The sequence below is a fragment of the Dunckerocampus dactyliophorus genome, chromosome 20 (genome assembly GCF_027744805.1).
Source record: "Dunckerocampus dactyliophorus isolate RoL2022-P2 chromosome 20, RoL_Ddac_1.1, whole genome shotgun sequence".
NCBI classification, from domain to species: domain Eukaryota; kingdom Metazoa; phylum Chordata; class Actinopteri; order Syngnathiformes; family Syngnathidae; genus Dunckerocampus; species Dunckerocampus dactyliophorus.
Genome location: NC_072838.1, coordinates 5,656,401 through 5,876,628, shown reverse-complemented (window position 1 = coordinate 5,876,628; position 220,228 = coordinate 5,656,401). Strand labels below are relative to the sequence as shown.

Below are 220,228 nucleotides of genomic sequence, written 5' to 3'. Positions count from 1 at the left end.
TGATCCTTGCAATGGGTTTAAAATAAAAAGATGAATCAATTGCTAAAAATGCCCAAAATATAAATCCGGTTTCGACAGTCAATTTTGTCATTGCTTAAATTAACATGGCTCTCCGTTCAGACTCAGACAACAACATTACTATCAGCCAATGAGCAGCCTCCTCGACTCCGCGGCGGAAATTAACAACCAATCGGAAAGCATGAAAACTGCCGCCGACGTTCATAACGCAACCAATCAGCGGTTTGTCAGAGTCCTCTTTACGGAAAAGCGACCAATCATGCGCCTGTCTGGGACCCACGGCGTGAGCGGCTGGCCAATGAGCTGTCTGTCGGGATGCGCCGAGGGAGCGATCGTCTGCTAGGCCCAATCATCGGCTCAGTGCCGCCTGCCGGTGCCGGGGACTGGTGGTGAGGATTCGCAGCAGCGCGTCAGGACCGGACCGTGAACCCGGAGACGGTACACACTGAGGCGAAAGCAAGACACAGGTGAGTCCGAGGATGCGAACGCGGCCTTGGGGGGGGGAGATATGTTTTGAAACGGCAACGGCGGGTTGGTGTGGCGGAAAGACGGCTTGTTGTTACGTCATGTCACGTTATGTTGTACCGGCGCTTATGCTGACAGACAATGGAGCTGCTTTGCTTTTAATTGATGCGGCTTAACACTGACGCTCCGCGGTCGTCGTTTTCCACGGCTAATGTACATTCAAATGTCGTCCGTAGCGTCTTAAAAACGTTTCCGCTTGTACGATTCGCGGGTGTTTGCTTGTGTTTTGGCAGATGGTGATTGCATTGTGATGGAAGCGGAATGCCTCCAGTCCGCTTCATTGTTTGATGCCAGTCTCTTGGGGTTAAGACTGGATCCTGCAAATACTACAAATGCTTGGTAATGCTGGTTTCGAGATGTCAGGATGCTTTTATTGAGGCAAAGCAGCTTCAAGTGGAGGATTAAAGGCGCTGGGAGGAGGCCGGCGGGTGCTGATGGCTCTCAGCAATTAGGAAGGAGGGAAAAAAAATTGGAAATGCATCAGCCATTTACGTAAAGACTCAACTGGGTTCATATGCACCTAAATGGCTGCCTGCCTGCCTACCAACATCATGCTGCAAGCAAGGCTTCATCCTGGGCTGCTCATTTGTTTGCCAAGTGGCACATAACCTGAGGTAGACCAAATAGGAAGCAATATTACAATTATGTGTACTTTATGCTTGCTTAACAAACAAATGCAGATGCTTGTACAAGATATATAACTTTTATGGATAAACATACTGTACATGCTGGGTGTTAATGTTGCCATCTGAGAAAGCTGAGTATTCAAGGCAAGAAACCTCCAAAGCGAGTTGATGGTTTTGCTGGTTTATAAAATTAGATTACCGGGGCTGCCCTGACAAATTGTCAAAGCAGTCCCACACAACCTTTGGTCCTGAAAAAGACGCACCCAGAACTCGATCAACTCCCGGCGTGATAGTGGGTCTGCATGAATGAAAGGTTCCTGCTGTAGAAGAGAGTGAATGAAGTGTAGTATTCTCAATTGATGGAGTCTTTCCTCTTCCTATTTCCAGCCCAGAGTCCCCTGGCAGCCCCCCAGTAGCTTCCAGATGAAGACTATCGTTGTGTTAGGACAGGCTTTTACACCATCATGTCCTGTATGTAGTTGTAGTGAAGGATCTCAACTATTATGCGACTTTTGAACCAGTCAGCAACACTTTAAGGGTGCGTTTAAACTATACAGTCATCCCCGGCTACTTCGCCCTTCGAATTTTGCAGCTTCACTCTATCACTGTTTTTAAATTTTTTTTATTAACTAATAGATCATGCTGTTTTGTGGTTGAATAGGGCTATTAATTGTCAAACATATGCATATTTAAGCTAAATTTGCATATTTTTGGGTAAAGTCATCATTTTCAAGCATAAAAATGGACAGTCATTCCTCGTTCCAGACCCGACCATGATAGGTGAATTTCCACCAAGTAGGATTCCTTATTTATAAATTGAACATTTTTGTAGTTAGAGCATTGAAAGCGTCTTTAACACCTTGTGAATGCACTTTTTTAACATTATTAGAGCCCTCTAGACATGGAATAACACCCCTATAGTCACCTTTACATTCCTATTAGCCAATAGAGTAGACATAATATGAGAAAATAATATAGAGTCACATATTAGTATAGGGAGTGTGCAGCAAGTAAGCCTCGTGGGGAGCAATGCAGGGTAACGTAGTAGAAATTAGGACGGAAAGGGATGATAACGCCACAGCCCCTGTGTGGGAATATTCCACCTTCAAACCAAATGAGCAAGGTGAGACCAACAACAATTTGTGGGACAACAAACATTTGTTGTTTTGTTTTGTGACTTGGTTAAATTAAAAAAAAAAAAGTTTGTTTGTCCAGTCATATTTTTACATTGTGCTTTCCTTAAAATTAGTGTTAAAATCTCATCTCGTTCTTGTGGACTCAATCTCGTGCATTGTCTCGTCTCGTGACCCCCAGCTATTATGTCCACTGTATTGGGTAATAGGGGGGTAAAAGTGACTATAGGGGTGTTATTTCATGCCTAGAGGGCTCTAACAATGTTAAAAACTGTATTTGGAAGGTGGTAAACAGATTTTCTATGCACTAACTACCAAAATAATCCATTTATACATAAGGAATTCTTATCACGAACCAGTGAACCGCCATAAATGAGGGATTACTGTAATTTTATATAAAACCGTCATAGAGGTTCCCAGAGATGTGTTGTAAGGAGACCGTATTTCTGGCAACCTCAGTAAACTGTCATGATCAACACGACCCCTTTGTTGAAGACGTGTGTTTAACTAGTGTATCCACGCTTCTGGACTTCCTTCTATACTAACTCATTTTTGGATGATTTGCACAGAACCATCGCCTGGTTTGGCTTGCATGTGATGACAGCATATCCGCTGTTTTGGTGTTCACACTTGCCTCATTCAGGACCAGAGTCTGCTCGCAGGCAGATGGGTCTCGGTCTCTCTGTCTGTTGTAGTCCAAGGTGATGTCATTGTCCAATTTGCATAATTGACCATGACGCAAAACTCAGTGTTTGCGTGTGCACGGGTAAAACTGAGCTTTTTGGTTGGTAGAGTGGGAAATGAGCGACAGTACTGTATGTCGTTATTTCAACTTCACTAAACAACCGAACGTGACGTTATTGACTTACAGGTGTTTGTTTCATTTCATGCAGCGGTAGACGTACGTGCGTGCGATATTTCAACACGCATAGGAATGTGTCCTGAGCTCCATACAGGTGTGCGCTGATTTTAAAGATAATGTCTCACGATATTAATTTGTAAATAAATCAGTTAGGTGTTTGTTGCAGGCACTTAGTCGTTGTTAAACACATAGAATAGTAGCTTATGGTTGTTGTGTGTTAAAGGAAAACTGCACTTTTTGGGGGAATTTTGCCCATCATCTAAAAAGACAGGTCATTAATGCACATAATGGGACACACCTATTCCGCCTACAAAGCTATTAAAGCTATTAAAACACCTCAAATAAGGTTTTATATCCATGCTGGGTGTTGTGGCGAGGTGTCACTACGCCAGTAAAGTAGTTCTTCGGTGTAACAATGTTAATAACATTAGTAAAGTAATTAACAATGTTGCCGTAGCTTGGTTAATATGCAGTTGACAGGTTTTTGGAGGTTTCTTCAGAAGGCTTTATACTGTAGGCGGAATAGTTGCGTCCCATGACGTGCATTCTTAGCTGCCTCTTTTTATCTGTTTTTATATTTTTAGCACACACAGAAAAGAGAAAGACGTGTGTTCATGTCTCACATGAGGAGGTGGTAGAGTGGTCGTTTCCCAACCTCAAGGTCGCTGGTTCGATCCATGTTGAGGTATCCATGGGCAAGATACTGATACTGCGTCATCAGTCGGTAAATGTGTTAACCGTGTCTCAGCGCTTTGACGACTATGACCACTTACACCCATATATGTAACCTGTTTATGTTCTATTAGGCGTTTCCTGGAACTGTCCTTAGATCTTAAGGTGGGAAATTGAGCGTGCAGATTTCCGTGAATATTGATTTATGCTCCCGTTGACAGGAGCCCATGATGGAAGTATGCATCGTGTGTGAAAAGGCTTTGCATCGGTAGCAAGTTTGCAACATAATGTCTGCTACTTCTGCCTTTGTTGGACAGCAACACTGATTGCATGTACAACCGATAGTGGAAAATGTGCCTTTCACTCCATGCTTCCTCAGCTGGCAGCAAGTGAACATTGTACTTGAGCGGGCTACATGACTCTGCAGAGAGAAAGCCATTATGGGTAACCATACACAGCTTTAGCACAAGCTTTATGCATGCTCACGATCATAATTACACAGACGGATTATCTCATTTGGTGGGACATATGCATTCAAAATCAACTAATGATATGTTGTTTTCAAGCCGATACCGACACCAACAAACTTCCAGCTTCTCAGGACCGATGCACATAACCAATAACTTTTTCTGTGTATTATTTTGAAAAATTGGCTGTAACTGTAGTTTGTGGACACCTGTAGGTAAGAATGATGCAAACAAAGTTAGATTTGGGAAACTGTACCAGTAGATGTGTCCTAACCAAATATCATGTCATCACTACAATTAACAAAACACACAAAAGTAGCGGCGGCACAGAAGCACAAAGCGTGACTCTAAGGGGTTTGCTAGCCAACAACAGTTGGTATCTTCGATGATGATAAAGTGCTGGTCATCCACCGCCATCATATCCATGATTAAATCACAGATCGCTTTAGCCCTCGAGTCGTCTCGGGCACATTGTTTGCACTTTTCACATGTGGCGGCGATAGGAACAAGCACCGGGCGTTGTAGCCATGCTGGCGTTTCAGGTGCCTGCTAAGGTTTGATGTGTTGAAGCGTTTTTTTTTTTCTCCCCTCATCGCAGGGTGCTTGCAGATATGGTGCAACTAGCACGCAAAATGTCTTCATTTTCAACAGTGTAGAAATCCCACTCGATCGACGCCATGTTTGTTTACGAGTGAGTTTGCACACGTCACAGGCAGCACTCAGAAAAGCAGCACTGAATTTACTCACCTTAGCCCACCTCATTGAAGAGTTTTTTTGTCATCAGTTATCGGAGCTATTTTTTAATGTTATCGGATTTATCGTTATGATGTCATAATGCCCGATAATTAATTATCAGTCCAATATTTATCGAGCATCCCTAATTTATGTGTAAAATAAATGCCACATCTATATCACTGAATGATATTTTTAGCTGTTAGCTGCCTGAAAACACGTGTGTGTGCGCGTGTGTGTGTGTGTGTGTGTGTGTGTGTGTGTGTGTGTGTGTGTGTGTGTGTGTGTGTGTGTGTGTAGGCTGTGGTTGGTCTATTGTTCCTTGTGTTGTTGTCAACAAATCCAATGGAAAGACCTAGTACTTATGTCCTTTTTTCCTTTCCGTGTGTATGAGTGTGCCTTTTGGTTGTCATTTTCATTGAGGGCTCAAACAATGAATGAGTATCAAATATCAAAAACAGTCGCATGTCTTCGGTCTATCAGCCCAGGAAGCAAGACCTTTGCATCTACTGCTGTTTGCATAAAGACATCATGATCACAATGCAGTTGGCATGTTGATCACTAACAGAAATATCCATTAGTTGCAGTCATGTAAGTCTTGGGCACTGTCGTTTTCAAATAAATGCCACCCTCAGGAGGAAATAACGCATATGTCTGACTATTTTTAATGCGATACTCGTCTTTAATAGTGTTGTTGAGTCAAAATGTGCATGTTTTTGGAAGAAAAGGAAAATGAAGGTCTTGATGATCAGGTCATTCATTGGTTTAATTGTGCACATGGGATCAGTTGATGAAATACAAAGGCGGTTTTGTTTGCAGCACTTCTCCATGAAATGACTATCCTGTCCCACATCATCCCAAGTCATAGTTGACAGCATGAAAACATCTGTGAATGTAGCTTGTGGTTACAAGTCCACAGTGGTAGGCATCATAACTCCGCTTTATAACACACCTCATATGCACCTGGTCTACCAGAGAATAACCGTCTTGTCAGCGCCCCCAGGAATTCTGGGACCCATGAAAAAAAAATCACATTAGGCCCCCCTGGGCAGTTGGGGTCGCTACATCTGTAGGACTTAACTGACCCTTAAAAGCTATTTTTATGCTATTTTACGCCAATTCATGAGATGTATTCCACTGTAACCCTGCATGCGTGTTCGAATTAAATTCAGCCAAACAAACCAGGATTTAGTTAGATGAATGTTTTGGAGTAATATGAAAACAGGGGAAACAAATTGTTCATTTATTTTAAGAACAAAATCCATCCATACATCCATTTTCTATACCGCTTCTCCTCATTAGGGGGTATGCTATGCTGGAGCCTATCCCAGCTGACTTCGGGCGACAGGCGGGGTACACCCTGGACTGGTTGCTAGCCAATTGCAGGGCGCATATAGACAAACAATCATTCACACTCACATTCACACCTATGGACAATTTAGAGTCACCAATTAACATAACATGCATATTATTGGATGTGGGAGGAAACCGGAGTACCCGGAGAAAACCCACGCACGCACGGGGAGAACATGCAAACTCCACACAGAGATGCTCAAGGGAGAATCAAACCCAGGTCTTCCCGATCTCCAGACTGTTACTGTGTTGGCCAACATGCTAACCACTAGACCACCGTGCGACCCCTTAGAGCAAAATAACAGACTTAAAAAAATGACTTGTCAAACTCTGGGATTCAATTCTTTGCCTTCTCGTGCAGACACGTACACCACTGCAGTCGGTGAAATCTTTCACTGTATTTTGTTCTTGGGGACCGAGCGGAAAAGAAGTCTGACTCAATGTGATGTAAAGCGCCCCGTCATTCATTAATGCCATTGACATTTTACAGACTATTTTTGATTCTCACAGTAGGAAGGGACAAATTGCTTCCCTTTTGAACTCAAAACGGGACCTGCAGGTGTTCCCGAACTTTTGGATTGGAGTGTACTTTTGTTCCTTGAAACCGGACGAGCCCCAGGATTACTATCCAATCTTTCTTTTGCCTTTCTTGCCTCTCCTTTCTTGCTTTCCTTTTTGAAAAGCGGATTTTATTTTAGTACTAGGCCAGATTGTCATCGTCACCAATCTGTGCTCTCAAGCAGGACCAAACCATTTCATGCAGATATGGATATGGATGTTTACTTTCTGGTACAACAAATCTCAACCCAGATGGCAAAATCATATTTTAATTTGGAATTGTCCTAACTTTTTCCCCCTTTACGACACCCCTGACTGAGTTTAGCGAGTATTCAGAACCCCTCACATACTTCAGAGCATGTATCGCTCTTCTCAACGAGAAGCAGGTGCTGCTGTGGGCCTTTCCATCCAAAAGCACTTGCAGGCGGCTACATAGGCCTGCCACAATAACACAATAACACACGATAATGGTCCTATAAATTATTGGCGATAAACGAAATTGTCAACATTGTTTTGAGACAGTTTTTTAAATTCATGAATGATAATATATGGCATAATAATGCAAGTACACTGTATCCATCCATCCATCCATTTTCTATACCGCTTCTTCCTCATTAGGGTCACAGGGGCATGCTGGAGCCTATCCCAGCTGACTTCGGGCGACAGGCGGGGTACACGCTGGACTGGTCGCCAGCCAATGGCAGGGCACATATAGACAAACAACCTTTCACACTCACATTCATACCTATGGACAATTTAGAGTCTCCAATTAACCTAACATGCATGTTTTTGGAATGTGGGAGTAACCCGGAGTACCTGGAGAAAACCCACGCGCACACGGGGAGAACATGCAAACTCCACACAAAAATGCCCAGGGGAGAATCGAACCCAGGTCTTCCCGATCTCCAGGCTGTTACTGTGTTGGCCAACGTGCTAACCACTAGACCACCGTGCGGCCCTACACTGTATCAAAAGCAATAATAATTGATCATACATGATTAATAATAAACTTTATGCTTGTTTATTTGATTTAATATTGCAATTGGAAGTATGTTTTTTGACTGGCAGTGATTGACACTGACAGCTCTATGCACACTGCAAAATACAAAACCGGTGAGCGGTGATCTGCTGCTTATCTAGTCCTGGCATGAAACCCCGTATTATTATTCTAAGATTCCTAGAATATATCTAATAAAACAATGTGGATTTACTTACTGAAACTGACAGATTGACTGCAAGATAGGCTAGAAAGATGAGTGATAGCGATCCATGTTTAACTAGCAATTTGGCATGAAAACCCATGTCATTCTAAGATTACATAAAATATGAGTAGAAAAAATATTGATTGACTTGCTGCCACCTTGGCATGCTTTTCCACACTTGAGGCATGAAAATGTCTTTTTCGTATCAAAACAATAGCGAACCGTGACACTTGACGTATAGAATCGAACTGACTTGTGAATTTTTGTATCACTTCACTTCTAGTTTCAACATATTGCACATAGTTTACCCCTGCTTCAAACTCCTGAGGAACTGTTCAACACGGCTTTAGCTGTGAGTTTTGTTGGTACGGTAAATTAGAGACATCATACACGTCGGCATCTCTGTCATGGGGAAGGGAGGATGCATTTATTTGGGCACACGTTGGAGTGTTAATCAGATACATTTGATTGTTGAAAATGGCAGTGATTGGGTAACTTCGGACGTACCCAAACCACCGCCACACAACCAACAATTAGGCAAGGGCCGGTTACCGATTTGAAGGTTTAGCACAGTCCGAAAAGTCACAGTTTTGAAACCACTAAAATGTTCTGTCCTACCATTCCTGCAGTATGAGAGAAAGTGGATGTCACGTCCTGTGTTATTCCTCGCAATCGGAAATGTGTTGAAAAAAAGGGCATGGGCTGTGTTGACAAAAGTTGGCGTCTTAACCGTCGCAGCATCGATACCACTGACGTTAGCTGCCTTGTTAGCACGAAGCAGTCTCGGTGTCGACACATGTGCCGTTCTGCATCCTGTAGCATGTGAATTTCACCTGGCATTGAGCTAATGTGTAAGCACATAACGCTGCATAAGTACATTTTTGACATGTTGATGGGAATATCATAACCTAGTAAGTCGTAAATGTCATCGTAGAGGAGGGCACACGCCGCGCTGCTGTTGCTGTTGTCGGTCGACATATTACTCACGTCGAGGGTCACCAAATGTGGAGATGTGATTCAGAAAGAGACCAGAGTGGAGGATAAGTGGCATAAACAATTTACTCTCCACTGAACAACAAGCAACAACCACTTAGCGACAGTTGCTAACAACAATCACATGACCTGGAAACAGAAGTGAAACTTGCTGAATGTCTTAACTATATTATGGGGCATCACACAAGCAAATTTATAAAAACACATAAATAAATACATAATCCAACAACTTCACAACACTCTTTTGGACAAGTTGTGACCTGCACTTTCACAACGCTAACGTTACAAGTTTTTTTTATTATTATTTATGTTGTGATCTTCTTCAGCCACTTAGTGATTTCATTTATTTGCATTTTGCCTAATTATTTTTGAAAAGAATAATAAGGTTTGTTTTTGTTTATTTTAAATACATTTTCCACTTCTATCATGTCCTATATATTGTTTAAAAATGACTGTTCCCCCTTCTTTTTAATAAATGTATTTAAAAATAACACATTTTAGAGTTGTGATTTTAATACAGCTTCCCAACAATAGCCTTATCTTTGGAGGATAACTCCAAGTCACGTGTTGACATGTATTTCACCGCCCTCAGCTCTGCGTTAAACTCCACGTTCGGTCATCCGCCATGTTTGAGTAAATATGTTCATAGCTGATCACCATAATCGACTTTTATCATGACCATGTAATCGCCCAGCCCCAAAGAAGGGGCATCATTTGCAGGTATTGGATTAATTCGCATGAACTTGACTGCTCCTCAGTATTTCAAGTTAGTCCCTGGCTTTCCACTATGTAGCCAAGATGGCAGCTATTGAGGGTGGGAACCGTCCATCACTTCACACTCACCATTTTGCCCGTTTTGAGTGCAACATCCCCGTACTGACTTCACTTTTTCGCTTATCCCATAACTGGGATAAGATAAGTCCAATGTTGTCTTCCCATCTTTTCTTCTGTCTTCCTCTTCTGCATCTTCCTTTGACTGTTCCTCACAGTCTGATCTTTCTGTGAACCTCATTGTTTGTGATGTGGTCTGTGCGGTGGACGCCCAAGATCTTTCTGTCGCACAGCGTTTCAATTGCCAGTGTCTTCTTTTTAGGCTCTGTGGTGAGGGTCCAGGTGTTGCAGGCATATGAGAACACTGACGGGGCAAGGGATTTTGGTGCGCAGGCTGATGTTCTTGTCTTTCCAGATGTTCTTCAGTTTTGCCAGGACGACTGTTGTTTGTGCCATCTTTTGGAGCCTTTGTGCAAAATTATGGAGTCCACATATTTGAAGGTCATTACTGGGGCCACAACTAACAATTATTTTAATAGTCGACAAGTCAGACATTATTTTTTTTGATTCGTCAACCTGTCAAACAGCTATTACTTGTATGATCTGCTGTACCCGTTTTGATTTGAACTCGTTGTCAAATAGCTTTTATTAGTTTAGCCTTAGCTAAAGCTTACCTCGGCAGGTGGTGACGGTGAGGCAAAGGTTAAAGATGCTCATGCGTAGTCGCTGTGCTACCGTGAAGCATGAGTTCTGCTTCGCAAAGTTTACATGTCACTGACCTTGTTTGCTTATTTTCAGTGTTTCGGCCTATTTCTTATCTACTAGGTGTGTCACAAGATCTCGTTTCTTGCGAGATGAAAAAAAGTCGTTCAGAAAAAAAGTCTTGTGATGATAAATAATTTAAGCGTGTCATTTATTTATTTAACTTGATTAGTCCCGTCACAATAACAAATTTTGCTGTTGGACAATTGTGCGACAAATTATCGTCGATAATTGATATTATGGTCTTTTTTTACGTCATTTTTTTTATTAATTATTGTCATCAGAGATGTAATACACATTTGAGTATAATGCACAGTGTACCTGTGTGAGACATTAGCTTGACACAGAAGTTGCCTGTTTGTATGTTTTTGCAATGTAGCTAGCGACACGTGTCTGTAATTCATTTTTAAAATCTTGTCTCGTTCTCGTGGACCCAATTTTGTGCATCGCCTTGTCTTGTGACACCCCAATTATCTACTCTTTCTGTCTACTTCTTGTCTTGCATCAATTGTCTTGCATCATTGCATCAATTAAAATTGTTTTAAGAGACACGTCTACAATAACAAATCATCATCAAGGATTGTTTTATAATCGATGTTGTGGACTACATCGACTCTATAGTGATCCCGCCCACTTTGATTTCAAAGCTGCCTTGGGTGCTGTTTGTCACAGGTTTACGGACGTACTGCATTTTGCCGTACTTCTCAGTGTAAACACACTTACACACTTCAAAGATGAAGCATACTGTAAGTATGCAAGTGCACAAACTGAGACAGCCATTGTTTTCACTTTGTTGAATTTCACTGAGTGAGTGCATGTCCTCGTCTCACTGTCTAAAGCCAAGTGAGTGAGATCGGCAGATTCCGATACCGATCACATGGATTAAGTATAAATGTTTCAATATTTTTATGACGAGCGCTATTGGCCAGGGGTGCTGTAAGGGGGGAAATGTTAGGACTATTCCAAGGGCCCAGGCGGCACCCCTGCTATTGGCTATATGATCTGGATACAAAGGAACCATAAAATCACCTTAATATAGACAAAAACATATTTGACTTACTTTTTCAAGAGAACATATACGTACTGTATCATTTGTGAAACTTCCAGAGGATGAGACGCCTTCTTCAAGGAGACTTTCCATGTGAGAGTACATTGTCTAATGGAGCTCGAGCAGGGCTGTGAAAGATTTCCTTCCGGGTATCACGTAGCGGAGCTCCAAGTGAGAGAACAGTCGCTAAGAAAGGCTGGTCATCTAGTCCAATGAATTCCTTTATTTTATGGATTATTTGCTTAGCTTTCTGACTGTCACGCTCATGCGCATAGCTGCTGTTTGATGCTGACTCGAAAACTCACCACACTCCGTCAAGTGGTCTTCAATTGCCGTATTTCATGAAAGCTTTTTATCGTGCTACCCCAGCGAGATATTTTTTGTGGCATGTGTTGAAGGATGCAAACTTTACATCACTCTCACCAATGGCGTATAAGTTCCACGCAGCAGACATGTTTGTTTTGGTTTGCAGCCACACGCCTGCGCAGTGTGAAGGAAACTGGGAGGGGGCACGACCCAAAACATTACAGGAGGACTACCAGTCATGGTCAAATGTTTGGGAATGACACAAATATAAATTTTCACAAAGTCTGCTATCTCAGTTTTTATGATAGCAATTTACATATAGTCCAGAATTTATGAAGAGTGAGAAGATGAATGGCAATTAATTGAAAAACAGGACTACTACTGGATTTAATCTCTGTCTCAAAAGGATCAGTCGACATCATGTTAGTGATTCTCTGGTTAACATAGGTGAGAGTGTTGACAAGCACAAAGGCTCGAGATGACTTCCTGATTGAGTGAGAATAACAGACTGGTAGCTTTAAAAAGGGCGGTGGTGGTTGAAGTCTTTGTTTTTCCTCTGTTAACCATGGTTACCTGCAAGGAAACACGTGCAGTCATCGTTGTTTAATACAAAAGATGCTAATAGGGTGGCACCTAAACCAAACATTTATCAGATCATTAAGAACTTTGAGGAGAGAGGTTCAATTGTTAACTTTTTAGCCAAAAATTCAACCAATGTGACTGTGAAATAAATACCTGGATACTTGACAGTGCAGGTGAGGTTTCCTAGATTCCCGTTGTTTTTTGTAAGGGAATCCAGTATAAAATATTAATGATAATGAGTACAAAAAATGAGTTAAAAATGCAATACAAAATCAGGATGAACAGAGGGTGGTATAGCTTGCCATGATGAATTATTTACTTTAAATAGTGCAGTCCAAACCTGCACTTTGCGGGTTTGTAGTGGGAGATGACAATGAAGGAATTGTGCGTGGGAATAAAGTGTTTTCCACAACGTCGGCAAATTGTGCTCTCAAAACAATGTTACAATGGCCACAACATGTAGTCTATTGGCCAAATACTATCAAAGGTAATTGTTTTAGTTTTACCTGTGAAAGGTTATTCCCTGGGGTTTGCTTTGGGCAGTAAAACGGGTCGTACACTTCCATGCAGCACATGAATGAGGCATCTTCGCCTCTACGACTCTTGCCACATCCAACACGGCATCGACATTGATGTACGGCTCAGCGCAAGAAGAAGAAGCAGCAGCGAATCAACTGTGTTTCACAGGTCCACTACAACTCCCATGACCACCACATACCCGGAAGATGATGACGTCACAGACAGGTAGACTGAATTGAGTAACGTTTAACGTCTTTATCATTAAGTGTTAAAAAAAAACACATCCATGTAAAGCCTGCCGTGCTTGAATCCAGTGCTTTTTTTCAATCGATTGATCACCTTTTTAAACAACGTTAGATCAATGTATATGTCGTCCTGAATGGAAACTTGACAACCCAGATCGATGTAGTTGAATCGTAGGAATATAAATCGATGCATCGATGTAGTGAATGAATCGTTACACCCCTAGTATTGGTATCGGTTATGTGGTTGCCATGCTCAACAGCAGCAAGCTTGCAAGACTAGTATGACCACGCTATGCAAAAAAATAAGAAGCAACATACTGCATATAACCATAGTTTTGATAGTAGAACATGTTATTTTAGTTTACTATTGCTAAGGATTATGTTTTTGGAATAAATATGCCACTTTTTCTGTAACTTGTATTGAATATTGCAGAATTAGTTTTATTTTGCAGGCAGTGTTTATTTGTGAAGTGCATTCCAAAGCATCATGTGTTCATTACACCACAGTACTCTGAGGGAAGAGCCGCTGCCTACATTGGTATCTAGTGAATGCTGGACAATATAGCAGTAGCAGTAAGAATGCCAACATCGAGCATTTCTACTATCAACAGCACCTCTGCTGGTTGCAGTCAAGTTATGCACACAATTTGGCCTCCGTTGCTTCAAGGTGCGATTCATCTACAATGAAATAATCCTTAAATTAATGCCCATCCCTAACATCTATGACTATGGGACAGTCAAAACGGTGGAGTGCGCCATGTCCAGTGCAGATGGTGCCTCACCTCTAGAACCAAACGCCTCATCACAATTGAAGTTGGTACGCCGGGGGCAGCGTCGGAGTGTAAACAAGCCAGGTGGCCTCGTGCCGGCTTCAGTGTGGCGACAAAGTTGCACAATCCCAACGCAAAAAAGGGTCTTGTGTGTTGTGTGTGTGCAGTGGGGCGCTGAATAGCAAGTGTTGATGAGAGCACAATGTGTGGGCTGTTCTTGCAAAACAGCGTTCTCCGTGAGCTTTAAAAAGCTTGGTAGCGTTGGCAAAGACTCTATAGGTTGATCAGCTTTCATGGTACAGATATGATACACTTTTCATAAATCAAAACATGAACGTGCTTAAAACCGGGAGTGTGAATTCTATTTAGGTAGTTGGAGCACAGAAAACCTGTTTAGGACTTTATAAGTATGATTTTTACCATTATTAGAGCCCTCGAGACATGAAGTAACACCCCTATAGTTACCTTTACACTCATAGTACCCACTATAGTAGATATAATCAGAGAAAATAAGCCATTTAGACATAAATAACACTCATGCTCGTGTGTGTTTCGGTGAATGTATTCCGGACGCGTGGACAGGAAGTGACGTCAGAGACTCATAGTTGAGTGGGTTAGCTGGAGTACAGCCACAACAGTAGCCCGTGTTATTATTATGATGATAGTGGTGACTAAGTATTGTTAGGTTATTATTGTGCCTGTTTTGAGATAAATACTGTAATTATAAAATAATAAAAGCCTATCGTTTTTAAAGCGATCAAGTCTGGTGCATGTTACTAGTGACACCTAGTGGGCGATGTAGTCCAGTTCATCAGCATCTTGTATTGCCTTAAACTGTACTGTATTTGGGTGTATTTCTATGCTTGAAAATGCTTAATGTTGGCCAAGAATACATAGCATTTGCTTAAATATGTATTTTTTGACTAATAATAGGCCGTAGTCAACCACAAAACAGTGATCATTTATTAATTAATAGATTTTTGAAAACATGCGATAGAGTGAGGTAGAGATGTTCAAACGGTGATGTAGCGAGGGACGACCGTATGTACATACGCTATGTTTTATGCTGTCTCTGTTCACCTACATGCACCCATCCTAGTGTTTCCTCTGACATTATATCAGGGTGGCGCCGCGCTAGTTAAGTTTTCTTTTAATGGTATTTTCTAAAAAGCACCAGATCATAACAGAAGTCATTTAAGGATGCCTTTCATACAGAACAAGTCTATATATTGTCCTTTTATTACACAACCTATATAACATTGTCTTACATAGAAAACACATTTGATGTTGAAAACACATTGTAATGGGACGCTGCTTCTTAACACACCTCATACGCACATACTGTACCATAACTGACGTAGTCTCTCATTATAACACATCAATATGTACAGTTGGGGTGTCATACGATCTCGCAAGATTGAAATGTGACAAGATTTCTTGTTCAGAAAAAAAATATCTTGAGGGCACTAAGCCTGGGACGATAATTAATTAATCTGTTTTCTGCGTCTCTCACCTCCATACAGGCAGGAAGAGGTTCACTTCACTGCATTGGTTTCAGGACCTTGCCGTACTTGTTCCATAGAACAACGGCATGAACAGAGTCAGACCTTTTGTCAGTCAGGCAATCTCTTTTTCGTGGTGGGTGGAGGCAGGGCCGCTAGCACACACACAGAGTGCAGAAGAGTGTAACATAGTAGAAATTGTATCAGTAGAATGGGATATATTGTCATTTTTTTTCCAGTTTTTCATTCCTGCAAATAAGTGTAAGACGTACAGTACAAAAACAAGTTATGAAATATGTTAAGAATATTTAAGAGAGAATATTATAGTACTCTATTAGACAAGAATAAAAATCTAATTAGCGCAACATGGGGCATCTGAAACAGTATTATCAGGAATGGATCCAAGAAAGCAGATTACCCTCAATATTTTATACATGGAAATGCTACAAATGATACTATGAACAAGGTAGTTGAAATGTTCAATAAATACTTTGTAAATATTGGGCCAAGCTTGGAAGAAAGGATCTCAAATTATTTCTCAACAGAAGAAGGGAATGAAAGTATAGACAGGAATCCTAACTCCATGTTCCTCACTAGTGTGACTAAAAAAGGAATCTATCATCAATAAAAGTAAGGCAAAAACATCAACTGACTGTAATGGAATCGACATAGGAACAATAAAAAATCAAAGAGATTGCGGAACCACTGATGTACATCAGTAACTTACCATTTCAGACTGGTATAGTAGTACCAATTTTCAAAACCAGAGATAAACATTGATTCACTAATTACCGACCAGTTTCTTTATTGCCACAATTTTCTAAAATCATCGAAAAGCTATTCAACAAGAGGCTAGATACATTTATAAATACGAATGAATTGATCACAGACAGCCAACACGGACGTAGAGCGAACCTTTCAACTTCCATGGCACTAATTGTAATAACTGAGGAAATGACCAACGCTACGGACCGCAGAGAGTGTGCAGCTGCAGTATTTATGGATTTAACAAAAGCATTTGATGCAATTAATGACATTATCTTAATGAACAAACTAGAAAGGTATTGAATCAGAGGGTTAATCTTAAACTGGGTAAAAAGCTACTGAGCAAAGAGGAAGCAATATGTGAAGCGAGGAGACTATACATCTGCAAGCTTAAACATATCATGCAGCGTACCACAGGGTTCAGTACTGGGGCCAAAACTGTTCAACTTATTCATAGACCATATCTATAATGTCGCAAAATACGTAAAGCTAGAATTATTTGCAGACGACGTGGACATTGACAGAGTACATGAAAATAAGTTTCTATGTGTTAGAATAGACGACAAAATGAGTTTGAAATCCCACATTAAAAATATACAATATAAAGTGGCAAGAAATACCTCGATACTGAATAAAGCAAACTTTGTTCTGGACCAAAAATCATTCCATACTCTCTATTGTTCTCTAGTCTTAGCATATCTAACTTATTGTGTGGAGATATGGGGTAATAACGATATAAGCACATTTCACTCACTAACTGTGCTACAAAAAAGATCAGTTAGGATAATCCATAATGCCGCTTATAGACAACATACAAACACTCGCACCTATTAAAATTTGTCGACCTGGTAAACCTTCAAACAGCTAAAATTATGCATCAAGCAAAAAATAACCAGTTAACCACAAACACAATACAATTCTTCTCATCTAGAGAAGAGAAATATGAAACTTAAAACACCCATAGGCCTGCACAACGCTAAAAACCTTCAGCATATCAGGATGTGGAATCAAAATTATGGAACGGATTGAGTAAAGAACTCGAACAATGCACTAAAACGAGCCATTTCAAGAAACCTTACAGGCAGTTGACATCTACAAAGTATAAGGACGAAGGGTCATGAACCACAGGGAAATACAATGCTAAGCCATACAGTATGAATTATAACACCTGCACTTTATGCAGTTTGCAGTGATTTGTCCATACAGATTTACAAACCTAAACTTCACTGAAGTACATTGTTATATTGCTTTATCATTTTCTTGAGTTCTTAACAGCTGGCAAAGGGAACTCATTGAATGGGAAATGAACAAATGTATCAGCAGTTGATGTGAAATATATTCATCATTGTGAAATGTATCAGCAATTGATGTGACACAAAGAGGGGGTGAGGCTCAATAAGCTCCTTTTCAAACTCATTTTCAAGCATAAAAAAATTCGAATTTAAGTAAAATACATTTAAAAGGCATTTAGAAAACTCATTCAAAGACGTTGTGATGATACTTGTATGTAGTATTCTTCACTGGTCAAATGGTGTCTGTGTTACTGTATTGTTGGGTGAGACACACAAGCACCAGACTTGACAAACAGGCTTTTATTGAAGGTTTGGATGATCTCACAACAGGCACAATAATCCCCAACACGGGCTACTGTTGCGGCCGTAACCCACACAAGCTAAAACTCAACTCTGAACCCCCAACGTCACGTCCTGTCCGGGCTACTGGAACGCATCTACAATAGCACGCACAAGCACAAGTCTTTTTTTATGTCTTATTTTCTCTTGTCTACTATTGGATAATAGGAGCGTGAAGGTGACAATAGGGGTGTTATTTCATGTCAAGAGGGCTTTAATGTTAAAAAGCATATTTAGAAGGTTGTAAACAGGTTTTCTATGCCATCACTACCAATTGTCAATTTCTATTGTTTTATATGGGTTAAAAAAAATAGGGCTGTCAAATGATTAAACATTTAAACATTTAAATTAATCATGATGAATCACCATTTGCAACTATCTGTGAAATATACCCATTTTTTATGTATTTTATGAACAAAAGACAAATGAACAGAAATATAAATGACACAACACAATTTGTGAGATATATTTGTATGTATTAACAGCTCCAAATGAATTGAAAATGTAACTCAAGCTAAAAGATCTCTGAAAATGTATTTGCCTAATGCTTGTCTCTTTAATAATGGTACAACATTTGAATCACACTTAAACCGTGTTATTTGAAGCCATGAAGAGTTGTGTTCAACAACACCAAGTAATTTAAGTTGAATTCCCATGTTTTGAATGTAGAGTAGACGTATTTTCTGGGATTCCCGAGTATATACGCAGTCAGCGTTATGTCACAAATATCCACTAATTGTTTTTCTTTGTCCTTCCGTTTATTTAGAAGAGATGCATATATGGTGTTGGAATTGCACTGCTGTTGATGTGTTTAGGTCAGAATAACAGAGAGGTGTGGCTTGACATGATGCGCATGCGTTAATCCCGCTAAAAATTGCAACAGAATTATTCGAATAAATTATTTACCGCCGTTAATGTGCTATTTTTGACAGCCCTATTAAAAACATGACATAGCACAAACCAAAAAACTCCAAACCAAGGTTTTATTATGCAAATTAGATGATGACGTCATCTGATGCCACAGATAGACTGCAGTCCTGTGGGAAACACTGGCAGAATGTCATTTCTGTTTCTGCACGGTCACGTAAATTATCATCTGCCGTCTGCGTTGCGAGAAAGAAATGACACGTGTTTACTGTGGATTCGCTTGTTATGATCGATGGCGCCATCGCGATACACTCGTGTGTGCGTATGTGTACGCGTGTTTGTGCCGATGTTTGTAAGTTGTAAAGCAAGGGAAAACACCGCAGTGTTTGTCAGCCACCCATGATGCATGATGCCCCCCCCACGCCACCCCAACCCCCAGGATTTTTGTGTTTGAGAGGAAAAATCTGCATAATCAGCTGTTGATTAGAGAAATAATTTCTAATAGGGGGAGGACAATACCAGCGTGTCGGCACTAATTGTTGTGTATGATGTTAATGAATGACTGTAAGGGAATAAAGTATGGATTAGTGCGAATGCTAACTGGAGAGAAATGACAAGGCAGCAGGGAAGTGTTTGCTTCCCGGTCTTTGTCGGTGGTAGAAATGGTTGAGCAGGCAGTGGCGGTGCAGCTATGACTAATCCAGTCTGTGAATAAGCAGCATGCGGATCATTGCTGCATTGCTGTGCAGCATTTAACCAGGTACTGCACAAGGTCACCTCAGTCAACTTGTCTCAGTCAAATCCCCCTAATGCTCTCAGCGGCCTGAAGGATGCAGCACGACTGCGACTTGGAGATGAAATCTGGAGACATTTTTCTGAAGTCTGAGTGGATGAGAGGCCTTTGAAATGTGTTGTCCATTCATTAGAGACTCATATTTGATATAATGGCAATAACATAAGGAATAGCCAACGCAGAGGGTGTTTTTCTAAACTCAGTTGAGTCACACATGCAGGTCTAAAAGCAAGAAAGTGATGTAACGTGCATGTAAGAAGCATGACTCATGAACTTCACAAAATCCTAAATATACTGAAGCACATGCTGGAGGCCTTTCCTCATGCGAGGGCCCTTCCTTTTTTATTCCAGCCTTTTTACATCAGCACAGTGGAAACTTTAAGCTCCAACACAATACATGCGTTAATCCACCCTAATTTGTGTGTGCGTGCGTGCGTGTGTGTGTGTTCATGCTCATTGGGGCACAACTCCATATAATATCTTAAAATACTACAATCAAAAAGTGCTTAATGGATAACCGTTCTTTAGTATGGCAAAAATTATATACATTGGAGTAGAGATGCAACAATCAATTAACAACTATTTTGGTATTTGATATGCCATCTATCCATCTACCGCTTAGCCGAGGTTGGGTCGTGGTGCCAGCAGACTATGCAGGGAAGCCCAGACTTTGCTCTCCCCGGCTTCTTTGTCCAGCTCATCCCGGTGGATCCTGAGGCGTTTCCAGGCCCTTTGAGAGACATAGTCTCTCCAACGTGTCCTGGGTTTCCCCTGAAGCCTCGTACCGGTTGGACATGCCCTGAACACCTCCCCAGGGAGGCGTGCGGGAGGCATCCTTACCAATTGCCCGAGCCACCTCATCTGGCTCCTCTCAATGCGAAGGAGCAGCGGTTTTACTCCGAGTTTTTCCCAGATGACAGCGCTTCCTACCTTATCTCTAAGGTCTTATGGAGAAAACTCATTTTGGCCGCTTGTACCCGAGATCTTCCCAAAGCTAATGACCATAGGTGAGGGTAGGAACGTAGATCGACCAGTAAATTTAAAGCAATATGATGCCTGCTGACGTTGTGCAAATTCTGAGTAAAATAAGGATGAGAGGCACGTTTATTCTTGCTCCCCGCTCGTCTTAACCGCCAAGACACACACAACACATTTCTGGCCTTGGAAAATAAGAGCGTTCAAAATAAGAGCAGTTTGTTGAGGATTTTGTGTGTGCAGAGGCTGACATCCAATTAGAAAAGTCAGACAACCTGCAACCGTTTCTGAAATACTGGGAAAAATTGGCCAATGATGTATTGCATCAATAAATGTAAGGGCATTTAATTAGCGGACATTTTATTTACTACCACAAAAGTACACACTATATGCTGGTAAAATAATTGTAAAAAGTAACAAAAATAAAATCAAATTTAAATGATTAAAACAGAATTTGGGGAAAAAATAAAATGGATTTCATGTGGTCCTATTTGCAACACAACTTGAGCTGCAGTGGTGAGACGTTCTCTCTCTCTCTCTCTCTCTTTATGCAGCACTTTTCTCCAGCAGGTCTCTGCAGCTGTGTCTCGGACGGATGGCACGTTAAGTTTCCACTCGCGGTCCTTCCCCCTCCCGCTCAAGCTTGACAAAGTCACCCATAAACATGGCACGCACCTCGTGGCGGTGTAAGCAAGCATATAGCATGGACAAGAATGCAAGGTGCATTCACAGACATTGGGTTATTACATTATTTATTTTGCCCAGGCAGAGTTCTGCGTCTCACCAGTTGAGGATCACTGGTCTAGAACCTTCTCTATTCGCGATTAATCCAAACAGGCTTTAGGTTAATTGACGACGAAGACAATAACGGTTAATTGCAGCCCTACAGTGGATCCCCACACATTAAGCATTCGCGTCCCCGGAAATTAGCAAATTTTTGGTCCAAAATTGTTTTTATTTTTATTTTTAAAAAATATTTTTATTTAGCTCCAAAAATAGGCAGTTTTTTCATCAGAAAGCAATTCTCATTCACCCTAGGTCAGTAATCATTTATAAATGTGTGAAAGTTAAAGCATAAAATGTGCAGCATATACTGTATGTACGACGCAACGTGACGGCGCCCAAGCGTAACACTGCACTCAACTTTGTTACAATCCGGCCGCAGAACTTGCAGCGAGGTGAACATACTGTAAGTGAATGGATGATGGTAAGTTGCGAGTGGAATTACAACAGGGAAGCAGCGTGGATGATCTAAACACGGCTTGGAGACCAACGCTAGTCAACACACTTGGAGAAACACAACAGGGGGCCGTGTGTCATCACGAGACGCTTTAGCGTGACGCTGTGCAGATGGAAGCGCAGTTGTCGCGCAGGCCTGACAAAGAGTCTAAAGGCTAAACTGTGACTCCGATTCCAACGTGTGCGGCGTTTTTCGCCTGAAACCTCAATTGTGCTTCTATGCATTTAGCTTGTTGGCTTCCTCTGTCGCTTTGTCAATGACATTGCCACGGTTACACAGAATGTTACTTAGTATGGTCGCATTAAAACTGGAGACATTGCGAGTACATTTTTCATCTGCTTGCGCATGTACGACCAGATAAAAGTATGCGTCCTGTATTGTGTTGACAAAGGACGCACTTTGTCTCTTATCATGTGGAGTCAATTGACGACAGCTTTTCTCAGGCTAAGGCTTTGTCCACACGGAAACGTTCTTGGGATTTTTTTTTTGCGGGGTTTGAAAAATATTTGCGTCCACACCGGGTCAGATTAGGAAATAGTCAGTCCAGATGGGGGTGTAATACACAAGGCACACCTGTGACAGAATCACATGACGCACCAAAACTATAGAAAAAAGAATACATGTGAATAAGGTCAGTTGGCTTCCGCTTGTCTGGCTTGTCTAGACTGATGACGAAGTGGAATTACTTCTACAAGTCACTTTGGGGTATAAGACAAAAAAATATCAGGAGAATGTCGACTGGGGTGAGTCATGCCAGTCGAAATATTCATATATTATGTTGGCGTGCTGGCTTGTCACTTCTGGTCACGTTACGGTGACGTCATGTTTTCCAGAAAGTAGCGGCTTGGCTGTCTACACGGCCAAACACATGCCGGCGTTTTCTGATTTTTCCACTCTGGAAGCTGTTTTGGAAAAAGTACTGTTTCAGGGCACCCAGAACTCTGTTTCTGTGTGGCTGAAAGGCTGAAATAAAAATACTTTTCTGTTTTGACCTGAAAATGTTTCCGTTTGGGCATCCCCTCAGCCAGGGGTCACCAACGTTTTTCCTTGTGAGAGCTACTTTTACAAAATGAAAATGGCCAAGAGCTACTCATTTTTGTAACATTTATTTTCAGAGCTTATTTTAAACCCAAACAAAGCGGATATGCTTGTTTTAGCAGAACATGAACAAAATGCTGGTGTCCACAACTCACATTTTGTATTTCAGAATGCATTTCTTTCTTCTGTTCTCTCATTATTAACTGAAAACCTGAATGAAAAGCAGGCTTGTGGGCGCCTCATGTGGGCTACCTGGTGCCCGCGGGCGCCACGTTGGTGACCCCTGCCCTAAGCCTATCAATGCCAGCGTGTGTGATCGCTCACCTTACAGATTCATTGCCGTTTGACTTTTCTGGCAACTTTGTTTACACATTTTACCTGCCTCTCACTCTGGCGACAGTTAGCTAGCTAGCTAATTTTCCGCCTAGCCTTTGGTCTTTGGAGTACAAATGTGACATTTTGTCTTTAAAACATACGAACAATGCGTTTAGTTGGGAGCTCGTTCTTGTCCCACAAGTGGCCATCACGTTTATGGGGTACATGCCACCTAATAAGCTTGCCCTCTTGTTATTATTATTATCATTATGTCTTGTCCTTGTTGTTTAACATAAATACGTATTGCATCTAGCTTTAAAATAGAGGCGCTTTCACAGGGGTCTCCAAAAGGTAGCTCGTGAGCTAGCAGTTGCTCGCCAAAGAAAATTTGCTTCAGCTCTTTGTATTTTTTTGAAATTGTTCAATTCAATTCCTGATGCCTGCTAAAAACAGCAGTTTTTTTGCTGATTTCGGCCCGATAGCCAATATCAGTATCGGATTGGGACACCTCTAATAAATAACACACTACCTCAGATCAAACTCTTTCCAGTGACATAATGTGTTTGTCCTGCATTAGTAGGCCTGTCACAATAATCAATAAATCAATTAACCTCACGATTTTTTGATTTTGAGGGCTGGATGACAAGAGAGTTCACTCTGTGCATTTGTCTCAACACCCGGCGTGTTGGTTCTATAGCGGAATGAACGGAGTGAGTGAACCCTTCTGCCAGTCATTCAGTCTCATTGTTCCAGTGGGGAGAGGCGGGGTTTGTTTGTGTTGTGTGCTACACGATTGAATACTTTCTTCATGCCTGTTGTGCATAAAACATGGTCTGATGTCAATTTCAGCCCGTTTGTGTCATTTTGTGACGAAAAAGTTTGTGACAAAGACAATGAAATAAATAATCCAAAACGTACGTTTCAGCTGCTGTGATTCCCGAAGTATAACACCTCATTATGTACCTAACGCATTTTACTGCATGCAAAGTACGTACTTTAACCAAACTCCTACAAAACATTACATCGTAGTACTCATTAAACGTAAACGGCGTATTTCACACACAATTTTGCAAGTGAATCAAGGATGTGCATATGCAAATGAGCTGACGTCTGCATTGACACACAATGTGAACTTGAGTATTTCTGAGCTATTTCTCAATTTTTTTTGTGTCAATATTCAGACAATAACGAAAGTGACCGTGATTCAGAATCAGAAATCTGGCATAAGGTCCATGATACATCTTACTTTTCAGTTTTCTACTGATCTATTTTTTCTAATCAATAGACTTTGGATAAATATTGGTTTACATCATTTTTCCACGGAAGGTGAAGTCTGTTACTCCTGTGCTAACTAGCAATGCATTGAAGAACACTTCAATAACATTTTTTCTTAACAGAGACAGGGTCTAGATTTTTATTTAAGTGCAGTTTTTTCCCTTACAGTTCATGTTTTTTTTTGTCTTTTTGTGTTTGTTTAATTTATTATGTTGTTTGTTTGTATGTTGTATTTTATTTAAAAAGCTCTTGACATTCCAATTACAATGTTAAATACTCTTGAAACATGAAAGTTTATTGCTTTTGACACAATGTACTCGCATTACATTAATGTGGGGAAAAAAAGGTCTCAAAATAATGTTGACAATATCGTTTATCGCCAATAATTAGAGGGACAATTATCGCCCAGCAAAATTTAGCGTGATTGGCCGTATGCATAATTTAGTTGTTTTTTTTATGTAAGCACATGGTCCTGAATGTGGCATGTGCATGCATGTGAAAGAAATTGTCCCAGAGATTGACGATGTCAATTCTAAGCAAGAAAATGCTGATTGACATTTTTTTTTCCCCCCAAGTGGCGTTCACCTCATAAATGGATCAAGTGACTGCAGCAGCAAAATGAACTTCTATTTTCCCATCCCACTCTTCTGTTTGCAGCATAACCTCCAAACGTGTTGCTCCACCCTGTGTCACGATCTTTCCCTTGACAAATCCACAGAAATGTTAGCCTCTGTCCCACACGTAAACAAAGGGCAGCAGTGACTGTCACAGATCCTCCTTGTTGTACTGGATCAGCCCATCGCGTGTGACATATTTCTATCTCTGCAGGATATTGATAGTCCTGCTGGCCAACACATTCAGCCCTATTTTAAGATATCTACGCTACCTCAGAGCGCCTTGCTCTGACTAAATGGCTCATGTTCCCGCCGCTGCTTCTTTTTTTTCTCTTTTTTTTTTCCCTCTCGTTTGGCTGGTGAAACAGTGAATGCCCCACCCTGTGGTCTGAAGTTCTGCTCTCCCTACTCTGTCACAATGCCAGCTCTTAAAGGAAGAGATTTTCCTCTTTCTGCTACGAACACACGCACGCACACACACACACACACACACACACACACACCTCCATCCCCCCCCCTCTCTCCCTCGCTCTCTTTCTCTCTCTCCACATGACGACCTGACCACTAACAGCTACGTATTAAGCGATGACTCCATACCCTGAGGTTACAAACCGGCTCAAACCAGTTCAGTGCAATTTAACTGTACTCTGTCTCAAGGCAAGAATAAATACATTTTCCAAAAAATGACGATCCCCCCCACCCCCATTCTTTCTTAATGATGCGTTTGCCACACATACCTCTACAGTATTGTCTGATAATAGAATTATCAGCCAACCAATACACACGGCTGATATTGGCAAAAAAAAGGAGATATTGGATCACATCGTTATTGGTTTTTCTGATGATATTGGTGTTGGCACGCGAGTGGGACCCTATCAAAATGCTCTGTGCTCCACAGAGCAACAAGCGTGCTAGCTCAGTACGTGCTCGCTCTGGAGTTTTTTTGCCTTCAGATTGCAAATACTGTACAACGGCCGTTTGCATACTCGGTTTTCGCACGGGCAAACAGTTTTTTACTTTTCCGTTTTTTCCGTTGTACAGTTATTTTATCACCATAGAGTGGGTGCTTTTTCGGTGAGTGAATAAAATGTCAGTTAATTAAATGCACAAATCCTTCCGTTTATTGATGTAATACTGTCGTCCCTGGCGACATTGCGCCCTCACTCTGTGGCGGTTTTTCAGAAATTAATTAATGATTGTTGTTTTGTGGTTGAATTAGTTATTAGTACTAGTAAAAATATTCATATTTAAGGAAATTGTACATATTCTTGGCATAAATTATGCATTTTCAACCATTAAAATGGCTAAATGATAAAAAATTCAGAAATTCAGAAGACGTGATATGTAGTGCAATATCTGTGACTTGTTGTGCACGCCTTTAAGGCGCGGGGCCTGGGAAGTGACGTGTGTGACGTCAGCCAGCCAGAGCTGCCTGTGTTAGCCGTGTGGAGAGTGCAAGTGGCTGGCATGAGTTGTGGCTGACAGCAGCTCCTGTATGAATGTTCACTGCATATTTGTAATAATAAAGTTTTGGAGGAGGAGGAGAGATGTATGTATATTGCACATGCGTAATTCAAGCAGCAAGTGTTAGCATGAAAGTGTTAGCATGAAAACCAGAACCGGACGCCAGCGCTGCCGCCTGTGTATGATGCAATCAGCGGTTATAGTTCTTTGCTAACTAACACAGTTACGCCTCAAGTCTCTGCTTTTCTTTTTATCACGCCTGCAAAAGAAGCCACAATGGAGCTAAGGAAAGTTTCAAGTGGCAGTATTTTGATAAAGAAGGTGAGAAACACTACTGAATTCAAGAAATAACTCATGGCAAAACAGGAAGGTGGTGTCCGTATTGATCTCGCTGTCACATTCTGTCTTTGGCAACAATCACATCTTTAATGAAGGTAGAATTAACCTTAAATATTCCTTTATCCCTTTCATTAACATTTATAACTGTTATATGCATGTAAAACTATAATTGTAAAACTAAAAAAAGCTGAAAGGAAGAATTGGATTTACTTTATTTCTTATGGGAGAAGTCAATTTCGAGTTGAACCTTCCGGAACGACTTAATGACACGAAAAAAGGTTCCACTGTAGTGCAATACTCTGTTGCACAGGTGTCAAACTCAACCCGCCATATCATTTTATGTGGCCCGCCAAAGCCTGGAAATAATACAAAAAAAGACACCTATTTTAATATCCATTCATTCATTTTCTATGCTGCTTATCCTCACTAGGGTGGCGGGTATGCTGGAGCCTATCCCAGCTGACTTTGGGCGAGAGGCGGGGTACACCCTGGACTGGTTGCCAGCCAATGGCAGGGCACATATAGACAAACAACCATTCACACTCACATTCATACCTATGGACAATTTAGAGTCACCAATTAACCTAACATGCATGTTTTTGGATGTGGGAGGAAACCAAAGTACCCGGAGAAAACCCACACACGCACGGCGAGAACATGCAAACTCCACACAGAGATGCTCACATCAAGCGGACATTCGAACCCAGGTGTTCCTAATCTCCTGACTGTGTGGCCTACATGCTAACCACTCGGCCATCGTGCGGCCTGTAATATTATTGTAAAAATAATTTATATATATTTCATTTTCTACTTATTGAAATATTTTTATATTATATTAAGTTTAAAAAGTATTCAAAAAATGTATTTCTGTAAATAAAAATGTATTGTATATGCTAAGTGTATTTGTTAATTTTGACAGTCAAAGTAAAAAAAATTTTGTTGTCAGATCCGATTTAAAATTCCTTCCATCCATCCATCTGCAATGCCGCTACCCCGCACTAGGGTACTCGGCCTAACCCAGCTGACTTTGGGCAAGAGGCCAGGTACGCTGGACTGCTTGCCAGCCAATCGCAGGGCGCCCAATTTAAAATTACTATTTTTATTAATTATTAAAGAAAAATGAATAGAATAATTAGTAATTATTTATTATGAACTGAATTACTATAAATAGAATTATACAAGTGTCCCTCTGAGGGTAACCATAACTGTGATGTGGCCCACAGTGAAAAGGAGTTTGACGCCCCTGCTATATGGTATCGTGATGCATATGGTATTGTGATACGTATGGTGCCAATACCCAACCTTGTAATTGACCATTTTGTCACTTGATCACTTTTTGAGCAAACAAAGACAAGATGCGGCAATTGAGGTGAGGACCTGTTGGGAAAGAAGTGCCTGAATGGCGAACACGCCATCAACAGGGCCATCAGATTAGCGTAGATCGGCAGACGTAATGATGTCAGCCGCGTTTGATTGCGGATGAAGACCTCTACTGTGTGTCGGTATGAGATTCATTGGGCCTCTGCTCTTTGTCTCCAACTTCGCCATCACCCCTCCTTCTTCCCGCCTTCCATCCGCCCCTTTTGCCACGACACCCCCCCCATCAGTACCCTCACATGCGTGCACGCCCCCACCCCTCAGGCAACAGCAGAGCAGGAATTGATTAGTGGCACCGCTTAAAAATAGATGACTGGTTGTCATGGCAACGCGCACAATGAGCTGTTGTCTAGTTAAATAAAGAGCATCGTTGTGTCTAGGTGGAAGGTGTGTGTGTGTGTGTGTGTGTTTGTGCACCTCCTTGCATGCTGTGTGTGTTTATAGATGGCAGGTGAAGGTGGAGGTAATTATCTTGCCACGGTTGCGCTGTATGTGAATCGTGTGTGCCGCCAAGACTGTGATGGCTTTGGGCAACAGGAAAACACTTCTCAACACTCATTGGCTGTGAAGCCGCATCACAGTCATCAACTCCAAGCTGCATCACGCAGTCCTTTGCAGCTTCTGTTGCTATGGGCGCCATTCTGATCGCGCTCATTAGTATCAAGAAATGGCCATATGCAAATGTCGGTCATATTCCCAGCAGCCCTGTCCCCAACATCATTTCCAGCCAAGCTGCCTTTGTGTGTGTGTGTGTGTGTGTGTGTGTGTGTGCACACCCAGGTATCTGCTCTTGAGACGCTGTTCCAGCTGCTCAACTGGCGGTCTGCTGTCCGCTGCATTCTGTTGGCACGGGGAGGGGTTTTGATCTTCCCCATCCTTAGTTTTAAATCAGCGGGCAGACGGTGGCGGCGTGTGCTGCTGTGAATGAATGATTGTGTTCTGGTGAGCGACAAGGATGTTCCACACACGGCGGTAGTTGACTCTCACAGCACCAGGTGACCGGTCCGACAGCTGTGCACTGATGCTGAGTCGCTAAAAAAAAAGTCCAGCATAGATGACAAAGCAGGTGTGACTCGCAAATGTGACGAATCTGACGTCCACCTGAGCATCGCTTCAGTTTAGTCCTTCTTCAACCTTTTGTGTTGAGTTATTCAGCATGACCTCCATACTGCAGACCTGCCACGGAATCATGAACTTATGCTGTATAGCAGGGATAGCCAGCTATCAATCCATCTATTTTCTATGCCGCTTATCCTCATAAGGGTCGTGGGGGTATGCAGGAGCCTATCCTAGCTGGGGTACACCTTGGACTGGTTCATATACTGTAGACAAACAACCATTCACACTCACATTCATACCTATGGACAATTTAGAGTCTCCAGCAGTCATTAAGTAATACATTTTTGAAAAACCACGACAGAGGGAGCCATGTAGCGAGGAACGACTGTACAGTAATCCCTCATTAATTGGCTCCAGACCCAACCATGATAAGTGAATTTACACGAAATATAATTCCTTGTTTATAAATGAAATGTTTTCTTAGGTAGAGCATCAAAAACCTGTTTGCCACCATCTAGATACGCTTTTTAATAGAGCCCTCTAGGCATGAAATAACACCCCTATAGTCACCTTTACTCTCCTATTACCCATATATTATAGTAGACATAATAAGAGAAAATAAGACATATATGAGATAAATAAGGCTCGTGTGTGTTGCTGAAATTTGTTTTGGTGCTGGGGGGGTGGACAGGAAGTGACTTTGGGGGTTGAGAGTTGAGTTTTAGCTTGCCGTGGGTTATGGCTGCAATGTAACTTGTTAGGGATTCAAACCTGCAACAAAAGCCTGTTGTTCCGGCGATCAAGTCTGGTGTTTTTGTGTTCTAGTTGCAAAATGAACTTTAAAGAATGGACGGTTAGACTAGGAACCTTTACATTACAATCCTACTGTAACAGACACTACCTTCCTACCACTTCTTTTTCTAATTTACTAGTTTCTCACATTTTGCACCAGAACGCCTTATCCACGCATTGCTTGAAAGGTGGAAGGAAGGTTCATTGTTCTGTGTGCGTTCTATGAACAAGTAAACCACACACGCACGCACGCGCATAATAAATATGATTGAAGGATTCCCTGGCCCTAATCTGTCTATACAGTGTCCCAACTCTAAAAGATCCACTACCCATTCTCCACAGAGACTGAGGTTGTTAGGTTTGGTATTTTATTTATATTTTTATTGGTTTGTTTTATTTTAGAAGAAAAGGCGTTGTCTTTATTTATATACATATATTTGTTTATTCATTTATTTGTTATTAGATATTAATATAAACATTTAAGCGTTTTCTCATGACATTATTTTTTATTTTTACAATGTGCCATGGGTCAATAACAACAGAGACATGCATGTGCTACTAATGGTCCCAGGCCCGTACTTTGGACACCCCTGCTTTTGATAGTTCTTTGTCAGGACTAAGACATCACCTCTGTGAGCAACCACCGTTATTAAGTCAACTATTTAGCTTGTTAGCGAGTGAACGATGGTAATTAAAGAGAGAAGGGGAGTGCTTTCGCAGCTGGAACTAACTGATGCGTCATTTTTATAGCAAAGGTTGATCCAAAATCAGATCCTCAAAACTTGGAAAGTCTAAACTGAAAATGCTTGGATGATTTCTTGTGTGTAGAGTAGGTCCAGGTCCATGCAGCCCAGCCAGTCTAAAGCTGAAATGGGAAAGAATGTAAATTCCATTACAGAACCAAAATATTGCTTTCCATTTGGTTTTTCCACTCTGGTAAAGTCTTAACTTCTATTTGTGGATGATATAATAAAGAAATGATAGTTGGTCGTATTACTTTGCTCAATAATATCAGGCTCGTGAAGGCTCTTAATATTGCATTGCCTGGCAAAGGTCACAAAGATTGGGTGTTGGGTGTTGGCCTTATCCTGCACGTTACCTTAATCCTCTCTTGCGCTCTTTGTCTTTCTGGTCCTGTCCACAGACAAACGTTTTTTACGTTTCGGCCTTGTACACATACATTGTTTTGGAGGTGGTGCAAACCCGCCATTTTTTTTTTTAAGCCTCCCAGAGTGGCTACATCTTGAAACGATTTGGGAGCATCTCGATGCAGACAGCAAATCCGCTACTTTTGTGAAAGGAAGACGTCACAATCCCTGGCTGTCTCTACTTTGAAGCTAATGGTAATGGTTTAATTTTATTTGAACATGCATACACGTTACAATGGAATACATCACATAGTTCAGTTCACAGTTCCACATGTCCAAAAGGAATAGGAAGAAGCACAACTTATTTAATCCTACCCCTCGTCCAGTTCACATCAATTGCAATACATTTATGCACTTCCTGTATTCTTATGTAGTTGATACATGGGAAAAGGATACAATGGAAAATGATAAGGTAATGTAACAGTGTAGTAATATAATTGGCAGGGTTTTTCTTCAATCATAATAAATAATAATTCCATAATTAGTATAATAATAAATAAATAATAATCAGTTTAAAGACATAGCTGAACTTGGCTGTAATAATAGGTGAGTACTGACAAGAAACTCAGAAGAATGAAGAGTAATGAGTGTTGTTGTGACTAGACGTAGCATTTTGTACACAGTGGTTGAGTGGTTCGTCTTCCTTGTATTTTGCAAACATCAACTGCTTGTATTGTTTCTTGAAATCGCTCATCTTGTATTTGTATTTGTATTTGTACTTTATTTATCCCACAGCGGGGAAATTCACTTGTTACAGCAGCAAGCAAGATACGCAAGTAAAGAATACAGTGTAAAGAATACATATTGACTACAACATGGTTCAGGTGGTGCAGGTGTTGTAGAGTTTTTTTTTTTTTGTATTTGTATATCTTGGTGCATTGTTTGAGTTCCTTACTCAATCCGTTCCATAATTTGATTCCACATACTGAAATGCTGAGGGGTTTTAGCGTTGATCATAATTCTCCTCTCTTGTTGAAAAGTATTGTGTGATATTTTTGGGTAGCAGGTTATTGTTTGCTTTATGCAGAATTTTAGCTGTTCGAAAATGTACTAGATCGGCAAATTTTAATGTTTGTGATTTTAGAAATAGAAGATTTGTATGTTCCCTATACGCGGCGTTGTGGATTATCCTAACTGATCGTTTTTGCACTACATGCAGCGAATAAAGATGACTTTTATAGTTATTACTCCATATCACCACACAATGAGTTGGATATGGTAATACCAAAGAACAGGTGACATGCAAGACCATTACCATACGCTTGGCTCTCAAATACGCAAACACGTCTTTTCTGTATCTCTATGACTGTGCTCTGTGAAAATAACCAAATGCTCCCTCTGCTTCTACTTCTCTGTATTAGGGAATACAATAGGCGGTATTTGCAGTTACGTTTAAGTGTTACTTTGTCGCTACTCTGTTTTAGTTGCCGCCTTGTTGTTGAGGCTGCTGTCTCCCTCGTCTGCTTGGAGTCTTCGTCTGTGTTGGAATTATACAGCGCCACGTACATGCCGTATGGCGTATGTACGACAGCCACAGTCCCTCGCCACTTCACACTTCAACTTTCTTCACTCTATTACGGTTTTTCAAAAATATATTCATTTTAAAAATCTATTTTTTGTGGTTGAATACGCCCTATTATTGGTCAAAAAAATATGCACATTATGTTTTTTCAAGTATTTTCAAGCATAAAAATGGCTAAAAAAGAAGTCAAATACAAATTTAAGGCATTCAGAAGAGTCATTCAAAGGCGTGATTACGGATGGGTATCGAAAGCGGTACATTTATAGGCACCGACCGAAGTCCGCCGGTACTACCGAGCACCGGCGTAAAATCAAAAGGTGCCATGTTTCGGTACCAAAACACCAGTCTCCGTGTAGTGTCATGGTGCCGCTCCTAACTACATTCAATTCACAAACCAAGAAGACAAAGCCAGAGGGAAGGGCCAATGTTTGCACCAACAGGGAAACAAATTAAAGAAGCTGAAATAGTCATTTAGGTCGTAAGTATATGTATACAATAAAACCTACGCGTTTAATAAATGCCAGAAGAAGACACTTAATACGTGACATGATGCCTGGACACATCCCTTTGTGTAGAAACGTATTTAACAGCAGTATTTTAGCACTAAAATGTCATTTTTGGGCATTTTTGTATCATAAGTGTGGATTTTGCAGGTCAATAATAAGTATACAGCAATAATTGAACTAAAATATGCGGGAAAGAACATTCACAAACAACATCTTTAGCAGTACTTTAAGTAAAGTAAGCCTGTATTGTCCCCATTAAGGCTGCAGCTATCGAATATTTCAGTAATCGAGAATTTATTTTTTTTTTTAAACAACGCAAAAGTACCAAAAGTTGGTGCCACTCAGGGCATCGGTACTGTATCGGTTGAAATGTGAAAAGGTACCCATCCCTAGTTGTGATGATATGTAGTATTCTACACTGGTCACTAGGAGTCAGTAATGTTACATTGATGAGACAATAGCCACTACAGGAAGTACTGTACAGAACAGGAAGTAACAAAAGAACAAGAACAACGAACTCTGCCAATGCTGACGTGTGAGTTTGTTACGTCTTATTTTCTCTTTTGTGTACTATATTGGGTAGTAGGAGTGTAAGGGTGACTATAGGGGTATTAGTTCCTGTCTAGAGGGCTCTAATAATGTTTAAAAAATCATTTAGAAGGTCGTAAACAGGTTTTCTATGCTCTAACTACAAATATATTTCATTTATAAATAAGGAATCCTACTTTGTGGTAATTCACTTATCACAGTTGGGTCTGGAAACGATTCACCGCAATAAATGTGGGATAACGACATCATTTTAATGTTTTTGCATGGACTGGAATAGTCCCTGATACCATCCCGCATGGAGGAATATTTATGTCTTTGAATATTGAGTAGTTAATTTTAAAAAAAATCACAATGATTTGATTATTTTTTTTCAAATGCCACTTACTTGTAGTCTTCCGATTCCACCCTTTGCATTCATTGTGACAATTCTCTCTCGACCAATCAATGGACAGGTGTGTACCTACACTAGCATAATGTACCATAGCAGACCTGCCAACATGAATGTATTTTCTCATTCCCAGCACGCATTTTGACCCTTGCTCGTGTCCATACTCTCGTTGTTGCATTTAACCGCTTTCAGTTTGGAGTTGTGTCTCTGTTTTGAGGCACCATGGGAGTACTCATTATGTTGGCAAGTCTGCCATCGCACTGTGACCGTATCCTAACAAAAAATAGTGAAAAGTGACACACTACAGCAGGGGTGTCCCAGCTTTTTTCACCGAGGGCCACATAGTGAAAAATGAAAGGATGCAAGGACCTCTTTGATATTTTGTGCTGCTAAGAAGTTATATATATTTCAAGAAAAAAACTGCATCTCAGCTTTGTCATATAAGTGAAAAAGCCCATTATGAGTATGAACTTAGCTCTTTTTTTTCCCCTTTTCTTGTTCCTCCATTGTTGCTATATTTTTGTTAATTTTCCAAATATTTCAACTTTTTTATTCCCATCATATTTTGACTTTATTTTCATAACACCATAACTTTTTCCCCAACCTAATTTTCCAAACATTACAGCTTGTTTGTTACTCATAATATTACAACTTAAAAAAAACTCTGTTCTTTTAATATTTCAGTTTTATGCTACTAAAATCATGTTATTTTTCCTCCTAATGTTACTATATTATTCTCGGAAAATTAGGACTTTTCTTATATATTTTGACTGTTGATTTCTCCATTTTTGCTACTGGTTTTCTTGATCAATAAAAGGTTTAGAATGTGCCACGGACCACACGTGCTTCCTGGGCTGCGCTTTGGACACCCATGCTGTACAGGTTAGAGATTTTGGGGGCGTTTCCAGATGTTTTCCCAGACTTCTATTGTACGGTACTTCAGTGCAGTTACCCTTCCCGTTGTTTATTATTATGCAAAGTGGTGTGTATCATGAATAAGCGGCGGGCGGAACAATGGCATTGATGATGAAACCAAACAAACATGCCGCGTTGAAACCCACCTTCTTCAACCGTGCAGAAGTACAGGAAGTGTTGTCGTGTTTGAGTGAAACTAAGAGTCACACTTCATACTCAGTGCAGATATTCAACATCTTTTCGTTTTTGGGTGCAAAACACTACATCATTATCGGGTACCTTTGAAGAGTTGCCACCCTTTTTATCATTGTCGTTAGCCTTGAATATAAATGATACAAACCTCTGTGCCGTCATCTCCATACGATCCCTGGTAATTACATTGACAGGCTTTTCCACCAGTGTGCATGTACATGGTGTACATGGATGATGTTGGCGTGAAAGTAAAGTACTTTGATTATCACTGTAGATGTGAAAAAGTACTGTACATATCTTTACTACTGCTAAAAATAAATGAAGATGCTTGGTCACTGTGTTTTAGCAGTAGAGGAATGATATGTTGTTTACATTAGTGTACATTACTGCAGCGAACCATTGTCTCACTCGATTACAGCGATCCCTCGTTTATGGCGGTTAATTGGTTCCATACCTGACAGCGATAAGTGAATTTCCGCAAAGTAGGATTCCATGTTAATGAACAGATTATGTCTCTAGTTAGAGCATAGAAAACCTGCTTATGGTTAAGGTTTTTAACATTATTAGAGCCCTCTAGACATGAAATAACACCCCTATAGTCGCCTTTACACTCCTATTACCCATATAGCATATACACTATATTATACACTATATTATATATAGTATATCTACTATATTATAGTAGATATACTAATATACTAATATTTACTATATTATAGTAGATATACTAAGAGAAAATAAGCCATATACGACATAAATATGCCCGTGTATGTTTCAATAAATGTCTCCCATGGTTGGACAGGAAGTGTTAGTACGGCCACACACAACAGTAGCCCGTGCTATTATGATGATGATAATGCCTGTTGTTATTATTATCTTATTATTGTGCCTGTTGTGAGATCATTACAAAATAATAAAAGCCTGTTGCGGCCGTAATCCGCTCGAACCTAAAACTCAACTCTGAACCCCTGACATCACCTCCTGTCCTCCACACACGCGTATGAGTGTTATTTATGTCTTAAATATCTTATTTTCTCTCATCATGTTTACTATATTGGGTAATAGGAGTGTAAAGGTGACTATAGGGTTGTTATTTTATGTCCTGAGGGCTCCAATAATGTTTAAAAGCCTATTTAGAAGGTTGTAAACTGGTTTTCTATGCCATAACTGCAAAGGTATTCCATTTTATAAGTAAGGAATCTTACTTGGTGGAAATTCACCGTCTGGTCTGGAACTGATGTGGAGCATCCATGACTGTTGCAACGAGGCAATGGGCGGAGCTTGGCCTTTTGTAAGATGCAAACTTGATGTTGATGATGTAATTTAGACATTTTTCAGCCGTTTTGTTCTTCCTACTTAAGCAGACACGTATAGATGTTACTCATGCTGTTCTATCTACCGTCTATGGCCAATACATGAGAATTAGACATTAGATGTACAGTGGCAGAAGGGGACACGGAGCCTTCCCACTGAACACCAGCCAAGATGACGAGTCTAGTCTGTTAAAGAATCCTGCATTACTTTGATTTCCCCATGCTTAAGACACACTTTATCATTTTATTGTACAGCCGACGTGTTTTTGTTTTGAAGGCGCAATTGTTTGCCCATAGAAAGACATGGTGTAGTGCAAGGGCATCCAAAAAGCGGCCCGGGGGCCATTTGCAGCCCGTGGCTGTTTTTGTACTGGTCCTTGACACATTCTGAAAATGTAATTTAACAAGTAAACTTTAAAAAAAAAACAGGAAAAATGGAAAGATCAACAGTAATTTTAAGAGGAAAAAATGTAAAATCTAACGAGAAAGAGTCAGAATTTTAGAAGAATAATGTATATTATGAGGAAAAATAACGTCATTTTATAAATATTATAGAAAAAAAGACGTTATCGTAAGTCATAATATTATGAGAATCAAAGAAAACCATGAATAAGGTTGCAGAAAAAGCTATAATGTTCTGAAAATTATCACCAGGCCAAAATTTATTAGCTGAAAGTTGAAATAGTTGGAAAATTAAAAGAAAAATACACAGCATAAATTGAAAAAACAGCTGTAATTTCACGAAAATACATTTGAAATATTGCGAGAATTTTTTTTTTTACAATACCAGAAAAAGTCACAATTTTACGAGAATAAACTTTTAATACTGTATTATGAGGAAAATATCATTTTAGCGGCCGCACGGTGGTCTAGTGGTTAGCACGTTGGCCAATACAGGAACAGCCTGGAGATCGGGAAGACCTGGGTTCGATTCTCCCATGGGCATTTCTGTGTGGAGTTTGCATGTTCTCCCCGTGTGCGTGTGGGTTTTCTCCGGGCACTCCGGCTTCCTCCCACATTCCCAAAAACATGCATGTTAGGTTAATTGGCGACTCTAAATTGTCCATAGGTATGAATGTGAGTGTGAATGGTTGTTTGTCTATATGTGCCCTGCCATTGGCTGGCGACCAGTCCAGGGTGTACCCCGCCTGTCGCCCGAAGTCAGCTGGGATAGGCTCCAGCATGCCCCCGTGACCCTAATGAGGATGAAGCGGTATAGAAAATGGATGGATGGATGGATATCATTTTAGCAGCATACAGTTGAAATATTTTTAAATTTTTTTTTTAAGTCATAATATTATGAGAAACCAACAAAACCAAAAAAAATTACATTGGGGTGGAAAAGTTCTAATATTATGAGAATAAAGTCTTAATATTATGGGAATAAAGTCTTAATATTATGGGAATAAAGTCCTAATATTATGGGAATAATGTCAAAATATTATGGGAATAAAGTCTTAATATTATGGGAATAAAGTCCTAATATTATGGGAATAATGTCAAAATATTATGGGAATAAAGTCAAAATATTATGGGAATAAAGTCCTAATATTATGGGAATAAAGTCTAATATTACAAGAAGAAAATTTACAAAGATTATTTAAGAAGAAAGAGCGAAGTAGCTACTAATAATTGTCTTTTTCACCTACGTCACAAAGCTGAGGTGCAGTGTACGTCACCACAGCTCGGACGTTCACACCCAATCAAACTTTGATAACTCCCCAAAAACAAATGATCACTCATTCAATCCATTACAGTGCTTTTAAACTTAATAAATACGTATTTATTTTGACGTATTCTTTTTTCAATCACCCTGTGTGTGTGTGTGTGTGTATGTGTATGTGTATGTGTGTGTGTGTGTGTGTATATATATATATATATGTATGTATATATATATATATATATATATATATATATATATATGTATGTATATATATATATGGGATGTCTGATATTGGCATTTTTGTCGATAACAGATATGCCGATATTGTCCAGCTTGTTCCGATATCAACCGATACTGATATGTGTAACATCACACATCTTTTTAAAATTGTTGTAATCCTACTCTTAAACAATAGTCTACAGTTGTTTAGTTGGCTCCTCCACCCATCTCTGAGTAGATCATTCATGTATTACATATTTGATATAAGAATGCATTAGTGTTTCTTGTGCCTTGATTTATGTTATTTGTGGAAAGATGTCGTTTATTTTTCATTACAGGGGCATTGTTTAAAATACATTCATTTAATTGATAACTTTCATGTTCTTATTTTATATTTTTATTTTATTGCAGTAAAACTACTCAATGGGATCAGTAGTGCACATTAATGAACAGTCTGATACTCGTGAACACAAATGAGCCGGATTCTAGCATAGTTGCTCATTTTCATCTGTAGTCCGGAGGAAGGAAAATAAACAAATAGAAGGACATTATAAATATATACAACATCAAGAAAAAACACAAACACACGTCATAAAAATGACATTCCAGCTATAAAAGGAATCAAAGTGAGGGCATGAATGAGAGCTTAGAAGAAAGTGTTGAAGGTGCTTTTTAAATGTGCAATAAGTGGGACATGCGCTAATGCTTGTTGCTGTTCCGAAAGTGACTTCCTCCAGCTAATAGAACACCTGTATGGGATCTCTACGTCTGACGTGACATGTGAGTTTTATTGTTGTAGTTTCTATTCATGGTGCAAACAACAAAGTTAGCACATATGGAACACACAACACAACCTTACCTGCTACACTACACGACACCAAAGTAACCACATACACAAGAACATACAAAATATACACAATTACACTCATAGCTAAACACCACAACGCATGCTGGGTAACCCCCGGTACGCTTTCCTACATAATCAGACCCCTCAACTAGAACTTGTAGTGTGGAATGTTGGAAAAAGCTTGCTCGGGTGATATCACTCAGAGAACAATAATCAGCAATAATAGGTATGAGGAAAAACCGTTTACTTCTTAAAGCATGTGGGGAATATTTTCAGCCACAATGTAGTGGTAGCAAGGCTGGAGGTGCTCCCCACGTGGGAGGCGACAAACAACTGCGATAGCAAACCCTGCGCACGGGAGGCGACGAGCGGCTGTGGCCAGCTACACCGGTGAGCGACACGCTCACATACAGAGCGAATTACGAGTGTCCCACGGTTGTGGTTGGCTGTCAGATTTGGAGGGAATTTGGGGATATCAAAGTAGTTCAGAGGAGGAGGAAGCGGCCGGTGTTGATTGTGTACTCGTGTATGTCTGCGTAAATGAATGTAAACTCCTGGTAATTGGTCCTCGTCTGGGCGACAGCGATGACATGTTGAACATTTTGAACATTCGACTTTCTGGGATCGCGTCGCGAGGCAGCACACGCATGTGTGCGATTACACGCACATGCACAAAATTTAAATACGAATTTTGCTTGTTGCTTGGCTGGACGGTGACTCGCGATAATCTGTCGCGCAGGTTCCGTTGAAAATGAATGGACTAGAGCAGGGGTCACCGACGTTTTTCCTTGTGAGAGCTACTTTTACAAAATGAAAATGGCCAAGAGCTATTTTTGTAACTTATTCTTGTAACATTTCTTTTCAGAGCTTATTTTAAACCCAAACAAAGCGAATATGCTTGTTTTACCAGAACATGAAGAAAACTCTGGTGTCCACAACTCACATTTTGTATTTCAGAATGCATTTCTTTCTACTGTTCTTTCATTATTAACTGAAAACCTGAATGAAAAGCAGGCATGTGGGCACCTCATGTGGTCGTGGGGGGCTACCTGGTGCCCGTTGGTGACCCCTGGACTAGAGACTACGTCGCCTCCCGTGCGTGGCGCCCGTGAAGCGTTTAAACCCGACATTACTCACCACCGGAAGGGGCTCGCTCTTTTTTGTTATAGCTAATGACTTTTTGTCATGCCGTGGGAGTTTTCCATGTGATGCTGCTTCATATTCACTATGACATTGGTCGTATTAAACTTCACTGGTTTTGTGCCACCATGGCAAACTTGTGCATTCCAAGTTTTACATTCAGCTGCAACGTCCTTTGACTGCTATTTGCTGCTTTGTTAGCATGCTAATGCTGTGATGAGATGGGCTCTATCTGGTCACTACTGGATAGATATGCTGTTGTGGAGTCTGGAATCGACTGCTTGTATCGGAGTGCCAATATCAAGGATTTGAGATGCAGGCCAATATAATCCGATATTGCTTTGTTTTTTTCTGATATCAGCCCGATATCCAATATCAATATGGGATCGGGACGTCCCTAATGCAAACCAAGGCAAAAATGTTTGTGTACATTTTTTTTTTTTTTTTACATTAACCAAAAACACACAAACTAAACTTTACCACTTTATTTGAGAAGTTTGAGCTGAAACATTTTGCCAGTTTGGGTTGCTGCTCGTCTTTGGGAGGTGATGGTGTGTCCCACAGCCTAACCAGTTGAGGACCACTGTCCTACATGAACCCAACCGTGACCTTAAAACCAAGGTATGTGCCTAACGGTATGTACCAAGTGGCGTACAGTTACACCCCTAGTAGTCGTAGTGTGACTAGCGTAGATCAGGTGGGTACTGGTTTTATCTCCTGATCTTATGACGCCAACACTGCGTTTAGGACTTTTGCAGGTCTGAGAACATTGCTACCCACTTGATAGCTATTTGATGGCGGCCACACCAGCTGCCATTTTGCACCCAACAACAATTTTGATGGAAGCAATAATTGCATAAACGAGGGCGGTTTGCGATTAGTGACAGCGGATCACGAGCCGCACTTAAAAGTTTTCTTTTTTTTTTGGCAGAATGCTGGGAAAGTCTAGCCTGATCCATCTGGCCCCTGCACTTAAGCGATAAGCAGATGAATCAAACCCGCCGAAAAATGAAACCGTGCAACGCTTCCCTAGTGTCGGGCTGGGGACGAGGCGGCAGAAGGCGTACCGGGAGGATTGGCGTTGCGTCAGCCAAATGAATTGTCATGATGTAGGCCATGCGTGAAATGAGCAGCACATTTCCACGCTGCAGTTGCTTGTTACCTACACACGTCGCCGCTTTGGCCCGCCTGGACAGGAAGGTGGTCTTTGACGTTAGGTTGCCGCTTCCACATTTTAGCGGCGGCCATCTGATCGACAGTCGGCTGTGTGCGTTAAGAGCATGGTGTGTGTGTGGAATGGGGAATTAAGATTTGGCGTTATGTCAGAAGAGAGCTGCCATCCCTGCCTCCTTGCTACCCGCGTGCGCACACTCGCTCACACGCACAAAGCCGTGCAAGGACAGTGCAAGCGGCGGAAAAAAACTCTTGCGTGTATTGTGGCTGGGTTATTTTTTTAATAAAGCATCCGCCATACACACACACACATGCCTGTGCACACACTCCATAGCCTCTTCTGATTGGCCCATGTAACGTGAACAAATGACGCCTTGAGCCGTGGCTGCATGTAAGGGGCCCTGAAAGTAAGCATGTGTTTATTTTTACAGTGAAAGAGAGGGGGAGGGGGAAAAGGGTTTGAGGAATTGGGGGAGGGTAGCGGAGCAGGGAGGGGTTTCTTTGTGGTACTATACAGCTGGAACAGGAGAAGGGGGTTACAAAACGCTGCCTTCTGTTGGAATGTTATGCTGTACGTGGCTGTCTGGAGACGCTGCTGTTGCTTTTACGTCTCTCACGTCTATCAGGAGACGCCTCCACCCCCCCAACACCCCCAACCCCCCAACACCCCCAACTTAAAGCTTAAAACAGTGATTTTTCACTCAAGGTGGTGCAGATGTCGACCCGCCATCAACCTCTGCTTTCTACTTTCCTCCCAAGCTGCGTCTCCTGTTCTTTTCCTTTATTGCCTCAGCCTGGCAGCGTGCCCACAAGCCAGAGGGGCGGGGTAGCGAGTGGATGTCGGTGGGAGGGATTATGAGACGGGACAGGGTGGGTGGGGTTGAGGAGAAACAGGAGAAAGACTGTGGCTCGTGGAGCAGCTGACTGAAACAGTCATTATATTATGTAAAGGCAGTCGGCGGCGATGGCCGCGAGGAGGAGGGGAGGCAGTGAGGGGCGCCAGCTACTGACGTGCAGCGCAGGGGCGGCCCTGATTGGCTCATCAGCGCCATTCTCAGCAGCGCTCGTTAAAGGTGGAGACTCGGCAGAGCAGGAGCTTCTTGTGTTTTTCTCTCAGCAAATGGAGGCGACCGCTCAGCTCCGCCGCTGCGTCACAAAATGAATTAACGAGGAGGTTGTGGCGTGGAAGGCTTTCTTGTATCATGGTTACCGCTCCGCCATGCCTTCAGGAGGATGATGCGGGTGTGAGAGGCAGGACATAAATGTCAGGGGAGGACAGGCGCTCAAAATAGATGGACGATGAAGCGATGTTGTCAATAAAAAGTCATTGTTGAACAAAAGAAAACCGGTTTGTCACATTCACTTCTAAACTCTCTAAACTTGATGCCAGAGTCGTACAGACTAGAGTATTGCTGTGCAGAAGCCAAAGCGGTGGCCATCCTATTCCGCTTCTTCAGGCAGCAACCCGGTTGAGACTGAATCAATAGCGCCTCTGCTGGTTGCAAATGCAGTCGTCCCTCGCCACTTTACCGTTCCAATTTCGCAGCTTTAATCTGTCGCGGTTTTTCAAAAAGAATGACGTGATTTCATGACGCATTTTTCATCTCTCTAACATCGTCATGGAATGCGTCAGTGGCCATCATAAATAAGGAATCCTGCTTTGCGGAAATTCTTGTTACGGCCGGGTCTGGAAGCATTTCAACCCTAGAAATGAGAGATTACAGTAGTGCACGCATTTGATTGAAAACACATTCAAATAATCAGTCAGGCAAATTCTAACCCGAAATCTTTTGAACGTTGGTCACAACTGGTCGTATGGGCTCCTACGGCCGGTCTACATGCGAAAAAACAGCAAGAAACGCACGGAAGGCACGCGTGCGACATGCTTATTTTCGAGCTGTCGACTGGCCGCAGGCAGCAGAGGTTCTTTGTGTCAAACAAAGTGTACGGGCACTTATGTTTGTATTCGGGTTGCAAGACAAATTTTGCACTTTGTACGTCATCCATACGGCCAACGTATGCCTTTCATACGTTTTGCTGGTGTCAGGTTTGGGCAAAATGTTTGTACGTCGCACTTGAGGACTCTAATGTGTGTCGTGTGCCACAAGTGCCCCCACATAAGTAATTATCGCAGCCAACGCACGTTCAGGTATTTCGAATGTCTTCCATGCGTTTCAAGATCTTAGTGTTTCATGGTCACCGCATCTAAGTTCCCCACAAACAAAAAAAAAAAACCTCCAAAAATCGGATGGCCAAAAAAAAAATCGTACGTCCGGTTGTGACTTAAGATACTTGTGCAAAGTTTCTTTCTGTGAAAGCAGACCTGCCAACATGTACAAATTTTTTGTACTCGATACACATTTTGACCCTTAATTACGCTTTTATGTTTTGTTGCTCTTTGTACACATTTGCGCTTTCAGCTTGGAGTTGCCGTGGCAATCTGCACATAGGTGGCGTGACAAGCTCTCGGCGAATCAGAATGCTCCTTTTTATACCTGCCTCCTGCACCTGCTACTCCTAGCAGGTGTTAGCAGTTGACTACAACTCAGTCAGTACCTCAAATCAAACAGGAACAAGCGTCACCGCAGCAGCAGCAGCAGCAGCATGTCCATCTATCCCTTGCTGTCCGGCAATGCAAGCAGGATTTAAAAGGTAAAATGAAGATTTTGACCCGACGATGTTGTGAGCCACTCGTCCACTTGTAAACCACTACACCGTAGCGTCCTGATAGTCACACTGAAGTTTTATTAACCCCAACAGTAAGGCTGAGTTCCCACAAAGTATGCTGCGTTTGTGTGAGCTGAGCATAGACAGTGTTGTGAGTAAGGAAGATTTCTCCTTGTCCCTCAATAACATTCACAGTGAGATGCATTTACAAACAGCACAATTCAGGACATCAGTGTTACAACATCAATGAGTCATTATTACAATACGTGGTAGAATAACAGCCATGTTCTCTGCATCCATTGCATAAAAAAGTGATGTGTTTTGTGCTTCAGCGCCATATGGCAAGAGATGGTCTTCTTATCAGCTATACCAGTGGTTCCTGAACTTTTTATAGTCGCGTACCCTTTCAGACATTTGACCTGAAGCCATCAAGCTCCCATTCCTGCATGCTTAAAAAACATAAACATTTTTATCTTAACTTGAAATATTGAACATAATCAATTGGTTAATTCATTTTATAGTAATTCCGGGTCAAAAATGTGTCTTTTGCATGATCACATCAAGTTTCACATGAGCACTGATAAATAACTAAACCATCCTACGTGTATTTTATTCCAGTCTGATGGTGGCATCACGCCATTTGAATGGGTTGAATTTGTGTATGGTTTAAGCCTGCATATTCATTTAATAACAAATCGAAGGGAAAAGTTTAACAACCACGATAAAGCAGTATACGAAGTACAAAAATACCGTAAATTCCGGACTATAACGCAACGGTATTTAAGCCACACCCAGTAAATTTAAAGAAAAAACAGATTCGTCTGTAGAAAAGCTGCATGTTTCCACGTTGTGACATGGGATATTTAGTACACAGAAAGGTATTACACTAAGATGAAACAAAAACAGTAGCCCTCCAGAAAGTCGTGCTGTCATTTCTGTCTTGATCCATCCGCCAGATGTCTTGTTGAATGTGATGTGATGGAACATGGAACATGGAACCTGGCCCAGCATGGTGCACTGTGGTTGGGCACACTCTACAAGTGCCTCTGTGTGCCACCGCGGAGATTGGGAGAAGCAGTGCATATAGCGGGTGGAGCCACCTGGCGTAGCCCAGCGAGGTGCACTGTGGTCGGACACACTCTACGAGCAGCCCTGGAGGTCGGTAGAACCAGGATATAGAGCGGGTAGAGCCACCTGGTGTGGCTCAGCAAAGCAGCCCCGGTGTGCCGCCATGTTCTCGTGCCAGAATACCGGAAGCAAGTGTCTCTTCTTCAGACGTTTGCTCAACATTACTGAGGATAGAACTACATCAACTGGTCACATTTGGTATTACAGTTTACTGCATGGACCTCCCGACACCTCTCCACACGTCCTCAGTGATGAGGACGCTTCTCAGAAGCACACAGAACATGACCACATTTCAGCCGCACCACTGTATAAGCCGCAGGGCTCAGAGCCTGAGAAAAAAAGTAGCGGTTTATACACCGGAAATTACATTACGGAATTACGGAACACCAATATAAATGACACTTAATTCACCAATTAAGCATCAAACTTACTTATTTGTTCATATGAAGCACACAGAGCAATGAACAACTTCATGCTCTGTCTCCTTTCTGCTTCGTTCTCCTTGAGCCGTGAGGCGTTCAGGCGCACTCGTAATTGTGAGTGTTAGACGGCAGATGTTTTTAATTTTTATTCACATACCCCCTGTTACAATTGGTGTACCCCTTGGGGTACGCATACCCCACTATGGGAACCTAGGTGCTATACTATCTACTGTATATGAACGACACATCCACATCTTAGTTTTGTGTTGTAGCTGACAAAGCAAGTTAGCATAATATTTAATAATATATAGCCTAAAAAATACAATTTATTTTATTTCTGCTTGCATTTTAATTTGTTTACAGCAAAGCATTTTATTTTCTGGTCCACAGTGTTTGTTTTTCCGTAAAGGATGCAGACACGTGCAACAGTAAGAGTTTGAAGAGTGTGAATGATGATTTTATTTGCGGTAAAGTTTTTTTTATCGGTTGAGGTGTAGTGTTAATAGTTGGAGCTTGTAATCCCGTTCCCCATGTCTACTGAACAATCCACTTGTCCACTTGCCTTCTAGCCAAAGGATGGGCTCTACTGTTTACCGAATTCATTCAAAAGCAAACTTTTAACAGAAGAGTTTATCACAGCCTCATATCAATTCAAGTTATGTGCAGTGTTTAGAGTTCTGTGTCTGACATCTGTAGTGTTACAATATTAAAGCAAACAGAGCAGATATCCACATCCAGGTATTGAGATCGGATTGGAAGTGAAAAAATGGAGCTGCTGAGGTCATTTGTTTGGATGTCTTGTCAGGGCTTCCTATGTTCAGTGACTGTTTTGTTTTGAAAGGATGCCGTGGTGAAAATGTGCCATAAGTTATCCCGCCTGGTCATGGCCTCGTCCACCTCCGCCGACATGCCTTCCTCCATGCTGGATGGAGTAGCATGACCAGGCTCATTCGCTCGTACCTCTAAGACTGATCTTGCTGTCATCCTTTGGGAAAGTCCAACTTGACCGTTGGAATCACATTCTTGAACCTCTCATAAGTAGGGGGTTATCTCTGCATTGTTTTGAAAGTAAAGACTGATAGTTACTGTAGCTGTGAAAATGTACATGTCTTTACTACTGCGTACGAGTAAACGTTTTAGCAGTAGAGGAATGATACTTGTATTGTTGGGAGGGCTAAGTATTAGCTTTCAAACACTTTACATTAGTGTTTTGTTTTATGGAATTATTCATGACATATGCCTCTGTCTCCTAGCTGCTTTTCCACATTTGGCCATTCAAGTGCTTGTGCTTTGAATTGTCTTCTGTTTTTCTATTTTTGATTTTAGCTGATGTTCTTGCGGGTACGTGGATGTATGGGATGTGTATTATTGATAGCAAAACAAATGCAACTACTCTGGTTTTCTTTGCCTTTTTAAAGGTGAAGGATTTCTTGTGAGGCCACCTAGGTTTCATATTCATTTAGTTCCAATTGCAAAGTAAGGCCATTTTCCCTGACGGGGGGGATATCCCAATATTCATCACTGTCGATTCCGGAGAACCAAGCTATTATTAGTGCGCCCTGTTTAACCCACTTCTGTCTGGATGATCAGCTGCTCACGCCGTCTGATTATCCGTGTTGCGGTGATTTTTAGCGCGCTTCCGTGACGCTGGAAATAGAGCAGTCGCTTCCCTGCATTATTCAATGTTTAACTCCTGTTTTCCAAGTCTTGAGTCCTTTTTTGCACTCGTGCACTCGTGACCATCACAGGTTGTTAACAGGAGAACAATGGCACCTTTTATTTGGGCACTGTTGTCATCCGCATGTTAATCCACATTTGGTGTGGAGATGAACTACCAAGTGTGTGAATAATGTAATAATGATGATCATACTAACAATCATCTTTGGTTGAGCAATGGTAAATAAAGAGAGTGTCATTCATTCATTCATCCAAGGAGTTCACATCCGCTTGCTGTTTGGTTCTGGTTCTTGTCAGACATGTTGGACTGTGGATAGAAATGTGCAATTTTTTTTTTCAGGTCGATACCAATAACTTCCTGCTTCTCGATGCCTATAACCGATAACTAACAAATAATTAGCTGTAGCTGTAGTTTGAATACACCTGAAAGGTGATCAAACAAAGTTGGATATGACAAACTGTAGCTGTAGATTTGTCCTTTAAAAAAAACAAACTCAAGCAACTCCGAAGTACAAACCGTGGCTCCAAAGGGTACAGTTGCAGACAAAAAACGGTATCTTCAACGATGGTAAAGGGCTGGTCGTCTGGTCGTCCGTCCAAATCACAACTCGCTTTAGCCCTCGGGTCATCGCTGGCAAACTGTTTGCACCTTTCAAACGGTGTGCCGATAGCAAGAATCCTGTCGCAGTTTCAGGTGGCTGATAAGGTTTGATATGTTGAGGTTTGATTTTTTTTGTATCATTTCTTCTTTATTTATATGTTTATATATATATTTTTTTTAAACCGTCATGGAGTGCAGCCGTGAAATTTTAAACACGAAGTGACGCGGGATTGCTGTATTTACATTTTTGTTTATCGTTGTTCTAAAATAGAAGTTTGATTTTTGCTATTAATTTGTTCGAAAAGGGCAGACGAAGACCAGAAAATGTTTCCCATAAGAAAGATTGCAAATCCAGTTTACAGACACGCAACAGTATGAACACAAAAACACATGTTTTACAGAATAATTCGTTTAACATGCAGAAAACAATGTAAAATACCTTATACCTTACCTTAAATACCCTCGCCACAGTGCGGCTCGAATTTCACGGCTTCCCTCTATCACAGTTTTCCACAGATGATTAATAGAAATATGCTATTTTGTGGTTAAATACAGCCTTTTTTTGTCAAAAAATATGCATCTTTAAGCAAGTTGTCCGTATTTTTTTGCCTAAATTAAGTATTTTCAAACATAAAAATGGCTAAATTAACTCAAATGCAAAAATAAGACATTTAGAAGACGCATTCAAATTGTGAACTTAGTATTCTACATTGGTCATTCGGTCATTAAGCACCAGACCTGATTGCTGGAACAGCAATTATTGCAGGTTTAAATGATCTCACAACAGGCACAATAATAATAAGATAATTATCATAACAGTCATAATGATTACACGGGTTACTGTTGCGGCTCCTAACCCACGACAAACTAAAACTCAACTCTGAACCACCGATGTCACTTTCTGTCCTCCACACAGAACACATTTACTGTGACACACACAAGCATGAGTTTTGTCTGAAAAGTCTTATTTTCTCTTATTATGTCAACGATATTGAGTAACAGGAGTATAAAGGTGACTATAAGGGTGTTATTTCATGTCTAGAGGGCTCTGATAATGTTAAAAACTGTATTTAGAAGACCGTAAACAGGTTTTCTATGCTCTAACTATGAAAATATTCCATTTATAAATCCTACTTTGCAGAAATTAATATATCACGGTCGGGTCTGGAACCAATTAAGCACCATAAATTAGGGGTTACTGTAAATGAAGAATGAAACGGGTAAACGAACACTTAACATCCCTTTGACCTTTTATTGAAGACTCTTGTCGGTCGTATAACACTCAGAAATACATAGTGCATTTAACACCTGATCAGCGCAGGGCGCATAGTGCTTATTACGATGACGAAAGGAGAGATATATGGAGTTCTTCGTCATTCTGTGTCAATTCTATGAACAAATAAACCACATACACACACAATAAAGATTAAAGGATTCCCTAGCCCGAATCTGTCTATAGTGTCCCAACTATAAAAGAACCGCTATCCCGGTGGATAGGTTTTGTATGGGTACTCGACTCAGCAAACGGGCTAGTTAGTTAGGCGCACGTTTGACAGCACTGAGACTCATTTTTGGCAATAATTTTCCAATGCTGTGAAAACCGAGGTTTCATTCTAACTATCCTCAGACACCCGTCTCAAATCTACAGTGTTATCTTCAAAGTAAAAATGATTGTTGCAATGTGTTATTTATTATTTGGTTGGAAGGTTGCATCTGCTATGTGATTGCAGGTGCATACATTGATGATATACCACGCTGGAGGATGAAAGACCTGCAAATCTAAAGGCTGAGTCACCCGAATAAATGCTAAACCTCCTGTTGTGTTTTCTACAGGATGGAGCAGATGTCAGAGGAGGCGTTAAGGCTAAACCTGCTAAAACGAGGCCTGGAGTCGCCCAGCGAACGAGAGGAGGCCCTAGCTAAGCGCCTGAAAATGGAGGGCCACGAGGCTATGGAGCGCCTCAAGATGTTGGCGCTGCTGAAACGCAAAGATCTAGCGGACCTGGCCGCCCTGGAAGTCGCCGGTCCTCTGGGAGACGGGAAGGGGCCCGGCGCTAGCACGCTCCACCATCAGAGCTTAATGGGCGCCACTTACGAGGAGAAGCTCAATGGGAGCCTGAGACTGGGAGGACATGGCGGCCATGTTGGACCGAGTAAGAACGGGAAGGAGAACATGCTAGATGAGCCAGTGGATATGAGCGCCGGGCGGAGATGGTAAGATATTTGGAATAGTAGAAGTAAGCATTGAGAGTCAGGGCGTATCCACATTGAAGTCTGCTATTTGTGGCTGGGGTGAATGCTCTAATCCGAGCGTGGTACACTTCCCCTCGGAGAACCCACCACCAGTGGACAGGCATCACAGAATATCCTCACCCGTTCTTAACAATAACTGCCACTTTTCATAATAAAAGTACATAGGAAGTTTCAAAATATTGGCAAAAGTCTATGGCTTGCCTGGGTCATTAACATGACATGCATGTTTTTGTATCCAAGTATAGTATTCCGTTGTTTACCGCGGTTAAAGGGATAGTTCGGATTTTTTGACATGAAGTTGTATGACATCCCCATCAGCATTGTAGTCCAATAACAGCCACTTACCCCCCACTTGGTCTGCTAAGTCCAGTTCTGGTGAGATTTCTGTGATGAAGAACGTACTTTCGCTTAGTTGACGTTGACATTTAAGTAAAGAGTTTGGCTTCTCAAAACAATATGCGTTCAAAAGATTAAAACATTTGCATCACAAAAATGCCTTCTCAAAAAACTCAAACCTCATAAAACACTCGGCGTTGTATCCGTCTCCCGCCGTATCCCTGCACACTGTCGCCTGTGCGTTCATGTGAATGTGACGAAGACACTTGCGTCTTCTTCCGCTGTGGCGTAAACAAGATGAAGTTTGTCGTCAGCAGGCATTGTAAAATGGTTCCTTACTTGGGAGGGAGGGTTTGGGGAGGGTGTTAGTGTTTGTGATTAGATTCCGCCACGATTGAGTGGCCCACCGGAGAAATACCTCCCCACACAAACTTTCCCTCTTCTCACCATGACATCATTTTTCCGCGAGATTCCGCGTTTAACTTTAAATTCCGTTTTTATTGGCCAATTCCGCGATTCCGTTAACGCAGACATCATAGGGCCCTAAAATAGTACTTTAGCTTTTTTTGTTGGAACTTTTTAGATTTGAAAACTTTCTGCCAAACCAAACTGTACAAATGCAGATCACTTTAAAGCTTTTGAGGTAAGTGACAAGCTTTTTCCAGCAATTTGTATGTTGCCCAACGTGGAACTTTTATTGTGAGGTGAAGAAATAATGGCATTAAACAGGATGTTATCAGAATACAAAATACCTGTCCACTTGAATGCAATGGTCTGAAATAACTGTTATATGAAACACACAATCACAATATAATCACCTGTTAGACCAGGACGTCCATCGTGAGCTACTCGTCGATCTTTCAGACTGTTCCGGTCGATTGAGAGAAAATTTCGAAAAAAATGGATCATCATATCAGTGCCCTCACCTCCCGGCGAGCGACCAACAGGCACGCATTTTGTCCAGGGACCAGGGATCTTGGTCTCAAATAGGTTGGTGACCACTGTGTTAGACGATTTTCATAGGATTTGTTTTTTGATGACAACGTCTCGGTTATCGTACGACCAAACAGTGCACCTAACAAACTAGTGGAGTGGCCAAACAAAGCATCCGCATGTTGGTGACTCAACCGCTGTGAAGAATGGATGGTGGTTCTTTTTAGAATTGGGGGACGACAGACAGATTCCAGCCAGGGACTTGTCATTGAGTCGTCTGCAGAATGAAGACGTGTCTTCTATGTCAAGAAGCTAATATATCCTCCTGATATACTAGTAGTGGAATTCCTGCTGTACAGTTTTTGGTGCGGTGTGCTTTTAAGGCATCCAAACTTGCTGACTATTGAATAAACGTGCATGGTCATCTCTGTCCCTACAACTTCATGGTCGCTTGCTGCCAACTGCCTACTACTACACTGTCCACTGGGCCGTGTGGAAAGATGGAATGACCCGAACTCTTGATTCTGAGTGACATATTTAGCACTCATGTTGGTCCACACAATCCTCACCACACTCTTTTACATGTTTACACACTGCACTTTCAACCTCACAGGTAGGGATGTCCGATAATATCGGCCAATATCGGTATACAAATGAGATATGGGATATGTATATTAGTTTGACCTTGATAGGGATGTCATACAACTTCATGTCAAAAATCTTAACTGTCCCTTTAAAGTGGCACACATGTTTCTCTGTCACTCTCCACAGTCCACACCAGAAACATCCACACTCCACACCTAGGGTTGGGCATCATTTGAAATTGAACGATTCCAGTTCCATGGTTTAAATGAGGGCAGTAACCAGAGTTCTTTTTGGATGAAATGTCTGTACTTGTCAACGAATTGTTTAAGGATATGAACTGGCAGGGGGAGCATAAGAAGCAGGGAGGACTTTTAATATTACTGCAAACCTGCCAACATCAGGGTTTCCGCTGCATGTAATTGATTCTGGCAGCCGGGCACTACAAAATAAAAGCCGCCACACCTTTAAAAATGATTTTTTTTTTTTTTTACTTTAATGTTAAGTAATATTTGGTATGAATGTATATACTGTATATGCTATATAGATACATATGTAGCTTATTATTTACACACATATTGACCACAGTTAGTTTGAAAGCAATTTAAAATATCATAAAAATGTTTCACCGCGCTTTACTTTGATAAACATGCACCAGAATCGCCTGTCTGCCGTGTCGACGCTTGCTCAAGTCACAGCACTCGCGTCTTGTCTTAACGTTCACTTTGTGCCTTATTATTGTGCAAATAAAACACAGTCCGTAAAGTGTGTCGTCAATCGACGACAGCTTGTCGCATGCAAAGCCTATCTATGCCAGCGTGCGTGATCGCTCACGTTTCAATTTCATTCGGTTTTGTGGCTTTTTTTTTTTTTTTTTTTTTTTTACCCATTTTGCACTGCTTCTCTGGCGGTAGCTGGCTAGATAACGGACGAGCTAGAAGTGGCTATGACGTTCATGCTAACTTACTTTTTAAAGTGTCACTTAACAATCTAGCACTCTTGTTATCATTATAATACTTAATGGACTTCTTCAAAACACTAGATGTGTGATTACATGTATGTTGTTCAACAAACACGTATGTTAAAATATGTTAATTATTTTATTTTATTAAGTGTGTTATTTTGAACTAAAAAAAATCTATTATTGAACAATTAATTTCCCATACAGTATATTACTTTTGCTCTAAAACAGGCATCAAATTAAATTTAGGTTTGTGTCAAATAGTACAAAATGTAGTACTTTTGTACTAGTCACATAGTACTATTGGACTATAAATAGGTCAGGTAACAAAAAGAGGCTCAACATTTTAGACTCACTTTAAGTGCTCGCAGCAACTTTTCTGCCTTAATGAATAATTTTCAAGCATAAAAATGGCTAAATGAGCAAAAATACAAATATAAGACATTCAGAAGATGCATTCAAAGACGTGATATATTTATATTTATATTGTCAGTAATGTTACTGTAATGTTGGGTGAGACACACAACACCAGACTTGATGCCCGGAACAACAGGCTTTTAAAACTGTGAACCCCCTACGTCATTTCCTGTCCGCTCCCCACTCTGCTCCCCTGGCACCCAGAGGCACACACGAGCAGGAGTCTTATTTGTGTCTTTAATGGCTTCTTTACTCTTATTATGTCTACTATATTGGGTAATAGGCGTGTAAAGTTGACTCTAGGGGTGTTATTTCATATCTTGAGGCCTCCAATAATGTTAAAAAGCGTATTTACAAGGCTGTAAACAGGTTTTCTATGCTCTAACTACGAAAATATCCATCCAGGACCCAGCCGTCTTCCGCCGAGAGGCGGGGTACACTCTAGACTGGCCAGCCAATCATTGAGCGCATTTAGACAAACCATTCACACTCACATTCATAGCTGGACAATTTAGAGTCTCCATTGAACCTATCATGCCTATTTTTGGAATGTGGGAGGAAGCTGGAGTACCCGGAGAGAACCCACGCACGGGGGAGCACATGCAAACTCCAGACAGATGCCCAACGAAGACTCGAACGCAGGATCTCCTGACTGTGAGGCTAACATGCTAATCACTAGGCCACCGTGTGGCCACTACGAAAATATTCAATTTACAAAGAAGGAATCCTACTTATTGGAAGTTCACCTGTTGCAGTCGGGCCTTCAATTACTGTATAATATGATTTATATCAAGAGACTTTAGGCTACATCACCCTTCCCTAGTTAGATAGATGAACCATGACAACTACTAAATTAGTTGCCAACTCATTTTTCGTGTGACGGCAGTGGAACCTGTTTAAGATGACCCCTTTGATGTCAACTATATTACAAAAAAGTGCCTCATTAAGTCGACGTAGACATACCTGTACATTGTTGATTGCTTTTGTTGACATAAAATGTGAGCTCCAAAGGGGTCATTGCTATGAGAAATGTGTTGTAGTATTGTTAGCTTCATCATCATTGCTCCTGATTTGTGGTTATGTCATAATCAGTAAAAACAAAGAAGAAGGGCGGGGGGGGCAACAGGAAAGAAACTTCTACTTCCCTTCAAGGTGTGCGCGTAGGACCACCATTTTTTTCTTTCTTTGGTGGTAATGACTTCCAGCTGTTCTTTCATTCTCGTATCCACAACTGTCGTGTAGGTAGGGAGCCGATTCAATACCAGCGCAATTCATGTATGGGCAATTTCTGATACCACCTGTGGAGATCTGTGAGCCATCTCCGTGCTTGAATGCTGTCAGAAAACCTAGCCAAAAAAGTATCAGCATCAGAGGTTTTGTGCCATCTTAAGAGTTCTGTGTTGTCCCGACTGTCTGTGCAGCCGTGAACGTGTCAGCCTGAGCGCTTGTGTGCGTGAGTGTGCGTGCACGTGCATGCGGTGCTGCCTGTGTGAAAGCTTACATTTGCTGATATTCTTCTAGTTCGGAGGGTGTCCGAGCTTCTTTTTTTTTTAACTGAGGGCCACATAGTGAAAAATGAAAGGACATTTTGTAAGGCAACACATGTAGATATGCTAACAAGTTATATATAATTCAAGAAAAAACTGCATCTCAGCTTTGCCATATACAGTACGTAGGTGAAAAAGCCTATTTTTAGTATGAACTCCATCTACTGTACGTTTACATGCAGTCAAGGAACCCTATCAAAACCAGAGTTGGTTGTAAACACCAATAACCCTTTTCAAAAACCAGAATATGAGCATATTCTGTTTTTTTTTTTTAAACGGAAACCTGAATATTACCCCTGGGTTACTCCTTTTTCTAACCCGAAAATCGGGTCAGGTATACGCCTATCGGGATATCCCGATCAAAAAGAACATTAATTTGTGTTCTGCGCATGTTCTATTGGAAAGGAATCTTATGTCTTTGGCAGGAACTACTTGTAAACATGATGACACACAAAACCCCACACTTTTGGAGCGAGGAGGTAACAAGCCACCTCGTTCATGTGGTGAAAGACAGGAACTTTATGTCTTTCATAGACGGTAGAAAGTACCGCCATAGCCAAATCTATCAGAAGGTGAGCAAGCAGTTTCGCAAAGCAGGGTTTGTACGAACGCATCTTCAAAAGTGTCCGGGGGTATCTGGGGATATGTAGCATGGATATGGATGGCACAACTCCGGCTCCCCTTCCATTAATGAAGAAAGTGAGACAGAATAGTGTCAAGTACTGGTGGTTGGTCAGTACCAGCTGTGCCGGTGTTGTTGTTGTTTTTGGAAACAGGAAGAAGAAGCGGAAGTGATGCGCATTGCATCATGACGTTTTCCATGTGTCGAGACTTTGTCCATGCAGGGGGTTTCACATCGCGCATGCAAACGGGTTATTCCGAATGTTTCAGAAACCGGAATATTGACCTATTTTTGCTCTTTTTTTCTTTTTTTTCCCCATTTGTGCTGTTTTTTTTTAATTTCCAAATCTTTCAACTTTTCAACAATTAATCTTCGGAAATTTTCTTTTTGTAATATTATGACTTTATTCCCATTATATTTTGACTTTAGTCTCATAATATTGCAACTTTTTCCCCCAAGCTGTTATTTATTTTCTATACATTATTTTTCCTCACAATATTACAAGTTTATTTTCCTAAAATTTCACCTTTTTTTCTTCTTAGAATACGACTTTTTTATACATATTTTGATATTATTCTCATTTAAATTACAGCTGTTTTTTTCCATTTCTGGTTTTGTTTTTTGTATTTTTTAGTTTAACTTCAACCTAATGTCAACTTTCTTGGTAATTTTCTTCTCATAATTATAACTTTATTCCGATAGCATTTTGACTTTATTCTCGTAACATTACATATTTTTCCCCCAACCTACTTTTCCAAAATGTTGTTTCTCATAATATTACAAATTAAATTTAAAAAAAAAAAAAAAAAGACTGCATATTCTACTAAAATGTTACGACTTTTTTCTCATTAAATAAATGTTCTCGTTTTCTCATTACTGTTGATTTTTCCATTTTTTCTGGGGGGTTTTTGTTAGGGTTTTTTTTTAAGTTTTCTTGTTAAATTAGACTTTTAGAATGTGCCGCGCACCAATAAAAAAAAATGTAAAAAAGGGCCACGAATGGCCCCCAGGCTGCACTTTGGACACCCCTGTTCTAGCTACATTTGCTGATATTCTTTTGGCATGGCTGCGGCTGACAGTGACCTGTTTTAAATAATACGCTTGGAATATTTCAGAAGCAAACACAGTTCTGGTATGGGAAGATATCCAAATTCAGGTATCGGGATCGGATCAGAAGTGAAAACATGAGGATGGATGCATTCCTACAGCTGCTGTCTAGTTACGCAGCATTCAAATCTGCGCATAGTGACTTCCTGTTCAGTGCAAAGTTCAGCTGCCACTGCCTTCATAAACATCTGAGCAAGGTCATCCACGCATGCTGCTGAAAAAGTCAACATTGTTGTCGTTCTTCCATGCAGTGACACGGACCACGACAGAAGAACTCCTTCCCCAGACGTCATCATTCTGTCAGACAACGAAGCATCCAGTCCCAGAACAACGCCTCGTCCCGAAGAGCGCCTGAACCACGCAAACCTGGAGATGTTCAGGGTAACACCTTGTTACTGCAGCATGCACTTAGCGTCACTCACTAATTCATTCATTCAGTGCCGCACGTCTGTTTTAACCCTAATTAACATATCATTGCGAGGGTTGTCAAAAGTTCTGCCTTAATTGTTCCTGATGAATCAAGATAATGAAGGCGTTAATTGGTCCTTACATCAGTAGATCATATCCATGACACCTTACAATGGTAATTCAGAAAATAAGAAAATACATTTAGCAAAACACAGCACAGTTTAACCCATTAGAAACCATTAGCGCTTCAAGTAAAATGATGGGGGATGTGCTGTACTACTGACCGAGTGGAAGACATCAAGCAAAAAATACTGTGGTGCCTCAGTTTTTCTCATTACAGTCGTGTCTCACCACTTCACACTTCGAATTTCGCTTCTTCACTCTTACTACCGTTTTTCAAAAATGTATTAATAAATCATCGCTATTTTGTGGCATATTATTAGTCCGAAAATATGCATGTTTAACACTCGAACTCCCAAGGCAGTCATTTTGACTGTTTTCAAAATTTGCAATGTCATAACTTGGTTTAAAAAAAAAAAAACCTATGTACCCATAGGACCCTGACTTTTCCTAAATGTGTGTATATTTTATTCTAACATTGTTTTATCATTAAAATTTCAAAACACAAAAGAGTTCTGAGTATTACTACCTCGAATGACCATAGCAGTCAAATTGACTGCCTGCTTTTTACAGGGGGTGTCATATTTCACTATTTGCCACATTTTTCCCGCCCTTCCTCCTGCTCTATTGGCTGTTTGTTTTTTATGCTCTGTGATGCTAAAACCCAGCTGTAGCGTCACTCTAAACCCAAGAGAGACAAAAATGACAAGTAGAAAGAAGGTGACAGCTATGGAGGCTTTAGCCTTGCTTCAGAGAAAATGGTTGCAGTTCGAGTTTGCATGTGTAATTGCAGAGATGTTATGTTGTGTCAATTCAATCAAACACTCCATCACTATCGTTTTCATTTAGTGTCCTGATGTGTTTTTTACTTATTCCACCAATTTATTTTTAGATCTTTTTAATGATAATCCAAATTAGATACAAAGAGTCAAAATGACTGCTGTGGTCGTTCTAGTAGTTGCAGAATTCTGGTAGACCGAGTGTTAAGCAGACTTTACATATTTTGCCCTAAATTAAGCATTTTCAAGCATAAAAATGGCTAAATGAAGTAAAACACAAATATAAGGCATTCAGAAGACACATTCAAAGAGGTTGTGATGATGTGTCGTGTTCTACACGGGTCACTAGGGGTCAGTAATGTTACACTGATGAGACAATAGCTACCGCAGGAAGTACTGTAGAGAACAGGAAGTAAAAAACAAGGAACTCTTCCAATGCGAACGTGTGTGAGTCTATATTGTGTCCACTATATTGGGTAATATGACGCTAAGGCGGACTTTAGGGGTGTTATTTCATGTTTACAGGGCTCTAATAATGTTAAAAAGTCTATTTCGAAGGTGGTAAACTCTGAAAATATTCCATTTAAAAAAATAAGGAATCCACTAATCCAATTCACTTATCACAGTCATGTCTGGAGCCAATGAACAGTAATAACATTTACTGATTGTCCCACCAGCATTTTTGCTCTGTTGACAAATATGTCATGTCATGCAATAGCAATTTCAAGGCTAAAATCTACGATAGTGATGTTTTTCCTAGCCTCTTTTATATGAATTGCTTGAAAAAAATGGAGCAAGAGCATTTGAATTGTAATATTTGACACCATTTTCAAGCATTACAAGTGTTAAATGAAGCTCTAAGGCCAGAAAATCAGCAGGCCTACCTGACACACTGCCATTTTGGGGAAGCTATATCCTGGGATAGTCACATGGCTGTCACATGACAACCACCCCAAAATGTTTCCTAGACATCCCTAAAGGACTTGACGAGGTCCAAAGCTGTATAGGGCACATATTAGCACACCGAAAGTATTGCTGACAGGCGTCAGAAATGATGAAAAAGTGAGCGTGCTGCCTGCCTGCATGTGTGTGTTTGCAGGGCAAGACCGGAGAGGAGAGGCAGCAGATGATCAAAGCCCTGAGAGAGGAGTTGCGTTTGGAGGAGGCTCGCCTCGTGCTGCTGAAAAAGCTCCGTCAGAGTCAGATGCAGAAGGAGAATGTGGTGCAGAAGGTCAGTAGAAAGTCCAAGAACATCCTCCCACCTGCTTATCGCACACGAGACTTCTTGCAACATCACATACGCAACAGTGGAGGCGACATTTATTTGCCCGCGACGTTCACGTGGAGCCCACGCAAGTGGGACATTGCTGTGTCAGCGACTCTGCGTCCCACAAACGGATAATTAGATGCCAGTGTCTGCTGTAGACTTTACACCCATCAGATCATTAGCATGAATATGTAGTCGCTACCCAAAGTAACATCTTGTGAACCAGCCGCTGGACACCATCTATTTTCATGATCAAGCCAGGGTTTTAAGTCGCCCCCTATCTGCGTGCAGAGGCATGTTTGATGTCATTGCAAAGCTTAGTTCCGTTCCATGATGCTGTCAGAACTGCAAGCTGTGTGAACACTAATGTTAGACCGCTAATAAGCATGAACACAGATGCAACTCACCTGGAAGCCTCACAGTGCAGGTGGTCATCGGATTACCTACAAGTTCCCGCCTAAATTATAGCTAAATGACCTCCTAGATCACTGACACTGCACACAGAACATACTAAATACAGCAAGAAAAAGATGACATGCAAGAATTCAGTACAGTGACAGCACTTCTCAGCTTATGCTGTTATCACTGTCCATTTCATTGGAGCAGATCCTGTCACATGTTCAACGATGCCATCTTTATCCTTCCTGATAGTCGCGGTGTTTCAGCAGCTTGGACCAGGGCATGCAGCCAATGTTGATTTCTCCACCGAGCGTCTTATCATGTCTCTTTTCACTTTCACTTTCACTTTGTTTTGCGCGCTGCCCCCAGGAGGTTAAACTTAGAATAGTACAACAAAAAGGAACAAAAAGTGACGTTGGCCTTCTCAGTGTAGCGACGCGACTAGCGTGTTTCTCCGCCAGTCTGCCAATGAATTCATCTGTTACTCCGCCGCGCGCACATCACTAGTTCCGTTTCTTTTTGGACAGTCATCCCTCGTCACTTCGCACTTTCGCGGCTTCACTCATTACGGTTTTTCAAAAATGTATTAATTAATCATTGCTGTTTTGTGGTTGAATGCAGCCTATTATTAGTCCAAAATTTGTATGTACTTTTGGCCTAAATTAAGCCTTTTCAAACGTAAAAATGGCCAAATGAAGTAAAATAGAAATATAAGGCATTCAGAAGACTCATTCGAAGATTGCGATGATATGTAGTATTCTACACTGGTCACTAGGTGTCAGAATTGTCACAATGATGAGACAGTAGCCACTGCAGGAAGTACCGTAGAGAATACCGTAGACTCTGCCAATGCTAACGTGTGAGTCTATCTTATGCCTTATGTGTCTTATGTATCGCACAAAACGCAGACACTCGGATCACCCCAAACCGAGGAACACCTGTATTCCAACATTAAAACGCTTCAGTTATGTTTGTAATGATCCAGAAAATGTAAATAGTTAGTCCGCACTGAGTCTTACATCCAAAACGAAACACTGAGTACTTCTACACACTGTGGTCACTTCATCAGATGTGCATATTTTCACATATTATTCGTCGTGAATTGAGTTGCCATGCATGCTTTAGCCACAGCGTGGCTGCTTTGACCTCACCTCACTTCATACAATAGACAACTGTTTACCCTGTATGCTGTGGGACAGTAACCAATCTTAATGAAGTGGTGAAAACGCTGATGTGCTGGTTGATGGGTGGACTTTTCTCATAATATCAAAGAATTCCCGCATAACAGAGCGACGGAAAACAATATTTATGCTTCTTTTCTCCACTGCAGCTTCCAAAAGGGATTGTATTTGATGTATGGATATTTGGCCATTATAGTTGGGATGAAAAGGAATGAAATGTGGCTGCGTGTGCGCAGGTACCGGTGGTCCAGAATGCTGCCGCTTCTGGCCAGCCTCCTTCCATGCACAGCTCCCCTGGCCTGGGGAAGCTTCCAGTACGACCAGGCCTGCACAACACGGAGCCCCAGAACCTCCGCACTGCACAGGTTTGTACACGGGCCGCTTACTACATGATCAAAAATGACTAAAACCCTTCCAGTGTGTCAGACGTTTTATATCTACAGAAAAAACAGCCTGCGTGTCAGCTTATTTGAACCTTTACATGACTTCCTTTTGATTTTTTTTACCATTTTTGGAATGCTATATTTATGTTATTTATATTTACAATGTGTCACGGGACAATGAAAAATAAGCTGCAGGCTGCAAATATCCTAATTCGATATTGATATGAGATATTGGTTTAATATCAGCCAAAAACGAGTACAGTCGTCCCGCGATGCATCGCGTTTTGGAACATCACTACCTCACTTTTGAGCTTTTTCAAAAATTAATTGATTGCTGTTTTGTGGTTTGTGGTTAACTACAGCCTGTTGGTAGTCCAAAAATACGCATATTTAAGCAAATTGTTTGCCCAATATGCATTTTCAAGCATAAAAATGGTTAAACGAACTAAAATACATAGTGTATAAGCCATTAAGACCACAGTTCAACAAGTATTCTACGTTGGTCACAAGATGTCAGTAATTGTTCAGTGAGACAAGCACCAGACTTGGTCACTGGAACAACAGGCTTTTATTGCAGGTTTAAATGATCTCAATAGGTGTTGGTATCGGCCTTGTGAAGCAGCACATTATCAGTATCGACTTGAAAGAATAATATTGCATCCCTATTTTCTTTGTATGCATTGTGAGTTGTTTTCTGCATGTAAAACGAAACTGTAAAAATGTTTTACGTTAGCATTTTTGGCTTTCTGGGAGGGATGAATTGGATTTACAGGATTTCTTATGGGAAGACTAGATTTCTGTTAGTGTCAGACCTTCTGGAAGGCATGAATGAGGCTAACCAAGGTTCCACTGTATTTGTAAGTGCCAGTAGCTTTTAGACACATTCTAACTGTTGGGGATAAAAATTCAGCTTTCTAGCTTTCAAAAGAGCCCGAAGACATGCCTCCACTCAAAAATAGTTCAGGGATAGCTTTTCATTTACATTGGGCATGAATTTTTTTAGGCGTTTTAGCCCAAAAAATCCCAAACAAGAACTGTAACCTACCAAGTTTCTTCTCAGTGACACTATAGAATTCAAATTTGTGTTGGTGAGCGTGTATTGTAGCTGCCTTTTCTACTGATAGCAGATGTACAGTAAATATCATTGATATCATTTTGAAACCTGGTGATGATGATGAATTCTGTGAATGCAAGCATTCGGAGTGTGAGTGAGCTAATGAGCCCATCTCCTGCTGGAAGCCTTTGTTCTCGTATTATGTAGCCCTGCTCCTCCATTACATGTTGAGATTGTGTTAAATATTCAGCGTGTGTGTCTTTGTGTGTATGTGCTGGACTGTCTTGTCAGCTCATTTTGTGTGGATGATGACGGGCTGCTTGTTGGTTGATTCATCAAGCAGTGACTGCCCTCTGCTGGTGTGTTTGAGTGTAGCAACTCCCTATCCATCACTGATGTGTTCGGCTGCAGAAAATCAAGACGCATCACCGTTGAAACATTTAAATGATCTCACAAATAGAATTGACATTTGATATCATTTCCACAAAACTACAAATGGAGGAAATCGTTTATTATTTTATTATAATTTTCAATGAAATCATCTTTGTAATTATTTAGCAAGTTTTGTCTTAGATTTTAACTTACTCGCTTTTCTAGTAGAAGAAAATAATTTTTTAAAAGTCTGATAATGGGGTTTATAGATGGTGAAAGAAATGGAAAAAATAAGGAGTAAGAACTCTGTATAGTGGCATAAGATAAAAGAATACATTGATTAAATAACAATGAGGAATAAAATGAGAATAAATACAGGACAAACATTGTATGATGTGTAAATAAACACAGCAGGATACAGGATAATACAGGATATGTAAATATACATACAGTACAAGGTCATAATAAATGAAGGAATTCAGGGTAAATGATATCAGACACTGGGTAGGCATTAAATAACAATAAATTCATGAATTTAGGGTAAAAGAGATCAGGCACTTTGGTTTCATGAAATAATGAATCCAGGGTAAATGATATCAGATCCTTTGTCTTTAAATCATAACAAATGAATGAATTCAGGGCAAATGATATCACTTTTGTTTTGTCAAATAATGATACTGTACATGAATGAATTCAGGATAAATGATATCAGGCACTGTGGTATTCATGAAACAATAAAGGAATGAATTCAGGGTAAACTACATCATAGCCTTTGGTGTACTTAAATAATGAATTCATTCAGGCTAAATGGCATCAGACACTTTTGTTTCATCAATTAATAATGAATGGCTGAATTTGGGATAAAAGATATCAGACACTGTGATGTTCATAGAACAATAATAAAGGAATGAATTTGGGGTAAATGATATCAGACACTGTGATATTCATAGAACAATAATAAATGAATGAATTTGGGATAAAAGATATAAGACACTGTAATATTCATGAAACAATAAATGAATGAATTTGGGGTAAATGATATCAGACATTGTGCTATTCATAGAACAATAATAAATGAATGAATTTGTGGTAAATGATATCAAACACATGAAACAATAATAAATGAATGAATTTGGGGTAAATGATATCAGACATTGTGCTATTCATAGAACAATAATAAATGAATGAATTTGTGGTAAATGATATCAAACACATGAAACAATAATAAATGAATGAATTTGGGGTAAATGATATCAGACACATGAAACAATAATAAATGAATGAATTTGGGTTAAAGGATATCAGACACTGTGATGTTCATAGAACAAAAATAAAGGAATGAATTTGGGGTAAATGATATCAGACATTGTGATATTCATAGAGCAATAATAAAGGTATGAATTTGGGGTAAAGGATATCAGACACTGTGATATTCATAGAACAACAATAAATGAATGGATTTGGGGTAAATGATATCAGACACTGTGATATTCATAGAACAATAATAAATGAATGGATAACTTAAATATTTTTGGCTATCCTGTATAAACAGTATCAGTGCGTGCCAACATATAAATTGCACTTTATTTACAAAGCACATCTCCACTCAGTTTGCTCGCTTGTCATTAAATACAGGCGTTGTGTTTGAATACAACACTTATAAAGCTGCTAATAGGTGAAGCAAGTATTCTTTGGTGAGCTACCTGTTGGAGACCCCTGTGATAGCATCACTGTCTAAGAACAACTTCAACACACAACTAATATTTGAAGACAAGCCATAAGTATTATAATAACAACAGAGCAAGATTAAGTGACACTTTAAAAAGTAAGTTGCTGATGATGGATGATTGATGTATCCCACGAACGCAAGAGCCACTTGTAGCTCCAAGCTAGCTAAATGCCGAGCTAGCTAGATGCCACCAGCCAGACATGTTGTGTCAACAAAAATGCCAGAAAGTGGAATGACATTGAAAAGTGAGCGATCACACACGCGGGCATAGATAGACTTGGTATGTGACAAGTTGTCGTCAATTGACTACACATTTTACAGGCTGTTGTTCATTCTCCCGATAACAAGAAACAAAGTCAACGTTAACACAAGACGTGTAGCGTGTCTGGTCACACAATGCGCAAGTGCCAGCAATGCAGACAGGCCATTCCGGTGCGTGCTTATCACAATAAAGTACAGTGAAACATTGTTATGGTATTTTAAATCGTTTTCAAGCTAATAATGGTAAGAAAGTCATAAACAGGTTTTCTTAGCTGACTCTGGATGAGCACCAGCTACACGCTCACTTATATGTTGCATGTTGATTTCCTATTGTTTATTTTCTTTCTGCAGGGTCACACAGTCATCAGATCAGGAGCCAACGCCAACCTGCCGCCGATGCTGATGTCGCAACGGGTGATAGCACCCAACCCTGCCCAGCTGCAAGGCCAGCGGCTCTCCTCCAAGCCCGGAATGGCTCGCTCCAGCAGCATGGGCAACGCCGTAAGCTACCAGCAGGTACACATCCCACTTAAACCCCGCCCGCCAATGATACCCTGCACTTTGTCTGCTTCCAGTACCACTCACTTATATTCACAACAGCAAGATGAGCATGAAGGGTTATGGTACATACACCGTCTAAATCTGCTTTTTATCACCTGACTTGTCAAAGTTATGGCGGCGTCATTGCATGCTTTGTATAATAAATATACTTGGCTGAAAAGGCACAGGGTTACACACTGATACAGATTCTGCATTCACTATGATGATGCAGGTAAACAAACGTCTCCCTTTGCTGCAGCTCAGAGAATTCTGCCTTGGGCAACATACTCTGCACCATGACTGTACACACAGTGTTCCATGTTTCAAATAAACAAATGAATACAAAGATACGTACATCCATGATAATATGGATTTCAGTGCATCATATAACGGCACATATCGGTTGATGAAATTGCTTAAGGTCCTGGTAAACCCCAGAAAGGCATGCAGTGCATCCCTCCAATCTGTTAGGGGTACTTTGGTCAGCCTGTGTGGATAGGAAGGCTCAAACTGTTGCAACAGTACAGGGTGCTTTTTTTTCTTTTTCTTTTTTTTTTTTTTGGTAGGGCTGCACCATTCTGACAAAAATGTGAATCATGTTCACTCCCTAGAACAGGGGTGTCCAAAGTGCGGCCCAAGGGCCATTTGCGGCCCGCGGCCTGCACCACAGTCTAAAAACGTTATTTAACAAGGAAAGTTAATTAAAAAAAAAAAAAACAACAACAACAACAACTGCTGCAAAAATGGGAAAATCAATCAAAAGTCAAAATATTAAGAGAAGAGTTGTAATTTAGCAAGGAAAAAAAAGCCATAATTTCCCAAGAATAAAGTAATAGCATGAGGAAAAATGTCATTTTAGTAGCATGAAGATGAAATATTAAAGAAAAAAGTTTTATTGTCAAAAACAATAAATAAAGTTGTAATTTTTGGAAACTTACTTTGGGGGAAAATTTATAAAAGGGAGCAAAGTCCAAATATTAAGAGAAGAAGATATACAAGAAGAAAGTTGAACTGTTTGGATTTTTTTTTTTTAAATCAACAGCAGATATTTTACCAGAGTAATGTCAAAATATTTAGAGAAAAAAATAGTTTTCTAATGAGAAAAAAGTTGCAATTTTATGAGAATAACCTTGAAACATGAGGAAAAATGTCATTTTAGTCACAATGTTGAAAGATAACGATTTTGAAAAGATTTTGAAAAATAAAAAATATTCATGTAATAAAGTTAGAATTACAAGAAAAAAATCCAAAAGGAAAGCCAAATAGTTGGAAAATTAAAAAAACACTAGAAATGGAAAAAACAGCTGTAATTTTACGAGAATAAAGTCACAATATTAAGAAAAAAAGTCATAATCGAATGAAGAACAAAAGTCGCAATTTTACAAGAATAAACTCCCATTATGGAAAAAAAAAAGGTCATGTTTAGTAGCATTTCACCAATATTACAAAGGCGAAATGCAGTTTTTTCTTGAGCTACATACACTAGCTTCTTAGCGTATCTCTGTGTTGGTTTACAAAATATCAAAGTGGCCCTTGCATCCTTTCATTTTTCACTATGTGGCCCTCACTGGAAAAAGTTTGGACACCCCTGCCCTAGAATAATAATGGCTCCCCCAGGTCTGTAGAAAAAAATACCTACAGTACAGATATACTTTGCGAGGTTGCGAATGCTGAATCACAAGTATTAGAGTTACTGTCGAGCCTTTAGCCTCCGAGTCAAGGGGGAGTTACATCCCGACGTACGTGCTCCTACGTGCAAAAATGGGGAGACACGCACATTGCCCGCATGGATTTTCAAACCCGCAGACAGCATGCAAAGCTTGTAGGAAGCAAATCGGGTTGCAAATTATTTTCTGCGTGCACGCAGGAAAACCTTGCACACAGCCAGGTCGCAAGAGCGAGGCAGAGGAGGAGTGCGTGTGTCGCAAGTTTAAAAGTACATTGTGTACATTGCCGAGACACGGCAGTGGCTCCTCCTGCAGCGGGCGACTCCTCCATCTGTACGCTCTGGCTCTCCTGACCTCGGTGGACGCACGGCGCCCGCTCACATAGCGTATCCGACATTAATGCGCCTTACCCGGCCACGGCGTGCGACTCTTCCCACTGTACACTCTGGTTCTCCCTGTCACGATAGCCGTAGGTGCCGTAGGAAGCCAGTACGCCCATTTTGCAATCAAAGTGAGTGGGCTTCACGAGCCTCGTGCGATGCCCACACACGGTACGTCCCCAGTGAGTGAAACATACAACAGCCTTACATGAGGCACACCTAGCACGCACGAGTCACACACCGCACTCACGATCTAAAAGCTACCAACGGAGGTGATTCCTGGGTGCCAGGAATCACTTGCTCCCTAAGTATGACACACTTACAACCTCTGATACCCTACTTCCTCTAAATGCTGGCCAACAAATTTCCCAAAAATTGCGGAGCCTGTGTGCGTGTGGTAACAGGTACGTCGGCATGTAATTCTCGCTCTGTCTAGCCTTCAGCCTTGTTGTCTGTTGTGGGGCCGCCTCCGTCTATTTCTAAGTGCCACTGCTTGCCTGTTGTCATTCCAGTAACCACTGAGGATCATCTATTCGTTTGCGTTGACGTCATTACATGTACTGTATGTTGTACTGTACATACAGTATTTCAGTGGTGGGCAGTGCATTTGGTACCTGGGCCTTCAGTGAGGACTTAATCCACCTCTTAATAACACAGTTATCACAACACAAGTATACAAACCATCAATAATATACAAAAACGCAATATAACAAGGCGTGGCATGACGGGGGAGAGGCATTTCGCATATAGGGGGTGTATATCATTATTACTAGCCCATGAAACCCAGCCAACCCTTCATCTTCCAATGCATCGTCACCAATACGCCTGAGTAACATTTCTGCTAGGAACTTTCCTGCATTGCATAACTTCTAGCTGCCCATAAATCTGGCGCAAGCAACCCCCAAACCTCTACACTACAACATTGTCTGGAGTACTTCAGAATCAACATTTATCTAATAACACCACGAAAACATCAACCATTTAAGTAAAATACATCGACTCACCAGACATGCTGATTATTTAGAGACAAAACCCATCAATGTCTCCAGATTGCTACAGACTGTTTATCCAACAGTTTTGTTCTGATCAACAAATCAGAGGACAGAAAAATGCTGGCATCACTGTGGGCCTGCTAGCTGGCCCTAGGAGGCGAATCTGAAATCTGTTTGGTTAAACAAACCTCCCCATTGCGAATAGTGTGTATGTGATATGGGCCAGCACTCCTGATTCTGAAGGCCCTTGGCTGATTACATTGACATGGCAGCACATAGAAGCTGAAATCTGATTGGACAAAACAATCCAACGTACACATACACTGCTGGAAGCAGTGCAGCCAAGAGACACGCTACTAAATGCAGGCCATAAACTATTGGGAATAAATGAATACAAATTCATGGAACAAATACTAGAATTTAAATTGTAAATGTAGGTCAGTGCTTCTGGTAGTGATTAGGCCAGCACAGAAGGTCTTGCTGGCCCTGACTGCACACCACTGATATATTTGTTCTTTATGATCACACATTTATCAATTACTATTGATTTAGGGTGAATGAGATGTTTTTCTGCAGAATTTTCTGAGGGACAAAATAAAGGCATTGTTCAGAAGGTTTTTCAAGGACGTATTGAAAACTTGAATTGCTGGTTCTTGTTGAAACAATACTGTAGTTAGCAATCCGTAAAGGCCTTCCCTGTAGCAGCGGGAGCACTAAAATAATCTTTATCTTTAACAGGGTGCGGGTGACTCAGGGTATTTATCAAACCATCTCATTCTTCAGACTCATGTTTGCTTGCAAAACCTGATCTTATGATAAGAGGCAAATGTTTTGTGTGTGCTTACCCTGCAGGCCAGCCAGCAGGTGGCAGCATCCCAGCGATCAGCCTCCAGTGCCATGTACATGAACCTCGCGCACATGCAAGCAGCAGCGGGGGCTAGTGGGGTGGCGGGCGGCCTGGGCGGAGCCTCAGCCGTCAGTCCGTCCACCCTGTCCGGCTCGGCCAGCGGGGGCGTGAACTCCATGGCCGACCAGGCCAGCAGCCAGGCTGCCGCGAAGCTCGCCCTGAGGAAGCAGCTGGAGAAAACGCTGTTGGAGATCCCACCGCCGAAACCCCCTGCCCCGCTCCTCCACTTCCTGCCTTCGGCCGCCAACAGCGAGTTCATCTACATGGTGGGCCTGGAGGAGGTGGTGCAGAGCGTCCTGGACAGTCAGGGTATGCAAGACCTCCAAGTTTGTGTGGCTGTAAAAAGATATAGAAAAAGCTGTTTCCCTTTAAAGGGGCTTGTTGATGCACCTTTTACAGTGTGATCCCCTGCTCATGATGTACTGCCAGCTTACCCCCCTTACAAAAATAGTCCAAATATGAAATAACAGTAAATGTGGGAAGTCCTGAAAGGTAGTCAAATGACTTGAACATTTTGGTGTTGTATTGCTTTAAGTCGGTTGAAAAATGTGTGAGGAGAAACAAGTGAGTAGTAGAGGAATAAATGGTGTATAATTTTGTCTTCACACAAGAAGTGTTGTAATGCATGGTATAGTTCCTGCTCTCTTTAATTACTGTCATCGAAACGTCTCCAAGGTTGGCAGGTCTGCAGATGCTTCATGACGTTGAATATCAGCAGCCGTGTTGAGTGTGCTAAAAGGATGTGGTATCGTAATGGTATCGGCCTGCAACCCCGTGTTGACCATCCTCTATTCCGGTCGGCAGGTAAACTCCGGGGGACGCTTTCCCGTATGGAGCCCTTCTTCTGCGCCCAGTGTCGAACCGACTTCACCCCCCACTGGAAGCAGGAGAAGAGTGGTCGGATTCTCTGTGAGCAGTGTATGATGTCCAACCAGAAGAAGGCTCTGAAGGCAGAGCACACTAACAGGCTGAAGAATGCCTTTGTGAAGGCCCTCCAGCAGGAGCAGGTCAGACTCAGCGTTTACAACTTCATAATTATAGAAATAATGTCATAATTATAATATATATAAAATATACATTGCATTTTTGTGTACGGTTAACAATTCTGGCCCATTTCACGCCTTTAATGATCAAATAAAAGAACAAAAGCCACATTTCCACCAAGCGGTCCAGTTCAGTTCAGTCTGCCATGCTTTGGTAAGTTCTGATCATTCTTGCATTTCCACCACAGGCAGAAGCAAAGCAACCACAGTTGACTTTGTGATGCATTATAACACCTCTTTTATCAATACAGTAACACCTCGTCACTTCGAATTTTGTGGCTCACTCTATCACAGTTTTTCAAAAATATATGAATTAATAAGGTATCGCTGTTTTGTGGTTGAATATGCATATTTAAGCACATTTTACTCTTTTTTTATATATTTTTTTACCTAAATTAAGCATTTTCAAGCAAGATATAAATAAATAAAATACAAAAATAAGACATTGCGATGATGTAGTTTTCTACACTGGTCACTAGGTGTCAGTAATGTTACACTAATGAGACCATAGCCACGCTAACTGTGAATCTATACAGGTATACCAGGGGGGTCCAAACGTTTTGCCAGTGAGGGCCACATAGTGAAAAATGAAAGGATGCAACTTTGCCACTTTGATATTTTGTAAAGCAACACATGTAGATATGCTAAGAAGTTATTTATATTTCAAGATAAACTGCATCTCAACTTTGTCGTATAGGTGAAAAATCCCATTATTATCAACTTCACTCGCTGCTCTTTTTTTTTCATTTTTAATTTTAATTTTTTTTTTATTTTCCAAATTTGTATTTGTAAATAATTTGTCAAATTTTCCTCTTGTAATGTTATGACTTTGTTGCCTTAATATTGTAACTTTTTCCCCAAAGTAATTTTCCAAAATATAATAAAAATAAAATATTCAATAAAATATAAAATATTCCGCTAAAAGTACATTATTTTTCCTGATAATTTTACGTCATTCTCATAAATTTGCAACTTTTTTTCTCATTAGAATACAACTTTTTTTCGCTTGACATTTTTCCATGTCTGCTGCTGTTTTTTTTCCAACTATAAAATTTTCTTTTCCTAATATTATTATTTTATTCTTATAATATTCTGACTTTATTTCCTTAATATAACTATTTCCGCCACCTCATTTCCCAAAAATGTCGACTTTGTTTTGTGTCCCCCATGAGGCAATTTGGACACCCCTGTTCTGTGATGTCTTATATGTTTTTTTTTTCCCTTATTATATCCGAAGTCAGCTGGGATAGGCTCCAGCATGCCCCCGCGACCCTAATGAGGATGAAGCGGTATAGAAAATGGATGGATGGATATCTACTATAAGTTGCAATTTTTTTTTAATTACTTTGGGGGAAAAAGTTACAATATTAAGGCAATAAAGTCGTAATATTACAAGAGGAAAATTGGACAAATTATTTAAGAATAAAGATTTGGAAAATCAAAAAGAAAAGAGTTGAAGGTTTGTTACAAAAGCCAAACGATATCGTTGGTGATGCTGTGTAATAAAAAAGTAAATTCAGCAATACTTTAGTTGCATTATTTTAATTCTTTGAAGAACTATTTTCAGAACCATATTCAATTTCACAAATTCATGTTTGTAACAAAAGTTTATTATTTCTAAAAAGGATCAAGATCGGATCAGCAAGATTATTAAAAAATTTGATAGGATCGGAAGCCAAAAAATGTGGATGGCGACATCCCTATTTTAATGGGTTAAATATATGAGATTTACCCGCCCATACACAAATGCTCAAGCCAGAATTTCTGAAAATCTTGAACCTGCCCTAACTTTTCCAAAAGTTGGGTTTTTCAGCGCATGTGTGCCTTTTAAAAGTGTGTTTGTGTGGACATAGCTGCCCAAAAGCAGTGTGGATGGTGAAGCCAACAGCACCTCTGCTGGTTGCAGGCAGGTAATGCACTCTATTTCGTCACAACTGCTTCCAGACACGACTAATCGTAAGTCAGTGCTGTCGCCGGATTTGTAATGATTAATTATCCTGCCCCGTGGTGTGATGAGCACAGCAGTGACATCTTCTTAAATGGTATGACAACAGCGTAACTTGCTAACGGCTTGAGATAATGACATTATTCTTATGAACCCAAGCAACTCAGCCAAAGATTTCTGTCTCTGTTGACCAATCACCGCGTTTAGTTCTTCCGTCATGTACTTTCACGACCTCTAACCCAAAGACCGAAGTGAACCGTACCGCATGGTGGAAGATAGCTACAATTATAGTCTGACTGCATGACGCCACATGTGACTGTTTCCATGCCAGGAGATCGAACAGAGACTGCAGCAGGCGGCCCTCTCGCCCAGCTCAGCCCCGAGTGGCCCCAACGCCTCCAAGACCGACTCCCTGATTCGACATCATGCTCTGCGCCAGGTAACATGTCTGTCATTTTTTCTGAGGTTTTTTTTTTATTATTATTATTCTTTAAAAAAAATGCATTAAAAAGCTCAATCTTTTTTCAAAAATTGAATAATTGAAAAATAAATAAATAAAGGTAACCTGTTTCTAGAACTGACAGAATTTGTGTTTTTTAAATGTGTTTGTTGCCAATTCCTGTCATTGTTTCTTAATTCAGCTCCATGAGTCGTAGTGTGTTTAATTCACTGGGTGGGTTGGGCGGGAAAAGACGAATATAGTTAATATGATTACAACTTCAAGACTTGTATGCACATGCATGCTTCTAGCCGATAGCGAACCTTATTGATTGAGTATTCATTTTTAAAAAACCACAATAGAGTGAGGGAGTGATAATCGAACCGCGATATTGCAATGGATCACTGTAGTTGGCAAATAACAAAAAAACAACTTGAAAGGAAAAAAATGGCTGCAATTTTACGAGAATAAAGTCAAAATTTTAAGAGAAAAAAGATGTATTGTAAAGACAAAAAAAGGCACAATTTTATGATAATGAACTTGTAATGTTGTAATCTAAGGGGAAAATTAGTTTGGGAAAAGGTTGTAATATTAATATTATGTTAATAAAGTCCAAATATTGTGGGAATAAAATCAATATTATGAGAACAAAATGTACAAGAAGAAAGTTGAACGAGTTGCAAAATTTACCAAAAAAAACCTGCTTTAATTGTACAAGAATAAAGTCGAAATGTTGTGAGGAAAAATTAATAATAATTAATGAGCAAAAATGGGGAAAAATAAGAACATAGAGCAAAGTTGATACTAGTAATAGGCCTTTTCACCTATACCACAAAGCTAGGTATGTATAACTTATGATATGATATGTTTAACTTCTTAGCATTGCATCCTTTCATTTTTTGCTATGTAGCCCTCGCAGGAAAAAGCTTGGGCACTCCTGATGCAAACAGTAGGGACAGAAAAGCAAAACCTCTTTGTGCAGATCTGCCCAGCAGTTTCATGCAAATATGTTTGGCTGTGGTTCAGAAGCTCAAGCATCAAAGTCTGTTCCTGCACTTCCTTTTGCCTCCTGCACTAATTATCGGCATGTGAAAGACGCATTGTGGCTCCTCGTTATTCCAAAACCAGCTTTGCTGACGTCAGAATTCATCTTGCCCAACGAGTAGGAACGTTCAGGGCTGTCTGAGCCAGCGGGCCGGGCGGTTCATTCTGGTTGAAACTCACCTGAGCAAGTTGAGCGTTGCGTGTTGATGCTGTTTAGTCAGCTTGGTGAGGCTTGCAACGGAACAGGCAGTTTTATCCGGTTCAAACTCACCTGAGTGACTGGCGTTATGTTACATCACTCTTTTTTAACCTTTTAAACCCTGAGCTTGACAAGCATACGAGTAAAAGAACGAAGGTCTGCGTGTGAACGTGGAAGATGTCGGTGTAAAAGTAAAGACTATGTATGATGTGAAACATATCTAATATGAAATTTTATATCAGTATTTTTTTTTTTTTTTTTAATTTAAATGATTATTATTCAGTGAAGCAGGCGTTGTTGTGAGGCTTATTAAACGTGTGTTTATGTGCCTAAGCGAGTTCTGTGTTATTTTTGTTGATGACTGGTCATAAAATGGTCTTCCCCTCAGACTCCACAACCTCAGGCCTCTCTGCAAAGGGGTCTGTCCAACTCTGCACGGGGTGTCCTGTCTAACTTCGCCCAGGCCTCCCAGCTGTCGGTGGCCAGCAGTCTGATGGGGATGAGCAGCGGAAAGCACTGTGGCAGCGGTGGAGGCAACAGCAGTAGCAGCAACAGACTGCAGCACGACAGCCGTCGCCAGATCTACAACATCCCAGGTACCTTCATCGTATACTCACCCCCTCCTTTGTCCCATCCATCTCATTTGTCAGCTTTAATCTGTGACAAGCTGCTTTTAGCTTCTTCCCAAAGGAGCACTACTTACCCCAAGAATCATTCAGTCATGAGAACGTCCAGTCTATCGCTACCTATATATAGTTCCAGGGTCATCGGACTCCATTCACAAAATAAAGAAATGTGGTCTGACTACATGTTGTGCTTTGATGCATGAATTCACCTGCAAGATAGAATGCATCCGGAAAAGTATTCACAGAGCTTACGAACTTGTTCCAGGCTTGTTCCAAAATGGAATCAATTTCCTCAGAATTGTACACACAACACTCGTAATAAGAAACATGAAACATGAAAAAAACCTTTTTGTCATCCCCAAATCCAGTGTCCAATCAATGGAATTAACCACAATGAAGCTGGGGAAACTTGATGATGAGCTCCATTTTCAGCTTCATGGCAAAGGCTGTGAATACTTATGTACATACTTGTGTACATACTTAGTCCATTTACTTGGCTACAAAGCTTCTCAGATTTCTCAGCCGTACTTTCATCCACCTCTCCACGTCTAACAAGCTGCACGCATTACATTTTTTTTTTTTTTTTTTTTTACATTGGGAGCCAACGGATGTACGAGTTACATACGTTCAAAAATCCTTCATTATTACCCATTCTCCTCATGTCCCTGCAAAGTCACTAATTAACGCATATTTCTGGTGATGTCGACAACCACTTATGTCGACGTGGGTCGGCCAATCCGAGGGATGTCGACTTAAACAGCCAGCTTGAGGGAAGTCGACTTAAACGTGTTCGACTCTGTGTTAATGTTGACAACCACTTATATTGATGTGAGTCAGCCAGCCCGAGCGATTTCGACTTAAACAGGTTCCAATTTGTATAGTTCATGTCGACAAGTCCCACTCTGTGTGGTTTATGTCGACAACTGCTTATGTCGACATGGACCAGCCAGTGTGAGGGGTGTTAACTTGAACTGGTTTCACTCTGTATAGTTTATGTTGACAACCACTTTTACTATTTTATTATTACTTTTATAGTCAGCCTGTCCGAGGGATGTAGACTTTCACACTGTACAGGCCATGTCCAAAAGTTTCACTCTGTACAGTTTATGTCGACAACCGCTTATGTCAACGTGAGTCGGCCAATGCGAGAGATGTCAACTTAAACCTGTTCCACTCTGTGCAGTTTATGTTGACAACCACTTATATCGACGTGAGTCAGCCAATCCGAGGGATGTTGACTTAAACGGGTTCCACTTCGTATAGTTCAAGTCGACAAGTTCCACTCGGTACTGTTTGTCAACAACCACTTATGTCGACATGAGTCAGCCAATTTGAGGGATGTCGACTTAAACGTGTTCCACTCTTTATAGTTTATGTTGACGACCACTTATAGCGGTGTGAGTCAGCCAATCCGAGGGATTTCGACGGGTTTTACTTTTTGTTGTTCACGTCAGTTTTACACTTTACAGTTTGTCATCAACAGCTTGTGTTGCCGTGAGTCGGCCAATCCGAGGAATGTCAACGTAAATCTGTTCCACTTTATGTTGTTTATGTTGACAACCACTTATATTGACGTGAGCCAGCCAATCCGAAGGATGTTGACTCAAACGGGTTCCACTTCGTATAGTTCAAGTCGACAAGTTCCACTCAGAACTGTTTGTAAACAACTCCTTATGCGACGTGAGTCAGCCATTTCACTTTTTGTAGTTCATGTCAGTTTCACTCTATACAGTTTATGTTGACAACCGCTTATGTCAGCGTGAGTCAGCCAATGCAAGAGATGTCAACTTAAACGGCTTCCACTCTGTACAGTTTGTCGACAACTGCGTATGCCGACGTGAGTCAGCCGATGCGAGGGATGTCGACTTAAACGTGTTCCACTCTGTATAGTTCATGTTGACGGCCACTTATAACGATGTGGGTCAGCCAATCCGAGGGATTTCGACGGGTTTCACTTTTTGTAGTTCATGTCAGTTTCACTCTGTACAGTTTATGTTGACAACCGCTTATGTCAGCACGAGTCGGCCAATGTGAGGGATGTCGACTTAAACGGGTGCCACTCTGTATAGTTCATGTTGACGACCACTTATAGCGATGTGAGTCAACCAAACCGAGGGATTTCGACGAGTTTCACTTTTTGTAGTTCATGTCAGTTTCACTCTTTACTGTGCTGCTTATGCTGACGTGAGTCGGCCAATGCGAGGGATGTCAACTTAAACCTGTTCCACGCCATATACGGTGTTTGTACATCTTATTTTAATGTGTGACCCTTGTGTGTCTTTCTGCCCCCCACAGGGTTAAATATCGCTTATCTGAACCCCGCCGCAGTGGGCGCCCATAAGAACTCCAGCTTAGCAGACCGTCAGAGAGAGTACCTGTTGGACATGATCCCACCTCGATCCATATCGCAGTCCATCACCGGACAGAAATGAGCCCGATGGCCCAACAGAGGACGCCTTGCCCCAGGCCCTATCGTCCTACCCCACGCTGAAGCACTCCGACGTCAGCCAATATAGCCCCTCCCCCGTGCCCCCAGGCCCCACCCATCGCATGCAGTGCCTGTCCATGTGCCTACCTTCAACCGACCCATGGAGCCGACCCAATAAAGCCGCCAGGTCACGCAAAGACAATAAAATGTCAGCGCATTTCAAATTTAGCCACATAGTGAAATTCTTCTTCCCATTATTAGCACTATTATTATAAACGCTTTCTTTTTGCTTCCATTACTATTACTCATTATGCTTTTTTTTATTTGACAAGTATTCCTTTTATGTTTTTTCTGCTGTCATTCCTTGATTGAGGAAAGTGACAATGAATCATTGTAAGGTCACTTTAGACCTTTTTTTTTGTTTGTTTTTATTGCTCCGCTCAGATATGAAGCTTGGATTGGAGTCACGCTAGTAACAGAAGATCAACAGGGTGCATTCTGGTTACTATGCAACTTGAGAGCTTTGTATTCAACGCCGTACGAAGGTTTCCAAGTGGAGAATCTGGACAGTAAGTAATATCCAGTTGCTCTTCAAAAGAGGATGAAGACGCTGTTTCTACAAGATTAGAAAGATGGCTCAAGACACGGAGGACGTCGGCATTCTCATCACCTCATGGAGAATATTCCATTCCAGCCAGCATCACTGCTAACCAACTGGAAATGACAAAAGGGTGCAGGCGAATCCTAACGTCATCACGACTTTTCCTTTTGCTCCCCTGTCAAGCACCGCCACTTGGCTCCAGATTCCTTCCCTTCCATGATGGATGTACACGGGATGGTTCTGGCCATCGGGACCGAGCTGTCAGGATTTGGGATCTTTGCAAGCCACAGACTTCTCCCGGATTTAGAGCGAAGAAGACGGCTGACGCCCCTCCTGCTTCCATCTTCCCAACCACACCACCCTTAACTACCTTTGGTTATGCAGAGACTGGACGCTTTCCACCCAGCACCAACCTTCTTGCAACGTGACTCTGGAAGGTGGAAGCACATTTTTGTGCAGCCGAACACACAAACCTTGAACTCTGGATCATTTGCTTATGTTTGGCTTTAGATTTTCTGATTCTTAGCCCCCCGCCACCTCTAAATACTTGTTTTTTCTCTTTCTTTTTATTATTTTTTTGGACTTTTTTGCGGCGTCTCTTCTTGAAATGTTGGCGTACCTGAGAGGTATTAGCCTTCGGGAGACGATAATAATCAAGAAAGCTAAAAACAAAAAAAACTATTGAAAATCTGTATGGATTATGTATAGATACCTAGCATCAGAGGCAGAAAAAAAGGATGTGGATTATATCTTTTATGGGAGAGACATGGATCAATCATTGTGTGCATGTTCTGCGCACAAGTTGCCTCACTCCAGAGGAGCACTTTGCATATTTCCAATTGGAAAAAAAAAACAAAACTTTTTTTTTTTTTTTAAAGAGGAAAAGAATGTTACATTAAGGGTCTCTTAAGGTCTGGAAGCTGGCTGATGGCCGATCAGAGAGTCACGGGTTGTATGGTTTACTACATGTGCTTTTGCGGTTTTCACCTCTAAATGTTGGACCTCATGTTGCATGTCGCTGCTCATGGAGAAGCAGGAGTACACTCACAAGTCTCCAAGTATACACTCGTGGTCTTTGGACCAAAGCATATTCACAAGCTTGATTCTGGCTCGTAAGAATCCAGCTACTTCCCCGTTTCCACTGCACGGTATCATCTTTATGACCCCGGTTTGGGCCGGCCAGTCGTCTAAAACCATGCCTCACTGGTTGCATCAGTCGGATCCATACGCATAAAGACAACAGTGGTGGACAAAAAAGGTCTGCTTTTTGACTTTACATCCATCTATCCATTTTCTTCCGCTGGTTGGGGCGTGGGACGAGAAGCCCAGACTTCCCTCTCCCCAGCTACTTTGTCCAGCTCCTCGGATCCTGAGCGTTCCCATGCCAGCTGAGAGACAGCGCCTCTCCAATGTGTCCTGGGTCTTCCCCAAGGCCTCCTACTGGTCAGACGTGCCCTGAACATCTCCCCAGGGAGGCGTCTGGGAGGCATTCTGACCAGATGCCGGATCTGGCTCCTTTCAATGTGGAGAAGCAGCAGCTCTACTCAGACTTCCTCCTGGCTGACAATGCTTCTCACCCGACATGTAAGAGAGGGCCCAGCCACCCTACAGAGGAAAGTCGTTTAGGCTGCTTGTACCCGCGACCTTGTCCTTTTGGTCACTATCCTAGGTGGGGGGTAGTAACATAGATCGACCGGCCTTCCTTTTGGCTCAGCTCCCTCTTCACCGCTGGACTAATGCAGACTCCCCATCACTGCAGACGTTGCACCAGTCCACCCGTCGATCTCGCAAAGACCCGAAGGTCCTCCACTCCAACCCAGAGCTGGCGCCCAATGAGTGACTGTTTTTGTCACGCCCCTTTCGCTTCAACTGAACAGGTACTGGAAGTACTTGCCCATGGAAATGTATCTGTTGCGAGTGGCGCCATGCAGTGGAAAAGGGACGTACCTGGCCATGTTATATACTGGGATCGCTGGAGAGAACAAGCAGAAATGTTTTTTTATATAAGTTCATTTAACAGTGTTCAAGTCCGACTCCTTACACGCCCATACAGTACAACTAAGCTGAGCTTGCACCTCCCCTCCTTTGCCTATCGCTTGGTCTTCACACTAAAGCATTAGTGGTTAGTTGGACACCATGGAGACAATAACTTCAGAGGCTGCATTTTAGAGGAAAGCAATTATATCGGAAAGCAATACACTCGTCTCTGTCCTGCACCCAATTCCAAGGGTCACCGCTGTGCTAATGTGCCCGTTCATAACCCAAAGGCTCTTTGGCGCACCGCATGCCTGAAAGACCTTCCAATATGGTTGGTGAAAGCGTCAAAAGAGCATACTGTGCATTTAAAATGTAGGTATTTCACGCCATTTTCTGGTACCCGCCAAGTCAAAGCCCTTTGGAGCAGCAGGCTGGCTGAAGCCCCCGTGTTGGGACATGTTGGTCAACAGGGCCACAGCAGCTCATTTGGTTGGATCCGCGGCATTTACTCATGGAAAGCGTAACCCTTACAATATTACCATTTGTGAATGCGATGTACAAGAAATGTATGTTGAAGCGAGCAGACACACTTGGTAGAGCAGCCTTTGTGATCATGCTGACCGTCACCGTGCAGGAATGCCAGTACTGTATGTGTACCCTACCAACCACTTTGGTACAGTGTCTAAAAGGGTGGCGCTAGACACACGTTGGTACGTGCACGTGCGTGGACATGGGAGTTGCATGCCAAATAGAGCCAAGACGAAATGCTGGCCGTGGTCCGTTGTTGTTCCTCGTTGTCAGTCGTTGAATTCATTGTCGTGTCGCCACGGTTCACATCATGACGACTGACTAGCACCATGTCAGCCAGAACACGTGCCAGATGAACCACACCGTGCTTAGCTAAACGAAACACGGCTTAGGTCGCCATTGGTAAAGCCTCCGCCCCATTGCGGTCTGAAAAAGCAGGCTGCGCTGTGTGTGTTTCGGACGTTACTCATACTGTCCTAGCTTAAAACTGGGATTTGCCGTCGTATGATGGATCTGACGGGAAGGTTAAACGGCACAATCGGACAGGGCCTTAAAGCACTCCCTTTGAACTGGGGTTGTGTTCACGCTTGTCACGTTTGCTCTGATTAATGCTGCGTTCATGCTTTTGCTTTGGCACTCAAATACGCTACGCCGAGCATTCACACCGGAGTGTTTGTCACGCAGTCAAGTGAGGCTTGATTAGGCGGCTTTCATGACACATGACGTGACGTAACTCTAAATATTTCTAACTCTACGTGAAAAATACGGTAATGCCTCCTTTATGGCGGTTTATTGGTTCCACACCCGACCCTGATAAGTGAATTCCCACCAGGTACGATTCCTTATGGAATATAGAAAACCCTTTACGACCCTCTAAATATGGGTTTTAATATTATTAGAGCCCTCTAGACATCAAATAACACCCATATAGTCACCTTTACACTCCTATACCCAATGTAGTAGACATAAGAGAAAATAAGACATAATATCGACTCACATTCCTTGTTCCTTTTACTTTCTGTACAGTACTTCCATCAGTGTAACATTACTGACACCTAGTGACCAGTGTAGAATACTACACATCATCACAACGTCTTTGTATGGATCTTCTGGATGCCTTGTATTTGAACTTTACTACATTTAGTCGTGGTTATGCTTGAAAATCCTTCATTTCGGACAAAATACATATAATTTGCATAAATGTGCATATTGAAATACTGAAATAAATTAGCTTTCCAAAATATAACTCATTGAGTGTGCCTGTACCCGCATACTGTTAAGAATATGTGTACTGAATACACACACTACAGTACTCCCTCGCCACTGTGCACTTCAAATTTTGCGGCTTCACTCACCAAAATATATTGATGAATGAATGACGTAAAATGCAAATATAAGGCATTCAGAAGATGCAGTCAAAGATGTAGTATTCTACACTGGTCAGTAGGTGTCAGCAATGAGATAATAGCCACCGCAGGAAGTACTGTGTAGAACGGGAAGTAAAAGAACAAGGAGCTCTCCCAGTGCTAACATGTGAGTCTGTTATGTCTTATGTGTTTTATGATCTCTTGTTATGTCTGCTATATTCTCTAAAGGTGTCTATAGGGGTGTTATTTCATGTCTAGAGGGCTCTAATCATCTTTAAAAGCATATTTAGAAGGTGGTCAACAGGTTTTCTGTGCTCTTAACTACCAAAGTATTCCATTAATCAATAAGGAAGCCTACCTACTTTGTGGAAATTCACTTATCACGGGTGGGTCCCGTGATAAGTGAATTGTCCCTTGCATATTCAGTGATGTCTTTCCTCTGCTTGAAATCGTTAATAATTTGTTTGTTTTATGGTAACTTAAACAGAAAGTGGTTTGATGGCGCTATCTGCAGCTAGAAACCCAGCAGAGGAAGCTGTCTCACAAGTTAATTCACTCAACATTTCCCAGCAGGCCGATGTTTTTGACAAAACGTGATGTGGAACTGCATGTTTTGTACGTACAGTACTGTATACTGTATGCTTGCCATTGGTTTTTCATGTCTACTGCTACATTTAAAATGCATTTAATAACTGAGAGGCGCATTATAAGATTTATTAGTCATTTTAGGCTTTTTTTTTATGAGTGCGACCATTTTCGCCATTTGTCGGGGGTTTTGGAACATAGCCCTCATGAATAACGAGCTGTACTACACATAAAATAACACAATTATCTAACCAAGCATAAACAGTTGAGTTCAGTAATACATCACAAATGCAGTCCAGTCAGGATGTGTGAGTGTGTTTACTGTACGTAGGTTTTTATGAATGTCCAATGATGCTAAAATCCTTTCAATGTGAATGCTAATCAGAGCAAAGTGCACAACTTGCGCAGTAAAGCTAGTTTTAGCAGCCGCGGCGTCATGAAAAGTTTCTCAAATGTGCTTTTAAAAGTAACAGGAGTGGTTTTCGTAGCGCTCTGTGGTACATTCATCTTTTTATGCAAGTCATTCTCGTCAGGATTTGACGAATTGGCTAATGGCAAATTAGCTATTAGCCAACCTGCGTGACGCGTGAACACCACGTTAAATGTGGTCTGGGATGTGTTTCTGTGCTTTCTGTCAGGTCCAACGCAGGCCCGGCTGTAAAAACTGAGCTCCAAAGGTCGTGACTCGGCGGTACTTGATGTTGAACCGCATAATTAGCATATATTAGCACTTAAGCTAACCTACTGAACACCACTGGTGTTCGCTAGCTAGTATGACACTGATGCTTGGATTCCTTCACTTGTTGATTTAAGAATAGTCCAACAATACTTTGAAATGTTTCCTGTTCAAGCTAGAATAACCCCCAAGCACTTCATGCCCACGCAGCACGTTCATGCTGCGCTTTAAGCTAAGCTTAATCGCAGAACCATGCCTTGTGAGTAAAGATGTTGAAGCTAATTGTCATCTTTATTTTTTTACTTCAACACAATTGGGATCTCTTTTTTTTTTAATACAACCATCGCTCCCTCTGCCGCCACATTTCCTGGCTTGACAATTTGTGAGTCCATGTCTGTATCATTTTTCCATGTCGATGAATTTCAAGAACAATCTTTGTGTCAATAATGAAATGTAACAAAAGGAAAAACACAACAGTCATGGATGACATTGTGTTCTTCTTCTTTAGACAACGCAAACAAATTGAGACTGAGTCAGCAGCGCCTCTGCTGGCGGCACCCGGTAGGGCGCTCCATTTTGCCTCCGTTGCGACGCGACACAATCAACAACCCCACACTCATGGATAAATCCGTAAAACGTTAGCGTAGCATAGCAAGCATGTGTTATCCTATGGTGCTTAACAATGAACATTCTCATGCTTCATACACCCGTATGGAGAAGATATTTAACCAAAATGATTTTTTTTTTTTATGCTAAAATATCATTTGTGTGATTTTGCCAATTTGAAAAACATAGAAAACAGAAACTCAAAATATTTGTGTTTATTGGGGGAACAAAGTACTATTTTAGTTTATTTACCAAATACACTTTTAAGACAATTTTGTTAAGCACTGTAGCGTATTGAAGAATATCAAAGTGGTCCCCGTATCGCTCCATTTTCCTGTATGTGTTGTACACGTTAGCATCGCGATATAATAATCATCATATTATTATATGTGCTTGTTTGTGGCTGCACACACACAGCGGGTGTTTCTCCAGGCAGACGAGGGGGGGTGATGATGATGATGATGATGATGATGATGATGATGATGCTTGAACAATCCAGGCCGTGACCGGGTCACAGCGTTCCAGCCAGTTGGAAGTCTGAAACTACCTAAAAGAAAAGCTGTCAAGTTTAAACTTGGCCATCTGTTTTCTGCTGCGTCTCAAATGGAACACTTGCGTCAGTGCACTTCAATAAGTACACTGGCCACACTGTGTGCTTTTTCAGTTTTGACAGAGGACGGTCGCGATGTGTACGTTCTTCTCTCCTTTTTAATTGGGAGTTGCGACCACTTGAGTTAACCCCTCCCCTTCCGTTACGTAGCCAAGATGGCGACTGTTGAGGGTGCAAAGTGTCCAATGCACACTCACCATTATGAGCGCAACATCCAGGCTTCTTGCCGTACTTGTCAGTGTGCACTTAGGCATGAAAAGACTGTGCGAGTACGCCGGTGTGCACTTACGCACTCAAAACATTAACTGTAAGTACACAAGTGTGCACTTTTGCACTGAAAAGATGTAGTGTAAGTGTGCCAGTGTGCACTTATGCATTCAGAAGACTTAAGTGTAAGTATGCAGTGTGCACTTCCGCACTCAATAGACTGTAAGTGTAAGTACGCCAGTGTGCAGTCATGCACTGAAATGCACTCAAAAGACTAAGTCTCAGTAGGCCAGTGTGCACTTTTGCACTCAGGAGACTAAACGTAGGTACGCCAACTAAGTATGCAAGTGTGCACCTACGAACTGAAAAAGTAAGTACCCAAGTGTTCACTTGCGCATTCAAAAGTGTAAGTAGTCCAGTCTGCACTTCCGCACTCAGTCAAGACTAAGCGCAAGTACGCCAGTGTGCACTTATACACTGAAGAGACTGAGTGTAAGCATGCAAATGCACACCTACGCACTCGCAAGACTAAGTAAGTTCGCAAGTGTGTACTCACGCACTCAGAAGACTAACTGTAAGTACGCTTATGTACTGAAAAGACTAAGTGTAAGTACGCTTATGTACTGAAAAGACTAAGTGTAAGTACGCAAGTGCACCAATTCAGACGCAGCCTTAGTTTGCTCGTAGAGAGTCAATCAAATGTCCCTTTATCCAAGCAGTTGGGTGTATTTTTTGTTTTTTGGAATGAACGGTTTCCAGCCTCATTGAAGTGAAAAAGAAACACAAAAAACAAAAACCTCCCGTCTCTTTCTCTGGCTCTTTTCCTCCACACACCTTTCTATTTGGACTTTTATTTCCTCTTTTCCTTTCTAATGCAGTTTGCAGGAAAAAAGTATGGCGTGAGCTAAAGGATGGGATGTTTGCTAGGACTTGTACATAAGCATTTTCCTCCCTTGTACTGAAAAAAGAACTTCAATGGTTGTATATTGTGTAGAAAAGCAAACAAAAAGCCATGAATATTGTGAAGCTTGTCATTTCGTTTTGTGATCACTGTGTATTATTGTGTAACAAATGTGCAAAACGTTTGGGATTTCTTTTTCTTTGTCATTCTTCAGGAAGAGGATGCTTTTGGTCGGTGCACTTAAGTGTGCACTGCTTCAGATGGACAGGGTCTGCATGTTGCTACGCTTGGATTAAGCGGGAGGGTCAACACTTGAAATAACTTTGTTTGCGACTGAAGTGCTCGCAGAGTTGCGTTTAGTTCCGAGTATCGGAGTGCAGTATTCCACCTTGGAGAATCACATGTCAACTTTGCATCTTTTTACACTCGAACCTGCGGAAACACGCTAATAATCTCACGCTGCCTTGACAGCACAGGCAATAACAACAGAAGTATCCAAAGTGTGGCCCTGGGGCCCTTTGGGGCCTGAAGCTAATTTTTTATTGGTCTGCAACTTATTGTAAAAATGCAATGACAAAAAAAAAACAACAAAAAAAAAGTTGAAATGATGCTAAACACATTTTCTATTTCTAATTATACGTAATATTTTGCATTTCATGCTGGGTTCGTTTTTGTGAGGAATAAAGATGTGCGAGTCATGAACGAGTTGTTCAGAACTTGTGAGTTTTGTTTTACATCAAAACTTGCAGGTACTCGTCTCGGTTGACTGGTTCACTTACTCACTCGTGCTACCGCTAGCTACCTTTAAAATGGTAAGCGGGTAGCGTGTCGTTAATTGTGCAACGGGTGCTCGAGTGCATTGGTATAAATGTATCAACCCTGTGGAAAAAGCAACACGTCCAATCCTTGCCTCAAACCAAATCTCCTTTCCCCTTCTTACCCGAGCGGCATCACAGGTGCTCGACAAAGACTCGCGTTTCACTGACTCGAGTTTTATTCGGTCATTGGTTGATGAAGATTGGAGTTTCACTGACTCACGGGCGCTTGACGAAGCCTCAAGTTTCACAGACTCACAGGAGCGTGACAAAGACTCAAGTTTCAGTGACTCATGAGTTGACACCTGAGTTTCACTTACTCAGGGGGTTGATGAACACTCGGGTTTCACTGACTCATGGGTGCATGACAAAGACTCCGGTTTTGTTGACTCACGAGCTGACAAAGATACTAAAGTATCAGTAACTCACGGGTTGAGAATGACTCGAGTGTCAATGAGTCATGGGTTGATGAGCACTCAATTTCACTGACTCATGGTCGCTTGACGAAGACTCAACTTTCACTGACTCACGGGTGTGCGACAAAGACTCACATTTTAGTGACTCAGAGCTGACGAGGAAGTTTCAATGACTCTCGGGTTGACGTAGACTCGAGTTTCAATGACTCAGGGGTGCTCAACGAAGCCCCAAGTTTCACTGACTCACAGTTGTGCGACAAAGACTCAAGTTTCACTGAGTCGTGGGTGCACAACAAAGACTCAAATTTCATTGACTCACATGCCAACGAAGGTTTCAGTGAGTCATGGGTTGGCGAACACTCAGGTTTCACTGACTCACAGGCGCTTGACAAAGCTTCAAATTTCACAGACTCACAGCAGCGCAACAAAGACTCACGTTTCAGTGATTCACAGGCTGACGAAGACTCAAATTTGAATGACTCACGGGCACCCGACGAAGCCTCAAGTTTCACCGACTCGCGGGTGCGCAACAAAGACTCGAGTTTCATTGACTCACAAGCTGACGAAGACTTAAGTTTCAGTGACTCACAGGTTGACGAACACTCGAGGTTCCCTGACTCGCGGGCGCTCGACGAAGCCTCAAGTTTTACTGGCTCACAGGAGCGCAACAAAGACTCACGTTTCAGTGACTCACGGACTGATGAAGATACTCAAGTTTCAGTGACTTGACTGGTTGAACACTCAAGTTTCACTGACTCACAGGCGCTTGTTGAAGCCTCAAGTTTCACAGACTCACAGGAGCACGACAAAGACTCACGTTTCAGTGACTCATGGGCTGACGAAGGTACTCAAGTGTCAGTGACTCACTGGTAGACGAAGACGAAGTATCAGTAACTCACGGGTTGAGAATGACTCAAGTGTCAATGAGTCATGGGTTGACGAGCACTCAATTTCACTGACTTGTGGGTTGACAAACACTCGAGTTTCACTGACTCATGGTCGCTTGACGAAGACTCAACTTTCACTGACTCACGGGTGTGCGACAAAGACTCACATTTTAGTGACTCAGTGCTGACGAGGAAGTTTCAATGACTATCGGGTTGACGTAGACTCGAGTTTCAATGACTCACGGGCGCTCGACGAAGCCACAAATTAAACCGACTCACAGGTGCGCAACAAAGACTCAAATTTCATTGACTCTCGGGCTGACGAAGACTTCAGTTTCAGAAACTTCTGGGTTGACGAACACTCGAGTTTCACTGACTCACGGGTGCCACAGGCGTGAGTTTATGCGCCTTGTGACGAGTGACTGGAGTAGCGTGGAAGAGGAAAGAGGATTCATTCTTTTCTAAAGCCGTGGGAGGTCTGGAAAAGATGAACACGCATGACGACTTCATGATGGGGAAGAAAATGACATTTGAACAAAATCAACCAATTTTCCATTCGTCAGCGATGATGATTTGTAGTCAAGGTGCTAAAATGCTACAGCTACGTGATCCTTTCATGACTTGATTCCTCCTCAGGCTTTAAGACGGGGGCGTCCAGACTTTTTCCACAAGGGCAGCAGACTGAAACACGAAAGTATGCGGCGAAGCGCTGGTGTTCTTCATTTTTGTGTTGATAAGACGCTAAAACCAATCCAATGTACGTCAGGCCAACACTATATTTTTTCATCTAAAATTGGTTGCTATATAAATATACAGACCAATATGGGTTTTTTTGTTGTTTTTTTTATTTGTGGGGGGGACAAGGTCAAATTTAGTAGCCTTTTTTTGTTGTTGTAGGTTTTCTATTTTTAATCTTTTAGAAATTTGTATTTCCTGGCTGATTTGATGCTTTGGTAGTCAGTGAAAGGCAATTACATTGTTTTTATTTCATCTAATTTAAAATTTTACTCAATTATAATACCCTAAAAGGTGCCAGTCTTTTTTTTTTTTTTTAACACAGCAAACATGTTTTGAATTTTTGCAGGCCCACAAAAAGCAGCAGCGGGTTGCAAACGGCCCCCAGGCCAGACTTTGGACACCATTGCTTGAAGAGAACTGAACTTGATTTTTGGTGTTACGGATGATCGCGAAAAGATGCTGACGTCAGCAGAAGCTGTTTCCGTGCTTTAGCTGAAAGCAATGCACACTTTTCCCGCCAACACCAGCATCTTCTTCTGTGATTGGCTCTTTCTCTCCTCGTGTTGCGCTTGAGAGCGGAGGATCTCTTGGCTGCAAAAAAGTCATTTGAGCAACTTTCAAGACGCAAATGATGAAACGGAGCTGAGATGAATTTACATCCTTTTTTTTTGTGCGTGTTGTTTGTTTGCTTTCATCAATCCTGACCTTTTGCACATACTTGATATTTAACGGTCTTCAAAAAAAAAAAAAAAACGTCAATGAAAATAATGCTGTTTGAATACTGCCAGTTGATTGACAATTATGCATTGATTGAAAAAAATAAGCTAATTTTGGAGGAAATAACTTTGTAATATTTATCTTGCAAGCTATGTTTAATAAAGGTTGAAACAATTTGCTTCCAAGTGTGACTTCTGCTACACAAAAAGGCTTTTTCATCACTTTTATGCAAATCATCACTTCCTGTGCCAGGCTGACAGCATTCCCTTTGAAAATGATTGGACAGTGTTGACTACTTCCACCTTTGCCAACCCGTTCACAACACTCCAGCATCAAAACATTCCGCGTAGCTATTTTCCACAGCCCAAAAATTCCTACTCTTCCGGCAATTCCACATGGACAGACTACTGTTATGGCTTTACTCCAGCTCGACTCTGAATCCCCAACATCACTTTGTGTCCACACAAGAGTCTTATTGATGTTTTAAACATCTTATTTTCTCTGATTATGTCAACTATATTGGATAATAGGAGTGGAAAAGTGACTATAGGGGTGTTATTTCATTCCTAGAGGGCTCTAATACGCGTATTTAGAAGGTGGTAACCAAGTTTTCTGTGCTCTATCTACCAAAATATTCCATTTATAAATAAGGGATCCTACTCTGCGGAAATTCACTTATCACGGTCAGGTCTGGAACCATTTAACCGCCATAAACGAGGGATCACGGTACAGTAGTCCCTCGTTAATTGGTTCCAGATTAACTGCCAATTAGTGAATTTCTGTGAAATAGGATTCTGTGTTTCTAAATGGAATATTTTGGTAGTTATCGCATAGAAAGCCTGTTTACGACCTTCTGAATATGGTTTTTAACCTTATTATAGCCCTCTAGACATGTAATAATGTAACCCGCCTTACTTCGCACTGCCCCGCACCGGGGCTCGAACACAGGACCTCCGCAATGGGAGGCGAGAGCGCTGACCACACGGCCAAAAGCCTGGACTGTCGCCCGCGTGTTCAGCGCAGCTCTCAAGGTAGAGGGAGTGAGGGGTTTCCCGACGTACACTTGCGCAGCCTCACAGGCTGACATCCGTTATACTAACACCCCTATAGTCCTTTACACTCCTATTACCCAATATCGTTGACATACTAATAGAAAATAACACGTCTTAAACATAAATGAGACAGCGCATCGACTCACATTAGCACTGACAGGACACCTGGTGGCTATTGTCTCATCAATGTAACGTTCCTGATGCCAAGCGCCCAGTGTAGTAGAACACTACTGCAAAGGCGCAGTGAACACTCACACAGGAGCTGCTGTCGGCCACAACTCAGGCCAGTCACAGGCACTCTCCATACTGCTAACACTAAGCAACTCTACAGTAGCTTGCACTTGTGAATTTGGGCCAAGAATGCATACAATTTGCTCATATGTGCATATGGTACTCAACCCACGAAACAGAGATCATTTATTAATTCATTTTTTGAAAAAAGACAATAGAATGAGGGCGTGATGTTAGAACGGCGCTGTAGTGAGGGACGACTTGTCCTGTAGTAGTAAAAGCTTTGCACCAAACTGTACATTAACCACACGAGAGAAAAGAACTACTCCTTCCTGAAGACACAAGCACATGCTGCCAAGATACGAGCACGCAGTGTAAAGATACAAGTAAACATTGTGAAGACACAAGTACATCGTGTCAGGATACACACAGGTACACAGTGTGGGGTCATGTGTGAATCCCGTTTGGACTTGTTTAAGAAGTCGTGAGTCAAGGTTTGCGACTGAGATGTTATAAAATGATGACGCTACGCTCTGAGTATCCCAAAATACCCAAGTATATTTATAAAGCATACAGTACAGTCAGGTCAATGAATAACTGCTAAATAAGTAAGCGGTTCTAAACACTATGATGGCTATTTTTTTTTAAAGTAGGTCAAATGTTTATTTGAAAGCACACACAAGTGCAGCTTACGAGCTGTTTTATTTTTTTTTTTTTTACTGTTGGGTTTTTTTACCTGCGATTGGCTGGCGACCAGTCCAGGGTGTACCCCGCCTGTCGCCCAAAGTCAGCTGGGATAGGCTCCAGCATGCCCCCGCGACCCTAATGAGGATGAAGCGGTATAGAAAATGGATGGATGGATGGATGGGATGGGTTTTTTTACGAGATGCGTGTGAATGCTGATACTGAGCTGAAGCATAAATGTTGTCATAGGTGATACTAAAGTGAAGCCTCCCTGAGGATCGAACCATATACCACCATGTTGAGAGTCGACCACTGTACCACCTGAGCTACGCCACCATACTGTATATAAGTCATGTAGAATGTTACGTGTAATGTTGAATGTAAAATAATTTCCACCAATAGGGGGCGACCTTGGAATTGTCCATTCATTTTCAATTATGTCTCAGAAAATGTCTCCCCGGCTAGTTATTGAAGATGTACAATTGTTTTCCACCAATAGGGGGCGCCGAATAAATTTCCCATTCACTTTCAATGAGAAAACTGTCACAGAAATATGAAATTTCTGGAAATAGCCAACGTGTCCTGAATGAGCTGAACATTTTGACGGTGGATTGCTTTGGTTGAGATCGGTTGAGAACTGTGAGGGGAGTTAACGGACACAAAAGTGAGGCGGAATGAGAAAGAAGTAGAGAAATAGATGAAGCAATGTCAGTAGACATTGAGTGTGAGTCCTGAAAAGCTGAAGCAATACTGAAATGCTGTTAAAAAGTACCACTGTTGAAATGCAGCATGAATGTGGGAGTGAGTAGTCTGGAAGATGAAGTGATGAAGTGGGATTGAAATACTGCGCTGAAATATGCGCTGAAATGTAGAACAAATGTAGGAATGGTTTGAATTATTTTAAGAATGTGGAAGTAGCAAGATTTGTGGGAATTTTACGAACGGAGAACGGCTGAAATGATAACATGCTAACTGTTAGCACTTAGCATGATAGAGCTAAGTTTATATGTACGTCTATAGATATGAATATGGCCAGAAAAGCCAACATGCTATTGTTAGCATCTACATGCTAACAGCATAACGGTAGGTGTTTATGTAAGCTTATACCTCAGAAACTGGTTAAAATGCGAACAGGCTAACAGTAGCATGCTCACACGCTAACACCAAGCACAGTGTCTATGTAAGATTAAACCTATGAAAATGGTAAAAAGGCTAACATGCTAATGTTAGCTGATGTTAACAGTTTTCCACTAAGTTCTGCTGTTCTTTTTTTTTTTTTTATTTTCCATTTCAACTTTCTGTGGATAGGCGGCATAGAAAATGGATGGATGGATGGATTTCGACTTCCTTCCTGTAAATGTCCTTCTGGTGATGGTGAGTTTCTTTCTGTAATATTTTCACTTCGTTCTCGTGACATGATACATTTTTACACAACCTAATTGTTTTGGTTTTGTTTGTTTCTCATAATATAACGACTTAAAAAAATAAGTTTTCCTTTAATATTTCAACTTTATGAAATGCTACTGAAATGGCATTTTTTTTCCCTCATAACATCCCAACGTTATTCTTGTAAAAATGACTACTTTTTCTCATTATATTACAACTTTATTCTCTTAGTAACTTTATTCTTGTAAAACTACTGTTGGTTGTTGCTGCTGTTGTTTTAGCTTTTTTGTTAAATTATATTTTTTGAATGTGCAGCAGGCCAATAAAAAAAAGAAAAAAGCTGCGTGCTCAAAAAGGCCCTCGGGCCGCACTTTGGACACCCCTGCTTCCCAAGCAGTCAAACCACAACAAAGAACCGTGAAGTGAAAAGTAAGAATTGAAAACCTGCAAGCAACTGTGTAACTTTTTAAAAGCCACACGCGCGCACACGCGCACACACGCGCGCACTCTGCATGACTTTGTTGTGCCGTCACTTGTTGCTGCTGCTGTTGTGCGCACAGTGGAGCGTCTCCGCAGGAGGAAAACACATTACATAACGTGCGTGAAGCGCGTCTGCTTCTGAGAATTGGGTTACCAGAGAACAATGTGTTACGGGAGGCGCGGCAGGGAACGCCACGCTCTCTGCTCGTTCAGCCGCCGGGTCCTCTCAAGGACGAAGGCAGCACGGCAGCACCTTTGTGGACACGTAAGACAACACGCCGCAGATGGGGAAAAAGGATGCTTTGTACCGCAAGTGTTGGAGGAAGAAGACTTTAACATGAATCATAAGACCAACGCATTCCGCGAGAACAAGTGTTTCTATTTACCACACAAGCCACCATCTTTCTTGTCATTCATGTGATTAAAACATCCCCTTTCTTTATTGATCACACACACACGTTGTGCAGGCTGCACAGCTGCAAGGTTGGGAGCAGAAGAGCCAAAGTTTTTCCTGGTAGTAAATGGATACTAAATAAAAGTCCTACTATGGAAGCATTTCGGGGACATTTATGCAGTATAGCACACGGGTGTCCACGTGTGGCCCCAGGGCCATTTTGCATTTATTCAGCAAAATGCACAGACGGTGAGTCGGCAGCACATAGGTTGCTTTGTTTGGCACTCGTGCGCTTGTCCGGGTCCGGGTTGTGGGGGAAGAAGTCTCAGTAGGGAAGTCCCCCAGTCCCCCCAGTAGTTCCCAGTCCCCGGCCACTTCTTCCAGCTCCACCGGGAGGACCCCAACGCGGTCCCAGACCAGCTGTGAGATATAATCACTCCAGCGTGTCCTAGGTCGGCCTTCTCCCGGAACACCGGGACTAGACTAGATGCCGGACTCAACTGGCTCCTCTCGTACTAGTTTGTTGCGTGCAGTATTGTATGAAAACCCGGCCAAAATTTTGGTGAAAATGTTCAAGGAAATCGTATGAAAACTGGGAACTAGGTTTGATTGTTTCACCCAAAATTGAGATGCGGGATGTTTAAAAAAATAAATAAATAAATAAAAAATTAGAACAAGTGTGTCCAACAAGTGCGGCCCACGAGCTGTTTTTTTTGTTTTTTTGTTTTTACTAAAATATAATTGAACAAAAAAATGTAATCTAATGGGAAAAGGTTTTCATTTTATGAGAATAACATCAAACTGTTATGAAAATAATCTCATTTTAGTAGCATAAAATTGAAAAATGAAATAAAAAAGATGGATTTTTTTTTAAGTAATAATATTATGACAAACAATAGTTGGAAAATTAAAAAAAAAAACAACAACAGCAGAACTGGGAAAAACAGCTGTCATTTTACAAGAATAAAGTAAAAATAATAAGAGAAAAAAAAGTCACATTTTAACGAGAAAAAAAAGTTGCAATTTTACAAGAATAAACTCGGAATATTAGGAGGAAAAATGTTGGGAGCATAGAGTTGAATTGTTCAAGAAAAAAGTGCTATGTTTTAAAGTGGTAATATTATGAGAATCAAAACAAAACAAAATAAAGGTGTCATTTTTGGAAAATTTGATTGTGGAAAAATGTATGATGTTATGGGAATAAACTCATAATATTCCAAGAAAATGTGTGAAAATTATTTTAGAAGATAGTTGAAACGTAACGTAACGTAACGTAACGTAACGTAACGTGACATAACATACTGTAACACAGCATAACATAACATAACATACTATAACGTAACATAACATAACATACTGTAACATAACATAACATAACATAACATAACATACTGTAACATAACATAACATAACATACTGTAACATAACATAACATAACATAACATAACATAACATACTGTAACATAACATAACATAACATACTGTAACATAGCATAACATAACATACTGTAACATAGCATAACATAACATAACATACTATAACATAACATAACATAACATACTGTAACATAGCATAACATAACATAACATACTGTAACATAGCATAACATAACATAACATAACATACTGTAACATAGCATAACATAACATAACATAGCATACTGTAACATAGCATAACATAGCATACTGTAACATAACATAACATAACATAACATAACATAACATAGCATACTGTAACATAGCATAACATAACATAACATACTATAACATAACATAGCATACTGTAACATAACATAACATAACATAACATAGCATACTGTAACATAGCATAACATAACATAACATACTATAACATAACATAGCATACTGTAACATAGCATAACATAGCATACTGTAACATAACATAACATAACATAACATAACATACTATAACATAACATAACATAACATACTGTAACATAGCATAACATAACATAACATACTATAACATAACATAACAGCATACTGTAACATAGAATAACATAGCATACTGTAACATAACATAACATAACATAACATACTATAACATAACATAACTTGCTATAACATAACATAACATAACATAACATAGCATAACATAGCATAGCATAGCATAGCATGGCATAGCCTAGCCTAGCATAGCATAGCATTTTTTAAAAAAGCAAACACTGAGAAAAAAGAGCAAAGTTTTTATTATTTTATTTATTAGTAATAAGATACTTTTTCACCTTTGCTTTACAAAATATCAAAGTGGCAAAGTTGTATCCTTTCATGTTTCACCATGTGGCCCTCGCTGGAAAAAGGTCTGCATTAGAACTTCTGAGCACGTCTACGCCTTTTTTTTTAGTTTGTTTTTTACTCCATCCAAAATATCCCAAAGTCCTTCGCATGCTTTTAATTTGCCAGCATGTGGTCGTCGGAGGGAGACGTTTGGATGGCCTTGACATGGCGGCGCTGCTGTGACCCTTTATAAACAACTCGCAGTGCGGAACAACGAGGTCAACTGGAGGTTGCTCTGTGCTCAAGGTGAAACTTGTTTGTGGAAGGTACAGCCAGACATCTCACACGCCTTCTGTTTACACCATTCTTTCCCTCTCTCACAAACACACACACACACACACACACACACTCACACTAGCACGTACACGCCGTCCAGATCAACACAATGTTCATATCTCTTTATAGCCACGTTATGATGGATGTTCCATCTTGTTTGCTATGCTTTTTGAGCTTGAAAAATGTGTGTGTGTGTGTGTGTGTGTGTGTGTGTGTGTGTGTGTGAGCGTTGCTTTGATGGCGACTCGGTTGCCTAATGAGTTAATGAGCGTTAGCTACTTGCCAAAGCACAAAGAAGGCGCGATGCAGAATGTTGCTTTGCTTGTTTGTGGTTTTCTGTTTGTCGCTCACCAAAACCCAGCTCATCAAGTCATGTTATTTTCTTCATGTCGGTCTTCATAAAAGACGCTAAAACAACCCAATGCATGTCAAAATAGGCTAAATATAATTATAATCATATATTTTAATATTTATAAACATATATTAGAATGTAATGTAAAATGTAATAACATGAATGAAATATTTTATATATTATATATATTTATATAATTAAAACTATTTAAATGCATTTTTTTACATTTACTTTTCTCAATGAGTACATTTTTTTCCTATTTTAATTGCTTAAATATAGCAATAATAATAGTACAATTAATTAAATAACATTTCTTGATGATCCAAATAATACATAAATATTATAAAGGCCAATAAATTTTTTAACCGATTTATTTTTATTGACAAAATGGAATTTTTTTTTTTAATGTATCAATATTTTTTTTATAAATCTACAATTAAAGGCCACTCTAGTCACAGGCTGCTGGGTTTTAGGGTTTTTTTTAAAAGGGAGCAACATTTCAGCTTTTATTTCGGATGCACAACCAGCCAGCACCTTTTGTTTGAACCCATTTTTCATGCGAGCAAAAGTATTGGAACACGTGGCTAACAGGTGTGTTTCGTTGCCCAGGTGTGTCCTATTACATTACATAACTTATTCAATCAATAAATTGCACCGAGTGTCTACGCTCACTGTCAAATGGGGTAGGACAGGTTTTGCCTTGCCTTTAGAGGTGAAAACAACAAGAAAACCAGAGAAAATCCGTCAGAATCATTGCACAAACGTCGGTGATAGCCACTACAACCATTCGGAATGTGCTGAAGAAGAAAGAAACCACTGGTGTGCTCAGTAACTTTGCGGAATCTGACTGATTTTCCATCCTCTCTCAGATTCACAATTGCTTGTTGTTCCGCCCATCGACAGCGCTCTGATTTTCATGTTGTTTTCACCTCTAAATGCAGTCTACACAGGCAAAACCTATCTTACACTGTCTGACATTGAGTGTTATTTATTGATATATACATACTGTATATATATAAATGTATATGTGTATAATAGTATGCTTATTTTGAAATGCACGTATGTTGAGTTGAGGCACACTTAAGCTTGAGTAAATGTGTGCAAAAGGTCACTTCCTGTGCACTGGCAGCTGTTCCAAAGGCAGGAAGCTGCATGCCCCGTGCGTGCACAGGCACACAGCAGCCAATCACAGATGGCATGAGCAGGTCTCAACCACTCAGCTTGGCTTTTGGTGCTCGTGCCAGCGGGGATGAATGTAACAAACACGGACGGTAAAAATAAATAGAAACTACGACACGCAGCGACACCGCACTCGTTTCCCGTGCCCTGCGTTTTCCGCACTTACCGTATGCACTCAAAAGAGTGCGAGTGCACGAGTGTGCCAGTTGAGACACAGCCAATGAAGAATGAAGAGATTTCCTAGAAAGTGTGGCCTTCTTCACGCTTCATGTCGGGGCGTGTTTATGGATGGCAAAAGATGCTTGATGACTCACGCTATAGAAATATTTCAACAAAAATGCTGCGTTAAAAAGCACCTTCTGGGTCTCACGTACAGCAGTGGTGCCCAAAGTGTGGCTCGGGGGCCATTTGCCACCGGGAAATCGTTTATGATTGGCCCGTAGCATATTGTAGAAATAAACAGTAACACCAAAAACTCTAAAAAAAAAAAAAAGGTTACAGCCTATTAGTCAAAAAATATGCATGCATTGTACTTTTTTTATGAAGCATTTTCAAACATAAAAATGGCTAAATGAAGTAAAATATAAATATAAGGCATTCAGAAGACATTGCGATGCGGTGTAGTATTCTACACTGGTCACTAGGTGTCAGTAATGTTACACTGATGAGACAATAGCTGCCACAGGAAGTACTGTACCCAACAGGAAGTAACAAAAGAACAACAACAAGGAACATAGTAACATGTTTTATGTCTTATATGTCTTATTTTCTTGTCTTATATCTACTATATTGGGTAAAAGGAGTGTAAAAGTGACTATAGAGGTGTTAGTTCATGTCCAGAGTGCTCTAATGTTAAAAAGCGTATTTAGAAGGTGGTAAAAAGGTTTTCTATGCTCTAACTAGAAAAATATTCCATTTAGAAATGAGGAATCCTACTTTGTGGAAATTCACTTATCACAGTCGTGTCTGGAACCAATTAACCTCCAAAACAAGGGATTACTGTATATAATATATCTATATATTCATGTTTGAACTTAAAGAGTTCAGAAATGAATTTAGATCTATCAGTGTGGAAAAGGTTATAAAGCCATTCCTAACGCTTTGGGACTCCAGCAAACCACAGTGAGAGCCATTATCCACAAATGGTGAAAACATGGAACATTGAACATTCCCAGGAGTGGCCGGCTGACCAAAATTAGCCCAAGAGCGCAGCGACGACCCATCCAAGAGGTCACAAAAGACCCCACAACAACATCCAAAGAACTGCAGGCCTCATTTGCCTCAGTTAAGGTCAGTGTTCATGACTCCACCATAAGAAAGACACTGGACAAAAACGGCCTGCATGGCAGAGTTCCAAGACAAAAACCACTGCTGAACGAAAAGAACATTAAGGCTCATCTCAACTTTACCAGAAAACATTTTGATGATCCCCAAGACCTTTGGGAAAACAGTCTGTGGTCTGATGAGACAAAAGTTTAACTTTTTGGAAGGTGTGTGTCCCATTACATCTGGCGTAAAAGTAATACCGCGTTTCAGAAAAAAGAACATCATACCAACAGTAAAATATGGTGGTGGTAGTGTGATTGTCTGGGGCTGTTTTGCTGCTTCAGGACGTGGAAGACTTGGTGTGATAAATGGAACCATGAATTCTGCTGAAGGAGAGCGTCCGGCCATCTGTTGGTGACCTCAAGCTGAAACCAACTTGGGTTCTGCAGCAGGACAATGATCCAAAACACACCAGCAAGTCCACCTCTGAATGACTGAAGAAAAACTAAATGAAGACTTTGGAGTGGTCTAGTCCAAGTCCTGACCTGAATCCTATTGAGATGCTGTGGCATGACCTTAAAAAGGTGCTTCATGCTGGAAAACCCTCCAATGTGGCTGAATTACAACAATTCTGCAAAGATGAGTGGGCCAAAATTCCTCCACAGCGCTGGAAGAGACTCATTGCAAGTTATCACAAACGCTTAATTGCAGTTGTTGCTGCTAAGGGTGGCCCAACTACTTATTAGCTTTAGGGGGGCAATCACTTTTTCACACAAGGACATGTAGGTTTGGATTTCCTTTCTCCCTTGATAATAAAAAGTTTCATTTAAAAACTGCATTTTGTGTTCAGTTGTGTCATCATCACAGCCATGAATGGAATGACCTTGGTGTGATTGATGACGACTGACAGGCCAGCGCTGGTTTTAGATTGAGTCATGTTCTAGAAGTCATGTTCTAAGGTTCTAGTGACTTGTGAACACTGAGTTCAGGTCAGGAGAGGGCGTGCCGATGAATCATCGTCAGCATCAGAGAGGCTGGAAGTGGACACAGCCAGGAAGTCAGAAGCTGCGGGGGCGTGTCGGCTAGGCCGCGCCGTTCACCCTCGTGAACAAGCGCTCCAGCCGCCGAGGAAGCGCGTGTTCAGGCGGCATCAGCCAATCAGCGAGCGAGCGCAGCGTGCTGGCTGTGATCTCATGCTGACTAATACATGACACACATGACGAGAACTACTTGAGCTCAGGTGAAACCGAAGCACACACTTTTCAAAGTGATACCCTGCTTTTGTTTGAAGGGAGGGCAGTGGGGGAAATGTTGCGACAAGTCTTTTATTTTGGGCTCATGACAGCAATCAAACTCAAATCTTGCAGAAAGATCTCCAATACGCTCACGTCTCCCTCAAGTCTACGTTGTATATTCTTTTTAAATGACTCTCAAATATACTTTATATATGTTTTATTTAACATGGGTAAAAATACAGTTGTTTTAAAAGTACATTTAAAAAGTAGTAGTAAATAAACACAATAATTTCATCATTAGTCTCTTCATTTTTATTTAATTTATTAATTTTAGTATATTTTTCTATTATTGTACATGTTTTTTAACATAGGCAAAATGAAATGTCTTAATATATACAGCATATATGTATATATATATACTGTCAGTATATATAGTATACTATATATATAGTATATAGTATAGTATCTTGTAATATTAAATCAATACAATAATTTAAATAAAAAGCCTATTATTTTTCATTTGAGTTATTAATTATAATATATTTTTTATTATATTATATATATTTTAATTCTTTGACGGTAGTATAAATAAATAAATACAATTAAAATAAATAGTCTCTTCAATTAAATGTTTTTTAAATGTTTTTTTTTAAATTATATTATGTTTTATTTAGCATGGGCAAAAATGCTAATATTATAAAAAAATATATATATTTTTATAGGTATTTAGCATATATGATATGAATAAATAATCTATTTTGTTTCATGTATTGATTTTCTGTTCATGTTATTCTAACAATATATTTTAGTTTTCATGTTTACAATGAAATGATCCATTTGAATTATTTCATCATTTTCATTGTTTTATCTGTTCTGTTTTACATTGAATTACACCATCAGTAATATTATTTCTTATTATTATGATTTAATTGTGTCATTTATTGTTTATTTATGAAGTAAATAAAACTTGTTTTGTATAGTAGAGGTATATTACTGTATACAGTATGTGTATTACTGTATGCAGTATGTGTATTACTGTATGCAGTATGTGTATTACTCTAGAGAGTATGCATATTACTGTATAGAGTATGTGTATTACTGTACTGTATAGAGTATGTCCATCCACACTGTACATGAAAAGGCAGTGCATGTTGTAACAGAGGGTGAAATGCTGCATGTTATTGGGGCTTTACTGACGAGTAGAAGAGAGGTTTGGGCTTTTGCTATTTATTTTCCACCAAAATGTGACCTGATCCGTTGCACATCATGTTCCATGCTGCCTATTTTGACTGACCCCAGGATATTTACGTCTCTGTTAAGCCCTTGGGTTACATAGTAAAGAGAAGCTAGAAGAAATATTGCTAAATTCTCTTGCACAGGAACACACAAACAGACAACAGAGCAACGCTGACAAGATCAAACACAGCCTAACAGTTCAAAAAGTGCTGCCTGGGGGCCATTTGTGGCCCGCGGCTGTTTTTTTACTGACCCTCGGCACCGTCTGAAAACATAATTTAACAAGAAAACTAAAAAAAAAAAAAACAACAGCAAAAATGGGAAAATCAGCAGTAATTTGACAAAAATAAGTCCAAATATTAAGAAAAGTTGTCATCAAACAAGAAAAAGTCGCCGTTTTACAAGAATAACGGCGTAATATGTTAAAGAAAAAACTTTTTTTTAAGTCGTACTATTCGAACCAAACAAAAAAAGTCATTTTTTGAAAATGACATTGCCGAAAAAGTTATAATATGATGAGCACAAAGTCCAAATAAGATGGGAATAAAGTCAGAATTACGAGAAGAACTTTACTCAAAGAAATTTGACAAATGCAAAATTTAAAAAATTTGAAAAAAAAACAACTGCAATTTTGTGAGAATAAAGTCGTATCCTAACTAGAAAAAAGGTCGCAATTTTACGAGAATAAACTTGTAATGTTCATCCATCTATTTTCTATGCTGCTTATCCTACTCGTAATATTGAGGGAAAATAATGTCATTTTAGTCGCTTAGAGTTGAAATATTAAAGAAAATAGACGCTATTTGTTTAAAGTTGTAATTATGTGAAAAACTAACAATTTCTTAACATATTTTACAAAATATCAAAGTTGCATCCTTTCAGTTTTCACGATGGCCCTCGCTGGAAAAAGCACCCCTGATTCACGTTTGTATTTGAGTCCAGGGTCAAACGCTTGCCGTCATGTTCCCCCCAGAGGCATTGATTCCGTGTTGCTTGTGCAGCATCATCAAGCTGATTTCCATCAAAGTTCCTGAGAGCTCTCCGCTGCTGTGCAAACGCAAAACCCGCTGGACCGCAGTGGAACATTTTAGCTGCAGGAAATACCGTTACCAGAAACTTGTAGTTTAGGTGGAAAAGGGACTAATGACGCCCGAGTGCGGCAGTCTTGGAGGAATCAACTGTGGCTTCACGCTCAAAAACCAAAATGTCTTGTGAGACTTCAGTAGCATTTCTTTTCTTGAAAATGATGGCTGAATAATTCAAGTGAAGCCCATGAGTTCCACTGAGAAATGGAAACACATCCAGGACTTTCTGTTTAATTGAGATTTGCACGGGTTTCACAAAGACTGAACTTATTGATGGTGTGCAGGAATCCCTCCTTTATTGCACAAATAAATGAATTTCCACAAAGTATGATTCTTTCTTTATAAATGGAATATTTTCATAGTCAGAACATAGAAAATCTGTTTACGACCTTCTAAATGTACTTTTTAACATTATTAGAGCCCTCTAGACATGAAATAACACCCCTATAGTCAGCTTTACACTCCTATTACACAAGATAGTAGACATAAGAAGAGAAAATAAGACAGTTTACCTTGTAAGGGAGCAGAATGGGTGAAGGAAGGAAGTGAAGTCGGCGCATCAAAGCTGAGCTTTTCGCTTGTTGTGGGCTATGGCCGCAACAGTAGCCCGTTTTATTATTATTATGTTATTATTATTGTGCCTGTTGTGAGATCATTTAAGCCTGCAATAGAAGCCTGGTGTTCCAGCGATCAAGTCTGGTGCTTGTCTCATCGAACAATTGCTGACACCCAGTGACCAATGTAGAATACTAAATTCACAAGTTGAATGGCGGCCTTAATGGCTTATATTTCGGTTCATTTAGCCATTTTTATGCTTGAAAATGCTTCATTTGGGGGGAAAACATGTCAGTTTTGCTTAATAATAGGCCATATTCAATTACATAACAGCCTGATTTATTCATAGATTTGTGAAAAACCATAAGTGAAGCTGCAAAATTCAAAGCGCACAGTGGCGAGGGATTACTGTATACAGACATATTCGACAGACAAATTGACACAGGGCCAATATTCAAACATTACAACTGGAAATAGCCCAAATCCCCCACGAAAATGGAACCTGCAAACCAAAATGGCCGACTACATGTGTGTCTTTGCAGAAATGTGTCGTGATAAAAGTGTCAACGGTTGTCACCAAGTTTTCGTGTATGCTAACTTTTCAAACGGCAGGGCTGGAAAGTGTCGAAAACAAGTGAACAGAGACCAGAATATGTCATAATCATTTAAAAAAACAAAACAAAACAGTAATGCCACAGATTTAGCCTAGCTTGAAAGCTAACACGTAGCCCTTCCAACGTTACAGTATCATTCCATTACCGCTAAATTTCACTCATTTTCCTTTTCACATCTACTACAAAGTCTTATATCATCCATGTACACCTTGCACGTTTATTTTCGAGCAAAATAGCATTTTTTTTAAAATGATCACACAGTTCTGGTAATAAAGCCCACATCAGGGAAGAATAATAACGCTTTTGGGGAAAGGAATGACAACATGGACAACGCACAAGTACCAATATATGATTGTGATGCGTCATGTTTGTACCGTCTGTATTACATGGACAACGAACAAGTACCAATATATGATTGTGATGAGTCATGTTTTGTACAGTCGGTACTCGGTATCTGTCTGCCCGCTTCCTGTTCAACACGAGCTGAGCACGAGCTCCGCTCTCCCGAGCACGCCGTGTCCACGCGTCGACGCCGGTCGCTGATTGGCTGAGCCGCACACAAACAAGCCTTTTCCGCCAATAGCGCCGCTGAGCACGCATGCTCACGCTCGCTGTGCGTGGCCAGTTGGAGGCTGGCGGTAACAAAACTGCTGGCTGTTGTTTACATCAGCTTCAGTAGACAACGCGGGCAGTGCAGAATACTACAATCTCCGACGAACTTGCTGGGCTTTTCACCAACTACACGCAGCCATGGTTGCGATGATGAAGAAACCGAAAGTATTTCAGATTATTTTCACGGAGCCCACGAAGACGTTTTACTGCGGCGGGGACAGAGTGACCGGGCGGGTGGAAGTGGAGGTGAACGACGTGACGCGTGTGTCCGCAGTCAGACTGTTGGGCTTGGGCTGCGCCAAAGTGGAATACGCCAAAGGCAAGCAGCGATGTCGGCAAGAGGCGGAATACCTCCGGCATGAAGCTGTTTTACGGCTAAGCGACCAACCGACAGGTATGTCCCATCACCTGTTGCCACTTTCAACGTGACTGAGTTGCTTTCGTTTTCTCCGTGAATCATTTTCACGGTTTGTACCGTCAATTTACGCCAACCAGCTCAGGGGGATTCTTTCAAAATACACTTCTGGTGTCACAGGAAGCACTAAAATAAACAACAAAATGCATCACGTGTTTGTCTTTTACGTTCGTGAATAGTTGTAAAGATACATGCATGGCAGCGTTGCAGTGCTGGCGACGGTTGTTTTAGTTACTGCAACTATCAATCACCTTTTTTTGAAGGTTTTGAAAATGTAGGGAGCATGTGTATTCCGGCGAAAACTGCTCCTCGTGACAGGGCTGCATAAAAATCTCAAGTATGTGATTTTGGTTTGCAGGTGTCATTTTGTTTGTTTTCTGCGTAACGTTCAATGTCACATGTGGTAGACAAACGAAGCTGCACATAATAGCACTTGGGCACATCCCTGCCTTCACAGCAAACCTCTAAAGGAAGTAGCTATTAACGAAACTTGTGTTTCATTGGTTGACCATACAAACACTGGTAGAATTTGGACAGAGCAAGCATAAGATGTGCTTATGTGGGATTTTCTTGTTTCCTTCTTTCAGACGCCGACGGCTCAGTTGTTTTGAGGCCAGGCAACAAATACGAATACTCCTTTGGGTTTGACCTCCCCCAGCAAGGGTCAGTATCATTTATCACCACCATTTGTGGCGTGTGTCAAAAGAAATGTAAGCCATATGAATGTGTGTCATTACAGGGCGCTGGTGTCATCCTATAAGGGCAAATTTGGGTATGTGCACTACTATGTGAAGGCCATGATGGATAGGCCACAGCAGTCCACCCTGGAGTGCAAGAAACACTTTGAGGTGGAAGAGCCTCTGGATGTCAACACACCAGAATTGCTGGTGAGTCCCAAACAGATGAAGAGCACCTTTTTGACCTTAAACATGTTGACCACAACCGTGCTGCTTCCTTCCTCCCAGTCGCCTACAGGAGGTCTGAAAGAGAAGAAAGTCACGTGCATGTTCATCCCAGACGGCCAGGTGTCCCTGAATGCCAAAATCGACCGGCGCGGCTTCTGCGAGGGCGAAGACATCTGCATTAACGCCAAGTTCGAGAACACGTGCTCTCGCATCGTGGTGCCCAAGGCCGCCATCATCGCCAAGCACACCTACCAGGCCAACGGGCGCACCAAGGTCTTCCGCCAGAAGCTGTCGTCGGTGCGAGGAAATCACATCATCTCTGGAATGTGTGACGCCTGGCAGGGGAAAACCATTCGAGTGCCAAAGATCAAACCTTCCATGCTGAGTTGCAACATCATCCGAGTGGAGTATGCCTTAATGGTGAGCTTTTGTGGAGTCTTCTCACGGGCGCAGGCTTAGTAAGCACACTTAGTAAGCACACTTACACGTCGTCTTGTCTTGTGAGTGCATAAGTGCGTGCAGGAGTGACATTTGAGACTCAGCCCATGAAAGTAGTTCAGTGTTGATCTTTACAACTTAAACTGATTGGCATAGAATTACTAGCGCCTCTCCTGGTAGCAGTTGAGTACTGCATCTCATCCTCTGTGGGTCACATGTCAATATAGGCTGTTTTTTTTTTTAAAGATCTACGTCCACATCCCCGGGAGCGAGAAGCTGATCCTGGAACTTCCCTTGGTCATCGGGACGGCAGGTCTGGGTAGCCGCAGCAGCAGCGTGAGCAGTCAGGAGGGCTCCCAAAGCTGGGTGTCCCTCCGCATGCCCTCCGAGCCCCCGAGCTACTGCGACATCACCAGCGACTGCCGGATGGACACGCCGCACGCGCGGCTCCTCGACGACTTTGACGGCGACGACAGCCCAATCTTCATGAACACCCCGGCGTTCTGTTTCCCGCCGCCTCCTGCCTACGCGGAGGTACGTATCGCAGCGGTGCCCGTTGATGTCGACAACCCGTTTTTAAAGGTGGACGCTTAAGTTGACGTCAACTTGAAATGCGAGAGCCGAAGGGGGCAAGATGGGTCACCTTATGTTGACCTGTTACCACAACAGTTGCCGACAGACGTGAGTCAGCCAGTCCAGCTTCGGGGTTAGAGTGGGGGGGTCAGGTTAAGGCAGGGGTGTCCAAAGTGTGGCCTGGGGGGCCATTTGTTGCCCACAGAACATCTTAAAAATATATTAAACAAGATAAGAGAAGAAAAAAACCAACAATAAGAGCAGAAATGGAAAAATCAGTAATATTTAAAAAATAAAATGTAAATATTATGAGGAACAAAGTTGTAATTAACGATTGAGTCATACTTTTACTAGAATGACTTAATATGATGATGAAAAAGCTCATTCTATCCGCACAGCAATGTTATGAGAAACAAAAGAAAACGAAAGAGAGAGAAAGAGTTATATTCCACTAATAAAGTAAAAATACAACTGGAAGAAAATGTACAACAAGAACATTTTAATAGTTGCAAAATAAATGAACAAACCCCAGCAGAAATGGGAAAAAGCAGCTGTAATTGTACAAGAATGACGTCAACGTTGAGGAAAATGTCGTTTTAGCAGCATAGAGTTGGAATATTAAAGCAAAAAGATGCTATTTGGTTGAAGTCGTGCTTTGAGAACCCAAACAGAATTCCTGGAGAAGTTTTATTACGAGAAAAAAGGCAAAACATTACTGGAATAAAGCCACAAGTACCAGAAGAAGAAAGTTGAAATGGTAGGAAGGAAATATTAATAACAATGAAAGCAAACTAAACAAAATCAAGTTGTAATGTTCGGGAAATTGGGCTGGGGAAACGTTAGAATAAGGGAATAACATCAAACACGATGAGAACTGAATATATGAAGATTACGGAGTTGAAACATTTATTCAATGTTTAAAAAAACAGCAAAAACGGTGGAAAAAAGAGCAGAGTTGCTCCCAATGAAAGGCTTTTTCACTTCCCAGTATGACCAAGCGGAGATGCAGTTTCTTTCTTGAAATGTCTAAAAGTGTTGCATCTTTCCAAAACATCCAAGTGGCGAAGTCGCGTGCTTCCATGTTTCGCTGTGAAGGGTCGGGGTCAGCGTAGGGGCAAGGTTAGGGGTCGTGGTGGTCGACATCAATGTGTTCCAGTGTAAGTTGATTGGGTTTAATGGGCGGATCACCTGTTTTATTTGCAGTCTGAGGAGGAGTTCAACGCCAACGCTCACATGCTGCCGGTGTGCTGAGCGAGGGGAAGCGGCGTGCTCCCGCTCCCAAAGACGCTTCAACTTGAAGAGAAGCACCTCCAAAGTGTTTGAGACGAGGTGGTCACTCGTGGGCTTGTTCTCTCTGCACCTTCCCGCCCGAGTCTTCCATGGCGGAGCGTTCCAGGCTGCCGCCGCCGACCCTGTGGGGGCGATTTCTGCTCCGTTTGCAGTCACTTTATCGCTTGGTCGCAGCCTGCTGTTGGATTCTGGGGAAGAAATGTGCTTTCCTCATCGTGCTTTGTCATTCCAGGGACACATCTTTTTCTTTTTTTTAAACTCCCACGCTGTCGGGAAAGGATGGACGGTGATGACATCATCATGCCACTAAAGAACGTCGTTCTCTTTTCAAATGTATGTTCAACTTTTGTTGTTTGCACAAATGTGCTTTGTTCTTAAAGCAGGGGGGGTGTCCAAAACACAAAACTTGCGGGATGCGGGAATTGGGAGGGGGGGGGGGCGCGGCTATCTGAACAAAACATCTTAGCTTGGGGCCTTACTTGGACACCCCTGTCTTTAACCCTTTAAGCGCCAAAGTCGCAAAATTGCGACAAGCAGCATCGCTGAATAACGAGCCAAATCCTGTATGATGCCTCATGCAGTTGCTGCTTTACACCAGGAGATGGCGGACGTCTGACTTCAGTCTGAGCAACATTTGTGGGCATTTCTATGCAACGTTTGGGAGTTTCATGAGCTGAACCCCCGCGTGCTGGCAGCAGCGAAGTCCGCTGGCCGTAACGGTCCACAAGCGACACATTTTGGAGCCGACGCTTTGCCTCACCGTGTTTGGGGTTGCGGGGGTGGGAGAGACGGCCCGGAGCTTTCCCTTCTACAGCTCACAAGACAAATTTGAGATTCTCACCTGAGTGTCATTTTGATTTCTGTTTTGTCTAAAAATGATTCTCCTAAAATGCACCAGGAGAAATAGGCGAGGGCGGTGCGTGGAGCACGGGTGGTCAAAACACCACTCAAGGAGTCGCGGCACAAAATACCCAACGAATAGCGGAAGAGGCAGCGGTGGTGTTGAAGATCCTGCTGTAAATGTTTTGGGTCATACTGATGATTTTTCTCACGTGCAGTACGCGTTCTCCTCCAACCGTTTTCAAGCTACGACCTTTTGAAATGTCTAAAGTGAATATTTTCTTGGAAAAAAACAGGCGCCTAAAGGGTTCAAGTGTGTTGCACTTTTTGGATGCATTTTGCTGTACTACTGCCTCAAAGCGCTTTTGATCTGATGTGGAGTTTCCTGTAAATTGTGGCGTTGTGTAATCGACAAGCACTTTCCTCTACCCCGTCAGTGCCAAGCATGAGCTCTTACAACAAAATACTCGAGGCGCTACTTCTTCGTGCCAGATGTTACACGGAACACTTGGATCTTTTTATGTAGAATGTCGAGATAAAACCTGTTTGGTCTGATTTGCTGTTGTCATGGACAACATTTCACTGTGGGAGATTTCCCAATGTGGTGTTTCACAGCGAGCTGTCTCTCAGAACGTAAAAGCCAAGACTGAAAAAATAAAAAGTTGTAAAAAAAAAAGTTTGTAAAGAATTTTGACACTTGTGTTTTTTATGGAACCCTATGGGATTTTGTATTAAAAGACGTTTTGAAAAAAGTCATTTCAGTCTGCCCTTCATTAGTTTGCACTGAGCACATGAGCACGTGAGAATACTGAACATTGAAAGTCAAGTACTAAGTGTACTTCCTTATTTCATGCAAGGGGGCGCATTTGCTGCCAATGAGGATGAGCTGTATGTCCTCCTTAAAGGCCAGGGGTCCGCAACCCGCGGCTCTTCTATCCTGTTTTGGCTCCAGCTGGTGTAACCTGTGTAGTCACTACGCCATTCTCTGCCTATGAAGTGCAAAGGGCAGCCAACGTGGTGAGAAACCACGCTGGTCAGCTGTGTCGCTTCTTAGCTTCTGTTGTTGGTATGAACAATGGCGTCTTCAGCAACACGGAGAGTGCTACTAGAACTGGAACTAAATGTGTTACACTTTATCCAGAGAAGGCCACATCGTCAAAAATGAAAGGATACAAGGGCCATTTTGATATTTTGTAAGTATGCCAACGAGTTATTCACAAAGTGTTCAAAGTGTTCCAGATTTGTTATATTTTTGTGTGTGTCATATGTTTCAGAGCAAACAAATTAAAATATTAATGATAACACAACTGAACACAAAATGCAGTTTTTAAATGAAACTTTTATTAAGGCAGAAAAAAAATCCAAACCTCCATGTGAAAAAGTGGTTGCTCCTTTAACCTAATAACTGGTTGGGCCACCCTCACAATAAAACACCTTCTCCTGGTACTGTGGGAAGCCATCGCTATCTCCCCCCCTCAGCAGGCTGGGGCCCAACGTTGACACAAAACAGGACATACAGTGGAGTGAAAAAGTCTTTGCCCCCTCCCTGAGTTCTTTGTCACACTTAAATGTTTCAGATCATCAAACAAATTCATCACTTTTTCACACTGGGCCATTTAGCATTTTTTTTTCTCCCTTAATAATAAAAAGTTTCATTTAAAAAATGCATTTTGTGTTCAGTTCAGTTGTGTTGTCATTGATATTTAACATTTAATATTTGAATTTTAATAACTGTTTTTCGCAATCTAATGAAAACTTCCATTTTGATTTTGTGCTTCTCAAAATATTACGACTTAAAAAGAGTTTCTTTAATATTTCAACTGAAATAAAACTGCAAAAAATACAATCTTTTTGCTCACATGACGTGACTTTATTCTTGTAAAGCTGCAGCTGCGTTGCCTCATATCTGCTGGGTTGTTTTCCAACTATTTCAGGTAACTTTCTTTTGGTCAATTTTCTTCGAGTAGCCAACTTTATTCCCATAATGTTTTCACTATTCTCGCAACATTATAACTTTTTTCAAAAAAATTACAACTTTATGTGTTTTGCTTCTCATATTGCGAGAATTCACATCTTTTTTCTTTCATAGTTCAACTTGTTCTTTAAAATAACTTTTTCCCCTCATAATATTACAACTTTTGTCTCATAAAAGTAAAATGTTGTCATGTTAGTTTCCAACTTTTTTCTCTTAATATTTGGACTTTATTCTTGTAAAATGACTGGAAGACAGAAAGGGAAGGTGACAATACGCTTAAGGAAACCTTATACAGTTTGTAGCATTAACCTTCCATTTGGTGGTCAGTTTTGTGGCTCCAAGTGGGGTCTAATTTGGTGGAAACGGGCCCAAACGGCTCTTTTGTTGCTAAAGGTTGCTGACCCCTTGTTAAGTTGCTCATTTGCTGGTAGGCGTGGAACGTAAGAGCGGAAATCTACCATCACATTCCAGTCTTTTTCTTCATGCCGCGCCTTGCTTTGCTACAAAAGCTCTAATACTTACAATATTACAATAATACAATATTTTCTGCATAGTATTTACTTGTATTCCCTTTGACTGCGGCCCTGATACATGCTAGCACATGTTAGCTCAGTTTACCAGCTGTTAAATGTACAGAACATGCTCGTTGCCGTACACAATCATGCAGTATTTGGATAAATATCTGCACAGGATTCCAAAATATGAACGAGGCAGCGTTTATGCTGACGTCTGTTTATTTTGCTGAGCAGCCGATAAGGCAGCTGTTTATCTCCGAGTAACAAATTGTGCCTCCTGCTTGCGTCTTCTCTGCTTCAGGCTAGAAAATGGACACAGTGTGTCTTTACCAGTGGAGAAAAGTAAAGTAAAGAAGCTTCTTCGGGGTTTTAGCAGTGGAGGGATGATACACAGCGAGGTTTGTTGGATTAGCGCGCGGGTATCCAAAGTGTTTTTTACTGCCTGGTTGCACATTCTAAAAATAGAATTGAACAAGAACACGAAAAAAAAAGAAAACAGCAGCAAAAATGGAAACATCAGCAGTAATTTCACCAAAATAAAATCAAATATGAAGAGAAAATTTTCATCTAACAAGAAAAACGTGAGCCAGCAAGCCTAAAAAGACTCGTAGTTTGCGTACAAGCTGAAATGTTGACAGCAACAACCAATAACACAAAGCTTTAAATATCTATCACTTTTTACTTTAAAAACCTTTCTACAAAATAACTGTATAATATAAATATATTTAAATATATTGTATCTGGGGGGGTGTACTCTTGTGCAGGTTCACGGCCAAGACCAGAGGGCGTGGCCTCCAAAAGGCTGGTGACCACTGATGTCTATAATCAGCGGCAGCATGTGTCATGTTTGTCTTGGACCTTTGATGGTAGAACCCAAACACAGCAGGGCCTCCCGGGTGTGATGGGCACAGCAGGTGTCCTAGCTAACTGGGTGAAAGGGTTGTGGGTCGCAGGCTGGACCTTGGTCAAATATAGAAAGCTGAAGAATGGAATGGCCGCCGGTGTGTTTGTGTCCGTGGCTGCCCATGTGCCCGCTTTCCAAGAAAGCTTCGCAGTGAAGCCACACTCTTCTTAACCTCAGAGTTTCATTACCAGGGTGCAGTTGTGTGTTTACTGGTGTACAACACAATGACGGAAGATACACACCTGGAGCCCTGACTCACATTGTCATCAATTCACTATGGCGGAGCACAAAAGCATCTGTTTCCTTCACAGACTTCCGGTCTCCGGTTACCTCCAGTTCCACCAGGGGAACACCGAGGCATTCCCAGGCCAGCTGTAACATGTAATACCCCAGCATGTGCTCTAGTCCTTAATCTTCTAGTTCCTCCCAGTCTCACCATCGTGGCCCACGTGGGCATTGAAGTCCCCAGTGGGGTACACTGCAGCACCACATGAAAGCTGGGTATTCTGAGCTGTTTGAAAACTTTCCCTGGCATGAGGTCACAGGTCAGCGATCCTCGTGTAAAGGCTCCGAGCCAAGCAGCTACTAATAGACCCGCACCGGCTCACCGCCTTTCCAGAGGAGAACAAGATCCAGCCCCTCAAGAAGTTTGGTTGCGGGGCCCAAACTGAAGTGTGACCGTGTCTAGTCTGGACTTCCCAGTCAGTTCGTGACCCAAGAACTAGATTTGGCACAGTAAGAGCAGGTTGCCCAGGCAACCGCCCCCGATCACCACCCAATGCACTGGATCAGGTGTACACTCCTTTGGACCTTAAAAGGGCCGCAGTTGGCCCAAACAATGTTCCTATTGGACAGCAATGATAAAGTATTGACTTGTGTTGTGCATTTCCAGTGAATAAAGAGACCGATTCCAAACAATATATTAAAACTAATGTCTGGTGCGCAATACATCCTAACAAGGAAACGTTGCCTACAGTACACTCCTGGGCGACACTTCCTCCTAGTGGACAAAAGGACTACTGCAACTGCTGCTCGAAAACAAACTCAAATTAGGATGCAATTTTAAAGTAAAAGCATGAAGTGAAAACTGGTTGCTGGGAATGAAAAAGCCAGTGTCCTATACGGCTTTTATGCTCGACTTGAACTCATTCAGCTCCTAAGTGACGCAAAACCCATTTTGAAGTGGTTGTCACGCAAACGTTTTGCCATGAACATTCATTTGAAGGCAATGGAAACAATTGTAACACTTTGATAGCGTGTCAAACATTAATTAAACTGAAGACGAGCTGAGGTCATCTATCAGGCTTTTAGCCTTCAAATTGCCATGGAAAGCATGACGTGAAAGATTTGTCACAATAGCAGGATTGCTAATAAGACGCTCAATGTCGCCGTTTCAATTGTTCTTTACTTCAACGTACATCTGACATCAATTAGTATATTTAGAAAAAACATGTTTGTGTTCCACTTGGCCAACGTTATGTCCATTTTACTTGAAATGACCTGTTATGGCATATTGTGTAAAACTAAGACATTAACATCAAATTAAAAGCACAAAATGAACGCCGACCCGCCATCCACCAGTTTTAGTTCCAGCCAAGTTTGTCCAGAGAGATTACGTCGCTGTGCGCGAGCATAAATGAACTTGAGACAAACGCGCACATTAGCACTCAATAAGTCATCAAAACTTACCTTTATGCATTCCCACATAGTATCAGCATTTGAAACCAAATATGAGGTGAAGGAAAAATGGTAAAAATACAGTAGTAGTCCATCTGTGCCGCATGAGATAAAATTGGCACACGCACAATGGACATGTCAGGTGAGAAGGATGTAACAGAGAATCCGGCCACTTTTCAAAAGAAAAAATGTTAAAAAAATTAAATATTGGAAATTATTCCTTTCTGTGCAGCCCGGGGACCAGTGTTTTATGGGATGAATAAGGGGTTGTAAATAGACACATGGACAACGGTTTGTCTTGTGGATTTAATGACATTTAATGTAGTATGCAATGAACTAATGACACTCAAATCTCACGTCTCTCATGTCCTGTGAAATACAAAGAATCGAGGATTAGGTACACACTATTTGTCCAAATAAAGTAAAATAAACTGCGGTGTGTTCCCAACAGGTTGTCTCAGCAGACTGCTGCAGAAGCCGACTGGGATGGTTTTGATTTCTGGTCAAGTCCACAGCAAGTCAGGAACGTAACTACCTGAAAGCCTTGGTATATGACCAATACAGTCAAGTAACACAGCGTTACTCACATGCAGGTGTTGCTTACTTTCATCACCAGCACACTTCTGCCAAAAACAGCAAAAAATATTTTACTAGTCATACACACTTAACAGTAAGCACAAATAAAATCAGAATGATGTATCTCTGAAGCTTGTCATGCTCTGCCTCAGAGTGACATAGCATTTATGGCGATGTTTCAACAGTCATACCAAGACTCCAAACACAGACAGTAAGGAGACCAACGATGCAAGACGTTGACTTGCTCTAGCACTTACTTTTGAACAAGCCTGCTGATGAAGCAGCAGGCTGCAGATACCGACAGTGCTGTTGACAAGTCCACATACGTACACTTGGACAAACCTTGCAAGCTTTGGACTGGTGCATCTGTCCATCGCCGTGGCACCTAAGACAATGGAGTTATTAGCATCATACAGTTTTTTGGTTTTGTTTACCATGTGCCACATATGTTAAAGCATTTGGAAAACTACAACTAGCCAGGGATGCAAGTGTGGTAATGTTCTGCAGTGATATCCCACGGGGTTCATGGTAAAGAACAGTGTGGGTAAAGCGAAACTACAGTTTTGTTCTTTGAGGCATTTCCAACGACACAGGCCTACAGCTAAGCTAGGTCGGGATAGGCCTCAGGTTTGGACTACTTTGAGAGTCTCTCACCTTGATTGGCGATTTCCCTGCTGAGGGCTCCAAGCAAGTTCAGCGCAACCTGAAGGAGCCACAGAGTCAGAAACCTGTTTCAGGCAATCCAACCACTTACAACTAACACATACCTGACACAGGCAAGACACTATGCTCTACTTTCATAACATAGTCTAGTCTTAATATTTGCAAGACGTCTGTTACCACTAACAACCAACCAGAGAAGCCAATTGTATGGAAATTCCATGTGAATGGAAGGTGGAATTTTGAGAAAAGTTTCCATTGTTGGGATGTGGAAAATTGTTAGCTTGAATGTTGGAAACATGAATATTTACTAGGGTGTCACGAGACACCCAAACTCACAAGATGGGGACCACAAGACGCAGACGAGATTTTAACATCAACTTTAAATACAATGAAAACATACGACTGAACAAAAACTGCATCACAAAGCAATGCAGGTGCATTTTGAAATGTTTGTCCCACAAAGTCACGCTAAACTACAGTTTGGGAGACCAAATAAACCACTAATATGATCATATGTAATCAATATAACGCAATTAATGTTTTCACTGATGTAAACTTGTAGAATTGCCGTTTGTGACATGTATTTTCTCACACAATCATACTGTAACCTTTGCAGCATTTCTTGAAATGCTGACTAACTGTATTAAAGAGCATCATTTCTTTTGCTATGACTGTGAATGCACACAATTTTGAGCTGTTCCATTTGTATTTCCAACGTCAATCAAATGTCTCAGTGAATGATGTCATCTGAAGCAGTAATATTTTACAGTAGAAATATATTTACATCACATCGGGATTTCCATCAGAGGTGGCTGTTGATAATGCGATGACACCTGTCGGAGGGGAAGAGGAGGGTTATCTTTCGGGACTGTCGGGTTATCCAGTAATCCGTCACCAGCTTGTTCAGTAAGGCAGTTGTCACTCATGACTCAGAGCAGTTGAACATTTAGCCAATCATCATACAAAGTGTGTCTAGCAGACAATATAGAAGAAATACAACATACCCAGCTGACTGGGAGTCGTCCCTGTGTACCTGCCACAATTAAAAGCAGCTCTTTTAGATGGAACAAGATAAGCAGATATGCAAAATGTCATTTCTCATAAGTAACACTGCAGCAGAGCATGGACTGCAGTGGGTTGCACGAGAATCAATTGCTCTTGGCACTGCAAGAGCTTGATGGCCCACGAAACAGGACCAGAGCACTTGCTGTGCCAAACACTTTTTTTTTTTTTTTTTTAAATAAAGAAGCCCAAAATGTGGCACAGCAGCTGTATATCTGGAATTATTCTGAAATAATGGATGTAAATACAATTTCTGTTGGCTTGTGTTTTCATTGTAAACATTCCATAAGGTGGTGCCATATAGCCATGCTTTGACAGGGACATCACTGTTTTGAATTTTACCTGGCCTAAAAAAAACAACAAAAAAAAAAAACGCAATTTCCACAAAGTAGACAAAAAAATAATTCAAATTATACAGTAATGACTCATTTATGGCTGTTAATTGGTTCCAACATGACCGTGATAAGTGAATTTTGACAAAGTAGAATTTCTTACTAGGGCTGGGTGATATGGACCAAAACTCCTAACCCAATATATTTAGGTTGAACATCAATATAAGATATAGACCGTGATATTTTTTAAGCAAAGTGAGTTTAGACAAAGCTAAATGTGTGTCAAGTTGTTTTAAATACTTTTTTTTTTTTACATTTTAAAACTTTATGCAAGATTCAAATAAAAAAAAAAACTTATCCAAAAACAGCCTCTAAAACTAACTAGGCCATTCACTTTTTGAAATATAGAAAGAGTCAAATCTTTTTTATAGTAAACATTTAGCTATGCTCAATCCTCAGCTAATGAACAAAATATGGAGGAGTGCTCGGTTTAAGAGGAAATTTTAAAATGTCAGCAACTTAAAAATACTTTCAATTGAACAGTAGTGTTTTTTTTTTTTTTTAAGCAAACATTTTTAGACAAGCATGTCCTTATTTTGTATCAGGAACACCAACCTGTCAGTTGCATCAGGCTTAGCAAATGTCTGACTGACTTCCTTGTACATTTGTGGTAGAGCATGTTGTGATAAATAATTTTTGCTTAATGAGCAAACCTCACATACATATTTTTTTTTACTAATAGGTTGTATTCAACCACAAAACGGCAATCGTTTCTTCATTTTTGAAAAACCACAATAGTGAGGGATCAATGTTTGAACCGTGATGTAGCGAATTCTAATAAGAAACTAACATATAATAGACTCACATGTTAGCATTGGGAGAGTTTTCTTGTTCTTTTTTTTTTTTATTTTTATTAAACTTCCTGCAGTGACTTCTCATCAATTACTGACATCTAGTTACCAGTGTAGAATACTACATGTTACATCATCTTTGATTGCATCTTCTAAATGCCTTGTATTTTACTTCATTAGGCTTGAAAATGCTTCATTTCGGAAAAAAATAAAAATGGAACATTTTTTTAAATGGAGGGAAAGGCTTCTTGAGACGTCATCTGTACTTCTGTGAAGAATGTGTCGGACGTTTCGCTCCTCATCCGAAGAGCTTCGTCAGCGAACTAACAAGTGCTGGTAGCCTAGGCCTTAATTTGGACCCTGTGTTCAGCAGGTTACTGAGACTGAAACCCACAGCTCTTAGTCTTGCAAATGTGGTGAAGCCAGGGCCGAGCCAGAACAATAGATGCTAACGAGCCAGTATCAGAGTCGTTCATACCCAACTACATGGAGCTACACTTCCCTTTGATCGGAGGTGCTAATGGCAGGAGAGGATTAGACCACTACTCCGCCCAGGCTTAGTGTAAGGAACCAATAGGAGGAGGGTGTTGGCACACCAATTCCGCCCACTCTTACTGTATTTAAGGCCTAGGCTACCAGCACTTGTTAGTTCGCTGACGAAGCTCTTCGGATGAGGAGCGAAACGTCCGACACATTCTTCACAGAAGTACAGATGACGTCTCAAGAAGCCTTTCCCTCGATGGACAACTCCTGTACGACTGAGAGCCTACACAGACGCATTTTCTTAAATGTTTTTTTTTTTTTAACCAATAGGCAGAAAACAGCAATTTAATATATTTTTGAAAACCCAATATAGAGTGAAGCCACAAAATTCAAAGCACGAAGCACTGTATATGCGTTTAAAAAAAAAAGAAGATAAAGCTAGAATAAAAATAGGACATGTCAAGATGTGTGGATGATATCCGGCATCACTAATTGATGTCTTATCAAATCAAAATTAAAATGAGCACAACAAATAAAAATATATAATCAGTACCAACCTCACATCTCAGGATCAAATGCCACAATCAGAAGTAATGAGACCATCACATCCTGCAAGAGATTTGAAATCTTACATTAATCTACCCTGTAAGGTGCAGGAGATCATTTACGCAAGTGAGCTCGCCAAACAAAAATCCTGTCAACTTAACAGGGTGGCACCAGGTGTGCCTATAATATTATGTAATGTAAAATATTAACTGTGCCAGGTCTCATTGGCACCATGCAGCAACCAGCAGTGCAGAGGTGTAAGCAAACCTGGTGTAATGTGGCCACAACCGCCCTGGGAAGAACCTACTGAACAGGAACATCCCAAAACAACCAAGCTGTATTGTGGCATTCGTGTACATATTGGCACGATAAAAGGTGCACATACATTTGATAGCCAAGATAAACATGTAAACATATTTAAGCAACAATCGACCAATGCAAGGACTGAATTAACGCGCCTACCACAAATGAAGCATGGATGCAACATTGTTTAACGTTGCTATAGTGCATGCTTTGAAACTCGCTTAACACAAACAAAATACACTATCCTCGTTCACATGTAATGCATGCGATCAATGTGTTCACCCAAAATAGTGTGATTTGTCCAAATTGTGGGTTATTGACAACGCATGCGCAAGTTAGTAGCCCGCGATGGGCTAACCATGCTCGGTTCGAGCTACCTTGAAGCTAACGTTACTGTATCATACGACATTTGGCTTAAACGCGCAAACTCAAACTTATACGCTTCACTTATAACTTACACGTATGTTATTTTCTCTTATTGAAAAAAACTTTTACATTAGAGTAAACGAGTTTTACCTCTTCGTCATAGTCTGTAATCACACGCTCAGACGTTCTGAGGCGAAAAAGGACGACGTACCGCGCCTCAAAACAATTTATGTAGGGCGTTACGACAATTCCAATTGCTTTACGATAGTGACGCTTTTTGCATAATACGAGATGCTTAAATGAAAGACGCGCTTTATATTTCTAACAAGTCACACTTGTATTGTCGAAGAACGTTTGCAATGCACTTGAACAAAGTTTAGGACTGTGCATAAATCTTGCAAATAAACTCTTTTCAACAGATGTTTATTTTTCGATAGGTAGAACCATTAGTTATGTTGAGATTTTGATGAACCACAATAGTTTTTTAGAAAATGGTGGAAATAAATCACAAACCAAGATATTCACCTTAAAAGTAAAAAAAAAAATTAACTGGTTGAGCACTCGCTGAAAATGACATTCGACCACATGTCCCCAGCTTAATAGTATGCCTGACTTTTGGGAGATCCCAACAGTCTGGACACATACACAAAAATACATATATACAATCATACATATATACATTGATATAAAAAATATAACTACAAATTTTACTTAAATATACTGTGGTATATGTATGATATAAAAATGTGTAAAAAAAATACTGTATTGGGCTTTCAGGTGAAATAATGGGAAGTCCGTTTCTTCTGTAGACCGCCCTGTGTCTGCCTGGGCTTGAAACTGTACCTGCGAGTCTTCCCTCTGGGCGCTATTCCTCAGTGGAGTGTACGTCAGCTGAAGCGATGAGGCGTCTCTTTATAGCGCGTTCTTCTGCGCCAGCAGATATAAAGGACGTGTGTCGGACGAACGGACGTTTAGTTCACACTCGATGTACTGCTACTTCCTGCTCAATCTTGGCCAAGTCGCCCATAAACATGGCACGCACCTCATGGCGGCGTAGCATGGCTAATGGTACATTCAGGGCCATCGGGTCATTCAACTTTTCACCGGTCTGGATGGATTTATTCATTCATTTATGAAGTGAATTCCTGCTCTTTTATAGTTTTTTGGTGAATTAATGAGCTTAAACTAAAATTCAGACATGAAGTTTTTATAAGGCAGGACTGTCTGCCGAAGGCCAGAAAAACAAAAGGACCAAGGGGCAACTTTTCTTTTTGACAATGACAGGCTAAAAATCACAGCAGTACACTCCTGATCAGAATCTTTAGACCAGTTGAAAAATTGCTAGAATTTGTATTTTGCACATTTGGATCTTAATGAGGCTTTAAGTAGAGCTACAATATGCAAAAGCAAGAAAGGGTACTGAGACTAAAAGTATTTTGAAAAAGTAATTTATTGAAAACAACAATTCAACTGAAATAGGCTGTTTATCAACTGATCAAAAGTTTAAGGCCATTGCTCAATAAATAACAAAAAACTCTCCAAACCACAACAAAAAATGTTCTCAGTCAGACTCAGTAACGAGTAGCTCCACCGTTCTTGTTAATCACTTCAAAAATTGCTTTGGGCATGCTTGATGCGAGTGTTTCCAGGAGGCTAGTGGGAACATTGCTCCAAGTGAGGAAGATGGCTTCATGAAGAACAAACTATCTGGAATTAATGGCCATTTTTATAAATTTCCCTTGGCATCCATCCCCAAATGTTCTCTATGGGATTTAAATGAGGGGAACATGCAGGATGGTCCAAAAGAGTGATGTTATTCTCCCTGAAGAAGTCCTTGGTCAAGCGAGCATTGTGAACTGCAGCGTTGTCCTGTTGAAAAAGCCAGCTGTTACCACTCAGACGAGGGCCCTCATTCATGAGGGATGCACGCTGCAACATCTGCCCGCAAGCAGCTGCTGTTTGACGACCCTGCACCACCTGAAGCTCCGGTGTTCCACTGAATGAAAAAGCACCCCAGACCATGATGGACCCCCCTCCACTATGCCGGGTAGAAAACATCTCAGGTGGGATCTCCTCCTCATGCCAGTAACATTGGAAGCCATCTGGACCATCAAGGTTACATTTTTTCTCATCAGAGAATAAAACTTTTTTCCACCTTTCAATGTCCCATGTTTGATGCTCCCTGGCAAAGTCTAAACGTGCAGTTTTGTGGCATTGAAGCAGACAAGGCCTTTGAATTTGTTTTCAAACACTTTTCCTGCAGATGCCGTCTGATGGTTATTGCGCTGCAGTCTGCACCAGTAAGGGGCTTAATGTGGGTGGAAGACTGTCCTGTGTCTTGATGGACAGCCAATTGGATCCTCCGGCTCAGCACAGGTGTGACTTTTTTGTTCCATAACGCTCAGGATATTTCAAAAAATGAATGACTGATTTACTGCATGCAACCTCAGCAGCAATGGCACGCTGCGAGAGAGCCTTGCTTATGCAACTCGACAATCTGACCATGTTGTAAAAGAGAAAGCTTCTTAGCTTTAGCCATCAGGAGGGCATGACAGTGTGAATGCCTGACAGAAAATTAAAATTTTGAGTAGATTTTAGCTTTTATAGCCGGTGGCCTTAAACTTTTGATCAGCTGATAAACAGCCTATTTCAGTATAATTGTTTTCAATAAATTACTCTTTCAAAATGCTTTTTGTCTCACTCCTTCTTGCATATTGTAGCTCTACCTAAAACCTCATTAAGATCCAAATGTGCAAAATGCAAATTCTAGTAATTTTTCAACTGGTCTTAACATTTTGATCAGGAGTGCATTTGCCAAAATAAGACGAGCATTAAATAATAAACATGACTATACTTATTACTCTATATTATCTTGTTCAAACGTTCAACAGTTGAACTTTCTCTTTTTTAAAATGTGACCCTCCGCACACTCCATAAAGTCTCATTTTATGTTTACAACATTCCCAATAACAATCATGCTGTGGGCCGTACTTGGGACACCACTGCCTTTCCAAGGGCTTCCATTCAAGGCAGAACGCTTTCACTCTGCAATAGGAGAGAATTATTTTGTCTACTGCAGTAGTGGCATCCCACTAAGAATACAGTCAAAGCAGCATGAAATATTTCTACATCCCCATCATTACATCAGGCAGGCAGTTAATTTAAGCAATTTTCCTAAACATTTGGAACCAGATATACCATTGAGCCAATGTATGATTGTTTATGAAAATCCTTTCTTTAAAGAGAGAAAAATTAACAGTAAGACAAATGCACTGGAAAAAAAACGCTTTGTTGACACATTCTTCAACAAATAACTTAGAACACATTTCCAGTGAAAATGCTTGAGGACCAGATTGGGAGCATGGCAAAATGTAACATTTGTATGACAGACAGAAAGAAGAAAGGTGATAGAAATAAAATGACAAACTGGGATGGGTTCTTGAAGTGGGTTTAAAAAGAGTGTATACTGGTAAAAAAAAAAAAAAAAAAAAAAAGGGGGGGGGGGGAAGGGAAAAAAAAAGAAAAAAAAAAGGACTTAAAATCAACTGAGCGCTTTATAAAAATCATTTCATCTATCAACTAGAATGAAATTGGGCTTTGCTGTATAAATGATGTTTGGACAGAAGCCCATTGAGTGTTAATGGTTTTGTGCTGGTCCAAAGCAGAGTCCTGGACTGTTTATGCTCTCATCAAAACCATCCCGCCTATTTGGGAGAACAAGTAAACAACACTACACATGTATGTATGTATGTGTTCAAGGAGCTGTACAGTTTTTGCAACATGTCCGTCAGGGTCACTCCATACTATCCGGGTCCGCCTGCGCCATGTAGGCGTCCAACTCGGCATCTAGATGACCTTTGGTCTTGGACATGTACGCATCCAGCTGGTTGTCCAGTTGCTCACGGGTCACGGCGGGTCGGCCGACGCCTCTGCCACGGCCGCGTCGGCCAGCAAAACCGCCACGCCCACGGAGTCCGCCACGGCCTGCCCACAAAACCATGGTAATTAAAACACACAGACATCAAGTCAAAAAGTAATTTATCGTAATTTCAGAGTATACATTAGCAGCCTAACGGTACATGTTGTCCTAATAGCTACAGACTGTACGGTACGCATTAAGTGAGGGACAGGAAGTGTTTATGTATTTGTATGCATTAACAGTTCCAAATTAACTGAAAATTTAAATTGTACTAATAGATACCACATATGCCTGAAAATCTATTTGCCTAACACTAATACTGTACATACAATATAATACGGTCCTGTCATTTATCTTTTTGTTCATAAAATACAGTAAAATGGGCATATCACACAGCAACACTAAACGTGTTATCAGCCATGGGTGGTTGTGGTCAAAGACACGTCATTTGGATGAATTCACTATTTTGAGTGTACATTTATTTACATTATGTAAATTGGGTGTTGATGGCAGTTTTTGGAGTTTTTCCAGAAGGCTTTATAGGCAGAATAGCTGAATCCCATGACGTGCATTCTTAGGTAACTTTTTCTGTTTTTACATCTTCAGAATACACTGAAAAGAGAAAGACATGTTCATGTGTCACATTAGGATTGTGGATTATGGGCAAAAAAAGAAAAAAAGAAAAAAAAAAGTGCAGTATTCCTTTAAATGCAACAAATTATACTTCCGCAGTCTGTTACGCCACTGTGTGATAAGAATATCCACTTAATGTTTTTCTTTGCATTTCTGTTTATGTAGACCACACATTCATGCATAATAAAAGACGTTGTGACACTCAATGCACCTTGCTATGTCATTCTGATGATGACTCGACATGTGTTTGTGAGATGGTGATACATGTATGGTGTTGGAATTGCACTGCTGTTGATGTGTTCAGGTCAGAATACAATTTTTTAACGTAAATAATGAAATAAATTAGTTACCGCTTTGTTAATGTATTACAGAATTTGCTGTTTATGTTCCATGCAGTTTACACCACTTTATGTTTTGATTTTGTTCTTTCACTGTAACCAAAATGAACCCAAGTGTGTCCTTCAAACCGACGTGCGTACCAAAGCTGATTTAGTGTGTTTAGTGTTACACTCTTACTCAACAGAGAAAAACCATTACCTCTGGACACTCCTCCACGGACTGCACCTCTCCCCATCGGCCCTCCTCGGCCAGGAATTCCTGCTCTCTGGCGGCCGCCTCTACGCATTGGCATACGACCAATAGTGCCACGACCTCGCATGGGGCCACCAGGAGCCATTCGCTTTCCTAGATGCAAACAAATAAAACATGTAGCACTACTGTAACCCAGTCGTCCCTCGCTACATGGTGGTCCGAACATCGCTCCCTTACTATTACCTTGGTTTTTCAGAAATAAAGGATCGCCGTTTCATGGTTGACTACGGCCTATTGTTAGTAAAGAAAATGTACCGTATTTTCACGACCATAAGGCGCACTTAAGTCTTAAATTTTCTCCAAAATGGACTGGGCGCTTTAAAATGCGGCACACCTCATGTGTGCACCAAGTTCCAAAATCTGTTAATGTTGTTGTGTGACTTTGATGAGCGCTCCGCTTGACTGACTGGAAGCATTTCCTGTCAACACGCTGCTTATATAGACGAAAGGCGGACGTGACTGAGGACAGCAAGGCATGCGGACGTTAAAGGGGGGAGGGTGGGCGTGGAAGAGGACGCTAAAGGCATGCCCCTAGTAGGTAGTACATAGTGCCAGTATGTGCATTGTGCAAAAGAACATCGGGTTGGCTAAGGACCCTCGAAAATGCCACCTACAAAAGAGACAGGCTTACGAAGCACAGTTTAAACTGTAAGCTATCAGTTATGTGGAGGAACAAGAGAATCGAGCAGCCGCAAGAGGATTCAAGACAACGAAACGGCGCTATATCCATCCGGGCAAGGACTACCGTGGCGCAGCAACTCCTACTGCAGTAAAAAAAAAAAAAAAAATTGCAGACAAAGACATCCAGCCCAACCACATAACCAACATGGACGGCGTGCCGCTCACTTTCGACATAATGGTGAACCACACTGTATAGAGAAGAAGGGGACCAACACGGAAGTGACACACACAACGGGGCACAAAAAGTCGGCTTTTACTGTTGTGCTTGGTTGCCATGGTAATGGACAGAAACTGCCACCTACGGTGATTTTTAAGAGGAAGGTGCTGCCTAAATAAAAGTTTCCAGCCCGAGTCATCGTTAAGACCAATCAAAAGGGCTGGATGGATGAGGAGGAAATGGCTGAGTGACGTGTACGGAAAGACACCGGATGCTGCTCTCCCCCCACGTGTCACCGTCCCTGTAGATCTGTGACTCCATGCGCGCCCATCTCACAGCCGCTGTGAAAAACCAAGTGCAGCAAATGAACTCGGACCTTGCAATCATTCCGGGAGGCTTTACGAAGGAACTCGAACCGCTGGACATCTGTGTAAACAGGGCGTTCAAAGTGAAGTTACGAGCGGCGTGGGAGCGATGGATGACAGATGGCGAACACAGCTTTACTAAAGATTGGGGGGCAGCGCTGTGCGAGTTACGCCACAATTTATGAATGGATTGTGGATGCTTGGGCTAACGTCTCTGCCTGCACTGTTGTTCATGCTTTCGCAAAAGCCTGCATCATTTCCGAGGAGCTGCACGGCAACGAGACTGCCTGACAATGACGAGAGGGAACCTGGCGAGTTTGATGGAGAACTTTCCCCGCTGTTCATTTTGAATACAGAAGATGAGGACTTTGATGGATTTGTGGATGAGGATTGATCAAAAATAACATGAGTACGTTGTTAAATACTTCAATAATGTACATCCTAACTCAGTTTTGCTCCCGCAGGCTTTTTACAAACATACAATAGCATGCATGCTAGCATATTTTAGCGTCGCTGGGAGCAGTTCCTGTTCCCCAGCGTGCTTTGCGGTAGTGTTTTGGTGCAAATGCTCTTAAAGTTAAATGTTTGAGCTACATAGTCGTTAGTTTTTGTTCTGCACAAATAGCAGTAGTGTATCTGCTGCGTTGTGTGTGATGTCTTTAGTTGTGCACCATGACAGACTGTTGTGTTGAGCGATGACCTTCCGCTATTTCCATTGGGTTTGATAAACTGTATGAGAGATCTGTTCTTCATCTGCCCATCTCAAAAAATAAAGCACCATTGCTTCCTCACGGACTCTTGAGCGCCCGTATGTTTGACTGCCTGCGCCCAATAATAAATAATACAGAAATAGTAATGGTAACTGAGACTGCGCCTTTTAATACGGCGTGCCTTATGGTCATGACAATACGGTATATTTAAGCAAATTGTATATATTTTTTGCTCAACTCAAACATCAAGTATAAAAATAGCTAAATGAACTAAAATCCAACTATAAGACAAGTATAAAAATGGCTAAATGAACTAAAATGCAAATATAAGCCAATAAGGCCACCATTCAACTAGTGATTGCAGTATTCTACACTGGCCACTAAGTGTCACCAGGAACACATGCACCAGAACAACAGGCTTTGATGGCAGGTTAACATTATCTACACTAATTATCTCACTACACAATAACATAACAGGGGCTACTGTTGCGGCCATAGGCCCTCATGTCTAGAGGGCTCTAATGTTAACCTATTTAAAAAGGTCGTCAACAGGTTGTCTATGCCATAATGATAAAAAAATAATGATAAATAAGGAATCCTACTTTGCGGAAATTCACTTATGGTCGGGCTTGGAACCAATTAACCGTGACAAACAAGGGATTACTGTATATAGGATGGCAAAGCACCTCTCAAGGACAGGGCACCTCTCATCATTCCTCCTCTGCCTCTTCCGCGAAGTCCTCTGGTCATCCCTCGCAATCCACCTCGGCCACCAACGGCGCCGCCACGCATTACCATCCCAACAGGCCGACCCAGTCGGGCTTGGATGTTGCTCTTCCCCAGTCGCTGCTTCAGGCTCTGACAAAGGATTTTAAATGCAGTTTTAATATCAGCTCTTTTTTGGGAGTGCGGGATGGCTGCTTGACAGTACTGTGCAACATGATCTCATGTATTAAAAGCTTATTTAGCAACAGAACATGAAGTTATTGACTTAGAGACGTTACTTTTTTTTTGGGCTGCTTTTATTTTGTGTAGCCGTGTGTTGGGGCAACAACAAAAAAATAACATTCATTGTTTCCTGGGCACAGTTTATGTGAGTGCTAGTTTCAAGAGATAATCTACTTCCATCTAATATGTCAGCAGCTGTTGCTTTTTTGGTTGGTGCCTGTCACGCTACGCAGAGAATGAATAAGGAAACAACCTGCCTACCTGAGCACAGCCAATCGTATTTAAGGGTTGGAGGGGTAAGCATAAGATACAGCCTGATACACACTCAGTATGTTTGTGCAATATTTTGTCAATTAAAGTGAATAACTGCACGTCGTTGAAATGATTTGTGCCAATTGTGTGTGTACATGGTGCGATGCACGAAGACATAAAATGGTTGAAAACAAGACGTTACACTGCAGGGAAAGCTTACCTTCGTTGTCAGACATTATGAAAATAATGCTTCTAACATGTCTATTTGCCTTCTTAGACCAAATTAGTCTGCATTAATGCATTCTTGCATGTGTACTTCATCGTTTTACTGCACTGTTTGGCAAAGTCTGAGATCCATTGCCAAAGTTATCACTGGACATTCCTCCAGGTGGACGTTTTAGCCAAGGGTTCTGCTCTGGAGTTCAGGAGAACCCGGAGTGAAGGGGGGGCCAGGGAAACCTCGGCTGTCCGCCTTTGAGTCATCACAGGATGGCAGGGACAGTGAGGTAGTCCTAAGTGTGTGGATCCCCCCTTTGTAATCTTGGCGGTATATTTATTGAACAATTGCGAATTTATACAGCATTTACATGAAGATGTATGAGGAAATTACAAATCTATAGTTTTCATTTTGATTTTACTATATGTTGCTTTGCTTGTTGCTCACAGCAAAGTGGAGCATGTCCATACTCGGTTCCACTCGAAACGACTGACAGGGTTCGCGTCTCTGAGGTGGGACCAATAATTGGACGAGATCACATCAAACCCAGCAATTGCAAACATAAGTGAAAACCTGGTGGTAGCGCTGATCAGCCACGACAAGGGACTATGTGATACAATGTCCAGTAACCCCGGAGTTTGGGTCTCACCTGTTTGTGATTCAGAGCTGCTTGCACAGAGGGTCGGTTCTCCATCTGCTGGGCCAGCCGGCGATTGCGGGCACTGGCCATATGCTGCTGTTGCATGGTGGCTCGAATGCTAACCGCAGTGGGCTGCTTGTTCTTCAGCATGTTAGTGAAGCTTTAGAAGGTGGGAGGGAAAAGAGGAAGTAAAAGACGAGGGCAGGGGACACACAGAGAGGAGGAGGAAGCAGGGTTCCATATCAAGTCATTTCTCATGTTATGGATGCGGCCACACTGAACAGTTGTGGCGCTTGTCATGTGTATTCCATTTGCTGGCACTCATTTCTCTCTCCATATGATCAACACATTACTGTTTATTGTTTCAAACCAAGCACGAGAAGCACAGATAGAGGAGAGAGAGAGATTTGATGAAAAGAGGTAGTAGAGATGAAAACAGTTGCCACTTACTGGCCCCCAGCTTCATTGGGTCATTGGGCCATGGACGAGGAAGATGTTTGGCTACTCGGCCACTTACAGCATGGACTGTGGCATGGGTGACTTGGGGAAGAGAGGCCTGCTCTCACATCCAAGCTCGGACCGAGTACCTGATCTTGTAGAGACTTAGACAAGAGAAAGTAAGAGAAGACAGAGGTGAAAGGTGCTTCACTTAAGCTGGCTTGAGAGAGAAATATTTGAGAGGTTTAAAAAGGTTCAACATCTCCCTCTACTCCCGTATATTTTGTATACTTGATGTATACTCTATGTACATAACCGGGAGTGTGAGTGCCATGGAATTGTGTGGTCTGGTCTAGCATAGACCTACCAAGTATGACCACGTCATCTCCCTCGGTCAACGTTGTGCACTGCTCGCACAAAACATTTGGCCTGAGAAAGCACCTCAAGATCCAGCCAACCTCCTTGATTCATCTAACAACAAATATTGTCAGGGCCAATGAAGCGAGGGAGCAGTGCACACACACAAGGGTTACGTCAGAATCACATCCATTTTGGGCCAGGTCCCTTCTTCAGAGAGCCCTAGAACCTTCAGACGCATAGGCTGGCCCTTGGGTCTGGTGTTAATCTGCTGACAGGGTGCGTGGCGCCTCACCGCTCATTCAGGGACACTTTGGTGGTGCTCTTCAGGACAACTGTTTGAGAAGATGCAGCACTCATTTTGATTGGCTTCTGTTGTAGCAGGGTCCTAGAATGACAATGAAAATAGAAAAAAAAAATAAATGATTGTCAACAAGGGGGCGGGGTTTCTGTTTTGCAGCAGCCTGTCTGGCACTATTTCCTTGTGGATATGTACTTGAAAGCGATGCCATATTTGCTGTATGTGTTTACTTTTGTCTTTAAAATAACAAAAAAAACAACCAACCAACCAACCACATTCCGGTCCCTTTGATTGGCATCAATCGGGCAAACGTGCTGTAACACTTCCTGTATTCACCAAGTCTGGCCATCAAAATAAAAGCATGCCAGTTTAGTCCACACTTTTCACTCAGAAAACTGGCTCAGAACAGTCCTTTCTCAGTGCAAAAGGAAAAATCTCACCCATATTCAACTCTCGTTCTGTTCATATATACATACTGCTACAACCAGTCCACCTTAAAAGACCGTTTTTCTTACTTTAGCTTGGTGAGTGGATGTGTCACTGCCCGTTCGTTTCACCCTAAGGTTAGCAAGAAGCATTTAGCTGCCTTAACTTTGCTATTTGCTAACCTGTAAAACAGCAGTATGTACTACATAACGTGCTGTTAATTGACTGGCTGCGTAAATAATGCATACCAACAGGATCTCATCATTGGCTGGTCAGTATTCGTCATTGTGTTGTTTCTGCTTGTTGTCGCCTGTCACTCATGGAGTTTCATTGCAAAATGGTACAAATTAAGTTATGTGTTTTCTTTAAATTAACAGTTCAAGTTGGATTTTATTTTGTTGTGCTGCAAGGATTTGCTGTGCGCTGAGAAGACAAGATCAGTGCATGATTGCTAGCTTAAAAGGGAACGTTGCATGTAAGCCTGGGCTGATTTTCAAGACAACGTACATGGTGCAGAACAAGTCATTAGGCGTTTTTTCCTTTAGTAAATTTAAAGAAAAACTGCATATCCACAATCTTTATGTGTAACATAAACACACCTTTCTCTTTTCCATGCGTTCTAAATAAAGACAAACTGCTAGCACGAGGAAGCGATACGTGGTAATGGGATTCACTTAGTCCGCCTATAGAACTCTCTATTAAAAACATCTCCAAAAACCTCCAACAATCTTATGGTTTTATATACATGCTGTGATCATGTAGTAGCAGGAACATTCATGATAACATGTAATACAATATTTGGGTTATTTTAAGCATTACTAGAGCTTCCTTTCTGGGCGCATTGATTTCATAGAACCCATAACAACGAACACTACTTGGGTCAACAACATAGAGAGTAGGGATGTCCCGCTCTGATCTTCAGGATCGGCTCCCGATCCGCTGTATTTTGAAGGTCGGATAATATCAGCTTCGTCACGAGATCGTGCCAATCAGGTTGCCGTATCACTTTCGTAACTCTGAGCCAAACTCCAAAATGGCAGGTGCGGTAGTGCCCCTCAAAGCTGGTTGCCACTTGTACCCCGGCACCCACAAGAAGAAAATGCAACACCATGCAGACATGTCCACGGTGTACTGTGGTGAAGTATTCGGCTCCGTAGCAGTTCCCCTCACTGTGCCCGGACTGCTGTGTCTTTGTGCGGGGAGCTCGCACGCAGTGGCAGAGCTACATGGTGGCCACCCCACTGGCCATCTACACATTTCAGGAACCAACTTATTGTCACCCATGTGAGTAATGGTCTCACCTTGGCCACCCCAATGAAATGTCTGGCTCCACCACTGTTCGCTCGGGAAGTGCTGCTCTAACCGCTGTTTATATATATTAGGGACTGTCAAATTATTACTACACTGAAGCGAGTTTGTCATACAAGTGTCATATATTCTAAATCACACCACAAATTGATCTATAACCATGTCAAACGATTAGTCCTACCCTAAATGTATTTTGTACGCCCCTTTTTTCCAATTTTATTCTTGATTGGATGGATCTTTTATTGGATTAGGGACCTGATGCACAGAGGTTCGTTACATAAGCCAAACAAAATTGTTGGTCATGCTGTGTAACAAAATAAGTAAATTCAGCAATACTTCATTTGCATTAATTTTCATGGTTTGAAGAGCTATTTTCACAACCATATTCAATTCATGTTTGTAACAAAATCTTATTTATTAAATTAAAAAAAAAAAAAAAAAAAAAAAGATCGGTACCAGATTGGATCAGGAAGACAAACAAATTGGATCGGAAGCCAAAAACTGTTGATCGGGACATCCCTAATAGAGAGCGTTTGCAATCACTAATCATGGCATACTTCATGACAGCAGACGACCACTACTACTTTTTACTTTTATTACCCCCTGGCAGAGAATAATGTTGCCGGGTGCTGGCAAGTCCAGCTATAAGGAAATACTACGCCATTCTCATAGCGTTAGCAAGTACCACTAGCGCTAAAAGTTTCACTGCTCGCTGGGATGCTGACTGCTGGGGTGGCTGTATCTTTCAGCAAAACACTTCTGCGCCCCGTTGAGCTGGTAAATTCAATTCAAACTCACAGATGATGCAGCAACTCAATTAGCTCACGTTGTCTCTCTGTGGTCGTGATGTACGGATCGACACAGAAAATATCGATAACTCAGATACTCCGTATCAAATCGAAAAACAAAACAGTAGAAGCGCACATCACTACTCAGTAATGACGCGAGGTGTAGTGAGTGGGGCACTGTGTCTCTACGCCAGAAAAGTAGTTCTTCAGTGTTGGCTCCTAAAATAATGTAGCTGTGGCTTGGTTAATACGTGGGTTACGTTATGTAACCGGAACATTGTTGGCGTTCTTGGAGGGTTTTGTTTTTAAGGCTTCACAAGCAGTTAGCTGCCTCATGCTAGCTATTTTTCTCTTTACAATGCACAGGGAATGCAAAAGACATGTTTCACGTAAGGATTGTAGATGGTAAAAATTTTTTAGTGCAGTTTTCCTAGCATGACTAAATGCATGTATGGATAAAAAAAAAAAGTTATATTACAAAACATAACCAAAGAAACAAAATTCCAAAAAAGAAAGTAAAAAATCCCTGCACAAGGACACAGGAACCTGGGGTCAAATGCTCAAGTTTTGGAATATAATATTTTTGGGTAAAATGTGTCCTCTAAAGTCACAAGAACTCTAAATTTGAACTGCTGTTGTGCATGACGTCCCCAATTTTACAAGACTTGGTACATGTTTTGCTTTTTCGCAACACTAAAATCAAAAAGCCACTCAGAAGGCTGGCTCGCATGCAGCAGTGCCCTAATGCTGCTACATTTAATGAACGAAAATGAAAGCTGCGAGCAGCGTTGAACGGGCCCTCGCACCCCCCCACAAAACTCACAAGTTGAAGGGCATGTGCATTCTATTTCCTTTTGCCACTGGGTGGTGCTGAAAAAAATTCAGGAAGTGACCTAAGCATAGCTTCAAGGTGTCGTCTTCATCTTATGTACCAAAAACCTGTCCTTGTGGAGCTGAGTTAACATTTACGGTTTAGTGGCAAATTGTCTGATCATTAGGGGTGTAACAATATATGTATCTGTATTGAACAGTTTAATACACGTGTACCGAACCGTGATCCCTGTATCGAACAATATGAAGTTTCAGATTTATTTTATCACCTTCTGATGCCGCTCTGTGCTGAAAGCTCAGTGTATCTGCGATCAACTGCTCTGGCTTCGGTTGCATTGCCAAGCAGAGCCACTGAGCTCCGCCTCTCACATTCATAACAGGCTGACAATGTTGGAAAATTTGAAAAATGTGAAAATGTTATCAATTTCAATAAAATTTAAAAGGGGCAAGGTAATTTATCTTTTGTATTGAAAAAATATCTAACTGAACCGTGAACTTTGTGCATTGTTTCACCCCTACTGGTCATCAAAGCTTGCCGTCATGCCCCGCCCACATGTTATGGAAGAGCCTAAAATCCTTTACAATATAATATCACCCATCTGTCTAGTATCTGTCATTTTCATTTGGGCTCATTTGGTCCAAGTGCCTAGGACTAGCTTGTTGAAATACAACCCCCGGTTTTCACCCAAAATTGCCAGCAAAAAACAAAATGGCCGACTTCCAGTTTGTTTTGGAACATGGGTTCTTGAGACTTTCTTGTGCATCCCGTCTAGCCAGCGAGGTTTGTGACGTTCCGTGAAACTGGTGGTAGGGGCTATTCCCCCCAGGGGTTAAACGTGTTGCTACTGAGTTGTTTTTGGGAGTTTGTGTTCAGGACATCTGAAATGTCAATTTTTTCACCAAACCTGACCCCCTTGCGAATTTAGTTGAGTTTTCATGCATATTAAGACCCACGAAAATGCAAGAAAAGTCGCAGGAATGAATATATATATATATATATATATATATATATATATATATATATATATATATATATATATATATATATATATACACACACACACACACCACATTCCTAAAAAAATTAACTACAGGACATGCCCTGGTAAAATAGGACGTTTGGTCACCGTCCCATAAGGAGTGACCGAATAGCACCTGTTTGACTTCTTACTCGGCCCCATGTCCACTCGTTAAATAAACGCAAATAGTAGTTACATCCAGTTAGTCCTTTATAATTCAAGTTACTAAACAAATAGGCCGTCCACCATATTCTAACGAATATAAATCTAATTGGTGTCGTGTTCGACATTTTATATCGTTATAATCATTATTTCGCCTGCACGATTGCTTTCTGTTCAGTGGAAACTGGGCCAATGAATGTCTTTTAGTCTAATGGAAATGTGCGGCGTCATATATTGTGCAGGCAAAAAAAATGAAATAGGCAGTTTAATGTGTCAAACCTGCTTACATTCACACAGCATGTCACATATCTTTAGCTGTAGTTAATTTGGTGAAAATAATTTAACTTGTACTTACAATGAATGTTGCATTGGTTGATAAAAAAAAAGCTAGCCAGCTATTATTAGCTTCAAGGGATAGCTTGCTCCGACAATGCCGTAAAAGGTGTTGTTATTTCCCCTTTAGGTCGATGAAAAACACTTGACCACCAAAGTAAGCGTCGTAAATAACAAAAATTATACAACTAACTTCTGTTATCGTTTACAGAATAGCACCGAATCGTGCCAAACGCACCAAGCGACTTCTTAAAATGGTGCTGCTGCCCTGGGAAGAAAATGGAGAGGCTTTTATCTCATACGTCACTGTGACGTTGTTTCCGTTAAAGCGCCTTTGCCTGTCATGAACAATGGCGTCTGGGGCGATTGTTGACGATTCATCAGGTAAAGATGCTATTGCGGAGGGAATGCGCAACCTCTTAAAACCAGCCATCCAGCAACTCGATCTGCATGTACACTCAGTCAGGTAAATGTGCGTCACGCTCATCATTTCATCGACGTTGTGTCATCGTCCTCTGCATCACATCTAGCTAGCTCACTAGCTACAAATGTCTCGTGACCCAAAAGTGCTCAACTCATCTATTGGCCTGAGCGTTATTTGTCTTTTTCTTGACAGAGAAAGCCAGGTGGAACTAAGAGAACACATAGACAGCCTTGCCACAGGTAATTTGCTTCAAATATCGTAACGTTTCCAGCACTTTGCCTTCCTGTTTTGCCAATCGAGTGTTTTCACGTGACGTCACCAATCCGGATGTCGGCCATTTTTTTTTGCATTTTTTATTATTTTAATTTAAACAAACTTGAACATGTACAACGCATATAGCGTCGTTATCTTTATAAAATACTTTCACTTGGAATTGTTTCAGGATATGTTCTTTCATTGCAGAGAAATGGAAAGAAAAAAAGTGACATTGGTAAAATTGAAGTGTCTGGGTCCTGACCAGATTTGTGACGTCGGTGAAAACAAAACTCTTTATGAATAGGTCAATGCTACGAATTTAATATCCTACTATGTTCTTTCTTGATTTGTGTGTTTTGATTTTATGCAAAGAATTATGCAGGATAAATGAACATCAAAAGGTGGCTCTAGACTTGGATCCATATGTAAAGAAGCTTCTGAACGCAAGACGAAGAGTTGTGCTTGTAAACAACATTTTACAGAATGCTCAGGTCAGTAATGAACCTCCCAAGTTGTTTAAATATTTAATGCCAAAGTCTTTTATGCATGTATGCTGCAGTGTTTTCCACAGACAGGACTGCGATCTAGTTATGGCGGGTCTAGATCAGGGGTCGGCAACCTTTTATTATCAAAAGAGCTCGCCCACTGAAGAAAATTTGTCTGGAGCTGCAAAACATAATAGCTTATAAACTATTATAAAGTTACCTGTTACAACAGAAGACAACAAAAGTAAGTACAGTGTCCATGTGTAACGGGTGCCAAGCAGTGGGGTTATGATAGCATGTTGGTTTAAACCTCACTACCGGACGCCTTAAAAATGTGCAGCACAGCGATTGACAGCCTTTTCTGTTTAGCTCGCTGGCTAACGCTGCTCGACTTAACGATCAATTAGTGGACTTACTTAGTGGCCAGCGCATGCACGATGACCACTGTTACACGTGCAAGTCTACTTTGAAATAAACTACTACATTTCAGAAAATGGGTACTTTGTTTTGAAAATGTGTTGCAGTGTTTTTTGTTGTTTCTCGCCCCATATCAAGCATACAGGTAAGCCAGCATCGTTGACGGAGAAGACAAAGGAATCTGTCCGTGCAGAATTAAAAATTATTTTCTTCTAAGATTTTTCTTTTGGGGACATACATTAATGGTTAGCTAACTGCGGGGGGAAAAATGTTTTTCTATCATGTCTCAGCGAACACAGGCAGGCAAACAGCAGGTTCCCTTCCCTTCCTCACACTCATCCAATGGCAAGTCAACTCATCCATGATGCATTCATGGTCTTACAGAAAGTCAGATATTTTTAACTCTTTTAAAAAATGCAAATTTTCCTCTCTGGCGTGGTAAAAAAAGTATATATCTCAGCATTGCATAGGGAGCCAAAACAAGAAGACTGCCGCGGGTTGCGGACCCGTGGTCTAGATCACATGTGTCAAACTTGTGCCCTGGAGGGCCGAGACGCTGCAGGTTTTCTCTCCAACCAGTTTCTTCAGCAGGTGATTTAATTGATGAGCTTCTTCCCTCAAACTGAAGGTGTTGATCATTAAAATCACCTGCTTTAGTGACTGACTGGAAAGAAAACCTGCATTGTCTCGGCCCTCCATGGCACGAGTTTGACACTCCTGGTCTCGATGATGTCATCGGATGATATGGATAATTGGCCATGACGCATGTGCATGTCAAAAAAAGAAAAAGAAAATGTTATGCAGTAGCGTTTTGTCTTTTTTCATTTTTGCTGGAATTTTTTAATGTTTATTTTTATAATGTGGCATGGGCCCCCCCGGGCCACACTTTGGACACCCTTGGTTTATTTATTTCACTGGAAAGAAAGTGTTACCAAACGATGGAAAAGTGCCGCCTTATTCTCTGTCCTCTTAGCACTATCGCTATCATACTTTGCCTTTCTCGACCGCTTGTATATGATTACTGAGTATACATCCTGTCTTTCCCTTTTATTTGTGGCAATTCGCCACAAATAAACAAATGTATGGGAAACACTGATCCTATATCCTGCATATTCTATCCCCAGGAACGCCTCAGAAGACTAAACCATAACGTAGCCAAAGAGACGGCACGAAGAAAGACGATGCTGGAGGCTCCAGGAGTGTTCAACTCCCGCTCCCCCAGCAAACCCTGAGCATCCGTGTCCACTGCACAGCAAATACGCTGTGTGGTCCAAGGCACATGTCAATACAGGAAGCTTGAGGAAGACCACATCATCTGATGACTTAATCCAAATTCAGACTGCTTTGTTTGACAGCATCCTATGTCACACGCAAGTGGTTGTTTCGTCTCACGATGAAGCACTTTTTTCCTGTGCTCTTTAGCACATTTATACAATTGTTTGACATTTATTACTTCTGTGAATAAGAACGGATGCTAGTGACAACTAAACTGCCTTGATTATGCAACAGTCTTCCCCTCTTTTTTTTCTTTGTGAATGTATGTCATGTTATGTTGTGTCCATTTGGATCTGTAGCTAAAGTTTACATGGCTGAGTTGACCGTTTTCTATTTTGTAGCTGTGCCTTTTGATTGGTCTAATTGAATCACAGTGAGCTTATGTTTTTCTATATTAGTTTGGCACATCAAACCCATAAAGTAAAATGATGGTATCTATACTACAAACCAAGTGGAACACAGTAGAAGACGTGTGATTTTTTGTTGTAAATTGTAATTCATGTCAGACGTGTGATGTCATGGTATATTGTTCATGCTAAATGTATTATTTGAAAATAATTCAGCTTGACACATTTTGCGCTTAGTGCTACAAATGTACTTTGAATGGAACCAAAGAACATATAGTCATGCAAAGTGTTTGAAACTGTAACATTGAGTATTTATTAGCATTTTTGTGACAGTTATGGTCCCATAGCTAAAGCTAAAAAGTCGGATGTTTTCCTTGCTTGTTTTCTATGAATTCACTGAATGAATATAGTAAGAACAGTTGCATTGTGATTGACACCACAATAAAGCATTCAAGTTCTTAAATTGTTTTAAAATGATATTTATTGGAAAAAATAAGCGTTTGTAAATTAGCTAGCTCTGGTAGCAAGACTGCCATTTTGGGGAAGTGTATCCGGTTAGTCACATGACTGTCACATGACAATTACCCCAAAATATTACCTTTTCATCACTCAGGGGTTTGTTGAGCTCAAATCAAGCACAAAGATGTTTAGGACCTTTTGTAGGACATTTTAAAATAAGTAATGCACTATGATGGTATTTATATTTATTGCACATATACGTAGGTGAGAAGGACAATTGGGGAGGCACGTTTAAAGCCCCGAGCATGTTAAATAGTTCCCATCAAAATGTGTGGTTTTTGCTAGTGTACAGTTGCACTTGGCGCTCATGTAAATGTACATTGGGGGCGGGGGGCGCTAATCTCAGCGGCGCCACCTTAAAGAAAACAGTCTCGCGGGCCTGTCAATCTCGACGAACCAGACAGACCCTGACTGGCGGCGTCGTTGTAAGAGCCGCTTCCCTATTGGCGCACAGCGACCGTGCCTATGAGAGATGACACCCTATTGGCTAACGCGTGTCGCGACACTGACGCGCACGATGTCTCCCCCTCTATTGTTATTGTGTCGTGCGCGTGAGGAGCGGGCAGGATGCACGAGGAGACGGCAGGGCTGATAAAGGGATCAAGCTAGTGAGGAACACTAACGATACAGCAGTGTAACATGTGAAAAATGACCACCATTTATTCATGGAGGTATCGCTACATGTAGAGGCGAATCAACATTAATACCAGCTGCTCAACCTCCAAGTACACTTGAGGCAATTGTCGGTCTTTCTGTCCAAGTTGTTGTCTTCTCTGCGTCTGATGTGTAAGTATTATCCATGCATTTGCCACCGTTGCTTCTCCAGCCATCGCCGACATTCCAAGCAGACGATACAAGCCGCTTTAGGAAGTGGAAGCTCGCTAAATTGTTGCTTACCTGTTTATCTCGCTGTCGGAATCTTTCCCGGGTTCATTCCAGGTGATGTTGTGCTCTCAATTTTCCTTGGAGGTTTGCAAATTGCCCATGTTGTTTTTTTAAACTTTGCTTTCGTGTAGTCTACCATGTACTGTGTATGTTGTGTGATTCATGCATACAGTACTGTATAACGCATGTATACTGTATACCGTAGCTGGTATACAGTACATGCATAGATTGTATCAAGAGACATGAGACATGAAGTGATTTTTTGGTGGGGATTGATATAAGTTTTTATGTGGGGACCTGTGGCCTCCAGCTTCAGGGCCTGTAGGGTGAGCATCCAGTGTAGTGGATTTACGAAGAGATGGAGAAGATGAGCATGCAGATTGTCACCGCTGACTTCTACTATTTTGACATATTTTGCTGCTGTATGGACATAAATGCACATTATTATCCGTGTTCAGACAACTGTTATATGGGAGCTCATGGGATTCTGCATGTATGCTGTGCTTTTGATACATTTGTGTCACCTGCATACATTTTCTACATTTTAAATTGTCCATAGGTGTGAATGAGAATGGTTGTTTGTGTATTTGTGCCCCAGTGATTCATTGGTGACCAGGGTGTATCCCATCTCACACCCCAACGTGAGCTGGGATAGGCCCCAGCTCAAACATGACCCAATGAGGATACACAGTATTCAGAACTGATGAATGGATATAACTCTATAGAATATTTTGTAGTTTTGTATTACATTAGTCCCTCGGCAATTTCACTGCTTCACTCTATCACGTTTTATCGAAAATATAAATTAATAAATGCAGTTTCGTGGTTGTATACGGCCTATTATTGTCAAGTTCTCGGTGTGGTTAGGACCCCAGATGCAGAGGCTGAGAGTTCGCGTGGTGATACAGGAACTTTTAATAACAAAAATGCAAAAGGGTAGTTCCACAAACAGAAAGCGATGGTGTCTTGGTAAAATAGAGACAAAAAGGCAAATAAAAGATACACCATGAAGGGAAATACAAACTCAGGAGTTAGCTGGACGGCAGGGAGGTGGCAGGGCCAAATAGGCATAGAACAAGAAGTGAGTAGCAGAAGTCCTCAGGTGTGTAGCCAGCAGTAGCGAAACAGTAAACCAGCGGCTGCCAGCTGTGGGTCGTCAGCTTAAATGGGTATAAGAATAATTAACAGGTGTGCCCAGCGTCCCCGCCTCCAGCCCGCTTAAGGTGTAACTGCAAGAAAAGAGAAACAGGCCAGGAGAAGACAGCTACCAAAGCAGCAACAACCACAACAAACGATAGTCACTAACAATTGTTTATTATATATTACATATTATTAGTTTAAAAAATGGACATTTAAACTAATTATACGTATTTTTTGCCTAAATTAAGCATTTTCAAGCATAAAAATGGCTAAATTAATGATTGTCAGAACAGGCTTCTATGCAGATTTAAATGATCTCACAACAGGCACCATAATAATAACTTATAATAATAAACATAATAATATATAATAATAAAAAAGAATGGTCATAATAATAACACATGCTACTGTTGTGGCCATAATCCACAACAAGCTTAAACTTGTGAAAACTTGTAAAACTGAACCCGGACATCACTTCCTGTCCGCCATGCATTCTGCTCCTCTGCTAGCACCGGAACACATTTACTGTGACACCACATGAGCACAGGTTTTATTTATGTCTTAAATGGCTTATTTTTGTCTGTTTTTATATAATATTGGGTAATATGGATGTAAGGTTGACTATAGGGGTGTCATTTCATGTCGAGAGGGCTCTAATAATGTTAAAAACGTATTTAGAAGGTCCATAATAGGTTTTCTATGCCGTGACTACAAAAATATTCCATTTATAAATAAGGAATCCTACTTTGCGGAACTTCAGTACTTCACTTATCATGGTCGGGCCTTGAACCAATTATAGTACCATAAATGAGGGATTACTGTATTTTGCAGTGAAATTCATTTGCAAGGTGGCATCCTAAAATGTAACTAGACAAGGCAATTTGTGTTGAAATTGCGTGTGAATGCTGGAAACTGAACAGAAATGCAGTATGGAAAAGGTGGGATTGCAAGAAAAGTGTGAGTTTTTGTTTTTGGGATGTGGGATTGCGAGCCTGACTATTTTCATGCGGGAATGGTTTGAATGGATTGGGAAATATGGGAAAATGTCATTCATTTCAGTGGGAATTTTTGGGAAAATGTGGAAGTCTGGGAGAACCGGGGATTTTTGGAATGTTAAAAATATTTTGGCGGAATGGTTTGAATCAGTTGAGAAATGTGCAAGTTATAAGAATTCTTAATATCATTTGTGTTTGCAAAATGTGGAGTTTTGGGAGAAATGTGGGTACAGCGACTAAATGGTTGCATTTTGCGACTAAAATTGGAGACCTTTCAAGTGAATTTCTCATCTCCTCGCGCATGTGTCTCGTGTTGAGTCGGCAAGGAATGCACTTTGTCCCTTATTACCATGAGAATGAAAAGTAATCTGTAAAATGTGGAGTCAATTTGTCACAGACTAAGACTATTCATGCCAGCGTGTGTGACCGCTCACCTTTCAATGTCATTGCTGTTCAGCTTTTCTGCCATCTTTATTTACACACTTTGCCTGCCTCTCGTTTTCCACCTTTCCGCCTAACCTCTCCAAATGTGACTTTTTTACCACAGTGAAAGTTTGTCTTTGAAACAAACAAGCAATGCAGTTAGTTGGGAGCTCGTTTTTGTCCCACAGGGGAGCTACAAATGGCTATCACGTTCATGGCCTACGTCCTAAGTTACTTTTTTAAAGTGTCACTTAACAACCTTGGTAATAATTATGTCTTGTCTTCAAAACACTAGTTGTGTGTCTAAGTTGTTTAATATAAACACGTAGTATATTTTAACAGGTAGCTTGTGAGCTAGCAGTAGCTCGCCCAGCTAATGTTAAGTAGCTCACCAAAGAATATTTGCTTCAACTGTTAGTATTTTTATAAGGGTTCAATTCAGACATGATGCCAGTGTTTAATGACAAATGAGTGCACTGTTTGAGTGGAGATGTGCTTTGTAAATAAAGTGCAATTTAAATGTTGCACTTAAAAAACACAAATAGCTCAGCTCGTCTTTCCAGCTGGAAGTTGTATACAATACACCTGCGCTATCATAAACCTGAGCACTGAATTTATACTCTTATACTGTCCTGTTTAAGCAGGACCGATCTTTTTAAAATAACTACTAATCTGACGTATTTCAGCTTCTGTCGCTTTAATTTCTGTCTTTGTTGGTGTAAACGTCGCCCCCTCCCTCTGGCTTTGTCTTCTTCGGTTGTGAATTGAATGTTCTGAGGAGCTGCGCCATGACACTTCACAGAGACTGCTGTTTAGGTATCGAAACATGGTGCTTTTGATGTTACGTAAATCGGTGCTTGGTAGTACCGACAAAATGCTGATAAAAGTACAGAATTTGATACACACCCCTGGAAGGTGTGGGGGAAATAATCGATTCTTAGATGCATCGCGGTGGGGACATTGACGATTGTTAATCAATTCATAAATGTCAATAATCAATGCTGACAGAACAAAAAAAACGGAACAAAAAGACAGAAGGCGGAAGTGCCGCCTGGACAGTTTATGGTGGTGCACCTAAGTGTAAGACGCTACCAGAATGGCTGAGCGTAAACTCCGGCCCGCACCCACTGGATTTAAAGCGAGCTTCTGGAAAGACTTTGGCTTTCACGTAGTTGAAGGTAAACATGAGCTGGACAAGAGCCGGACAAAATGCAATCTTTGTCATACAAGCTTAAAATATTTTGGGAACGTGACAAATATGTGAAACCACATGGCACGTTTCCGCCCAAACCAGGAGGAAAAACAGCCAGCTAAAGTAGCTGCCGACCAGAGAACCTTGGAGGAGGTGATAACTCATTTTCCACCCAACTCAGAGAAGTGTTTCTCTTTGAAATGCTTTTATTGCAAAGGATTTGTGGCGATATTTGGTTGTTGAGAAGCAGGCATTTCGTGCTTTGTTGCGCACTTTGGAATCCAGATACAACGTCCAATCGCAACGTTATTTCACTGACATTGCAATTGTGAATAAGGGCAGCCTAGTTTTTTGGGTTATTCAAAATATACTGATGCCTGCAAGCATTATTCTTGTACGAGAGCTGCTGGTATAGAAGTCAATATTTTGTATGAAAACTGTTTTTGACTTTGCTATACAGCAAAAATATTATTTTCCCAGAGATTCAAAGCTCAGGATTTCAGTTTGAACTCAGAAGTCTATTATTTATTTGTGAATAATGGCAGATTTTGTTATGTTGGTTACTCAGAATATGCTGAAGTTTGTTAATTTTATACATGCTGCTATTGGAGCACTTTACTTTCCCTGTTGATTCTGTGCAATGGGAAATATGTTGGTAGATGTAACCTTGCAATTATTAAGATAGTGGAAGTAAATTCATCTGTTTCATGTTTATTTTATATAAACCAAACCAAACAAGACCAAAATAATTGTTTTATCATCGCATCGAAGGCTTCTGTAATCGCATCCAATCGTGAGGTGGCCAGAGATTCCCACCCCTAACCCCTAGTAATAAGTATTTCTATAAAATAAATAAAGGGAATTTGTGTTACAGAAAATGCGGAATTCCGGGACAATTGCGAATTTTTGGAATGTCGGAAAAAATTGGTTGTCGTAAGGGGACATGGGCCGGTATGAGATTCTAACAGTATGAGAACCTTGGGCAAAATGGTTTGAGTGTATTCTAATTACAGTTTTAAAAAAATTGTTATTTTGAAATATCCTTGTTGAAAAGAGAACAAAAGTCAAGTCATTTTTAAACCATGTATGAAAGTGGAACATACAAATTCGACCACCCTTGTTTCTTCAGTTTCTTGTTCATTTTAATGCCTGATACAAATAAAGGTACCTTTGCTTGGACAAATATAACGCTGACAACAAAAATAGCTCATAAGAGTTAAATTTTTTGGCAGTACAATGCTATAGCTATTCATGTAAGAACTTAGGTGATTTTGGTTATTATCAAGAAAACCAAGGAAGTTGCTACATATCAGCTGTTAAATTAAACTCTTATGAGCTATACTTGTTATCATCATTATATTTGTCCAAACAAATGTACCTTTAGTTGTACCAGGCATTAAAATGGATCAATAAACTGAAGAAACAAGGGTGGTCTAATCATTTTTTACATGACTGTATGTATTTAAAATAAAGCAAAAATAACTGAATTCTTTCTAAATAAATAAAATGCAATTCTCAATGAAGTCTACTGAGGTTGGTCCTGCAACTCAAGTAACAACACAATATATATTTTGTTAGTAAAAAAAAAAACAACAAAAAAGCAAAATGCAAATAAATGCAATCAAGTGCATTTAATGCTGGATATTTAAATATTTAAAGCTGCTATTTAATGGCAGGCATAGCTGAGGACAGCTGTTTCGGGGCTTGTGTCAATGCGAGCATGGCTCAAGATGAGAATGGATGTAAATAGCATTACCAGCGCACTAGCTAGTCACCGGGAAAGATTTTCAATGCATCAGTAAAACATAGGTAATTTATAGCATATTAACATATCTAATTTATTATGTATTGTGTAAAACTATGACAGAAAGAACATCAAATTAAAAGCACAAAATGAATACAGTACAGCCCTACCATCCACCAGTGTGAGCCTGGAGTTTGTTTTTGAGAGAGTTGCACCACACAAATATACACATTAACACTCAATAACGTCATCAAATCTTACCTTAATGCATTCCCACATAGTATCAGCATTTGGGAGCAAATATGAGGTGAAAGAAAAATGGGGAAAATACAGTATAGTAGTCTACCTGTGTAGTGTGGGAGAAAGTTAGATGGTGCGTTCAAGATCCGTCGAACAAAGTGGGACAAAACGCCGCTCACATTAAACATGCAAAAACTGCGGAATTTCTATCCATCCATTCATCCATTTTCTGTGCCGCTTATCCTCATTAGGGTCGCGGGGGTATGCTGGAGCCTATCCCAGCTGACTTTGGGCGAGAATGGGATTTCTAGCTATATATTATTTTTTAAAATTAAATAATGGCCCATATTTCCAAAATTGCTATCACTTTACATAAAATTTGAGGTAGCTATAGTTGCGTATCGAATCGTTTACCGCAAAGAGATTTACATCCTCACTTATAGATAAAACTTATTTCTATCTGTGATGAAGTGCGATTAATTGAGTTAACTATGGACAAAATGCGATTAATCATAATTAAGTATTTTAATCAATTGACAGCCCTACACAGTTGTGATGGTATCTTGGTTAAACTCCATTACCTGATGCCTCAAGAAATGTACAACACAGTGAATTGGCAGCCTGTTTCCTTTAGCTCGCTGGCTATGGCGACAAGCATGTCACTGTGGCCAGTGACACCGGTGTGCGATGCAGAGCGAATTACGAGTCCCCCACGGTTTTGATTGGCTGTCAGATTTGGAAGGAATTTTGGGGTATTAAAATAATTCAGAGGAGAATAAGCGGCCGGTGTTGATTGAGTATTCTTGCTAGGATCTGAGACAAACTTACATAAATGTCAGTGTAAACTAATAGAAACTGACCTGATATGTTTATGCTAGCGCCAACAAGTTCCCAGGCTGCTGCTTTTTTGTTTAAATCTTTATATTCCTTTTTAGAAATGTCAAATAGTTCCAGGAAATCTGACACCGCAAGTATTGTTCCTCCATGTTTACCTGCGAGAGAGTACTGAAAAGCATCCTTGGTCCGCTCATTGGTCGGTCAGTGAAAGTCCTGCTGATTGGTCCGCGTCTGGGACACATCGTTGAAAAGTTGAACATTTCCCAACTTTCTGGGATGGCGTCACAAGTCAGCATGTGCACAATGACATGCACAAGCACAGAATGTAACACGCGTGGACAGAGACTCCCGACAATCGCCCTGTCACGCAGGTTTCATTGAAAATGAATGGACTAGACATTGTGTTTCACCAGTCAATCGATGGATTTACTGTATGTGGTCGCTTGTTCATTGCAGGGCTGGACTGCATGGATGACCATTGTTACACATGTATGTCTACTTTGATATAATTGACTACTTTTCAGAAAATGTTGAGTGAAGATGATTATGTCACGACTCAATGAACGCAGGCAGGCAAACACCGGCTCCCGCTCCCTTCTGCACGCTCATCCAATTACCAGTCAGAACTCAGGCAGGATGTATTTACGGTCTTACAAAAAGTTGGATATTTTTAACTCATTATCTGTTTCATTTGATGGTTCTTATTTTGGGTATTCAGGCTGTTTGTTTCCACAAGCTATACTGTAGGAGCATCATCTGAGAGTTGCATATTTGGAGAAAACATGGGTTTGTAATAAAAAATGCTCATCCACTGGGAAATGTATGCTCCAATGTTGTTGCAGCTTTGGCCTTTGGCCGTAGCAGAGTACTCAGCAGCTTTCAGCGACTGTGGTTTTGACATTGATCACTTTTCAAATGAGTCTGTCATGCAATTCAATAACTGTGTGATTTAAATACTTGAATGACTTTCCTTTGCTATATGGATGTACAATAGAGTACCGCTTTTTGTAGAGGTTACGTTCCACGCCTACCAGCGAATGGCGAAAATCCACGAGTAATTGATGTAACACTCCAAAAAATGACTATATTTAACACACTGCGTTTTTTGGTTAATGTTGAAAATGTATGTAGAAATTTTGTCTCAGTTTGCGTACATTTTCCGGTTAGTGCACAATATGGCACGTCTTGCCGTGTTATTAACACACTGCGTGAGTCCAACTGTGTTCTTAATGTATTTTTATCACAAAACGTCCTTGTTAGCATCCTATTAGCTTGCTAATACATGGAAACAGGAAGCGGGGGTCAGCTGCTTTGCTTTGCTAACTAACACAAGTCTTAAAAATGTTAACACAAAACAGCTTTTTATCATTTTACAATTGTAATTTTACAGGCATAAAACAGTTCTAAATGCTTATTATTATTTGGTTTGTGAATGGGGCCCATTTTTTTTGTATGTCTACATAAACATGGAACCTACCTAAAGAAAGATTAGACCCCCGTCTTTTGTCAGAAAAAAGTTTGTTTCTACCTTTTTCCGTTCTTTAGTCATCAGCAGTAGAACATGGGTACGTTTCAGGAAAATATCAGTTCCCGACTGGAAAAGGGAGAAAACCAGCTGTTTGTGAAAAGATGGCATAGCTTACACTTTGACACAAATATGTTTTGCATTTATATAACAACTATACCAACACTAAATGGGTTGTATTACATCAAAATAACAATTTATTTACAAATATAACACCATCAAATATTTACAATTTTCACATTTGGAATTGAACTATCGGTGTCCATGTATGCACGTGCATTCATGCATGTGCATGCGTTAGAATTTCCCTACAATGCGTAACCTTCTGCATGCTCTCTCACTTCCTCCTTCCTGTCATGTGTGATTTTTCCGTTCACATGATCCCTGCCGAGCTCTTATCAAATGCACCTACCTTGTGGCCGTTTTTATGGCTTAAAAGTGCTCTCACGTGAAATATATTAGTGGAGACTTGCATCATCACCTCTTTTTGCCTCTCTTGCAAAATAACGTAAAAGACGTATAAATACGTTGTTGGGGCTCGGGCGTTCGGGATGATAAAAACGCATAACTATGTCTTTGGTATTGAATGAGTTAATAAGACAATTGCAACTGCATTGGTGACTACGTCTTCCTTAGCCACAGGCAGTTGATTACAGTTTGTTGAGGATTTTGTAGCAATGTGTGCAGAGGCCAAAGTCCAAGCCCAAAGTTAGCTGGGATAGGTTCCAGCATACCCCCGCAATCCTTTGGAGGACAAGCGGCATAGAAAATGAATGAATGAATTAATTAATGAATGTGCAGACGCTGACATCCCATTAGAAAAGTTAGCCAAGCTAAATCCCCTTCTGAAATACTGGGCAAAATTGTCCAATGATGTATTGCATCTATAAATGTCAGGATTTTTTGCATTTAATTAATGGACCTTTTATTTACTGTCACCAGCTTAGTGTGTACTTTTGTAAAATAAATGTCAAAGGTTTCATAGGGAAGAAGAATTTCATAGGGGCCTAGATGTGTTCATGGTCCGATGAACAAAGTGTGAAATCTGTTACGTGCAGTCAGGCAGAGATCCCAATATGCAGAGCCAGACACAATCCAGGTAAAAATAATATCTTTAATCTTGTTGAACAGGAACCAAGTAACAAACAAATAGCAAAAACTTCTGAGTCCAAACTGAGGTAGAACGGTGCAACTAAGGTAGTAAAACAAAAAGGCACCGTGGAAAAAGGAAACAACTCACTGATGAGCAGACGGCGTCACAGGAGGCAAGGAGCACGTGGAACAGACTTTGAAAGGACACAGCAATCTTAAGGCAAAGAGCACAGGAGCAAACAAACTGGTGTATCACAGGCAGCATGCAAACCAGTAGTACAATCCCACGTCCTCCTCCTGCAGCCATGTGGCTTAAGAGCCCTTGATGACCAAGTGGCTACAGGTGTGCCTCGTGGCGCCGCCCACTCAAGGAGTGAAGGGATCTACAGAGAAGCACACAGGTCAAAAGGTGACAACACCAAAATGAAACAAACCTAACAGTACCCCCCCCTCAACGGACGCCTCCTGGCGGCCTACCAGGCTTGTCAGGGAACCGTTTGTGAAAGTCAGAAATTAGAGAGGGGTCAAGAATAAGTTTACCGCCAATCCATGAACGTTCCTCCGGACCGTATCCCTCCCACTCTACAAGGTATTGGAAACCCCTACCCCTTCTCCGAGAGTTAAGGATCTTGTTAACGGAATAAGCGGGATGGCCGTCGACCAACCTAGGAGGAGGAGGTGACCTGACTGGAGGGCTGAGAGGACTAGTAGAGACTGGCTTGAGACGGGAGACATTGAAAACAGGATGGATATTAAGAGATGTAGGGAGCTGGAGCTTGACTGCGTTAGGGTTGATGACTCGTTCCACCGTGAATGGGCCGATGTATCTCGGGGCCAGTTTCTTGGAAGTATCTGCCAGAGGGATGTCCTTAGATGACAACCAGACCTTCTCACCGGGTCTATAACTTGGAGCTGGGTTGCGGTGGCGATTCGCGACACGTTGGTTCCGCTCTGAAGTGCGTCTTAGGGCTGCTCTGGTGTTGCGCCAGGAACGGCGGACACGGCGTAGGTGCTGGAGCACAGAGGGAACGGCCACATTAGATTCCAGGGATGGAAAAGCTGGGGGCTGGTAGCCGTACACAGAATAGAATGGGGAAACACCTGTAGCAGAACTGACCAAGGAATTGTGAGCATATTCCACCCAGGGAAGATGTTTAGCCCATGAAGCAGGTTGTTGGTGGCAGATGCAGCGCAGTACTGTCTCCAGGTCTTGATTGGTTCTCTCTGTCTGTCCATTTGATTGCGGATGATAGCCCGAAGACATGCTAGTGGTTGCCCCTAGGGCTTCACAAAAACACTTCCACACGGCAGAGGTAAACTGAGGCCCCCTGTCGGAAACAATGTCCAAAGGTATGCCATGGGGGCGGAAAACATGGAGGATTAGAAGTTTGGCCGTGTCCAATGCAGATGGGAGTTTGGGGAGGGGAACGAAATGGGCCATCTTGGAGAAACGGTCAACTATAGTAAAAATCACAGAGTTGTTGTCAGAGGGAGGCAGTCCACAAACAAAATCTACTGAAATGTGTGACCAAGGGCGGAGGGGTAATGGGAGTGGGCGGAGAAGTCCAGCCGGAGCCTGGTGGGAAGCCTTGCTGCGTGCACACACTGGGCAGGCCGCCACAAACTGCTTGGTGTCCGCTTGACAGGATGGCCACCAAAAACGTTGACCAAGCAGGAACAGGGTGCGGTGGAAGCCTGGATGGCAAGCAATCCTGGAACTGTGTGCCCAGGTCAGGACCTCGGAGCGCAGTGTAGGGGTGACGTATAGCAGGCCAGGTGGACACTTCGCTGGGGGGGTAATGTCCTTGAGGGCATCTGTCACTCGGCTCTCAACCTCCCATTGGAGAGCGCCCAGGATCCGGGTCTGTGGAAGGATGGGTTCAGCCTCGGGGACCTCTGAAGAAGGGGAAAAGAGTCTGGAGAGGGCATCCGGTTTACTGTTACGAGAGCCAGGGCGGTATGTAATGGTGAAATTGAAACTAGCTAGAAATAGGGACCACCGTGCCTGGCGAGGGTTAAGTCGTCGTGCGGAGCGGAGGTAAGCTAGGTTTTTGTGGTCAGTAAATACAATGAAAGGGTGGGTGGAGCCCTCCAACCAATGTCTCCACTCCTGTAAGGCTAAGACGACGGCCAACAGTTCCCTATTGCCTATGTCATAATTACTTTCGGCAGGTGAGAGACGGCGTGAAAAGAAGGCACAGGGGCGGAGTTTACGGTCAGTGGAAGAACGTTGTGAGAGCACGGCCCCGACCCCGGAATCTGAGGCATCAACTTCCACAATAAACTGGCGAGAGGGGTCAGGATGGGTGAGGACGTTGGAACTTATAAACAAGGATTTAAGCTTTTTAAATGCCGCGTCTGCCTCTGGGGTCCAGACAAATGAGACTTTAACGGATGTAAGCTTAGTGAGAGGTTCTGCGACTCGACTAAAGTTGCGAATAAATCTACGGTAAAAATTGGCGAAGCCCAGGAACCTCTGCAGCTGCTTCCTTGTTATAGGAGTGGGCCAATCGACCACGGCTTGTATCTTAGCCGGATCAGCCTTGAGTCGCCCTTTCTCCACAATGAACCCCAGGAAAGACGTCGACTTGGAGTGAAAATCACACTTCTCCGCCTTCACAAATAACCGGTTTTCCAGGAGTCGCTGAAGTACTAGCCTAACGTGATGTATGTGTTCATGAAGGGAAGGGGAAAAAATCAGGATGTCGTCCAAGTACACGAATACAAAGCGACCTAGCATGTCACGTAGCACATCATTGATCAGATTCTGAAACACTCCGGGGGCGTTAGTGAGGCCAAACGGCATAACTAGGTACTCAAAATGCCCCATAGGGGTGTTGAATGCCGTTTTCCACTCGTCCCCCTCTCTAATTCTGACTAAGTGGTACGCGTTCCGAAGGTCCAATTTAGAAAAAATGACAGAGGAGTGAAGTGAGGAGAACGCGGAGTCGATAAGAGGAAGTGGGTATTTATTCTTGATGGTTATGTCATTTAGCGCCCGATAATCAATGCATGGTCTTAATGAACCATCCTTTTTGTCCACAAAGAAAAACCCGGCACCTAGAGGTGAGGAGGAAGGGCGAATGTGTCCGGCTGCAAGGGAGGTGGAGATGTAATTTTCAAGGGCTGCGCGTTCAGGATTGGAGATGTTAAACAGTCGGGAGGTGGGTAACTTAGCTCCTGGTAGGAGGTCAACGGCACAGTCATAAGGTCGATGGGGTGGGAGCTCCATAGCCCTGTCCTTACTGAATACCTCCTTGAGGTCATGATATTCTTTTGGTACTTGAGAAAGGTCAATCTGTTCAGTGGGTGAAAAGTGAGCAAAGGGTGCATGAACGGACGCGGAACGGAGGCAGTGTGAATGGCAGTACTGGCTCCAATTGGTAATAGCAAGTCTAGACCAATCAATACAAGGGTTGTGAATCTTGAGCCAAGTGAGGCCTAGGACTAGAGGTGCCGAACGAGAAGGTACTACAAAGAATCTCAGCTTCTCAAAATGATTACCGGATACTCTTAGGGTAAGTGTCTCGGTTTGGTGAGTAACGTGAGCCAAAACGCGCCCGTCGAGCGAACGAACCACTTTGGCCTCCTTAAGACAGAACACAGGGATGTTATGCAGGTTAACAAAGTTGTAATCCAAAAAACAGTCATCTGCCCCAGAGTCAACAAGTGCACAGATATTAAGGCAGTTCTCCTCCCAGGCGAGTGTACCTTTCAGTTGAAGGCGCCCTGGCGACGCCTCGACGGTAGACTGGCCCACGGTGAATGCTCCTCCAGTGGAGGTCGGACGTCCTGCAGGTCGAACAGGACACTTGGAGATGACATGATCAGCACGGCCGCAGTATAGACAGAGATGCAGGCGCAGCCGGCGTGTCCGCTCGGCCGGAGTAAGACGACCACCTCCAAGTTGCATGGGTTCCTCACTGGGTGCTGGACCAAGGACTGCTGTGCTGGGAACCACATCTGGAGGGGATGGTTGCAGGATGGAGGTGGAAGAAGAAGACTGGGTGCACGTAGGGTTTCGTTGCTCTGCCTTGCGCTCATTGATGCGGTCGTCCAGCTTAATGGCGAGGGAAATGAGCTGCTCCAGTGACTCAGTCTCATCTCTCGTTACGAGCTCATCCTTTATATTAGAGTTCAAGCTGGCTAGAAAAATATCACAGAGGGCTGTAGTGTTCCAGCCACTCTCCGCTGCGAGAATGCGAAAGTTTATTGAGTGGTCTGCCACGGAAGCCTTGTGTTGGCGTAGAGCCATCAGACGGCTGGCTGCCTGGCGCCTTCTTAAGGGGTGGTCAAACACCTTGCGGAACTCAGAAATGAAGCCAGATAAAGAGTCCCGTAGCTCCGGACGATTCTCTAATATAGCCAGTGCCCACTCAGCAGCTCTCTCCGACAGGAGACTGGCCATAAAGGCTACTCTTGCTCGGCAGGTGGGGTAGGTGATGGGTTGCTGGTCAAATACCAGTTGGCATTGGTGTATGAATTGTTTGCATTTTCCACGGTCGCCAGCGTACCTTGAAGGGTGAGGAATTACTGGTTCCTTTAATCCACTGGCAGAGGAATGAGGAACAGATGGCAGCAGCTGGGGAGGAGTGACTATGCCATCAGCTGGAGCCGACAAGGTGGAGCTCGTTCCCTTGCTGACGAGCCGGTCCAAGTTGCTGGAGATGGACTGGAGAAGCGTGGACATATCCCTGATAGCCAAATGATGTTCGCTAATCATACCTCCATGTGCCCTGAGTGCAGCATGCACCGGGTCAGACTCTGCGGGATCTGTTTGCATGGTGGGATTGTTCTGTTACGTGCAGTCAGGCAGAGATCCCAATATGCAGAGCCAGACACAATCCAGGTAAAAATAATATCTTTAATCTTGTTGAACAGGAACCAAGTAACAAACAAATAGCAAAAACTTCTGAGTCCAAACTGAGGTAGAACGGTGCAACTAAGGTAGTAAAACAAAAAGGCACCGTGGAAAAAGGAAACAACTCACTGATGAGCAGACGGCGTCACAGGAGGCAAGGAGCACGTGGAACAGACTTTGAAAGGACACAGCAATCTTAAGGCAAAGAGCACAGGAGCAAACAAACTGGTGTATCACAGGCAGCATGCAAACCAGTAGTACAATCCCACGTCCTCCTCCTGCAGCCATGTGGCTTAAGAGCCCTTGATGACCAAGTGGCTACAGGTGTGCCTCGTGGCGCCGCCCACTCAAGGAGTGAAGGGATCTACAGAGAAGCACACAGGTCAAAAGGTGACAACACCAAAATGAAACAAACCTAACAAAATCTCAGTGCTTGACATGAAAAGATGATCAGTGAAGCATAAAGACATAAAGATGTAAACGTTGTGGGCTTTTTTTTTTTTTTTTTTTTTTTTTTTACAGTGGTACATATATGCTGTACATGTTGCCTGTATTATCCCTGATTTATAAAATATCGCCCCATTTTTAGAGAAAAAAATAACAAATTCAGAGCTCTCACCTTGGGGGCGTAAGGCAGGAATGTTTGCACATATTTAATGGAAGCTGCAATAAACGCATCAAACAAAAGGAGGGAAATAATGAGTGAAAACAAATAGATATCGGGCAACAGCTGGCAAGGCTGTACAATACTGAGGGTCTGGTGAAGGATGAGGAGCAGGTGCGTCGGGATCAGGGGACAGAGGGATGGTTGCAAGGACTGTGTGCACAGCTGCTGGTCAGTTCAGGGAAAACACGGGCATGAGAGGAGAATAACACTTGAATAACATGCTAATGAAAGGGAAAATGTGAGCATGTCAGGAATAGGGATGTTTATGGCGGGATGTACATACTGTTATATTCTAACGATTGGTCTTCATCCTCTCTGCTGACAGGGACTGATTCAGAACTGGGCCATCATGATCCCAGTGAACCTTCTGGTCACTCATTGGCTGATCAGCTTAATACCAGGTAAGAAAAACAGCAAACACTATTCCAAGATCAAGTATAGTGGAACCTTTAAAGCAAATGTCTCAAACACAGGCCAATTGCGGCTCACGGTACCATATTTTGTGGCCCCCTACTTGACATCAAAGTGTTTTTTATTCATATTTTTTTATATTGTGTTGATCTTGAGTCCGAACAGAGCTGCTCAAAGGCACTTGAGCTTGCTTAAAGGAAGAGGCGTGAGTGAAATGAACAGGAGGGTCCTGTAAAATTGCGACTTTTTTTCTCGTTACACTGACTTTTATTCAGGTAAAATTACAGATGTTAAATTTTTTCTGTTTTTTTTCAATTTTCCAACTATTTCAGCTTTCTTCTTGTAAATTTTCTTCCCATAATTGTGACTTTATTTGCATAATATTTTGATGTTATTCTGGTAACATTCTAACTTTTTTCTGCAACCTATTTTCCCATAAATTACAACTTTGATCTCTTTTTGTTTGTCATAATATTAAGACGAAAAAAACATCTTTTTGTTAATATTTCAACTTTATGGTACAAAAATGACGTTATTTTTCATCATAATATTGCAACGTTATTCTCGTAAAAATTGTAAATATACAAAAAAAGATTAAAGTTGTAATTTTTGGGATATTAGGTTGCAGAAAAAGTTAGGATGTTACGAGAATAAAATCAAAATGTCTTTTAAAGCTGTAATATGAGAAACAAACTAAACAAAATAAAGTTGTAATTTTTGGGGGAAATTTTGGTTGGGGAAAAAGTTATAATGTGGAAATAAAGTAATCATATTACAATTAGAAAATATACAAAGATTATTTTAAAAGAAAGCTGAAATATTTGTAAAATAAAAAAAAACAACAGCAAAAATCGTTAGAAAAAGAGCAAACTGTGAAATTGATATTTTTTTCTTGAATATAATATATATAACTTCTTAGCATATCACCTGTACATATACTGTATGTGTTGCTTTACAAAATATTCAAGTGGCAAAGTTGCATCCTTTTATTTTTCACTATGTGGCCCTCGCTGGAAAAAGTTTGGACACCCCTGCCCTAGATGGATATTTTCTATTTCCATGATTTTCTATGGGAAAAAATGCCTTTTGTATGATGATGCTTTACATGGTCTTTGTTAAAGGAAATAATGTTGGGCTTTGAATTAGAGCTGAAAAAGCGTGTGCACCCCGATACAATGTATATAAATACAGTCAAACCTGTCTTAGCGGCCACCTTTATAGAACGGCCACCTGCCTATAGCAGCCACTGTAAAATCCCCCGCAGCAAATTTACATGTTATAGACCCTGTGTATAGCAGTCACCTGTCCAACGCGGCCAGCGGCCACCCATTTTGTCTCCCTTGGTCAATATCTGACTGCATATAGCGGCCAAATTACCGACTCAAGTAGAAGCTTCATGCACGAAAAAGTTTTGTTTTTCAATCAATGAAGCCGTCGTGTGTAGACTTGAATTACTGAGTCCTAGCTCAGTCACAATCATTTACAAGATCCACACAAACTGTCAGTTGTTCCACATAAAAAAGCCGTCTTCTTTTGAGCTTGCTATTTCCTGGTCAAACATGTAACTTTAAGAGCATGTGCACCAAAACATTACCGCAAAGTAGGCTGGGAACAGGACATGCTCCCAGCGACGCTACAATAAAAAAAACATATGCTAGCATGCATGCGGCAGCGGGAGCTAAACTGAGTTCGGTTGTACTTAATTGAAGTATTTTAGAATGTACTCACGTTATTTTTCATCAATCCTCATCCACAAATCCATCAAAGTCCTCATCTTCTGTATTCGACACAAAAAAAAGACGTCTTCTTTTCCGTTCGCTACTAGTCTGTTAACTTGTCAGTGTTATTCAGCTCCGAAGCAAAGAAGGAAACTTCTCCTCTTTCTTCTGTCAACATTATTTCTTGAACGCGGCCACTAGACAGCAGCTCAGAACACACACACATCTCTCAGCATCATCTCTCCTTCCTGCTTGCCCACAAGGCAAAGGTTAAACAAGCCCCACTACATAGCTGTCCAGGCAATGCCTGTAACAAGTGACACTGTTTATTTCCTGGTGTGAGACAGTGTGCACAATGTGTGTCAATACTGTAATGCCGCTTGTTGTGGGGAAGGAGAGACTCACGTCGCCGATGCACTTTAATGGCTTTATTAACAGCGGAGAACACTGCAGGACTTTACATCCACGCCAACATAAACACACTTCCCAACTCTCTCGAAACTCACAGCTGGCACTGAGCCTAGCTCTCCTGCTCGGGACGCCCACCGTCACTTCCCGTCACTTCCTGATGAACTGAAGCTGTAATGACACTGCCGTATAAAAAGTAAAATATAAAAAACAAGCGTAAGACATTACTAGCACAGCTTTGTTCTGTGGGTCGTGGATATATTCTATCAGTTATTATTAAGCCTCTAGCTTCCTTTTAGTAAGTAAAAACCTTGGCTATGATTGCACTACATTGTCATGTAGACCTACAAAGTACACTTGGAAGAACAAGAGGTGAATAAATGTATTGCAACTGATGTAAAACTGATGAGGGGTAGGATTAAATAAGCTTTGCTTCTTCCTACTCCTTTTTGGATATGCAAAATTGTGAATTGTACTATGTGATGTGCTACTGTTTGACTCATTTGCATGTTCAAGATGAATTAAAACCATGAACCATGAACCATGATAATAACAAGCCTAGTACTGTAGTGCTGTACAACTTTTATCCACAGTCCGCAGTGCCTTCTACTGGTCAACATTATTATTATAATTTTTTTCCCTTTTTTTTTCCTTCTACTGGTCAACATTCAAACTGGACGCCAACCTGTCTATAGAGGCCACCTGTCTGTAGCGGCCACTTTTGCAGACTCCCTCTAGTGGCCGCTATAGACAAGTTTGACTGTACTCATATTTATAAAATATATATATGTATATATACATATATATGCTGTATTCTCTACTATGTTTACAGTAGGAGGTAGATCTTTGAGACTTTTTTAAAAAGTAACTCGCAGGTTGAACAAGTGTGGGCACCCCTGGTCTGGGGCCTGACCGATTCCTCGATTATGGAAATTATGGAAACAACAAGCTTCAGAAAATAATGGTTAGTTAAAGCCCTACTTTTAATTGTGACCACAGTTTTGGTGACCAAGTTGCTGTGGTCTTGCAGAACCTTGAATCCGCGAACTGAAATATTCAGCAAGATAAAGGAGAAGGCACAATGTCGATTTTGTTGAAACATTTCATGCCACATTGTAGTTTTTCCAGGGATGTGCATTTGTTTGGGAGAACATTTCAACTTCTGCACATTTGTCTGCTTTGGGTTTTAGTGGATGTACGGAGGTGTTGTAAAAGTACCATTGTCTGCTTGTATGTTTGGGGTACTTCCTATCTGTCTGTGGTTTGTTTGGGTTTGTTCGTGTCTGGTACAATAATAGATACCGCACCCAACTCAACCCAAGATGACATTGAGGACATAATTCATCTCAATTTGCCATGTAGAGCACTGATTTTAGACCTGAACTCAATTACTTTGTTTGAATGATGCTGTAGTCCATTGTCCTACATTGTCAAGAGGAGCAGTGGAAATAAGCGTAATTAAATAATTGTCAACGTCCCACTCTATTCTATCCATCCATTTTCTTGCCTAGTTGCCAGTAATGAACAGGGTGACTGTGAATGAGGCAATCACACACAGCAATGCCAGAATAAGCTCAACTTCTTTGGCAGAGGAAATAAAACCAACAATCTGTCTTAAGTACATAGACCTTTTTTCTTCATCCAATAAGTTCCATTAAAATCTGGCTGTGACATGCCAGTCTTTATTACTAATTGTATCAACCAAACACCTACCAGTGGTGGACAGTGCATTAAGTACCTCCAGTGGGGACGTAACCAACTTAATTCATCCCTTAATGCCAACACTGTCATGTCACATGACACAAACCATCAGTAGTACACAAAAATGCAATATGACATTGTGTAGCATCACAGAGAGAGCCATATTGGGGTCACGTGGTCACTGTCGCTAAAATAACATCAACAAAACCTAGCTCAGGGGTCCTCAATTACATTTGTACAGTTTTTGGCCTAAATGAAGCATAAAAATGGCCAAATAAAGCAAAATACAAATATAAGGCATTCAAAGACGTTGTGATGATATGTAGCATTCTACACTGGTCACTAGGTGTCAGTAATTTTACTGTCATGTTGGGTGAGAAACACAAGCACCAGGCTTGATTGCCGGAACAACAGGCTTTTATTGCAGATTTGAATGATCTCACAACAGGCATAACCCTAACTTGGGCTAATGTTGCAGGCGTAATACACTCCAAGCTAAAACTCAACTCCGAACCCCTGATGTTACTTCCTGTCCAACACTGGAACACGTTTACAGCAACACACACGAGCATGTGTCTTATTTATGCCTTAAAATACTTATTTTCTCTTGTTATACTGTATCTACTATATTGGGTAATAGGCCTGTAAAGGTGACTATAGGGGTGTTATCTTATGTTTAGAGGGCACTAATAATGTTAAAAATTGTATTTAGAAGGTCATAAACTGGTTTTCTATGCTCCATGTATGGAAAAATTTGACTCCTACTTTGCAGAGGTCAGGTCTGGAACCAATTAACCACCATAAACAAGGGATTAATGTACATCCAGTTAATCTGTTCCATACACCCAAAAATATGAACATAAATCACAGTCTATAGAATCATAATTCTTCAAGTAGAAAGAAAAGCGAAATATATATAAATGATGAATGACCTGCATGCATGAACATCAAAATTCTGGCACTTGCAACTTTTTTGCAACCGTCCTAAAAAATGAAGCACAGGTTCCTCTGACACTTAAAAATACGCAGTGCGCTTGAACACAAAGTCACCAACGCGTGGATGCTTTTTTGGGCACTGTTGGGCCATACGATAACCGAGCCAGTGTACGAAAACTGAGACATACTTGTGGCAAACGTTGAAAAGCGAATCATATGAAAACCTGGGCATACAAAAACCGACCTGTGTAAATGAAAATGATTCACCCAGTTTTTAAAAACGTTGTGTAATCTTTCCTTGGAAAAAGAATGGCAATAAATAATTGTAAAATAAATCCTCACATTGGCATTATGTGATTATTATTAATATTTACATTCATGCTCATGAACTTTAGAGCGCTTACTCAGTGGTGTGTGTTTGAAAAGTGCAACTTTTTTGTCCCATTGCAGCAGCATCATGTCTGTGAACCCTCCCAGCAGCAATGACGCTTGCCTCAGCATCGTCCACAGCCTCATGTGCCATCGGCAGGGTGGAGAGAACGAGGGCTTCGCCAAGCGGGCCATTGAGAGCCTGGTCAAGAAACTGAAGGAGAAGAAGGACGAGCTGGACTCGCTCATCACTGCCATCACCACCAACGGCGTCCACCCCAGCAAGTGTGTCACCATTCAGAGGACACTGGATGGACGCTTGCAGGTCAGTTAGTCAACACATCTTTAATCTCTGGAGAAGATGATTTGATCCGAATGGGCTGTATTCATCGTGTACTGCTTCTCAGGTGGCAGGAAGGAAAGGTTTCCCCCATGTGATTTATGCACGGCTGTGGCGCTGGCCTGACCTTCACAAAAATGAACTGAAGCACGTCAAGTTCTGCCAGTATGCCTTTGACCTCAAGTATGACAACGTGTGTGTAAACCCCTACCATTACGAGAGGGTGGTGTCTCCAGGCATCGGTAGGTTCAACACGTCTCGCTGGGAAGGCCCTGGTTTGCTATTGGCAATTGCTTTCTTGATTGAGTCTATTACTTATATGCAGTCTTGTTGTTCAATTTCCATTCTTTTTTTTCTCCTTTTGACAGTTGGTCTTAGTCTTCATAATACAGGTATGTTGACTTAGTTTACTTTGAACAATATTCCATGTTTTTCCAACAATCTCTTGGCACTGTATATGCATGGAAATCCACATGTTCAGAAAGTAAATTTGAAATATAAACAGAAAGCAATAACTTCTATTTAATAGATTTTTGTGTAAACAGTTGTCCCTTAACATGAACATTCACTCTATCACAGTTAAAAAAAATATATTAATTAATACTGTAAATCATGCTGGTTTGTGTTTGACTACAGTGGTGAAAAAATATGCACATTATATTATATTACATATGCATATACTGTAAGTATTCTTGGCCTTGATTACCGGTGTATAAGCCACTACTTTTTGTCATGCTTTGAACCTTGCAGCTTGTACAGTGATGCGGCTAATTTATGGCTAAAAATGACATTTCCCATGATGCCGAGAGTGCTGCTTCAGGAAGTACTAACGTGGATGAGTGACGTGGAAACTAATATCACATTTTGAAGTCTTATGCAGCAATCTCTGACACATCTTAAGTAAGTTTGATCAAGTGTAGAATTACAACAGCTTCTGTTTGGACTACTCTGACCACCAACCGTCCACTATCACCAACGGGTTTCAAAAGGCTTGACTGAATGAAGAGGATAGCTCGAGCCTAATGGCTAATATGCATCGAGGCAACAAAGAGTGACAACGAAAGAGAGCGAGAGACTGACAACATCTTTGACGAAGGAGTTATGACAATAGGTGTCAGTAATTGTTTGGTGATCACCAGACGTGATTGCCAGAACAGGCAGTTATTGCAGGTTTAAATTATCTCACAACAGGCACAGTAATAATAATATAATAATCATATAACAACACTGTTGGGGCCATAACCAAGACAAGGTAAAACACCACCATCACTTCGTGTCCTCCACACGTCTGTCTGCCCGCCACTAAGGGACCTAGGGAACATATTTACTGTGATGCACACAAGTAGGAGTTTTATTTATGTCTTAAATGGCTTATGTACTCCTGTCAACTATATTGGGTAATATAAGTGTAAAGGCATTTAAAGCCACCATTTCAATAGAATGATGAGACAATAGCCACCACAGGAAGTACGCTGTCCAGAAAAAAATCAGCAAGGAACTGCTAACTTGTCAGTCTATGTTATCTTATTCATGTCTTTTTTTCTCTGATTATATGTACTATATTGGGTAATACAAATGTCAAGGTGATTATAGTGGTGTTATTTCATGTCTAGAGGGCTCCAATAAGGCCGTAAAGAGGTTTTCTATGCCATAACCAGGAAAATATTCCATTCATAAATATTTAATCCTATTCCGCAGAAATTCACTTATCGCGGTCAGGTCTGGAACCAATTAACCGTAATAAACGAGGGACGACTGTATTTATGAATATTGGGCTGCACCTAATAAATAGATGCATGGTATGCAGTTAAAAAATAATAATTTGCAAAAGTCCCACATAATAATAAGAAGAGTAGGCGTCTTGTCTGCTCTGTGTTGTTGTGCCAATTGAATAATTGAACAAAGTTCAATTGAACAATGAATTTCAATGCCTTTGTCCTAACCATCCTGTTGCATCACGCAGGGCCACCCAGTGGGCTTATCAAAGAAGAATACATCCATGACTGTATTCAAATGGACCTCCCACCTGGCATGCCACTGTCGGACCACCAAGCCACGCTGAAGATGCCTCCCCCAGACCCCTACGGCCAAGCCCTGCCTCCTCCACATTTGTCCTCTGAGCCCCATGGACCCCCACCAGTCACCAGATACACACAGCTGCCTGTCTCACCTAAAGGTCAGCTACAGGGTATGATGAGGGTATATTTTGTTGTCTTTGTCTTTTCAAAGTGGTCCAACAAGATCAGGCATTTGAATCCTTTTCAAAATGTAAAAAAAACAGATGTGTCATGACATCTCGTCGTTTAAAACGTTACGAGATTTGCTGTTTGAAGAAAAACTGTATCGTGAGAACAGGGCAGTCGGAAGCCAATCAGACTGTGAACTATGCCAATGCTATCATAAATAATAATACAGTAATATGGAAGTGGCAGTGTGCAAGACATTATTAGAAACACGCATTAAAGGGCGCTTTAATGATCTTATGCACTCGTCCCTAGTCACATCGCGTTTTGAATTTTGCGTCTTCACTCTCACAGTTTTTCCAAACATATATTCATTAATTAATCATGCTGTTTGGTGGTTGAATACGGGTTATTATTAGTCAGAAATATGCATGTTTAGATTAATTTTGCATATATTTTTGCCTAAATGAAGCAGTTTCAGAAAATATTATGAAAATGGCTAAATGAAAATACAATTATAAGCCATTCAGAAGATGATTCAGATTGTGAATGTAGGATTCACCATTGGTCACTATGATCACTGGAACAATAGGCATCTCCAGACAGACACAATAATAATAATAATAATAATAATAATAATAATAATAATAACAACACGGGCTACTGTTGCGGTCAGAACCCACAACAAGCTAAAAGTCAACTCTGAACCACCTACGTCACTTCCTGTCCGTCACCCATTCTGCTCCCCTACTACACTTCCTGGAACACATTTACTGTGACACACACGAGCACAAGATTTATTTATGTCTTAAAGGGCTTATTGTCTCTGATTATGTCGACTATATTGGGGAATACAAATGTAAAGGTGACTATAGGGGTGTTACGTCATGTCTAGAGGGATCTAATCACGTTAAAACACGTGTTTAGAAGATCCTAAACATGTTTTCTATGCCATAACTATGAAAATATTCCATTTATAAATAAGGAATCCTATTTCATGAAAATTCACTTAACCAATTGGCCGCGATAAACAAGGAAATATTGTACATAGAAAATTGACAATAAAGAGTCTTGAACCTTGAACGCATAGAAGCAGAAATGTGATAGGATAAAAAAGATCTCACATACACTACTGGAAGCAGTGCAGCCAAGAAACACGCCAATAAATGAATATTATACTGACTGTTGGGAGTAAATGAATAAAACTTTTATGTATATAATGTTTATAGAACGCACACGGAATGATGAACAACTCTATCCATCTCCTTTCTCCCCCTATCCAGCAGCGCTGGTGAGATTTGTATTATTTCTTATGGAAAACATTGATTCGGTTTTTGTACATTTTGGTTTTCGTCCGACCTTTTGAAACAGATTCATGACGAAAACCGAGGATACACTGTATCTCTAACGCAACTTCTTTCCTGTGTCGCTTCCAGCCAGACGATAGCATCAGAAAAATCCCTTCAACTCAAAATTTGGCAAATGTGTGAATAATTTGGGGCTTAACTGTATAAGAGAGATTCATTTGTGGATTGGCATATACTGGCGGTGACAGACCAAAACCATGTCTTAGCAGGAGGAATTGAATGCTAAGCAAGGGCTTTGGATGATGAAATAGCCCCTTACAGACTATGATTTCATTCATAGTTGGATTCAGAAGAGGCGAGTGTCTGTCTGCAAGGGAGAGAAAGTTCTGTGTTGTTTGTTGCCCATGAAAGTTTGTTCCAGTGGAAAATTTAGTCTGAAGCTTTCTGAAAATCTCAGCCTCATGATGATATAAGAGTTTTATTAACCAAGTTTTTCCCTTTCTTACATAATCTACTTGGCATTATGTTCAATGATATGGGAAATTACCCGGGAAAATAGGGCAACTCACCCCTCTCCCAGTGATGAGTGACGTGTGTGTGTGTGTTCTCCTCCTCAGTGTCGAGTTCTGGCTCCATGCTCCCGCTGCAGGGCAGCCATGTGGATGGCCGCCCTCAGTCTGCATCTCCACAGATTCAAGTTATGTCTCAAGCACCGCCGCGATCCCCGACTCCAAACCAACCTCTTCCTCAGCAACAAGGTCCTCAACCCCAGCAACCTCCCCACCCGCAGCCATCCTCTCTACCTCCTCCTCCAGCGCATGGACAGAATGGATACAGCAACAGTAAACACTCACAGAGCCAGGCTGCCTTCCATAGTGAGTTGAAGAAATACAGATGCAGTACTACACCCAACAACACTTCATGAGCTATGCAGTCGACCCCTTGCACTTTGCGCTTCAAATTTTGTGGCTTCACTCTATCACAGTTTTAAAAAATATGTACCCCAAAGTGGGGTACAGCAATTGTCATGGGGGGGTGTGAATAAAAATGACAATTATGAGTGTGCCTGAATGCCTCACGGCACAAGGAGAAGGGAGCAGAAAGGAGACAGAGCATGAAGTTGTTCATGGCTCCATGTGCATCATATGAACAAATAAGTATGTTTGATGATTATTTTGTGCATTAAGATTTAATTTATAGCCTAAACCTGTCAAAACCTGTTACTGTGAGGGGAAAATTTGACTTTATCGTTCGTTTTATGTATTTTCGTATTTTTATCACGATTGTTCAATTTAGTATTTAAGTATTCAGTATTAAATGAATATGCATACTTAAACCATAGCCATCGTGAGTGGACCAAAAAGAAGGTCAAATTCAAGCTATTCATACGGAAGGATGGCAACATCAGACAGGAATAAACGATATGTAGGAGGATTGCTTATCTATTTATCAGTGCTCGTGTGAAACTTGATCAAAATGTGACCATGCAAAGTAAACATTTTTGACCTGGAAGTACTATAAAATGAATTACCAAATAATTATGTTCAATATTTCAAGTTAATGAAGATAAAACGGTTTATGTATTTTAAGTGCAGGAGTAGGGGGCACATGGCTTTAGGTCAACTATCTGAAGGGGTACGCCACTGTAAAAAGTTTGGGAACCACTGGCCTAGTTGAAGCGTTTTCAAGCATAAAATGGCTACATGGGTAAAATACAAATATAAGGCATTCAGAAGACTCACGCAAAGACGTTGTGATATGTAGTATTCTACACTGGTCACCAGGGGTCAGTAATGTTACATTAATGAGACAATAGCCACCACAGGAAGAACTGTCCAGAAACCGGAACACTGACAAAAAAAACTTTCACAATGCTAACATGTGTGTCTTTATTATGTCTTATTTTCCCTTATTATGTGTACTATATTGGGTAGTAGGAGTGTAGAGATGACTATAGGGTGTTATTTCATGTTTAGAGGGCACTGATAATGTTAAAAGCGTATGTAGAAGGTTGTAAACAGGTTTGGTATGCTCTAACTTACAAAAATATTTAAAAGAAAGCTAGATGGTACTCGGGTTTGGTATCGTTTACGCATTGTCCAATTATTTCCCCAAACACAATGCCTTTTTTATTTTTATGGAATTTTGTGACATGCAAGTTGAACAGAGTATTAATTTAAATATTTTATTATTACTTTATATTCTATATGTACTGTATATAATATAATATTATATGATATAAAAATGGGCCGCACGGTGGTCTAGTGGTTCCCATGTCGGACAACACAATAACAGTCTGGAGATCGGGAAGACCTGGGTTCGATTCTCCCTTACCTCCCACATTCCAAAAACATGCATGTTAGGTTAATTGGTGACTCTAAATTGTCCATAGGTATGAATGTGAGTGTGAATGGTGAATGGTTGTTTGTCTATATGTGCCCTGTGATTGGCTGGGGTACCCCGCCTGTCGCCCGAAGTCAGCTGGGATAGGCTCCAGCATGCTCCCGTGACCCTAAAGAGGAGAAGTGGCATGGAAAATGGATGGATAATATAAAAATTATATATATATATATTCATAAAAGGATAATACATTCAATAATAATCCATTCATTTTCTATGCCACTTATCCTCAATAGCCAATCCCAGCTGACTTCGGGCGAGAAGCGGGGCCAACATGCTAACCACTCAGCCTAATAATAATAATATGAAATAATAATAAATTCACCAATATGAAATAAAATCAACAACAAATTGTCATAATTATCACAGCCAAACCAGCAGCAAAACACAACACAGGGAATGTGCAGAAAAAACACCTGCTTGTGTTGTCATGTCGATGTTCAGAATCCTGCTGTTGGTGAATGCACCTAGCTTGCCGTAAGTGTGATTGGTGGAAAATGCGAAAGAGGCAATGATGTTTACAAAGAGTGTCAGGGTTTGCATATATTTAGCACCGAAATGAGGCACTGATAATTAGTTTTTGGGTCCGTTTATGTCAGCCCACTGATACCGAGTTTTGGTACAACTCCCTAGATGGCACATAGAGTGCAGACCTCCACCAAGGCTTCCTGGTAACTTCACGTTGTGATTATTTTGCATATCCCACATCACACAAGATGTTAATTCACATAGAGTGTGGCATGTATGACTCGGAGAATTATCAATAAAAGACTGATGTGACTTTTGCTTTTGTGCAATGCAGCAGTGTGGACAGGCAGCAGCACAGCCGCCTACACTCCAGTTGGACCCCTGCAGAATGGTCGTGGTCATCAGCAAACACCCCTTCACCATCCAAACCAACATTGTGAGTTGGGCCTTGGAACCTTCCTTTTATTTGCATCTCTCTGTATAATAATTGATCACGTCATTTACAATGTTTTTGTAGATGTGTTGATACAGTCATTGATATCTATCACTGTCACAGGAGCATGTGTCAGTGATAGATATCAATGTAATTTATTGACAGTAGAATCTTACTCTATATCTACAGCATGCCTGCAAAGGTATATGACCCCTCCCACCATTATCAACACTACTTTGCAGTGTTTCCCTTATGCTGCTGCTAATATTTTCTCATTTACAGGGTCTCAGCATCACAGTTCAACCTCTTTCCCCCCGTCTGTGTCCAACCATCCAGGTTAGAGACACGTACACCACCACTTTTGCATTGTAAAGCCGAAAATCGTAGTTTGTTAAAATGTTAGTTATTTATTATTTGATATACTGTAGTATTTGATCCTCAAGCACAACGTGGCTTCGTAGTTGGTGGAGAAACCTTGTTGGTGAGGGATTTTGATAGACACTTTTTAAGTTTCAGATCCCTCCACGGGTTTTCTATGGGATTAAAGTCCCCAAACTGGCTAGATTGCTCCATGATCTGAATATGCTTCTTCTTTGAGTCACTCCTTTGTTGGCTTGTATGTTTTTGGCCATTGGCATGCTGCAACATCCACAGCTGATCTTCAAGCAGGTCCTCCACTTCTTACCAAACGCACCTTACACTTGTTTGTTGTTCATCAGTCGCATCATAGTCACACCCGTGCCTACCGTGCCTTCACTGACCTATGGAATCTACATGAGCACCAAAACACATACTTGTAGTATTACCACCCACAGGGGTCACTGCTATGTCATCCAGTATGTTACAATACAGTTACAATTAGAGATCGATATTAGCTTTCACCGATACCAATATCAGCGGTAAATATATTTTTAGCAAATAATATTGCAGTTAATTTTAACAAATAGGCTCAGCCTGTAGAAAGGGGTATTTTATACAAACTGAATTGAATATTATGTTGGTCAAATTAAAGTCATCCATTATATGTAAAAAATAATGATAAAAATAATATTTTAAAATCGCAAATGCAATATTGGGAGGGAAATAATTAGATTTTAGATCTTTCAGCCCAGTTATTGCTTTTCTTGGTGACTGTGCTCCCAACTCCCTTGACATCATGAACCAGTTCCTCCCTTGTCATTGTGGGTTGCGCCCTCACCTTTTTCACAATCATCCTTACCTCACCAGGTGAAACCTTGCATGGAGCTCCAGAGCGATGGTGATTTACTGTTAACATGCATTTCTTCCATTTATCAATGATTGCACCAATAGGGCTCTCTTTCTCACCAAGTACCTTGCGGATGGTACAGGGGTCATTTGTGCGCTTCATGTGGGGGTCAGAACTCTTGCTGTGTGGTTGGAGATCAATACTTATGTCACTCAGTCCAATACAAATGAATTGATGTTTTTTTCTTGATTTTTTTTTTTTTTTTGGTTGTTTTTCTCTTTCTGTTAAAGTAAACCTACCATAAAACTGAGTTTAGCAGGTTAGCAGGGGGTCAAATAATGTGATTTCCTACATTGGACGTTGTATTGTCTGTGCAGGACCAGAGTTTTGGTGCTCCATCTCCTACTTTGAAATGGATGTTCAGGTGGGTGAGATGTTCAAGGTGCCCTCCAGCTGCCCTGTGGTGACGGTGGATGGGTACGTGGACCCATCGGGAGGCGACCGCTTCTGCCTTGGCCAGCTGAGTAACGTTCATCGCACAGATGCCAGTGAGAGAGCCCGGTGTGTGCAGAAAATCCCACTTTTCTCAAAGTTTGTCACGCCAATTCAACTTGAGCCCTTTTTTCCCCGAAAATGAAGACTCTATGCTGACTATTATTTTTTATCCACTTTATTCTTTAGATTTCCTTGTGTGATTCCACCCTATCCTCATTCCTCAGGTTGCAACAGCTCTTGTCTGATTTCTTTGCTTCCTGTTTGTTCCAGGTTACACATCGGTAAAGGGGTGCAGTTGGAGTGTCGTGGTGAAGGCGATGTGTGGATGCGGTGTATGAGTGACCACGCTGTATTTGTACAGAGCTACTATCTTGACAGGGAGGCAGGCCGCGCACCAGGTGATGCCGTGCACAAGATCTACCCTGGAGCCTACATCAAGGTCAGAATCCACTAGTGCCTAGGTTCCCAAAGTGTGGTACGCGTACCCCCAAGGGTACCCCAATTGCAATAGAGGGCATGTGAATAAGATACTGAATCAGATACTGCTTTATCATTGTTCAACTTTCCCCTTCATTTTGGTAATAAATTAATATGCAGATTTAAACCGTAGCCATCATGACAGGACAAAAAAAAGTGATGCTCAAATTCAACCCATTCAAATGGAATGATGCCAACATCAGACTGGAATAAAAGATATAGGATATCTAGATATATAGATAGGATGATTACTTACAGTATCTATTTATCAGTGCTCACGTGAAACTACCAAAATATAACAACGCAAAATACACATTTTTTAAAATGAATTTACCAATTAATTATGTTCAGTATTTCAAGTTAATTAAGGTAAAATGGTGTCTGTTTTTGAAGTGTGCAGGAGTAGGGGTACATGGCTTCAGGTCAAATGTCAAATAAAAAAGGCCAAATAAAATTAAACCAAACCAAACCAAATGTCTGAAGGGGTACGTGACTGTAAAAAGTCTGGGAACCACTGCACTAGTGTCACATTTCTCTTCTGCATAGTTAAGAACATCTATAAACATACTTTATGTGATACACTAATCCCTTATTTATGGCGGTTAATTGGTTCCAGACCCAACCATGATAAGTAGGATTCCTTAGTTGTATTCATATTTTCGTATTTAACAGCATAGAAAACCTGTTTACCACCTTCTAAATATGCTTTTTAACATCATTACAGCCTTCTAGACATTAAATAACACCCCTATAGTCACCTTTACACTCAATATACCCAATATAGTAGACATCATAAGAGAAAATAGGACATACTGTATAAGACATAAATAAGACATAATATTAGGGAAGATCAGATCGGGATCGGCCGCCGATCCGCTGTGTTTGGAAGATCAGATAATATCGGCTTCCGCCACGGGCCAATCCAGTTGCCGTATCACGTTCGGAAGTGTGGGCCACACTCGAGCATGATAGGTGCGGTAATGCGCCTCAAAGCTGGTTGGGACTCAACTCCCGCCACCCAAAAGAAGAAAATGCAACACCACCATGCAGACATGTCCGTGGTGTACCGTGGTGGTTAGTTTCACGTTGGACATCGGATATTCGGCTACGTAGCTACAGTGGTAGTTTCCCCTCACTGTGCCCGGACTGCTGTTCCATTGTGCGGAAAATTTCTGGCTCAGCCACAGTTCGCTACTCTAACCGCTGCTTGTTTACACTAGGGACTGTCAATAAATTACTATTGCGCTGAAGAGAGTAAAAAAAAAAAAAAAAAAGTGATATATTCTAAATCACACCACAAATTAATCTATAACCATGTCAGATGATTAGTCCTACCCTATTATTACCCTACCCTAGTAATTTGCACGGCCATTTTTTTCAATTTGATCTTTTATTGGATTAGAGACCTGAGGTTTGTTCCAAAAGCCAAACAATATTGGTGGTCATGCTGTGCAACAAAAAAAGGAAATTCAGCAATACTTTGGTTGCTTTTGCATTATTTTCAATGCCTTGAAGAGCTATTTTCATAACCATATTCAATTCCACAAATTCATGCTTGTAAGAAAAACCTATGAAAAAAAAAAAAAGAAAAGGATCGGTACCGGATCAGATCGGGTTGGATCAGAAGCCCAAAAATCAGATGGGGACATCCCTACATAATATAGAACAGGGGTGTCCTAACTTTTTCCAGCGAGGGCCAGAGAAAAATGAAGGCATGCAAGGGCCGCTTTGAAGATACGCAAGCAAGTTATACATCGTAATAGAGTGTAGTAAAGCCGCACCCACGAAATTCAAAGAGAAAAAAAAGATTTGTACATATACAGTATATGCTGCTCCGATCTATAAGGCGCAGGTGCCCACATGGGATATTTAGCACACAGAAAGATGTTACACTGTAGGAGTTTTTAAACTTTTAATGAAATATGTGTTTTTTTCAAAACACTGCTGAACAGTGTGTGTAATACAGCCTACCAGAAAAGTCACTCATTGCTGTCCCCCTCCTCCTCCTGGGAACTAAAACCACTAAAGTCGTCCTCTTCAAGTGTTGGAACCGAGAAACCCAATAATTCCCTCAACACACATACGTACCGCCGGTATATTTCCATCTTTTGTTGTCGCTACCAACGTCCCCTCCCGACCCAAGGCAAATTAGCCCCTCAGCCCGTGCGGTCCTCCCCAGCATGCAGCAGTCCAGCCCCCCGAAACCCGCTGGCGACAGTGGACCTCCCGACGCTGCTCCACGCTGCCAAGATCCACCGGCAGATCCGAGCAAAAGTGGCTAGATCCATCTCCTTCAACCTGAAAGCCGCATAACATGCGTTCTCCATGATGAGTAGTGATGTGCGGATCGATACTGAAATATTGACACCGCTGATACGAGATCTTTATGCTCTAAAATCGATTCTCAATGAAAATGCATATCTGTGATGGAGCATGGCCGACACTAGCTACGAACATGCTAATATATCAGCGGGAAGGAGGGGGAAAAGATGTTGCATGTGTTTGTAGGGTAATGAATGAGGTAGCGACACCGTGGGGAAAACTAGCGTGGAGAATGAGTGTCGAGTGGGCATGTTTGTGTGCGGGTACATTTAGCGTCGGTAGCTAGTGACGACCGTGCTCCGTCACATCATCCCTCTCCTCCGGAAGGTTGGCACTGTGGGGCAACCTGGACAAATAATCCGCGACCACATTGGTCTTTCCTGATCGGTGTCGGATGCTGAATTTGAATGGCTGCAGGGCAAGGTACCATCTACTAAGTAGCCTATTGTGGTCTTTCATGGAGTCAATCTAGGTGAGAGCAAGGTGGTGGTTTCGAGGTCGAATTCCCTTCCCAGCAAGTAATAACGTGGGTTCTCCAAAGCCACGCCCTCTTGTTCTACGGTTGAATATTTGATCTCACGAGGCTGGAGTTTACGATTTACGTAAAGTATGGGGCACCTGCAGTCCTGCAAGCCCTGGTACAGCTCTTCTCTAGAGTCGGAATACCACATGAGATTTTGATACATTTGGTAGCCCAATTTGAAACTGCATATACCTGCAGGTGGTCCCAGACTTTTGGAGGGGAGTGTAATATTATTGCCGTTACAGCACCTGCTTAGCAAAGTGTGCCTCAAATAATCGGTTCTGTTTCAGGGTTGGTCATGACAGGCTTTTTAAAAAAAAAAAAAAATCATCATTGATTTTGCCAAAAAAGGTGCAAATGATATTCTTGTGTTGATATCAGTACAGTACTGTACTTTTTAATTGATATTATTGATGTACTTGGATGATGCTGGCATAGTCCCACCATGCATGCAATGCTGCTGCACCAACGTAAAATGTCAAATGAAGAACATGGAGCCCTACCTGAGCTCAGGAAGAAAGACTTGTAAGACTTGTAAGAGTGGCGTGTCATACAACAAATACTTTCTGATCATTTCACAGTACTTCTGTGAATTTGGTACATTGATATGCCTCATGTTGCATCATCCCCTTCCTTTTTTCCTGCTTACTCAGTCAACATTCCCACTAGAGAAAATGAAAAGTGTTGCATTTGTATTTGTGTTGAGTGAACATAGTGTTGATATTAGGTGTTTGTGTTTTGGTTAGGTGTTTGACCTGCGGCAGTGCCACAGACAGATGCAGCAGCAGGCAGCGACTGCTCAGGCTGCTGCTGCTGCGCAGGCGGCTGCAGTGGCAGGAAACATACCTGGACCGGGCAGCGTCGGCGGCATCGCACCTGCAGTCAGTGAGTGTTGCCAAGACTTTGTATATTGTTGCTTTCTCGTGACAGTCGTGCAATTCACTTTTTTTTCAGGAGCAATTAAAAAACAACAACTTTACAACGATGTGTGTCATTAAAACACACCACTCATGACGACTACACTGTGGGGTGGAACCGTACATGTGATTAGAATCGGATTATTGGGTACAGAACCAGCGGTTCTGTATGAAGGCATTTACTGAAGAATTACGTTATGTGATAACATATCATTACAACTTTTTCCACACAAGCTAAGCACTTTTATGTTTTACATTTTGTTCCCAAAATCAACCAAAATGTGACCTTAAAACCAAAGTACCGACCGAAGTGTACCTTTACACCTCTATATTAGACAAATTTTGCTCCGGAAGTATAAATCTATCATTTTACAGCCATCACTATAGCTGTATATGTACATTTTAATCATTTGATGCATTAAAGTTGGCGTAACATATGCAGCTTAAATACAGTAAATGTAATAATTGCTCTCTATGACAAAGCAATATTAGTTGTATTACAACTATTTTGATTGTTTTGTTTGTTTTTCATAATATTGCAACTTTAAAATAATATCTATTAATATTTCAAGTTTATGCTACTAAAATGGCATTATTTTTCCCTCACAATATTATAGGACGTTATGCTTTTTCTTGTCAGATTACAACTTTTTTCTCTTCATATTTTTGACTTTATTCCTGTAAAATGACTGCAGATTTTTTTCCATATTTGCATTTTTTTTTTCTTGTTAAATTATATTTTTTAAATGTGCCGGGGGACGTTGGACACCCCCGACTGACATTTTTTTGTACAACTGCACATTTGTGCATTTCCACATGCCTTTACGTGCATGCAGAAGGTAACATATTCCCTCTCTGCCAGGTCTGTCTGCGGCAGCGGGGATTGGTGTGGATGACCTTCGGCGACTATGTATCTTGCGCCTCAGCTTCGTGAAGGGCTGGGGGCCCGATTACCCGAGGCAGAGCATCAAACACACGCCCTGCTGGGTGGAGGTCCACCTGCACCGCGCTTTGCAGCTCCTTGACGAGGTCTTGCATACTATGCCTTTAGCTGATCCAGGGCCTGCTAACTGACATCTCTGATGCTGACATTTCCATCTGGGTTATTTGAATGTGCACACACACACACACACACACACACACACACACACACGTTTAGATATTTTTGCTCTGTACCAAATATTCTCTCTAATTGAATTTCCATTGAAAACTGAAATAGATACTTAATGCTTGTAACAATCAATTTAGCCTGCACTATTTACTGTCACACACACACACACACACACACACACACACACCTTCTTATGAGCAATATCAGACAAAATGTTATTCCACACATATACGCTTGTCCTTCAATGTTAGCATTGCATTAAAGCAACAAACCAAACCAAACATTTGATCCGGACAAAAGTTATATTGTGCCACTGAAACACTACAACATATTGTTTGAATACATTCATGAAGAAAAGAACTACATTCTTACTGTTACCTAACCCTCAAGAACCCATGAGAACCCATTAGAACCTAGAGCCGTTTGTGCTCCAAGTCAAATGATGGCATGATGGATAAACTGCAGAATTGATTATCATTGATTACATTTATGTTACATACAGTATATTTTACAATGGGCATTCATGCTAAATGTATTCCTATATTCAAGGGTGTCCAAAGTGCAGCCCGGGGGCCATTTTCGGACCACTACTTGTTTTTTATTGACCTGCGGCACATGCTAAAAAATACAATGAACCTCGAAAACTTAAAAACAACTGAGAAAATTGAGCAAAAAAGGCATAATGTTGCAATTGAGACTTGAATGCTAGTAACGCTAACAATACAGTAACCCCTTGCTACAGCACGCTTCCAATTTCATGGCTTTACTCTATCAGGGTTTTTCCAAATTATATTCAGTAATAAATCATGCTGTTTTATGTTTGAATACGGCCTATCAGTAGTCAAGATATATGCATATTTAAGCACATTTTATGGATTTTTTTTGCCTAAATGAAGCATTTTCAAGCATAAAAATGGCTAAATGAGGTAAAATACAAATACAAGGCATTCAGAAGACGCATTCAAAGTCCTTGTGATAATATGTAGTATTCTACACTGGTCACTAGGTGTCAGTAATGTTACACTGATGAGATAATATCACAGGAAGTACTGTGCAGAGCAGGAAGTAAAAAAACAAGAAAATCTGTCAATGCTAGCGTGTGAGTCTATCTTATGTCTAATTTATGTCTTACAGTTGGTTAATTGGCGGTTGATTGGTTCCAGACTCGACTGTGTTAAGTGAATTTCTGTAAGAATATTAATAAATTGAATATTTTCATAGTTATGGCATAGAAAACCTGTACCTGTACAACTTTAACATTATTAGAGCCCTCGAGACATGAAATAACACCCCTATAGTCACCTTTACACTCATGCAAACCAATATAGTAGACACAATGAGAGGAAAATAAGACATCTTAGACATAAATAAGATAACAGACTCACATGTTAGCAGTTTCTTGTTTTTTCTGTACAGCGTACTTCCTGCAGTGGCTATTGTGTCATCAATGTATTGCAATGGCAGCTTTAAATGGCTTTACGATCGTATTACCCAATAATGGGCATAATAGGAGTAAATAAGCCTTTTAAGACGTAAATAAAGCTCTTGATTGTGTGTGTCACAGTAAATATGTTCCCTAGGGGACCGGTGTGTAGGTGAGGTTGGAGGTTCAGGGTTGCGTTTTAGCTTGTGGTGGGTTATGGGCCGAGCAATAGACCGTGTTATTATTAGTATTATGTTATTATTATTGTGCTTGTTGTGGGATAATTGAAATCTTTTCTGGCGATCACGTCTGGCCATTGTCTCAATGAACACCGCCACCTAGTGGCCAATGTAGAATACTACATTCACAATTAGCATGCTTCTTCCGCCTTGTATAATAAATACAAATATTTTAGTTCATTTGTTTTCTCTTAAGAGTGTAAAGGTGACTGTAGGGGTGTTATTTCATGTCCAGGCGGCTCCAATGATGTTTAAAATCATATTTAGAAGGTTGTGGACAAGTTTTCAATGCTCTAAAAACCAACATATTCCATTTATAAAAAAAGGAACCCTACTTGGTGGAAATTCACTTATCACGGGCGAGTCCGGAACCATTTAACTGCCATAAACGAGGGATTACTGTAACACGCTCACATAGAACGCAAAGCTGACGAGCAGGCCACTTCTTCATGGCATATCTACATTTAAAACAATTGAAAATAATAACATGACAGACAAATGGCCACAGTAGAAAGGTTTTTGGGGCTTTCCTGCAATATTGCACGTAACAAACAAGTCCGTTTGCCCGCTACTGTATCGTCCCGCCAAATCGAGTCCCCAAAGAAGGCACCCTACACTGTTCGTGCATTTTTCATAGAATGTGACTGTGAAATAACCCGCCATGGGGCCAAAAGTTGTGAGTGGCAGCAATTTGATAAAGAAGGTGAGAAACACTACTGAATTCCATCTCGCCAGGATGTACAGGAAGTGCGCATCAATGATAGCATTCCTCATTTAGAATTATTTCACATTGTTTCCTGCATGTCAAACTAGAATTATTCTCTTTTGGTCATATTTTTGGGTGTCTAGCACGGTTATATTTAGGGATCTCCAATATTATTGGCCACCGGTAATTATCGGGCCGATACTGGCATAAAAACGTGATATCAGCCAACATCGGTAAAGTTTTTTTCCCCTCCAATAAAAGCCGATGCAGAACTTTAAGCGCCAAGGTGGCAAACTTGCAACACTGCTGATCTTGCTGCGTCGTGAAGTGACAAATGTGCTGCGCACAAGTCTGTGAGAATAAATTAACTCAACTTAGCAGCTCCTTAAAAATCGCAGGGGGGGGTTACCATTCCACACACTAGTCTTACTCAGTGTTTTTAAACAGAGCGCTCAAAAAAACATCACACAGCAACGTAATCGGTAGATAACAACAGACAAGACACAACCAACGAGTAATACAGAATAACCAACAACTATGTGAGCTCTGAACGTGTAACTTAGCGGCTATTTACAACAACACGACAACAAAGCACGCTGGGAACGAGGAATCGCTGCTGTCAAAACCATATATTCGCTGAGCCGTACATCCGCGTCGCCGCCATATTGGATGTGGCAAGGCTGCGCTGTAAGTGAACACAAGGAAATGTACTTCATAAAACGCCTTTCTACAAAGAAATTGAAGTTAACGCCTCTCGTTTGTGATGTTACACACATCGGTATCAGTTGGTATCGGTTGGTATCGGAATCAGAAATTGAGAGTTGGACAGTAGCGGCATATCGGTTTTCGGCAAAAAAGCCAATATCGGACATCCCTAGTTATATTGTTTCCTTTGGGAAAAATTGCCTCGGTTTTGTTGCATTTTAGTTTTTGTCGGAAAATTTGAATTTGGGAAATCTTGCTGTTGCGACAAATTTGAGGCTTTCCATAGCAATTGAATATTTTAGCTTTAAAAGTGAGCTTTTATGGCAAAAAAATAATAATAATAATAAGATTGCTCACCTGACACACTGCCATTTTGGGGACGCCATATCCTGGGCTAGTCACATGACCACCACTCCTAAACGTTTCCTATAGGGACGTGATGAGTTCAAGGGCAAAACTGTATTTTAGCACATTTAAAGTGGGTTCTAATGGGTTACATTTGTTACAAACTGCTCGGAACAACAAACTCCACACACACACACACACACACACACACACACACACATTTGCTATCTGTGACACACATTTATGTTTGTTTTTTTTAAAAGAACACTCCGTGATACGTTTTTAGAACTCCACGTCCTTTTGTGCACTTTTGGATTGATCGCATCAGAAGAGAAATATTTAGGAGTCCATGGAGTCCAAATGACACTTGCATACCTCCAGAAAAGGCTGTGTGTTATTTTTCTCTGTGTGTGTGTGTGTGTGTGTGTGTGTGTGTGTAAATGTGGATGAGGGAAGTCAGTGTTGTGTCACTTTTGTGCTCGTACCGTGCTTGTCTGTTCACCCAAACCCAATCTTTATCTTGTCGGCCTTCGTAGTACGCTCATATATATACATATATACATATATATATATATATGTATATGTATATATATATATGTATGTATACAGTATATCTATTTTTTTGATACCAAAAGAGTAAAAAAGCCAAAAACATTTAGCTTTAAAGTGGTGTTGTTGGTATTTGTAATGAACCAGTGCTACCTTGTATGTAACCAAATGTTTGGTGTCGATCACCAAAGCTGGAATACCTCATAAGTACACAGCATCACTTGTAGGTTTTGTTTGACTTTTTTTTCGTTTTCATCACGAGACGAAACTCAGCGTGGCTCAAGTACTGGAGGTTACGCTCGGCCAGGGGTGTTCAAAGTGCGGGGGGGGCCGTTTGTGGCCCCCAGCTGGTTTCTTCCCGGCACGTTCTACAAATAGTGTTAGTTGTTGAATAATATTAGTTTTGCTTGGTCGCGTCTTAACACTAAGCTGAGGTTGTTGTTGTTTTTAAATATGTATTTCAATACAGTAGAACCTCCGTTTGATTCTAATTCATTCATTCCAAAAGGTCTATTGAAAACTGAATTATCCAAAAAACGAATCCTTTTTCCCCTTAAGAAATAATGTAAATTAAATTAATTTGTTCAAGACACCCAAAACTATGAACAAACAGTACCTTTTGTAGAGAATAGAGTAATCCCAGGTCGCCAGGTTGCATTTTCAATTTTGCAGCTTCGCTCTATTACGGTTTTTAAAAAATATTTTAATTTATATTAAATGCTGTCCAGTCCAGGGCGTACCCTGCCTCTCGTCCAAAGTGAGCTGGGATAGGCTCCAGCATACCCCCTAGTGAGGATAAGCGGCATAGAAGATGCATGGATGGATAACATGCTGTTTCATGTTTGTTTTTCACCCCTTATTAGTCAAAAATATGCATATTTAACCACATTTATTGCTTTTTTTTTGCCTAAATGAAGCATTTTCAAGCACAAAAATGGCTAAATGAAGTCAAATCAAACATAAGGCATTGAGAAGACACATTGAAAGATGTGATGACATGTAGTATTCTACCCTGGTCACTAGGTGTCAGTAATGTTACTGTAATGTTGGGTGAGACTCGATCACAGGCTTTTATTGCAGGTTTCAATGATCTCGTAACAGGCACAATAATCCCTGACACGGGCTACTGTTGCTGCCGCTAAAACTCAAACCTCAACTCTGAACCCCCAATGTCACTTCCTGTCCACCCCCCACTCAGCTCCCCTGGCACCGGAACACATTTACAGCAACACACACGAGCACAAGTCTTATTTTTGTCTTATTTTCTTTTATTATATCTACTATATTGGGTAATAGGAGTGTAAAAGTGACTGTAGGGGTGTTATTTCATGTCTAGAGGGCTCTAATAATGTTAAAAAGTATATTTAGAAGGTGGTTTTCTATGCTATAAATACAAAAATATTCCATTTATAAATAAGGAATCCTCCATTGCAGAAATTCACGTTAGGAACGTATTTGTCTTCATCATTTTTCAAAATTGAAATGGACACATTTTGTACATTAAAGATGCTAAAAGCAATCCAGTAGCTGCTAAACTATCTGAACACATTACAAATGAGTGTAAAAAAAATGCGGCTGAAAATGGGCCCCCGGGCCACACTTTGGCCAGCCCTGATGTCGCTTATTTCATGAAAATGATGATTCCTTATTTATAAGTGGAATATTTTCATTGTTTGAGCAGAGAAAACCTGTTTACCACCTTCTAAATGCACTTTTTCGCATTATTAGAGCCCCTTAGACATGAATATAGACTCGCACGTTCTTTTTTTTTTTAACTTCCTGTTCTGTACAGTACTTCCTGCAGTGGCTATTTTCTCATGAGTGTAACATTACTGACACCTAGTGACCAGTGTGGAGTACTACATATCATCACAACGTCTTGAGTGCGTCTTTTGAATGCCTTATATTTGTATTTTGCTTACGTTTGGCCATTTTTATGCTTGAAAATGATTCATTTAGCAAAACATATATAATGTTTGCTTAAATATGCATATATTTAGACTAATAATCGGTCATATTCAACCATGAAACAGCATGATTTATTAATTAATACATTTTTTTAGAGTGAAGCCGTGAAAGGTGGCGTGGGATGACTGTACCTTTTTATATTTCACCTTTAAAACGATCTCACCTTGGTTGGCTTCCTGTTCTTCAGTACAGCCTCACCTTTGTAACCGCAGGTTGTGGGTTATAATAAATAAACGTTGGAATGTTACGAGAATAAACGGGAAAATGTCAAGAGAACAACGGCGTATCCGAACGAGACAGAAAGTCACAATTTTAATAAACTCATGATATTATGAGGATAAATAATAGTGAAAACTCATTTTTCGTAGCGTGGAGTTGAAATATTAAAGAAAAAAGACATTCTTTTTTAGAAGTAGTGATATTAGGAGGAAAAAAACAATCAATTTTGGAAAATAAGGTTGGGGAAATAGTTATGATATGACGGGAATAAAGTCAAAATATGATGGGAATAAAGTCGTTGTATTACAAAATAAAAATTACAAAGATTGTTTAAGAACAAAAGTGAAATATTTGGAGAATTTTAAAAAACAACAGCAAAAATGTGGGGGGAAAGAGAGTAACAGGCTTTTTCCACATACAGTCATGGAAATAATGATGAGGGCACCCTTGTTGTTTCTTCATTTTAATGCCTGATACAACTAAAGGTACAAATATAACAATGACAACAAAAATAGCTCATAAGAGTTACATTTTTTGGCAGTACAACGCTATAGCTAATCATGTAAGAACTTAAGTGGTTATTATCAAGAAAGCCATGGAAGTTGCTAGATATCAGCTCTTAGATTAAAACCTTTATTATCATCATTATTTGTCCAAACAAAAGTACCTTTAGTTGTAGCAGGCATTAAAATGGATCAATAAACTGAAGAAACGAGGGCGGTCTAATCATTTTTCCCATGACTGGATGTGATAATGTAACAATCGACACATGTTGCTGTACAAAACGTCAAAGTGGCAAAGTTGCATCCTTTCATTTTTCACCATGAGGCCCTCGCTGGAAAAAGTTTGGACACCCCTGGTGTAAACTAATGTCGGGTCCAGGAGTTTCATTTTCTTGCAAAGTCAGCTGCTTTTCCAAGATCAGCCCACTAACACATATGCATATTAGTCATTTGTGCCTTTTTATTGTCAAGCGCAAACGCAGCAACACTAGATTGTAAAAGACTTTTGGTTTGTCTTCTTCCTGTCAAGATTCCCGTTGCACAGCGCGGTTTGGTCCTCACCCACTTTTGACGACATCTTGTGGTTCCCTCAGGTATCTGTGTTTTCAAGTGTCCGACTGCTTCATAGCAGAGCGCCCGTTGTACCGGAGTAGTCTAATTTATTGCCTTAGTGTGTTGTGAGCGTGGCTGGGTTTGAACCTGAAACGCTTTGCCCGTAATTCAGGGAAGCAGACGTGTTGAAGAAGGCAAACTCGGTCGTTTATTACGTCTGCATTGCCATCCCGTCGCCGCCACGTCACCGTGTTGTTTCCAGGAATTCTGTGTATTTTCACTGTGTATTTGTGGAACACTGTTGGTGTGAACTAAAACCAAGCTTCAACATCATTAACTATAACTAATGCTTTAAAGTTGTTTGCAAAGATTTTTATATGTATGCTCCATAATTAAAGGGAAACAGACCAACGCTCATTTGTTTTCTTCTTCTTGTGCCTGAAATGATCAATATTTGTCCATTTAACTGTACTGTGAATGTATTTTCTTTATGATTACAATCCTTTTTAACATTTTCTGAAGTGAAAATGGCTGACTTTGCACATTTGCGGATCAAATACAGGGCAGAAACCTAAGTTGAGGCTGCCGTCAGCGTCTCCTCTCGGCTTAGCATGCCTGAGTGAACCATTTGTCAGCGCGTCGCTAATGATATGATGTAGCGGAAACATTTACCGTAAACTCCGCAGTATAAGCCGCACCCACTAAATTTAGAGGGGAAAACCAGAATTGTACGTAAATAAGCCGCACCGGTGTATAAGACGCACGTGTCCACGTCATAAAATGGCATATTGTGGCATGCATGAGTCCGTAAGGACCAAACGGCTCTTCATCTCACAGGAGCCAATCACGAGCGATGAGGAAAAACTCCCACCTAGCTTCTCGACCCTTCTCAAAGTGCAGGAGGTCGTTACTCAATATAACAGTCTGACTCACAGTGTCATCTCACAAACATTAAACTCATCACACAGCAACTTAACACTCAAAAGGTACCAAGGAAATATACATTACAAGCACCAATACGAGTTTAAAATAACAAACAGCAGCTATTCTAACATATACCCGTGATGACGCATTACCGCCAGAAGAGCATTTCATTGGAGGACAAGCAGCATAGAAAATGGTGGATGGTGCTGCAATGTTCCCTCAGTCCACCAGAGGGAGGCTGACGTCATTGCAGCACCCCAATGAATGCGTTGCTCAGACACAATGGATTATGGGAAAACTTTAAAAAAAAATTTCCATTTCAAACTCATATTAGTACATGTTTTTATAGTTGTCAGGTAAACCTTTTTAGTGTTAAGTTGCTGTGTGGTGAATTTAGTGTTGTTAGTAAAGTGTTCTTAGTAGGAGTATGTTGTTATACTGTTATATATAATGACCTCCTTTTCGAGTGCACTGATAGCTCGTGATTGGCTCCTGCCAAAGAAAGAGCTACCGTTTCCTCCCCGTCTTGCGAGCGGCACAGTATTTAAACAATTAGTGGTAGTTCTGAAGTAAAGGGGATGTCACGAGATTAGAATTTAGCCATAAAATATAATGTATAAATTGTGGGGTTCAAAGTTTAAGAAAAAAGTGGCGGCTTATACACCAGACCATGACTTTCTACAGCCTGCGTAATGTCTTTCATGTGCCAAAATACACAGAAATGTCATACGTGGAGGCACTTGCAATACTACCTTCATCCAGAAGGGGTGGGGGCCGTGCGTGAGCTGGTAGGTGTGTGGCACTGCCATCCTTTCATAGCGAGGAAAAGCTAGCGGGGTTTTTTTGTTGGTTAGAGAGCAGCAAGTGAAATTCATTCAATATGTTTTTATGCTCTGATGAATGAATGAATGAATGAAATTAACTGCCAGGATGGGGGATTATATATCCAAGCTCACCAGGAGGTGATCAGACTTTTACAACAAAGCAGCAGAAGGATAGGATTGCATGTACTTCCTGTACAAATAAAAAGGTATGAACACAAATTTAAGTTTATAAAAAATAAATAAATGGGACTAAGATGTATTTTGGCTATTGGCTGCAAGCGTTGGAATGACACATCAGATTGTGTGATGCACTCAAGGACACAACCATACTGCTAATTTTGGTATCAATCCGATACCAAGTAAATACGGGGCCAGTACTGCTGATACCAATGCTTTTTACCAGAAATGAATCAAGATCATTGGATGATTTTTATTTTATTTTGCCTTTAAGGCCATCACAGTGCGAATAAATTCAGATTTTCCATTAGAAAAAAAAGAAATCCACAGTTTTTAACCTTTCCAGTATTAAAACAAACATGTACAATATCACATACATCAATCCATCAGAATGCACTTATTAAATGAAGTTATTTGCATACCAACGTAGTCCTCTACGTGCACTTCTGTATCGGTCATTGAAGAATATTGTAGATCTACATTGGGATTTGCATGTCTAGCAAGCAATCTAACTGTCGCTCATTACATTTCTGCAAGTCAGGGACCTCATTTAAACAGGTCAAATTGAATGAACAGTGTTCATTCAATTTGTATGTATCTGTATGTATGTGTTCATGGAACACATACATACAGTATACACACACACACTATATATATGTTTACATTTAGCATACAATGATTGATTGGAATGAAATTATTATGTTTGAGATGATTCACTCTGAAAATACTGCCAAGGCTGTCATTTGTGTTTATTATGCCAGTCCTTATGAACGCAGATCGACGTTAACTTAAAAAAAGAAAAGAAAAAAAAGACTGTAGTTCAGGCTCCCTGCCACAGGAGGCAGTAGAGGCGTTTAAAAGCTGCGAACGGTCCCTTTTAAGCATGTGAAGAAAGTAACATCAGCGGATCCGGAAAAGAAGGAGGAGGAGGGGAACGACATTTTAAAGAAACCATGTAGTGTTTGTGGTTTCACGCTCTTTGAAAAGTAATGCGTTACTTACTTGTTAACTTTCTGATCACGCGCCGACAGTTTTAACAGTTTGACGGCTTAAAGTTGAAATCGGCGAGCAACTGTGTCGAAGACCTGCCAGGATGGACTCCTGGCTTCGCTTCAACTCGCAGAGTCAAGCCAAGGAGAGGGTTATTCGGTATTGTATACTCTTACACTAGCATGTCTCCTACACAGTGGAGTTCATTCAAGAATGAATGTCAAATATATTAGCTCTACTTCCAGTGCTAGCTACCGTTAGAGATACTGTACTACAAATGCACAAAGAAGACATGGTGCCTTCTTCGTCACAGGGTGTCCACCTCAAACTTTGAAAACACTTGTCTCAATTCGCGCACTTCAGTGTAAGTGCGTCGCCGCTGAGAAATACGGCAAAATGCTATCAGTGCAGTGCCAGTACCCGGATGTTGCACTCGATGTTGCGGTCAAAATGAGGAGTGTGGGGTGATGGCACACTTACCACCCTCAATAGTCGCCATCTTGGTTACGTAGCGGAAGAGGAGGGACTGACCTGTGGCGGTAAGTGCGTAACGGCAGGGATGGATTTGGGACAGCACTACACTGTCGAACTTTGTACCCTCAGAAACTAAGTACACAGTCTGTGTTTCAAATGGGATACTTCTGTTAGTACACTTCAGTAAGTTTACTATTTATTAATAAGAGCATTATCTTAAAAAAAAAAAAAAAAAGCAATGAAGGACATATTGTTATTGAGTGGATTGAAAGCGTGTCAAATGTGAGTTTTTGTGATTGACAGGTGAGTGTTGTGCGTTCACAGGGCTGCTCAGTACGCCTGCACCCTGCTGGGCTACACGCTGCACAAAGGCGGGGCTGGAGCTCAGCTGAGCCAAACAGTTAGTCAGCTGGAAGCACAACTGAGCCTGACAAGAAAGCGTCAGTCATCCCCCTCGAGCAACTTTTGTTTGCACGTCCCAACATGGAAGATGCTGACTCGTTTGTGCTCGTGTCGTACACAGTGCTGCGCCTGGGGAACTCTGTGGAGGCCGTGGAAGCGGCAAAGAGGGCCATCCACCTGTCGGACGGCGTGCTGAGGCTCTGCCTCACCATCAGTCACCTCAACAGAGCCATGTACTTTGCCTGCGACAACGTCCTCTGGGCGGGGAAGATGGGCCTCATCTCCAAACTGGACCAGCAGAAGTGGAGCCAGAGATCCTTTAAGTGAGTACACCGTCTTCAACGCATCCATTAGTTCAACCCTGACCAAGAGCTATTAAAGCAGGGGTGTCCAAAGTGCAGCCCAGGGGCCATTTGTGGACTGTTGCTATTTTTTTATTGGCCCAGGGCACATTGTATTTTATATTGGGGTGCAAGCCACAAGGCCTGCTTGGTAGCGCACGTGCGCTAACCTAACAGGAAGTTAATTTATTTGATTAAGGCTTTTTATGAGTGTGTCCCTTATTTGCCATTCATGGGGGGGGTGTCTTGAAATAATAGCGTGGGCATGTACTGTATACAGTATACTTATTGAAGTATTCCATGTGTACCGCAGGTACTACTTGTTTGCGCTGATCCTCAACCTGACCCGAGACGTGTACGAGCTCCATCTCCTCATGGAACGCGAAGCGCACAACAGAGCAGCTAAATCTCCTCCCTCGCGTGACCCAAGCCCCACCCTGATCGCCCCGGACCTGTCCTCTCCCTCCTCACCCGCCGTGGCCGCCTCGCTGGCCCTGCCATACCTGACGGCGTGGCTGCACAGACGACTCCACCTGCTGGCGACGGTGCTGCACAGCAACCCGCCGCTGCTGCTGGACCTCATGAAGAACACGTGCGATATCTTCATCCCGCTGGACCGCCTGGGGATGTATCCCACCGGGAAGGGCTTTGTCGGCGCCTGCGGGCTGGCCTCCTCCATCTTTTCCATCCTCACCCTTCTCCACCCTTGGCTTAAACTCAAGCCGTGAAGACACCACAGCGAGCAAAGTTTGGACACCCCTTCTAATAGACAATCAGTTGATTTCACAGGTAACATGTTTAAGCCTTGGCAGAGGTCTCATCTCTCCTGTATTAATCCCTTTTTGGATATGCTTTTCATAGTTCCTGTAAAGCATCTTGTAGGACACCGAGGAAGCAGTAATGACTTAATGTTCACGCTAACAATGCAGCTACATGTTTGTTTTTTTAGCATGTCTGTGTGCATTTGTGAAAGTCATGACTGTAACATAATTTTAATGTTTTTAAACTACAATCAAAGTCACGCCTTATCTTTGACTGCATTTCGGTTTACGTGGGAGAATTATGACGAGACTTTGAAATAATAAAAAAAGTTTATTTCAGAACAAGACATTGAAATAAAATCTGACAAGTGTAAGCAATCTTTTCGTAACTCCACATGTGGTCTTGTGGGCGGGGCGTCCAGGTGAGAACTCCAATCAGTTTGAACGTTGAACTGTGAAAAGAGCAGAACTTTCAATGTAAGACGAGCACCAAAGAGACCTAACGTTCATCCATGCTCACCTTTCATGTCAATCCTGGGTCTCCATGCTGTCATCTTCTCCATCTCCTCCCTCTTCAAGAGCTTCATCCTCCTCTTCCTTCCTTTCCGGGGGCTTCTCATAGGCCTTTTCTGACGGGGTGACGATGATACCGTCCCATGTGGACATCTCGGTAGCCAGATCTGCAAGAAATAATGATCGGTCCATAAATACCAGGAAGAGAGGCACAGACAACGTTAGCAAAGGTTTCCCAGGAAAGGAGTGTCTTACAGCTTGCATCGCCCTCCAGGCCCAGGATCTTCCTGTAGCCCCCATGGGACAGGACCCTCACCAGCGTCTGAGCTGTGAAACACACCATGTCCTGCACAACACAAACACTGCTACGCTTAGGAAAGACACAGCATAGTGGAACAGGAGGGAGGAGCTGAAGTAAGATGAGATTGTTGCAGTGGTTTAGTATTTGTACAGCAAATTACGTTCACAGTACATTAGTGCTTGGAAGGGACTTGTGCAACACAGGTTTTCATCTGAAAACATTCTAAAAATAAAAAGTTATGACAAGACCTCTAAATTCGGTATTTTTTTTTTTTCTTATATAGGGTGATATGGCCCGATATTCATAGTACTTCCTCTATAAAGACCTCTATCAATGATGTATAGTGTACTAGAGTATTATGTTTATAGGGTGATATGACCCAATAGTCATCCAACTACATCTTTTTCTTCGCTGGGTGTCCCTAAAGCAGTGATTCTCAACTGGTGGGTCTTAAAATCCTGTGCTTTTATTCTGAAGGGATTTTTTCCCCCCATGCAGGGTGTGTATTAACACTCCTGTAGGGGGCCACATGTGCAGTCATTAAAGACCACCACCGAGTTTACTGCCATTAAGAGGAGTGCCAGGCCTGTCTCTTGTTGAGCCTTAGAAAGACCAAGTATTTTACACTCCTTATACAGCAGCTGCTTAAGTGGAATGTACATCTTTGGTGTCTACACTTCCAATGGAAATTAGCATTGAGCGAGGGCAAACCTCGCCCCATCTTGGCTTTGTGGATGAAAATCTATTGCTCCTGAAGTGGTCATTGAAAAGGGTTTTGTGTTATTTTTGCCCTAACTCAAATCCTTATTCGTGAAATATAAGACACTAGAGAAACTCAAAACCCTTCTGCAATTCGGGTGACCGCTCATCTGAAAGGGCTGATGGTGGGTCCCACAGCGCGGACCAGATGAGAACCCTTCGCCCCTTCATGCTTCAAATTTATCTTTACTCCATTATGGTTTTCTCCGATGTGTATTAACTAGTAAATCCTGCTGCTTGGTGGTTAAATGTGGCCTGTTATTAGTCAAAGAAATTGCATATCTAAGCTCGTTTCATGCTTCCCTAAGTGAAGCATTTTCACGCATAAAAATGGCTAAATGAAGTAAAATACAAATAGAAGGCATTCAGAAGACACATTCAAAGATGTGATATGTAGTATTCTACACTGGCCACTAGGTGGCAGTCCAAGACAATCACCATCAGGAAGTACTGAACAGAACAAGAAGTAAAACAAAAAGCTGTTTGCTAACATGTCTTATGTTTTATTTTCTCGTATGTCTACTATATTGGGTAATAATAGGAGAGTAAAGGTGTGTTATTCCATGTCTAGAGGTCTCTAATAATGTTAAAAAGTGTATTTTGAAGGGGGTAAACAGGTTTTCTATGCTCTAACTATGAAAACATTCCACTTATAAATAAGGAGTCCTACGTTACAGACGTTCACTGATCACGGTTGGGTGTGAAACCAATGAACTGTGATAAACAAGGGACTACTGGATTGTATTGTAAAGCTGTTGAAATCAACAAGGCGCTTGCTTTGACAGGACAGGAAACAGAGCATCAGGAAGGTGGATTGAAACCATGGATTCTCCGCACCGCTGAAGGCCCCATCACACTTTCGGGAGACTAACGTGAACGACTTTCATCGGGAGAAAAGATGGCGAGCTCACCTGCTGCTCCAGAGTCATGACGGTGTGCACCCGGTAGTTTCCACTCTCACACGGGTCAGTGATTCCCACCGAGCCGGGCAGGAAAAGGCCGGCGGCCAACATCTGCAGACAACGCCTTGGAAAGACTCCAATGTTAAACTTAATACGACAACACCACCACAGTCCGTGCAAGCGGGGGCTAACCTGTAGGCCACATTTAGAGACAGAGGCTGTCGGGATGGATTATTCATCACGGCTGAGTGACCCTGCAACACAAACGCCAACATGTACGTCACTGTGTGTGTGTGTGCGTGTGTGTGTGTATGATACTATTATTTTGAGTGCAAAAGGTAGAGAAGGCCAATCACTGAGGACAACTACTGTGCCTGCTGAAACCCACACACAGGACAACCTCGTCCCCGTGACACGCTGGTTACTCAATTGCACTGCAAGGTGGTCCTCATACTTAAACACTTGAGTCACTCACACATGCCGGACATCAAATACAGAATCAAAAATACAAGAATTCAAGGAAACTAGCAAAAAAAAGGAACAAATGCCACTACACTGCTTGGTTATTACTGTCACTTTCATAGGAACTGAGGCTTTAACATGCTGATGAGATACTGTAGCAGCCTGCCAGTTAGGCCTCCTATCAGTTTTCACTTCTGACCGTCTGCGAATGCAACGCGAGTCTCCTGTGTGTGTGTGTGTGTGTGTGTGTGTGTGTGTGTGTGTGTGCATGCGAAGGACGGCTGTGTGCAAAGATGACAGTTCAGTTTGCTGATGTTGTTTTGGCGTGGTTTGGATTGTTTTAGGACAAAATGTCATTTTTCATGCGACTACGGTAATTCAGGAAGTGAGCGACGCATAGCTTCAGGATGTCATCTTTACATCATAATGAAGCTCTGACCTTGACAGAGTCCAGTTCTTCACGTTTACGTTTTTGTGGCAAACCATCAGATCGACCGTCCAAGTTTGTGGCCAAGCCCCGCCCACATCCTATGGCACAGGCTAAAATCCTACGCAATTTGTCATTGGTTCCAGATTTGATTGTGACCAGTGAATATCCACAAAGTAGGATTCCTTCTGTATAAATCAAATATGTCAGAGCAGGGGTGTCCAAACTTTTTCCAGCGAGGGCCACATAGTGAAACATGGAAAGATGCAACTTTGCCACTTTGGTATTTTGTAAAGCAGCACGTGTCGTTACGCTAAGAAGCTACAGCGTATGCAGCTCAAGAAAAAACTGCATTTCACCTTTGTAATATAGCTGTAATAAAGGTGAAGGTTTTCCATAATATGAGTTTATTCTTCTAAAATTGGGACTTTTGTTCTTCATTCGATTATGACTGATATTTTGACTTTATTCCTGGAAAATTATAGCTGTTTCTTTCCAACTATTTCATTTCAGCTCTCTTGTCAATTTTCTTCCCGCAATTCTAACTTTCTATCTTTTAAAACAATAATGTGTTTTTTCTTTATTTCAACATTGTTGCTAAAATGACATTTTTCCTCATTTTACAAGTTTATTCTGATAAAATTGCAACTTTTTTCAAATTAAACTATTTTTTCCTCTTAATATTTTGACTTTACTCCGGTAAAATTTCTGCTGTTGATTTTTTTAAAATATAATTTCCCAAATATTCCAACTTCCATGATTTGACTATATTATTTTTAGTTTTACTATATATTTTGACTTTATTCCCATGTTATAAATTTTGCACCAACCTAAGTTTCCAAAAATTGCAACTTCATTTATTGTTTTTGACCTTTACAAACTTTTTCTTGAATATTTCAACTTCATGCTACTAAAATGACATTTTTCCTCATCCAATTACTTTATTCTTGACAAATTATGGCTTCTTTTCCTGCTAGATTACAACTCTTCTCTTGATATTTGGACTTTTGATTGATTTTCCCATTTTTGCTGCTGTTTTTTTTTTAAAGTTTCCTTGTTAAATTACATTTTTAGACTGTGCGGCGGGCCGATAAAAATCACAGCCGCGGGCTGCAAATGGCCCCCGGGCTGCACTTTGGACACCCCTGTGTTAGAGCATAGAAAACCTGTTTACAACCCTCTAATATGCTTTTTTTACGTCACTGTGGCCCTCTACACATGAAATAACACCCTTAGTCACCTTAACACTCCTATTACTCACTATAGTAGACATAAGATAAAATAAGACACAATGTAGACTCACATGTTAGCATTGGGAGTCACATCACAAGTACTTCCTGTGGTGGCTATTGTCTCATCAGTGGAATATTACTGACACCTAGTGGCCAGTGTAGAATACTACATATCACATCTTTGAATGAGTCTTCTGAATGCCTTCTATTTGTATTTTAAATCATTTGGCCATTTTATGCTTCAAAATGCTTCATTCTGGCCCAAAAAATATGCAAAATGTGTTTAAATATGCATTTTTTTAATACTAATAACAGGCCATATTCAGCCAGAAAACAGCGATGATTTATTACTTGATATTATTTTGAAAACCTGAGTGATATTTGTGCAAAGTGGCTAAGGGTTACTGTATCTGTGTGAACGCTTACTGAGGCGTAGCAAATATTCAACAAAACATCAAAAAATGGTGCGCGTCCACAGTGTTGCTCGCTACATTGTGAATTGCCTGGGAGATATCAGCAACATTGCATTTTAGCTCACCATCTCGGCTGTTTTTAACCACCTATTGCTTTGCTGTGTGTTGTTCTTTTGAGGTCATGAGTGTTCTAGTAGGTGGCTTTTGTGCCTCAGGTACACCATGCTTGAGTGCCATCTAGTGGCGCAAATGTGACATGACAAAATGATCATTGAAGAATAAACCAAATATGTTTTAGGAAAAAAAAAAAGAAGGTCGAAACGATCAACTTTTCACTTTTCTCTTTTCAATGACATTTCAAAATAAGACATTTTAGAGCTGTCATGATACCTTTAATCCGTGATATTTTTGCCCAAGGTTATGATGATATGTCCTACCAGCCCACGCCTAGTTGTACTGTAATAACACAATAAACAATAATAAACAGTGCCGAGGTCTCACCAGCAGGTCTAGAATCCAAGGTGTGAGAGGTTCAAAGCCAGGGAAGCGTAGCCTCAGGTCCTTCAGCAGGCGGATCAATACTTTAACCCTGAATACCAGGATATTTTGGTCACATTGAGGAGGGTGCGCTATTTTGGAAAAGGTGTAGGTGTTTTTTTCCTTACGTGGACTGAGAAGCGTTTTCCTCAAACCAGCGTGCATGGCGGATGGCAGCAAGGGCACTCTGCAGCACCTTGATGTCCACTGCAGACAAAACATCACGTAGTTAGCATGACGTGATTATAGCATTTATTTCTGTGTGTGCTTGTACAGTGTAGCTCAGGGTCCAGCTTGCGCAGGTTGGGAGGAACGGTGGTGATGAGGATCTTGACAGTTGCATCCGCTGAGCTGATCTCAAAGCCCGTCTCATTGGTCAGCATGGACAGCACTGACACACACACACATATATAGAAGAGCATGGTTTGCGGAGATGCACAGCATTGGTACTATCAACTGTATTACACATGCAAATAAGGGTGCTGAGTGGTACCTTCAGTGGGGTCCTGGGTGCGAAGAGTCTCCACGACTTTGTTGCCCAGAGCAGCGACTGCCTCCACTGAAACACAACACGCAGGGACATACTTCAAAAGGTGGCATCCTTCAAAGTTGTTGTGTTTGTTTTAAAGGGTCACTGACATGATTGATCAACTTGGCTTAAACATGTTATATATTGTTTGGAATGATGTATTGTTGGATTTGTGAAAGCGAACAGTAAATTCACTTGGCACCGCCCATGACGAAGGAGCTCACAGCTCAGCCTGGTTTCCTGAAGTGATGTCATTGGGGTGACACCTCTCAGCTCAAGCAGAGTAAACAAACGCTTCTGGAGGAAGATCATCGACTTGGTTCAGCATATTTTTCATCGAAATAGCAGTCATGCCAAATGTTGTGTTGCTGCTGGATGTTCACAGCATCCAAGTGATACTGGAAGTTTGTTTTCTTTTCCAAAAGAGGAAGGTTAAGGACAACAATGAACGCCCACCTCAAGTTCTGTTCTGTGCAGTGATCATTTCACTTGTGACTGCTTCGAAGGAACACCTTTACAAGAAGCTTTTGGCTTGAAAGTACAGTATAAACGCATTTTTAATGGATGCTATTCCGCCGGTACACGGGAAAAAACAAGAACGACCACTACGTCGATGTTGGCACAAGAGAGTCAGTCATGTCTTGTTTTCATTATGTCTTCTAAACACTGCTCCACAATAGCGACAAGGCTGCAAAGCATTATACATGCTATATAAACATCTTTTGACAGCGATGTGTTTACTGTGTGGGGGTGGGCGGCAGCCACATAGACAATCAAACAGGCAATAACGACCCCTTTAAGCCCATTAAGCAATAACTGTAGAATAAGCAACTCCAGAGTAATTTAAACTCACCATTCTGTGTTTTGAAGGCGACCAATCATCTCCATGTCTTAAGGCTAAAAGTCCATATTCTGCAAGTTCTCTATTTCATCTCCAAATGTTCCTCCCCGAAAACTATTGACACATCGCTCAAATCTTCGGCATAATCACTAAACATCCTCCGTCTCGTACGCCGCTAATTTTGATCATTTTTGTCGAATTTACCGTTCGCTTTTAAAAATCAAACAATGTGGAACATAATTATAAAAAATATAGAACTTCTTTAAGCAAAGCTGATGAACGAAACCCTTAAAGTACTTGATTTCAAACATGCTAAAAGTTGCATTGAAGTGCATCACACCCGGTTCCGCCCTCCCGATGAAAGATGAGCTTTGCTTGACACGTTCATGAAATGTGATTATTACTGTGTTTGCAGTTAGGAAGATACAGTATAGGTGTGCGTTGCATCATACAGCTGCCATTAACGCAGACTGCAAACACTCACGTGTGGGAAGAATCTTGAGGATGACGACCAAGTCGGCAACATTGTGTCCAGTTGTCATGGTACCCTTCTTGTAGGAGCCCACCTGACGCACCTCCTCAATTTGCTGCAAACACACACATTTGAGTGTTAGTACTGTATGTGCCTGGATTGGACCACATCACAATCCACATGTTCACAACAAGAATATTAAGATGACAAACGTTTGTCAGTTGATTGACAGCTTTATACGCACACAATTTCATGCCTGTCCTGTCAGAACGCCCAACTCTGCTGATTTGAGCTTGAATTTCATTAATTTGGAGGCACCACACATTCAAGATTCAGAGAGATTCAAGATAATAAAAAAAAAAAAACACTCTGGAAAAAAACAAAACGTCATTTCATCATCATTTCTAAGTATGTGATATTACAGGTAAAAAGTACAGCATACATGTATCACAGTTAAAAAAGGTCACAATTTTTACGTGTTTGTGCTTCGCTGATGATGTTTCCTCCTCAAGCACTGATACTTTGCACTTTAGCGGTCCTTGAATGCATCATGGGTTTCCAAAGTGCGGCACGCAGCTGTTTTTTTTATTTTTTTATTGGCCCGCTGTACATTCTACAGAATGTCAAATAGAATTTGACAAGAAAACTAAAGAAAACCCCAACAATGCTAAAAAATTGAAAAAATCAGCAGTAATTTTACAGAAATAAAGCAAAAATATTAAGAGAAAAAAGTCATAAGGAGTGGAAGAAAAGGCTGAGAGAAAGGCCTTTCAAGTTAATTAAGGCATTTGTTGTTCAAGCCTGTGAAAACGACCCTAATGTTGACATTATTACCGACAGTAGATTTAAATGTTTAAAAAAAAAAAAAATTCCTGCCACAGCAGGCAATAATTCCACGACACAGCAGCGGTAGTCTGCCTCCCATACAGCCCACCACCACAGCTTCACAAAATCCAAGGGGAAACCCTGTGTGTTGCTTTACAAAATTTCCTTTCATGTAGCCCTTTATAGCCCTTGCTGGAAAAAGTTTGGACACCCCTGAGCTAATATGATGGTACGTGGCGTGAGGCATATTTAGTGCTTAAATCTGGATTGTGCTGGTTAGCCTCTGTCGCAACTGGCTAGTGGCCCACGGGGAGGGGTGGGTGGGGCTCATTTTAATAGGCCATAGTCACCTATGAAACAATGAGAATTTATGAATACATTTTTGTATTCACTGCAATAGGGTGAGGGAGCGATGTTCGACCCACGATGTAGCGAGGGCAGACTGTGCACGGTTTTTGGTGCGTTTCATATTTAAGTGCTAGCTAAATTTCAGCATCTTTATACGTCTGTACACTGACGACCACACACAAGACCACACCTAAATGAATGTGAGGTATGCTAATGACATTGGCTGAAAAAGGACTCACCACTTCAAAGGTGCCAGGTGCAACAATCAGGTTATCAATGACATTGTTGATCTTGGTCACCAGGGACAAGATGGAAGACTAAAATGCAGAAACCGACCATTAAAACAAGGCTCCCATCACGCAGGTGGACTACATCATAAAAAGTGATTGGCTATGACCAGCTTGCATCTGTACTGACCTGCTCTGAAGGCGTTGGGCTCAGGTCTTGATTTCTCTTCAGCAGACACTCGCTGAACAAACTCTCATCCGGCGCAGGCTTCACTCTGGGGAAGGCCATCTCACACTGAGGAGAACAACAGTCACTGTGTTTACATGCACTAATAAAAAAACAAAAACTATGGCATGAAAGCAGTCTTTAAAAATGCATGCAACACTTTCATGAGATTGTGTTGGACTTTTTTTTATTTATTTTTTTTTAAATAAAAACATAGGTAGGAGTGGGAATCTCTGGCCACCTCACAATTACGATTCGGAGGCCTGCGATACGATGATAAAACGATTATCGAGGCGTCTCGATGCATCTTTTTTTTAATCAATAGTTTGTCAATTTTTTCAAGTATAATTTTATTCTTTATATAATTTATTTTTACTCGCTGTGTACTACTAAAACAAAAGCATATTTAGAATGACCCACAATTAAACATGAAACAGATTAATTGCCCGCAGCTCTTTGACATTTCTAATAACAGAATATAGATAAAGAAAAGCAGCTCCATGGGAACTCGCTGACACCAGAGTAAACATATCAGGTAAGTTTACATTTATGTAAGTTTAAGAGTAGGCGTACTCGATCAACACCGGTCGCTTTTTTTTCCTCTGAGCTACTTTGACACCCGCAAATTCCCTCCACATCTGACAGCCAACCAAAACCGTAGGAGCCTCGTACAATTTGCCGCCTTTTGGGCACACCTGCTTTTGCGGCTCTTTGTTGGAGATCGGCGCAAGGGGTCAGCTCTCTTTGCCTTTGACGGCATCCTGTCGCAGGTGACCGATGGTGGTTGAGAGGAGAGGGTTTTTTTGTTGTGGCTGGAGCTGATTGATGTGTTACGATCAGCCTTAAAGGAAAACTGTATTTTGCCCACCATCCACAATCCATTTGTGAGACATGAACACACGTCTTTTTCTTTTCTGTGTGTTCTAAAGATATAAAAAAAACGATAAAGAGACAGCTCATTACCGCACATAATGGGACAGAACCTGCCTACAAAGCCCGCTATTAAAACACCTCCAACAGGGTTTTATATCCATGCTGTGAGCATGTAGTAACAGTATTACAGTATTTTGGACCTCCTTCCTGGGTGCATTGATTTCACATAGCAACATAGAGTTTTCCAAACTCCAAAATAAAAACACAGCAGCCGCTCCGATAGTCTGTAGTCGCCTGAGGTGCTGAGAGCACGTTGTGTGGCGAAGCTCGCCGCTACTTGGCGTGGTGTGGCAGGGTGTCAATGTGCTAGTAACAGTTCAATTGACGTAACAACGTTAATAATAATGTTGCTGTAGCTTAGTTCATATGCACATCACATTATATGTAAATGGGGCGTTGTTGGTACTTTTGAGTTTTTTCCAGAAGGCTTTATAGGCGGACTGTGTGTGAATGTGTTTCCCCATCACATGCATTCTCAGCTCTGTCTTTTTATACGTTTAGAATGCACTAAAAAGAGAGACGTGTTCATGTCTCATGTAAGGAGTGTAGATGTTGGGCAATTTTTTAAAGTGCAATTTTCCTTTAACAATCCACATTGGTGCAGCTGGAGGATTGTTTTTGGAGGCCCCCTACACTTGTTGTGCCGGTGAGGCTTTAGCTGGCACCTCCGGCTTTCGCAGACACTGGACTGAGGGCTGCATGCCTAAAGAGCGGTGAGGGTACGGGTGTGTTCAGGGGTCAAAATGCGTTTCTGTTGATGTGACAATGCGTTTATCTTTCCTAATATTTTCCGCGTCAACCGGCAGAGTCCGAAAGATTGACAGGTCGATCCTCATCAAGGGGTTGGCGACCCCCGCCATAGAGTCTTATTCATTTGCACATCAGACGATAAATGCCCCCAAAGATGTAGACTTTCCATGGTACGTCAACATGTTTTAATATATTTGAGCAAACTCAAGGCACACCCACCAAAAAAATGTATGAATGGCAACAGGAGGATGCACATGTTCATTATGTGCCTTTTGCCATACATACATGAACAGAGATACTTTATTTCTATTAAATACATTTTGCACCAGTTAGTGCGACTTGATAAGATGTGCCATGGCACAGTGGTCCCAATGGGACAAGGAAACCCTCACATTCTACGGCATTGCAGTGTAAAACACACACACCCACACGTTTTACTCACCACATAAAAGTCGAATGGGATGTGTGGCACAAATGGGCGATACCTAAAAAGAAACAAACAAGCAGTGTTACTATGCCTTCTGTTACGATAGAAACAATACAACACTTGATGTTTAACAACACGTCAACTATTATCAAATTATATCAAAGTTACACAGCAATGCCTCATTTCTTGCAGTTAATTGGTTCCGGACCCGATCATGGTAAGTGAATTAGGAAAAGTGAAGTAGGATTCCTTATTTATAATTGGAATATTTTCATCATTGGAGCATAAAAAAAACCTGCTTACCACCTTCTACATGTGGTTTTTACCATTATTAGAGTCCTCTAGACATGAAATAACACTCTGATAGTCACCTTTACACTCGTATTACCCAATATAGTAGGCATAATAAAAGAAAATAAGCCATTTAAGACATAAATAACATTCGCATTCGTGTGCGTTGCTGTGGAGTTTTAGCATAGCGTGGATTACAGCCACAACAGCAGCCCGTGTTAGGGATCACTGTGCCTGTTGTGACAGCAGTCAAACCTGCAATAAAATCCTGTTGTTCCAGCGAACAAGCCTGGTGCTTGTGCATCTCACCCAACATTACAGTAACGACACCTAGTGACCAGTGTACAATACTACATATCATCACAACATTCACTGAGCCTTCTGAATATGAAATATTCATTATATTCAAGTATCGGCATACGCCGATACCATGCTTTTTCCACAGAAATCAACATACTGATGGGTGGCCCATCTATCCGAGCACCCCTAACACATACAGTACATACATATATGCTTTTTATATATATATATATATATATATATATATGCGTGTTGTATTTTAGTGTGCATTTCTTTAGTCTTTTCATACAGCATGTGCACATTTTTCATTTCGCACAATAAAAGAAAGGCAAGAAAGGTTGCAGTCGTTTATTTACAGCACCAAAACAAAAAAGCAGAAAATATATGAAATATATGCCAAAGTAGTAGTACAGCAAAAGGTAGTACATACTAAAGCAGTTTGTTCAAGGGTGAAGGAACTTTGTGACCACTCTTCTGACTCTCTTTCCCTCTGCCTCGTTGCAGTCGGTCAGGTTATCGCTGCACTGTGTGGAAGGCTGGACTTCCTGGTCACTTTGCATGGCGCTCAGCACAACGTGTTCATCTATGGTCTCTTTACTGGCCTCACAGTAGTTGTGGAGAACAAAGCAAGCATAAATCACATACGGAAGATCATTTAAGTTGATGTCCATAGCCCTTTTCAGGGCTGCAAATCTAGCTTTCAGTCGACCAAAAGCACACTCGATGACCATGCGGGCCTTACGCAAACATAACCCAAAGTACTGCTCTTGAGGTGTGGAGCCACCGTTGGAATACTCCTTCATCAGGTTAGGCAATAGTGGATAGGCTGAGTCGGCCAACAGAAATATGGGTATGGGGTCCTCGTCCTCCACTAGCTGCCTTTTCAAGGGTGGGATCTTGCCGGTTTTGAAAAAGGAGTTTAGCTGCGAGTTGGCAAACACTTGCCCGTCGTGCGTACGGCCAGGCCACTTTATAACTACATCCATGAATCGGTATTTGTAGTCACACACAGCTTGTACATTTAGTGAATGTTTCCCCTTGCTGTTGATGTACTCCATGGATTTGGAAGATGGCTGTCTGATTTCAATATGAGTCCCATCGATCGCTCCCAAACATTGTGGCATGCCGTGTACACGACAAAAGCCCGAAACAAGCTCTTCTGCCTCGTGCTCAGCGAAAGGTAGCTTGATGTATTTTGGACCGAGGTGGAGAGCGATGGCTTTGCATGTCTGTCTTACCACAACGGATACAGCCTGTCGCGACAGTCCGAAGGAGTTAGCCGTCTTCCGAAGACTTTCCTCGTCATTCAAATAATACAGCGTGCATGCGACCTTTTTTAATGGCCCAATTGCTTCTCTCATGTTCGTCGTTTGGCCTTCGATGTGAGGACGAAGTTCTTCACTCAGGGCCAAAAGAGAAGCTTTGGACATGCGAAAATTCGCTCTCCAGTCATCGTCCACGACGACGCCATCCACAAAGTTTTCCCACCAGCTGCTAGTTCTTCCAGGTCTCACCCAAAACCTTCTTCTGGTGGCCCTTCTTGTTGGACACCGCGGCGGGTTTGAAAGAATCCGACACATGTGATTGTGTATGCGTCTCTGCTCCATGCGTAGTTCATAGAGGGCGGTGAGGTTTTGTTGCAATATTGCTAACAGCGCCAACTGCAGCACAAACAAAGCTCTGAAGTCCGCCATTGCTGCTGTTGTTGTTGTTTCACCAGCGGAGCTCGTTGTTCTTCTGGTCACGTGACGGGTAGCGTTGGGTGGGTGACGTTGTCGTATTGCCTGTCTACACGGCAACTGCAAGCCGGCGTTTTCAGATTTTCCCCACTCTGGAAGCCGTGCTCAAAAAATACTGTTTCAGGTCACCAAGTACGCCGTTCCCGTGTGGAAGAGAGGCTGAAATGACAAAATACTTTGCCGTTTTGACCTGAAAACATTTCCATGTGGACAGGCCCTAAATGTCTCGCGGATGTGTGAATAGGTGACGTCAAGGATTCAGTGTTGAGTGTTAGTGTCGTCACAATAGTAGCCCATGTTATTTTAATGCCGATGATTATTATTATTATGTTATTATTAATACAATAACAAAAGCCTGTGGTTGAGGATCAAGTCTGTTGTGTGTTACTAGTGACACCCAGTGGCCAGTGTAATGCAGTTCATCAATGCCTTGTATTGCCTTTCACTGTATTTGTATTTTAGTTCATTCAGAACATTTTTACACTTGAAAATGCTTAATTTAGGCCAAGAATACGGAAAATTTGCTTAAATATACACTGTCTGGACTAAACATAGGCCGTAGTCAAACACGAAAGACCGGGACAGCGTGAGGGATAGACGCTCGAAACCGCGAGGTAGCGAGGGAGGATTATAGAGCATTTTCGATCCATGATGAAATTTTCCCCAAAAGACCAGTATTACTTTCTGACTGCTGTATAAAACTGGATCTATGGCGGGTGTTGTGACTGTGGGTTTGGATTGAGCAAAAAAGTGCAATCGGTACTAGCATAGCAGCTAGGTGGTTCAACTCACCCCTGGACCAGTCCTCCACGGGACCCAAAGCGGCCTCCTCGACCCCTGCCGCGGTCCCCTCTGAACACAAAAACATGATACAGGATATGAAATGGCTGTAAAATACCAAACGTGTGTGTATTCGTTCATTCATTCAATCATTCATTCATTCATTCATTCATTCATTCATTCATTCAAGCAGCGCTCTCTAACAAGGTAACACAAAGGCTAACATATTAGCTTTAGCACCATCTTCACATGGCATATAGAAGTGTTCAGATTAAGACATTTATTATTTACACTATGTCGAAAAAATCTAACAATCATTATCGAAAAACATAACTTAGCTTCAGATTAGGCTATGCTAGGCCTAGCCACCGTACCGTCTCTGCGACTGACGAGAACAATAGATGTCTTAAAGAAAAAAAACTTGTCTGGGGCCAGCAGCTATAATAAAATTAAATAGTCAATCTATATATTCAATATCTGACTTACCTCATTGCGTACGACGTTTTGGTAATGGAAAGAAAAAAAAGACAGGAGAATTGATCGGCGTTGCCAACTGAGCTACTGCGGCTTCCTTCTACGTCTTGCTCTGGTGTTTTACCGAGATCGGAAAGCGAAATGTGGTGTAATAATTACTGCCACCGTCTGGTGGGGGGTGATAGTACACCGCCTTCAAATGCGTTAAAACACTCGCACTGAAAAAAAACAATCAGTATTTCTGATTATGATATGAGAATTGATACAATCAATTATAATTTATTTTGACCAAATTGTGAATTTTGTGTCAAAAATTTATTGCATTGTGTTTTTTATTGCAGCTATTTTAACATTTTACAGCCTTCTCAGTTTCTCACATCCAGCTCTGCATCACACCATGCATCAACAGCCTCTGTTGATTAATATTTCATCCACCATGATAGTGAATGTGTGACGTTTTATGTAGGATTGAAGTGGGTGGGTGGCTTGTGTCCCCCTAAAAAGTTTTTTCTGTGTAACAAATTAGTATGCAGTTAACACAAACCAGAGACAACTCACTCTCCCTTTGCCCTAGGATGAACCACTCACTGCCTACAATACTTTCACTTTCCCTCGATGTCCATTGCATGAGGATGAACACGCATCGTGATCCCCATGAACTTAATCCGTGAACTCGATTCAAGAAACAACCAAGTTGCAATTACATTGGGACACAAACATATAAAGAAGGGACAGTTCCGTTTGTTTTGGGGGTTTTGGGACCCCCAAATTGTAGAAAAAATGTAAATTACATTGTAGAATGAATCTTTCTGTGAAATCCAATAGCGCTCAAGAAGAGGTCAACTTGAAGGTTTTCACCCTCTCCACCTCAGTCTCCTTTCCCCCTCATTTTTGCTGTTGTTACTTTCCAATTATTTCAACTTTGTTCTTAAATAATCTTTGTATATTTTCTTCTCCTCATATTATGACTTTATTCCTATAATATTTATTTGACATTTTCCCAAACTTAATTTTCCAAAAATGATGACTTTATTTTGTTTTGTTTGCTTCTCTTAATATAAATTATTATTATTATTATTATTATTTAAAACATAATAATTATTATTTGTTTGTATATAAACTCTATGCAACTAAAATTACATTACTTTTCCTCATAATATTATGAGTTTATTGTCATAAATTGTGACTTTTTTCTGGTTAGAATACAACTTTTTTCTCTTAATATTTAGACTGTAATTTTCCAATTATTTCAACATTCTTCTTGTAAATTATCTTCTAGTCATTATGACTTTACTCTCATAAGATTTTGACTTTATTTTAGTAGCATTATCACGTTTTCCACAACCTCATTTTCTAAAAAATTACAGCTTTGTTTGTTGTTTTGTTTGTTTTTCATGATATCAAAATATAATGATAATATTAAAAAAATAACATCTTTCAAAAATGTCAATGTCAATGAATCCGTCCAAAAAAGCCAAAAATCTTAACACAAAACAAGTTTTTATATTTTTACAATGATAGTTTTACTTGCATAAAACGATTCTAAATGCATAGAAATGATGATTGAAAGAGATAAATGAACATTTAAGCTTACTTTTACCTTCACTGAAGACGTGACTGTTTTCAAAGACATGATGTGGCAGTGAGATCAGCGCGGACACCATCTCCCTGTTTTGTTATGAGTTATTTCTCGATTTCAATAGCGTTTCTCACCTCACGTCCCTGCTTTTCTTTTGATCACGGCTGCAAAATACGCCAAAATGGAGCCAAAGAAAGTTGCAGGTGGCTGCATTTTGATAAAGAAGGTGAGAAACACTATTGAATTCAAGAAAAAAAAACTCATAGCAAAACACCAAGGTGTTGATCTCGCTGCCACATCATGTTTTTGGCAACAAGTGTGTGAAGAAGTGAGTCTAGAGTATGTCTTATTTATGTCGTATATCTCTTATTTTCTGTTATTATGAGTTTAAAGGTGACAATACTCGTGTAGAGGGCTCTAATAATGTTAAAAAGCGTATTTAGAAGGTTGCAAACAGGTCTTCTATGCTCCAACGACAAAAGTATCCCATTTATAAATAAGGAATCCTACTTTTCAGACATTCACTCATCATGGTTGGGTCTGGAACCAATTAGCAGCCATAAGTAAGGGATTACTGTCATAGTCGGGTGTACCTAAACTTTTGTCCACATGGCATAGACCCCACCACCCACTGGACGTTACTGGATGCGTCCTTTGTAATGCATAAAACTACACGCCTCTGTGCGTTGACCTGCCTAAAAAAAGGCATGTGCAGGCTTCAGGGCAGGTGGGTGTGCCTTGTTCATTCATTAAGTAGAGTGGGGGTATATGAGCATATATATATACGTATATATATGTATATAGTATACTTTGCAGCAGCGTCAGAGGGTGAGTCATTCAGGAGCTCTCATATTGTCAGTAACATCACCTCTCAAGTCAGTCATGACCTGCCCGACCAGCGGATTCCAGCTCCTGGCGCTCCTGGTGTTCCTGAGCAAGAGTTGCACTGCTGTCTCCAATGACGCCACAGAGTCAGTCAGTGCTCACCCGGTCCACGTCGCCCAGGAAGAAGGACCTGGCGAAGCTGGGAACCAGGCCAGGAATGGTGGCAAACAGCAGTCTGGACCTGTGGACAACGGTGAGTCCAAAGCATCATTCAACACACGTTGGTTACCATGAGCAAAGTTCCATGCATTACCTCCACTATCTGGACACTTTATTAGGTACGCTAATTACAGCCAATGCATGAGATACATCAACATATTGAAGATAATAATGCTCGGTTGTATCTGACACTTCCTGCTCTCTTTTCATTGTTTTTAAACATGATGTTCGTTATTATAATGCAGGGGTGTCCACTGCAGAAAACACTGCATCCCAGCTTTTTCATATACTGTAGGTGAAAACGCCTATTATTAGTATCAATGTTGCTTTTTGCTCTTTTTTTCCCCATTTTTGCTGTTGTTTTTTTCCCCCCCAAATATTTCAACTTCCTTCTATTATAACTTCTTCCCCAACCTAATTTTCCATAAATTCCAACAATTTTGTCTGATTTGTTTCTCATAATATTACGACTTTAAAAAAAATAACATATTTCTTTCTTTAATATTTCAGCTCTGTGCTATTAAAATGACATTATTTTTCCTCATAATATTACGAGTTTATTCTCGTAAAATTGCACCTTTTTTTTCCTCGTTAGAATACAACTTTTTTCTTGTAATACCTATATATATATACCTGTATATATATAAATGTACACATATATATATACTGTATATCCATATACAAACATATACAAACACACACGTGTATATATATATATATATATATATATATATATATATATATACACACACACACACACACACATATATGTATATACACATATATATGTACATATATATAAAATCAGATTTATAATCTGATTTCTAATATATAATCTGCCTTTTAAAAAAATGTCTTTTTCTTTCATATTGAAACCATTTTCCTCATAATAATGCGATGTTATTCTTGTTAGATTACAACTTTTTTCTCTGAATATTTTGACTTTATTCTTGTAAAATTACACTCGTAATTATTGTATCGCAGGGGTCACCAACGTTTTTTCTTGCGAGAGCTACTTTTAGAAAATGAAAATGGCCACGAGCTACTCATTTTTGTAGAAATGATTTTCATACCTTATTTCAACCCAAACAGATCAAATATGCTTGTTTTACCAGAACATGAACAAAATGCTGGTATCCACAACTCACATTTTATGTTTCAGAATACATTTCTTTCTAGTGTTCCCACATTATTAACTGAAAACCTGAATGAAAAGCAGGCTTGCGGGCACCTCATGTGGTCGTGGGGGCTACCTGGTGCCCGCGGGCACCACTTTGGTGACCCCTGTTGTATTGTATTATTATTGTACAGAAAAATGTAATTACGGAAAAAAATGGGAATTTTCAAAATGTGTAAAATTATGGTGCTGAATTTGTACGGTAGAGTGGTTTGAAAAAATCGCATTCATTTTGATGGAAATTTTGGGGGTAAAAAACAAAAAGTAATTAGTGGAAAACCTGGATTTTTTGGGAATATGGGGATTTTGGAAATGTGGGAAATAAAAACCCTACATGTTTAGAATGTGTCGAACATTTTAATGTTGGAGTGCTTTGAATGGTTTGAGAAATGTGAAAGTAGTAAAATGTGGAATTCAGGGAAAAAACAGGAATTTCGGGATGTGTAAAACAGATAGCCTGAATGTTTTGGAATGAGTTGATTGTTTTGGTGTTAGAATGGTTCGTGGAAATAGAAATAATTTTAAAAATATAAGGGAATTTATGTTTGAAACATTTGGATTTGGGGAAAAATTTGAATTCTTGGAATGTGGAAAATTATTATCCTGAACTTTTTTATTTTTTGAGGTTTGAATCGCTTGAGAATATGAAATATGTGGAGCTTGTAAAAATGGTCTATTTCTTTACAATGGGAATTTTGTCATGTGAAATGTGGACTTTGGAATGTGGAAAATGTGGTCATTTGGAATGTGTCAATAGATAGTCACTGTTTCCCGAGTGAGCTGAACATTTTGATGTTGGAATGGTTTCAATCAGTTGAGAAATGTGGAAGTACGGTAGTAAAAATTCTTAAGATATAAGGGAATTTGTGCTTGGAAAATTCGGCATTTCATAAAAACTGGGAATTTTTGGGATGTGTAAAATAGACAGTTTGCATGAACGAAAGGTTTGGACGATGCAATGGTTGGAATTAATGGAGAAATGTGGAAGTAGTAACAGTTTTCAAGATGAAAGGAAAGTAGTGTTACAGGAAATGTGGAATTTTGGGAAAAGTGAGAATTTGGGGAATGCAAATTACTGTTACTACTGAATGTCCTAAACTGGCTGACATGTTTTCCTGTTGGAATGGTTTGAATCAGTTGATTAATGTGAAAGTAGTAAGAATTCTTAAGATTTTAGGGAACTTGTGCATGGAAAATGTGGAATTTCAGGAAAAATGTGTAAAGCGATGTGAAAAGTACAAAGTCTGAATGACCTGAAGTCAATTAATTTTCTTCTTCTTATCCGGGGTCGCAGCAGCCTAAGCAGGGAATCCCAGACTTCCCTCTCCACAGCTGCTTTGCCCATCTCCTCTCAGAGGATCCTGAGCCATTTCCAGACCAGTTGAGAGACATAGTCTCTCCAATGTGTTCTGGGTCTTCCTCGAGGCCTCCTGCCAGGCAGACTTGCCCTGAATACCTCACCTGTCATTGGCCCAGTGTGGAGGAACAGCAGCTTTACTCTGAGTTTCTCCAGGATGACAGTGCTTCTCACTTTATCTCTAAGGGGAAACTCATTTCGGCCGCTTATACCCGCTATCTTGTCCTTTTGGTCACTAACCAAAGCTCATGGCCATAGGTGAGGGTAGGAATGTTGACTGATCACATCATCCACAAAAATCAGCAACCAAATCCTGCAGCCAACAAACCAGATCCCCCTCAACGCCCCTCGATACACCTGCAAATTCTGTCCATAAAGTAATGAGCAGAATGGGTGACAGGGCAGCCCTGGCGGACTCCAAACCTCACTGGAAACGAGTCCGACTTACTGTCAGCAATGCTGGCACCGGTCGTACAGGGAGCGAACTGCCCAAATCAGGCAGTCCGATACCACATACTCCCAGAATACTCGACCAAGGATTCCTTGAGGTAAACTGTCAAATGCTTTCTCCAAGTCCACAAACTCCGATGCACCCTCAAGAAACCTGCCAAGAGTATAGAGCGGGTCCACAATTCCATGAACAGGAGGACACCCACACGGCTCATTATGGAACTCCGGGTGGATCTCATCTACCCCTGGTTCCCTGCCAAACAGGAGCTTTTTGACCACTTTGGCAACCTCAGCCCCAGAGATAGGACAGTCTACCACATAGTCCCCAGGCACTGCTTCCTTATTGGAATACATGGCAGTGGAATTCAGGAGCTCCTCGAAGTATTCCTTTCACCAGTCCAAAACCTCTCGAATCAATGTCAGGAGCACACCATACACGGTGTTGACGGTACACTGCTTCCCCCTCCGGATGGTGGTCCAGAATCTCATCAAAGCTGTCCAGAATTCGTTCTTCATGGCTTCCTCGAACTCCTCGCATGTCTGAGTTTTTTCCTCAGCGGCCCCTAAAGCCACACACAACTTGGACTGCCGGTACCTGTCAGCTCCTCCAGAGTCTCATGGGCCAAAAAGGTCCAATAGGACTCTTTCTTCTGCTAGATGACATCCCTCACCGCTGATGTCCACTAACAAGGCACCTACCACCTTATGGACACAGCTCTGATCAGCAGTCTTGACAAGTAAGGCACAGAACATTTCCCACTCGCACACAATGTCCGATGTCTCCCTCGGAACATGGCTGAAGCTCTCCTGTGAGAGTTGAATCTCCTTCTGACAAGGGACTCCACCAGACGTTCCCAGCAAACCTTCACAATGTCTCACAATGTCTGCCAGGTTTGACTGGCATCCTCCCCCCACCATCGGAGCCAGCTCACAACTAGGTGGTGATCAGTTGTCCCTGTCTTCACCCGAGTGTCAAAAAAATGTGCCTGCAAGTCCGACGACAAGACTACCAAGTCGATCATTGACTTGAAATTGGACACTTTTATGCTTGAACATGGTGTTTGTTATTGACAACCTGTGAGGAGCACAGAAGTCCAATACCAAAACACCACTCAGATTCAGCGCGGCGGGGCCATTTCCCCCCAATGGAGCCTCTCCAGGTCTTACTGTGGCTGCCAACGTGAGCACTGAAGTTCCACAGCACAAGGGAATTCCAAGGGGGAGCATTCACCAGTACTCCCACTACAGCATGTGTCACCAACCCGAAGATCACGATCAACCAGTCGATCTTTGGGACTTTCCTGATCAATCACTATTTTAAATTCCCTAATTATATGTTTATATTTAATGCAGCCACTGTCCATGGGGGACTTCATGTTTTTCTCATCAGGCACCTTACAGGGCAGCTAAAGGTCCTTTTCAGGACCAATGGCACAATCGAGCCTTCCAGGCAGCTACTGTGGAAATGCATGTATGTGTTTATGTGTGTATGTGTTGGTGATAAAACATATCACAGGACTACCTTTTTTTACTCGGAGCACAGTGGCCCCTAAGTTACATTTTTAGGAGCGCAAGCAGAAAAATTTAAATCGACTTGCAAAGTAAACATTCACATTTCCTCTCATTTTCACTGTATCACTCATAAATACTTTTATTACAACCAGCCCTGAGCTCAGTCCCCAAAACCAGCCAGAGGTGCCAGTGCACACCAAGAACCAATAATAACACAAAGCTTTGTCCTTAAATATGTACAAATATCAGAGTGGAGTGGATGGGTGGTGGGGGGTAGATCTTGCCTAGACCAGAGATCTTGGGCTCAAAAAGGTTAGTGACCACTGCTCTGGAGAATCCAAAACGGGGAGGTACTCTGAACTGGTGTTTGGCACATAAGCGCAAACACATTCAGGACTCGTCCCCACACCTTAAAGTGGAGGGAGACTACTCTCTCGTTTACTAGGTTAAACTCCAACGTACAGGCACTGAGCTGGGGGCCAACAAGTAATGCCACCCCTGCCCGTCAGATCTCGTTGCTTGCAACGCCAGAGTGGAAGAGAGTCCAACCCCTCTCAAGAGGATTGGTCCCAGAGCCCTTGGCGTGTCTCGAGGTGAGTCCGACTATATCGAGCCGGAACCTCTCAACCTCGTGCACCAGCTCAGGCTCCTTCCCTCCCAGAGAGGTGACATTCCACGTACCTAGCTTCTGAAACCGAGGATTGGACCGCCAAGGCACCCAACTCAACCCGTTTGGCCCCTCCCATGAGTTATGAGTCCATTGGAGGGGGGACCCGTTACCTCTTTGGTTGACCTTACCAGGGTCAACTTAGCTCCAAGGATCAATGGGACAAGCAAACTCTTCCACTGCGATGAAGTTGCAGCTCAAAAGAGTAGGATGGTTGGAATCGATGGAGAAATGTGGAGGGAATAAGAGTGAGGAAGGAAATTTGTGTTGCAGAAAATGTGCAATTTCGGGAAAAGCGGGAATTTGGGGGATGCAGAATACTGTTAGACTGAATGTCCTGAATAAGGTGAATGTTTTCATGTTGGAATCGGTTGAAAAAAGTGGAGCTTGTAAAAATGGTCCATTCCTTTTCAATGGGAATTTTGCCACGACACACAAATACCCATTTAAATGAGTATTTTGGTATTGCGTTAACTATTTTTTGATGTAAAAAATGTTAACATTCTCCAATTTCAGCCTCTCAAATGTGAATATTTTTTAAATTTCCTTAATCATCCATGAAAGCAGACCGATTGTCATGTTCTGCAGGACAGGAGCGAGCACTTCCTGTCCTGCACTCTTACTTTGACGGGTTGCACTTCCGGCTGGGAGGAATCGGCAGCCGCTTCACCCCGGTTGGTTGCTACGCACCTGTAGGCAATTGATATTAGTGGGATTTAAAAGCCGATATTGTCCAGCTATCAATTTCTGATTCCAATATCAACCAATACCGATACCGATGTGTGTAACATCACATATCTTTTTCTTGAGTAAAATGTTGTAAAGTTGCAATACTCTTAAATGAGTACAGGTGTTTTGTTGGCTACTCTACTTGTCTGCTGTTATTGACTTTATTCTAATAACATTGTAATTTAAAAAATGACAACTTTACATGTTGTCTTATATTAGGACAATAAAAAAACTGTCGCCCTCAGGCCGCACTTTGGACACCACTGGTCAACCAGCTTCAGGTTAAGCTTGCGATGAATCTGCTGAAGCGCTTTCACACATCCAGTACGCTTATTCAACCACAGCATGCAGCACTGTTCAAATATTTCTAGTTGTAGTTTTGATACGGCAGCTTTGTTAATGAAGTGTTTGAAGTGAAATGTTTATTTTGAAAATGAAATCATAAATGTATTTCTTTTTCCCGCCCTAGGCCCAGACCAGAGCCAGGTGGGCTGCAGGGAGCTGCGGTCTACCAAGTACATTTCAGACGGCCAGTGCACCAGCGTCAACCCCATTAAGGAGCTGGTTTGTGCCGGAGAGTGTCTGCCGGCTCACCTGCTGCCCAACTGGATCGGGGGCGGTTACACAGGAAGGTACTGGAGCCGCAGAGAGGCACAACAGTGGCGCTGTGTCATTGACCGAACCCGAACTCAGCGCATCTGGCTCCAGTGTCAGGACGGCAGCGCCAGGACCTACAAGATAACTGTGGTGACCTCCTGCAAGTGCAAACGCTACTCCAGACAGCAGAATGACTCAGGACACAAGGACGCTTTGGTCCACGGCGGCAAACAGAAGCGAAAACACAGGAAGGACCGACTACCTGAGGAGAAACCAAGGAGTACATCAGACAACTAAAAGCCATGCGGCTACACAAGATGCCACTTGTGTCTCCATCATTAAAATGGACCGTATATAACACATAAGTTGAAGTAAATAGCACAGGCTTAGTTGTATTATTCTGCTAGACGTTAGTTAAGAAATACAGTACTGACCCAAAGTTATTGGTTTTATATTGAGAATGTTACGCAATAGAGTGCAGATTACACCAAGAAAAAGTGTGGAAAAAAGTCATATTTGTGTTTTGTTTCTTCAATATGCTCGCTGCAAGTTCAGCCCTGGCTATTGCTTGCCCAATTAAACAGCCTCTTCCTTTAAGCAGGCTAAAGCGCCTCTCACCATCTCTTGTGGAGATTCAAGGACCACACTAAACTTTCAAGTCAAGTAGGGGGCCACAGAATATGGTCATCATCTTTGAACAGGCCATTTAGGGAGGATCATAACCCTCAACCCATTATTTTGTCTTCATCCAGACTCGCCAAGTGTTCAAAATCTCTCGAGATGAGAAACAATCTGCCAAAAAAGCTCCGCACTCCACACAAAAAGGTCTGACCCCCTCACGCTTTGACTCCCAGATATCACACTGGGTTACGAGTTAACGTCTTTTTCTTGATTCTGGCTCCCCCGAGTTCTAGCTCGACCTTATCCTTGGGATGTGGTGCTACGTTACGATGCTTACAATAACAACCTGACTGTACAACTTTTATCTCGGACAAACAAACCTCTTATGGTCTCATGGCTCGCTTGTACTGCCTAAAATATACACTCAGGGGTGTCCATAAGGCAAGAAATTCCACTAAGGAACCCTGGCGAGGCACACCTGTGAGGTGAAAACCAACCAACACCAAGGGTTAGCAGCGCCATCAAAAAAAAAAAGATAAGACATAAAATATATGTCTAAAATATAAGACATATTTAGTTATTTCACACTTTTTTGTTAAGTACAAAATTCCACATGTGTTCCTTCATAGTTTTGAGAATCTACAAAGCAAATAGTCATGAAAATAAGGAAAATGCATGGAATGAAAAGGTGTGTTCAAACTTTTGGCCTGTACTGTAGGTCTCTCTTTTTTCCCCATTTTTGCTGTGTTTTTTTCCAAATAGTTCAACTTTCTTCTTAAACAATCTTCGTAAATATCCTTTGTGTAATGTTATGACTTTACAGTGTTCCCTCGTTTATGGCGGGGGATAGGTTCCCAAAATAGCCCGCGATAAGTGAAATCCGTGAAGTAACCAACTTCATTTGTTTACAATTGTTATGTTTTAAGGCTATAAAACCCCTCACCATACAACTTATACACTTTTCTCAGACAGGCATTAACATTTTCTCACATTTCTCTCTTGTTTAAACACTCTCAAAGTTTTTGTTTGAATTTGAATGATCAACCTTTTAGGTTGGACACGAGAACGTGACTCACGCGTCTTCTTATGTTGTTTATTGGCGGTTAGCAAGCGCTCACACAGTTAGTGAGTTTGCTAGCGACTATTGACCACACAGAAGGGGACTGATTGACGATGGTCTACAGCCAATCAGAACGCAAAACACAATGGGCAGGTTGTCCCTTAACCAATAAGGACTCTTGTGGCTCTACATTCAGCCGTCTATCGTCTACTGTGGGTTCCTAGTATGCTGGTACAGGCACGTAAACACATGAGACGAGGTGGAGCTGCACACGTCTTCAACCCTTACATGAGTGTACAACACCCTCTACTGGTAGCAGTGGTAAATACAATAACAGACACATACAACAGAGCACCGATAGATGGCTCTAATACACCACAAAATGCCCGTTCATATGCAAAATTGCACTTTAAAATTCCACAAAACAGCAAATCCGCAAAAGGTGAACCGCGATGTAAAGGAACACTGTATTCCCATACTTAGGGTTTTTTCACCCCTAATATTATAACTTTTTTCCCCCAACCAAATTGTTCTGTTTGTTTGTTTCTCATACTATTATGACTTTAAAAAAATATATATATATTTTTGAATATTTTATCTCTATGCCACTAAAATGACATTATTTTCCTTATAACATTATGTATTTATTCTCTTAAGATTGCAACTTCTTTTCTTGTGTGAATACATTTTTTTTCTCTTAATATTTTGACAGCTGTATAAAACTAGAGTTGTTTTTTTCCATTTCAGCTGATGTTGTTATTTTAAATGGTCCCACTATTTCAACTTCGTTCTGATAAGTTTTCTTCTCGTAATTATGACTTTATTCACATAATATTTTGACTTTATACTTGTAACATTAGAACTTTTCCCACAACCATAATACTATGACTTAAAAAAAAAATCTTTCTTTAATATTTCAACTTTATGCTATTAAAATGATGTTATTTTTATTAACATGCTATTCTCTGAAAATTACGACTTTTCGAATAATTCTTTTGACTTCATTCTTGTAAAATGATTTTTCATTTTTTTGTTTTTTGTTACATTATACTTTTAGAATGTTCCGCAGGGGCCAATTCGAAAACAGCAGCACTCCACAAATGGCCCGCCCGTTCTTTTCTGCGTCCCGATTGGCTGTAAATCATTGTCAATCAATCCCCTTCCTGCCGCCCTGCCGTGTCTCCTGTGTCATCGCTAGCTTGCTAGCTTGTAAATGAATCTTCGGTTCGTCTTCGGAACGGCGCCATGACGAGAAGGCACGGTCACAGGAGTGAAACATGCGTGAGTGACTTCATCATTTCCTGTGTTGATCATTAAGGTTGATCATTCAAATGAAAACTAATGTTTGAACTTTTTTGAGAGTCATTAAGCGGGGGAAATGTGATAAAATGTTAAAGCCTGTGTGCGAAAAGCGTATAAAGTGTGCGGTGAGGGTTTTTTCCAGCCTTAAAACATATATAATCATTGGGAAAACAATGAAGTCGGCTACTTCGCGGATTTCACTTATTGCGGGCTCCTCTGGGAACCTATCCCCCGCGATAGACGAGGGATTTTATACAGTAGCATGCAACTATATGATTCATATATTCTTTTCATGTTGACATTACTGAGTTCTCTCTTCTGGAGGAAGTTGGAATATTTGGAGGTGGAATTCTGACATGCTTTTCCTAGTAGGAGGCTGGGAATTTCCACTTTTGTGGCGTTAGATTTTGTTATGCAGCTGTCCAAAAGTCTTGAAAACGTGAAAGGAGTTTTGGTTCTGACAATAACCACAATGCAAGAGGCGGTAGTTGTTTGGCGTGTGAAAAAAGGAGCAAAAACAACAAAGCATACTCGTAAGTGAAAGGTAAATATGTCATGTGAAACACTATATAGTTGTTTCCTGAGTGAATAGTGTGTCATTTATTTTTGGACACGTTGCTTTCTTATAGCTGGAAATAAAGAGTTGAATAAGAAACGCCCACCGTGCATATTGTTTGTGACATAATGCCGCAGGCATCAAGGGGAACACGCTAACAAAAGAGACATTCGTCTCGTGATGAACGCTCTTTTCACCACATGTCATACTTTGCTTTATTGTGAAGGGAATACCTTCACCTTCAGGCTAGCAGAGTTGCTTGTTGCAGCTGCGGCAACATGTTGACACGCTTCATTGTCTCAAGCAGACGCTCGTTTTTCTCACCGTCAAAGCTTTGGGCGACAGTCAATAGAATCACCTGCGCTGGATAACAACACGATGTTTGCAGAGAAAATTAAAACAACCCACATTGCGCTGTTTTTGTTAGGAATATTCTATGACGTTGATGTTCATAATAAGGTTGAAGGCATGAATCTAAGATGTACTTGATGAGTTCACGGAAGGAAATAAGTTTTTAAGTTGTCACAGTAGAGCATTGGTGTCCAAAGTGCGGCACGGGGGGGGGGTCACAATTACAAGACAAAAAAAATATGACAAAGTTGGGCAATTTAAAAAAAAAAAACAGCAGACAGGGGAAAAAAATGACGTAATTTTAAGAGAATAAAGTCAAATAAAGAAAAAGATATGATGAAAAACAACGTCATTTTAGTAGCAAAGACTTGAAATCGATTTTTTTAAAAGTCGGAATATTATGAAAAACAAACAAAACAAAATAAAGTTATACATTTTGGAAAATCAGTTAAAACAAGCTATAATATTATGGGAATAAAGTCAAAATATGGGAATACGGTAATATTATAAAAAGAAAAATTACAAAAATGATTCAAGAAGAAAGTTGAGATAATTGAAAACCGTAAAAAGAACAAAAAACAGCAAAGATTGAACTAGATCCAAATACTTATACGACAAAGCTGAGATGCATTGTGGCCCTCGCTAGAAAAACATCCCTGTGGACTGTAACAGTGAAGAGTCGATCTGCACCAAAATGTGCCACTAAGAAAGACACAAACAAAACCAACCAAGGAACTAGCAAACAGAATTCCAACCCAGCTTTTGCACATTGTGAGGGTGATACAGTACATCACCAAGTGTAGACAAGCTAAGTGGTGTCTTTCTGGGTATTCAGTGCATCAAAGACACGGTGGCAGCCACATCAAAAAGACGTCGATGTTGCTCTTCTTCAAACTGGAATACTGCTGACTCCTACAAAGGCGCGTTTTGTTGCGTGTGCTGTGAATTACGATGTCTTTTTACGTGTGTTGTGCAGACAACAGCTTGAAATAATCAAAGCGGAAGAGCTGAAGCTCTTTCGTGGAGGCACACCTGCTACACGCCGATGAGAACCCTCAGCAGACAAAGACTGTGTTTTACACTCATAAAGGAATCTCATGCCCGCCCCCGACAGATATTGTGCTTATATTTGTGCCGCAGCATAATGCTAGACTGATTTGAAGGTGGTACTTTAATAGAATATACACAAGGACAGAAAACACTTCTATCAGTGCTTGGCAAGGATGGAGGGTTTTTTTTTCCTAATTTGTGACAAAAATAAATACATAAAACTTAAAATACATAAATTTTCTATGCTGCTTGATGTTTGACTTCGGGCAGAGGCGGGGTGCGCATAAAGAAAAACAACCATTCACACCAATGGACAATTTAGATTCGCTAATTAACCTAACATGCATGTTTTTGGAATGTGGGAGGAAACCGGAGTAGCCGGAGAAAACCCACACGCAGGAGAACATGCAAACTCCACACAGAGATGCTCAATGGAGATTCGAACCCAGGTCTTCCCGATCTCCAATCTCTGACTACGCTGTGGGAGCAGTGGGTCGACGGTGCCTGGCAGCCACTGGCCCCTTTTAGCAGGACGCTTGGTGACAGCGAGAGGAAGTACAGTACCTTTGACGCTTTTCCTTGCCTGTTGTCACTTCGTTTCCTGTTGGAGGGCCGGCTTTTCACGGCCTATGTGGGCCACAAGCCGCTCACCTTCGCCCTGGCCAAGACTCCTGAGCCATCGTAGGGACGACAGCAGCGTCAGCTTTCCGCCATATGAGAGTATACTACTGACATCAGACATGTGGCTGGCAAGGACAACTTTGTTGCAACATCTGTAAAAAGTCACGAAAGACCCAAAGCTAGTATTATTTGCAGACGATACCGCTGCCTTCTGTTCCGGAGAAAGTACACAAGAGCTTGTAAAAAAAGTCACAGATGAAACGACTATCCTCAAAAGATGGTTTGATAAAAACAGATTATCCCTGAACCTACAGTAAGTAAACTAAAATAATACTATTTGGTGATAGCAGAAAGGATACTTGTGCGCAAATCCAAACTGAGGGAGTTAACAATGAAAGGGTGAATGAAAATATACTGCTCAAAAAAATGAAAGGAACACTTCGAAAACACATCAGATCTAAACTGGGGAAAAATGATGTTGAATATCTTTCCTGATAATAAGTGGGTGATGTATTAGCAACAAAATGATGCCACATCATTTGATAGAAATGAAAATGATCACCCTATAGAGGGGGGAAATCAAAGACACCCCAAAAATGAAAGTGAAAAAATGATGCAGCACACTGGTCCATTTTGCCAAAATGTCATTGTAGCAACTCAAAATGATTCTGAGTAGTTTGTGTGGCCCCCACGTGCCTGTACGCATGCCTGACAACGTCGGGGCATGCTCCTAATGAGACTATGGATGGTGTCCTGGGGGATCTCCTCCCAGATCTGGACCAGGGCATCCATGAGCTCCTGGACAGTCTGAGGAGCAACCTGGCGGCGCCGGATGGACCTAAACATAATGTCCCAGAGGTGTTCTATTGAGTTTAGGTCAGGTGAACGTGGGGGCCAGTCAATGGTATCAATTCCTTCATCCTCCAGGAACTACCTGCATACACTAGCCACATGAGGTCGGGCATTGTCGTGGACCAGGAGGAACCCAGGTCCCACTGCACCAGCGTAGGTTCTGACAATGGGTCCAAGGATTTCATCCCGATACCTAATAGCAGTCAGGGTGCCGTTATCTAACCTGTAGAGGTCTGTGCGTCCTTCCAGGGATATGCCTCCCCAGACCATCACTGACCCACCACCAAACCGGTCATGCTGAATGATGTTGCAGGCAGCATAACGTTCTCCACGGCATCTCCAGACCCTTTCACGTCTGTCACATGTGCTCAGGTTGAACTTGCTCTCATCAGTGAGGAGCACAGGGCACCAGTGGTGTAGTTGCCAATTCTGGTGGTCTATGGCAAATGCCAATCGAGCTCTACGGTGCTGGGCAGTGAGCACAGGGCCCACTACAGGACATCGGGCCCTCAGGCCACCCTCATGGAGCCTGTTTCTGATTGTTTGGTCAGAAACATTCACACCAGTGGCCTGCTGGAGGTCATTTTGTAGGGCTCTGGCAGTGCTCATCCTGTTCCTCCTTGCACAAAGGAGCAGATACCGATCCTGCTGAGGGTTGAAGGACCTTCTACGGCCCTGTCCAGCTCTCCTGGAGTAACTACCTGTCTCCTGGAATCTCCTCCATGCGTCCAGGTACCGCAGTGATGCCCTGGTCCAGATCTGGGAGGAGATCCCCAAGGACACCATCCATAGTCTCATTAGGAGCATGCCCCGACGTTGTCAGGCATGCGTACAAGCACGTGGGGGCCACACAAACTACTGAGAATCATTTTGAATTGCTACAATGACATTTTGGCAAAATGGACCAGTGTGCTGCATCCTTTTTTTACTTTCAAGATGGCTCCACGAGTCACATGACCGTATTTTTTTCGACTCGTCATGTCGTAACTCTCTCTATCAAGGGACTCTAGACTCCACCATGCAGGCCTACAGGGTGGCCTCCACTGCACTGTGGCTGGAAGACCTGACATTTGGCTCTCCCGACGTGACATTGTTGCGTGACGTATCCATAGGCCAACCACGTCCCACCGTGCCGGTAAGCTGGAGGCGCTGGGTGTTTGGCAACATACATGGCCTTTCGCACCCAGGTGTTAAGGCTTCTTCTGGGCTGGTGAGGGCCAAATTTGCCTGGCCTGGCCTACGAAGGGGCGTCCGGGCCTGGGCAGACTCCTGCGTTGCGTGCCAACCTGCAAAGATCACACGCAGGCGGGGATTTAGAGGGCGGTCCCCCCCCCGTTTTGAGGCACCCACGATTTTTTTTGCCACAATAAAAGCTAATAAAATGATAAACCATCCTGGATTCCAGTCACCCAGTCCCAGTGAAGGTACATGTTCTGAATTATGGCCGCGTGGTGGACGCATATGCCAGAACGCAACCGAGACGCGTGCTATTCCTGAACCCACTGTCAGGCTGATCATTGACATTGGACATTGAACGTGTGCTGTACATGGCTATTCAGGTGGAGGTGCAAAATAAAGGTTCTGGCATCATGACTATAAGGAAAACTGTTGTCAGAAAAGCGATCCCCAGTGACATAAAATTATACTGAAATCCTCGGAATTTACAGCTGCTTCAAATTGGAAAATATTTCAGGAAATTGAGTACCGGTAATTTTCTAAATAGAATGTTTTGGCTTAAACGATATATTCCAAGGATAAAAATAACAACAAACTCTTGAAATTAAGGACATAAAATTGGCCTCAGATATCAACAGAGAATTTTAAAAAATTTTCTGGGGGAGGGTCCACAGACCCCACGCTCGATTTCCAGCGCCTCGGCCTACGGCTTCGGCCACACCCCCCATTTTCAAAAAAGCTAGATCAGCCCCTGACACGTCATACCAAGGCTCCGTTGGTGCATTTTGACCACGTGAATGTGGATCTGGTTGGCTCTCTTACCCCCTCATGTGGTTTCACCTACCTTCTCACCCTGGCGGACAACGCCGTATAACCCTCAGAGTTATGGATTTTGTGAGCGGTTTCATCAAGACGTGAAGGCCGCTCTGAGGGCCACCCTTACGGGCAGCGACTGGGCTAACCGCTTGGTCTGGGTCATGCTCGGCCTTCGCTCTGCCACCGAGGAGGATCTCCAGGCCTCGTCCGTTGAGTTGGTGTACACGCAGCCTCTCTGCGTGCCTGGAGAGTTCCTGGCACAGTTAAAAATACATTTACACTAAAGACGACTAACCACTGCAAATACCCTCAAGGGACATTACTTTCCATACCAGCTGTACACTGACTACTTTAAAGTATGTCCAAGTTTCATTTCTAGTATTCAGCCTTGAAAAGATGTCATAAAAACCCGTTTACCACCTTCTTAATACACTTTTAAACATTATTAGAGCCCTCTAGACGTGAAATAACACCCCTACAGTCACCTTTCTACTCATATTACCCAATATAGCTGACACAATAAGAGAAAATAAGACATTTAAGACATTGTACTGGTGTGTGTTGCTGTAAATGTGCTCTGGTGTTGGACAGGAAGTGACACTGAGTTGAGTTTAGCTGAGTTTTAGCTTGGCGTGGGTTATGGCTGCAACAGTAGCCCATGTTAGGAATTATTGTGCCTGTCGTGACGTCATTCAAACCTGCAATAAAAGCCTGTTGTTCCGGCCTCCGAGTCTGGTGCTTGTGTGTCTCACCCAACATTACAGCAACATTACTGACACCTAGTGACCAGTGTAGAACACTACATATCATCACAATATATTTGAAGGCATGTTCTGTATTGCCTTATATTTGTGTTTTACTTCAGAGTCATTTTTATGCTTGTAAATGCTCAAGTTAGATATAAAATATGTAAAATTTGGTAGAATATGCATATTGTTGACTAACAATAGGCTGTATTCAACCATGAAACAGAAAGATCTATCAGTCAATATAGTTTTTAAAGGTTATGACATGAACTGCGTCAATAGGAACAACAAAAGCGGAGGAGGAGTGGCAGTGCATGTGGATAAAAATCTGAATTATAAAGTAGTATAGAACATGTCATTTGCTATTGATAACATTCTAGAATGCATAGCTATTGAAATCAATAAAGAGAAAAGTACAAATGTACTAATAAGTTGTATATCGAGAACACCTAAGTCTAGCATTGAAATATTTGAGGAATGGATCAAAGCAACATTCACAAAAGAGTGATTGGTTGCTTTAAGGTAAGCAACCTGTGTGTTTTCTGCTGCTAACAGAAAACACACAAACTATTGATTTATAAAATCACAAATATTAAAATTTGCGGATCTAGTAAACTTTCAGACAGCTAAAATTATGCATAAAGCAAACAATAACCTTCTACCCAAAAACGTAAAACAATTTTTATCAACAAGAGAGGAGAAATATGATCTTAGGGGAAAATTTTACTTAAAACACTTGTATGCACGGACAACACTGAAAACTTTCAGCATTTCTGTATGTGGCATCAAGTTGTGGAACGGATTGAGTAAGGAACTCAAGAAAAAGTACAAGCAGTTGATGTTCACAAAATACAAAGAAGAAGAGACCTGAACTACTGTGTACATACAATACAATAACCACTACCACACTGACTACTAACTCTTCATTGTGGTGAGTACATGGTCTGTACTCACTCGTTATCAATCAAACACTCTTTCAACCATTCTATCAGTTATTATTAAGCCTGTAGCTTCCTTTTAGTAAGTAAAAACCATGGCTATGATTGCACTACATTGTCATGTAGACCTACAAAGTACACTTGGAAGAACAAGAGGTGAATAAATGTATTGCAACTGTTGTGAAACTGATGAGGGGTAGGATTAAATAAGCTTTGCTTCTTCCTACTCCTTTTTGGACATGCAAAATTGTGAATTGTACTATGTGATGTGCTACTGTTTGACTCATATGCATGTTCAGGATGAATTAAAACCATGAACCATTAAAACCATTTAAAACCCGTGATAGAGTGAAGCTGCGGAATTCAAAGCGAGTAGTGGCGAGGGATTACGGTACGCTGCTGTCATTTTTTTTTTTTCACCCCGTACATTCTTTTCACACGCTAATATTTTCGTTTTTTGCAGATTTTGTTCCTGATCTTTCAGTGATGTGTGTACTGGAGCAACATCCCTGATGATCAACAGGAAGGCGCAGTAGGAGTTAAGGTGAGGCTGAGGCTCACGTTAAGGATACAGGGTTTCCTATCCACGAGGCTGACATGTTGTAATGCACCCGCTGCCCCTGCAGACAAGAGCAGAAAACAACTGTGCTATTTGTTCCTCATCAGGTATTAGGTGGCAATGCAGAGAACTCAAAGTGCAAGTGATAGCCTTGTCGCTGACGATGACCTCATCCTTCTACGTGCTCTTAAATTACACTTAAAACACTAATGATGCCCACAGGACTCAGTAAAGAATATGGAGAAGCAACATGGATTCTCCTTTATTCCACTGCAGCAAATCAATGCTCTACCTGACAGCACCTTGTCCCTCTCCTACTGCTGAGCATGCTTCATGGCGTACGCCCCAGTTAGCGTGTTGTTTGCCTTGGTTTGCGTTCATTTTCCAGTTAGCGTACAATATGGCTTGTGTAATTAATACACTGCGTGAGTGCTACTCTGTTCTTAATGTATTTTTAGCGAAAAACATCTTTGTTAGCATCCTGTTAGCTTGCTAACACATGGAAACAGGAAGCGGAAGTCAGCTCTGTTGGTGTCTTATCTTCACTAGGGTTGTGGGGGTATGCTGGAGCCTCTCCGACAGCCAGTCCACCTTAAAAGAACCACTTTTTTTTTTACATTGGCTTGGTGAGTCGCTGTTGCACTGCCCATTTGTTTTCAACATAAGCAGAATTTAGCTGTACGCTAACCTGCAAAACAGCGGCATGTGCTACGTAACGCGCTGTCAATGAATTGACTGGCTGTGGAAGTAAATACGTGCAAAAAGGATCTTATTGTTACTTCCTGTTGTTCCCTGTCACTCACTGAGTTGCATTGCAAAATGGTACAGAATAAATTGTTATGTGTTTATTTCATTTACGCTTCAGGTTGGATTTTGTGCACTGCGTGGATTCAACCAAGGCGTTGGTAGGATCTCTTGTTGCTGCAGGATTGGGTCTGCTGGCTTCGTCGGGCCATGATCTTCATCTCTCACTGGGCGGGTTCACAGCCGAGTGTGAAGCGGCTGGGGTGAGAATCAGCAGCTCCAAGTCCTCGTCCAAGGATGGAGTGCCATCTCCAGGTCGAGGATGCGA

General features: G+C 41.3%; 8 protein-coding genes, 1 long non-coding RNA gene and 3 other non-coding genes across 15 annotated transcripts; 6 read left to right on the top strand and 6 right to left on the bottom strand.

Annotated features, from left to right (window-relative positions):
- The first annotated feature begins 340 nt into the window (after window positions 1–340).
- Window positions 341–85,423, top strand: gatad2b (GATA zinc finger domain containing 2B). The gene is made up of 11 exons (XM_054762821.1): window positions 341–485; window positions 50,094–50,474; window positions 57,270–57,399; window positions 59,425–59,556; window positions 61,409–61,537; window positions 65,323–65,487; window positions 69,403–69,766; window positions 70,262–70,464; window positions 72,777–72,884; window positions 74,516–74,723; window positions 77,049–85,423. Exons 2-11 carry the CDS (start codon window positions 50,095–50,097, stop codon window positions 77,183–77,185), a joined length of 1,956 nt encoding a protein of 651 aa, XP_054618796.1. The 5' UTR covers window positions 341–485; window position 50,094; the 3' UTR covers window positions 77,186–85,423.
- An 18,377-nt stretch (window positions 85,424–103,800) lies between these two features.
- Window positions 103,801–108,964, top strand: txnipa (thioredoxin interacting protein a). Its single transcript, XM_054764639.1, has 6 exons — window positions 103,801–104,141; window positions 104,750–104,825; window positions 104,902–105,049; window positions 105,128–105,487; window positions 105,752–106,039; window positions 107,282–108,964. Exons 1-6 carry the CDS (start codon window positions 103,886–103,888, stop codon window positions 107,327–107,329), a joined length of 1,176 nt encoding a protein of 391 aa, XP_054620614.1. The 5' UTR covers window positions 103,801–103,885; the 3' UTR covers window positions 107,330–108,964.
- A 4,606-nt stretch (window positions 108,965–113,570) lies between these two features.
- LOC129173218 (uncharacterized) lies at window positions 113,571–118,685 on the bottom strand. Of its 2 annotated transcripts, XR_008567195.1 has the most exons (8): window positions 118,612–118,685; window positions 117,804–117,855; window positions 115,523–115,551; window positions 115,303–115,351; window positions 114,510–114,558; window positions 114,198–114,240; window positions 113,867–113,902; window positions 113,571–113,648 (listed from the first exon to the last, which is right to left on the bottom strand). It is a non-coding gene; the product is annotated as an uncharacterized LOC129173218 (long non-coding RNA). The 2 variants fall into 2 exon arrangements; XR_008567194.1 differs by having other exon boundaries at window positions 113,571–113,902.
- LOC129173711 (small nucleolar RNA SNORA8) lies at window positions 114,027–114,163 on the bottom strand. The gene has a single exon (XR_008567288.1). It is a non-coding gene; the product is annotated as a small nucleolar RNA SNORA8 (small nucleolar RNA).
- LOC129173716 (small nucleolar RNA SNORA18) lies at window positions 114,350–114,483 on the bottom strand. Its single transcript, XR_008567293.1, has one exon. It is a non-coding gene; the product is annotated as a small nucleolar RNA SNORA18 (small nucleolar RNA).
- LOC129173710 (small nucleolar RNA Z40) lies at window positions 115,416–115,485 on the bottom strand. The gene has a single exon (XR_008567287.1). It is a non-coding gene; the product is annotated as a small nucleolar RNA Z40 (small nucleolar RNA).
- Window positions 118,686–121,672: 2,987 nt separating the features above from the next.
- On the bottom strand, window positions 121,673–133,836 carry chtopa (chromatin target of PRMT1a). The gene is made up of 6 exons (XM_054764367.1): window positions 133,560–133,836; window positions 128,665–128,757; window positions 127,584–127,734; window positions 126,204–126,375; window positions 123,551–123,697; window positions 121,673–122,445 (listed from the first exon to the last, which is right to left on the bottom strand). The coding sequence occupies exons 1-6, from the start codon at window positions 133,571–133,573 to the stop codon at window positions 122,255–122,257; spliced, it is 768 nt and encodes a 255-aa protein (XP_054620342.1). The 5' UTR covers window positions 133,574–133,836; the 3' UTR covers window positions 121,673–122,254.
- Window position 133,837: 1 nt separating this feature from the next.
- Window positions 133,838–137,188, top strand: snapin (SNAP associated protein). The gene is made up of 4 exons (XM_054764368.1): window positions 133,838–134,003; window positions 134,154–134,200; window positions 134,589–134,707; window positions 136,243–137,188. The coding sequence occupies exons 1-4, from the start codon at window positions 133,888–133,890 to the stop codon at window positions 136,348–136,350; spliced, it is 390 nt and encodes a 129-aa protein (XP_054620343.1). The 5' UTR covers window positions 133,838–133,887; the 3' UTR covers window positions 136,351–137,188.
- Window positions 137,189–137,811: 623 nt separating this feature from the next.
- smad10a (SMAD family member 10a) lies at window positions 137,812–182,349 on the top strand. Of its 2 annotated transcripts, none has more exons than XM_054763238.1 (13): window positions 137,812–138,045; window positions 153,186–153,261; window positions 158,485–158,728; window positions 158,811–158,985; window positions 159,112–159,135; window positions 160,707–160,919; window positions 162,851–163,108; window positions 165,436–165,537; window positions 165,817–165,870; window positions 167,119–167,302; window positions 167,507–167,675; window positions 171,305–171,443; window positions 172,338–182,349. In XM_054763238.1, exons 1-13 carry the CDS (start codon window positions 138,042–138,044, stop codon window positions 172,547–172,549), a joined length of 1,854 nt encoding a protein of 617 aa, XP_054619213.1. In that variant the 5' UTR covers window positions 137,812–138,041; the 3' UTR covers window positions 172,550–182,349. The 2 variants fall into 2 exon arrangements, with proteins under 2 accessions (XP_054619213.1, XP_054619212.1); XM_054763237.1 differs by having other exon boundaries at window positions 160,707–160,931.
- Window positions 182,350–182,614: 265 nt separating this feature from the next.
- pex11b (peroxisomal biogenesis factor 11 beta) lies at window positions 182,615–185,712 on the top strand. Its single transcript, XM_054763241.1, has 4 exons — window positions 182,615–182,869; window positions 183,509–183,624; window positions 183,708–183,909; window positions 184,241–185,712. The coding sequence occupies exons 1-4, from the start codon at window positions 182,814–182,816 to the stop codon at window positions 184,653–184,655; spliced, it is 789 nt and encodes a 262-aa protein (XP_054619216.1). The 5' UTR covers window positions 182,615–182,813; the 3' UTR covers window positions 184,656–185,712.
- On the bottom strand, window positions 185,007–199,539 carry ilf2 (interleukin enhancer binding factor 2). Of its 2 annotated transcripts, XM_054763240.1 has the most exons (15): window positions 199,409–199,539; window positions 198,935–198,994; window positions 195,828–195,870; window positions 193,667–193,771; window positions 193,489–193,566; window positions 192,089–192,191; window positions 190,728–190,793; window positions 190,509–190,625; window positions 190,363–190,441; window positions 190,199–190,286; window positions 187,356–187,417; window positions 187,173–187,287; window positions 185,457–185,547; window positions 185,209–185,368; window positions 185,007–185,140 (listed from the first exon to the last, which is right to left on the bottom strand). In XM_054763240.1, exons 1-14 carry the CDS (start codon window positions 199,411–199,413, stop codon window positions 185,217–185,219), a joined length of 1,164 nt encoding a protein of 387 aa, XP_054619215.1. In that variant the 5' UTR covers window positions 199,414–199,539; the 3' UTR covers window positions 185,007–185,140; window positions 185,209–185,216. The 2 variants fall into 2 exon arrangements, with proteins under 2 accessions (XP_054619215.1, XP_054619214.1); XM_054763239.1 differs by lacking the exons at window positions 185,007–185,140; window positions 185,209–185,368; window positions 185,457–185,547; ... (8 more) ...; window positions 193,667–193,771; window positions 195,828–195,870 and adding an exon at window positions 196,767–198,301 and having other exon boundaries at window positions 199,409–199,494.
- A 2,318-nt stretch (window positions 199,540–201,857) lies between these two features.
- On the top strand, window positions 201,858–208,823 carry LOC129173363 (sclerostin domain-containing protein 1-like). Its single transcript, XM_054764193.1, has 3 exons — window positions 201,858–202,043; window positions 207,230–207,245; window positions 208,381–208,823. The coding sequence occupies exons 1-3, from the start codon at window positions 201,858–201,860 to the stop codon at window positions 208,803–208,805; spliced, it is 627 nt and encodes a 208-aa protein (XP_054620168.1). The 3' UTR covers window positions 208,806–208,823.
- Window positions 208,824–220,228: the final 11,405 nt, after the last annotated feature.

Excerpts from the sequence above, each read along its gene's own strand:
- pex11b (XM_054763241.1), top strand. The coding sequence starts at position 182,814 with ATGGACTCCTGGCTTCGCTTCAACTCGCAGAGTCAAGCCAAGGAGAGG. Across the intron at positions 183,625-183,707 it reads ACTGAGCCTGACAAGAAAGC|TGCTGCGCCTGGGGAACTCT; the intron begins GTCAGTCATCCC and ends TGTCGTACACAG. Across the intron at positions 183,910-184,240 it reads TGGAGCCAGAGATCCTTTAA|GTACTACTTGTTTGCGCTGA; the intron begins GTGAGTACACCG and ends TGTGTACCGCAG.
- LOC129173363 (XM_054764193.1), top strand. The coding sequence starts at position 201,858 with ATGACCTGCCCGACCAGCGGATTCCAGCTCCTGGCGCTCCTGGTGTTC.
- gatad2b (XM_054762821.1), top strand. The coding sequence starts at position 50,095 with ATGGAGCAGATGTCAGAGGAGGCGTTAAGGCTAAACCTGCTAAAACGA. Across the intron at positions 69,767-70,261 it reads GAGCGTCCTGGACAGTCAGG|GTAAACTCCGGGGGACGCTT; the intron begins GTATGCAAGACC and ends TCCGGTCGGCAG. Across the intron at positions 72,885-74,515 it reads GACATCATGCTCTGCGCCAG|ACTCCACAACCTCAGGCCTC; the intron begins GTAACATGTCTG and ends TCTTCCCCTCAG.
- smad10a (XM_054763237.1), top strand. Across the intron at positions 160,932-162,850 it reads ACCTAAAGGTCAGCTACAGG|TGTCGAGTTCTGGCTCCATG; the intron begins GTATGATGAGGG and ends TCTCCTCCTCAG. Across the intron at positions 165,538-165,816 it reads TCACCATCCAAACCAACATT|GGTCTCAGCATCACAGTTCA; the intron begins GTGAGTTGGGCC and ends TCTCATTTACAG.
- snapin (XM_054764368.1), top strand. The coding sequence starts at position 133,888 with ATGGCGTCTGGGGCGATTGTTGACGATTCATCAGGTAAAGATGCTATT. Across the intron at positions 134,201-134,588 it reads CATAGACAGCCTTGCCACAG|AATTATGCAGGATAAATGAA; the intron begins GTAATTTGCTTC and ends TTTTATGCAAAG. Across the intron at positions 134,708-136,242 it reads ACATTTTACAGAATGCTCAG|GAACGCCTCAGAAGACTAAA; the intron begins GTCAGTAATGAA and ends TTCTATCCCCAG.
- txnipa (XM_054764639.1), top strand. The coding sequence starts at position 103,886 with ATGGTTGCGATGATGAAGAAACCGAAAGTATTTCAGATTATTTTCACG. Across the intron at positions 105,050-105,127 it reads TCAACACACCAGAATTGCTG|TCGCCTACAGGAGGTCTGAA; the intron begins GTGAGTCCCAAA and ends CCTTCCTCCCAG. Across the intron at positions 105,488-105,751 it reads GAGTGGAGTATGCCTTAATG|ATCTACGTCCACATCCCCGG; the intron begins GTGAGCTTTTGT and ends TTTTTTTTAAAG.
- ilf2 (XM_054763239.1), bottom strand. The coding sequence starts at position 198,097 with ATGGCGGACTTCAGAGCTTTGTTTGTGCTGCAGTTGGCGCTGTTAGCA.
- chtopa (XM_054764367.1), bottom strand. Across the intron at positions 127,735-128,664 it reads AAAGTGTCCCTGAATGAGCG|CTTCACTAACATGCTGAAGA; the intron begins GTGAGGCGCCAC and ends CACCTTCTAAAG. Across the intron at positions 126,376-127,583 it reads CAGCTCTGAATCACAAACAG|AGCCTGAAGCAGCGACTGGG; the intron begins GTGAGACCCAAA and ends ATCCTTTGTCAG.